The sequence below is a fragment of the Channa argus genome, chromosome 7 (genome assembly GCF_033026475.1).
Source record: "Channa argus isolate prfri chromosome 7, Channa argus male v1.0, whole genome shotgun sequence".
Classification (NCBI taxonomy): domain Eukaryota; kingdom Metazoa; phylum Chordata; class Actinopteri; order Anabantiformes; family Channidae; genus Channa; species Channa argus.
In genome coordinates, this window is record NC_090203.1 from 7,315,420 (window position 1) to 7,603,777 (window position 288,358).

Below are 288,358 nucleotides of genomic sequence, written 5' to 3' on the forward strand. Positions count from 1 at the left end.
TTATTCTTAGTCCAACAGTCACTGTTGATGTACGTTGAGAAGAGATGGCCTGGCAACCCCAGCTTGTATTGTGTGCTGATATTCCAAAGGCAGGTGCGGCCACTAAAAGCTTATAAATAACCCCCTCCTTCCATACAATGCTGTGGCCTTGAGTGATGCCTTGTTTCCTTGCAGTCACGATCTGCTTTTAGTCCCCGTCAGTCAGCACCAGTAGGCACACAAACACACAACTCATGCAATGATGACCTCTAGTAATTTCAGTACAATGTGGGTTCCTTACAAAAATCTGCAGAGAGCTTTAAGCAAACACGCAGAACAGTCATGAAATTATAAAACCAGCAGTAATTAATTACAATAAAAGTAACAGATTCAGGCTAACCAGAGCCATGCTGTCAGTATACAGGAACAATTCAGACAAGACAGGAAATTGTGGGAGGGCCAGGAAAATGTTAAGCACCACCGCAGAATAAACTCAGGTATTTGCTATCACTATTATTAACCTCTTGGTTTAAGAAAAAAAAAGTTCCACAGTTAGATTTTTGGATAAACCAGATGTTCAAGTCAAGACACGTCCCTTATTGTCCTGATGCTACTTAAAAGCAACATGGCTCCTCTCAATTTTTTTTTTTATTTTTTTTTACATTCTCATGCCCTCCTCACTTTCTCTCAGTGACAAATATATAAACAAATATTTATTTTTACTGTCAGTTATCAAGTAGCCCATTGTTCTTATGAGGCCATTCCAGCTGTTGCTTTCAGCTGCTCAGGCCATTCTAGTGTCTCTTCCTGTACAGGAGCTTTAGTTTCATCTCTTTGCTGCGTGTCCATGGAGCTGTCTGAAAATCGATCTGACTGATGACAATCATCTGTGTGTGTGCGTGTGCATGTGCACAGTGTGTTAAGTTCAGAGCATGTGTGTACAGAGGAGTCGTCATTGGTCTATATTTATTAAGAATGACAGAGCATTGTGGTGTCCACATACTTGGCATTGAAGAACACTTTGTGTTCAGGGTCACCCTCAGAGACATCAAGAGAGACAGATAGAGTAAGGGCAGCACAGTGAGACAGAGAGAGAGGTAATAGAGAGAGGCAAGACTGAACAAGATCTTCAAGCAGAGAGACAGCCAGGCAGACAGAAAAGGAAGTGGGCTATATCTGTCCAAAAGATCTCGACACCTACAGGACTTCACCCGTGTCTTTCAAAGAAAGTGAGTGGGATTCTTTTTCTCACGTTCCATTTAGATTCAGCACAAACTACATAGAGCTCTTAGTTACCAGCAAGTCACGTTCCCAGTGCTTTAAAGTGGGTAATAATTCAAAATACAGTATTTAACACTTTAAGTAAACTGCACACACATCTAAATCTATGTACACCTTTATAGCACTGTCAGAATAACTTCTTTTCTCCTGTTTCTCTTGACATTAGTCACTTATTTCTCCAACTACTTGAAGTTCTGCATGGTCTCATCTTTTAATGGCTTAGGTGTAACTTTTGATTACTCTGTTGGGACAGCATAAAATGAGCTACTGCCGTGTTCTAACAATGCTTTTCCCTTGATGCCATTATTCCTATGTTTATACATTTATGCCCCCTCCAGCAGGCCTGGATCGAGCCTTCCCATTGGTACTGATCAATTTTATGTGCAAGAGGTCGAAGTTCATTTAGAGCATTCTAACCCCCCCCCCCCAAACAAAATGTAAATTTAGAAAAAGCAGATCAGGGAAATCACCAGACCTATTGGCTAACAGGAAGTTTTTTCCATGGTGTAATTGAAGAAGATGAGCGGGGAATAACATTTGTTTATGATGCTGACACAGGTGGCCGTTACTGGCGATGTGTGAATGAAGCTATCACTCAGGCACGACCTGATTCTGTTTGTTGGGTGAGTTTTACATTCGCTTCCCTAGAGTAGCCACATGATTAATGACGGGCAGGGTGTGGGCAGAAGCAAGGTGGCCCTCAACTGATGAATTGTTAGTAGCTCAGTGGGCCACAAAGAGGTGATTCATTTAACATGGGACTCAAACACCTTTTCTCTACACCTACACACAAAAAAAAATTAACATTGAATGCCACTGAGAAAACACACACACACACACACACACACACACACACACACACACACACAGCAGGTTTGAAGCATTTCATTTCAAATAACTTTAGTAGCAGAGTGAATGCCGACATTAAAGAAAATTCAATGTGCAAAAATACCATTCTAGACCCAAACCCAGGCAGTTTGTACATTGCACACTTTGCAAATGAGAGAATATAGCTGTGGCAGTTACTGATTCTGTAACATGACATTATTGGCACCCTGTTGTGTGACACCCTGTTAGATGGCACCATGCATTTAGCACACATTTATTTGTAATTCATTGAAGCTACAATTCTGTACCAAGGACATGTGACAGTAATAACCTAGTCACCTCATTTAAGCAAAAAACATTTAATTTCCAAGTGTAAGGTCTGTAGGGACACAAAGCACAATATAAATAGTGCCTCTTACCCAGGCTCAAGCACCTTCATTGGAAAGTGTCCATTAATACAACTCATCTGCGCTTTGAGTTACTCTAGATACATGTGTTTTTTAGACCACTCACAAAGATAACGAAGTTATGCTGCAGGTCGAGGCTACAGCACATTCAGGGACTGACTGATTGCCACTGACTCTGTATTGCACTGCCTCCTACACACCTCAGCTTCCACTCTGCCTGCAGGTACTGGTTGGGTGGTTACCATGGAAACCAGGATGGTTACCCTGCAAAAGCAGGAGGAGCAGTCATCCCAGATGTCTCACAGCATACAACTGTCCTCCCAGATCAAGAAGAAGAACTTCACTTCCAGGTGCAAACATATACTTCTGACACACAGTAGGACAGAGCAGAAGAGAAATATTTTATTTTTTGTCTGATATTTTAAAGGATGAATCATATTTCTCATTTAGTTTAACTAATTTCTAGTGGGTTGTTAAACTAAAAAGACTTTCGAGTAAAACAAAACATTTGTGAATTAATTTGAAAGATTTACATCTTCCATAGGAACAAGCGCTTGAGGCTGAATCCCTAATCTAATGCAATACAAACGTAAATATATTTACATGGGATTTGTTAACAAGAAAACAAAAAAATATTGCTCGGCATATCCTAACAGACCAACAAAAACTTTTGCTTTCCAATTCCAACTACATGTCAGTGAAGGTTCTCAGCCATCCAGGTGTGGTGTTCTGGAAGTTTAGTCATGCCAACTTGACTTTTTTCTTCATTGTTAGAAAAGTCCACTACTCTTTTTTTAATTCGAGGTAAAGTTGGTGATGTGACCCAGTTATATCCTCCAATGTGGTAATTTCCCCACAACTTTTGTGGTCACAACAGTCACAACATTAACATCCCATCTACAGACAGACTCAAGGGTTCCCTAGTTCACCTACTGTTGCCAACCTGTACATGGATGAAATACAGAAGAAAGCACTCAACTACTTCCAGGGAATGGCACCGACCCACTGGTTCAGAATGGGCTTCACATACCACATTAATGCAATTGACATTAACATCGAGGTCACCAGGGAAGACATGAAGGACAACACACATTGGCCTCCCTGGACTGTGCAGTTAGCACAGGGACCTGTGGCAACCTAGAAATTGAAATTTACAGGAAATTTACACACAGTGACCAGCACCTTGGGTTTGACTCCCACCACCTACTGCAACAACAACTAGGAGTAATTAGGACCCTGTACCCCACTGGAGGACAAAACTGGGTCCTCTAGCCAGCTTTCCCTTAGATTGAAAAAGGTACTTGGGTTACTGTAGTAGTAAAACATACCAAAGAAGTCCAGTTCACATGACTCAAGTTTCAAACCACGTTTAAGTATTTACTCTAGCCAATGAGTCTCTAGAAGCTTCAATCTAAATTGTAGTGTTACAATAACAACAAAACTTATAGTTCTTAAAGTCTCATTTAGGCCTTAACCCTGATTGACATATTACTTTTTTTTTTTCTAGTGCAGCATCTCTTGTTTCAGGCAATTTTCATGGCAAATCTTGACATGACAACAGATAAATGCCAAATAGGTAGAAAAGCGCTATATAAGTGCAGACCATTTACCATAAGCCAAATTCACCGACAAGTTTCAGGGTAATGGCACTTGAGGCAACAAAGTGTAGAAGCCAAACTGATTTGAACATTTGAACCAGGTTGAATTATCTCGCACCATAGACTAATTACTTGTTAAGAATTTACATTTTTCCATTAGAAAACATTTCCAAGAATTAGTAAATGTTTCCGTTGTAAATACCCTTTTAAATGTTAAATAGGTCAATGTGACTAGTGTATTTTTGTGTAACCCATGCAAGTCTGTCTGGATTGACCACATTAATTTGTCATCTGTCAATTAAAGATACAAAGTGTTGATTAAAGAGAAGCATGTATTGCATTGGCTCAACTATAGCCTTTAATCCAATGTGGATAGTTGCTAGTACAATGCATTCGTACAGTATTCACAAAAGCATGTAACAGAGACCTACTTCACAATAGAGATGTCTAGATCTGGTTTGAATACATATATGTTCAGGAATGATCCATTATCACCCTGAAGTGTACATATGCACACAAAGTCATGGTTTTCTCTACCATACAAAGGCTTAGGTGTTTTTGTGGAACACCATCAATCAATCAATCAATCAATCAATCAAGCATTTAGGTTACATATCAGAATATTAAAAATGCTGAGGTGTAAATGTGCTCCCGTAAGTAATAATTTAGGTTGATGTATTTTCCTTTGTGCACGTGTTTTATTTTTAGAACTCTAAAGCGTCTGTCTGCAAGAAGCAGTAGTTGAGGTGCGCCGTGTGTGAGGACAGGAACATCACCCATATTTCATAAAAGCTAAAATAGGGTTTGTTACATGACGTGTACAGTTTTAACTTTATATAGGGTAGTACAAAAAAAAATTGAAGGTGTTTTGTGTAATAAAATGTATAAATTACTGTAACTTCCTCAAAATATGTTAACACAGTTCGTATGTCACCTGTAACTTAAGTACCAATCCACAGGGAAATCAGCTCTGACATTCTCAGTCACCTGAGGACCATCAAATGTGCGATGGTGGCCACATTTTTACAAAATTTTTCTATTTACTGATGTACTTACCATAGATCTATTTCATATTTTTGCAGATGTCACTTAAAGCTGTAGTGTGCAACGTTAGAATCAGTATTCTCTTTTACCCCCAAATCTCCCTGCTCTGATAGAACTCTCTCTTTACTCTAACAGGCTCTGCAATACCCTTCAGGTAGTCAGTTATCAAATTACAATAAATAAATATATTAATGAAATTGAAGTATCTCCTCTGCATGTACCGTTCAGGGACTGTGTGTGACTGGAGGCTTCTATTACTCTGCACATTACAACACAGTGTTGGAGCATATGTCTTGTAAAAAATATGGGAAAAATGTTACACAATGTAGCTTCAAGTCAGGGTTCCTCTTGAGACCAGTTGAGCAGTCTTTGTGAGTGATGCTCCTGCATCTGTGTCCCAACAATGAACAATCTTTTAAAGTTACATCTTTCCTCATAACATTTTGAGTCAAATCAACTTTATAGTGTACATGCCCCAGAGCATTAACTAAATTAACTGCTCGATTTTCCCATGAAGTACAACTGTGTGAATGTGTCTCACAGCAAATCTGCATTTTTTTTACTTGTCTGTAAAATTAAAAAATTTCAAAGTCAATGTTCATAAATGCAAATCATCTTGAGCTTATGCTCTTGCCAGCTATAACTTCCCATTAACTCAAACTAGCTTGTTAGCGTGGCATCCTACGATTAAAAAAAACTATAGGCTAATTACAATTGTAGCACTGCATGTCAATGTTTCTGGCTCTTTAGGAAACTGGAGCATCAACTCAAATTATTTTGGCAGTTATGAACAATGGCTTATCTCAGTATCTAAGCTCTGCAAAAGAGCACAAACAGCATAATGTCAGGAACATATGGGCCATGTGCCCCAATGACGTCAATTAAAACAACCTCAATAGATCAAAAAAATGTGAAGGTCAGGAGTGAGCATAAAATCTTTCAAGTCAACAAAGGCAAAAAGATATAACATCTACATTTCCATGACAAATTGGTAAAGCCCATCTGCTGTGGTGGGCTTTACTAAAAAGAAAACAATGAGCTTGAACAGAAAGCTTTATGAAAACATTTTTTTAATGTATTAATACGGGGGAAACTTACAGTCTCCTCATTGGTCCACAGCAATCTGTTTCTCAGTTAAAATGTTTTTGGCTCCTGGAGGCTTCGGTCGAAGTCGCAAAATGTATGCATGTCATGTTTTATAAGCCTGCTTGCATTGCACTTCATCCAATTTTGCTTTTTTCAATATGTCAGCTTTTACACCACAGCCATGCATAGAAACTTCAATTTGCTGCAGTCTTTAAGATGAGAAATACTTTCTAGGCCTGCTCACTATCAAACCCTAGATCTGGGCAGCTGCATTGTGGCAGAAGCAAATGGAAAAAATATAATATATCCATTAATTTATTTACTTATTTATACATACATACATATACATACATATACATACACACACACACACACACACCATGATATAGATCACACAGCAGGTACACGGGTGCTCCCAGATGACTCCATGAGATCCAATAGATATCACTTATGGCCTGTTCTACTAGTCTCAAGTCAAATTTGCCATTATGTTTTTACTGCCCCCCCGCTGCAGTACATTATTAAATTAGGCTAACCTATGGGTCTGCAGTCTCCATTTCCAGAAGAAAGGGAATTTGACTCATTTATCTCCTTAGGGATGTTGAAAATAAGCAATTATTCAATCAAGCATAGTACAGCCAAACTTAGAGGGCATGTCTCACTGTCTTATAAAAAAATATAAGCAAAAGAAAGATCAGGTGCTTTATACAATTTATACTTACAACATCTTTACTAGGGAGCACTCAAATTTATGTCCAGGTTAGACTGAACAAAGTGGTCTCTGGGTAGGTTCAGCAAACAAAACAACAGCTGTAATTAGAATTGAGTTGTAAATGTTTTTTTTTCCCTTCTGTACAATAAATAAAATATATATGTCTACTCCACTAAAACCCCACAACATGTCAACAACATCATTATCCACTGATTAACTGGATTTTTACTCCTTTATATTTCCTCTTACTAGTTACACCAAGTTAATATTTTCAGAAAGCCTGTTTATAAAGAGGAACACACAGTCTCACCTCCCTGCACACAGTGGCACTATCATTGCTCTCTAATGTATATTTTGCCTGTTCTGGGTGCACATGTTAAGGTTTATGTGTAAGCCTTGCATTTTGGTGTCCCTGTGTATACACACACACACACACACACACACACACACACACACACACACATCTGTGGGCTACTATAAATCGAGCAATACTTCCCAGTTGCAGGCTCTGTACTATATCATTCAACTGTCCAACCCTCTGAAAACAGGCTCACATGGAAACTACACAAAGGAAAATAAAAAAATAAAAACAGCAAAAGCAGAAGTTGTCCACTGAGCACCATGAAATGGGGAAATTTCCCAGCTTACAAACAAAAGAAAACGAGAAGTCGTGTCAATTTGCATTGTCATTTGTGCGACAGATTGTTCAAAGTAATGCCTGAGGCTAGATGTTAGGAGCAACGACAGTTGGAGGTGTGTAACACACCTGGGTAAATATATGGCACACAAACTTTGAGATTTCTATTTTTACATTGAGTCTTTTCAGTTGAGCGGCGTTGTAATGAAATGCATTTTAAAAGATCGAAAAGGAAACTCTTTAAGCAGCTCTGGTAACACAAGAAAGAAGCAAGCCATCAAACTTATAATACCCTGTCACTTAGGCTGTAATTACTCTAATTATAAGTGCATTCGTCATCTGTGGATAAAAGCCGAACAAAAATGGATGCTTCTCCAGTTACAAAAATGCCTGTCAACTTCATTGCATCAAGTGACCTTGTCGCTGACAACAAATGACTCTCTCCTGTTTAGAGGGGTACAAATAGAAAAGGTCAACTCAGTTTATCATTGCTGCTGTAAATGGAGAGCTCAATCTTCAGTGTTGGCTTACATGTGTGCACATACTCTTTCTGTGTGGATACATGAAAATGTACTCCTGATGATGCAACTACTTAGTTGGCTCTAGACAAAGGAACAGCAACTGGCCGTGTGTTTGATTTAGGATGAATTAAGTGTGTGGGTCCTGTGACTGCTCTGTATGTTTGGTTCATCATGTTCAGTTTATGTTCCAGTTGATGAGTTGGAACAAACAACTCCATCACTGCTCTCCAGTGGACATAAACACATAGCAGAATAAAAACTCACTATTGCAGATGATTGCATGCTGCGATGCCATAACAATTAAAATTGCCACTGTAGCATGAACAACAATTGAATTACATCCAAAGCCATTTTGTTCATAAACAACACTGTTTTGCCAATGTTCACATCAGCAGCCCATGTTCCTCCTGATTATATGAGCTCCCTATAGACAATGGCATTTGTGTTGTACACCAGTGACTAAAAAGGGGAACACTGACAGAGCAGAAGCAGGTGATGGTCATATTTTATGCTCTTAAAAGAAAGCAGGTCATCTGCTGTAAAGCTAGATTAGCAACCTACACATCAGCTGCAACCAAAAGAAATACCGGATGAAATACTGTGCTACAGTTTGGTAAAGAGTGCTAAAAAATGTCACCAGTTAAAAAACTGAAGAGACTATAGCAGCAGGGTAAAATGAAACAGGAGTAAGCACTGACAGCTCTAGCACTATAACCAAAATCTTTGTTTTTGCCCAAGGATGATGTTTGGTTTGCAAACATTTTCAAAATAATAGTCGATAAAATAAAATGAATAAATAACAGAATTGCAAATTCCTCTGTAATATTTTACACAACACTTTAGTTTGGTTTTCTGGCAACAGAGGGGGAGACAAAAAACACATCCATTAAAGCTGCTTTCTGTCTGGATATAAGATAAGAGTTGCCAGTTTAAAACCAATTCACTTTACAAAATCGCATTATGTTTGTCTTTATCATTGGAGCTCACTCTGATGTTCAGGCAAAGTGAATAGAAGAGTCACTGCTGCTTTCTAGTGGCAGAGGGGAATAATGATGTGATAAAACTGGGATAAGATAATGCGCCATAAAGCATGACAAAATGAATATGCGTGATAATATGAACAATGAATCTCCCCATCAACAGAATAAATAACTGAAGCGTGACATGGAAGATATCTATTTTTTAATCTTTCACCTGTGTCATTTAATGATATGCAATATGTCTCCAGCTAATCAAGCTTTGTTTTATTTTTTCCCCCCCAACATTATCTAAATATCACAGAAATGAAGAAGCCTCCTACTCTGATTTCTATCCCATCATCCCTGCTGACCTGATGTCTATCAAGGAGATTCTGAGCACTGAAAACCTTCCACGCCACAGGACATGGTGAGACACAAAATCTAAGCAAATATAAGATGTATGGCTAATATTACTCTACTGTACATTGAATTTTATATCATATTATACACTCACTGGCCACTTTATTAGGGACACCTATACAACTAATGCAATCCAATACAGCAGCTCTGCCATGAATTCTACTTTGACAATGTTATAATTTCTCAGTTTTTAAGTTAACTGTCAGAACGGTGATAATTCTACTGGTGGTTCCAATGTTTTGGCAACCCTATTTTAAATGAATGAGGTGGCCAAAACATTAGAACCACCTTTTACTATATTGCACCAGATGCAATGCATTACTAAATTGCTACAGAGAAACAAATGCAATGACAAGGTTTGGCCACTGATGAAAAATATACATTAAAAGGTTCAAAAAAGCCAATACACCAATACTGCAACAAAATGCATACTTCAATGCCATTTTTAAACTAGTGCTAATCAAATAAATACTGGTAAGCTGCACCGCCCAGCTGGCAACTTGAGTAGTACAGCACATTAAATAATGAGTGTGGTAAACTTTTCCTACCAGATGTTTAAAACAAATTACACTGACAGCACAGGGAGAACTCAGATCTCATCTGTCTGCAGCTTGCAAGACTCTCTTTTTATTTATTATGATGGATGAGACTATTGTAAAAAAAAAAAAAATTGAACAACTCTGAATGAGTGTCATCTCATACAGACACAAGGATGTAGAGCATCACCCTCTCTTTTCTACAAAGGACTGCCTTCCTAAATGATGTGTTTTTGTCACAAAATTCTGACTTTTCATGAGGAGTCACCGCTACATTCTCACACTTCATTTTATTTGAAAGAGGAATGGGCCAAGTTTCACTGGTGCTTTGCCCTGCAATCCATTGACAGCACATACATTTTCATGCCAAAAGTGTTTTTCAACAAACAATAAATAAAGTTAAAAAAAAAAAAAGAGGACTCTTTTCTCAGTCTGGTATGTCTGTGAAAGGCCAGCTGGGGACTTGTCCCATCATTTACTGTTTCACGGATGTCATGAAGCCAATAAGCCATAACCATTCAACTGAGTCACACAGCTGAAGCTAGTTCATTTGTACTGATGGTAGGGAGAAAGAAACCTCACATACTACTGACGTAAGCAAAGCCTAAATATTAAGTGATTTATAAAAGTTGCAATGAAAGGATAAAAATTTTCATATCATTTACAGGATACACATCCTATTTAAGTTTGAAGCAGAACTTATGTATCATGGTGTCATGATTCTGCAAATTGGATCAGACCACAACATTTGAGCCACAGTTGTGTTCATAATTTAGTTGTCTTGTTTTTTTAACTACAAACTTTGGAAAACTAAATGCTGTTGGGCTCTGAGCACGTTAAACAACAATGACTTACACTCTGTACTGTCTCTAAATGCCTTGCAGGACAGCAGAGCTACAGCTAATGTCTTACATTAACTGGACGTTGACACATACAGTTACGATGTATTTGCCTGTTGTTGGCCCCCAATGAAGCTCTAGGTCTTGTAGCATGGTGTGCCCAGGACATTATCTATATGCTCTGCTGGAATCAAAATGTGCCTGATTGGCTTGTGATCAGCATTAGTTGAACTGCATCAGAGTGTATTTTAATTAAGCTCAGATTTCTTCAACTTTCCTCTGTAGTGCAGCTGGCCTTCTTTTGTAACTGAAGCACACAGCGGGTGGTACTCTGCAGCACTAAATGGGCAGCTGCAGCTCGCATAGACTTCTGCAACCTTATGTGTAAACGTTTGGCAAGTCTTCTCTATATACACTGTGATACTTTAACAAAAACACACACACAAAAAAAACAAGGGATATGGTTCTCTTACAACAGAACATTTTACAGTGTGCACACAGAGGTTTAGTGTTGCAGCTTCAGTCTTGATTTGAGAACCATTACACTCCTAACGATTGATATTTTTTTTCGACTTTCTTAAAGCTAACTTGTGCAACTTTAGCTGGTCTTAATCAGTCCATTCTTCTCCATCCAGCCCCATCAACCCCATAGGGTAGAGTTGAGGATGAACCTCAGTCAAAATCCTAGTAAGTAAAGTAATCATGTCTGCAATGCTGCCTGGGAAGACAAAGTTGCATTAAGGTCTTAGAGCATCTTTAAAAGATCAACTGAATAATTAAAAAAATTATAAATGGTATTTTAAAAAAAGTATGTCAGCAAGCAGCTGGCAACTGGACATCACTGGCAGAATGTTATCTTCTTAGGTAATCAGAACCTGAGATAGTTTCTTCAATGACTTTTAGGAGCCATCTTTTACTTTCTTAGTGGTGTATGAACTCGTAGCAAGGGCAGGATTACTGCTTATGGAAAGGATGTCAAAGGATGGAAAGAATGGAAAAATAAGTCCCAGAATAGGAAAGTTTAGGTCAGGAAGTCTCTTGTGACATAGTTTGCCTTACCAAAATCCATTTTCTAGTGTAGAGACACCTTGTCCTGTCTGGACCATTAAGTATCTGTGTTGTGGATTCAAAAGCAATTTCACATTTGGTGGCTTAGCATCAGCCTCTTTCTTGTTTATCAATCAATCCAATCTGATTAAGCTTTTGTTGTTTACCTAAATTATTTGGCATCACTAGCCTAAGTAGACTTTCATCAATGTTAAAAATGACACAGGCATGTACTTCTTAATGCAATGAAATCTTTGGCTGCCAGTATTAGGTTGATGGACTGACAGGGCACAATGAGTACTGGAGAAAAAGATGAGTAATACCAGGAGACAGAGTTGCCAAGGAGGGAGGGTGAAAAGAAGGGGAAGTCAGTGAGGGTGAAATCACACCCTCTTGAAAGACAAAACACATCTGACAGTAATGAGCCTCAGCTGCAGAGATGTGTCCCTGCCAACCTGGCATCTCATTAGCTTCCCTCTCCCTTAACACCCTCAATGAGAGTCTACCCCATCCGCTAATGTGGTCATCAGATATATTCTACTCTTAAAGTACTCCCTCTAGTCTAAACAGGTTGGACTGCTGCATGTAAAAAATGCAATTTCTCTAGAAAAGCTAGGTAGTCTCTCTCAATCTTTAGTGTCATTATCATAAATGCTTGGATAAATATGGTGTGGATAGAAGTTTTAGTCTGGAAATCTAGAAAAGCACATAATGGCCAACTCCTCCCAGGATGATAGAGAAATAAATGAAAGCATGATGTTGAAAGCTCTCAACAGCTGGCCCACTATTTCTGCAAGGCCTGAACATTAAAAAATGGTGAAGCATGGAGCATTTATTTTGATCTGTGTGGAAATGGATGTGCGTGATTTTACCGTCTGGTTTCTCCAATCTCTTTTCTTTGGTTTAATGAGTAACATGCAACCCTGATTTTTCTTGTCAGGAGGGGTTTGCTATTCTTCGTATCAATAAGCAATGTTACATTTACCATTTAGAGCAATAATTAAGCCATAAACCATCTCATGCCCACTGACATGATGCGTTTCAGTGGTTCTTTCCCCCTAAGACTTAAAAATCTCTAAGCCCACAAAGGCACAAAATTACTAAATGAACCTGTGGCAGAAAAAGTCAAAGCCCTGTTTTTATGTGCCTGGGAGAAAGAGTGGGTGTGCATTTGTATGCATATGCATCTATGCATGCTTGCATTTACTTGAATGTTTATTCATGTTCTTTGTGCATTTCACTGAATTATTACAAGCATTTGTTGGGCCATTTATTCCATAGCGGCCACCAAATCTCAGGGCAAGAATTTGTGAATATTTAATATTTTTTCCTCTGTTTGTTGCGGCAGTGTGTGTGTTAGTGTGTGTCTGTGTTCAAATAATTAAGCCATGGGGACTATCAATCAGAAGACAGTTCAACATACATAAACCAGTAGTGATGAGAGAGGGGAGTATTAAAAACACTTCGTTTTGGGCAGGCAAAATTCAAACTTGTGCAAGGCGGAGAGTTTGTACTTTATTGCAAATCCATACAAGAGAGTATGCAAAGCATGTATATAAAAACAGTTTACAGCTTCAATATAGTGTGCATACAGGGCTTCACTGACATCCATTAGAGACTTTTTGATTTCCATGAGCTCAGAGGACAGGTTCAATCAGCTGTTGGTAGGACTTCAGTGGCAAAAGAGCCTAAAACCATATTTCAAAGCCACAATAATAACCCTACCCACTTTGCCACTAGTATTTGCCCAGTCAAACACAGATAATTATTGTTTCTTGTGAACATTAGAGTTTTACGACTGTCTGCTATCTCCATGACAACCAACTTGATGGAAGTCAAGGATGTCATAGACGACCACACAGCATCACTTTGAACTGCCCACACCTGAAGGATTCTTGAAGAGGCAGGCATCATGGCATGATAGATGTTAAAGTACCAGCACCTCATCTCTTCACAGTGATGTGAATCAGCAGTGCCAGCAATGCTTGATATTCCACTCAATGGAGCAACTTGTCCAAAACCTTTGAACGTGTGTGAGAATAGTGCTCAACTGAAATGTCACATAGGTATAAATGGAGATGAAAAGCACAAACCTCACAGCTGAGCCTTTTAAACAACCAACTGCCAAATTCCATGAAACTAGTATCTGTCTGTAAATAGACTGGGACAGAGCAAAATGTTTGAGCAATGGTGCAGGGGGAAAAAAATAATAAATCAATGTAAAATTGTTGTTTTGTTTCTCTGAGAGGTCGATCTCTGTTGTTGCCAAAGATGTTCCGAACTGAAATGCTATTTCTAGTCTTTTCACCTTTTCTGATAGAGGTCTAGGTTTTTTGACAGCCTACTCAAAAGTTTCAAATTAAATTGATTACTTGTTTGCCCTTGGTTTCAAATATTTTCTGCAGCAGACAACCACTTCAGATATGCAAAATACCACACTTACTACAGGTGCTGCTTTAATGCAAAGTTCTATGCAACTAGGTACAGTATCTGCCTTTAATATCCCTGTTACCTAAACCAAGTAAATATAAACTAACTAGAACTAAACTACATTGTGTTCTAACAGGGAAATCCTGGAGGAAACTCTGACTGCAGGTGAAGAAGAGTATCACAGAGACAAATGGACTCTGTTTGGAAATGAGGCTGAGAAGTTCGAGCAGGATGTTATCAGAAACCAGCGTTTGCTACGTACCCGCGTTGATAAAACTGCACTTCGACAAAAGGTAGAAATTTTTTATCTCATTTATCTTCTCAGCCCTGCAACAGCAGGGTTTAGCTGTAGCAGCTTGATTCGGTGATTAGAGCAAAAGAAAGCTGAGGTTTACCCGAAAGCTCCAGAAAATAAGAAAACCTAATTGAAAATTGAGATTTTATTGACTGAAAATATAAAGCCTTTCTCTACAGTATGCCATAAGTATGCTAGTTATATTTATGTTTATAACGCCTTTTAACAAACCGATATCATGAGCCCTTGATGTTTGCCAAGCAATTCAGAGAAGATAACAGCAGAAGGGAGAGAAGTGAACACCTCAACAAAGATTTTGGCTACAACTTTGAAACAATGACATGAAGACTGAACATTTAAAGTTACTGATGAGTTGTTTTAAAGATATAATATGGATGAAACAAGGTTATGATGTTAGTTATGATGACATAAATACTAGGTCAGGGAACTGGAGTTCCCAATTCAATTAAAATCACAAAGATTGGGGTAAATAAAAAAATTACATTAAATTACTGGGGCTAATGGAATAGAGGTCAGCCCAGATATGACATTATGACTTAAGCTCTGCATTACATTGAGCTAATTTGCCAGAATTAAAAATTGCTGGATTTGAAAAACTGTTTCAATAATGATATATAATGACTCATTCAAATTGTTCAGTATGAGAACGGAACTACTTGGTGAAGTCTGGTTTATCACATGTCAGTTACAGTAACTGGTACTCTGCAGGAAAATCTATTATGTTCGGTCTGTCTGGTTAAATTATAGTTCTCAGGCTGTCATTCACAAATAATGCCGTTCAGACATTGCCTTCTTATGTGCGTTTGGGAAAATACACACAGAACTTGTGTCTACAATTTCTTTTAGATAAGCTGTGGAATGGATTAGTTTAGAAATATAGCATGAAAAACATTATTGCATGAGGGACCTAGTTTGATCAATTTTGATATACAGATCAATCCTTTTCTTTGGAGATATATATATATAAATTATTAGTTTCCTGTGTACTCCGAGGTTTTGCACTCAGAAAACATCCATCAGATTATTCAGTCTCTGTTTACAATATATTTTCAAATGCACAATATACTGTTGTTGCTTTTTATTTTATCTAACATAGAATACTATTTACAAGCCTTTTATTTCCCACATCCCTCTGTGCTCTAGGCAGAAAAGAAGGCATGTTCCCACATAAAGTACCTGGATCGTCTGAGTCAGAAGGCCCCAGACTTTCCAATCCCTCTGCGGGCTCATACAATCTGGGAGGGCATGACGGTCAAACTCTCCTGTACCATCTGCGGTTCTCCACCCCCAAAGGTCACATGGTAAGAAGTTTTATTTCTGCAGAACTCTACTAAACAACTGTAATTCCTTTTTAAAGAAATTTGTATTAAATTTCTCCACTGAGACACTGCAGACTGGGACCATTCCAACCTGTTCTTTTACTTGCCTGGAACTGATTAAAGCACTTAATTCTCAAGGACCAAAAGTTAGAATTTTTCAGGGAATAACTACACAAGGTGTATGGGAGTTAACATTATCATTCAATTCTTCAATCAATTAAAAACATAATAAAGTTATAAGAAGTTAGAACTAGCTGATATAAAGACTGTGTATTCAGTATTCAACTGAATACATTCAATCAAACGTGAGCTGAGATACAGATAACCCGCAACTCCTGTGGTTCACGAACCCATATGAGGCCTTTCAAGCCCAATGAGCTGCAAAAGGCTGCCCTCAACAATGCCCAGCACAAGACAGAATGACAGATCAAAGGCACCCTCTGGTTGTAATAGATTCCAAACAAACTAACATTTGATCTGTGAAAGATGTACACAAGTTATAAGTGGGAAAGACTGTGAACCACCCATGTTTAGCCTGTAGTTCACCTTTGCTTTGATATCCAATAAAAGCTTCAAAAACTCTTCTATGTTTAAATGTTTACTTCAGGTATAAAGATGGTGTGCCACTGAGAATCTCTGACCAACCGTGGAATTACAGCCTTCAACAAACATTTGGATTCAACTCGTTGGAGATCAGAAGGTAGGTCATCAGGCCAAATCACTAATCAAGACAGAATATCTCTGCAAAGGACTGAAAATGAACAGCACGTGGATATGCACGAGGTTTTCAGCAAGACACAAGGGCGAGTCAGATACATGTGTCCAATGCTGACAGTGGTCTGCATAACACAAAATTAAGAATAAGGAGTAAATTATATTCTTTACTTCTTGATTTTGTATTTTGGGTCAATTTTTACAGATGATATAGCATTGATACTTGTCAACAAACATGCAGCAAGAGCCACAGATTACATTTTTCGGCTCAGAGTTCAACTCTGAATAAAAAGCATCTAATGTCCATCCTATCTAGGTGCACTCCTGATGATGCTGGCGAGTATAAAGTGGCAGCCAAGAATCCCCTGGGTGAAGCTATGACCTTTGCAACACTTGTGGTGAACTGTGAGTAATTTCTGTGCTGATATACAAAGATGGGTTACATAACTACTCATTCAAGAACTTGAATTCAAGGATTAAGTTTTCATCTCAAACAGCACTGAAACTACAGGATTTCAGAAAGAACTGTTAACTGTTCAATGTAATCAAAGAGAATACAATAGGGAAACAATGTACTGTGAGTGATTTTTTGTTGTTGTTTAATAAAAGTAGCTGTCTATAGGGTAACAAAACACTTGCCAGGTTCTATTTAACCTTTTTTTTAATGTTTTTTGCATTTTAATCTTCCACAGTGATCAACACCTCTGGCAGCAATAATGCTAGGAAGGCATTCGAAAAGGCCAAAGATTGATACTTATTAAAAATACATGTGCAACCACCATGTCCAAGTGGAATAAATTACTTAAATGTTCTCACCAAGATGGAGCCGTGGGTGTTGGGTGTTGAGCCATCTACGGTTGGCTCTCAGCCAATGCGGCTCCCGCGAAGACGGTTTCTCTTGGGAGCAGGAGCAAACTGTTATCCCAGCTATCAATAAAAAATGTTCTTAAATTAAACCTGTACAGCGCCTCTCTAAAATGTATATTGCATCAGGTATCTGGCCGTATATCATATTTAGCGCTTCAAACCTTTGATAAGCAGTGAGTAAAAGTGTGTCAGGCCTAGCAAGCCACAGTCGTAGCATCAAGGGCCTGTTGGCATAAGACGACCGGTGCCGCACCTGTTCATCATTAGCCGTCCCAGTGTTAGCTCGGTTTCTCCACTTTCCTCGGATGCGTCAACCTCCAACCTCCCCACTGTAAAGGTAAATTCACAATTATTAGAAATAAAAATTAGTTGAAAATTAGCTAAACTTTTTCTGTGATACTCGGTGGAGGAACGTACCGAACGTTGGGGGCCATGTTGCGTTCGCGTCGTTTAAACCGCGATTACGAGCAGCTGAGTGGTGGTAAAAACCGTTCGTGTCGACTTCCATCTTGTAATGCTGAGTTGGGGATCTTGGTAAGTTCTGTAAAACGCCTCCAAAAAGGGGTACAAATTATTTTTTTTTACTTTTATTCATATACTTAAAAACGTATGTGCTGTTTGTTAACACCTGATTCCACAAGGCATGTAGGCTAGGTATACTATAACAACCTAAAATAACCTTAGACAGTTAATGCAATTCTAGCTTTATTGAGCTAGCTTGTTAGCCAAACTAGTTATCTAAGCTTACAGCATTAAGCTTACAATATAGACGGAGATGTTTTGTTTGATAAAAGATCACTTCTGCTGACATCACAAAAATCCAGAGCCTAAGCTTTTATGGGGAAAAACATGAACCATTATACAAGCAAAACAAGAAGCTATTTCACACACCAGATGCCATATATTTATTGTGCGTACCTGTTATTTAGAGTGTGAAATACTAGCTGCATTAGATGAGATATATGAGAATCTCTGTGATGTACCACCTTGGCTAAGCAATATTTAATCACTGTACTGTATAACAAAAAGTAGGTATCTTTTCATCATGACAAAGATAATAATTTAATTATAAAGATTCAATAACTGCAAACTGAACTGAAGCCCAACTTACCATAAAGCCAATATTGGGCAATACTGTCATTAAAAAACTGTTTGCAGTACAGAAATATGTTTGATGTATTTTAGAAATGGTATTCCCAGTGCATTGTCCATCAGAGGACAAACTGTCCTGTTTAGTACTTATACTTATACTTATACTTATCTTATAATCAAATATAAGGGATCTTAATCAAAAAATGTAATATAATACATTTTTCAGCTCATGCATTGTTATCACATTTAGAATTTGTTTTTTACCTCAAAACTTTAATTTTATTCACACTGTAAAATCAGTATTTCAGTTTTTCACTTTACTTAGCATAGCACAGACGTTCATAAATGCCCTCAGGGTGCCGACAGTGTCTTCGCCAAATTTGATTACATATCTGTGCTCCATCCTCCACCATCTCCGTCCTCCTAATGCTTCCGATCTTGTCATTGCTAAAATCAGCCCAAAGGGAATCATTTCTTCAGTTTATGCTATTTTTTTCTTACCCCTGCACAGTTTAGTTCTCTATCCCCATTTTACTAGTTTCTATAAAATGTGATAACTGGATTAACATCAGACTAAAATGATCAGGCAAAACAGATTTTTTCTTGCAGCACTCATGCATAATGGATTCAAATAAGTCTTGACCAATAACATCTACAATAAGCATCGCTGCCTTTTTACACTGTGACTTTCATAATATAATTTTTCTTTTCACTTTTAAAACAAATTTGGTCCTCAGTCTTATAGATCATTTTGGTGGTCAGGGCTTTAATGAGGCACTTCAAGGCGTCTGCTTGCCATCTGTATTTCACAGACTTTCTTTGGTTGTTAGAAATAGGTTAAAGGGAATATTTGATGTGACTTGCATAAATGCAGCATTGCCAAGTTTGATCTGACTGCTGGGTCTTTCTATCTCTTTCTCCTTCATTTTCACAATATTATTCTCTGTTTTTCTCCCCATCTCGGACCCTCCGTGCCTTCCTGCAATCTGTCCTGCTCTGCCACTCTGTGATTCAGCATATCAAGGAGCTGTCGCTGGTTCAGAGCACTCGCAGACCGCTGGTAAGTTTCACGCCAGGGCCTAATGAAAAGTGTCCCCTTTCATTTTCTCTGCCACCCTTTGAAGTTCTTGCCTGCACCAGTAAACGAGGTAGGTTCTGGGTGGCTTTGAAGATGCAACACCCCACAATCATGCACATGCTGCACCTCATATTCTAAAAATATAGAGGGACTTAAGTAGAGCAGTGAGTTGACAGTGTTTGTTCACCAGTGGAGATTATTTTCATGTGTGGGATGGATGTGTAAAGTTTAAGTAAGACAGGGTAGGGAGACAAAGACATGCTATGTATTGCAGATTTAGTCTGTTTTGCTGCAAGCTGTGGAACATGTTATATCAGCTATGGCACTCTCAGGATGCTAAGATTAGGCTTCACCATGTGTGGGTATCAGGAAATGTTATGATTCATATCAGAAATGTACCCATTAGAGCCATGGTGCTATTCTTTTAGGAATTAAGAAACTATTTTCACCAGAATACAGTGATAGTCATTTGTTTAAATGCATTAGAACAAGGACCTCTAGTGGCTATGTGATTTATGACTTGTGCGTGTCTGAAAAGTCTGGACCTCTGGGTAAAGGGGTGGGTCGGCAAAGCATGCAACTTTGATGAGAGAGACTGCTGTTTGCATCTCAGCATACAGTAACCAAGTAGTTTTTCTTTTGCTGTAACCATGACCATGATGTATGACATCTATAACGGATCTGTACATCCTGTTGCTCTCTATGAGAATTCTTCCAGTCTTTTCTGTTTTATGGATTTTTGGGGGGAGATTTTCCTCATTTGTTTTGCAGGTTGTTAGATGGAGAAGGATATTGTTGTACATACTGTAAAGCCCACTGAAGTAATTTTGTGATATGTTTGGGGGTTATATAAATTGATTTTATATAACATTATAAGAAATTTTTTTTATATATATATATATATATATATATATATATATATATATATATATATATATATATATATATATATATATATATATATATATATATATATATATATATATATATATATATATATAAAAAAGGTTCATATAACCTGAGATTAGATTTCACCATTAATCAAAGATCTATAGTTGTTTAAGAACCTCAAAGCTCTGGCTCAGCACAATGAGTAACACAAATCACTTTTGTGTCTAAGCTAAACAAACCATTATAACAGCAGTCACAGGCACCAACTGGGGTGAATTAAAAAGCCAATATTGAATTTTGAATGGCAATGAGAAATTTTATTTGCATTCAGGTTGTGAGAGATTGGCATTAGTGTCACACAATGGCACATTTTAAGTCAAAACAGCGAATGAGTATTTGTAAGTAAGGGTCAATATTAAAATCAACCCCCCAAGGGTTGGCATCAATGTGAGCACCAAGATGTATAAGATTATCTAATTTGCAAAATAGGATCAATCAAATCTAAAATTGTTTTTAAAAGCATTACCACCAACTAAAAACCTCCTTATGTTTGCAGGTTTAGCCACCATTTCTATAAGTCATTCATTATGAACCTCCAGTTTAACCACACCACATGAACCCACACTTTTTTTCTTTATTTAGATTTTAGTTAGAAATGAATTTATAGAAGTGAACAAATGTCCTGTTCAGAGATGTGGAGGGCAGGGGCCTATCCCAGCTGTTATGGAGCAAGAGATGGGGTACACCCTGGACATGTCTCTCAGTGCCAGCAAAGAGGGACATACACAGACAGACAACCAATCACAAGAACATTCACATAACCTTTCCCTCACACATTCAAAATGAGGGGAATAAAAGTCATGCTACTAAAGCTAAATAAAGGTTTAGTAGCATGTAATAGCACCAGGGCCTACTTGCTAAAAAATATGCTGTAAACATTAGATTCTAATGTAGCTCAGTTGGTAAAGGCAGTCGTCAACGGACAGGGTCAGTGGTTCGATCCCCAGTCCCGGCCATATATGTCGAAGTGTCTCTGGGCAAGACACTGAGCCCCCAGCAGCCCTTTCCCCTCCCCAGCTGTGCAGTCCCGCTCTAAGCCCGGTAGAAATTGGGGAGGCGTGTGTCAGGAAGGGCATCCGATGTAAAAACTGTGCCAAATCAACATGGGACAATGATCCGCTGTGGCAACCCTGAACTCACGGGATAAGCCGAAAGGACAAAAAAAAAGAAAAAAGAAACAAAATGTTCATGCACCTTATATTTGATAATGTCTTATGTAGCAGATCATAATTTCCGATGTCAGTCATTTAACAAAACAAATCCACAACTGTGGTGAACTTATCATAATTATCATTGTTCTGAGAGAAGCAGGAGTCTAAACATTTGATTGATGGGAAACTAAAACTCGTGTGTTTTAATAAAAGTACGCACACAAAGCCCTTGTAATAGCCTGGACTGCTTAGCAGAACAAGATCATTATTAAAAACTTGTCATAGTCTTTCAGATTCATCCTGAGTATGGGATTTGACAAGACCTCATGGCACACATAACTCTCACTTCCAGGCTGTATTGCTTCAGTGCTTTGACAAGTGAGAGAATAGCAGCTGAAGGAATAACTTGTCAGGAATTGTTCACTTTCAAAAAAAGAAATTGTCTCTCCTTAAGCTTCTCTGATGGCCTCTGTTGTTTCCTCCAGGGGATGCGCCTCCTGACTGTCTCCTCGCTTTCTCGGATAAAGGACTGTAGAGTCTCTTTGTCTGTAACCGTGCCAGTCTCATTAAGATGGTCTTTTTAGTTAATTAAGCCCCTCAGTTATTTCAGTTTTGCTTCATGACACGAGTTAAAGAAGGTGTTTTGTTATTGCAGATGAGAAACAGAGGTCATAGCACAAATTTTAGTAATAATAGTTTTTAGTCTGTTTTTGATATAAACTCTACTATCCGAAAGCATATACTTCTTTTCTGCCTGCCACTAACCTGATTCCTGTCTTTTTTACCTGTCATGCTGCTTACCTTTGCAGTGGTCCAACTGAAGTCTGCACAATTTTATGGTGCAACATCCTCTCAAAATTATTACAACTGTCTAAATTTTAGAAAGTATTAGACAATATTAATTCATTCATTCATTCATTTATAGTTGCAGTGATACCGTGTCTGGAGTGCACCTACTTTTTGCTATCAGTTCAATCTATCCCAGCACCAGTGAGGACTGAGAATGTCCACACACTTTGATGATGAAAGCACTTCTTCTTTTCATTTTCCTTTTTAAGGTTACTTTTTACTTTTTTCCTGCCACTTTTCTTCCAGTTTTCCATCCTCTACTTTCTGCGAATTCTACATCACTTACTTCTCTCTTATGTCTTTATTATCATGTAACTTTACAGCCCTGTGTTTTTCTAAAGGTTTACTTGCCCTTTCTCTCCTAGCCTTGCATTTTCAACAGGAAGCACATTTTGGCACCTCCTTTCCCCCAACATGGGTAATGGAAGGTGACAGCCTCACCCTGGAGTGTACCTTCACCTCAGATTTGCGGCCCATCCAGCAGGATGTCAGCTGGTTCAGAGATGGTAAGAACCATAAAAAATAAATCATACACTCGAGCATTCTGGCAATTTAGTGACAAGTTATAGGTTTCTTGGGTCACTTTTGATTCTCCAGGTATACAGCTCCATCAGTCCAGCAATGTGGACATAGAAACAGCGAATAAAAAGGCCAGCATCACTTTGAAGGCTGCACACAAGGAGCACGAAGGTGTTTACACTGCTAGACTGAGGACCTGGGATGGAATCCAGGAACACAGTGCTTTTGTCTATGTCAAAGGTGAGGATTATGTCAAAGCAGTGAATCAAGCAGGCCATATATGTCCCAAAATGTCAAGCTATTTTTTTATAGATATATAAGAACCACCAGATATACAAGTTAGTGCATTCCAGGGTGTGACTGTTTAATACTGTACATACTGTCTGTTTATTTTCAAACAAGTACCATGACTAAATATTGTGAATGCATGACTTTATTTCATAGGCTTTCTGTTGCTGCCGTATGACCAGGTGGTCTTATACTTTATACACCTTCACTCATGGCCACTGTATCACTCTTGTAAATGGCAGTCAGATCACATCAGACGTTTCTCTAAATATTCTCACTAAGCAACCTGCCAAAGTGTCTTTGAAATGATATGCTTCGTTCTGAAAGGAAAAAAAAAGACAAATGCTTGACAGTGAACTTGAGACCCTTGCAAACAGAAATACCCATGTTTTTTGAAGATACCATCATCATTTGCCGTTCCATGCTGGATAAATGGTGTTTCCATTGAAACCTTCACACAAAACAATTTGTATTCACCAGATGTTAGTTCTACTTTCATTTCCTGTCAGTGTACTACACTGATCCATACATTGAGATTGCACCATCAGTCAAGCTGTTGTGCAGGAGAGGGCTTGTTAACTTTGGTCAATGAAACTATATATTCTTTACAGACTGCTACATTCTCTTGTACGTTGTTTGCAGCATGCGAAGAAACCAAAGAATAACTTCCACTTGACTCATCAAACATTTGAAATGTATCAGTGCAGCTTGTATGTGTTTAAAAATAATATCCCACTGCTTCCTCATGTATTGCACCTAAACAGCCACAGTTGCTGTATGATGTGTGTTTCATTCATGAGCAAGATGTGCAAAAATGAACACATACTAGTCTAGATACACACACTTTAATCCAAAATGAATCCTCCTGCAATGGTCTATTTAAAAAAAAAAAAAAAGTTTACCACAGCTGGAGGTGATAATTATTGAGTCATCCAACTCCTCTGCATGTATGTTTTCGCCTTTGTTCAGCCGTCATGTCTGCATTCCAAATAGGAGGTACAGGAGAGGAAAAAGATGGAGGAAAGGGGTTGGAGAGAGCGTGAAAATCCAAATCCAAAACAGGAAAGAGATGTGCTTGATGTTGACTTGAGTCTTAAAAAAAACCATCTATTCCTAGCCCCAAGAAAAAGATTTGGGAACATGTCACATCCTATCACTCCAATCCGCTTAGCATAATTTCCTCATTTGTTTTTTCCCCTTTTCTCTGTCGCATCACCTACACTGGATGTAATCTTACACACTATCTGCTCAGTAGCATGAGATGTTGGGCTGCAACAGTTTTTTGAATTCATAAAGCAATTTTTTTGGTTTATAAAATGCAAGAAGAAAGTGAAAAGCCAAAAGTTATGATAATCCAAAGGCATATAATCTTAAATTATAGTGATATTTTTAAAAACCAGGAGGACATTTTTACATTTGAGAATCTGGAAACAGAGAATAGAGTTAATAGCAAATAGGTTTTAGCAGACAATAGCATGTAGTAACCTGTTACTGCCTATACTTTCCTTTCTCTCTGTGACACAGAAAATGTTGTGTCTAATTGTTGGTGATTTCATAAGCTTATTCTTTTAAATCCTACTTTAAATACCAGAGTATCTCTTAATGACCTTCTCTCCTCAGATGCGTCAGCTGCAGTTCTGGGTGGTCCTGCCTCACCTCTGGACGTCCAGGTATCTGACGTCAACAAGGACTACGTCTTTCTCACCTGGCAGCCACCCAGTGCTGACGGAGGCTCACCTGTGGAGGGGTATTATGTGGAAAGGTGAGGATTAGTTTGGTAAAACAAACTGTCATCTAAGGTTGGAAATTAAGTCCTTAGAAAAGATAGAAAATGAAATTAGCAAAAGAATCACACCAGAAAGTCCATTTCCTAGCTGTCGTGGATCATGTGCTCCTAGCACTCAATTTTACTTTTTTCTTACTATTTTTCCTAATACTATCGCATCAATCTTGACTTTTCTAAAAAAATAAAAACATCAATTAAAGAATTAAAAAAAGACCGTAGATGAGCATGACAATATGTATGAATCACGTGGTCACTTTGACTATAATCTTTTGATAACAAAAAACAGACTCTGGGGCAATGGTGTTTGAGTCAACAGAGAAATTGAAAAAGTGTTTTAAGCAGCTGAAAAATACAAATATTTATATATAGTAATAGTGTCACAATTGGTGACTAGTATTTCATTTTATCAACTCTTAATTTATCAGTTATTTTCTTGAATAACCTAGGACTCTGTCAAAGTGTCACATAATTCTAATAAACCTAAGCTGACATAAACATACTTTGCAACCTAAAGACATTTCTTTTGCTATTCTGTATGTTTAGAAGATGAACAATCAATTGATTATTGGAAGGAAGAAGTAAAACATAATAATAATTAACACTACTGTAATATGTGCTGTTCATTACATATAGTCGATTGAAATGCCAAACTTGGGATTTTTGTTTTTGTATTCTTAGATGATTAGTGGCAGTAGAAGAATACTGATAAACATGATTTGCCTTTTATTATGCAGCACAAAAATATGGCTGTTACATTGCACTAATATTAAATATACAAACTTATATTAGCAGGCGATAAACAATGCCAACAAGGCTGTGTTCTGCTGCTGTGGAAATTAGATAGAATTAGATTGAGATGCCGGTGGTGGCGGCTAACAGTAGTGTAAAATCCATTTAGCTGCATTCACATGAGATGGATGGTGTACATGGTAATTATCAGCCTTCAACACTTGTTAATAGCAGAGTCAAAGGCTCCTAGAGAAAAACAGCTTCACTTACCACCGACACTAATCAATCAGGATCATCCTGTACGTGTGTGTGTGTTGTGTGTGTCAGTGGAGTTTGTAATAAGTGTGTGGACAGGGCAACATGAAGTGTGTTTGCATTGGTGTATTTTTGTAATTCAGTCTGTTTGTGCCTTAATATCTTTTTTATTCAGTGTGTTGAATACAATTCTTAAACGTGATTGGTTATTGGGTGAGAAGAGAAATGTAAAATAACCTCCAGTTCCCTAGCAACCCCCTCGTGGTTAGAAAACTCTACTCTTTCTGGTCTCTATTTACTGCAAGTGCCAACAGTTTGTTATCCATGTTGTATAATCCGAGCTCTTGGTTTCCTTTAAAACCAAAAAATCATTTTTTACTGTGTTGGGAGGCCCATTATTTTCACATTATGGTCTCCGGTCACAATCACAGGCCTTGGTGGGTTTTTACTAATTCAGATATATTGTTGCGCAGGCTACAATGCATTATAGTCAGTTTTATAATGCTGTACACTAGAGACTGCACATAAAGTGGTTCTAAAATTGTGTGTTTTTGCTTTGTTTACTTATTTAAATGCATTTGATTCTTTTATGCCTTAAATTATGTAAGTGGACTGCTGATTCTTACATCATTAGCACGGAGTTATCTCTTTTTCTTTTTTCTTTTCTTCCTCAGATATGACATTGGTCATGGCGAGTGGGTGCGCTGCAATGTACATATTCAGAAAATGTGCCACTTTCCTGTGTTTGGGCTAAAGGAGGGAACTCTGTACCAGTTCCGGGTTCGTGCTGTTAACAAGGCCGGTGCTGGACGCCCGTCTAAAGCTACCGAGCCTGTCCTCACTGCAGACCCCCTGGAACACACCAGAACCATGGGTAACACTCGCTTATGAAATTGCCTTTAAAAAAAACTCTGGGAAATTTTACATCACCACAGCTTGACAAACACACATGTGCGTATTAAATTGAATAGAAAAATCAGGATAACCTGTTTGGATAGCTTTGTTTGGGTGTAAAAGCAAATTTGCATTTCAGCATTTGTTAAACATCTAGTAATCTCCTAGGATTATAGTAGCCTACAAAACACCTCTGTTTACTTGCTCCTACATCTTAAAAAGTTCCATTAGTAAATGGAATGTCATTCTTCTCAGTTTATATAAGGATTTGGGGGGATTTAAATAAAACAACGGTACAGTAATGTAAAGAATAGTCCAGTAAAATTTGATAACTTTGGGACAGTCACCAAATCTGTTCAGTAAATTAGTTGGCAGTGGGTTTGTATAACTAATACATGCTTAAAACTCTTGGCTCTTGGTTTATTTGTCAAAAGGCAATGTTCAAGCAGAACTCCACAGGTTTACACATGTAGCCTTTTGAAGGTGCAGGGAGATGGAGGCTCAGGACTATTCTAATCAGCACTAGCATAGCACACCTGCATCTTTGAGAGCTGTGTTGAGGGAAGTTAATGCTAAATAAGTGATCTATGCCAGGACATGTATCATTTATTTCCTACGTCTGCACTAAATTTGCATGGCTAAAGGCAAAGTGTTAGGCTTAAACATGTGTTAAGAGAGCTGGATTTAACAGCCATTGCTTGACTATTGCAACATAAAAAATTCCCTTGTGTGCTAAAGATATTTTCTCTATAAAACAAAATTTATTGCATCTTCTTTAACTCATTGTAGTTTCACATTTGTAAAACTTCGTAAGAGCCCAGAAAAGTGAGGCCAGTCAAGCCAGGGAAACAGTAATGCACATGTGCAGTGGAGCTCACATTGTAGGACTAAATCTGCGCAGTGGAAAACCTTTTTTGGCTTACAGTCTGTGCCAGGTGAACAAATTTTATTCAAGTGAGTTGGTGTCATTTTACTGGAGTATCCATTTTCTATAATACATCCACATTTGAGCCACCAGCTTCAGAACAGCTTTATTGTTCCTGGACACTGAGATCTGTGAGTTTCAGAAGCACTATTTTTCCAAAGCAAATTTGCTCCTGGTGTTTTGATAATGGCAATGGAGAACTAATACATCCCTCCACAATCTTCCATACAGCAGGTGCTACAGCAAGTTATTCATATCAATTTCACACTTTTCAGACCATTCGATGACTCTTGTACCTTGACTTTTCCTTTAATTTGTCATTTACCTGGATCATTAATGTGTTAGTAACTCATTCTGCCTGGTAATTCCCCTCACCTGCAAAAAAGTCAGCTCTACCAGGGAAAGCAGCTGTGAATGTGCAGATGTGGATCTCATTTTCAACAGCCGGAGGATTTGGTAGTCATTGCTGCAACTAATGGATCCTGGAGTGGCACATTTGGTATATTTAAGGATTTCTTTTAAGGTGATAGCTTTTGTGAAATACTTTATACAGTGCAGGGATGAGAACAATGAAATGAGATGTAACGTGTCGATGTGGGACTGTGAGACTGTGTGTTAGAGGGAGGACAGATGGGCTCTGGTTCTAATGTGGATCATTAAACACAGATGAAGGACAGACAGAGGGTTGACTAGTCTCTGGCCTGCTCTCCATTCTTGCTGCTCTCTTTCACCCCTATAGGTCTTTCTGTCTCTTGTTGTTTTACCAGTGGCTGCTCCTCTAACATTAACACTAATAGTGTTATCATGGATTGTCTTATAACTTCATTACCCTGATGTCTATTTATTCTTTACTCCTTATTCCCTCTGCCCCCAACCTGCCTCTCTCTGTATCTTTTCCTTTCTCAGTGGTCAAAGTTGACATAGGCAGGACGATCACCATCACAAAAGATGAACTAGAAGGTGAGAATGCTGGGATTCACTTCATAATTTTGCTATAAAAAGATGACATTTGAACATTTTCACCCTGATTTCGCTGCTTTCTGGCACGCTGGGTGCTGTTGCCTCCTCGCCCGAGGTTGCCTCGGGCTCTTGGCCTAATGCATCTTTGTATTATATTTAACAACGAGTTGCAGTAATTGTGTGGCTGAAGCAATGAGCATTTCTTCCATATTCAGAAGTGCAAAGAATGAACACTCCCTGGTGGGATCCTGGTAAATGCATATATTAGCCTAAGGTAGTGTGGATGCCTGTGAAGAGGGCTGATAACCTTGGCACTGCAGCTCACAGAGAGATAGAGATAAAGAAGCAGGAGGAGGAACAGTGATATTATAATGTATTTATATTCAAGATGAGACCATTTCAATCCACTGATTGTTTACAAGGATTGGTGACGTTCTGTATTTCTTTTTCTAAAAGTCAATTAGTCTACAAATAATTCAAATAATTATTGGTCTTGCCAATATTACGTTTTACATCTAATTAGTTCTCATCGTACCAACTGACAAATCAATTTATCACAGGTCGTTTGACGATTCCTCTGTGCCACAGACAGATGAACCTTGGCTTATCTCAGTGAAAAAGTCCTGATAGTTGATGCATCCTCAGTCTAATGGTCTCACAGGATTATAAGACCAGTATCTTACAAGTTTCCTCCAGCCAGACCAGTCAGTGTGCTGTTATGTGCTCTGCATAAAAAGGGCTTTGAATCCTACACTGTTCAACTAGTATGGCTGTAAACATCCACAAATGCCTTTCAAAGGTGGATGTCAGCCCTTTAACCTCATAGCCTTGGTTTCATTTCAAATCCACTGTGCTAGAGTGCAGAGCCACAACAATGAAAACTACTTCATCCTCCCTACAGACTCCACTGTACACACACTCACACTCAGGATTGCTGGCTCAACCAGATCAGCGTCTTTTCATTTCATTGCACTTTCTTTGCTCTGGAGTCCCTCTCTGATCTACACTGCAGCTCTGCTACTCTTTGGGTGAGACAAGACCTACAGAGACACTAACAAGCACACAGATTCAGAGCTGAAAACTCCCTTTGTCCTTGTCTGACTTGTATTGTCACTGAAAGTGTGCTGACTCAAGCTAATTTGATTATACATTATCTAGTGTACTATGTATTAAGAATGAAGGTGAGATTGGGGTTATTAAATTAAATCTAACCCATTGTGTGCTGAACTCAAATTCTGGGGACAAAGCATAAAATTTCCTGATGCAAAGATTTGAACAAAAAGAGAAGCAAAGGCAATACCTCATCCGGCACATTTTTGGACTCCACTTATATTTTTATGACCTTGTTCTCACCTTTTTTTATCATTCTCCTCCTCATCATCATTTTCCTCCTCTCTTTGCTCTGCAGGTCAAGTCAAAATTCCTTTCCCTCCCACAAACGTTCACGCCTGCGAGGTGAGCGACACCTATGTGGTTCTGAGCTGGACCGAACCTGAACCCAGAGGCAGGGAGCCGCTCACTTTCTATGTGGAACGGGTCAGTTTTTTTTACTCCCACACAACTGTGAGGGTTTGTTTGACTACAGAAATCCGTATGTTTTTACAATAATTTTTAACTTCAGAGCCAGCATTTAGTTTTAGGTCGTATCAGTGAAAGGAGAAAATAACTTTCAGAGACTTAAAACTGGCTTCAAGTAGCTAATCCAGCACATGTAGTTCTTCTTTTTTTTTTTTTTTTTTTTTTGGTGAAAGTTTTATTATTGCTTAAAGGCAATAAAGTTTTGGACTTGATGGAAGGTTTTGAAAGTTGCATTAATAGAAAGCCTGACAGCTGAGATTTGTGAGTCGACTGCTTGAATGTTTGATCTTCTGTCTCTTGTCAGACGTTTTAACTCAGGATATAATAAATTAATAGAATATAGCGCACTTTGGTGATTTATGATTTGTGATAAAGGGGTTTCTGACAAATCTTAAATCCTGTTGCTTTCTTGTATACATCCACAAGTAGATTTCTAAAACATTTCCAGACATGTTTAAGGCTCTCTTTGTCAGACTGTGCAGCAATAGGTGCATTTCCACACAAAAGTTTCTGGTACTTTTTCAATGAACTAAAGTGCTGGAGCCCTCCCTGGGGAAATGGTCTCTTTATAGGAATTGTGATTTGCATTTTCAACAACAGGGCTAAATCCCTGTTAAGATTAAGCAAATCAGTTCACCGATGTCTCAAAAGCACCATGCACCCACGTTATTTGTAGTTATTTAAAGTTCTCTCATAGTGTTGATTCAGCAGGTATCATTTATTGGCTGAAAAATGTGTACATTAAATAGAGCTGACAGGGTTAACAACTAGCAGGACTAACGACTCAGCCAATGAGGCATATTTCCCTCAGGAGTTGGTGGACACTCAATAATAAACTTACATCCATCAGGTCGCCAAAAACATGACTCCAAATTAAAGCTAATGATGCCTGTGTTTCAGGAGGATGTGTAAAGGAGCGATGAAGAGGAAAATGCCCTAACTGTGTTGCTTTTAAGTCTCAGTTAGTGTAGGAAAGACGAAAACATAAACCATCACCCAATACTACTAATAGAGTCGGACACAGAACGTCCGAAGGTCCAGTGCTGGAGCATGAGCCAAATTAACAGCAGGCTCCGGACAACAGCATCATTAAAGAGACCTCAAGAAAAAAAAATGGACTCTTGCACCACTGTGGTGTCAGTTTAACTGGAAATTTGATAACTCATTAAAGGCAAGCAAACTTTGATATTGCCCATACATGGCACACAGTTTGGCTTACTTCTGCTTTCTACCGATTTAAAACTCTCTGTGTGTTGTGTGTGGTTTAAAATAAATCCAAACTACAGAATATTTTGGTTTTAAATCACAATCGCTATTTTAATTACGCATTCTAGGTATCAAAAATGGAAAATGAATACGGCAGAAAAAAGGCTCGCTGTTCAAAAAATGCAGAAATAACTATAATAATAAGTTTTCTTCCAACACATCAAAGGAATGACCTGTTCTATACAAAGAGGCAGTGGCTCTGTTATATCAACCTGGACCCAGCTTCTAGCTCCAATAATCAGAAAACTGCCACAGGAAATAAATTTTTATTGGACTTTTGGAAGTTACTGGGGTAATAAAACTGTCAAATCTGTCAAAGGCATCTGAAATTACTAAAGTCTGCTTCCTAACTTCCATTTATATAATAAAGGGAACATTCAAATATCCCTTTCGCCCTTGAGGAAGCAACTTATAATCACTCAACTTTTTGACATATCCTGTTGCATTGTTAGTCTTTCCTCTTAAAAAAGGGGAGTCAGAACGGAAAATAATGCTTATACACAGGTGAAGAACAGAGAAGTAAATGCATTTGTATTATATTGCACCATCTTCCAAGCAACTAATTGACAAAGGTGAAGAAAAGGTTGTCAAGATGAGTCACTGGTTTTTCTGCAGTGGACCGTGTTTGGGGGTGTATCTTGGCATGTCTGCCTACGGTTTCTTCCTATCTGGAGATTTTCTGTCTTTATGAATCTGAGGATATATTTATTTTTCTCCCTTCTCTCTGTAAATCACACTAAGCTGCCAAACTTTATTCCTCCTTGTCCTTGTCTGTATGCTAAATGTTTTGCTCCAAAAACAAGACAAATTGCCATTTAACTGCAGAGTAAGTGATGGTACAAAACTGGAATGAATTATGGGCAACGTGTTTGGCAGTCCTTCACTCTTGTGCAGCTTGAATCCTGTAGCATATTTGAAAACACTGAATAATGCACATGTCCTTGAGAACATCTCTTTGTGTTTTTCTAATGTTGTACTTGTATCAGTCCCTGGCAGGGAAAAGCAGCTGGGAGCTGGCCAGTCTGGACTTGGTGGTAAACTCTCCCAGGTTCCCAGTGTTTGACCTGGTCAAGGGCAAAGAGTATTGCTTCAGGGTGCGCTCCATCAACAAGCATGGCGTAAGTGACCCCTCTGAGCCAAGCGAACCGATCTCCTTGGGAAAGCCACAAGGTGCGAGAATGTGCTGCTGCACACTTATTATTCAGCCTTTTTTAAAAGCCATTTACATTTTGTAGAGTTACTCCTTTTACCTACTGTTCTGTACCTACTGAAGTTGTGCATACACAGATTTGCCAAAGACATACATTATGGGATGTTCACCTTTGTGTTTTGGAGACTTGTGGACAACCTGTGAAACCATCTGCCTGTTTATGTTGCAGTACAATGTAGTAGGCAACAAAGTGCACAGTTTGAGAAGAATAGTCAATGTGTTTGGCAGTACTAAGGTTCAGTAGAGTAAAGCTTTTATGTTATTTCCACATATGGCTGTTTTACCTTCATTTATGTGGGGTCATTTTTGCTAAGTGGCCACTTCAGAAAAGTCTCGATCACACTTAAACACATTCACATGTGGAAGCTTCCCAATACTGTACAGCCACAGTCTGATCTTTGTAGCCTCGTTCAAAGGCTTTAATTCTACCTGTTCATGTATCTAAAGCGGCAACTTTTCAATCACCTCTCTACCACTTAGACTACCACTGCCCCAGACAGTAGTCCATAAGAATAAGGGGTTATTATTAGAGTACAAAACAATAATTAAAACTGTTTATACAACATAGCATAGAAAAGCGCATAGGTAACTGTCAACCTATTGTTGCTATTATTGCGTGTCACTAACAGCATGAAAGAATAAATAAGAGACTATTATCAAGAAGCGAGGGGGCACCGGTTACAGCAATGTCAAACATACATTTGCAGTAGTAGGAATAAATTATATACCATTTGTATGGCCTTAAAAAACTAAAACATAACACTATAGTATGAATGTAAATATATAAACTTGAAGTTGATTAGGTCTGGGGTATTTTTGATTCATGTCTTAGATCCTGTCAGTGTTTAGTATTAAAAACAATCAACATCTTCCACCACGGCTGCTATGGGAGTTGTTGGATGGAAGTATTTTTTTTTAGTTAAAAGTAGTAAAACCATTGTGTAAAAACACATTACAATTCAACTATTCAACATAGTACTTACTGTAAGTAAAGACACTGGATTATTAGTCAAATATACTTTAAGTATCAAAGGTAAAGTACTTAGATTAGAGTATTGCTCTTTTCCAATAGGTAGTTTAATAGGTAGCTTTATTAATAGTAGGATATAATATTTATTTATGATCTGGTTAAAATTATTCTTTTAATAATTATACGCAAAATGTCAGGTAAATATAGTTATCAGTATTTAATATGTAACCCTGGATTCCAGTGGAGTAGAAGCACTTAAAAGGCAACACCGATTTTCAACTGCCCGTGGTTTGTGTAGTACACATATAGTATAAATGGTATTGCACTTCCCTCTGCCTTCTCAGTGTTAAATACCCCACTGCTAGCTGAAAACTCATCCAGTCCTAGAGGAGCAGGTTGGCCAATATTGGTCATATAACACCATCTGGGCTCTAACGTTCCCCTAGATAATATCATCTAGAGCAGTTTTATATTTTAACTATTATACCGTAGGGGGGCGAAGGAAAGTGTAATACTATTCATATGCATTCACTTCAAACTAGGAGCACAGGAAGCAAAAATCAGTAGGGCCACCAGGCTCAAATGAAATAAAGCTTTGCTTATGTACAGTCTTTGCTGTATTTGAGGAAGTCATCACTGCTCAGTAGTTTAACATCAAAAACACAAACTTAATGTGGCGTCACAGTTTCGATTTCTGTGCATCTCTGGATGAGAGTTCGATATGAATTTTTCAAAATATGTCTTGTGTCATATTTCATGAAATTATTTAACTTTTCGTGGTTTTTGCTGATGGTGTCTCATCCGATTCCCATCAGCTGTGCCAGCTCCACCTCACTCTGTAATGGCCTTCAGAGACACAGACACCTCCGTGCTGCTCCAGTGGCAGGAGCCCAAAGAAAAAGACGACATTCTGGGATACTACCTTTACTACAATGAAACTGGCAAAAAAGACTGGAATACTGTTAACAACAAGCCCTTTGCCAAAACCAGGTAATGGTGACAGATGATAAAGCATTTTAATAGTCTGATATTTGTTGTCATATTTCTGGTTAGCTGTAGGAAGAATAATTGGCACTTTGCTACTGTAAGTAGATGGACTGCATCAGTGTTCCCCAAAGGGGACGTGCAAAAGAGGCCACAAGATAAATCTGAAAAGTTGTGAGTTCATAAATAGGATTGGAAATCATATAGAAAGACTTTTCTCTAATCTTTGCTTTTTTCTTGTGAATTAATCAACACTTTTCCCTTTTTGCTAAACCTATTACAACATTTAGATACAAATACCCATTGCTTTGTTTAAACGTAAACCAGTGGCTTTAATAAAAAAGTGACAGTGGAGTTCACACGTGTGAGACTGCACTGAATTGTGATATTTTCATGTCAAATCAAAGTTTGAGCAATTATATAAAAATATTAGCTTGTGTGTAAGCAAATTTGTGACATTGCTCATGTGGACGTCATTACACAAAAGGTCAAAGGAATTTGATCTACTTATCATAGACTTGTTCAAGTAGATAATCAAGTAAATCTTATCCTCTAAAACCACAGATAAATAGACATTTCTTGACTGTACTCTTGTTGGTTTGAGTGTTGCATTGTTTATTTCGCAAATTCTGTATCTGTGATGAAATAGCTTTTCTATCCCTTAGTGAACAAAGCTAAGCTGTGTCGATCTTGTGATGGTATGGTTACTTTTGGGGCCTGATTGTGCTTTGGATACAACTGATCCAGTGATTTAGAGTGCAGTGTACTGTTCCCCTTAGAATCCTTTGATCTATCCAAGTTGTGCTTCTGAGAAAGCCCCTCTTTCCTTACAAAACAATTTGATGTCTGACACTATCACATAGTTCTGATGCCATGTTTACCACTATAACAGTGCTGCTTAATCAGCAATGTTCTGCTGGAAATGTGAAGCACATTGGTTTAATAGATGGTGTCTGATCATCTACTCTGCATAAACCTTTTTCTCTCCTCTTCAGATTTACGGTCCATGGTCTAAAGACTCAAAAGGAATATGTGTTTAGGGTGAAATCTGTGGGCCGAGCTGGAAACAGTAACTATTCAGATGAGTCTCGTCCCATCGTCGTCAAAGCAGCCATTTGTGAGTGCCAGGAAATTTTCATTTCTGTCAGGACACAACTCAAGTATCTAAGACTTGCAAATTATTTGAAGTTTTGACTAACTGAGCAATAGTTAGTCTCTCTTTGAGACAGTTAGTGGTCTCGATGAATTAACGAGCGTTGAATGTATCAGTTTGCAATGGTTTAGTATTTGTAGATCCACCTGACACTTCAAGTCGAAAAATACAGATACATAAATGTAGATTTTAGAAAAATATACATATTTTCTTAGCATGTGAACTGGATGTATTGTATATTTGGTGTTTTGACCTGATTTCAGAGAATATTAGCAAGAATTTTCTTTCACATGTCAGCGTCCATATGTTTTATCACCTGACCTTCACCAGATAACTATCAGGCAATGATTGACTGCACATAAAATAAATGGTTTCTCTTAATGTGGTGATGTACTGGCCCCTCTTGCTTCCAGATGCAGTCTCTAATGATATGCTCTCTGTAGCTCAAAGTACACTACACTGATGACTCATTTTGTTTGACATTTAGTGTCAGAATATTCTCTTATCTATTCTGTCATTACCTGGGGATAAGTAGCTTGAATCCAATTTTTTTTCTTGGCAGAATTACATTTTTGTCAACTAGTACGAGTTGAATATTGCTATCATTCTCATTTTCAGAATATTTTATGTAGGCCTAGAGATGGAGGTGCTGAGGGGAGTTTTTAGTATTTCTTGGCCTATTTAGCAAAAATATATATTTTTTGTCGCTTTAAAACTCCCTCTGTTTCTTCCAGGTGTTCCTTCTGCTCCATCTGCCATTGCCTTGCTTTTATGCACCGAATCTGAGATGGTGTTGGGCTGGAGGGCACCCGCCTGTAACGGAGGGGTTCCTGTACGTGGATACTACCTGGACCAGAGAGAAAAGGGCATGGAAATGTGGAGAGAGGTCAATGTCATGCCTGCCAAGGAGAGACAGTTTAAGGTCAGTAAAGCTTTAACATGATTGCTCTAAAAATAGCAGCATAAGTTGGTTCACCACTTTGGTTCATACTGGATTAGTGGATTGTCTGGTGCAGACATTCTTGTTTATCAGAAGATGCACCTTAAGGAGTTCATGATGACTATTTTTCTCTGAAAGGTTACATCTCTTGGCAGGAGTGCTCTGATCTAATTCATATCATGCTAGAATGCTAACATTAAATCTTGTAAAGACTAATGTTAGCTTTCAGAATCGGAATAAGAAATGCTTTATTAATCCCAGAGAGAAAATTGATTTCATCCCAGATGCTCCAAGAAAGAGTAGAAAGATGTGAATAAGAACCTGACATGTAAACATAAAATGACAATAAAATAAAAATTAAATATATAAAGATTGATGGCCCCAGGAAGGGCTGACCTCCTGTGGCGCTCAATAGTGCACTTTAGTAATGTGAGTCTTGCACTGAAAGTGCTCCTATGCTTCACCAGCATGTCGTGCAGAGGATGGAAGCAATTCTCCATTATCCCTCGCAGCTTAGAGAGCATCTTTCTAATTGACACTGCTGTTAAAGTGTCCAGCTCCATCCCCACAATGTCACTGGCCCTTCTGATCAGTTTATTGAGTCTATTGGTGTCTGCAGCTCTCTGTCCACTGCCCCAGCACACAACAGAAAACAGAATAGCACTGGCAACTACAGACTTATAAAACATCCTCAGCATGGTTCGACAGATTTTAAATGAGCCCCCTCAGAACATAGAGACGGCTCTGGCCCTTTCTTTAGAGGGCTTCAGTGTTGTTACCCAAGTCCAATTTATTGTCAATAAACACTCCCAGGTATTTATAATCTTCTACAAATTCCACACTGTGGCACTAGTGGCTGGAGCCACTAGTGCCTTTGCCTTCCTCAGATCTACAACCAGGTTCTTTGTCTTTGTCACATTGAGCTCATATGGTTCTGTTCACACCCAACTATGGCAGAATCATCAGAAAATTTCTGAAGGTGAAAAGACTCTGATAGCTGAAGTCTGTGGTATCCAGGGTGAAGAGGGCCCCAGTGTTGCCCAGTACTCTGTTTGACACGGCGTGCTGCAAACATACATACTGCAGTCGCCGGTCCGATTGTTAACAATCAGGATACAATGGGAGGATCGACCTGCATCGCTGTCAATGGTCAACAATCTTGACCAATCTTGAGTTGGTCAAGAATCATGACCCTCACAGTGCTCACAGGCTACTGAGTGTGTTAGCATCACTGTGTTAGCTTTTAGATAAAAACACAGCTGCCCCCACACGTGCTCTTGTTGTTGTTTCAGATTATAAGAACAGCGCAGCAATGATTTGGATATTGTTTATTTCAATGTCCATGTTATTTGTGTCTCTATCCGGGCAGAATTATCCTATCTGCCTATCTTTCATATTCACAATATGATCTCACAATCAGGGATTTCTGTCGGCATTACAAGAGATTACTTTTATAATGTATTTAAAATAATGTGCCCTCAGTTGTCATTTTCAATCAATGCTGTAAACTCCAGTAACTCTGCATCAACGCTTTCACATTAAAATGAGATGGTTCGGTTTTTGCTTACAGTGCTTTAGAAAGATTCAACCGTGTAATCTTTTTGGAAGACAATTTTGTGGAGCTGTTGAATTGCTGTTTATGCTATTGCATCCATTACATTTTTTTTCCAAAGAGGGAAGGGCTAAATAACAGAAACACAATTCAGTGTAATGCAGTACTGTGTACCATAACCTACAAACTTTACATTATCACTTTTATGTGGGTGAGAAACATTGCAGGACTGTTACAATCAAGCACATTAGTTTAGGCTTGTTGGACCTATTATACAGTACAGCCAGCTGAGAGTAAGTTCTCTCTGAATTTAGCAGTTGCTATAAAATAACTGAAATATTGGCTACAGCTCTCTCATCAACATTGGCTGTGTCACTAGGCAACAAGCAGTGTCCATGGAGACCCAGAGAAAAGTTAAATCTTTAACCTGTCTCCGGGAGATTACAGGTGCTCTGTAATTAGACATTGTGCAAATGTGTTATGTTTGAGTGGTTGTTTTTAGCTCCTGGGGAGAACAAAGACAAATGCAATTTGAAAGAAAAGGAGTCCACTACTGTACATCAAGATTTTCCCCACATGTTGAGAAATGAAGGGGTATTAATGATTGCAGACCCCATTCTCAGAAGAATGTATCTGGTAAGAACATGCAGCTCCCCCTTTTGGGCTAAATGAGCAATTTGAAACCAAACATCCTCAAAAAGTGCAGTCTCTACATCTAAACGGAGTTTCTGGATTGCTGGATGCAAATGGCAGTCATTAGAATTTTTATTTTGGTCTAAAGCCTATCCCAGCTTTCAGTGGACCAAAGGCAGGTGTACACCCTGAACAGGTTGACATTTCATTTCAGGGCCAACACACAGAGACATACACAGACAGACAATTATTCACACTCACATTTGCACCTACAGGCAATTTAGAATCATCAATTAACCTAACATGCATGTCTTTGAACAAGGGGCTCTCTTTGGCAAGAGGCTTTTTGTTTTCAGGTTGATATCTTCAGAACGCCTTGGTTGGATTTCTTCAAAATTTGCACAAACATCCACTTGGTCTGACTGAATGGGATGGGATGAACTGATTTCATTTTGGTGGACAAAAGTTTAAGATTAGCCTGGACAGATTGACTATCCAGGCAAGCCAACCAGGTTGACTGGCTGGTTGGCTTGTATGACAGAGTTCGACAAACAAATCTGAGTTTGAGTTTGTACTTCTACCACCTATGCTCCAACCAAATGTAAAACCAGGAATTTACCTTTTGAAAGATGAAAAATATGTGTGAAATACTCAAACTGAGCCTGTTTGCCATCTAGTGGATTACAGATTGTTTGTTCCACTTCTTGTTTGCAGACTACCTGTGTATGTTTTGTGACACAGTATACTGATAAGAAAGCTGTTGTTCAACATAAATGCGGTCAAAGAAGGTCCTCTAGATAATAACAGGGGTGGTAGATGTGGGGACAAGGGCTTTTAGATAGCCATTGCTATTGCTGTCAAATTCACTCTAGTTATATCAATTAGTTGGTGGCACAGTGCTGAGAGCAGCAGCGCAAGTTCACAACTGTACAAGTAGGTGATAAGGGCCTTAAAGTCAAAGATCAATGAACAAATCAATACAGCGGAATCTGTTGTGTTCCCAAAGCAAAAGTGTCTCAGGGGCTCAGACAAAAATGCTGTGGCAGCAGCAACAGAGCTAGAAAGTTAAATTTATGCGTGAGTCTGGAAAGGTGAGAACTGACACTTTTTAATTTACAGATTTGGTTAAAAGTGTTGGCAGCCTCACAGCTCACTGAAACAGTCCTTTGTTCTTCCTGACAAGTGGAAGCTCTAAAAGGAGTTGACTTCTCACTTGTACAAAGATCTGCTAAAATGACCTGAAGTGCTGAGAGATAAATAGGTCGCAGAGATGTCTCAAGGAGAATATTGTCTTCAGTTAATACCACTGTTGGTACCAGCTCATAGCAACTCCTACAGGATATTAACTCAAAATATACATCCAAGAGCATCAAGAATGGATGATGAAAAATTGCAGTTATGAAGTGCTTTGATTTAAGAACCTTAATCCATTTCTATGGATAGAGCTCAAACTTGAAGTTGAAAGAATACTAGAGAAATTAATTTGTGTATTTTTTCTATCTCTGGTTAACAGTCCTTTCCTGCAGAGACTGTTGCCTAGGGGGCTTTGGCTCCCTAGGACACTTGGCCCTGCGTAGCCTAATCCGTAATCCACAAGTCTCACAATGAACCAGTTTTGCTGGAATTTATCAGATGTTTTATGCTGCATCAATTCCACAGGTGTGCAACCTGTCTAGTGGGCACCTCTACCAGTTTCGTGTGTTTGCTGCTAATGTGGTCGGTGTTGGGAAGCCGTCTGAGGCCAGTGAAGCTTTTCTGTGTGAGAAATGGACAATGCCAGAGCCAGGTGAGGAGAAAATGCCTGTTTACGTAAAGTTTATAACTTTGCAAAATGTACAAATACAACAAAGCACAATATCTCGCTTAGTGCTATTACATGCTAGAACCCAGATTAAAAAACATTTCAAAATTTGTCTTCTATGGAATCACAAAAGTTCCATTTCGTGCTTAGAAAAGTCATCCCACCCTTTTGCCTTATTAAACTATCCAGAATCTATGAACCTACTGGTGTATTCTTTTCAAAAGTTTAACACATAGTGTCTTCTACTTGAGTATAAAATGCTTTTTGGTGTACAGTGTGTGCACTGGAGGTAAAGTTTCCACAGCACACTTGTGTAAGTTGCCCATTGAACCAACTCTGGCTTCCAAACTAGTGTTGATATTACGCAATCATCTCAAACATTTACAGGCGCATATTTAAGGTGAGCCGAGAAACTTTCCCCCTGCAGCGGAAGAGCATAATCTCTGTAGAGTAAAGCTCCCGAAAACTCCCAAATAAACTGAAATTTGTGTGGAGGACGACTCCATTCAGCAAGTAGTCATTTCCCAGCTAGGACACTAGTGTAAGGTATTTCCAGTGACTGTCACGGTGTCTAATACACATTAAAACGACAAGTGAAGTGTGTGGAAGGTTATTAGAGCTCACTGGGTCACACCTGATTTATGAGAACACCCTAGTCTTGCAAATACAAATATAATTGTTAGATTGATTTGTAAAACAAGTAAATATAGCATCATTCATGCAGTAATACAGATTAAAGCAAAGGAGTGTGGTCATACAAGAGACATTCCTGGAAATTAGTTTGATTGGCTTAGAATGAAACACGTTTCTCAAGTTCTTTGATGATATTTATTTGGAGAGTGTTAGATGAGATATGTGGTATTATCCTTATCCTAGTCATATCAAGAAGAACAGATTTTTTTATGTAATGTCGTCATGCCATTATCTGGGGCGGTGCATCATAATGGCCTGCTGTCAATAATTGGACTAGTGTGCAGCAGTATGTGGGTTAAATGTGTTGACATTTTACTGATGAGGGACACACTGCCAATTACCTGGCACTAAGTGATCATATACTGAAGTGCAAAGGTACAGTTATATTAGGAAAGACCCAATCTCCACTAACGTTTAAGCTGAATCTGCGTCTACCCTGTAAAATCCAGAGTGGAACCGTTTGGGAATCTATGGATTATCAATAGTTGCTGCCTATTAAGCTTGCTTCTGTAAGTGCACAGTAAGAACTGAAGAAGGAGACAATGTTAAACTCCGGTTCTCTCAGCTGCACCGTCGTGACTAAGCAGTAAAAGGATGGCTTTTAGAGAGATTTGGGTGCTAAGAAGCGGTGATGCAACACGGTGGTAACCCCTTTCCCAAGTTTTTTACGATGTGTTGCTGGCAACAAACTGATAGCAATTTTAAAAAAAAAACAATCACATTTCTCAAGTACTACAATTTATATGTTGTATTTGTACTATTCACAGTCAAAGGTAGTTTGAAATAGTTTGCAAATTATTGCATTGCTCTTAATTTAAGTTACAGTGAGTAACATTTCTGGAAATGGGCTTTGTAAGAAAGTCAACCGGAAACCATAAAAGTGGGAGGACAGATATATGATTTTGAAAAGTGATATGACATTATTATTATTATTATTATTACAAGCACATATACTCTACAGGCAGACACACACACACACACACACACACACACACACACACACACACACACACGCTGTACACTTGCAGAAAAAGTCATTGCCATGTGTAGCTGCGCTCATTTCAACATTTTGTGACATTAATATTGAAAATGAAGAAAGGCTCTCTCACACATGCCACTTTTAAAGCGCAGCTCATTAATCTTGGCAAATGGGCTTTCCTCCATGCTGTTAATAATTTAAAAGTGACCGAAAATCATTAGGCAAATTAACTGCCATGTGGCAGTAGGAAGTCAGGAGGGCTAGATTAGGGAAAGTCACTGTACTCAGTCTGACTTTGCTGATACTTCTGGTTTCCATTGGTATGATTTATGACATCAACGTCTTGTTTTGGTTGTTTGGGTATAATGACTAAGGACCAAATTCTTAATTATTTTTAAGTGGAACATTTTATTCAGGGTCATTAGTGGAACATTTTATTCAGGATCATTGGAGTTTTGAATACAAAAAAGGCCTGCATTGAAAAAAGTACAACATGGTCATGACCCTTGCTGTCCTCATCCAGGTTGTCCCTACGACCTACAGATCAGGGAGGTGAGAGACAGCTCCCTGGTGCTTCTGTGGGCAGCTCCATTATATGAAGGAAGAAGCCCTGTTACTGGCTATTTGCTGGAAATTAGCCAGGGTGACAAATTAGACAACTGGACTGTTTTGGATGACAAACCAGCCTGTGATACACATTACAAGGTGAGTGATGCGGTAAAATAAGACACACAGATAAGACACACCCAAATATTTTAAGATTGCTCATAATTTAAATGAATGAGTTTAGTCCATAACCTCATTTAATATGCCCAGTTTTGAGTTCTATACAGTTTGAATTTGTTGAATAGTCATATGTGCAATAATTATTATTCAAAAAACACACTTTGCAGAAGCTCAGGGTGTCATTAGGTGTCATTGCCTTATATCCTTATATTTCTGTGGGTGTAAAGGTTCAAGTAATTGCAATGAATAATGATGATGACTTGTTAATATTTTATTTTTCTCATTTTTTTCAACAACATATAGGTTTCAGGTCTTCAGCCAGGTCAGACCTACTGTTTCCGTGTATCAGCTACCAATGAGGCTGGAGTGGGCTGTGCCTCCCTGCCCACCGAGCCAGTCGTGGCCCAGACCAAACCAGGTCAGCTATTATGCTCCAAGCCATGTTGGAGATACAATAGACATTAAGAAAGCAAAGTAATCACACATTCGATTCTATGCAGTGTAGTGAGGCAAACTTCTAATTGGGATACACAGAGAGCTGCATAAGAAAACACGACAAGCATTTAGAGCAATAGTTTGTGTGAAACTGAAACAAATGGTTAACACTATAATAGTTTGTCTATTAATTCAATTCAATTCAACTTTATTTATATAGCGCCAATTTACAACAAAGTCATCTCAAGGCACTTTACAGAATAAAGTCCAGACTACACAAGTATGTAGAAGTAACCCAACAAATCCCCCTTGAGCAAGCCCTAGGCAACAGTGGAGAGGAAAAACTCCCTTTAATGGGAGAAACCTCCAGCAGAACCAGGGTCAGGGTGGGCGGCCATCTGCCTTGACCGGTTGGGGTGAGTGGAAAGTGGAGAAAGAAAAGAAAAGAAAAGAGCAACGAAAAGCAACAACAACAAAAAGCAACAACAACAAAAAAAAGCAACAACAAAGCATTGTACAGGTTGTAGGACACAGAATTAATGGCATACAGTGGTGACAAATAAATGTATAGAGAAAAGCTAGTTAGGGTTGAGTGAGGATTATTAACTATAAGCTTTATCAAAAAGGAAAGTTTTAAGCCTAGTCTTAAAAGTAGAGAGGGTGTCTGCTCCCCGAATTTGGATTGGAAGCTGGTTCCACAGGAGAGGAGCTTGATAGCTAAAGGCTCTGCCTCCCATTCTACTTTTGCAAACTCTGGGAACCACAAGTAGGCCAGTATTTTGGGATCGAAGTGGTCTAATCGGGCGATACAGGACTATGAGATCTTTTAAATATGATGGAGCTTGACCATTAAGAGCTTTGTATGTAAGAAGCAGGGTTTTGAACTCTATTCTAAATTTTATGGGAAGCCAATGAAGAGAAGCTAGTGAAGGTGAAATATGATCTCTCTTTCCTAATCCAGTCAGCACTCTTGCTGCAGCATTTTGGATTAATTGAAGGCTTTTTAGAGAGTTATTAGGACACCCCAGAAGTAGGGAATTACAGTAGTCCAACCTAGAAGTAACAAACGCATGGACCAGTTTTTCGGCATCACTTTGAGACAGGATGCTTCTAATTTTAGCAATGTTCCGTAGGTGGAAGAAGGCTGTTCTAGAGATTTGTCTTATATGTGACGTAAACGCCAAATCTTGGTCAAAGATAACTCCAAGGTTCCTCACCGTAGTACTAGAGGCCAAAGTTATGTCATCTAAAGTAACTATATTGTTAGACAGCATATTTCTCATGTTTTTAGGCCCAAAGAGGATGATTTCAGTTTTGTCTGAATTTAGAAGTAGGAAATTGTAGGACATCCAGGTCTTTATGTCTTTTAGACATGCTTCAAGTTTGACTAATTGGTTAGAATGTTCTGGTTTCACAGATAAATAGAGCTGGGTATCATCTGCATAGCAGTGGAAGTTTATGGAATGTTTCCTAATAATTTTGCCTAAAGGTGACATGTACAGATTAAAAAGTATTGGTCCTAACACAGAGCCCTGTGGAACTCCATAGCTGACTTTGGTGCATAAAGAAGAGTCATCATTAACATGAACAAGTTGGAATCTGTCTGAGAGATAAGATTTAAACCAATGTAATGTGGTTCCTTTAATCCCAAATCCATGTTCTAGTCTCTGTAATAAAATGTTGTGGTCAATGGTGTCAAATGCGGCACTAAGGTCTAGTAAGACGAGTACAGACACAAGTCCATTATCTGAAGCCAGGAGAAGATCATTGGAGACTTTTACCAGTGCTGTTTCTGTACTGTGATGAGCTCTATATCCTGACTGAAAGTCTTCATACAAATTATTCCTGTAAAGGTGATCACATAATTGTTTTGCAACTACTTTTTCAAGGATTTTAGAAATAAACGGGAGATTTGATATTGGTCTATAGTTGGCTAAATCACCTGGATCAAGACAAGGTTTTTTAAGTAATGGTTTGATTACAGCAACTTTATAGGCCTTTGGTACATAGCCAGTTTCTAAAGATAGGTTAATCAAATCTAATATGAAAGTGTCTATTAAAGGTAGAACAGCTTTAAGCAATTTGGTTGGAACAGGGTCTAAAAGACATGTTGTTAGTTTTGAGGAGGCGATAGTTGAACTTAGCTCAGTGAGATCTATGAGTGTAAAGCAGTCTAAGATGGATTGGGGCCTTATTGAGGATTCTATAGCTGTTGTACATGAAGATTTAGCCGTAATATTTGTAAGGAGGATCTGGTGAATCTTTTCCCTAATGGCTACAATTTTACTAGTAAAGAAAGTCATAAAGTCATTGCTGCTCAAAGTTAAGGGAATACTAGGCTCAGCAGAACTATGGCTCTTAGTCAGCCTGGCTACAGTGCTGAACAGAAACCGGGGGTTGTTCTTGTTTTCCTCTATTAATGCGGAATAATATGCTGTTCTGGCATCACGGAGAGCTTTTTTGTATGTTTTTAAACTGTTTTTCCAGGCTAACCGGGATTCTTCTAAATAAGTGGAACGCCACTTCCTCGCTAACTTTCGTGTTGCCTGTTTTAAGCTGTGCATTTGTGAATTGTACCATGGAGGTCGGCTCCTCTGATTCACTGCCTTCTTTTTTAGAGGGGCAACTGTATCTAGTATCCTACGCAGTGAGGCGGCGGAATCGTCAACTAAATCAATTTGCACAGGAGTATGATGGCTACTCACCACAGTATTGACACATGGTGGTGAAAAAGATGAAGAAATAATTTCTTTAAATGTATTCACAGCATTTTCAGATAAACATCTGCTGTAGTGGAATTTTTTCCTAACTGCTGTATAGTCGGTTATTGTAAATTCAAATGTTATTAGAAAATGGTCAGACAGAAGAGAATTATGAGGAAATACTATTAAATTATCAGTTTCAATGCCATATGTAAGTACAAGGTCCAAGGTGTGACTAAAACAATGAGTGGGTTTATTTACATTTTGGGAAAAACCAATTGAATCTAATAATGAATTAAACGCAGTGCTCAGGCAGTTACTGTCAGCATCTACATGAATGTTAAAGTCACCCACTATAATGACTTTATCTGTACTAAGCACTAAATCAGATATAAAATCAGAAAATTCAACCAAAAACTCTGATTACTCTATTATAGTGTTATATATTACGTGATAGAAAACCCTAGACTGTACTCTGATACTGACTCCCTCAGGCACCAGAAACATAGACATTGGTGTGGACAATGATGGCTTCATATTTTTGGGGTACGAGGCTGACAAGATGAACGACGAGAGCGAGTTCCTGTGGAGCAAAGACTACACAGAGCCCATTGATGCCAGCAGGGCCCGAGCAGAAATCCAAAAGGAAAGGTGGGTTTGTGTATACGTGACATAGAGTGGACCGTGTCTATGAACAAGAAGACTTCGGTCAAGTTGTGAAAAAATGTTTTATTTAAGTCTAGAAGAATTAAACCTCTGACACTCAGGGAAACAAAATACTTATGTTGCACTTTTAAAGAACAGGATTTCGATGTGGCTTGAACTAATTGACTTTGCTGTCATAGTAGAAGTATTTCTCCATAGGATTCCCACCGAATCCCAGGCTTTTTGGATTGACACACTTCAGAGTTTGAGGGAAGCCTATCTACCAGCTCTTACATTCACTCTGTTTTTCCCATTTATAGCATATAAAACATAAATTCATTTCACTGGCTGGGGAGGGGGCAGCAGTTGATGCAGCACTATGAGGTGCTCATGCAAAACAAGAGTCTGAAGATGCTCTCTAAATGCATTTGTGTGTTTTTTTTTTTTAACTTGTCCATCAGATCAGTGCTGACTTTCACCGACCCCTCTGAGGAGGATCTGGGGCTCTACACGGTGGAGGTGAGCGACAACCCCAACCTGTCATCCAGCTACGACTTCACAGCTGAAGGTAAAATGAATGTGTGAAGGCAGTACACTAAAATAGTGTATGAGGTGTGTCTTAGCAAAACGTCTTCTCCAATTTACATCTTCACCAGTGCCAGAATGAAAAAAGCCTCTCCACTGTTGGTGGAGAAGCTGATGGTGGCAGAAATGTGCAGAGCCTTTAATTTTAAGGGCTATCAAGCTTTTCTCTCAAGCAAATAATTACGCCTCTCGCAACCATTTCCACAAGGTCACTTGTCCAACAAAACATATGTTCTCAATCAGCTTTCCAGCTTAGTGGCTTTCAAAATAGAGCCATGCATGCAAGCCATTGTTCTAGTGACTGGTACTCTGACAGTATGTCACTATTACAAAATGTGAGTCAGATCAAAGTTTAATTAACCTTCAGCTGCTGTACTTTTTTGCAGACCTTGAAAGACTCAAAGAACTCAGCTGGCAAGTCAGAAACCCACGTATGTACCAAAATATAACTTATTTTTATCAACATTACTTGTCAAAATTAGTCTCGGTGTATTAATTGTGATTTGAAAATATATTTTGTTACACTTTGTACGAGTACAGCCAGTTGTTTCTTTGGTGATTTAATGGTTAGTTAAACTGTAATTCTCTGTGCTTAATTTACCTTTAAAAGTGATAGGTCTGAAGACGGGCTGGCAGGTGGAGGTTTCTGAGCTAGGTGACGTACGCCTTTGGCTCCAGACAGAGAATCTGAGTGATGATGCAGAGCTTCGTCTCATCTTCAATGACCAAGAAATCACCAGCACTCCGGTGAGAAATCCCTTTGCAGATTAGAAAGTATGAGCATGCAACAAACCCTTTCCGTGTTTTCATTTCTACTGTTGCAAAAAAATTTTCATATGTATTTTGAATGAAAGGATACATCAACATTAACAAGTTTAGTTGTTTTCAAAAGCATTGATGTTTTACTTATTGGTACCCCAGTTGTATGAAAACCTGCCTTTTTTTTTTTAATTGCCAGCCTAGTGAGGAAAATCCCAAGGACCATTTCTGACTCTTTGATCCACAGTTTCATTATTTTTCTCAGGCACTTGGAAACCAACCTGTAGTCTAGAGCAGAAACGATTACTTGATTGACAAGTTTGATAACTTCTTAATCATGAGCCAAAATGTCAAAGAAATTTGACATTTTGAAAATGTGGCGAATGTTTGTTTGTTCCAGGAGACATTTTACTTCTGAACCTAATTGGCCTATTTTGGGCAGTCTGCTGATTTGTTTGAATGAGTTGAGAAGAACATCTGTACAACAGCATAGGGGCATAATCAGAATGACATTGCACTAAATACCATCTAAAATGGTGGAGACGTTTTTTAGAGCTTTGAGAGGCAAATATTAATATTCTAAATGCTGAAATTTTAGAAAAACATATATAAGAAAAAATATCTTTAACATACATTTCTTTATCAGTTGAATCATTTCAGATTTATTTTGGCACTCCTTTCAGGTCCTGGCTTTCAGGTTGGAAACCCTTGTTTAGATGGTACAAGAAGTAAGATTTCTCACATGCCTCCTATATAACTGGTTGTAATATAGAAGTGTCCCTTTCAGAAATAAAAATAATTTTACATTTTTACAAGTTGATTTTTCTACTTTGTGTCAAACCTAATTTTCAGAAGTAGCAAAATAGGGAAATGGCAGATGCCATTAAACTCTACAGGGCTTGTATAATTCTAGTGTGTGGCCTCATGCATCTGTGTTTATGATAAGTCACTATTAATCACAAACAACAATTAGCATTTTAATAAACATCCAGAAAGGCAGGAAATTGAGACTCCCAGCAAAGATGAAGAGCAGGTGTGCAAAGCTGCAGAAAAGTGTGAGGGCTGAGCAAAACCTGTGAGACAGGAGGATCAACTGAGCTCAAGGTGGAAGGAGCACACACCTGGTAAATGTGTCAGATCTGATGAGAAGCCAGAGAAAGGCAAAGGTGGATAAATCGATGTTTGGGCAATTGTAAATTGCCATGAATGTATGCAGGATATGTGAAATATATTGAGACACATTAATAACCTGTGTAGTTGAAGTTTCTGATGATTACGAATGGATAGTTTAAAAGCATTAATTGAGTAGGTGCACAACAATATAGAAAAACTGTGTGTGAGATATAACTTTTTTAACATGTAGTATCCAAATTGCAAGGGTTCAGTGCTGACACTTGACAGACATCTACTACTAAATGTTTCTTGGGCAAAGCTCTCCCAGCGCTTGCAATTAGCATTGAGATGGGGCTTTCTCAGTCTGGTATCAGGAGAAAGAGGTGACCATGGAAGTGTAAAAAATAGTAATGAGGTTAACGAAAACAAAATAATATACTAGAGAGGTCCAATATCATAGGAAATTACTGAGCAAATCTAGTCAGTGTCAAATTGAAATGGAAGGCTGAAGAGCACAAATAGTGAAGGAAAAGCAATTTTACTTCTGCACAGGCAAGTCAAGGATTTTCTAGCATGTAAGAGTACATGTTTCCTTGTCAACAATCAAATCAATCATGAGCATAACCTCAGCACAAGTAGCAAACTCCTGGTTTCCAAACAGAAAGGTTAGGTTGTAGCTCACTGAAACATAAAAAAAGAAAGTGGCACAGTTTGGCAAAGTTGTATGGACCGATTGAAACAAAAATCCGAATGATGGAATGAGAAAAGCTTAGAAAAAAATAGAAACAGTTCACGACCCCAAGCACCACCCCATCTATCAAACATTGTGCCAGCTGCAGTATGCCTTGGGCATGTATGACTGCCAGTTGATGATTTCACTGTAGAAAAAAGAGTGCTGAATTATACAGGAGCATTGTTTGTGCTCAGCTTTAGCCAAATGAAAGCACCCTGGACTGGATTTGTCGTTCAGCTGAACAATAATTGTTACACACAGCCAAAAGTGGAATTTCCTTGACTGGCTGAGTCAATCACCTGATCTCAGTCAGAATGAGTTGTGTCTACTTGCTTAGGGTCAAACCAAAGTCAAAGAGAACTGACAACAAGCGCAGCTAACTGTTGTGAAGAGCTGGGAGAGAATCACCATGGAAGAGAAAACCATCAGGTGATGTGTATAATTTCAGTCAAACTGCAAAGTATCTTCTACTTTATGACTATATCTCCTACACAGTTATGCCTTTATGAATGTGAGTCTATACATTTATAGCTGAGACTTCAACGCAGTAACTATTATTATATTTCAAAGTGATTGTGCTAAACACTGAGCCTTAACTATAAAAACAATTGTGTAGCTGTCTAAATACTTATGTCCTGGTCTGTGACTTTTCTTCTAGTACACTCCATGTGGCAAAAAGTTATGATGTAATTTGTATACCTGCACTATGAAACCGCTTAGGAAAAGCATTTGCAAAATAAAACCAAAAGGTATTTCCATAAATATTCTCACTCTGTTATTGCCAAAATAATGTGACGCGAATGAAAGCGTGGAAAATGGAGACACGGTGGTGATTCCACCTGCCATTTTGGGTAAACGCAAATTCAACTCATACGATCTAAAATAAACATAATCATTGAGAAACATAAACTGAATGTGAACAAACCTACTCGGTGCTGGTATTTGTTGACACCGAGCTAAAAGTAATCAGCATTGCCGTCAAGGTTATTGGACCATTCACCGATGTGTCCACAGAGAGAAAAACAAATACAACACAGTTTATTTATTTTGGCTTCACAACTCTGAGGGCTGTGTCTGTGTGTTCGTGTGAGGTGGGGCGACTGCTTTATATTCAGCAGCTCCCATTCATCGCTTGTATTTCATTTTCATTTTTTCCATTATTTCCCAATATCAGAGTTCCATCTGAACAGTACTGATTACACATTATTTCTAAATGATCACAGCTGAGGTTTGCAAATTCAAAAGCCATTTAGCTGATTAGGGCCCTTAGGCTTGCCATACATCACAAATCACATCCGCTACCGAGGGCTATCAACATGCAAGGCGTACACTTATCTTGATGAACATAAAAGCCATGAAAATGAGCTCAAAGTCTTTTTCCTCTGCATCTCTGTTTGTTTGTATGTGTGTTTGTGTGTGTGTTAGAATAAGGAATATTTCAGCTAAACTATACTTGTCATTTCACTTGTCATGCACTGATTATATTCCTTCTATATAACTAACAGTCTTTACAGTATTTTTCAAACGTTGCTTCTACCTGCCATCTGGACTCATCTGTCCACGTACAAGCTGATGTGTGCTGTACTTGTATGTGTGACAATGCTTGTTTGCTCTTCTGCAGCACCGTAAGATCAACTTCGACAAGGCCAAAGGTCTGGTGGAGATCCTGTTTGATCGCCTCGCTCAGGAGGACGAGGGCTCGTACACAGCTCAGCTGAGGGACGGCCGTGCCAAGAACCAGTTCACTTTGGTCTTTGTGGATCAGAGTGAGTCTTGTGTGTTCTTCTTCCATGTCTTAATGTACGACAAGCACACAACTAGAGGAAAAAAGAGATCATTGTACAACAAACCCCATTTCCAGAAAAAAAATACATTTTGTACAGCATCTCAACTTTTCTGAAAACAAGGTTTGTAAATATGTCATTTTTAGTTCTTCTTCTTTAGTTGTTAATGTGAAAGCTCTATGTTAGACAAAGGTTGTTTGGCTCTACCTCTCATTGAGGTCATGTTTTGTCCGGGAATTTGAGAATTTTAGCAATTATTCTGCAATCTAAAGGAACATACTGTACTTAAGAGTAAATGTATTCAAATGTGATTATTTCAGGCCAATAATTAAATAATTCATCATTTTCCCCACCAGTTTCTAGGAGAGTGGCTTTTAACATTTATAGCAGCAGCATATTCATGTTCATAAAAGTTAATTTACTAAAAAAAATATTTAATAAAATATTTAAAAACAAAACATTAGCAAATACAACAGAACTGGCATCAATATAAATAAAACATCCCAATTACAAGACTCACACTGGCACATTTTAAATTAAATTGCATTTTAATTAAATTATATTTTCACTTCTGTAATGTGATGCATTTCCTTTTGAAACGGTGTGTTCGCAGGGGGCATGCAGCATATAAGGCTTCTTATTTTTATTTTTTTTAAACAAATGGAAAAGTTAGTGTTTATCAATGTGTCAGTTAAGTGTTTGGACAGCACTTTTTATAAAATGATTAAAGTGAAGGTTGCTTTTATTCTTTCCCAACAGAGAAAATTGCCTTGGATTGAAGATGTACCTGCATAGGAAATGCTGTAAAATGCACTTAATGTATAAAAGAAAATACACACTTGCATACACAATTTACAAGCATAAAAACACTTCTTACTCACATGCCTACAACCAAAAACACAGTAGTAAGAACCACCCCGCATCAAAAAAATCTATAATAAAAAACGTTCAAATTAGATTTGGAAAAACTGCTTTATGATTTGAAGTGCCCCACTTTGTCTTACTGAAATATTTTCTGAGCTGTCATGACAGTAGTGTCTCTTCAAGAATGTTTGGCTATGTTGAAATCCAAGCCGGTGCAAATGTCCAGGGTGATCTGTGTGTGTTACTAACACATGCATAGATTCTAAAGTATAAATCCATGGGAAATTAGTTATAAGAAGAACCTACATTAAGTCTGTTTGATTGCAAATGTTCAAAGACGGGATGGGATGGTATCACTGTGTAGAGCTACTACTGCAGCATTAGGCCACATTAATGATAGTGTTTATCTGTAAAAAACAGTTAAACTGAAAGGAAATTAATGTCTGCACTTTATAGCACCATCATTTCTGGATGCCCAAGATCTGTTCTGCTTAACTACTTCATTCTTTTTGCAGCAATTAGATGATCTGATTAGCACCACAATAACTTTAGTTGTGCATAAAATCCAGGTCAATTCATCAGCTTTTAAACCTCATTTCAAAGCCTACTTTATGCTGAGAGCCTATGCTAATTTAAACTGAGGGTTTCTGTTGTAGGTCATATTAATTTACCTGTTTTATTCCAGCCCATGTGTTGTGTCACCTAGAAGGTCCCCATTTAATTAGATTTGAAATTTGAACATTTTCATTAACATTGTGTAAAGCATTTTGTGTCCTGGGTATTAAAACATTTCTTGAAATACAAATTATATTTTAATATTATTATAATAATATTACAAAGACTATGAGAGCAGAGTTCTTCGCATATAAACGAAACATTATTCATTTAGAATTATTTTGGGAATAAGAATCCTTTTGAGAAAACAGGTTAAAATCAGTTTGTGCTTCTACTCTAAAGCATTGAACTGGGATCTGTTTTCCAATCAGTCCATCCACTCAGTCCATGTTTATGTCTCTGTCAGAGTTCCATCAGATGCTGGCGTTGGCTGATGCAAAGAGACGGGATCATCAGAGAAAATCCGGTGAGAAGTCTTCAAATATCAGAAACACACAGCAAATACAGTACACTGGCCCTAACGTGACTTTACTGAGGTTAAATCCAAATCACACTCATTACAGTAAAGGAGCTCTGAGTGTTTAACCTATTCCTGAAACAATACCTTACTTCAGTTTAGTATAAATGATAGTAAGTGAGCAATCCTGAGAAATAAAAACATTTTACCTACTTCAAGGTGAAGGTTACCTTGAAGAGTTGCAAAAGCCTTTTTGATGAGCTTTGTAATGAAACAGCTGTTTGGTTTAATCCAGGTCTTTCAAACTCGGGAGTCATTTACATTTAAGTCATTTTGCAGATGTCTTATCTAAAGTGGTGGTAAAGACTTACAAGTGAGGTACAAAGCAGAACATCTAAGTCAGGGACACGACATTGAAAGAAAAGTGGTATAAGAAGAAATGTTTCAGTTGAGTACATAGGAATTTGTGAAGGAGCCCTGTCTTTAACAGTTTTCTTTAGTATTGGCAGAGAGGTTGCTGACTGTGCAGTGAGAAGAAGATTGTTCCGCTATTGTCAGACCACTGAGCAGAAGAGCTTTGCTTGGGGTCGTTCACAGTGACGTTCAGGGACCCCCATGTGCCATTTATTGGCACATGGGGTGGTGATTCCTTTCCGTTCAGGTAGGAATGTGCTGTTGAGTTGACCAATCTCTAAGCGAGTTACCGAGCTGTGAACCTGATGCGGGAGGACACTGGAAGCCAGTGCAGAGATCTGAACAATTGTGTATCATGTGTACTTTTAGGTTGCTCTGGAGAGGTTTGACTGTGGATGTTGGTAATCCTGTTAGTAGGGCAGTGCAGTAATCGAGTTGGGTAACATTTTCAGAAAGGTAGGGTCTGGTCTTTCTGATGCTGTAAATAGCAAAGCTGCATGCCTGCAAAATGAAAGAGATGTGATCAGTTATATAGAGAAAGAGAAAACTTCCTGTCACATTCCCTGGTTTCATCAGTTGTGCTCTCAAATGGCAAAAGGAGAAGCAATACCACTCTTTCGTGTCTAATGGCCAAGGTCCTAGTGCCCACTTGTGTGAATACTATGTCGCACGTGTATCTCACAAGTTCACAAAACACACTTGGTCTAGTAAAGTGCAAAGTAGTTACTTAAACCAGGCAGGGCACAGTGTTTACTACTTCTGTGCAGCCACATTGGCATTTGTCACTGTTAGTGCTCAGCATTATTACACAGCTATAACCCCTGCAGTTGCCATAAATTGAGATAGTATTGTGCATTAGTGCTTTTTCGGTTTCTCTGAATAAATTATTGTGTATTAGACTTCTATGGTTCAGCACAGATGGGTAACCAATTGTTCTGTTTTCCAAGGACCCTATTTCCAGGAATTCTTGTCATGGAGTGTAAATGAGGAGTGCGAACTGGTTATGAAGTGCAAGGTACTTTTATATTTACCTAAATAAGTGTAATATATTTTTGTATTGTATAATGTTTATATTATTCTCGCTATAATTTCTGTTACACCTTAGATAATATTAAGCACACTGTTATTGCACTAGTACCCTCACTCTGCACAGTCATCGTTTTATTATATTAATGTGGATGCACATAGTCCTTCCTCATTTAAAAAAATTTTACAATGTCATACACTGTTGTTTCCAATAATGATTTGTAGAGAATCTAAGTAATACAGATAAGACGGTATATGCCACAAAGTCAAAATGACAACTGAAAAATCCTTAAAAACTTAGTCATTTTATAATGTAAAATTATCCTCCTCGGAACAGCCTAAAGGTGACCAAAATCATACCGAAATACTAAAACTGTTCCAAAGCTTAAACAACAATATCACTAGCAATATTACATTATTGCACCGGGATTATAAATTTAATTCTCATTTCATTTTAGAGAAAAGTCTGCTTTATCATAACAGCTGTGGTGTATCTGTGCACATACAGGTGACAAATACCAACAAGGACACGTCCCTGAAGTGGTTTAAAGACGGCATGGAGGTGACACAGATTGTGTACGACCAGTCATTAGGGGTCAGCACACTCACCATCCCACAGGTACACAAAATGATTCTGTCCTGATCTTCTTTCTGGTCACTAGACGTGGGAGTGGTGTTAAGAGCTCAGACAAATGAGATTCAGTATTTACGAATGGCAGCTCATGTAGTGAGATAGAAACAGATTGACAGATGGTTGATGTTTACAGGATTAAGTCTAGACTCTTATTCTGAATTATTTGAGACATTCCGAGGTTCACCTTGGATCAGATTTTAAGCTTAGACTGGGAAAAAAAAAAAGCAAGTTCAAGCGTTTGGGTGTTCTCCAGCAATATCTATATTTCATTTGAAAAGAAATGGATGTTTAATTTAAACATGGTGGATGGTTTTCCCTCAGGTCACAAAAAAAGATGCAGGTTCATACAGAGCAGTGGTGTCGGATAAGAGAGGAGAGGATGTCAGCACCTTAGAGTTACTGGATAATGGTGAGTTTTACCTTGTCACTGGCAAACAAAACAAAGCATAATTCCCATTTGTAACTCTTTGCAGTTTAGTTGCCAAACAATTTCCATCAGTGACAGAAATGCTGCGATAATTTTTTCTGCTCCCTATCTCATTACGCGTGCACAGTATTGAGATACCTCCCTTTTAATCTTGCACTCAGTATTTATTGAGTTCCAACAACAAACTAAAACCATCTCAAAGCTTAATTGTTCTATTTATTTACAGAATATGACGAGGTTCTCCAGCAACTGAGTAAACGGTGTGGTGAGTTACACACAGCTGGAAGCTCTACTTTATAAGGCAACTTTTGTGAAATGTGGCAACGACTTGTTTGTGTGTTGAGATGACAATAATATAACTCAAAGCCACTTTAATTATTTGCTGTGTATGTTGTTTTGAAATTATAATGTGTTTAGGTCCTCAGATTAGAAACGCTGTATTTAAAGTTGCCACGGAAACTGAAATGCGTGGTATTAAATCAGGAGCCCGGCTTTGTTTGTCCCTCCATCTCTGCAGCATTGTCAGCCGGCCCACTGAGCATTCAGAGCACTGCTGCAGGTTTCAGGCTCTACTGCTCACTCAAATACTATGTAAGCTACCTGAAGACCAGCTGGCACTTCAAGTAAGTCCACATGCAGAACTTTCTGATCTATGAGAAAGAAGTAGTCAAAAGCTAACTAAACAGGGACCCCTGGACACTATAGATGTGGTCGGTGGTGGTGAAATACAGGGAAGAAATGATTGATAGAAAACCTTTGTACAGTGTCCCTGGTCACTGGGTCTGAATGACTGACTGAGAGAAATGGAAAGAAATGTAAAAAACAGAGGCCAGTATTCGAGAGATTGCTGTGGGGACCGTGAAAGGAGGTATTTCACAGAGCTGAAGTAGAAGCAACAGGAAGAAGAAGATCAGGTGTATGTAGCCTACGTTAACTGGCAAAGGGAACCAAAAGGTATCGAACCTGAGCATCATAAAAAGTAACCAGCCACACTGACCTGAGTGCTGGACGTGCCCAAAACCCAGCAGAGTTGAAGATAAGAAAAGAGACCCTAAATGATACAAATAATATCCTGTTAGTCTACTCTGACAATAGTTGTAGCAGTAAAGTTCAGCTACTATGCTAAAAGTGACTGTACAGCTGGATCTCTATGCCTGCAAGCAGGTGTTCTTTGTGGCAGCTTAGGGGCACATCTGGACACGGAAACAACTGGTCCCTCCCCCTTATCCACTGTAATTATTTAACAGAGCAGTGCACATCACTCTGTGCAGCCAAATATTGTGATAAGATTCTAAATCAATCCAATCAAAACCATATATCGAACTGAATTTTGTTTTGTTCTGTATGTTATGTGTGGGGTTTATAACATTTTTTAGAAAAACAACCATACGCTCTTGGGTTTTGGTTTCACGTTGAGGAGCTCACAAAAGCTGATAATATATTGTACATGAGATATGAAATACGATGTTTTTTTTAAAAAAGAGTAAAGCTCTTTTAGAGTAAATTTGGGAAACCTTAAGAGAAATCAACATTTCTATCACAGGAGGTCAAACAATAACTGAGAGAGAGGAGAAAGTGAAAGCTCTGGACTAATTGTTTTATTATTGCATTATTTTGCAGGTGGTCTGTCCTCTACAATTCTCCAACATGCACATACCATAAAAACATTAGCCCTTACATATTTGCAAACATCTTAAACAACTATTGTATGTACTCTGAAATACTACTAAACCCACTAAAACACATTATAACGTGTATGTCATGTACCAGGATGAAACAGGTTTCTTAAGATAGACTCATAGCATCACCTGCTGGACCATTCAAGGTATTACAGAAGAAAGAACGTAAGAAGTGCACTGGGCAGCTTAACTTTATTGCCCAGTGGACCATCTCTAGGTCTAAGGCCTTTACTTTGGTCGAAGAAAAAAAAACACAGGGGGAGTCATGTTATTGTAAAGAATGTGGCACATACCAATAGGATACGCATAAGAGTGGGATTAGAGTGTGAAAATCTTTGACTGCCCAATAAATAAACAGTATATCTTTGCTCATTCATCTGTAGGGAGAAGAGGATTGACCAGGATGCCAAGACAAAGTCTGACAGCAGTATGCAGAAAGTCTGGATTGATATCTTTAACCCAACAGAAAATGACAAAGGCAAATACTCCCTGGAGATGTTTGACGGCAAAGAAACCCACAAACGGTATCTTGATCTGTCTGGACAAGGTGAGTGGATATAATATTGTGGTTCCACCTCTTTAGAACTGGTCAGACTTTTTTTGTTGATGATTAATTGTAATTTTTAACAGCTTTTGCTGACGCCTTGCTGGAATACCAGAGATTGAAGTAAGCGCGGGCATGAAGTGCATGATTGCTGTGCAGGGTTGCTGTGACACAACAGAAATCAATAATGATGTCAGAGCTAACAGGCTATTTTTAAATAGACACGTTAACCTAAACAGTGTTTTATTAACTTGACCCTTTGTTTTCACCCACCAGGCAATCAGCCATTGCTGAGAAAAGTAGGTTACGGTTAATTCTGAGATATTTCTGTCCACAACAGATATAAAAACTACCCTACAGTAGGTGTCAGCAGGGTTATTGTTGCTTGTTTTGTTTCAGATCGGGCCAGAGTGATAAAAGGGCTTCCTGATGTGGTGGCCATCATGGAGGGAAAGGTATGACACTGTCAAGCTTTTAGGACGCTGCTTTTACTTAGAGTCACACTGATTCACACCCACGATATGTTTCTCATATTCAAGTCGTCCCAGTTTCACTTTTGCGGTATTAACCTTTTTCTTCTCCCTTTTTTTCCGCTGATATTCATCCTGTCCTCAGTCTCTGTGTCTGACATGCTTCATCGATGGTGAACCAGCTCCAGAGATCTCCTGGCTTCGCAATGACAGGGAGATTGTCAACCAGGCCCAATTTACCATCACCAAGGAGCCCAAGTGCAGCACCATCACTATTCACAATGTCAAACTGGAAGATTCTGGAAAGTACAGCATCTTTGTGTGTAACCAGTTTGGCTCTGAGACAGTTGATGTGACTGTAAGCGTTTACAAGTGTGGGGAGAAGCCTCCAGAAAATGCTGTGGAGATGGGCTAAGCTTTCAAGCTGAGTTGGAAACAAAATTTACCTTCAGATTGAAAATTTGTTATAGATAGATGTGAGTAGCTTGGAATGGATATGATGGAACTGCAGGCTACTGTGCATGTGAATACTAGACAATATACGCTATAAAAATATCCAGACTTTTGCTGTAACAAAGAAAAGGTTGTCAAACGTATTATTTATGGCTATTTGACAGAAAAAAAACCTTTAGTAAGTTAGCCTTTGAAAAGGAGAAAGATCACAATGTCCCAAGTTAAAAATCTTAAGCAGTAAAATTCCTCATTGCAAAATGTAAAACTGCATTTGTTGCTATACTCTTCCTTTTTTTAGATATTTACTGATATTTAAATGCTTATATTACATATCTACAATTAATAAGTGGATTCTAAAAAACTTTAGCTATAGAAATTAGGCTGAGATACCACTTTATAACATGACAGAGCCAGTTTGCCGGTTTTGACTCTTACTCCACCTGTGCTACAATATTTTTCCATTCTCAGTGTTGTTCAGCAAATGTGACAGTCTCACAAAGCAGCTGTCAGAACACAAACTTCAAAAACCTTTTAAACTTTTAAACTGAGCTTTTGGTGCGACCCCAATTCCAGAAAAGTTGGGAAGATGTGTAAAATTTAAATACAAACAGAATGCAGTGATTTTCAAATCTCATCCACCCATGTTGTATTCACCATAGAAAATAACATATCAGATGTTGAAACTGATAAACTGGAAAATTTCATGGAAAATATTAGCTCATTTTGAATTTGATGGCAACAACACATCTCAAAAAAAGTTGGAACACAGTAATGTCTACCATTGTGTAGCTTCCCCTCTTCTTATAACAAATGTAATTGTCTTGGAAGTGAGGAGCCCAGATGCTGGTGTTTTAGGAGAGGAATGTTGTCCCATTCTTGTCTGATGCAGGATTCTAGCTGCTCAAACGTCCTGGGCTTTTGTTGTTGCATTTTTTTAGTTTTATGATGTGAAAGATCTTCAGGCAGGCCAGTTCAGCACCCGGACTCTTCTCCATGCTGTTGTGATGGATGCAGTATGTGGTTTAGCATCCTCTTGCTCAAATATGCAAGGCCTTCCCTGAAAGAAACGGCACACGGATGGGAACATATGTTGTTCTAAAACCTCTATGTCCTTTTCAGCATTGATTGAGGCTTTCCAGATGTGTAAGCTGCCCATGCCAGAGGCACTAATGCACCCCCATGCTAACAGAGAGGCTTTTAAGCTGTCTGCTGATAACAAGCTGGATGGTCCCTCTCCTCCTTAGTCCACAGGACACGATGTCCATTAATTCCAAAAATAATTTCAAATTTTGATTCATCTGACCACAGAACAGTTTTCCATTTTGCCTCAGACCATTTTAAATGAGCTTTGGCCCAGAGAAGACGGCATATGGCTTCTTCTTCATGATACAGATTTAACTGACATTTGTGGATGCACAGTGTTTTCTGGAAGTGTTCCTGAGCCCATGCTGTGAAGTCCAATAGAGAATCATGCCTGTTTTTAATGCATTGCCGCCTGAGGGCCCAAATATCATGCGCATCCATTTTTGACCTACGGCCTTGTCCCTTACACAGAGATTCCTCCTGGTTTTCTGAATCTTTTGTTGATATTATATACTGTAGATGGTGGAATCTCCAAAGTCTTTGTAAGTTTACATTGAGGAACATTTTTCTGAAATGTTTCCCATGAAATGTTACAATTTCTCAGTTTCAACATCTGATGTTTTTTATGTTCTATTGTAAATAAAATATGGGTTGATGAGGTTTGCAAATCATTAAATTCTGTTTTTATTTACTTTTTCACATTGGGGTTGTAAATGAGATATTTCAGTTGTTAAAAATAAATAAAGCTGTTTTCCCACAGTTGTTTGAACTTAAATACAGTGTACTGAACTATTCTCAAATCAAATTTCATTAACTCGTAAAAAGTTCTTATTAGTTAAGTATTACCGAAAAACTGGACCTCAGATTTTAGTGTGTGTGTGTGTTTGTGTGTGCATGCGTGTGAGATTGTGCAAGCACAGATTATGACATGCACTCAAAAAGCAAACAGTCCGTAGTGTCATTAACCCTGTTACTGAGCCTCGCTCAGCCTCGCTCATCTAGAATCACATTTGAAAGTTCATCAGCACAAAAAGGAAAAGCTGCAAATATTCTCAAGTTTGGTAAAGATCTCGTGTTCAATGAATGAGTTCTTACATAAAATGTGTATTTCATAAATCAGTTTTGCAAATATTCAATGCATTTTGATCCTGCAGGTTACAATTTTCCAACTCCACTATGTTTCTTGCAACTTATAATAAAGACTATCATCATCCCTCGTGTCTGTTTTCTTTGCTACCGGCTTTTTATGTCTGTCACAAATATAATGTCACAAATATAATGATAATGCAGAAGGGCTCCATTATCATTATGTAAGAAGCAGTTTTTCTGCAGGCAGTGCCTTTAATTTAAATATCTGCACGTCTTTCCTGTGAGTGGAGCCTGTAAAAAAAAAAATCAACTGATACATTTATCTTCCCCTGTAGCTACGGTTTGACTAAACCGAACTAAGTGAACTCCAGGTTGTTCAAACAGCAGTGATTACTTCAGAGGAGGTTTGTTACTCATTGGACACTGCATGAAACCCCATTGCCTTTGAGTATAAGAAGGTGTGGGAGCAATAGTGAGCTCTTCACATTGTGTTGAGCTTCACACACCTTTCTTCAGGCCACATCTGTGAAGGAGAATCCCGACCTAAAAAGCATGGACTACAATGGAACATGGCAGGTGTACTCTCAGGAGAACTACGAGGAGTTCCTCAGGGCCATGGGTAAGAAAATTTCACAAGAGGATGTGGGATGATGATATGAAAAAGAAGTATTACATGTGGCAGCCGAAAACAAAATAGCATTTTTGTATCAGTTGAGATCATTTAATGTTTAGTTACATGATTTTGCAGAGAAGAAAGTCATCAGTTCTTACTCGAAAGATGTGCCATGCATGACTTGTATTTTGCTTGACAGAACTCCCAGAAGATGTCATCAAGATAGCCAAGGACATCAAGCCAGTAACTGAGATTAAGCAGAATGGCAATGACTTTGTTGTTACCTCCAAGACCCCTGGAAAGTCCATGACCAACTCCTTTACCATTGGCAAGGAGGCTGATATCACCACCATGGATGGCAAGAAGCTCAAGGTTTTCTCACCTTTCTTTCAAAATAACACAGAACAACAACTTCTTCTCTTCTGTTTTTTTATTTTATTTTATTTTGGAAGAAATGCAGAAGCTGCAAAACAGCTACCTTACTGCCATATCAATGTTTCAATATATTCTTTTCACATGTAAATGTAAAGCAGAGGCCATTTGTCAGGAAATGTTGTCGTAGTAACAAGCCTGCAAGTGCACAGAGTCTCAAAAACTCTGTCTGTAATATGTGTTGTATCCTCCTCTGACCCCCAGTGCACAGTCAACCTGGACGGTGGCAAGCTGGTATGCATAACTGGCAAGATCTCTCACACACAAGAGCTCAAGGGAGGAGAACTAGTTGAGGTACAGTATATATATTTACAGAGCTCAGTGTTATACATTATTAGAATTTTATTACAGATGGGTTATTATAAGTGTTTATAGTAATAAAGGGTGCAAACTTATATAGCAAACTTGAAAAGGAAATTGGAAATTAAAATATGTAATAAAAAGTGTCTCTAATTTTGACCATAGTATGTACTTGAATAAATGTACATGGTTCCAACACTGCTGGTCACAAATCCCACACATTTCCTTTTCCGCTGTCCTGTTTCAGACTTTGACCACAGGCTCAACCACTCTCATCAGAAAGAGCAAAAAGCTATAAACCTGTCAGCAGTGAAGAAACCAATGTCTATTTAAATAAAAGTGTTGCTTAAGAAGTGTGGTGTCTTTCTGTGCAAAAACACATGCATGGTCTTCACGAGTGCATTATTGAATGCACACAAGCATGATATTGAAATATTGATTAAAAACATTTAAGGAGACCCTTGATAAGGTTGCAGGGTTAGTTGTACTGAGACCCCTGCAGGTGGTGACAGTGTGCATCTGCAGGTCTTGGAAAGCCACAAAAAAAAAAAAACACCTTTCCCAAACCACCTTCCCAAAATAGGGTATGAGAAAGTTTACGAAACGTCTTATATATCAAGTAACAAGAAAAAAATCTCTTACCCCATGTTTGCAGTTTACATATATGTGATATAGTTCAAAAACAAAACAAACCAGTTATATCCACATGGTGAGAACATTTTAAATTTCTGCAGAAACCCTATCTATGAAAACATGTGCCACAAATCTGGACCTGATGGGTAAATTCAAGTTATCAACAGCAACAGAAGTAGTGTCAATTTAAATACAATTCATCATAGGTCCATCTCACATAAATCTATTCCTTAGGCTGTATTACATTACACCGATGGGAAGTACTTAAGATTATCTGCTATAGATATCGGAACAGCCAGGGTCTAATAAAAGAAATGCTTTATTATTTATTTTCCGACTAATATGACCGTGAAAATGTTTGAATTACATTCTGCGGAGTAGTAGTAGGTAGTTTATAGATGTGACTTGATGAACACTGCAGCGGCCCTTTTACGGAGCATGCGCAGTGCGGCGAGTTCACTTGGCCCACGTAGCGAGTGTTAGCTATTAAAAGACATCGGGGGTTGTTGGGGAAAAGAGTTGTTTTTAAATAAACTCTCGCTTACATAATTATAGCAGCGGGGGGAGGGGGCGTTGAAAATGGCGAGGTACCTCAGGCCTCCTAACACATCTCTCTTCGTTAGAAACATCGCCGAGGAATCCAGGTATCTTGTCATTTTTAACCGTGGTGTGCATGTCAAGCTAACGCTAGTTAGTTAGTTAGCAAATCATAACCCAAATGGTTAACCACGACGGATCCTCTACCACAGGCTTGGCAGTTCAATTTAATTACCCCAGACAACTCTTGAAAACTATTATTAAAAGCTAACGCTCACCACAAACCCCCAAAAGCTAGTTTTATATTCTGCACATAAAATAATGTAGTAACTTAGCAGCTGTATGTACATTTAAAAAGAGATAGTGCGTCTACTTTCCCGTGTGCGTTTAAGCCTGAAACTGAACCTCTGTCCAAACTTGTACCAATTCAAACTTACACAGGTGCCATTTTTCGGTAGGAGTTTTCATTACAAAGCACTGCTATTTTACTGAATGTGCATCTTACAGTAAACTACAAAACCCATGAGCAACAAAAGGCAACATTAGTACTGCTGTAATCCTACTATAAGAAAATTAGAAATGAACTGCTGTCTGTATAGCATGGAGTACTAATAGAGGGAGGGAATGGAGGGGGCTTCCCCTTTTCCTTGCATCAATATGGGCATAACTATATAAAAATAATACACGTGCTCTTAACAGCAACAGCTGTAAATGTTTAATGCTTTTGTGGACAGGGGTCAACATAGTGCTGTGATGCACTGTATGTTTTGACATGTCAGTAATGGCCAGCGTTCAGTTTGTTCCACGCTGACCCCTCTCCACCAAAACACTAAAACCACCAGGTGTCTTCTAGTGCACTTCGTTGGATTGACATCAGGCTCAAACCTTCTGTTCTCCTTCTCCTCTCATCTGTTCTGTCTGTAATACATTACATCACTAACCAATTATTTATGCAGTGTGATTATGCGTTGAATTGCATGTTTGCATGTAAACTGAAACCAAGTGACATCACAAAATACAGAATTCTCTAAATTACCTTTTAAAGGTTTATAGTGATTCTAAAAACTACACACCCCTCGTAAAATGACACGTTTTTAAATTTGTTAAAAGAATCCATCCAGGATAATTCACTTTTATGTGACTGAACTGAAAACTGCACTCAAATTGCTTAGTGAGATAAAAAATAAATAAATAAACGAAACAATGTGGCTGCATAAATGTACATATTTTCTGGCAATTGGGATATGGCTGTGTTCAAAAACACTCTAAATTGTAGTCAGTAGAGTACACATGTGCCATCATTAAAGATGAATTTAAGATTAAGCCTATATATAGTTCAGATGTTGTAGTAGAATTTTGCCGATGTTTTACTCAGGTGCCTCTTACACCAAAGGCCACGGTCTGCAAAGAGCTTTAAAGGGATCCCGCTGTTAAAAGCTATAAGTCAGGAGAAGGCTACAACAAATTTCTAAGGCATGATATAACATGTAACACAGTGAAGATGGCCATCATTGGTTAAAAAAAAAAAAAAAAAAAATGGCACAACAGTGACATTACTAAGAAGTGTACTTCTCTTTAAAATTGATGAAAAAACAAGAAGAAATCTGGTCTGGAAGACAGCCAAGAGGTCTTCAGCCACAAGAGATGTCACAGCTCAGCAGTGCGGTTACAAGCAAAGCAAAGCACGGGCGAGAATGACAGGTCTTTATTTCAAATACTAATGTACTCTGTAATGCGTTATAGTAAGTGGCATTTTAGATAACTTGAAAAGGTCACTTTCGGCTAATCCCAACGGTGATAAGCTGGTACCACTGGAATAGCACACTATTTGGTGTTGACCCCATAGTTGAAAAATCATAGTGTTTCCATGTCAACAATTATCAACAGTATTTCTTCATATTGGAGCGACCACAGAACACAGCCACTACTGTCTCACTTGGATAACTATTTTTCTTCATTGTTCAGGCTTATTTTAAATCAGTGCTTCTTTACTAGGTTTGTGAGTCGGCCACCCCTGCCATTTCTGCCTGTCATGGCTGCTATGGCTGTGTAAATGTGGCAGCCTGGGTTTTCATCTGTAAAGTTACACCGTTTTAAATGAGTAGGCTTCATTTTGAAACCTTAAAATAAGTGGCATCACTGGCATGCAGCTGTATTCAAATGGTAGCCAGCAGAATAAATGTGCTTATTTCATGATACTTTAGGCCAGAGGATTTGCGACGTGAGTTTGGTCGTTATGGGCCTATTGTAGATGTCTACATTCCACTTGACTTCTATACACGGCGGACAAGAGGATTTGCTTACATTCAATATCCTTTTATTTTTAATTTATTTGAAAGCTGTGTTTGACAGATTGTGAAGTTTCAAACAAATAAATGTCAGGGTTAGTGACACCTTACCTGACATTTATTTGGATCAGATTTTTTTCTACATTATTTTATTTGTTATCTGGTATATTGTGGTGAATTGTAAACCTATTCCTAACCAATATTTCCTCTGTTGTTGCCATAGAATGGTAAAGATACAGTTCTGGAGACCCCACACCAAAGAAAAGTTGAAAGGTGGTTGTAGAGTAGATTCAAGCCAAAGACACCCATGCGACAAGCAATAGTGGAACTGGAGAGATAAAGTGAGATACAAAGAGGAGAAAACAGAGCACCGAGGCTTCCGTTTGTCTACGAAAGAGAGGAAAAGCAAAGTGTTTATTGGGCAAAGACAAGCAGGAAACCTCAAGTTCTTCTGCCAAGACAGTAAAGCTCAAGCTGAAGGTCAAAGGTCAAGCGTGTAAAAGGTAACAACCCAATTTCTTTTGCATCCTACAAAATCTAAACACCATCAATATTTGTCTTGTCTTCACAATTTGAAAACATATTTTGGCCTATTGGTTATATTCTCAATTGGAGGTATCACTGAAAATGCTAAATTATAATTTCATAAAATTATACCAAGACAATAAATTATCAAATCAGTTTTTTTCACTTTAAAGTTGTTACCTACCTTCAATAGATTTTCACCACATTGATGCAGTAGCTGTGTGTCTTTTCCATTTGGAGCTTGTCGACCTGTGTTGCAGCCTGTTCTTGGCAATTGTTCTGCATGTATGTAGTCTTTAGTCCCAACGTTCCTCGTTTCAAAATAAAAGGCCTTAACAACGCAGCACATTTGAAGATGTTCGGGACGCAGAAGACGCTCTCCACAACTTGGATCATAAATGGGTTTGTGGACGTCAAATTGAGATACAGTTTGCCCAGGGAGACCGCAAGAGTATGAACAGTTTGCATTTGTATTTAAGCATAACAGCTACAGTGTGAACCAGATTACAGTTTAGATCACATTACAACAATATTTAGGGACTATAGCAGCTTGTAACCTAATCTTCTTGTACATGTCCATCAAGCCCCTAACCAGATGAAGGCCAAGGAGCGGCATTCCCCTCACAGTTTCTCCCGCTATGAAGACGAGCGAGACAGTCGCAGAGGACGGTCACGGAGTCGCAGTTCCAATCGCCGCAGATCCCAGAGCCCTTCGTACGAGCACCATGCTTGGAGAACTGAGTGCCGAAAGTGAGTCGCTGGCAACCATTTATGTACACCTACAGCATGCTAAACAGTTTCCTTTAGTATTGGAATCGTTATGTGTGGTGGGGCTCCATGATGTAGCATTTTAGCATTGTCATTGGGACGTCCACCTGTGCAGTAATCACATCACAGGCGAGGCACATTAAACCCAACACATCATGCTGCAACATTTTGTTGTTTATTTTTGGAATAATCTCACGGGGTTCTCATTTTACATCTACAAGAGAAGGCTGCCTGTAGGTAAGCCAGACTCACACCCTCAGCTACAAATTCCAAACTCATTTTTGGAACATACATGCCCAGTTGAGGATCTTTGCATTCTGTTAACATGGAGTGACTGTAAATGTGTCATCCAAACTCGCCCTTGTTAGGGTCTGCTATTGCTAGCAGACTATAAACACAGCAGGGACTTTTCTTATTCAGGACATATGACATCTTAGGCAAAAAGAGTGACATGTTAAATGAAGCTCGTGAACGTGTAGCAATTTTACACAGTGTTGTTTAAAGTGTAGCGGTGTTTAGAAGAATGCGCCCTCCTGGAATCTGTAGAGAAGACAGTACAAGGTAGGCACACTTCTCTTGTAGATTAGTCCACTAAAATATGAACCATGCACGTTTAAATTTTGTGACACACAGCAAAAACTTACCACGTTCTGCAATGTGACTATTGCAATTGTGCACATCGTAATGATTATGCAAAAATAATATGCAGTCCTAATTTAAACCCATTTCATGATCTACTGAAAACCTGCGTTAACTGTGCTCTTACGTTTCCACATTCTCAGATCAAAAACCACGTAACCATTGTTTATCTTTCATGTATTCCCAAAAATGCACATATGAACCCAGGGGTGCAAATAAAGGAATACTGTAACAAAACAGGTTTTGACTCTTGAGTTATTTATAAAACTAGAAAAAACATGCTGGCCTTCTCAGAGCAAAGACGAGATAAGGACTTACTAAATGTATAGTCAAGAATATTTGAACTGGGAGTGTTATCTGTATAAGCCATACACTGCCACTTACAGTAACCCATTGTTGTTTTATTAGGTGTTGCAGTAACACCTTGAAAAACGGGTTTGTTTTTTTTTTCCTACAGCTCTCGGTCTCACAGTCGACGTAGAAGAAGCAAAAGCCATGAAAATGACAAGTAAGCTCATTAGTTATTTCACAGTAATAAAAGAAAAGTCAAAATTCACATTCCCTTATGACTCATGTTTATCCCACCAGGTACACCAAAGGTTCTCACCATAGAACCCACCATGAACCAGATTCACGTAGTCCCTCTGCATCTCATTCCTCTTCCCCCTCCAGACCCCGAACCAAAAGTAAAAAGAGCCACTCCAGGTCCCACAGTCCAGAAGATGATTTGCATCCAATCTCCAGCCCCCAGAAACGTTCTGAGGGACGATCTCCGTCTCGCTCCTACTCTAGATCAATGTCCCGGTCCCATTCTCGCTCTCGCTCCTGGGCTGAATGCAAGTCTGGAACCCACTGACTGCATTTCTCTCTGACTCTGATTGTTCCAGTTGAGATTTCCACAATAACTACTACAGTGTCGTGTTCTATTTTTGCATCTGTTTATCATTACAATCTTTAGCCAAAGAAAAGAGCAGCAACAGGAACTGACTTTTTTCTCAACTGTAGTGAAAACATTTTGTTTATTCACTAATTTGTAAGTAAATCCCTGCTAACTTTTACCAGGTTTATTTGTTGAAATGTCTTTAATTTTGGTTTCTAAAAGGTGGTGATAAAGTTCAATTTTGCACTTTGAGTTAACAATATTTAGATTGAAACATTGAATGTGCCTGTCTGTTTGGTTTTGTTATATTAACATAACATTTAGCTACAGGTGCCTTTTCAGGGCATTTACTCAGCAGCCAAGCTGCAGACTGTGGTAGCAATTTCTGTAATGACAATGTATAGAACTTAATAGTTGTGCTTTATTTTCTTGTAACTTAAGCTCTTTTCCTTTTTCATGTACTGTTAATGCAGTGTGTTACATGTTCATTAATTCAATTACTCCTAATGGTGTACTTGTGCTTTATCAAATAAGGAATTCTATCCTTTTCTGTAATCTCCTAAACTATACTTATGATTGCGTGAGTTACCCTAATTCACCCTAATTAGTTGTGCAAACCAATGAGCATCAAAGTTCTATTCTTGTGCTAAACAAATCCAATATTACACTTAACACAATGAGCAGACAAACAGGTAGGGGGGAGGGGAAGGGAATTTATTTTTTTTATATATCAAATTCATGAGTTCACAGTGCATTCTGTTACATTTAAATATTTTTTAAACACCAATTAATTTCCAATATAAAAACAGGGCATTTTCTCTTTAGCTTAAGTGACATATTATAAGAGGGATAAATTCACAGCCAATTAAAACTAAATTTAGAATAAGGAGACTGCTATGCACAACTTAATCGAGAAAAAAAAAGTTGACTAAGAATCAATGGGTCTTTTTAACTACATGGACCAAATTCAATTGTCAGCTGGCGGAAGAACAGCTGACAAAGATTGTTCTGAAAACAACTGGAAAACATCTGGCATTGCCACCAAATAAAACAGTTTTGGCATATGGGTTTAACTCAGGCACGGACAGAAATTAAGATTAAAAGCATCATGCTTTCATACTGTTAACATTTAAAACGTTAAACATTTGCAAGTCTCCCAGGATCCAATTAAAATATTTTTTTCAGTTTTACATTTTTGCCTAGCATCTTTAACCCTACACAGCTGAATACAAAACAATAATAATCATGTGCAAGATCTCTGCAAACAGTGCAGGGGTGTTGACAAATGCTATAAGGAGTTTTTGTTTTTTTAAACAAAAATATTCTTCAGTATTGAATTCAAGACATGACCATAGCATGTCTTATACATTCAGTGTTGTTACTAAAAATACTTTTGTCAGGCAGACCTCAAACTTGTCTGCAAATGTACATATGCTACAAGTACTTTATACATTTCATTATTTACACAGCTCTTGAACACACTTAACAAGCTCATAAACCTTGCTTTGTCATTTTTAGGTTGACCATAAAAAGCGGCAATTCTGCAAAAGGACCCTAAACACAGGAGTGAATTAAAAACAGAATCCATAGGGAAATTATCCAGCATCATCCTGGCCTGGAACTTGGGGGGGGGGGGGGGGAATAAAGAAAATGAATGATTGCAGTGCAAGAGGAAGAGTGTATGTTGATTATGGGCTCAAACATTAAGTCCAATTTTGTAAACACAAACACCAGCCTCTTGCCTCAAGTTGAGTCCCCTGGGCTACTTCACTTCAAAAATATTCCTCAGCTCTACCTGAGTGCTTTCACATATGTGCAGCCAACAGGACCATGTCTTCCAAACAAAATCAGACAGACTGATCCTCTTCCGCATGTTGAAGCTGCAGCATTGTCATGAACAGGCAGACTGAGAAGCAGTAACAGTTCTGATAAGAGCGAATAACAGTTAAAAACATGACCCAGGAGACTAATCCCATTCACCTTTTGGGCTGGCAGAGGCAGTGGTAATAGCAACAATAGATGTTCAAAATAAAAATAAAATACAGCATTGCTTTGGTTACACGCAGCACTTCATACTTATTTTTACCACAATGAAAAATGACTTACAAAATAATGCTACGATAGTGTTTCGGTCCTTAGACAGTCAGAACTCCTATAGTGCATGTGCGCACAGCGCAATTAAAATAAAAAGTACAGGAGTTGACAGTCCAAGGCCCGTGTGCCATGTCGCTCATTACTCCTCAGTTTGAGGTTATACTTTTGACCTGTACTTACTATAGCTGATTACCTCTAGTTTTCCCCTGCAGAACTGCAGTTGAGTGTCTTTTTCCAACCTGAAGAAGGAACATGATACAAAAAAATAAAAAATACCAATGTGACTTTGCTTTCACATAGGAAGAGGTGGCTCTACAGGATAATCATAAAATTTGGTTAATAAAAAGCATGTCTGCTGACAGAAATTAATCATAAAAAGTTATGGGAACTCCCCTGAACAAATACTTTTTGTTTGGAAAAATAGCACTCAATCTGCTTTTACAGCCAACATTAAAAAGAACAAAACAAAAGTACAAAAGGATATCCAGTTCATAGTAGAAACCAACTCCACTAAAGGCATCACCGACCAGCAAGGCTGTGTGGCTGCAATAACGTGATCTATTGGATTAAAAACAAAAGGGGGGGGGGGGGGGGGCGTAAACATTAACAGCAAATCACTGCTGCAAATGTGTCCTAGCCCTCAAAAGGCTCATCTTTAAAAACAGTTAGTATTGCAGCACTGAGGTGTTCCTGGTGGGTGTATGCCCCCAAAAGAGCTTTGTTGTCATCACGTGTGGGTATCCCCTTAGGCCTGGACCTTGAGGAGACTCTTGAGCTGGAAGGTCATCATCTCTCTGTTGTCACAGGAGCCCATAGGGAAGGACACCCAGTGACTAGGGGGTTTGGGCAACACGCTGGGTGAGGGTGGCTCGCTGAACTTGGGCCCTGCGTAACTTGGACTTCCCTGGGTGGCCAGGAGTGCGTTGAGGTTAGACACTGCACCCTCCCAGTTCTGATCATAGTTGGTGGCAAAACGGGCAGAAGCATTTTTCTCTGCAGACACGGCCTGCCGTGTCTCTGGAGACCTGTGGTAGGCTGTGCCTTTGTCACTCCTGCGGTGGCCATGATGATGCAAGCCACCTGTCCCTCCTACTGATACTGCTGTTCCGTTCTGATCACGGCTTCTCTGCTTAACCCGGCCAAGTTGATGGTTCTTCTTAGGCAAAGGTCTCTCAGGGTGGGAAACTGGAATGTTGTATCGCTCTCCACCCCCCATACTGCTTTTGTGCTACGTGTCACCTACATGATCATAATGCATCGTTAGTAAAAAGCCTGTAAGTGTACTGTACATTCATAGCGTATTTACTTTATCCATTATGGTTTCGCATACTTCACAGCGTGTTATCTGTGCACACAGCACAACCTCAACAAAACGGGGCTACGTGCAAAAACAACAGGCCTGCCGCGCCCCTCCCCCACGCACAACCCAGAGTAAAAACAGTCCCAACTCACCTCTTCGTAGTAAGAAAGTTGAAGAAGCAGAGGTCCCTCTTTAATCGTTCACCTCCAATTGGGCCCCAGGTCCTCGACGTAGCTTTTTGTCTACTCCTCGCAACACTTTTGCGTCCTGCAAAATCTGAGGTTTTCATGTGCCGATGAGCGTTGTTTCCTCGTGGAGCCGAGTTGAACATCAATTCACCTCGGCGCACGATGCTCCAAGAAGTCGAAGACCTTTCGAGGGGAAGAAAATAACCCAACGGTTAGAAACGTTCAGACAGACACTGGCTGCAGAGTGTTCAAAGTCGACAACATTCGCTGAGGTTTTCTTCCGAATGCAGAATGGTACATTTCAGAGTGCGTCACAACATCTAGTACTGCAAAACTAAACAAATATATAAAAATAAATCAACACGGGACATAAGACCAGGTACATGTTCTTACGCGGTTAATAAAACGTTATGGGAGACAAATGCGTTGATGCTATTATCACCACAAAAAATTACATAATACTGCGACGAGTTATCCCACTTTTGTTTATGCGCCCCTAGCTTAGTACAGCGCTAACTGCAGTCGCTTTGTTCTGCAAAGTGGCTTTACGTCCTTTTTTTACCAATTGTAAACGCACTTAATTCGATTCAGGGAACTTCTGTTTGATAATCAAAAATACTAATCGGGTAAATAAAGCTTAGAAACTCGGTGCCGCCCCGCTTTGGCAACAAACCAAAACAAAGAAACCGTGAGCTCAATATGGCGCTGAGACAGAACTGTTTTCCTTACAGACTTCTCCAGGCTTTGTCGTTGAAGCCCTTTGTCAGAAATTGTATAAGATGCGCCTCTCGAATCCCTCGCCGGACTACGTAGAAGTACAGCGATGCTATATTTCCTGCAAGTCCGTCGCCCTCTATGTTTATATGATGTTAAAATAAGTTGTGTTGCGACTTCACGTCGTCTCCCTCCCGTCTCCGTCCGCTATGCAACAAAATGGAAACTACAGCAAAGATATCAAGCGCGAGCTAACCAACATCTCACCAATCGTGTACCGAGGATAAACTGAACGGCCAATCAGCGAAGAGACACGCAGGCGCATTCATGCTTGTTGCCAGACCGGTGACGTCAATCGCTGGCCCTCCTCTCATTTCCTTTGTTGGGTATTTCCTGAGAGAAGTGAGAACATAACGCAAAACAACCACTTTCGATCAGTACAAACCTCCTCTTTTCTAAGTATATTACACAATTGACTGTTATGTTGCATACAGCGTCAAACGACAGTTTACGGTAACATTAGAGGTAATTTAGTGTTATAGATAATGTGGATCTCTAGCTCAAATAACGATGGAAACCCGTCCACTGGTTAGATGTCTTGAAGCAGGTCACATTTGCACACTTTCTACAGGAAATCAGTTTCCGGTTTGCATGTGTTATGACTGGTATGCTGGGTTAAGACCACAGTCTGAAACAGCTGCAACAGGCTTAAATCTTTCTTAGATGATGGCTATACCTATATAGAATAATTGTACATCATATGTTGGTCACAGGTTTTTGATATCATACTGCCGAATGAGTACTTTTACAGGAAGCCTTAATAACTTTTCTGTAAAGTAGTCATGCTGGTGAATGCAAGCCGTGTATTTTTAAACTAGTACTGGGTACATAAATAAAGTAGGTCTACATCGTTGGTTTTCCCTCTTATCATTTTTCATCACTTTCCAATTGGATATGGTATTACCACCTTTCGTACCATAATCCGGAGTGAGCTTGGATACAAAGGCTCAGTTTGGAGAAAGCAAAACAAATAACAAATGTCACACTGTCATAAATCTGTTGCAACATGTGGTAGGGTCACTGGGACTTAAGAACGCTGGAGCTTTCTTTCACTTGTAACAATGGGGTAACAGTATCATGAGTGTGGGAGTTACTAAAATAAATAAGTATTACCTCTAAAGACATTCATTTTCTGATGTATGTTGTTTATGTTTTTCTGTCAGGGTCTGCTTTCAAATCCTAAAACTGCTTACAATGTATCATGTAATTTGTGTCTATTGACCTGAGCGGTTTTCCTCTGTTATATGATTGATATAATTTTCTTTGTCTTTAGTCTTTTAGATTGTTTTCTACTTCATATTTGCTATCTTTACTTTCCTCCTAGTCTTCCAAAAAACTTTATAAATGGACTTTATACTCTTCCAGCAGGTTTTATGAGCCTCTGCTAGGCTAAGTCTAAGGAATATAAAAAAAACTTAGTGAATAATTAACTCACATCTTGGTCCACAGTCAACATTACCTTTCCTGCCTTGTTTAAAGTGTCTGGATTTTAAACGAATTGCGCAACACAGTCTGCATCTGGCAGTGCTCACAGATGAAGGCCTTGAAAGGCCACACCCCAAAGCAAAGCAATCGTTGAAGGGGGTTGTGCCCATCAAGTATCAGCTATGTATGGAAAGTAGGTCACTGAGACACTTGCGTACAGTATATGTTGTAAAGAATACAGCAGATGGACACATATGTCACTGCTGAAAAGGCTCGGACTATAAACACGTAATAGACATAATATATGTACTATGGGCTGTCCTTGAACTTGAAATGGAAACTTGATAACAACAGTGGCAGGGTTCATTGTCTTTGTCACGTAAGCAGAGATAACGCATATTCTCTTTGTCCTTTTGTTTAGGACTTATTGGCTATTGATGGGGTGTAAACGGCCAATAGTAAACAATCGGGAGTTTTACATGAATTTGAATAGACTGAAAAACAACCACCTAAAGAGAAGTGGGAAATAAGCAGAAGTGGTTTCAAAGCATGTGATGAAACAGAATGAATGCAATTACAGAAGGATCGTACACTTCATACCGATACAATACTTGTATACAGTAATAAAAATAACACAAAAATCTAAAAAAGAGTAATATATATACTCTTCTGACATGCACTAATATAATACATTCACTTCTTCTATTATTAAAGCAAATGGAAAAAAACTATTAACTAATCAAAAAAAGTGTGGTGGTGACTAATATATAAATATAAAAGAGCATTTTTTACTAATATCATTTGGTTGCCAAATTCAGTTACCTATTAAGTTTTTTGGAGAACAACCCGAGCCACGTCATAAAGTGTGAAATTATTATAAATTATTAAGTACAGTATGTTAATGTTGCCAATAGTGTCTTTCTCTAAGATTACAAAGTCACAGACAGTTATATAGGCTAAAACACTTTTTATTGGTCTTAATGCAAGTATCTGATGGTCTTTTTCTTTGTCACCTACAGTGTTTCTGACACTTTCACAAGTTTCTTTCATGGCAACACCTTGTATATTCAGTGTGGCTTAGGAGGAACAGCTACTTTAATTTTGGGTATGTTATTTTAGGAAGTTTTTTTTTCATTAACAAGTAATAAATAAAAATAAACAATAACATTTACAGTATTATCAAGCCCCAGTTCCAAGCATAAATAATACATATTCAAGCTCCTTAAAGAGTGACATGCACTAACATAATACATTCACTCAGCATTTCGTTTTTTAAGATTTCTAGATTGAAATGCCTTTAAGAAAAAAAACAGCTCAATACATGTCTGCTTGTGCTATGGAAGACCGTAGTTGCAAATTGCTGCAAGAGTAAGGCCATGGCTAACAGGACACAATGGTCAGGCGCTGTGTATTTTTTCTGGGAACTTTGAAATCTTTAATAACTTTTGTTCACTTCACATTCAGCTGCTAAAATGTAATCTAATCTAAAATCTTACATACTGAATTAGTTTTCCTCTTCAAACTATGCCAAGTGGCTGGAGCATAAAACATGACAGCTTTAAATCTTTACATCTTGCAGAAATCGAATGGCTCAATGATTTTTAGATCCTTTGTGGACGTGTACAAGTACACATTATTATATATTGACAAGGCAAAAGAATTAAAAACCTGTAAGTAGTAAGTATTATTCTACTTCTTTAAAGTGGTAAAGTTCTGTGATATTCTGTTCTGGCACAGCTTTGATTTTTGTGGATGCAAGATTCTGTTTCTTATTTTGAGTTGTGACTGAAACTTTATTTTAGTCACAGCATTTATTATAACATTACTGTACCGCAAATAGGCTAATTAGACATTATTAAAGCATTTAGCATGAAGTAATTAGATTTAGGTTCGATCTGTTCATTTTTTCCCCTGTACTTTTCACTTCTGTGATTTGATACTGCTCTCCGAACGTCTGGCAATCTGGAAATGAGTAGAGGAAATTTGATTAATGGGTTCCACCCGAATCAATCTGAAGCAGCAAAGTGAGCCCTGATATTTGGGACCAGGGTGATTCTTTAAATAGGATTGTGTAACAAGATGATGTAATCCAGCTGATAATTGAACATTTGAGCCTTTATTCTGTCTTGTTTCTGTTCTGTTGTTCTGCACCTCCTCAAACACTGACTAAGAACAAATCTTATTGGAGCTGTGCTGTCTGCTCCTAATCACATTTCCTGCCTTCTGGTCTGCTGCATCTATCAGGTCACGGGGGAAGACTTGATCTCAGCATCAGATATGACTGTCTTTATGCCAATACTGGTTGTTTTCTGTTTTTGTTTTCAAATTAAAAATTTACTGGAATAACAGTTTTGTTTCTGACCTATTTTCATGTCATGTAATTTGATATATTAGCCCCAATTTCTGTGTTATTGAGCACACTTTTCTCTAAATTGAGAATCTAAAATAGGATGCTAACTCATTTCATAATGCCTCGGGTATGTGATTTTGCGATCTGATTAAATTGTTATTGAGCTAGTAATGTATTTTTTATTTTCACCAGAGGGATTTTAGCTAAATTAAACGGCCTTAATACCTATCACACTGCTGGGCGAGTTGGGGTTTGTATCTATGATGAATAATAAAGACTAAAACACTAGATACACCTTCTATCCCACTGTCATTATTATGATGTTTGAATTTCTTACAATGGTTTGCTTTGCATTGCCCCCTGCTGTGCTGCAATCAGTATTACAGTCTGACCCACCCACTGGTGTCAGTTGGCTTTAGTTCAGACTCTAAGAGTAAAACATTGAAAACTATATCATTTTTCAATCAAAGTTGATTTCTTGGGAAAAAAACATTCTTTATTGTAACATTAAGTAATAAATTGACTTGTTTAAGTCAAAAAATCTTCTTTTAAATCTCACCAGTCTTTTCAGAAAAAGTCACTAATGCGGATTACTGAATCCTTAAAACCATATGTTACAGAATATAACATAAATCATGTGATACAACAGGTGTGTGACGTTCGATACTGTCTGAGAATTGTTTGCGTCTTTGCTGAACAAATAGAACTTATTCCAGTGGCAAGATGTCTTTAATTTAATTCGAAAACGTATCAAAATATAATCACTAATTTGAGAACAAAAGCTCAAATTTGACAAAATAATCCAGGAATAGAAATGCTGTCGGTTTAGGAGTAGAATTCATAGCCCGTTTTTCACAAACTAAAGTGAAATATGGCGTGTTTGTCTTCCTTCCTTTATTGACATGCCTTTCACACTCAGCATTCAACCCACTTTCGCACTTATAAAGTGTTTTTCTCCTCAGGGTCCATCCTGACCCTGTCTGCTTTACACACATTGTGCACAAAGGAACAACACATTAAAACTAACTGCAGTGTTACATATAATCTAACAGACACATTTTAAATGTGGTTTCATTTTCAACATTATTTAGTGGCTTTTATGTCTACATCTCTGGCTCAATCTCTCTCGGTTTCGCTGTCTCCCTCCCTCCTGTCATCTTAGCCAACCTCTTTAAAATCTCCCTCACTTGCACATGTTGCCACCAGTCAGGACTGTGTGGTTGTGCATTCATGCTGTGACTGTAAATCTTTGGAGACAGGAAAACAGAGAACAGACAACAACTGAGAAAGGTAAGCTTAGAGAAGGCTATTTGATTAACTGTGGTCATAATATTCCCTAGTGAGTTTTGAACTGATGAGGAGATGTTGTCTCTGTGTTAATGTGATAAAGATACTCAAATATGGTAAATAGGGAAATATGTCCTTATTTTTGAAAAGTTTCTCTTGTATTCAAATTGTGTATTCATGGTTTAGATCTGCTACTTTTGATCGGTTTCATGCTGCTTCTTTTTTGCTGATGCTAAAACAAGATATAAAATTACTTAATCCAGAATGGGTCGTGATATTTTGAAACAACATGACAGGGTGTAAGAGTGACTCAAGTGGCAGTTGGCACATCATATTTCTGCATGCTTGTTGTAAATGATCAAACTATAATATGTTTTTTTAAATGATAAATTACATTTTATATATGGGCTGCTGCTCTCTTGAAGAGACAGTCACTTTTTGTCAGAATAGCTGTTTTTTTAAGTCAAAACACAGCGGTCTTTTGAGTCATTGAAACTTTAAGGAGTAAGCCCGAGGTGGTGTAATATCCAGTGTTAACCCATACGACCTTAAGTTGAGAAATATTGTCCCTCAAGTCAATAAAGACCTTAATTTCTAAAAGTGATTGAACCATGCCACATCTGCCCATTTATATTTTTTATTTTTTGAAGTATAGTTTCAAAGAGTTTGCATATTTTTTGATGAAACAGGGGTCTTAAAGCAGGATAAAGACAAAACATCAGAAGGAAGAACATAGTGCCAGTCATTATTTTTGTTTACATATAAGGACAAAGCCAATGTTGCTTCATATTCTTCTTGAGCACAATTTACTTCCTTCCTTTTCTGTTGTTGACATTTAATTTTTTTGCTTTAGTCTTTTTTTTAATGATTTCTTATGAGTATGCCAGCCTTATCGTCTCACATCACCTTGCCACAAGGAGTTTAATCTATTGACTGGATACAGGTGATGTGCTCTTTTGCAGATTGTTAAACTCCACGATGACCATCACCCACCCATTAACTGCCGAGTTATAACACAACCCACTCTAGTTCCAAAAGGGGGCAGTCTTTAGCCTGTTAAACATAATAATCTGCAAACAAAACTTTCATCTCTTCCGCTAGCCCAGGGAATTAAAATAAAATAATATCACAAGCTAAATTTTATGACATTTAGATGAATCCCTCAAATCAAATATAAAAACTAGCACTGGGTGGTGCTGATCTCTCATTAAGAGGAAGTGGTGACAAGTGGTTTCCTGGTAGTCTATGGGCTGCAGATGGTCTATATAAGAAATAATGATTGAATATATGCATTTAAACAAATGAAGTACATGCAAACATTTTTTCTGTTAAAGCAACAGGTGAAAGTGATGAGGTCAAGGCTCCTATTATAACACTGGGTCTTAGTTTTCCACATACTAAGGTCAGAGATGAATTATTTTAAACTTTAAGCTTCTTGGGTATGGATATGTTTTGTGACTTTCTTTCTACAAGGCATCTTTATCAGCTGATTCTGTAATGGTCAATGTCTGTTTACGCAAACTTCTAAAAGACTTTGTGCCCTGCCTCTTTTAAGCACCAAGTTCCATATTGACAAAAAAGGAATAAGTAATTGCATTTTATAATTCTTATATCTTTAATATCTTAACAGCTACATTCATTAAATCAAGTACAATTTTGAAGATTTTTCCAGTACTAATTCAATATTGAATAATCTTTCCTTTTTTGTCTAAGTAAAAACTTATGCACATTGTTTACACATTGACTTCACCAATCACAAAATATTATTATATTAATATTATATATTATTATTATTATAATATATTATATGTGTATAAGCCAACCAAGGGTTTCCTCAGTTTTAGTTTTTTGTTTTATGTGATCTGTATTGTGTATTGTGAACTGTACTGTATTGTGTGTTGTGTTATGTTTCTGCGTATTGATGATGTGATTAGTGACATCATATAGCTTTGATAGTTTGCCTTTGATGGTTGCCTTGGTAGTTTACCTTTTAGTTAGGCAGTTGTCAAGGGAACAATGCAACGCAAAAGGGTTTATGGCTAGAGAGGCAGTTCAGTTCAGCTACTGAAGGGTGCAGATGTGACATGGTGGATGGAGAAGAGGAACTGACTACAAGAAAGCATGCTGTTCAGCTCAGGGTGCAGATGTGACATGGTAGCTGGAACAGAGGAACTGACTACAAGAGAAGATGCTGTTCAGCTCATGTACTGAAGGGTACAAATGTGACATGGTAGCTGGAGCAGAGGAACTGACTACAAGAGAGGATGCAGTTCAGCTCAGCTACTGAAGGGTGCAGACGTGACAAGGTAGCTGGGGTAGTGGAACTAGCTACAAGGTGGTGTGGACCGCAACAAGGTAGAAGAAAAAGGTTCAGTTTGTAGCTGTGGAGTTCTGGGAGTTCAGCCATACTTTGAGAAACTTGTTTGATGAAGCTGTTTGCGATTGGCTAGTGAGATTACTGTACTTAAACTTGGATGTACAATTAACTAAGTTGAGAAGCAAGTTCAATAAATCTTCATACAACAATCTCTGAAGTGAAGTATTTGCTGGAGCGTCAAATTCGTCAGTTTCGAGTAAGATCGCCTCTACACCACGTCTTGCTGTTGTCAAATGATAACTATACAAGTTTTACCTTTTGGGATTAATAAGGTTAGGTGACTGTGGTGCAGGAAGGTAGAGCGGTTGTCCATCAATCTCACAGTTGTTGGTTCGATCCCCGGCGCCTCCAGTCACATGTCGAAGTGTCCTTGAGTAAGACACTGAACCCCAACTTAGTTGCTCCCCGTGAGTGTTGGCCAGCTGCATAGCAGCTCCCCCACCCGGTGTATGAGTGTGTGTGTGATTGTGAGTGTGAATGGGTAAATAAGAAGCAGTGTAAAGTGCTTTGAGTGCCAATAGGTAGAAAAGCGCTATATAAGTGCAGAACATTTATCTTTATTTGACCACGTTTTTCTGAGATAAAGCAATGATGCATCAAATTCTTTGTTCCAAATCTATTTTTGAATTTAACGTAATAACAACAAATATGAAAACTACACCTTTTATTATTTTCATTAGCCATTGTGTCTTAAATACAGTAAATAGTGGTATAACTTTAAAGAGAATAATTGCTTTAAACAAAAATGTACTTTCTTTCCATATTAGAATCAGTATTAGTCCAGAGAGTGAAATGGAGGAATGCAAGAATGCCACAGAGAATCCCTGTGCAGGTATGCAGTCATCTGAATATTTTTTTAAATTAAATACAGTAAAGATTTCGGTTACAGTTTTAATTAATGTGAAAACATGTTTTCTTAATACGAATGTGTTTTTCCTCTCAGTTAACAGGTCATGTTGTAATGGTCTGGAATGCTACATGGTTCTCACTGACACAGAGAAAACAGCCATCGGCTCCATCTGTTTCCTGGCAGGTCCTTTTACACTCCTGGAAAATGTTCTGGTGCTAGGTGTGATCGCTGCTTCAGCCAAACTGCGCCAGCGGCCTTCATATTTGTTCATTGGCAGTCTCGCGCTGGCTGATGTCTTCGCCAGCTGCTTCTTCACCATCAGCTTTCTGGACTTTCACCTTTTTGAACGCAAGGATGGACCCACTGCCTACCTCTTCAAGTTAGGTGGGGTCACTATGGCCTTTACTAGCTCAGTAGGGAGCTTAGTGCTGACTGCTCTAGACCGCTACCTCTGTATCCACCAAGCTTCCAGCTATAAAGTGTTGGTGACCCGCCGGCGAGCTCTGCTGAGCCTGCTGATTCTCTGGACCATCACCACCATCATCTCTTTCTTGCCTCTGATGGGCTGGTGGTGCTCGACGAGACTTGGGCCACCGTGTTCATGCCTCTTTCCCTATGTCAACAAGGGCTACCTGACCTGCTGGACCAGCTTCATCCTGTTGCTCCTGGCTCTTATTCTAGGAGCTTATGTTCTCATCCTGTGGAAGGCCCACCGCCATGAAGCCACCATGACCAGCGTCCAGGGAGCACCAGGGTCAGGGCATGCACGTCGGAGGATGGATATCCAGCTGGCTCGTACCTTTAGTTTGATCTTGCTCATACTGGTCAGCTGCTGGCTTCCTGCACTTTCTCTTATGCTAGTCGATGTCTATATGGTCCTGACCAAAACCCAACAGAGGGCCTTTGCCTTTTGCAGCACACTCTGCCTGGTAAACTCTGCAGTCAACCCACTGCTGTACGCCTTGCGCTGCAGAGATCTAAGAGTTGCTCTAAAGAAGCTGTTCCAAAGGTTGTGTAAGACTGGAAGGTGCAAAACGTCTACGGATAACCTATCCCCAGATTTACCATCAACAGAACACAATACCTTAACTGCCTCCTGTGAGGAGGAGATGCCCAGGGTAGTAACAACCAAACTAAAGTCTTTATCAGAAATGGTGCAGAATCAGCAGCTTGACATTTAAAAAATGGCAGAGATAAAAAGGAGAAAAAGGAAGTAGTCACACAGGAGGAGCATCTGGGATGTTTATGTTACTGCAGTGTGGTAGGGAAGGTCATTCTCTGACATAGGAAATTACTTTAGAGTAAGAATCAATTACACAAATCTTACTAAGGGATTCATTGTCATATAAATATTAGAGCTCCAATATCTTGGATTATTGGAGTATTTAGTAACTTTTTGTTTTTGTAACATCATAAAGCTTATAAAGTGGTTAAGGTAGTAAGAAAAAACTGTATGATTACCATTATGTGATTTCAAGATAGTTATCATATAGCAAACAGGACAAGGTAAATTACTGAGGTCTTTTAAAATAATGAGACTGTAAGAATTATTAACTAGTGGAAATAAAGATTTTGCTTTAAGTCAAACAAAATTGATGTACTGTATGTCTAAGTGAAGTGACCCATAACCCGTGACCTCTCAGTCTCCCATGTCAGTGGGTACTGTGAAGTGAACTGCTGACTCAACTATTGTACATGATTGTTTTGTTTTTTTACATGCGTGTTTATTTTGAATGTCACTGAGCATGCGGGAGCAGAAGACCCTGTGGGTTTGCCTATCCTATCTGCACATGAATGTCGGGACTCCACAAAAGCCCCATGTATGGGAGGATTTCACACAGTGTTCCCTGCATGAATCCAAGCAGTGTCCCGAGATAAATGGGGCACATGTCACGAATGAGCACAGACACCAGAACACTCTTTGGAACAGTGACCATTGGCAGCGGTAGTACAATACAAACTGACAGCTGCAAAAGCTTTAAACACATGTGAATCTTAGGGTTTCACAATTCAACCACTGTATCAACTGAATAAAAATAAAGACGTTTCGCTAGTTTTACTTATTGTACATTTGTTTTCAAATGAGCTTTTATCACTGTTAAATGACAAAACTTGGCAAACTGGCATTTTTTAGTTATTTGTAAGTCTCAGTTTTCTTTGCCCGAGGTGACACGTTGCAATAATTATTTTCAATTTCTATGTCCTATAAATTTATAGCTTTGTAAATGGTGTTTGCATATGTTTTTCTTTGCTTAAAAGTGCTACATAAAAGCATAAAAATGTTATTACTACTAGACTTGGGGAGACTAATTACTTAAAACAGTACTCTGAGCATTATACAATTTAAGAATCTCAAGTCTCAGCCCCCAAAATGAACATGAAGTTGTCAAAAGGTGGAGGTTTTATTGTTAAATCCTAATAGCAAGAAACAACTGATAGAGCACAACAATAGAAATTCCTAATATAAAGCAATAAATGTATGGAAGCTGCTATACAAAAATATATCTCTAAAGATTGTACAAGGAAATGCTAAAATGCTACCATGATTGATATTTCAAAAAAACTTTGCAGTAGTATTAGTTATTTTAGATAAAAGTAATAATAAATACTGCATTCTTTATCAATTTTTTCCACTCAATTCTTTTAGTTTAATTACAGCAGACTTCGCTTGTATTTATGCACTAACAAACCAGAGTACTCCATAAAGATATTTTGAGCTAACATTTATTTTATATTTTAGAGCTAACATCAAACAGAGAACAGCAGCCTATTAATTACATCATAATAATTTCTATGTGACTTTTTGATCAAACATTCCTATTTTTCAAAACAGTATTTAAAAAATAAACTTAGCATTCAATGTTTTTGCTTACAATGGTTCCATACATTCACACCTAAGCAGAATAGAATTTATTTTTTACTTGATCCTCACATTATTTAAACATGCAAATTCTTCTAAAATGTTTAAGTTAATAAACAGTGGGTTTGTTGATGCATCACACGTAGAGTAGCTTCATTTCTTAATCACCATGTCCCTATACATATTATTTGGAAAGATTTTAAAAAAATATATGAATCCTAATACTAATAGATTATTGATTAAAAGATTATAGATTATTTGTTAATGATGAGCAACATAATACATCTTGCATTAATGCATGCATTATTGAAATATTAGCTCTTGTTAAAACTATAGAGATTTAAAGATTTTGTTTTAGGGTTTTTTTTTTATTTGTCCTTTCGCTTATCCTGTGTTTAACAAACTAAATATAATGTTGGGGATGTTGGTGGTTTTCAGAAGGAAAACAAATAATAAAATCTTGTTTCTACTGAGGGAAATTTAAGTCAAACACATCTCTGGAGTTCATTTTTTCATCTACCTGATTTACTTGAGCACAGCCAAAAGATTGATGTGTCTTTCGCAAACGAGCCAGCTCTAGGAGCCGATTCTTTGTAGCGAACGAGAAGTCCACTCAGGGAAAATCGAATCTTCAACCGCTTGTGCTCCGCTCTGCAGAATGGGGCGGGACTTTATTTTGATGGGTACACATGCGGCCAATCACATGTGAGGACACACTAGGACCATACCAAAATGTGAAACCTATAATAACTGACAACTGGTTAGGCAAACTTCAAAGGCCAAAACTTAAAGGGCAAACGCTTCAAAGGCAGGTATGTGATGTAATTAGTGACGTCATCACCGCACTTATACATACACTTCTTAATCTACCTAACCTTTCAAGACACAACGACCACAGCACTAACATAGAGAAACCCCGTTGGTTCATTCATAAAAGGCTTTTATATAAACGCAGAATAACCAACTGCTTACCTACACACAAACCATTCATAATTGCTAAATTACACTAACAAATAAGGTTCCAAGTGATACTAAATCAAATTTCGGCTCTTTTAAGGGAGCCAAGCCAAAAGAGCCAAATCTTTGAAGAAAGCCGGAACTCCCGTCAGTACTCTGGTGAACCTTCAGTTTGAGTTCAAGGGAAAGCATTCAACAAACACAACGGGGTTAGATGGCAGTCAAATGCACCGTGACAACAGCAGATTCTTAAGGCAAAAATCAAACTATCGGTCAGTGTTACTACTTATTACGTTATGAAAGCAACTTTTGATAGAAACTACAATTCCAGTCACTGGAAACTAAGTGATAATTTTCGCAAAAATTTGACAACCCCCCCTCTTCTATAATGGTAGGCTCTGCCATTGTGACGTTTTAAATATTCAGCAGACTGGCACGGCAGTTGGTTACTACTCTGGGGAGAAAAGCCGTTGTTGTAGTGAGGAAGGAAGTCAGGCTCAAGAAATTCGAGGAACGATTAACGTACAAACTACGACCATTAAAACCTCGGGTTTTGCGGGTCGCTTTTTCCCCTCAGACTTATTTTTCTCCCATTTTCTTAGCCAACATGGCTTGTGGAGCTACGTTAAAGCGGTCGATGGAGTTTGAGGCCCTCCTCAGTCCCCAGTCTCCCAAGCGTAGAAGGTGCAATCCACTACCGGGGACTCCTGCCACTCCGTCCCCTCAAAGATGCAACCTCCGTCCCCCAGTCGAAAGTCCAGCGCATTCGATGTCCCCTCCGGCCATAGGAGGCGAACATAGGCTTACCCCAGGTATGAAATTAAACCAGATTTGACGTCTTTTTCTGCGTTTCAGGGTGGGTGTTATGGGGGAGGGGGTTTGGGTGGAGTGGTATGGATAGCTAGCTAGTTGAGAGAATCAGAATGGGGGTTGGAGCCTAAACGTTAGCCTGGCTAAGCTAAGCCCAGGAAGGGGAGCTTCGGCACGAATACACACAGGTTATTAAAACAAAGTGGGGAAAAAAAAGTTAAGTACAAAAGTAAAAGTGGCTCTGTAGGTATTTGTTGGTGGCATCCTGCCACTTCATTGTGTCGTTGCATAGTTGGCAGAGCTAGCTTACGTAGGCTAATGTTGGTTTTCATGACATTCTTAGGTTTAAATTTCTTGTTTAGGGTTAACTAACTAAACTCAGCACTATTTTCAGCTTTGGAGAAGTCTACTATGGCTATGTGTCTGCTCTTATCAGCTTTGCGTTTACAAAATGCAGCTATTGTAACTTGTGGCCTATCGTTACATTTAAAATGCTGAAAGATAAGGTCAGCATTCATTTGAAATGGATGCACAGTGTGATCGGATCGAATAAACATACAAAAAACTGCTTATACTCTTAACACCTGGAAGACAGCGTCGCCTGTCGACTCTCCAAAGAGGACAAATGGCTTCACAGCAGCATTTATATCATTGCAGGCTGTTAATTAGGCGCTGCCTTGGTAATGTTCCTTGGCTTCAGTGCCACAATTGTCTTGCGTTGAGGCTGGTGGTGGTGGTGGGGGGTTCCCATTATACACCACACAAGTATTTCTTTTCCTCCTTATGCCTGGAGGGCATTGTTCATTTCCTTTATGCCTGTACTCGACTTGCCCATTGACTTGAAAATGCAGCCCTGCTATGAGCACTGGTTGGGTGTGGGGTGCACAAGCAGAAACAGGATGAATACCTAGAAGTCTCCACTGTGATCCATTGAAGTTTAATGTATGTTTCAGTCGCCAAGATACGGCTGAATGACAGCAATAAGGCCTAATCCTTTTGGTTTTTGTGTTTTAATTTAAAAACTGCTGGATGTCCTTGGATATTTTTGATCATTTAATCTGAGTAACTGTGATGATTAATGTGTGAAGACTGAAGCAGCAGTACTACATGATTGAAGCCTATTGCATTAAGTTCCTACATTAGCATTATGTGCTGACAGCACAGCATATCCTAAGAAGTAGGTTTACTTTTGGTGAATCATAAGCCTCCTGTAACTGTGCAGTGACTTGCATCTTGCTGTCAAGTAATGGCAGTTAAGATTGTAGCAGAAAACTCAAACACATACAGTTGCATTCTTTACCGCCAGCTTGTATTGGAAAGGATGTGTACTTAAAGAAGTGAGGGATCCATCTCTGACAAATATCCAGTGCCTGTCTGTTGTGTCACTTGTCTCATCCATTAAACTGCTAAAATCAAGAGATCTAATTATTAAAATTTTTTAAAAAAAAAACTTTTTTTCATAAGTGAAGCAACCAAATTTGGAGCAAATGGAAAAGAAGGGGGTGGAGGAGGCAGAATAACCTCTTACTTAAAAAAGATAAAAAAAAAAGCTGACCTGTAAGTGAAGCTTATGTTCATCCAAACAAAACAAGAGCCCAAACAGTCCCCATTGCTAACAGGTGCCTGCTGCATCATGTATTAGTACAAATGGGGCAAATCATATTGCGTTATTTCTACTTTCTCATTGTAAATTAAAAGTACATTGAGGTGCAGATCTTTGCAAGATGATGCTTCGGGGGCATGTTCATTACTTGAAGAGAAAACCAGGAAAGATATGCTAAGAGCATTAAAACAGACACTGATAGGGCGTTGATGGAGGTGTTTTCACAGATGACTTCCTGTGATAGTTTATTTTTACTTTTATTGAACCTAGTAATTTTGGTCTCCTTGATTCACAATGATTTGTATGTTTTGCTTTTTAAAAAGTACAGGAACGTTCCTTCCAGTTACTGGTGAATGGAAATAAAGGCATAAATTTGTATATTATGCTATTTCTACTGACAGCTAATTATTATTATTACATGCCTTTGTAACCTGAACTTCATGGAGAATCAAACATATCTTGAGGTCCAGATAAAAGTTGTTATACTCAGCTTCACTCAGAAAGAGGCCATTCAGTGGACAGGTGCTGCAAGCTTTTTCTTTGTTTGTTTGTTTTAGCAAAAAGTCAATTGTCACCCCTCCAGACCGTCTCTACTCACACATGCTTTGTACCTAGTCAGACTTGTTTGTTGTGAGGATGGCTGCATGTGCAGGTAAGATATGGGGTTCTGACACTGCTGACTTATCTATAGGTAATTATATTACTTATATAATATTTGTTATAAGTAATATAACTTAATATAACCTAATATTACTTATTATTAACTTATAATTATCAATGTAAGTTCAATAATCCATTCTGTTCTCCCTTTGTCTTGTTCTAGTTCAAGTAGAAGTAATAATAACTTGTAATTACCTATTATTAACTTATAATTATGAATGTAAGTCCAATAATCCATTCTGTTCTCCTTTTGTCTTGTTCTAGTTCGAATAGAAGTCTATACTTGTGCCCTGGATAAATTCCCCCACAAGACAAATGAGTTTGACGTTTTCCTGGGACATAATGCTTGCAAAGAGGCTGGACTGCAAAGACTAGGCATAACCCATAGCCAAACATCCTCTCCTAATTGGAGTAGCAGCCTTTTTTGTGCTATAGATATTAGAATTTCAAGAATTTTTGAATCTGATAACCAGATTGTAGGATGTTTTCTGATTATTCAATGAATTGAAGTGCCTGACCAAATCAAGGAAATGCATCATATTCTGAAGAAGGGCAGATGCTTTTTAAATATATATATTTTATTAAATATAGAGATACTATTAGAAAATTCCTTACTGGTTGTAGCAACCAGATTTAACTTTATGTAGTTTTTTTTCCCTTCAGATTATAAAAACTTTTTTTCTTTCTCAAATTTACAGCTGACAATAATAATGCCACAACCATTTTCTCTGTCCTGGACATTTGAAACCCACCTCCCCCTATCCTGCAGCGGTGGAGGGTGAAATGAAATGAGTCAGCTTTGTTTTCTTTCCACCATGTCCAATCTATCTGGCCGATCTCCTGTCGTATTCGATGTTTGGCCTGTGCCTAAGCCTTTTAGCCGAGCCTTTCTCCCCTGGCTCCCGGAAGTCTCTGTGATTGATTACTTGGTCTGGTTGTGGCAGGGTCATTGATACCAAGCACCACCCCCAGTTGAGCTACTAGTAGCTGGCAATGCCAGGAGACAGGTTTCACTTGTCAGTCAGATTTACCCAGGATTGCCAATATTGTCTGTAAGTAATGTCTAACCAGTTTTTGCTAATTTGTGTACATTTAAAAAGCAGTTTCTTTTATAAAGGAAATGCACATTTAACCAATTGGTTTCATTCATATGAAACCACTGTCCCTGTTTTTCCTTTCTACCTGCTTTTGGAGACAGTTCTGTGACTGTAGTTCATTCACAACAGTATTAAATTACAAATTGCACAAAATTACTGTTCTACTCAAAGTTTATTTTGGAGCCAGTATTATGCTCTGTCGCTCATCACCTTATATGTCAGTTTAAACAGTCATGCACAATTCCCATTTCCTGTGCAGGGATTCCCCCGGGAAATTGATGAGTGGCAGTGGCAACTTCTGCAACCCAGTATAAAATTAAAGAGACAAAACACACTTAATGTGTCTCTACATATACAAAGTTCCCTTTGCTATTCAAAACTATATGGTTGAGTTATCTAATAAAACTGGAATTTTCAGACACAGACTGTTTCTAGCGATGTGATTCAGAGGGATCTTGGTCCAGAACATGGTCTAAATCCTTAATTGGTTATCCAGATTACTACTGAGTGACTAAAGCCTGTTGATTGTTAATTGTTAATGCTGGAATGTCCCAGAAACCACAGTACAGCAAGAAGAGTCTTCTTTGTAAAGGAACCAGTTCATTATTGCATACTGGCTGTCTGGAGACATTTGTGCTACCCAAACACACTTGGCTGAGGAGCAGACTGAAGTGGCAGCATACTGCTACTGTAGTTCTCCCCCCACCCAAGATAAATGAGGCACAGTTCCCCAGATAGAGGTGCATGAGAGACAGACTTCAGCCCCTGTATGAATGATAAAATTTATCATCTCTGGTTGAGGCCATGGAGTTTCTGTTTTTCTTAGGACATACAAACATTAACCAGTCCCTCCAGGAATTTGCAGACCCCTTTTTCTAAAGTGGCCTAAAATGCTGGATTTCTTGACAAAAAACAGAAACTATTGCATGTTGCAATGTTTGCAATTGTAAAGTGGCACAGAATTTGCTGGTTAAATTGTTGCAATTGTGACATCACAACGTCCTGGAGGGCTTTGATTGGTATATGTGTGAAGACTGATCCATGTTTAAGTTCTGTTGTTACTAGAAAGCAGGGCAGCATGTTTCAGTGTAAGGCAGAAAATAACTGTCTAGCCATGGTTTCTGCTGTCTAATGGACAATACTATCTTCTTATAGAAGTACGTCCATTTATTACTTGTCTATCTTGTACTATCGATGTTAACTATAGGATAATAATGACTATTTCCTTTTGATTAGCCTGCTCATCTAATAATTTATTACATAAACATGACCATATTGGTGGCTTCTATCTAAAACTTACAGATGATTTTCAAATTGACCTTGTCTTTCCAAGGCAACCACCATGTCATTTATTTTAGTAGACACGGTGGAAATGCCTTTGAGAACAGTTTCAGTTCTTCTTTTTGGTATGATAAAGTTGAATTAAAATCAATGACATTATTGTCAACAACTATCAGCTGCCCTATACAGTGACAAACATACAGGTTTACAGAGGAAAAAACAGAGAATTGTCATAGAAAGTCTTGATAACGGTCTTAGCTGTATTTGTTAACTATCTGTGATGTGGTTGTTGTGCTTTTTACATATTTCTGTACTGCTCTGTCTTTTAAACTTTGGCTGGACATTAACAATACAGTATGTGGCTATATCTAAGACCTTTTTATTAAGGCTAAAAGCACTTTCAATGACTTTAAATAGTGGGCCAAGTGTCCTTGTTTTACTTGCTTGCATTGCATTTTAGTATCACACAGATCTTTCCGCACAAATCATTTTAATTTGTAAATACAGCAAAACTGAAGACTGTCCAACTCCTCAACTGAGCTCAGAAAAAAGCTTTTATTTTGGTCCAGTCTTGTGAAGAACTGATTATGTTGCAGCCTTAATGTGAGCCTATTTACCAGCTGTAGCTTGGCATGATGCCGATGTTAATCTTTGAAACAGAAGTGAATGTGATACTGTCTTGTGTCAGCTGTTTGTATGTTTTTTTTTGTTTGTGTTTTTTTATAATTTTTTTTAGCAGAAGGACCCATTATTCTTACTCACTGAGCTTTATAAAGGTATATTACTTTGCTAATGTAAAGCCTACTCACAAAGACGATTTGGGGAATGGTGGGATGCCATTTCTTTAGTATTATTTTCCTTGCTTTCAGGTGCAGTGGCCACCATTGCACAAGCTTTCTGAATAGCAAATTTCGTACATGCATTTATTCAAAAACAATTGGTGATAGTTTACATTTACTCTTGTGACTCCAGTGAACTGCTGCAGGTGGCATTTGATTCACAGCAGTGGAAGCACTAATGTAGATTAATTTTATTTTTTTTAGGAATTTTTCAGATCAAAGAGGCTACACTAAGTTTCATTCCTAAAATGAGTCACTAACTGACTGTGATCAGTATGAATGTTCTAGTACAGCCACTTCTGGAGGCACTTTCACATCTTAAAAATGTAAAGTGACAATGTTGTTTGGGTTTGTATTGAAACGGAGCAGAATGCATTTTTTGGTAGCCCATTGGAATCTCAAAAAATCATTAAATTACCAAATAGCTTGCAATGTGTGTGAATGAGTGTCCTCTGGCCTGTTTCTTTTTTGACCTTGTTCTTGTCTGCTCCCTACAGAGCAGATCTTCCAGAACCTCCGTCAGGAGTACAGCCGCATCCAGAGGCGGAGGCAGTTGGAAGGGGCCTTCAACCAGACTGAGGCCTGCAGCTCCAGTGATGCCCCCAGCCCCACCTCTTCCCTCAACGCTCCCAGCTCCCCACCCGGTAGGGTGCTTACTATAGACTTTGCAAACTCATGCACTGTGAAGCCATGTCTTCTGTTCTCTGGTTTTGTACACATTTGTCTACTATGCTCCATTTTGGGAAATCTGTGAACTAGTGTTTCTGTCAGTAACCAGTAGAATGAGACTTCCCTTTTATTTGCGGTTGAGCTCTGAATGCCTTAACAGTCTTGTTGTTTTCTGATGACAGTCTGCAAGGATTCAGATTCATCCAGGTTGTCATGAGATAAGGGGGTCAGCAAGTCTGCAACATGAAATGATTTCTGACTCAGACATCAAAACTATTGGAAGAAACAGAAAAACGACATTGTAAGCCAGGCTTAAAGGATGTTATAACCAGTTTAAAGGACATTTATTCAGACGTGCAAGCAAACCCTTGGCTGGACCTGCACTCAAATTTTAAGGCAGGCTCATCATAAGGGTAGAGAGATTGAGATTCCAGATGTGAGTTTGTAAAAGATATGCAGTTGTTTGTGCCAAATCCAACTCACTGCCATAATGGAGAGATGCATCTCATGTGAATTCAATTGTACCCTTTTTATATTTCTAATGCTTTAGTGCGTGTTTTTTTTTTTTTTTTTTCAGAATACTGTTCATGTAATAGAATAGTTACAACTCAAAACAAGCCGTACTTGATGCTTGACTGTATCTAAAGGTCTAAAAGAAATGAAATATCTTTGAACAATTCATATTTAGTGATACTGTAACATCCATTCTCTGTAAACCTGTGAAGAAATCCAAATATTAAAAATGTATAAGAAATCCCAGAAGAATAAACCCAGAAAAACTAACTTATTTGAATTTATGAGGGCTGACCAGAATGAATCTAAAACAGATTTTTGTTTTCTTAAAGCACAAATAGGCATGTCTTTATTGCAATAGTTATACAATGAAAATCGTGTGTAACTTACCTGCTCCATATAATCTGAAATGTACAGAGATTTTGGCAATTGTACATTTCTTTTTTCCCATTAGTAGTTTGCATTTACGCCCTTTTTTTAAAAAAAGACAAATTGTCAGTCTTAGTTTCATATATTGTACATCTCCCTTGTGCTTCTTCTCTTTGGAAACACATTGGTACTGCAACAAGAGACAGATTATAATATGATAAAATCTCAGACTTTGTTTTAAAAACAAGATGGCATCACCCTCTTAATGATCTTGCCACATTCTGCCTTTCACTCAGCTGCTTGTTTATGTCTGCAGCCTTTCGTTATGCACACACACTGTTGGAGAAAGCTGGGGGAATCTGGTTTACTTAACCACCTATCCCAAATTCAGAGACCAGCTTTCCTGTTTACGTGATAGATAAGAAATTGGCTTTTACCTAAAAGCCCTTTGTAACCTGGTTACTCAAATCCAGGTAAATGCACTAATAGATCATACTCGCAGCACTTTTCAACCCTGGTCCTTTCTGTTATAAAAACTGCACCTACGTGTTTATCTTTTAACATCATGTTCAAACATCGCAGTCTAAATGGGTTCATAGCAGACCCTAAAGAGCGTGTATGGCGAATTAACTGGCTTAAATTGGCTCAGGTGTACTGTGACAGACACTGGGGAGACCTAAGGTTCAGTTATGCTCATTGCATTGATTGTTAAATGCACAAATTATTTAGACTTGCGTTTTGAGGTTCTCTTAACTTGCTGCGGTCTCTTAAGTGGAAGGTGTTGCTGTTGAGGGGGAAAATATGATCCACACCTCTTGAATAGCAATCGCAGCAGTAATATAATGGAAACATACTGTGCAAACACAGCCAAGACAAACACAGTGAGCCGTTTACAACACTAATTACATAAACAGCTTCCTCTTTAATTATCACCTGTGCATGGGTCCCTGCATTCTCCCATCAGCAGGTAGTCAGATATCTGTTGTAATAAACCTGTTCTCACACTCTTCCTTCCACCCTAGTGTTTGCCTATGTGACTTATCACTGCATTGGAGATGTGATTCTGTCTCTTCATAGCTGATCTGACTGTGTTTCTCAGGTGCCTCAAGGAAGGACCAGCCCTCGTTTACACTGAAGCAAGTGAGCTACCTGTGTGAGCGCCTGCTCAAAGACCACGAGGAGAAGATTCGGGAGGAGTATGAACAGATCCTTAATACAAAGCTTGCTGGTAAAATCTTGTTTTAAACTAAATAGAAATTATAAAACCACAACAATTTAACATGCAAGGTGTAGGATTTAGAGGGGGGCCTGGTAGCTCAATGGGTAGAGCATTGGGTTGTGATGCAGAAGGCCATGGGATCAAATCCCGTCCCACCCAGCCATCAAGGTCTACCTTTGTGCCGGTCCCGAGTTTGGATAAAATGGGAGGGTTGGGGCAGCAAGGGCATCTGGTATAAAAACTATTCCCAAACTGGGACTTCTTTTGCTGTGGCAACCCCTGAAGGGACAAGCCGAAAGCCATTGATCTAGTGGTGAGGTTTCAGGTTGCAACTATCTGGATACCCCCCACCCTTCCCCTTCCAAGTGTGAGAACCTATGGTGTCTGTCAGGTGGCACATTGTTGTCTACAACCACGTTCAGTAGCATGTCAAGTGGCTAGGTTACGTTAGATAGCCATATATTTAGAAATAAAATGTCGACAAATGTGTGTAAAATATAGTAATAACATAATAAAGAAATTCTAGTTTTTGTGCATACACGTGAAATTAGAGTCTTAGTAAGAATCTGGCATTTTTTAAATGTTAACCGGGGGGGGTGTCTCTGGGGAAAAACAGTTGCCAATTCAGTGTAACATGCATGTATAAGATGTATATGTACTCAATAAAAGTAACAATAAAAGCTTCTTGTTTTTTTCTGTATAATGGTGGCCACCATAAAAGGGGCCCCGCTCCCTACTTGGATGAAATTCTAAGTTAGAGACTGGGGGAAATCTTATTTGTAGCTGTTTACACACTAATGGAAAAATTATTAATACTATAATCTATTTGTGTTGATAGATCCCTCTAAATGTAAAATACTGCACCTTTTAACATCAGCTCTTAGTAGAGAACAACTTGTTACACTATTGAGAAACTTCCTGCTCTCTCTCCCTTATCATAGCTGGTAACACCTGCAGTGCTGACATCCATGATTTCCTGCACATATGCTTCTACATGCAGGCAGGGAATCAGATTTTATTATGGCAGCTGGTGTTAACAATAGCAATAAAATGGGGACTGCTATGTTCAGTTACTACAGTAAAATAGCAGTATTGACAAGTTTTATTCCTTTATTTTCACCATTGTTTTCCAATTAAGCTAAAGTTATTTTTTGCTGATGTGCTCATTTGTTGTATATCAACTGAAAAGAGGACAGAGGAGCAGCTGTAACAGTTTTATTCATATGCAGGTGTTTCATCTGTTACAGATCATTGTGATCTTTAGTCCCAATCTTGGTCTTGACTTTACATGTTCACTCTAAACCCGTCTTGTCTTTGCAGAACAATATGAATCTTTTGTGAAATTCACACAAGACCAGATAATGCGAAGATACGGAGCCCGGCCTGCAAGTTGTAAGTATCTTTAAAACGCCAATTTTATTCAGATTGACAAATTTCTCTGTAAAATACAAATCTCTTGTTCAGTCAGTATTCAAATGAGGACCTGATAGTTATTTTGCCTGACTGTATCCATCATTTCAGATGTCTCCTGAACGCAAATGGATGAGATCCCAGCTTCCTCACAAGATGGCTGCTCTTCATTTTCATTTTATTTCCTATTTTTATTTTTTTTTTCCCCTACATTTCAAACTGTTTGGGTGCCATGGTTTATCCAGTTTTTAATGCAAATGTTGATTTCTTACTTCAAAACTATTGCTGCTGGCCAAAAGATAGGAGAATCTGAATGATAAACTGTGTATGCAACCCAACATTTTTTTGACCTTTTTTTTTTTTTTTTTTCTTGTTGATATGCTATTTCTGGAATCCTGATTAAAACAGATGTGTGTCAAATCTCTTTCCGGCGCTGTAGAAAAAGCTTATTGGCTAATGTGATGATTCTGTATAACCTTCCAGCAGCTGTATTTAATGGCTCCTGCTTCTCCACTTCTCTTGCTACTGTTCCTCACAACTCTTCATCTGAGAAAGTGGAATTTTCTCCCTTTTGAAAAAAAATAAATAAAAGTTCTGTGATTAGTGTATTGGGTGTTCATTCAAATCAAGCTGGGTACTTTTAAAAAGGTGGATGACTGGTTTGTAGCTGTGGTAGAGGTGGTATTATGTAGATATTCAGATGACTCCTTTCACTTTAGCTAAAAGACTTTTGATGACATTTAAGAAATTAGAAGGTTCTGAACCACGGGGCAAGTAGCAGATGCTATTAGTTTTGCTAAAAATGTGTGCACATTTAAAAATACTTTTTTAAATAAAAGAGACGGATTTAAATGGAAAGGCTATTTTCTTATCAGAGGAGCAGCAGCTTAACCACGTTAACGTTTAACCCGTTCTTAATAGTGGGCTCTGGTGCCACCTGGTGGTTATTACAAAGCAAACAACATTTAAAGTAGAGATTTATTCTAAGTGCACTTTACTGATGTGGACACTAATCTATTTTACACATAAAACTTCTTGGATTAAATGTCTCTTATTATTTTTTTATTTTTTGCCTCTGGCCTGTGTCTGCCTGTGTTTATAGAACCGCTGCTGTAAATAATGAGGAGCCACCGTGTCAGTGACGTCACTGATTCCAGGTGTGGCAAACAGGTGGACTGCCTCCGTCTGCGGACACTCATTGGTGTTTCCAGACGATAGGTATTAAAAGTTGTATACGGTGGCTGAGTGTGGAAGGTGGAAGCATCTGAAGTTTTTTTCGGGAGAGGAAGTTAGTTTCCTGCAGGAAAAGCAATGAAAGAGCTATAATTATCTCCAAGCGCATTTTTGTGGACGCTCTCACTTTGAAGAAGGCACTCCGCGGTTTGTGTGAAAACATGGGGGAAAGCTGTTTAAAACAGATGCAGAGTTTTTCTTTTTAAAATTTTAAGTCTATAAATTGATGCACTCTTCCATTGAAACGCCGAGCTGCTCGAGTTAGTTTAGTCGGTTTGCGCGCGTCGGACCTCCTGGAGCCATCTGCGCTCTTCCTGTTCAAGGCTTAGGTGAGTATCCCAAATAAAAGTTACCTTCCCTGATGACGAAATTACTGTAATGTACTATTGCTGCCCTGTACTAAATACCATTTTATTGTAAGTTCTGATAACTGGCCATAAAGTCGCCAACAAGCAAAAAAAAAAAAAAAAAAAAAAAGCAACGCCCAGTAAACAGGAAATGCCAATTAGTCCCTACTGCACTCACCGAAACTACTGCAGTTTCATTTACAGTACAGTTGAAAGTACTTGAGCAATTTTAATTTGTCAACAGATAATAGTGATAATTGTTGTTCTACTAAATGAATTTGAGAGCATTGCTTAACCACACAAGTGTGCACATTCATGTAAATATAGCTGAAAATCACTGGCTCCCCCCACAGAAGGTGTCTGTTGCCACCTCAGTTTCACAGAGAGTATTTGTATTTCTATTGGGATTCAAATGGTTAAATTACCTTTTGGTCTGTTTATTTTGTGTGTGTGTGTGTGTGTGTGTGTGTTTGTGTAACTACTGGAAATAGGTTACAGCTTATACCAGAAGGCTAGAATGTTGAAAAGAAATATACAACTATGGGTTCTAATGTTTTAAACAAGAACTTGGGAAATTAAACCTAAATATATTAGATGTCAAAAATTAGAGATAGATACAGATTTTTGCTCTTAATTAAAGGTTAAGGGTCCTAACTGATGGACATTGAATACAAAACCAAAGACAACATTGTGTGCACTTTCCTATGAATACTACACTAAAATGTAGTGGGATTTTTGCTGGCTGTGGCATTTTTTAGTGGTATTTTTTTTAAACGTTGTTAATTTGATTATTTGTTACAGAATATTTTGAAATCCTTGTGCAGAACATGGACGATAAGGTTTTAAACTAACTAACATACACACTTAAGGTACTTTAAGTGTAGAGGTTCAGGTATTTCACTTTGACCACCTGCGCAATTTAATACAATTTTTAAGGTCAAAGTGGGTAGCTGAGTAGTACTGGAGTGCATTATTAAAGAAGGTGTTTCTAATGTTTTGGCCACCCTGTTTTAAATGAATGAGGTTGCCAAAACAATAAAACCACCTCCTTTTGTAATGCACTCCAGTACAACTCCACTACCCACTTTGACATTACAATTATCATCTTTCCGACAGTTTCAACCTCAAGACCGAGAAATGATAACCTTGTAAAAGTAGAATTCAGGGCAGAGAAACTGCCACCTGTGCTCATAATGTTGTGCATGATCGGTGTACGTTGTTGCCCATACAAGCTGAAACCTCCAACTGGTAATGAGCAGTCTGCTTTGTAGGATGGCAGCAGAAATGGCCAAGGTGGACATCGAGCAGCTTGAGCCATTACCCGTGGACAGAGATGGGGGAAAGTTGAGGAGTGAAGAGGACCAGCCTGACAGCGACAGGAATCCAGGATGTTGTGAGAGGTTCCACCACTTCGTCTCCAGGTGGATGCTGCCGGAAGACCTGCGCGAAACATACCTGGAACGTGCCAACTGCTGTCCACCCCCCATCTTCATCATCCTCATCAGTATTGGAGAGGTAGCTCTGCACACACACACACACAGTATGAGTGTAATTAAATAACTTTCAGCCTATATTTGGCTTATATTTTACAACACGGTTAATTACTATGTAGATTTGCTGTGACTATAGAGCAGACATTCAGGTGAAGCAATTGAGATGCTGAGTGGGACGTTTTTAATTATGATGAGAAGCTGGTTTACTCTCCAGCTCTCTCTGTTTCACTTTTGGAAGCCCCACCACCTCCTTCGAACGTCCTGACTCAGGGTAGTCGTAGCAGGCAGTAGGCACGGTGTCAATGAAAACAGATGTTTTCATGAGCAGTAGCATTAGGTCGGACTGGGTACAGTTGATCCTTCGCGGTGGGATTCACAGAAGCTTCTACTGAATGCATTAGCAGAAAGCCACCGTGTGTGTTTGACTTTTAGAGTCAGACACAAATATCTTGTGGAATGTGAAGCATCAGTGGTTAGATTGGTGGAAAAGTGATGTTTTTGGAGCTTTTTACACAGTAGAATGGATGGAAAGTAGTGAACCGAAGAAGAGATGCAGATTATTATGTGTATTTTTTTTATATACTATTACATTTTTGGTCACCCATTAAATCATTGTGTATCCTACAGTTATACCACGATATAAGTGTTATTGTATAAATAGTGGTTCCTCCTGTGGGCTGGTGTGTTAACAGATAATGTAAGTGGAGTGTAGTTAAACACAGTTGTTAACATTAATATCTTTTCACAGGAGAAAGTTAAATTAGTGACCAATAAAAACAGCCCTCTACGCCGCTGTGTGTGCTGGGGGGGATTTTGTGGGGGGTCAGCTCATTGGGATATATTGTACATGAACACGTGTGTTGGATTTCCCACCTCCCATTGTTGTTTCCTCGGCTGTTTGGGATTTGTCTCAAATTTCTGCAGTGATTTTGGGAAGAAACGTAATTGTGTTTGACGTATTACCTTCGTGTACGCTCTCTGCTGTTTGTCAGCTGGCAGTGTTTACCTACTACGCCGTGTGGAAGCCTCAGAAGCAGTGGGTGACCCTGGAACAAGGCATCTGGCAAAGCCCCCTGACCTACAAGCCTGATCACAGGAAGGAAGCGTGGCGTTTTATCTCCTACATGTTTGTCCACGCCGGGTAAGTTTGGTCAGTTTCCCACTGACATTTTACAGTATATAATCTTGGCCGCACAGTAAACACCAATTTGGCAAAGCCCGTGAAGTTTGTGGCGTGTGTTGATGCTGACAGAGGTGTTGATTCATTCCTGTGGTCATTTGTGATACTGCAGGTTGTGACCGCTGCACCCTTCTTTGTTGCATTAGTTTTTTTTTCAGTCTATTCAGAGATATTTATACACAGGTACACAGAGGCCAAACAGCCTGGCTGAGCTGCTGGTGCACCTGTCAAAACACTGCGTTGGAATGCAGTGAGCAAAATGTCACAGAAATCATACATAAGGCCCAGCATCACAGGAAAACCAAAAATCATGGCCACACACAGGAAAACGGCATTAGCAGAGAGAAGCACACAAAGAATGCAGGTGCTGATATGTGTTTTCTTACTGTCAAACCAACAAGGAATTTATTTTTCTCGTTGTTAAGATGAAGTCTTACATAAAGTATCTAATGACACATGTTAAAACGAACATTGTGGTTTATTTTAAGTCAATCCTCCGTATTCCTCCTCACCACCTTAAGTGCTCACTAGAACCCCAATTGTGCGTTAATCTGCAAATGAAAATAATCCCCAAAACAAACATGGTTTACTGGCATTTGCTTTCGCGATTCAAAGAAGGTTATTAATCCCGGGGGGAAACTGCTTCACATGGTTACCGCTGCTCTCTGCTCATAAAGAAAAGGAAAGGAAAGAACCACACCAACGCAAAAACATTGACATCCCTCAGTAAGATTAGAACGCTTAAGGATGAAGAACATGGGGTGTATGATGAGTAGGTCAGTGGAGAACGAAGCACTCAAAAAGTGTACTTAAGTAAAATTACAAATAAACAAAAACATACTCCAGTAAAAGTATAAGTACCCACTGACATTTCTACTTAAGTAAAAGTAAATACATGATTTATATTTAACTTAAAGTATTAAAAGTAATGTCATTTCAAGCATAAAACACTAATACAACCACTGATTTAAAAAACATGAGCTTTATTTTATTACTTGCACCTGATTTAATCCAAGCAAGCACAGTGGGTGGTTGTAACATCACTGACCAATACTGACACATTCATATTCAATCATATGAATGTGTGAATCAGCAGGGACCAGCTCTGTCCCAGTTCTCAGTGAAGTCACACCAAGAACTCAATATCTCCCAACATCTCCCCTTTCTGAGTGCACAGAACCAAGATAAAGAGGGAGTTAAGAAACTTTTTGGAGCGCTACTCTTGACACAGAGTACAATGATGTCATATTTTACAATGAGTTCAGCAGCTTTATGTCTAAAAATAAACCATTAGTTCAGGGGTTTGTGTTTGTGTTGGATGTGATGATGGTGAAAACAGTGTGGGTAGGACACAATACACAGGTGGTACAGAGGGACATCGTTGATTAGATAGCAGGGAATTGCACATTGATGTTGATATTTAATTGTTTTGAAATATTTCTTGTCTTCCCTGTCTTCGTTATGACATGTCCAGCTCCGCGCTCACAACACAGACAGTCCTCTTGGTTAATTTGCCCAGCCTGTCTCTGTGGTCCACCTCATGTCCCTCCCCCAGCAGACCACACCACAGAAGATGGCCCTGGCCACCACAGATGCAGAGAACACCTGCAGCCTGATGTTGCAGACACTGAAAGACCTAAACCTCTGCGAAAAACACAGCTGACTCTGGCTTTGTTTTAAAGGTCCAGGTTTTATGGTCCAGGTTATTTTCCAAGTGGACTCGGCCACAACCTGCACCTCCTCTCCCCATTAAGAGAATTACAGGAGTGCTTCCTGAAGTCCGCTGCTGGCGCCTTTGTTTTCCTGGTGTTGAGCTTTAGGGGGATTAAGCCCACACCGCTCCACAAAGTTCACTGTGAGAGAATTATAGAAAATCAGGTCGTGTCCTTTCAAATCAGCCATCAAATGGAATCAACATAAGCGTTTTACTGTCGGGCTGCAGATATTTCTGGGATCTCGTGCACCCTCCTGTACATTTGTGACATTTACTCCTCATGGTCGAGTGTATTCTGCTCATCCTCCACCGCTGCTCTTCTCTAGTGTGCAGCACATTGTGGGCAACCTGGTGATGCAGCTGCTGCTGGGTATCCCGCTGGAGCTGGTCCATAAAGGGTTTGAAGTGGGAATGGTGTACCTCTCTGGTGTACTGGCAGGTAAGAAACACATGTCTCTGTCTGCATTTCCTCCTCATATGCAGCAAAAAGAATTTGCACCCAGACCTTTGCCGTTAGATTTCCTGGCTGTTAGAAACACCCCTGATGGCAAAACGGATCATTTCTGTGCCTGTTTCCCCTCAGGCTCTTTGGCCAGCTCCATCTTTGATCCCCTCAGTGCCTTGGTCGGGGCTTCTGGTGGGGTTTACGCCCTATTAGGAGGTTACTTTATGAATGCGGTTGTGGTAAGTTTACTTGCCCTTTACCAGTAGAGTGTGTACATCATCTCAGTAGTATTTACTTTGTTTTTATGAATTATTAGGAAATCTTGTAAAATAGGATTATTCTATTTTACAAGATTTTATAACTATGATTCTGTGAGCACAGTAGAACAGAGGCCGTTAGTTTAACATAATGAACCTAAACTTTCGCAAAAAAGACAAGTCTTATTAATTTTGCCAGATATGCGTGTATTTTATTAACATTAAATTCTCTAATGTTGACATTAAAATTAAAGTCTAGGTTTCCTATGGTGGCCCAATTCCTCATCAGTATGTGAATTAGTCAGTTAATCAGTTAGTGGATAAACAGAACATTAATCTGCAACTCTTCAGATAATTTCATTATTCTTTTAGTCATCTTTGGAAAAAATTCCAAACTCTATCTTAAGTATAAGAATTTGATGCTTTTTCTAATTATGTATAATACTACACTGACCTTCTGGAGTTTAATCTGAAATGTACAAAAACTAAAACAAAAAACATAGTGGGCAGAAATAACAGCTGCTTATTCATATTTAAATGTCATATTAATGGTTGCAATTGTCATTTTAAAGGAGCATTTACTAAACTACTGCTAGTTCTTAGTATTTGAGTTTTTAAGCTGTAAAAAGCAGACTGTCGACTTTACTCTTCACTCACAGAATTTCAGAGAGATGATTCCTCTCCTCGGAGTGTTCCGTATCCTCGCCATAGTAATTATTGGTAAGTTCTCCTGTGTGTTCTAGACTATTTGTTATGCTGTAAGTGATGAAGTCACATTTTAAAATGTTTGATTTTTAACACTGTTTTTTTTTTTTCCAGTTGCCACAGATTTTGGATTTGCCTTCTACAGGAGATTTATCGCTCACGAGCAGGGTTTGCAGGTACAGAGAAAAACAAAGGGTCTTGCTAAACCTTTTCAGACAGAAGAGCCCCAGTAGTAAACCAGCTAATCCTGCAAACCTCTCTGACACACTCGTTTGGTTTTATTTAGTTGTAGCTACTGATGAGATCAGCAGCTCCTGCCTGGACTTGAGGAGTCATGCGACTGCATACCTTTCTGTATGGGCCTAAGAAATAGACAAATACTGTACATATACACATTTCACACAGCCTCCTACTTTTTTTGAAGCACCAATCTAAAACTCTAGACTTGTGAAGCCTGAATCCTTATCCCCTCCCCCACAGTTTCCCCTTACTACTACTTTGCTTCTCGGTTGAACTGGTCCTGCAAGTTTTTTTGGGTGTCGACCATATTACAGGAGGCTGGTTGACAGCAGTAGAGGGTCTGTGCTCAGTGTTTACTTTGATGACTGTGATTACAGTTAAAGCCTAACTTGAACATTTCTCTTCTCAGGTGTCTTTTGTGGCTCATTTTGGAGGAATTGTGGCCGGGATGACCGTCGGCTACGTTTTCTTCAGCGCTTACAACATGAAGCTCCTCAAAGACCCCCGTTTCTGGCTGTGTATAGTGGGTTATATAGCTTTTGTGCTCTTTGCTGTGCTCTTCAATATCTTTCTCTCGCCAGCCCCATAAAACAGCGCCCAAGTACTTTTTTTTTCTTTCTTTTTTTTTTAAATACACTGTTAAAGCCTTATTGTTACACTCAGGAAGATGTGTTTTTTATTATACCCATGTTTCAGAGCAAAGTTCCTTTTTAGGGACTTTTTCTCCATCAGATATTCTTGTCACTAAAGCTGAATATGTTCAAGTAGTAGGGTGCCCCCTGCTTTTTATGGGCAGCATTAAAGAAGGCACATCCTAGATGACTAGATATTAGAAAAGTAGTAATTCTGAACTGATTTTCTTCAATTATGATGTTTCCTGTTGCATTTTTTTGTGTGTTCACACCAGTTTTAATATTTTTGTACCTCTATCAGGGGATCAGTGAATACAACGATCCTTTATTTTCCTGGAGGAAATAAAGTGAAATGCACTGTTTAGTAGAATAACGTTTTGCTCCTGTTTCTGTTGAATCCTCAGCCTCTTGTAGACTTGCAGTATTTAACATGTGCCTTTTTAAACATGGTGAAATCCCTCACCCCATCAAACATTACATGTGATGACAGTACAACTCTAAATTACATCTGTTGTGACAGAGAGCATCAGGTACCAGACATAATTCAGAAAGCTTTTAAAAAGGTGTAATTAATTTATCTACGGGAAACTATGACCAGAGACCTCTTACACCTTTTTCTGCATTTCCACATCTTGATGTTCAAAGATTTTTTAATAAAATGTTTTTGTAAAATACAGTATATATTTGTTTTGAATTGAATCTGAAAGTCTGCAGGACAAAGCTTTCCCTTTTGGTGCCAGCACAAACTCAACAAAGTTAAAAGAATTTCTAGTCTGGAAGCAACTAGAAATCTAGTTGGGTATTTTACACTATGAGAAGAATAACATACCTTAGATACTTTAAAATTTCCCTTCGGGGGTTAGTTTTTATGTGGTTGTCACCATCACGAATATAAGGGATTTATTATTCAAATATAACAAACCTATTTCTTGTTTCCTGCTGTAGTTCTGCATTAGGTACAATGTAATGTCACTGACCAAGATAAAAGAAATCTACCAGATTTGTTTCTTAAATAAAGAATTTGCATAGCTGTAATGTTTTTGCATCGAGTTTTCCTGTTATTTTATAATTCAGAGTCACCGAGGGCCTTGCTTTAAGAGTTTCAAATAACGCTGTAGCTTTCTTAGTTGGGTTTTGTAGGCCCCAAATGTTCTGTTATTGAGAACTTAAAGCACTATTAGGTGAACATCTTAGAAATCAAATGATGTGTAGTTGACTTACTATGAACAGCATTTTCTAAGTTTTTCAACATCAGTATTACTTTCGCTAACGCAACCTGAAGCAAATTTTAAGTTTACCTCCAACACCTGCCATGTTTTAAGATATAAAAATTATCTGTGGTTTTTCCACAACCTGGAGACTGGATTACCACACACAGTGTGCATCTGCCAGGGGGCCACACGTCTCCATTTCCATCCGGGTCTACATTTATTACTAATTTGCCAGACATTTGCGACACTGTGGTAGAATATTAAAAGTGCCTCCATCTTGTGGTACTGATCTACATCCCTCTGAAATTATATTGATAAAAATTTTTCCTTTAGACACAAAATTGCATTAATCTTGTTTAATTATACTAAGATGACTTCTGTTGTTTAAAGTGAGCCACAAGATGTTCTGATACCTCTTCATTTTAAATTGGGTTAATGTTGAATTTAAAAATGTTACTACAATTAGAAAAAAAAGGGGAAATGGTAATGTGATTTTCCCTAATACCCTCTGTATCCCTAATGTGTTTATAACAGACTGCTTTGAATTTGTCCTGTTCTGCTTTTATGTCAGAGGGGAAAGGTTCAAACAGATGGTTAGAAACACTTAGCTAATAGGTTGAATCTAGAAAATACTAGATAACTAGTCGGTATTGATAATGTGGAGATTCCAAACATGGTATCCTCCTTTGATTGTACATGTGGAGTAACCAAACAAGAACAATTGAGTGCGAACATATTCAGAACATTTAGAATTTACAAATCATTTACCTGGTGGCAGCTTGTGAAAACCCTTCAAAGATACGTTCAGCAATTGCCATCTGACACTTCACTGTGCAAAGGTTAAAAAAAAAAGTTTAGATAATGACAGGACCTGGATTTCCCAATCACCATTGTCAACTGGGAGCCGCAGGCCAATTCAATGTATTCTCAAAATCTGGTTTACATGGGCCATGCTCTCTACAGGCTGCAGGTGGTGTAGAAGGCACAGCAGAAGATGGCGGCTCTGTTGTGATAAAAGCTGGAGTTGGTTGATGTGGGATTGGCCCGAAACCAGGAATAGGACCGAGCAGGAAATGAAGCAGCTTAATCAGGTGAAGCTCCTCTGATGAGCTCAGTGCTCTGCTAATGTGGATACAGCAGTGCCTAGTTGCTCTGCTGATGAATTGGCCTTCATGACAGGTCAGTATGTCCTTTGGGGCATTCATCTCATCCGGCTCTTCAACTCAGAGCAGGATTCTTGTCCTAGTGCTGTTACAGTAGGTTTCCAATCCAGACCAAGTGTTGTAATGGTCTTTAAGCGGTACATTGCTGCAACTTTCTTCTTCTGAAACAGTCTAGAGATCATCCATGTAGGTGGCAAGGCGTTAAAATGGCAGTATAAAAGTATGAAAATGACTCTGGTATGTGAATTTGCAACAGTGCAAGCCCAGAAGGCAACAACCGTCTCTGGCCCTGGTGACTACAATCTTGATAGAGAGGGCATTTATGTACCCCATTCAATGAAGAATTCAACTGTTTTTTGCTTTTCAGGATGAGCTGGCCACTCATCAGTACTTGGAAAACTGCAGATATTCAGCTCAAAGCCCCGCAGACTGCAACTGCACCTTGACTGCAGATAAACCTTGCTTGCCATGCTGAGACTCTAATTAGTCCAATGTAAGAGGCTGATGAGCCTCTGTTGGCCCGGACAGGAAACAGGACGACAGAAGTGAAGGAGAGAGCCCAAAGTCTCAAAAACCCTGTTTTCCACATGGCCAGTGAGTGTATCAAGAAAAGTTCTTCTATTGGTCCCAGAGGGTTAAAGCTCTTCTATTGGTCCCAGAGGGTTAAAGCTCTAACACTGATTCATCTTAAGGTGCAAACAGTCAAAATCAGATGCCAAAACATCAAAGCTGGCGCTGCCTGCCAGACTCATTGGATAACTGCAGCTCAGGAAGCGGGTACAACTAGACTACTTTCAGCCAGCTGCACAAAACCAATAACAAGTACGACAAGCAGCAGACAAGCCACCAAAAACCCAAACACGGGTTTAACAGTTTTCTAAGCAGATTTTGTAATGGATAGAATTTTAGTAAAATGTTTCCCCTAAACTCTGAGTCACGTGTAGTGTATAATGGTTTTTGGAATACAAAGTTTTCTGTGGTTGTACAACTACACGTACTCCCACTGTGTAAACATGGACAACAGTTAATATTAAAACAGCTGCACTGCACATCTTAATAGTCTACACTATTATTAGATAATACAGCAGTGGGCCATGTACAGATGACTTATCTTTAGGGGTATTTTTCCTTACTGTGACATTAAAACCCTGTAAAAACAATTTTATTATTTTCAAAACTTGTAACTGACCTCAGTAATTTTTCTAAATCTCCTGATGTTCAATTAAAAGGCCTGGTTGACAAACCACTGGTCAAATACTACTCCAATCAGTGATACAGAATTCCAATACTGTGCTTTATTTTACCAGTGACAAACATTTTCGAAGTGTTAACTTTACACATGAACTTTGGAAATATGTGTCTTGGTTACACACTATCTGTTACACACAGATTTACCTCAGTGCAAGAAAAATAAAATAACAAAAAGTATAATTGGAAACTGGATGAAAAACCTATTCACAGACATGTTCAAGCCTTAAGAACTGGCTAAACAGACAAGACAAAAACTAACTAAATATATATATATACACATATATATATGTGCGTGTGTATATATACACACACACACACACATATATACACACACACACACACATACATGTACAGAATAAATTATTCTAAGAAACAATATAGAAACCAAGATTTACAAAAACAGGACAATTCTATAAAAATGATTGGCTTGCACTTAAGAATGTCGTCTTGTCTATAAATTCAAAGTGCCAGCAATATAAACAGAAATACATTACACAAACCAAAGAGGTGCTGTGGTTTACTCAGCTTTGGCTCTGTCTTCAGATTGAAGCTCATAACGCTGAAGCTAGAAATACAAAGAAAAAAACGAGTGTCGTTCATTTTTAAGTTACTTGATTTAAATAATATGTTGACTAAGATAACACACACATATTGTAAACTTTGGTTTACCCTTGTTTTGAGGTCTTTGTTTTCCTCCATCAGTCGTATATATCTCTGCCTCAGGTCAATCACCTCCTTCTGCAGAGCCTCAGTGCCTTCAGGAGTTGGGCCGGAGGCACCGAGATGCTGCTTGACAAATCTGAGGAGAGCTGATTAAAGAATCTCCAGGGCAAATGAGCTACAACTGTTCTCTTGATCAGAACCGTGAGCATTTCTCTTCATTTTTACCGTGATGGGTGGAGGAACAAACCTGGCTCGTGGAGCAACCGCACAGTTATTTGAGTCAAGAAGAGTTAAATGTGTATAAAAGGATACTCCAGAGCATTGTTAGGCCTTTCAGATTGTTCATACAAAGCCACAAGAACTGAAACCAAATTGTAAAAATTGTTAAATACAATTACAGAAAGACTAAGACTAACAATATGGCTAGATATGACACCCTAATAATGTCAAAACATACTGTTGGTAGCAAAAAACAACAACTGAAGTAAACAGCAACTACCAGTACAGAGTATTGTTGTACCAATGGTGTTGCAATTTATCTAATGATGTAAAATATTATCTTTTTTTATTGGCATTTTCTAAAGTTAAGTCCAATCAGTGGGGGATTTGTGTTGTTTGCACAAAGATAGCAAGTTTTAGGTTAAACTATGTCTGCCTCGCTCTGGGTTTGCTTCATTTGCTTTGCAATAGTTAATGTGAGGTCCATTGAGAGATCATCTCTACTGAAAATAGTACCATACCACTGGTAAGACTGTCAACAACCCCCGCCTTCTCCAGGTATCTCCGAAACTGCTCCCTTTTGTCTGAGCTCTGCAGGAGAAAAAGGTCAATCATTTTATTACCAGGTGATTCAAAATCCCTGACCGTCAGGCCCAGTATACAATAATACCCTATATTAGAAGGAAAACGCCATGGTTAACTAATTCTTTACAGTTGATTTGCCACTAGCCCTTAATTTAAGTGAAGACATGGCTGGATTATAAGAATATCCACCCATTCTACAAGTCAGCAGTCATTTTGTGCCTCTTGGATGTCCTCTCCATGTCACTGAGTCACTTCGTACTGAGTTTCTCATACTTGAGAACCGAAACAGACTGCATCAAATGCATAATGTGCAGCAGAAAGTACACTCGAGGAGTTTGTCGACATAACATTATAGGATCCTAGGCTTAATTTGCCCTCAAACATTTGCAGCCCATAAACAATAAGAAACGCCAAACGGGCTGCCGCTGGCTCAGGTGTCCCGTGTGATGTGATCACTCCTCCATCTGACCTCCCAGTTGGCTAACATTACCTTTGGCTAGCTCACAGTTAGGAGTTACCAGACAAGTAACAGTTTCCCAACAACACAGTAAACATACGTACTCTATAATGTGCCATGGTGGTGTAGGCTATACGGTGGAATTCCTTCTAGAGGACAATCTACTTTAAGCTCTGTTTAATATTACAGCGCCTAATTTGGAAACGCAGGTAAAAGTACCGCACCGGAAAAGTTTCGTTTCGCTTTTCGCCTTCCTTCCAACAATGAGTGTTCCCTTAAAGTGCGCCTCGAATAAATGACAACTTCTATCCACCACAATCGTTTACGTGAGTAAAAAAAAAAATCCCCGTTGGCTGTTGTTTGGCTTACGAAATCACTTGATGCATAGAGTATTTATTTTAAAAACCATACAATCCTGGCTATTACTTTCGATGGTAGGAGGTTGTACCCGAGTTACACATTACTTTACTATCCTTTATCGTTGAAACGATAGTCGGCATATAATGGACTTACATTAAAAACTCTTACACATTACATGTCCTTTTAATTTCTATGAATGTCTCTCTCAGTAGACATTGCCTAACGACAGTTTAGATGCTCTACGCGGGAAATTATAATTAAATTCCAACAATTTCTAATGACATTGAAAGTCTCAACTTTACTGTGGTGGATTCTGTCGCCATCTGCTGGTAAAATCCCATGACACCACATTGATTCTTTTTTTTTTTTTTTTTTTTTTGCTTCGTTAACAAAAACATAAATATTCAATTTTTAAAGCAAGTATAAAATTCACAAATCATGTATTGTTGGCACATACTCAAACGTATTTTAAACATTGTGACTAGACGGCGTATTTGCTACTTATTCGGGTGATAGGTCACAAAACAAGTCATAGAACAAGTCAGGTGACAGCGACAAGCCTCAATATAGTGACAGGTGGCTTGACCAATCATTTCTCGGCTTATAATCAAGAAAACGAATCAGTGTCGAGGGGTGGGACCGACGGGCCACTTTTTTCAAGGGAGAGGAAATCCTAAGGAAATGTGTGGGATCACGCTCTGTGCTTCCAAGTAGCTAGGGCATTATTTACAAAGTATTTTCCTTGTGTAACGTTCATTCGTGGCGCATACCGATCGTCGGATACAAACACGGGTGTGGCGAACGACAAGTAAGGGGGGGAATAGGGGAAGCGACCGTCGTTAGGTCAAAATGTCGATTCAGTACGATGTGGAACCGCTGGCTGACAGCTACGGGGTTGCGGACTCGTTTCCCAAAGATTTTGGTTACGGTGAAGACGAGGACACCATCGAGGACAGCCCGTCGCCGTCCGACAGCAAGCCGAGGATCCTGCTCATGGGTTTGAGGAGAAGCGGCAAATCGTCTATACAAAAGGTAGGGAGAGATGTTGAAGTATTTCGAGGCGAGCGGCGCCGTCTTTCCCCCTGCTTCACGCACCTAAACGGGACGTTAGCCAGGCTAGCTAGCGAGCATTAGTTCGGCATGTCGCAAGTGATGATAGCTCTCATCCAGCGGATAACATAAGCGCGGAAGAACTGCAGGGAATAAGCAGTTCTTCCAGCAGCTTAATGACTACAGCTTTTAGCCTTCAGAATTAGCTCATTGGAGCTGCAGCAGTAAATAATTAACCAGGTGGATAGAGACTGCTCGGTGCATCTTTACTGATATGTGGAAATGTAGCATGTGACTGTTTGGTTAACAACTTGTCCAACACGCCAAATATATTTTAGTACCACCCAGCTGTGAGGCACAGGGCAGGTCTGATGTGTGGCTCTCACATGACAGTGAAACGTCCACACCTCCCATTCTGCAAGTCATAACACTGTTTCAAATCAGTGCTGCACCTGCAGGTTGGACAACATCCTGCCTCCCTGTGTACTTAAATCATGGCTGGATTACCTAATTACGTCGGAGGCCCCAAAGGGTCCCACGTCGACTGTTCCCAATGCATTATGTACGAACCCTGTCACCTCCAAGTTCCTATCAAATACTAAACGAGACTGCAAGTGTTATTTGGGCTAATCTACCAGCTTTTATTAAATACCTTTTTGATTTATCTTGTTCATAGAAAACACAAGAAAATTGTGAAAAATGTTCAATCAGTAACCCAAAACGCAAAGATATTCAGTTTACCACCATGGAGTAGACACTCCACAACCTGTTATGATTAATTGATTATCAAAGTAGTTTCTTTCTTTAATTTACCTTTTACACGTATAACAAAAACATCAAGACCTCACACAAACAAACCAAAACAAACGTGTGGATTCATTGGCACTGTAAAATCCTTCTAGTGCTGATGCAGCACGCTCCATCATTAGCAAGTCCTTAAATCTCTTCAGCCAGTAAAAACACTGGGGTTTCCAAACTTCCTAATTCATTACAATAATTCTTTGCCAAAAAGAAGGCTATTATAAGATGTGTAACTGCCGATTTTGTCCCTTCCACTCTCTCCCAACATACTGACTTCCGGGAATTATATGTTAGATTAAATGCTCGCTGACCATTTTATTGTCAGTTGATTGACTGACTTATTGTTTTAGGTTTAGTTCATTATAACCAGCACACCCTGTCCCCCCCCAATCATTTTACTTAGATAATGGTCTTTTTTTTCTTCTCTAAATCTTCATGGTGTATTTCACAAAATTGCCTTTTGAGATGATGTAGATGCAGGTGGTTATGGTTTTAGGCAAAGGTGAACCTCTGTTCTTTGATGGATTTATCATTAATTAGCACAAGCGTTTCCACCATTGGATAAGAACATACATCCTCACTATATAAAATACAATTAGTAAATCTCTTAACAGATTTTCACAGAGAGTTCCTCTACAAGGCATGGCCACAAAATTAACTGTAGTCAGTGTTGTGCTTTAGTTGTATTAACTTCCCTTTGGGTTGTTGCCCACCGTGTTCAGTTGGTTTTCCAGCTTTGTTTCTAGGCTTTACATGATCTAACAAACCTCTACAGCAGTGATGCCTGTTTCCTACATATTTTTTAAGACTTGCACTGTGGTTGAATAATTGATGAGATACAGTTGTGGCTTCTGTGACATTTTCTTATTAAAACACAAGGGGAAGTAGAATTGGGCTTAGTATAGCATGACATGCCAGAAACCTGTATTACAGACACTGCAAGGAGGAAACAAAAGTAAAGAACTGCACTTTATTGTAATGAAGTACACATTTCTTTACACTTGAACCGTTTTTCTATAATCCACGTTTCCCTAAGTCTCAGATTAATGTTCCCCAGTAGGCCTCCAGTATGGGCTTAAAACATGTGATTTGTGTTTTTGCTGGTTCAGTGGGCCAATCACTCAATTAGAATAGCAGAAACCCTCCCAGCTCCCCCACCATCACCTACCACAACCTGCTGCTTACCAAGAATGCGATCAACTCTGAACCCCACTTGCAACAGCTGTATCATTGTTTCTGCTGGTTAAACCATGCAGCTGAAAAGTGCTGAATGTAGAGTGACGTGTGTTGTGTCAGACCAGTAAGTCTGCAGTGTTCTTGCCAATTTTATTCCTCATGTGATGTCCAGATGATGTCTCTGAGCTTGAATCACGACTGAAAATGGTATCTAGGAGAAATCATTGTTGTGGTCATCTCCCCCATGAAAACCTTACCTTGATACAGGTGCATTAGGATGTGCTTTGTATTATGGAGAAAAGTTGTAGTCCATGTTTAAAATTATATTTTGGATGTGTTAGCTGTATGGTTAAATGATTTGTTTTGTCACTTTACAGGAAATTAAGAATGAACATCCTGTAAAAAGTTGTATTAACAAATGTTAAAAAGTCATTGTCGGCAAGAATTTATAATAAATGGAACAAAAGCAAAATCCCCAAAGATTATTGACATTGGATGTCATGACGTTTTGTGAGTTGCTCCAAATGTTTGTCCCAAAAACAATTATTTAAAGGCAAACCTCAGTTTTCATATCTGGATTCTTAAAATCATGGTCGTCTGTTCAGTCTCACCAGAGATTATTGGAGGTAGCTAGGAAATTTCACAATCTGTACATTTAAATAAAAATAACAATAGTTGTGTCTGTAACACGTTACAGAATAAAGTATTGGACTGCACTTAAATTATTAATAATTTCTTCCAGTTCACTAGCTTATACTGCAGGTAACTAAAGATACTTGTTCTAAGTAAAGTTAGGTTATAACTTAAAATAAAGTAATCCTATTTAGTCTGACTTCACAGTGTCCAACTGAAGAATGTTTCTAACATATATATTAATTTATCTGTGCAGTATACTGTGGTTCATTACTTTCTTTCTGACTTTCTAGTTTGTTGTTAGTTCTCCACATAATAAGAAAAAGGTAATCTGCATTTGTTATACACACTGATGACCCAAATTCTGATTTCAGGTGGTTTTCCACAAAATGTCACCCAATGAGACATTATTTCTGGAGAGCACCAACAAGATCTACAAGGATGACATCTCCAGCAGCTCTTTTGTCAACTTCCAGATCTGGGACTTCCCAGGCCAGGTGGATTTCTTTGACCCCACCTTCGACTACGAGATGATCTTCAGAGGAACCGGAGCTTTGATATTTGTCATTGATGCTCAGGTTAAGATTTAAGAGTTGGTGATTTGATGTGGTCATAAACGCATAAAGTTGAAATGTTGTTTCACAGCAAGACACGACATTGCTTCATCGGCTGAACCAGTCAGAATAACACTCAATTAGATGCCATGGCTTTTATGCCTGCGCCTCCAGTAGGACTCTAAGTGCTTTCAAGAAGTAATTTCTGCGATGATGTAAGCCACAGCAAATTTGATTGCCGTGTTTATTTGTACTCAGTCAGGTGTATGGGATTTAGTCTGTTCCAGAAGTTGGTCACACAGTGATATCTGAGGACAACTGTCTTTGTCTTCCTGTTCTGGAAGACAAAGCAGCAGTAAGTTTCCTCATGCCTGGTTTAAACCTGATGAGAATGTAGGCCTCAGTCTGTCCACCAGCAGCAGACAGTGAATGCCTTGGGCTTAGCTCATGAAAGCACGTGTAACATCTTTTAATAGGCAGCGAATCTTGATTTTCCTGTTTCTTATACTTTTACAATTATATGCCAAGACGATTTTCTCATCAAGTCTAATTGTTGTGTGATTATTGGATTTATCCCATAGCAAAAAATAGAATTCACTTAATTGTAATACTGGGATTGAATGCAGTTATAAATATAATAATTGTTATCTAAAATAATGACTCTACGAACATTCAAATTTTGATTTATAAAATATATTTATTGGTGCTTTTCTGCTTTCTGACAATACATGTAAGCGTAATGTGTCTTATCATCTTCGTTGCAGGATGATTACATGGAGGCTCTGGGCAGGCTTCATCTCACTGTGTCACGAGCCTACAGGGTCAATCCAGAGATCAATTTTGAGGTGTTTATCCACAAGGTGGACGGTTTGTCAGACGATCACAAGATTGAAACTCAGAGAGATATCCATCAGAGAGCCAATGACGATCTGGCTGATGCCAGCCTAGAAAAGCTGCATCTCAGGTAAATTTTTATTAACATTTTATTAATTACGGCTAGATTTGTAGGCTAAAGGAAAAATACCTCTTCTCTGCTGTCTTTTCTCTGTGGTAGAAAATATATTATTAATATTTCACCTCACACCTGTCAACCTTGCATGTTTAGTCTTAGGTTCATTGGCGTTTCTCATTATGAAAGTCATAAAAATGGTCTCCTGGATGGGAGAAGTATTTCTAGAGTTAGATATAGGCACTCAAGTGGAATGTCAAAAGTAAGACTTTAAAAAATGGCCTTGATACTTTATGAAACCACAGAAGAGTGGTGTATATTTGTACCTTTTACATCCTCTAGGAGTCATACCAGCATTCATTTTGATGTTAACCCATGCAGAAACACAAATAAACACTGCACGAAGTAGTTAAGCATAGATAGTACTTGAAACGCTCTGAAAATCTGATTGGCCGATTTCTTGGTATGTTTGTATAAATTGAGCCTATTTGTGCAACAGTAACACATGATGTGATTATAGTAATTCTGCTGTTTTGTGCAAGAGCTTTACCCAAATCTTATCTAAAACCCAGTCACACCTTAGAAATGAGCTCTGACAGGTTGGTACGGCAGTTGATCAGGAACAGAGGCTGTTTAGCAAGCTAACGTCGCTCGCGCTGCTAAATTTGAATCTTTCTGAACATCCTGAGATGATGTGATGGACAAACAGGCTGAAACATCTTACATGGAACACATGGAAGATAAACCTATATTCCACTTTAATGACATCAAGTTTCATTTCGAAAGGCCCAAAGCACACATTTGGTTCAAGTAGCTTTACAAGCTTTTTGCCTTTCCATCAAGCGTGCTCTCCCCGACTTCACTTCGATGCGAAACAATTGGGATTCAAGCAGAGTAGCAAATGTAAACATGATACATTTTTATTACTGTATTTCCGCCACAAATACAGGGCGGGTGGGGGGGGGGGGGTTGTTTTTCTGGGGTTAGGATGCCTCTACCTGCCTTCCACTACTGATTTTATACAGAGTGAAAAATAAATTGTTACACACAAGGAGGTATGTGTAACTGCAAATGCTAAGTTAAACACATTAAAACACTTTAAATTAGCATTTTCCCAGCAATTATCTGACTTGCAACAACTTTGTGCTGCCACAGCTCATCTAGGTGATAACATGTCAGCATTGAGTCCAGGCCATCACGTCTCTCACCCTACCAAGTCTGTGTCAAGTTTGAAAGTGAAAATTAGACTGTTAATGCCAGAACTTCATAAAATGCCCCATTTTCTCCTGGCAAATCTGCAAATGTAGCACAACATTGTTTCTGATACACGTGGCTCATAATTTAATCCCCCAGTTGAAGTTTATCACAATTGTGAAACATATGTAAAACCTCTTTGAGTTAGCAACAATGGAAAGAAATGGTTTGACAAATTCTTAAAACTACTTTTGTCATGTCAGTAGAAGCCTTTGTAGATTGTGATTGTGGGAGGGTTTTTTTTTTTTTTTTTGTTTGTTTTTTTGAGTTTTTGTTATACTGCTGGCATGAATTTGGGGGGGGGGAAAACTGTTCCTAGACCATGTTGTCCCTTTTGGATTTTCAGTATACATTCATACGTCCTCTAGTATTGAATTGCATTCTAGTGGTATTAAAAACTCCTAAATACAACTTGATGAACTCTGCAGAAACCCTGTCATAGCCATGTGTTGTTGATACCAATTTCCAGGCCTACTTAAATCCCCTCTTTTACTTATAGACAGAGCTCTGCTTCATTGTCTACATACTCATAGTGTTGCTGTGAAATTCCTCTTTGACCTCCTAATGAAGCAACACCGAACTGTGCTTCAGATACCAGCACTGTTACGATTCCGGCTCCAAAGGGCGGGCACACTTAAGATTTAGATAAACAAGAGGTAAATAAGACGAAGTTGAGCTCAAGTTGGAAAATAGTGACTGGTGTCAATATTCTTCTCTAAAATTTCATAAACCTGTGATAAGCATATACAAGATTAAAATGACTGAATCAATAGGTTGTTGTTTGTTGCAACCATGATGACTGTATAAAAATAATCATTAAATGCAGCAGTGACAGACTTTATAGAATAGGTTATGTACGACATTTAACTGAGCCTGGTCAGCTCTGCATCAGTTTTACTGCACACACTGCACTGTATTTTATGTGAGGTGAGACTGTTTATTCGGCTTAGACAGCCGGAACAGTCCCAGATATATAGTGGAAGGGTTTCGTTTTTTCTGTCTTGTGGTTCTCTGGTGCTTTCATCACCGTGATGCAAAGTTGAGGTAAAGTGTATGCACATAGTTTCATTTGGCTCAGACCACTAGTTTCCTCAGACTAGGCACTTTTTATTTATATAAGCATCTCAATAACCAAAGTTCATAAGTCGTGTGTGTCCACTTTTACATTAGTTGTATGAGGGCAGTTTCTGCTATTGTATTTTATTTAGTTTTTATGTATGAATATGCTTAAACGGCTTATGTCTACAATTCTGCATCTGCTATCATGTGATTTGCTTTTTTCACCTTCTTTCATGTGCTTTTTGAGGAAGTGAGAAGTGCTTCCTGCTAGTAACTGCTTTTTTTTTCTTTTTTTTTTACTTCCTCTACATTTATCTCATTCAGCTTTTACTTGACGAGTATTTACGACCACTCTATTTTTGAGGCCTTCAGCAAAGTGGTTCAGAAGCTCATTCCTCAGCTCCCCACTCTGGAGAACCTCCTCAACATCTTCATTTCTGTGAGTAAAACAGTAGAACTCACTCTGTCACAGACTGGGATTTGTGCATGACCACTTGGGGGAGTCAGCTCCAGCCTACATGCCACATTTTGCTGGCCATTTCCTCCAGTGCCCCATTCAGTTTTTTCACAACATGGTTTTGCCACGGTCTCATGTATCTCAATGTAACATTGTCTAACTTGGACACATTGTCAGTAATACACCCAGAGATATTAATGGATAACTTCTACGTTTAAGCAGTATAGTAAAATTCAGGCCTTTAAAATAAATAAATAAATAAATAAAAGATAATTAGGCAATAGGCAACAACCAAATACACAAGGTTGAAGGTTCAATGGTAAATATTTCCTGTATATATTAGTCTTCTGTGATTGAAAACATATTTTAAAGGGGTTTTTTTTTTTTTTTTTTTGTTTTTGTTTTTTTTTTTTTAGATTTTCATTTAATTTGGTTTCTAAACATTAAGGAGATTTCTTAATTTTGTGGCATTTATAGAGGATTAATCAAGAAAATTACTCACCAGCAATTAAAAATGTGCTCAAGTATCAAAAAACAGTACCTTTTTTAGTACTGTGGACCACATTCTAATTAGTTAACATCCCTTTTCATCACTTTTCTTTCTCTCTGTTATTTGTCGATGCAGAATTCAGGGATCGAGAAGGCCTTTCTGTTTGATGTGGTCAGTAAGATCTACATCGCGACAGACAGCTCTCCTGTAGACATGCAGTCCTACGAATTATGCTGTGATATGATCGATGTGGTCATTGATGTCTCCTGCATCTATGGGTCAGTGCGGTGTGTTTGTTTAATTATTTGTTAGTAGTTCATTAGTAATTTATCAGAAGTCATTGTTTGCTTATGCCAGTGTTTCCACACTTGCTCATTCAATTTAACAGGCATAGACTATAATCAGCATGTGGAAAACATGGGAAAGACCTTAGAGTAGGTTTTGAATTAACTTTCTGTATAAATTTGCATATTAAATACAAAAAACATATTTACTTGAATCTAATGTAATTTTTTACTGCTCTAAGATTTAGAGTTCACCCATGAGTTGTCTGAGGATGCTTCCATTGAAGCAGAACTTAATTTATGCATGCATTTGCTTAATTAATGACCTCATTCACTAGCTGAAATTTCTTTCATCACCCCCCAACATTGTGGTGTTTTGCTGTGCCACACTAGCCTGAGGGAGGATGGCAGCGGCAGCGCCTACGACAAGGAGTCCATGGCCATCATCAAGCTCAACAACACCACTGTGCTCTACCTGAAAGAGGTCACCAAGTTTTTGGCCCTTGTCTGCATCCTGCGAGAAGAAAGCTTCGAGCGCAAAGGTTAGCTGTCAGGGAAATCTCTGATCCTCTGCAGCTCATTTGGTTTAATTTGGCTAATGATGTTGTGGCCGGAGTCAAAAAGTTTTCATATTACCTTCCACATGATTCTAGTAGTGCACCACGTTTGTTTCCACAGTGTGGCATCAAAATTTAAACCCCCATGGATTACAATGGGTCCACTGAAAAACAAAGGGAATATACAACAATGAACATGCAGTTGCAAAGGACAGATTTAGAAAAGAGGCTTTTTATCAGATTCGGCTTCTCTGTTTTTCAACTGTTAAAGCAGTACAGTTCCTTTTTTAGCTGTGCTGTTACTGTTTTGATTGAAGACAAGTCCTAATGATGCCATAGTAAATCTCATCTTTTTTGTTTGTTTCTTTTCTACATTAATACACACACACATTATTTTATTTATTTACCCTTCCTGTTAAAGTTAAAATTTTTTGCATGGATTGTTGTGTGACAATCTCCTGTCTACAAAGGATTAATTTATATTCTCTGTTACAAATTCAGAGTAACAAATGTTTGTGCAGGAGAGATTAAAAGGCTACAACCCTACACAAATTTGCTGCTACATCTTAAGAAAGCAGCAAACTAATTTAATGCTATTAAAAAAAGAAGAAGAAAAAAAGAATACAGCTACAACAAAAGGAAAAGTTAAAAAAAAAATTGTAATTTTTTAACTTTCGAGACTTTACCTGGGACATTACCACAGCTTTGTTAACATGTTCCTTAAAGTTAAACAAGGAAGAGGCGTGAAAGATGAAGATGTTTAGCTTTTTTGTGTCATTTTTTGATGGAATATTATACATAATGTCTAAGAGAGCATGTATTTATAGGCTGATTTGAGTATGCACAGTTAATACAGAGCTTAGCTCCTGGCATTGTTTAATCACTGCCTTTTTTTGCTCTTTTGTTCTTGCAATGCTTAGCAAGTAGTATCTAACTTTGTTTGAAGATATTAACTATTATTAACCAGTTTTCACTTTATTTTCTCCTTAGGATTGATAGACTACAATTTCCATTGTTTTCGTAAGGCCATCCATGAGGTATTCGAGGTTGGTATTTCCACCCAGCGTCCACTGGGCTCCCAGGCTGTTGGCTCGCCCTGCAACAAGGCCGTTGCATTGAACGGCACACCGCGCAACACTGTCTAGACAATGATGCTAAATTAAAAAATTAAGACGTAAAGAGGAAAGGAAAGGAAAGACAGAAGTGCCAGTGAGCCTGTTGAGGAAAGACTACTAATCTGGGACTCGCCAGGGCGCCAATCACAATCCCTTGCTCCCAGCACCTAAAGCACTGAGACATGGCTCAAGCCAAGACAATGTGGGAGCAGCACTGGAGCACTGGAGAGGTCAGGCTGAGATGGAAGGGAAATTCAAGCAACAGTCTAATTTAAAGCACCGTATTGGCTGTGAGGATGTCAAGAGAGTTAAACTGCACCCGGACAGACATAGATGGTTATCTCTTTGGATTTCCTAAAGCACTCAAAGACTGTGATATTTAGCTGCTGGTTCTCTCTGTACAGTGTAAGGAGGGAAAACAATTCTCTGTTGTAACCTCTTGAAGAAATCTGTCTCATGATGAACCCAACCTGACCACGTCTGTGCTGATATTACAAATGAAAAAAAAAAAAATATGGTGGCTGTGAGATGCTACGTCTAACCCATACATGTTCAGAGATGGCCTTATGTAGATAAAGCTTGATGGCAGCGCAAGCTTTCTCTCTCCACCACTCACCTCACCTGACCTGAATGCTGCCCAAAACCTGCTTTGTTTTTTTTCTTTTTCTTTTTTTTATTTCACATGTGAAGGGAAAACAAGATTTTGTGAGCAGACTGAAAAGGGATTGTGGTGTCCATTTAATTTGTGTGAGTGTATGAATGTGTCTTAGTGAAAGGTTTTGATTAGATCCCAGACTGGGCTCCTTGTATCTACTGGTGAAGGAGCTTTACAGAAGAGTATGCTTTCAATAGCAGCTCAGTGTAATTAAACTATTTCCAATCAGCAAGAGTAACTTCTCTATGTATGCTCCACCAAATATTAAACTTTAGATTTACTTTTTCTGAGGTTGTATATATGAGTTTGGCTGGAAGTTTGGAAATGGCTTTTCAAAACCACTGCCAAAATATTAAGTGATTTAGACACAATAAAATGTCATGATTTAAAAATGTATTTCTTGCCTTCTAATAAAGAAATGTAATTGGTCTGTTTGAGATATAGTACTGAGAGAGGAATTGTTAATCCACGCTAAAACAGTTTGGGATGATGGTAATAATGATATGAACTCACTGAACTCTGCTTGTATTTCTGCCTTTTAAGTTTCACTCCTGCCCCAAATATTTCGTATTTAGTTTGGATCTTTTTGGCAGGATGTTCTCATTCCGAGCATGTATACATCAATATGTTGTTAACTTTTATCTTTCCCAGACACTTCTCATTTTATCTAAAGGCAGGAAACTTGGACTAACAAAGAAATTTGAACTGATAAAGGAGAAAAAGACCAAATTATATTGAAGTGCTCAGTTTGCAGAAATGGTAAAAGCGTATAAGCCTAAAACTCAAAGGTTTAAGTACTTCCCTATTCAAAACTCCACTACAAGCGAAAGTACTACTTGAAATTCTATACTCACATTGAAGTGCTATATACATGTTCAAATATGTACTTGAAGTACAAAAGTACAAATACTCAACTAAGATAACATTGTTTTGAATTGGTGGCATTGGTAGTGGATGACTGAGGACTGTTTGACGAACTTTCTAAAGTTAAAAAAATGTAAACACAAATATAAAGAAATTGACAAATATCTGTGTTTCTATTCAGACTGGGTGTGGAACAGCAGCTGGTAAAAGTGGAGCTGATTCTACCAACTTTATGCAGTCACAGGGCATTAATCCATAATAATATCTGGTCACTAAAACAGTAAATGTAATAAAGTAAAAAGTAAATTTTGCCTCTAAACTGTACTAAAGTAAACATAACCTAAAGGAAATGATCCAAAAAAGTAAAGTACCTTAATATTTTAGTTAGGTTAATACCTCAACTGTCAGCTTGTTTATAACAGGCGTGCGAATTTAGACTAGCTGCAACAAAAGACCAGAAATGTAACATGAATCAGGCTGAAGCAAGTCCATGAACATGGTTCTCGAAACAGGCCTAAGATCTTCTCAACTTAGTCATCGTCACTCACCCGAAAGTAAACAGTTGCACATCAGAACCTTAAAGGATGATTGGTTTTATGTATTGTGATGCTATACTATGTGAAATAAATAAAAATTAAACATTTTGTTCTCGTCTGAAAGCATTTTTAAATTACCAGTGCTTTGAGAAACAGAGATGTTTCTTAACGTGAAATCTCATGCCAACCCACAAACAAACACAAGATGGTGCTGCAGGACTGCTCGTGCATTCCCCACAGTTTATCACATATTTTTATCTCACCACCAAGCCCAATAACTGTTTTATTTTGTGTAAGATTTTAAAGTGATGTCGGTTGCTGAACATGTACAGTGAATTGTACAGCCTATAAATGCCAGCAGCTTTGTAACCAAATGGAGCACTAAAAAACTGACTCCATTTATTAGGCCTTTGGTATGTGCATTCCAATAGGGTAAATTGAATTAGTATTGACAAAACATAGGTTCATGTCAATGGGATAGTACTCTTTAACTTTTGATCATTTATAGTATTTTTCTCAATTTTGCCGTTCTTCACATGGCATTTTTAAAAAGTAGGAAGGAGTGGCGAAAAAAAAAAAAAAGAGTCTCCTCTCTGGTTTGGCGCATATAAAAAGAACTCAGTGAAAAAGCTTCACCATGCAAGTTATTCACCAGTTAAGTTAAATAAGCCTCAAAGCTACTGTCACGACCCATTATGTGGGAAGTAGGCGAGACAGCTAAACACCACTTCCACACAATTTAGATGCAATAAAACACTGACAGCTTTTTTATCCACTTCATTAAGCCAGTAATTTCTTATAAAAATCTCCCGCATTAATCCTGGCGATGGTTTCCCTGCGGTTCCTTAAGCTCTCCTCCAACCTTAGCCGCCTTGCTTTGATGCTTACTCAAATAGGCGCTAATTTGAGATAAATTATGCATCCGCATGTAGTTTACCCATGCCAAGGAATATAAAGTGTGACACTCTGAAAGATGGTGAATTAAAGCAAAGTGTGATATCTCGATGGGCTAATGGCAGATAGGTTAGGCCTGTCAACCTGATGGTTTGTTGATGTGCGAGTCTGTTTGTATTCAGAGAAGGGGAAAAGTTGTGTTTATGATGGTTTGAGGGTCATTTAGCTTCAGTGCACGGCTGCTTTTGTCAGACCCCAGGATGGATGAGTGAAATTACTCAAAGACTATGCCAGTGTAATTTTTATTGTCCTTTTGATGTAGATAAGATAAATGATAAACTTTATTGATCTGGTGTGGGTAAACTCAAGGACCACAGAGGCAGAAAGCACAGACAACTTTACGGAGTTTAAAAAAACACTATAATACTATATTCAATAAAAGTTAAATAAAAAGTACCAAACGGTATAAAACAACATCAATAGTAACACTATAAAGAGTTTTGACACAAGATATTCAGATTAAATGAGGGGTCAATAAAGAGTGTGATGCAAACATTGCACTTGAATCAGAAATTGAACAAAAAGTGAATTTGTAGGCTAACCAACAGATACATAGACAAAGTCTGAGCATCTTTTACTTTTGTCCTATTAGTGTTTTCATCTCTCATAAAATATTCCATTAATGGTGTGTGTCGTATTTTGGATGAGTCATTTCAGCTATTATAAAGTCACATTTAGCAAAGTTTAAAGTGCTTTAAACAAATCAGTCAAAGCGTTCATATGATTTGAGTGGAGATGTTGACATATGTGGACACTGAGAGCATCTGGATCACGTGACATCCATTCACTCATACCGAGGCTCAATAAACTCTCTAGATGGGGCTGTTGTCTGCTCTTAAAACTGCTGTCTCTCTTCTCTTAGTCTTTCTGCTTTACAGTGCAGGTGACATGGGCATCAATTTTACGTACGAAGCACTTCTAGATAGAGACACCCTGAGAAAGGGAAGACTAAAGAGAAGTTGAGGAAGCGGTTGCCTGATCTACAACTGTAATTTGGTTTTGTAGCAGCTGTTGAAATTACTTTGCTTAATCAAAGGCAACACTGCTTTGACCCCCACTGTCCGTAATAAGGAAGCCTAACTAATAATGAAATAAGGCGAGGAGAGTATACTTTTGCCTGTGATGTCACGCTCACTTCCGCAGGCTGGTCCGCCTTTCATCTTAGGTGTCTTAGTATCATTACAACAATGATATTGCCATTATGTTCTTAATAAAACTCAGTCAGCGGTGCATTATCTCCCATCTTTACATTTTTATTAGCCATGCTTATGAGAGACGAGGGGAAAATGATGTGGCCAAGTGAGATGGCTCAGGTAGGTGACAGATGTAATACAGACTTCATTTGTTACAGTGTGAGGCAAAGCAGCTCCGGTGAGTGTAATTATGCAGCGTAGACAAGGGAAGTTGGTGCTGAGATGGACAGTTTAGAGATTGTCTGACGTTAGTCTACTGCAGCCTGCAAACAGAGCTCTCAGCAGCATACGTCTGACAAGTTAATGTCATATTTTTGACAGTGCTGCTTCACTTCTGGTCAAAATGAAAAGTGTTGAAGCTCCCAGTTATTCAGAAAGTTACAAAATAATATGATAAAATGCTTTGAAGTTAACATTAGGACTTTGCTGCAAGATAAACAAAAAATGCAAATGACAAAACACAATGGGTAAAGGTTTTAAACTTATGTACTAGTTACAGTATTTGTCCACACATCCAAGCCACCAAAAGTAAAGGAAAATGGAAGGAGTTAAAGGTAGAAACATAACAAAGGAGGTGTTTTTGACACATTTCGTCTTTTTAATTGGTTTTAACTGGTCTGAATGCATTTGTATTGACTTAATTCTCTTAATTGTTTAACACATGTTTCAAGCAAAAACTCCTGACTTTCATCATCTTAGTTGTAAAACTGAAACACAATTTTCTATCAATAATAAATGAATATATTCTGGTTTCACATTGTTTTGTTTTTTTTAGAAAAAACAAGCAATGTTATAACATCACACTGGGCTTTAAGATACTGTGACTGTGAATATTTTTCAAACAAAAATGCTATTTTTGTAACTATAAATTTTATATAAGAGCTTCATCTGAAATGCAAACTGTACTGCAAATACCTTAGTTGGAAAATGCTAGAGCAAAGTAGAGGGGCAATTAAATGGCTATTATAGTAATAATTTTATTTTCACTGAGAAAATTCAAATTCACCTGAACAAATCTCACTACAAGCTGATAAACCAACAGAAAACCTAGTCGCCATCCTTCTTCTTAAGTTTACACCTCTGCAGTTTGCCAAACTAACCTTTAATCTGCAGCAGTGGGAGAAGGCGGGGGAAGAAAGGGGAGAGGAGAAGGATAACGAAAGTTAGCGGAAGGGATAGGCTTCTCCTGTATTTGTTCGGGCAGGCAGCATAGCGTGGAGCAGAGTGACCAGCAGGCCAACAATCAGCTAATGGGGACCAGCAGTGAGCAGGGGCCGGGGACAGTGCTGACAAAAGGAGCAGCGACAGATGCCATTATCTCAACCTCACGCAGATACAATGGAGCTGGACGATACAGGCCTTGACAATGACAGACACAGTGCGTGTGTGTGCGCGTGTGCGTGCGTGCATGTGTGTGCTTGTGTGTGTGTGTGCGTGTGTGTGTGCGTATGTGTGTAAACTGAGGTTAATGGGACAAGATAGAAGAGAAGTGGATTATAGTGCAGACTACAATTTCTTGGTAACACTTGCCTAAGCTTCACTGCAATCCATGTGTATGCAAGTTGCATGTGTGTTTGAGTTTAGCCTACATGACCACATCTTGTTACAGGAAGACAGCTAGATCAGTCACCCAGCACTTGCTTAGAATTCAGGGGCATCGTGGAAAGCACATCACATTTGGTCCCAAATTTCACTGGGTGCTACCCTTGGCCCTAAATTATCCAGCATTCACTTCACCCGAGGATGTTCTGGTCATTTGGAGAACCAAAAACATGTCGGGGAGGAGTTTTGGAGAGGAGATATGAGGAGGATATGGCAATGCGTTTAGCAGGATTGGCAAAGGCAGAGAAGGGCTGTTAAGCAGCAGTTTTAGGAGGGATAAGAAATGTGAGCTTTAGCCAGTGTAGTGCGGTGACATGGGACAGCGTTATTGACTGTGGCGGTGCATGCTGACAGTGGATTGTCAGCCCCTGCAGTCATTTGCCAGACTGAGCCAATGCAGGGATCAGAGTTTTTGGAGCTTAGAGAATGACAGTAAAGATGAAGAAAGTGAGAAAGAGAGGGATGGCATGAAGAAAAAAAAACTGAGCATGCAACGACTGGCAGCCATACAAATGCTTGAATATACCATAACACACACACAGACACACACACTGAGCTGTGGACGCCCCGCTGAGTGTCTGACACTGATGCTGCCAGACTAATCAGGGTACTCTCTCTCTCCTCCTCGCTTGCTCATTAGTGTTTGAGAAGAAACCAGACAGTTGTAATGACATTGTGTCTTTCTGTTGTAACCGTGTGAGGGACGTGAGTTAGGTCATAATTTTTAAAGTGCTCGAAACAGGTCAGCGTCCTACTTCCTCACATGACACGAGTGGCAGGACTACCATGTTTGTCTATGTGGTAGGATGAATTCTGACATGAAGGGGGTCACAGAGGATGATAAAATCCTTTATTGCTAAAGAGGTCGTGTGTCACAGACTGAAGTTGTATTTATAATAAAATGCTACTTTGATCCATAGACAACTAACTAACTGTGGCGAGAGAAGAAACATCTTAAACATCTGCCATAGGCTGTATATGTCTTTACATTTATTTATTGTGTTTTTTTTCCCCTCTGTCACTTGTCTCAATGTCGCTGTGAGGGGAAGTTGAAATCTTGAGTGTTTTGGTTAAAGAATATTAAAAAACCTACATTTCTCACAAGAGGCTTTGATTCTGTTTGTAGAAGCAAGGTTTAATGACTAAGTCAATATTACTGAAAAGGGCTCTTGACAATTCTTTGAAATAAAATCTTAGTAAAGCCTGCTCTTGCAGGCTTAACCAGTTTATAATATTTCAGCAATAACTCCTTCATAACACTTTGGGACGTATAGCGTTTATTAGCCTTTGCACGAATGTTGGGCTTTTTTATGTTTTCTCTTTACAGCCCAGTCATGTCCTATAGCTACACACGTTTTATTTTTCTTGATTTGTTATTCCTAAAGGTAGCAACAGCAGCTCAAAGCAGCCGCTGCTGAAACCAAAAAACAGGCTCCTTGGTACTGAACAGCATTAGGCATTAGACTGTGGTGTTGTAATAGCTGTCAAAAAGGCCTCTGAGTATTTTTGGGCAGACGTGGACTTAAAGATGATGGAGTGGACTCGTGTTAAGAGGCTTGGGAGGACTGTATTCTAACAGTGATCCTCAGGTCACACATAACTGTGCTACAATGATGATTCCAATACAAAATGAAATCATACATTTAAAGGTCTGTGTTTGAGAACACGCACACACACACACACACACACACACACACATACACACACACACACATGCACACGCATAGATCTGATGTGAAACTGATATAACAACAGTGCACAAATACTTTATTACAAGTCCTGAATTCTAATTTTAATTCAGCATAAAGAATGTATCAACATTATTAGGATTCATCATCTAATTATTAGTTTTTCATTGATGTCCATGTAGCATTTGTATGTTGTAAGTGGGCAGCTCGGAGCTAGTTTTATCTAAATTGTAGGCAGTCGGGTAATTTAGTCCAGTGGTTCCTAAACTAAGGGCTGTGACAGATCGGGCTGACGTCAAAGAACTAGCAGGGATGCAGACAGGTTTCTGTGCCTGCTCACGTTGCCTTGTGTCTGAGCTGACATGTGGCACTTGAACTCACAGCAACGACGACAGCCAAGCAGCATGTAAACATGCACGTTCTGTCCATGGAAACCATTGTGTTAATCTTTAGTAACTGTCTTTTATAAGATTATTGTATGGTTTGTAATGTTTAATCTTCATTTTAAAAGTCACAAATAACTCTCAGATAAATGTAGTGGAGCAGAATGAACAATTGTTCCCTTTGAAATATAGTGTAGTTTGAAGTTTAAATATTTCTTTACATTCCACCACCGCTTAATGAGCACCAGGCGTGGATGCTAAAGTAAGAAGTAAAAGAAAAAATTACCTATACAAACATCAAGAATTCACTGGACTTCAGGCTGTAGATGATGAAAGTAGGCAGATTTTGTGGACGGCAGAGGTGCCAATCATTAGTGTGGATGTGGCTGAGAAAAAGAGTGAAAGGTCAGCAGATCACATCTTCAGCTCACTCATAACTGTGGAGGCTCACTTGTTTCGCTAAAAACTTTGGAAACTTGGGTCTTACTGTATTTCTTCCTTCTTCCCTTCCACCTTTCCTTCCTTCTCTGCTTTCTTTCTCTACTCAATCTGGCATTCATGCTAATGACCCAACTTCCAGCCCCAGCAGTTTTTCATAATGCAACTTATCAGCACCGAACAGGAGTATGGGTATTTTTAAACTCTGTCTTCCTCTCTTTCTTGCACACATGCATGCATACACTCTTGCTTATGGGCAACCTGTGCTGGGGTCCAGATTGAAAGTGCGATGTGTGCTAATGCGTTCAGAACAGAGGTGAGGCCAGTCCGTTCCTTCTCTGAGCCTACAGTGGGAACGCCAGCACCAATTCGGTAAGCTAGAAAGGCGAGCACATTACAGTGGCTGAGTAATGAGAACCATGGAGCTCCAACTTATTCCCACACACACGCCGGCTAGTCTGTGAGAGTGTGTGAAGCAGTGCAAGACTCCAGCAGAGTACTACCAGTGCTGTGCTCTCCTGATGGTGATTCTGTGTGAAGTGCAGAGTTGTTCGACACAGACTCCAGCTGCTGCTGCCCTGTATTCAAATAGCACCACAAGATACCAGCACACTGTGTCTTTATTAGACCCAGCCTTTCACTTTGTCTTTTTTCCAGGTTATTTTTCTTTCAAACGTCTCTCGACTCATCTACACCCGCGGCATCCCATTTTTACTTTACTTCCCTCCTCTCTTTACTTCTTGACTTGTCATGTGTTCTGCTGTGCTCTTGTGTTCAGCATCAATTTGTGGCACATCACAAGACGAATAAAAGAAGATACATTTGACAGAAAACTGTTTAGGTATTCTTTATTTATTCTTTTTTTGCTCAATTCTTTCAAAGGGGCAGTGAGAATTTTTGTGTTTTTTTTTTCTATGTGAAATGTATTTTTTAATCTTTTAGTTCTCAGAGATGTCAACTAATAGATTCAGTAAAAAAAATCCCTCTAGTATACATTACATTTTCAATGTGCATTCAGTAAGCTCTTATTTTTGCACATTTGGCCATACAATACAGCATATGTGTGCATTTCTAGGTGTGAATATGCATGCAATTGAGTGGGCGGTCTCCACATTTTCAGAAAGTGTAACAGAGAGGCGAGAAGAGAAGGATTGCATCCTGCAGCTGTATGAGTGTGCAGTTGTGGTTTCAGGGTCAGAAATCTGTGCGGTAGGATAGATGAAATAGGGATGAAGAGCAGATGGAAAGATGCTGATGCAGTATGGTGTTTTTGATTATACAGAGAGAACAGTAAAATCAGATTGTGAGGGATATGTCTGAGATAGTTTGAACTTTAAAGATATAACATTACAAACTACTACATGCACATTCAGACATTTTGTACACTTTATCAGGTACACCTTTACAACCACACAATGAGTCAGCTATAAATAAAGTATAGTTATGAGGTATACTGGGCTGAGAGGTGCAGCTGTTTTGTCTAAAGGTCAGAAATAACAAGACACATTATTTAGATGTTGGCTTTGTAAATGGGAATGTAAAGGTGCGATACATAGTTGCACTCAACACAGGCAATACGCAATGGTAGAAAAAAATACAAAAACTGGAACACTGGAAGGGTCCCAGCAAAACATCTTTGCAAACATGAAACAAAATATGTAATTTGAAACTAAGCAATTACTTTCATAGTTATTATTTTCCTCGATGACACGGAGAAAATCACACCGTGTCCCCAGTGACAAATCCTCCTACTGCTGAAGCTCAAACCAGAAAACCTTGGTTGTAAATGTAGTTGAATTGATTTTTAATTGATTAAATAGATTTTTAGAAAAATGACAAAGGAATACAACAAAATAAAACCAAGAACAAAACAAACAAAACCAAGAAACGCTCAACTGTCTTCTAGCCACCAGTGGCTGCACCAGTGTTGCCAACAATTTGTTTGTCTACTGTTTAATTCTTTGAGCAAGTAAACTGACTTGGAATCTTCTCCTTCAGATGTTTTTAAAGTTACAAGGAGAGGCAGGAGAGATGAGGTGCAGAAACAACTGGAAGTTTGATATAAACAGAAATGGCTGTGACATATAGCTTCAGCTCAAAGAGGCAATTAACATTAATTAAGATTTAACACTCACATATCTGCCAAACTCAAAATAACTTCTTTCTTTAGAATCAATAAGATTAACATTCAGCACATTCAACTGTGGACATGCATAGCAAAAAATGTTAATTCGGCTTTATTTTCCAAAAAAGGAAACAACGGTTCTGGCCTATGATGGATCAGTCAAATGTCAATGCACGTGAGTGTGAGCGAGGGCGACAATGTGCGACGTGGCTCGAACGAAACATTGCCGTGAAGTTTCATTACATGTTGTAATGGCAAATATCCTTCAACACAGAGGCTTCGTTTTTTTCTTGCGGGGTTAGAATTGACAGACCACCAACAAGGATAGAAGAAGATAAATTTGTGTTCGCTAATTTAACACGTGAACAGGTAAGAAATACATTTTAGCAGTGTTTAATTTCGCTGTAGCCAACTGGTCACCGCAGTTAGCTAGTTAGCTCAGTGTTGCTAACTGGTACCATGTTAACACTATTACCTCACGTTAACGTGCAGGCGGACTGTTACCAGCACCGGGTTGACTGGAAAGACGGTCTTCAAAAGTGGTCTACGGATGGTCTGCAAAAGTCTAAAAAGAAAGGACAGGATGCACTTGAAGTCAGTACCCATAAATAAGTTCACACTTATGTAGGCAGTGTTTTTCGGGTTATTTGTCAGTGACGCGTAATGAGGACGTGTTGTGTCAATTTAGTGTAATTTGTAGCTAGCAGTGTAGTTAGTTGTAGTGTAGTTATTGGGTTCAACTTTTTTTTTTAGCATAATGATTGACTTTTTTTTTCATGTGATGGCTTAATTTTAATGTAGCTACATTATTTGTACCATTCTGGTGTCTGTGTATGATGGTGATTGTCATTAATGACTCCAGCTGGTTGGGGCCTACTTCCCTCACTGTTTGGTGACTGGAGGAATGGTCTGGTTTTCTTCTCATAGTCCTAAGACATGTAGGTTAAGTTAATTGGCAACATTGGATTGCTTCTGTTTGTTTGTTGTGGCCAAATTATAAGATGGCAATTAGTGGACCTCCTCGTCCTCCTCTTGTGGTGTTTCTCTTTGGACTAGAATAACTGTATCCTATGGGGGGGAGATGAAATAGAAATTCATGTCCTTTTACGTCATCTCTGTTTTGTGTTTGTGTGGGTCTACTGGCCATAAGAAGCTGTTCACATTATTTAATGAAGACAAAAAAGGTGAATGGAGACTCCGCTATCACTTCCTGTGTCTGAAGATGCTTTTAAAAAAGACACTTTGCGATAAGAGGAAAACCTGAAATCTTCCTAGAGTTAAAAAAAAAAGACTGAGACCCTACAGTCAGTACTCTGTCCACCTCTAACTCAGTGCTATATTCTTTTAAAAGACAGGCAGCTTCTCCACTGAGGTATTCAGGGCCACCAGTACATTCTAATAGGGCAGCTTCCTGGATCTGCAGTTTCTCATCACATAACCCTTGTGCACATCACAGTGACTATGTGTATTTTAGACTCTGCTGTAGCCTTCCTCCCTTTCTCTCACTGTCTTCCTCACTCTCTTCCCCTGTCTCTGTCTTACTATCTTTCCTCAGACTTGTGTGCGTATGTTGAGCACAGGCATGTGCACCTAAACTCGCACACAGACACAGCAGGAGCAGAGCCTGCCGCTCCTGGGTGTTTTGCGGGTTGGATTCACACCGATGCTTTCTCTGACTGCACCATTGTTATTTAAATGTGGGAGGGCGATCAGCAGCAAGCATTAATGGCATCCTCAGCACTGCGGATGCAGCACAAGACAAACACACATACACACACACACACACACACACACACACACACACACACACACACACACACACACACACACACACAAAGCATGCACGTGTAGACACACACTTTCATGCAAGCCTTGTGGATGCACCTTGAGGGCCATATGAATAACAAATACCTCTGCCATCTGCAATACCACTGAGTATTTCCAACCATTTCTGCACATTAGTCAGCAGTCCTTTGACTTAGGCTCTCCACGCACCACTTGGTGTATTAGCAACACTCTCCTCCGCTATGATACACTGCATTTAAGGGTGCAGTTTGAAAAGAAGTTTGTTTTCGTAAAAATTAAACTTTATGTTGCTGCGGATCTGACCTTGTTCTTCTGAGGCTGGTGTAGTGGGAGGCGCTCAAGTCATTTGCTGCAGCAATGTTTTGTTCTGTCAAAGCCAATCAGACCCTAGCTGGTTTACCTGTAGTGATGGTATTGTTTTAAACTGGTAAAGACCTCCCTCACCCTCCCCACACTGCCAGACCAAATGGGATTAGACAGGCACCCCTGGCCATTAACACTTGATCCTTACCTGATATCTTTCTCCCTAGAAAACCACAGCTGAAATAGTTAGACCATTGCCGTTCTACTCGATGTGAAATGTGTAGTTTTGGATTAATTGGGAATAACTCCTGGACAATAGGTGTTGTGCTTCGGCCTATTTAAGTCAGCCAGGGGTATCAAAAATTTTGTTTTGTCCCTATGTGTCAGTCATCTTTGTGCCGTTATAATAACTATTTTTACTGTAATTTCTCAAACAAACAGTTGTAAAGGAAGACTAATTATATCAAACAAAAAAACAACAGGTAATTCTATTAGAAGTTTCCAAGTCATTTTGGGATACTGTGATGCACACAATCATTTAGGTCTAGTTAACTCTGTTGGGTTTGATTTGCAGCGGTGGTGCTTTATATTTGTGTGTTTAAATCTGAGCATTTTGTAGCGACATGCACAGAAATGTGTTTCTCTCTCGGTCTCTGCGTATGTGCGGACAGAGAAGTGCATTTGTGTAAGGTTGTGTGTTGCAGAGTGTTGTCAGAAGTGATCCCATTTTCATTACTCACTGGCTCAAAGAAGGAGGTGAGGCCCTGGCGTGCAGCAGTGATAAATGCATTACCCCAATAAACCCTGTCTCCATTGAGGTGCTGAATGCTGACACACACACTCAGTCACACAAACACACACACACTGAGGAATGGAGAGAAATCAGGTTGGTGACAGAGAGAGAGAAAGAGGGATGGATAGATAAAGGGAGTAAAGAGACAATCAAATGGGAAGAGAAAGACAGTGACAGCTAAGACGAGATGAGAAAAAGGAGATGGAGGAAGTGAAAGGAAAAAACAGATGGAAAGACAAGGATACAGGAAAGGAAAAGTGACAGGTGCAGGAGAAAAGAGAGCCACAGGAAAGAGAGAAGATGGAGGAAAACAGTCTTACAGGGACTTGGAGGGAGGTGGTGGGTGCAGAGAGACAGAAGGTTAGGGGTAGAGGGGTGCTAACAGTGCTTGTGGGGGCTAAATGATGTGTGTGTGTGTGGGTGGGTGGATGGATGGTTAGGGAGCTATAGATGGAGCGATAGGAAGGAGGAGGAAGGTGAAGGATCACTGGTGTCCAGCTGGCCTCTTCCTCAGTCCCTGTTGTGATCAGTAGTCCTAGACGAGAGGGGGATAACATGCATGTATACTAGCATTTTCAAGTACTTTAAAGAGTCTGTTGTCAACTGTGTGTGTGAGATGTCTTATATATGTGTGAATGTGTACATTTTGAGGTGATCATAAGGGCTAATGAATGCACTTAAGATTATTTAAACCAGTCAGTGTAAATGTGATTGATAAACATAAGTATGCATGTAATGTGTGTGCTTCCTATTGTGCATTTGTAAAATAGTGGTTATATGTTAAGATATACTGTAATTCTTAGAGTGTATAAAAATACTTGTGTGGTTACACTTGGTGTCACCTCAAAGAAGTGTCTGTTAATGCATATATCTGCACAAGTGTGTGTACAAGTGGAATATTGAGATGTGGGCTTGTGTGTACGCAGCATGTTTTCATGAATATGTGTGTGTGTGTGTGTGTGTGTGCGTGCTTTAACTCTTAATCACCAACTGCCCTGCTCCTTCACACCCTCTCTCTTTCTCTCCTTCGTCTTTGCCTCCCAGCCCATTGCCTCTAGTAATGAGGTGAGGGTGAAGCAGATCAGAACCCTTAGTGGATTGGACCCGACCCATCCTCAGTGCAACTACATGTGGGTCATGCTTCCCTCATTAGCTGCCATCACAGTGACATCACAGGCAAAAGTGCTGGTGTGCAAATTGAATACACCAAGTTCACTGAATCAAATCAGAACCTCAGCAGAGACCCACCAAGTCTGAGCTTAGAAAAAAAGCAAGCAGCTCTTTTTTTATGTCTTTTGGGATTCTTGAGGAATTAGAGGAGGAGTCAGGGATGGTGTGTTGGGGAGTGGTCAAATGGGGAAAATGAGAGGCTGAGAGGGGTGGAGGGCAGAATACAATTAAAAGAGAGACGAGAGTCAGGGGGACTGACCTGGTGATAGGAGAGGAGAGGGGGCAATTCTGAGTGCACGTGCACCACATAATGAAAGCTTGAACTTTTTGTGGCCAGGGTGGCATACCTAATCAACTCACTCTGGGAGTTGGGAGAGAGTGGGATGGAGGGGAGAGAGCAGAATGCAGAGTCAAAGAGAGAGGAAGGAGAAATGGAAACAAGCTGACCCGAACAAAAGAGCCAAAGGCGAAGGAGAGGCAGAGACTTTAACGAGGGACAAGGGAGGTAGAGAGGGACTGAACATGGGAGGGACAGAGAGATGGAGACCGACTTGCTGAATGAGTGGAGAGGGGGAGGATGGCGAAGGGAGGGAAGGGAGAGACTGAGTGTGAGAGGCCCCCACTATGTGGCTGCCACAGGGGCCTGAGTGACAGAAATTAATAATTAGTGACAATGATTGACAGTGCTCCCTCCATCTGCGGCTCACTGCCGCCTCGCAACGCCTGCCTCCGCCAGCGACCGCGGGCACAATGAGCTCCAGAGGGATTGTGGGAGATGCACTTGATTGACAACTGCCTCCTGGAGAGACAAGGGGGGGGGGGGGGCAGCCTGAGAAGAGAAAGGAGAGTAAAAGGGAGGAGGGTTGGTGTTGGAGAGGGGGGTGGGGGGCAAAAGGGGACAGAACAGAAGAGGGAGGTTGGGGGTTTAGGTAGATGGTCAGGGTTTTTTTTCTCCCTCAGAAATAGAGGATGGAATTGCAGCTATCACCTTCTCTCTGTCCTCTTTTCCATTACCATTCCCACTATTTCCATCACACCTGGGTCTGCTTATCTTGCCATCGCACTTCTGCCAGTACCTCACACCACTCTACACCAGTGTATAGCACCATTATGCAAAAGTGACAAATTTGCCACTTAAGGAAGAGGAATAAATAAAGAGGAGAAAATGAGAAAAGGGTTAAGGCCTCTGGCTTGTGCGGTGAGCAGGAATAGCCTGTAAATAGCCATCAGCAGGGAATTTTTCACTCTCTCCAACCCCATCTATGTTTTCCTCTTTTTTCATTTTTGCACCAGTATTCATTCCCCCTTGCCTCCTATTAGCCATCCCTACTGTCGTTTGGCATTTTTGACCTCTGAGACAATTGTCTTGTCCAGTCTCTGGACTTAAAAATGCCTCTGTAGGAATAAAGCCATGTATGACAACGCATACACAGACAAATTCTTTGGCATGAAGTAACACAAATCTCAATTCTTCCTGCTTTTTCACTCATATTTTGTTTTTCATTGGTTTTATATCTACTCCTCTCTCATATCTGTCTAATTTCCTTGCCCTCCCATACATTTTTTTCTTTTATCTTATTGTTTTTGATCCCTTTTTCCCATCCTTCCCTCTGGTGTACCCCTCTCTTCATTATTTTCCCGTCCATGCCAGGCCTGTTTCAGCCTGCCATGACATGGCCTGGGCTAATGTGCTCCACTACAGCTTAATCGCTGTACAGGTCTCCAAGGCTTACTGCTACACACTGTAACAAAGTACACTATTTACCTCAGGGCCACACAGAGAATAGGCTTGCACAGAGAACGGCGAAATCCAGTGGGGAATCAGTTTCACATCACAACACATTATTGATTCCCCCCTCCCCCCCAAAACAGACATGTGTTTTCATTGGTGCCTGATCCTAGCTTGCTATCTCTCTGTCCTTTACAGAGGTAGGGAGGGGGCTCAGGATTAAGGTCATGCCCCAGAGGCAAACACTGTAATGTGTCTTGTTTTTTTCCCCAAAACTTTCTATTTTACTGGTAAATAGTTATTGCTATTATTAAGTGCAGTGGTCGCTTGTTTGCAGTGCTCTGGTAGGTCATCTAGTAATGGCTGTGTGTTTTTGGGGGGAGGGGGTGTTAATGAACAAACTGTTGAGTCTTTAAAAACATGTATGAAGGAAGATATATGCACATTGTGAAATATTGAAGTAGTTTGGGCCCTTTATTTTTATGGTCAATAACATGAAATTTATACAACAAGAATAGAAAGATGGAGAGTGACAGGAAAGGGTCATGGCTAGATGGGCAACAGAAGATGTTGAGTTTCAGGGGATTCATAGTTGGTGCTTTAAACCCCCTGGAATTCTAGGACACCACAAATTACAAGAAAATGCAATTGTCTCTATAAAATTGCTTGTTAGTTATTAATAACATCCCCAAAGTGATCCAATTCAAATTGATTCTACACAACAGTTCTCTCCTGTTAATATGTACAACCTACCCAGTGTTTAACAAGGGGTAGGGAAAGTTTTTAGATGGGTCACATGAAAAAACTGCCACAATGTCAAGGGCTGAACACATGCAGATACACTAAATGTCTTGCGGGCTCTGAAATTAAAAATATTGGCTTCTCCATATAAAACAAACTTCTGTGTACAAAAACATGTTGACACTGCATCTGGTTATTATACTAAAATGTGAGTTATTGGCTAAGCAGATTTACAGAAAGGCTAATAGATTTAATCAAGGAAATACATTTTCTGAGCAAAACACAGAATACATTTACAGTATACCTGCTGGTGGGCAGTACAGCTATTCAGCTAGATTTTCTCCCTGTACTTGCACAGGTGTCAGTACATTGGACTTCTGTGACAACTACTTTACTCATCTCATTGTGAATAAATCCTCTGAGCTTGGACAAATGCGTTGATGTCAGGTATCATATCTGATGGTGCAGCTAAGCTGACACATGTTCCTTATTAAACTCATTATTAATTTTTTTCTTTTCTCTTGTCTCCTAATGCACTCAGCTGCAACACGAACACACATCACTGACAGTGTCTCTTTACATATGGCCATGTGCACAAGACTGTACAGACTGTACGTGTGCAGAAAGCTCTTGCAATTTGAAGTTTTTTTTCATTTGTCAGGCCAGTCCCATCCACAGTGAAAAAATATTAAGTGTTCTGTATTCAGCATCAACCTTTTTCTTTTTACCACTTATATTAAAAGGTGCATCCTAGCATTTTTAATTGTTGCTTTCTTTCTTGTTTTGAATGTGCAAATGTCAGTGGTACTGTAGTGTCAGACTATGATGGCACGGTGTCAGTTGTGCATCATGAAAAACATTCTACTTTAAAATAAAAGCTACTGAAATAGTATCAGGGAGAAACAGGGTTTTAGAATTTCATAATTTGTAAGATGTTATGATTGATAAGACAATAACAAAATGTTTTCATAATCTGTTATTTGTTTGTACTGCACTATACTGTTGTAAAGAACAGATAGTCAGTAAGGCTGTTTCTTACCTTTCTTATCTTAGGAAACATTTTTGTCCCAAATAAGCTAATAAACATCGAAGGCCATTGTCAGTCCAGATCAAAAATGTGTCACATAAGGAAAGATATAGATTGACTTGACTTGTTTTTTCTGTATTTTCCTTGTACTTTTATGCATAAATATTTAATCTTGATTTTTCATGGATAGTTTTGTTGAAATGTCCTTGAAGGTCCCTCACACATTTCATTCCTAGCTGTTTGTGACCCAGCTGAGGCATGTAACTTTGCTGCAACCCTTTACTGGATACTGGGTACACAAACACACACACTCGCACACTAAACAGACGGCAGAGAACACGTGGAGTTGACAGCTGGTAACTGCAGGACCAGCAGGTGCAGTGTATGGTTTATTTGTGTGTGTGGTTGGCCCCAGAGGGCCCCTGACTCATGGCTAGAGAGGCAGACAGAGGGGAGTGTGTGTGTGTGTGTGTGCGTGTGCAAAGAGTATGTAATGGGAACCTTGCGGACTGACTAGCCTGGAGTTGACGTCACTTCAGCTACAGTGATTGATTGGAATAGGCCTGGACATGGGCGATGTATTGCCTTTGGACACTACCTTTGACTACCTTCATTACATCAATATCCCTCCCTTTCTTCGTTCCCGTTTTTTTTTTTGTTTGTTTGTTTTGTCTTTTGTGTGGACTTTTACTGAACTTGGAAGAATTTACTTTCTAATAATCAGCGTAAGATGTGTTTTTAATTTTGTTTCTGATCTGCTTTACGAAATTAGTCAGTGCATTTAAACATAACCTCAGGATTAGCATGACTTGAACATAATCCCAACTTACTGTCAATGTATGTGGGCTAGTTCACTCAGAAAATCTATTTTTCTCTTTCATACTAGAACCAGCTTGTTCTTGGTCAGTATGCTATTTGATGGAGTGTGTTTGCCAGCCCGTCTGCCTCTGGCTATATGGTGCCATCTTGAAAGGTGCCGCAGCACATACACCTGGCCTGCCGGCTGCCTCTTTGGTCTGCCTCACCTTTTGTCAGCACCATGTTAATGAAGGCCCTGTCAGTGTCCACTGCTTGCACACCAGGGCGCCTTTTAATGAGTTCGCTATTTGATCGGTATAGACACCCCCATGAACGATGTTCTCTTTTTTTTTAATCCTTCATGGATGATGCTTCTATGCTCTTGGATATGTAGGTGTGTGTTCACTGAAGTGTTTGTGGCTAAAGGGGAGGGAGACAAGAAGGAGGGGGCTGGTCAGCTGATTAGGACTAATTTTTAATAAACGGGGAAGGGTGGTTGTCTTTAAAAAAAAGGGAAAGAAAAGAAAATTATTATTTTTATTCCCCCCTCCCTTTGTGCCCAAGTGAGACGTGGCTCTCCCTTTTCAGGGGTAGATGAAAGCAGCTGGGCTCAGGGCTCCCAACAAAAAGTGCCAAGCGATCACAAACAAACCTTCAGATGAATCACATCAAAGGCGCTGCCCCAATTGTTAGCCCTCTCATATCTGCGGAAAATTGGCTCATTAAGGGCAAAAAAAATGACATTGTTTACATTAGCCGGGGCCCTGATTAGTGCCAGCCATGTTTGTTGTGTTGCTCTGCTGTCCGCTTACCAACAGACCACTTCAGCCGCTCTGCACAATTGCTCCTTTGAAGGCTTTCTTTCTTTGGAAAAAAAGGAGATAGAGTGAGGACAACAACAACAAAAAGAGAGAGGGGGGGGTGCAGAGGAGAAAATACACCAGTACACAAACACACACATAAACACATACAATTGCTGTTCCAAACCCACACAAATGGACATGATAGCTGGTCTTTCCACTCTGCCTCTCTTCTCTCCTCTGCTCATCGGCCTTTCTCACTTTAGGACTAATTAGGTTGCTTGTGGAAATGCAGGCGATAGGAGAGGACAGTTGGACCAATGATGAGTCTGTTTGTGCTGTAATTGTGCTGATAAAGAGGGTGGTGTTGTTGGCGGTAAAGAAAAGAAAGAGCTTGACAATGAAAGGGCCCGGGGCTCTTCTTTGCGCCGACTGCCTCGTCTCCGTGAAAAGAACACCTTTTGTGGAGCTAGGCTTTTGTAAACTGAGATGATTTCTAATCTGTGGAAAGTGCCATGTGTTTTAGACGGGCATATCCGTGTGTATGTTTGTGTGTTTGATATCATACATCTAAGGTGTAAGGGTCCTTCTACTTCTTATCTCCTACTTGAACTCATTTTCTGCTGTTTTTTTCTCATCCAGTATCTGTAGAATCATTCAGAACTAGAATCCTTAGATGAGATGGGATGAAATGAAACAAATCTCATGCCTGTAGTGATGCTAAATGTTATGTTTCTATAGCATAGGATACATCATATTTTGTGTATACAAACAACCTGTAATTTTTTTCTATTGCATAAATGTATAGATTCAGATATTTTCTAAATGCCTGCTAACTATTTGGCTAATTTCTTTTACGTATTACTTCAGTAAAATGTTTGACCTCTTAAAATTCAGTAGGGGACATTTCATCTACTCCAGTTTGAACTGGCAGCAGAAAAAGAACAAGACAGTGCGTGCCAAAAAAAGATAGGAAAAAAAACCTGGGGAGTTAAACTTAAAGTTATGGGTGAGTAGGTCAAGCTGCATTGCTAACGACAGCTACTGACCCCAAGCTCACGCTACCTTACCCTTCACCTCTCGCTGCTCCCCAGGCCGCCTCACCTTTGCCCTAGGAGAGAAATGGAGTCGGAGAGGGAAGAGGGGGGATTTAGAGAATGATGGAGAAGACCTTCTCCTCAACATAATGATAACCACAGAGATCTGGCCACTGTCCCCCATTGGCCCCTGGACACTCAGCGCCACGGCCCCTAGGTCAGCTTAGCACATTATACCTCTTTTCTCCGTCTGAACTCTCTGACTCCACATTTACATACCCACCATCTTTTTTTCTACTTTTTTGCCTTTTTTCTGGATAGCTACACTTTTTACATTCTTTTCCTACTACACCTCATTTTCTTTTCTGCTTTTCCCCTAGCTCCACCCTTTCTCCTCTTTGTCTTTTGCATTTAATCTGTACAGTCCAAGGTGTGTGTGCATGCACGCAATAATTACCATTTAGAATACTAGCAGATCTCTGAGGGAGGGAGCCCAAGTTTGCCAACACTGACACATTGTGGGAGCTGTTTGGTTTGTGTTTAGGTGCCCTTGGTGTACTGTGCTAAGGAATCAGAATTTCCTTGACTTTTGACCGCTTTTGTCCCCAGGGGGGAAACGCAGAGGGATAGAAGGGCACAGACTGACTTCCATTTGCCATTTAAGGACCCATATGGAAAATATAAATGAGTAGCAGCAGGAAAGACTAAAACCATTGGCACTCCGTGCGTCTGCCATTTGAATTCATGAGGTTGTGTTGTGTCTCTGCCCACTTCTCGATTGGAATATTTAAGAATGTGTCACACAAGGAAAGATAGATAGAGATGTCTACAGAGCTTGTTTCTGTCATTGTTCCCTGTCTGTAATCTTTTAAAAAGATTTTTAAAAATTTGGGGGGAATTTTATGTGAACTATAATGAATTTTGAGAGGTAGGATGAATTGATTAAGCATTATCAGTGTATTTGGTACGGCAGTGTGGTGAAAAACATGTTCATCACAAGTCTTGCTAATGTTTTGTCAGACACCTGACCATCATCCTGAGTAAAATGTAGAGCTTAATGGTCATTTTTAAAACAACGCTAACTATTAAGTAAAAACAGATAAGTAAAGCAGCGTATTTCAACTTTTCAACACTTTTCAGTGTTTAATGTGTTGAATACACTGTTATTCATAGTATAGAGAAAACGGACTTTACTCTATAAATGCTGTTGTTTTTTTTTTGCTTTTGATTCTTTAAAACAAAGCTGTGTATAAGTCTGACTCTTAATGATTAGATAAGATAGTATGATACATGAACAATTACAGCTGAACTAATGAGTGACTATTGCTTAAACTATTATTTTAATGTCTTTTAGCAGCTGTGTATTTCACAGAAAAAATTTCATATGCAGCTCATGAAAACCTTTAATTCTATAGGTGTCACAGGATGATTATGTATTATTAAATACATAAACTGCTTTAAATATTTAGTAGAAAGAGAATGTGCTGTTTGTTTTTTGTTTTTTTTTACAATCACCAGAAACATGTATGTGTTTGTGCCCGAAGAGCAAATCCTCATTTTAACAAGCTTGAATCAGGAAGTAATTGTTTTTTTTTCTCAACAAATTATTTAAGAAATTAGTTAATCAGTTGTCTGTTTAATCTACTAACCCTTTCAGCACAGAGCAGAAATGTTTCACCCAACACTTTGGCTTGCTAGATGGATTTCTGCTTTTAGTGCTATTCCATGCTATTATAACCACTAAGTACTCAATAAAAATGAAGCACTACCTTGTAACACATGCATAATGTCTTATGTCATGAATCATTATCACACTGACAACATAATAGACCCCCTGCCTTACATCACATTTCCCCCTGCTTCCAGGAACCACACTCGAATAGCACAAGCCATTTACTGAAGGGAGTAAAGCTTGCAAGATGGATGAGCAGGATATAGTGTGCTGTGCACTGTGTGCGCGCTGAAGAGAAAGGGGTGCTACAGGAGCAGGCCTACTGGGGGACTACATTAGGAAGGGGTTGTGTCCTGCTCATGGGACAAGGGACCAACTGTGACCTTATGGATAATAACTGCCACCAAAGGTCATAGCTAGTTGCAAAGGGAAAGAATCAGAGAAGGAGAGTGAGTGAGAGAGAGAGTAAACCTTCATCTCTTCCTCATTCTCTCCATCTCACTCTGAGTGCCCTCCTGCTCATGTCATTGCTAGCAGTTTAAATGTAGCATTATGCAAAATGAAGATGATTTTGGCTTCAGGGGGTATGATGGGAGAATTGTGGGTTAATGTTGGAGAGAAAAGAAAAGGGAGAGAAGGTAGGAGGAGGTTGTAGGGTAGGGTGGGGCTCTCGGGGTGGGAAAGGGGGGTATAGGAGGGTTAATAAAAGTGACAAGTGAGTGTTTCATTCTATCTAAGCCACCGTCCTAGACAGGTAACTCACTTAGAGGATTCGCTGAGTGAGGGAGTCAGGCTATTGGGGGAAATCGTCACTTCAGTGTCTGTCTCAATATAAGCTGGAGGCAACACAGGACCCCGGGGTCTGGCCTTCCCATATAAAAGCCCACCTGAGAGCCAGCCCAATAAAGGCCACTCAGCCAGATGCAATATACCACAAAGAGAATTTCCTGAAAAACTTGATTTAAGCTGGAAAGGAATTGAAAGTTATTTGCAAATAGCGATTTACTAAAATAATATATCCCAGTTCAACTTAGGAGAGTCATTCATATAAGATTGACTGACTGTCATCTACAAGCTAAATGGATTTGGTTTTACCTGACTCAAAAGAAAAAGTTATTGGAAAACACACTTTACCAAGTCTCATTCCTCTTCCTGTGGGCTGTTGAATAAAAGCGCACCACTGGATATATCCTTAGAGGATTTCACATTTTCATTTCTTATGCTGTTTTGAAAGGGAATCAACTTTTAAAGATACTGCCAAATCTCTGACTTCCTATAAGTTTATTGCACTTGCCATAAGTCAAAGATGTGATTATTTTAAAAGCATTCTTGTTGTGTCTAATGAGAATTTTACCTTAGTCATGTGTTTAACAATATATTCCCAACCGAAGAAGTCCATTTGATCTTATTTGTTATTGACAATCTGTCGCTTTAGATTTTGTCAGAATAAAGAAAAAAAAAACACACCAGCTCTTTGTTTAGGGGGAATTAAGAGATGGTGGTCCTTTTGACAGTTACGGTATGTGTTCATTTGTACAGCTACATTCTAACTTGAGCAGAACAGCATATGTAAATACAGAAACTTGAAGAAAAGATCAGATAATCTTTAGTTAATGCAAAATGTTCAAGAAAAGGAAACAACTTTCTTTAGAGTGTTTTTTTACGAGACCCCACTGTCTAAAGCTTAACAAAACATGCTAAACCTATAAATTTATGAATCTGTCCACTTGTGATCATTGATGTGCCTATGATGCGTCAGAAATTTTGAAAAAACACACCTAATTCTACCTATTTTTCTACCTCTGCCATGGTAGGGAGAACTGTTTTAAGATAACTGATGGCGACAGAAGTTGAGCCTAATGCAAGCTCTGCTGTGCTACAATCTAGTCATACTTAGGTTTCTCAAGAAGTCATATAAAGCAATTAATATTTACAACTGACACAGGCAAAACTAAGGTTATGTATAGTAGGTTATTCTACCTTCATATTCCTGTGTAGACTCTTTAAGTTTTTGTTGTCTGCGCTTCTTCTCCGTAAATCTGTGCTTTTTTCCTGTAGGTTTTTATTTATTAAACACTTATTGAACCCAGGTCGTTGCCATATTTGTTTTTTCTGCTAAGAATGCGTGAGAATTTCTGCTTAACTGCAAGGAATTGATGAGAATTTAGCAACTCAGCAAAACAATACTTTTATCGGTACTCTGCATTAGCGAGGACTCAAATGTAAGTAGTCGTACTTGTACTCAGCCTGGGAAAAGTAACCAGTAACAATGAATGCCAGCTAAGCATTTCAACCCACAAAGCTAAAAAGGTTCTTACTTGCAACATTAGATATGCACCAGAAGTAAATGGCACCATGATTGTAATAGTAGGCTTCTACCAATTTATGCTGGCAAGAAACCAGAGGCTGCTGACAGCATGGTGGAAAAGCTTTAAACTGCTGTCCCTGCATTCCACTGTCACTTTACCATTGTAGCCAATGTACAGTATATTAGCACTCAAAGGAAATAAATTGGTGTAGGAGAAAGTGGCTTGACCTATGTAGTGTTGTTAAATCAAGCTACATAAAGTTACGAAAGTACAAAATCTGATATGATATACAGTATCCTTCTTAGATTCAGTAGCATATGGTTCATGTGTTCATGGGAAGAAATGTATGTATATGCTAAGTCAATCTAAGGCATTGTTAAGCTGAAATTGTTAAGCTATGTTTTTGTTGAAAATTATTTGAGCGTCCGGCCACTGCACTGAAGCAATTTGTGTGTGAGGTGTGTGAGATCCCCCTGGGGTGTGTGAAATTGTTTCTGTGTGTTTCTATCAAAGAGGTTAACAATTATTTTTCCTTTGAAATGAGGGGCACTGACCCTAATATGAGGCCACTCAACATCCATAATAAGATGATAATTGGCCAGTGATGATGGTCTTGCTCCTCCCCCACCCCTAAACTGTAAGTTAATTGTAATAGATTACCTCTATAGTAGTTACATTTATCATTTCTAAAATAAAGCATATGGAGATTTATACTAGTATATGCACATGAGTTTATCAGTGGGTTAGGAGTAGCTGAGACTTAATAACACTTCAAATTATTTCCTCTTCTCTATCCAGATATTTTCCTTTTACACTTGAAGCCCCACTTCTTTACGTGCCCGCTTCACTGATGACTGTCGTAATTGGGTGTTCACGGGCTCAATTTCCCCCGAGGTGTTCCCCAAATTAAAAGAAGTCATCCCACTCTTCCTTCATCTCCCTTTTCTCCAGCACCCTGTTTTCCACACACACACACACACACACACACACACGCACACGCACTTATCTCTTCCCCCATTTTTCTCTCTCTTACAGTCCCACTCCAGGGATGCAATTTTTATTTGAATGGAACCTTCTTGTCTTTTTTTCTTTTTCCTTTTCAAGCCACGTGTCACTAATGAATAAATAAAATACACACAAGCAGTGGATTGATTTCCATGCACTGGCTTTGAGACCCCCCACCCCCCACCCCTCCCCCCGCTACTACAGACAGGCTGCTGAGGGCAGTCCCTCTCTCCTTCCTTGCTACTGTTAAATATTTGTTCTGTATGCAAAATTTTACATGGTCTCTCTTCTGAGAATAAATAACTGTAATGACAGTTACTGATTGTTGGTCTGTATCACTGACTTAAGCCTAACCGAAATCAACCTAGTAGGATTCTAATTTAAAGGGCTTCAGTGGATGAATGAAGTACAATAATAGTGCAGATGTAGTATAATATTTCTGATGTGTCAGTTTCCAGCTTTTTCCAGCTTTTACCTACCTTTAATGACCACAGGTTATTAAAAAGAAAATGAACCCCAACTAGTAGGAGTAGCCTAGTACATGCGCAGTTACAGCCAGCAATGTGTGCCCTCTCCTAACTGCCAAAGGCCTGGCATGCCAAACAAGGCAGAGGGGCCCTGTCACTAATTAGCCTGTAATGGCATCATAAATTATGGACAAATCAAGGTGGTGCCTCTGACAGAAGTTTTAATGAAAAATTGTAACGGGCCACTCTGTAGGCCTGAGGGCTGAAATCCTCTCACCTGCCAGGGTTATCCATCACTTTGCATATAGCAACAGGATTATATGCACAGACTCATTCAGAGAGAGTAAGGATGGTCTTGGGACTGGAGTTTTCATTCTGGGGCTTTCCACTCTCTTCACCGTTCCTACCCTACCTGTTTGTTTTGTCATCTTTGAGCTTCCCATCCTGGGAGAACTTATATCTGTTATTCCAGCAAAGTAGTCTTTTCTCTGTTCAGCTATATTACATCATGTTGCATCACATCTAAATACATGCATATCCATAGAGCATCACACGTGCCCACACACTGCACATGCATCAATTTCACACTCGGGATGCACCACAGATGATGATGCCTGGACAGGGGTGCCTCTCTGAAAATGGACATCACTCACTGGAAGTGCTGGTCGAATAAAGACGTTCTGGGGCTTATTGGTGTTTCTTTTGTGCCTTAGTACAAGACCCAATAGGGTTTTGGCCATGGCTGCCAGATGAGCATCTCAGAATCATTAGCAAAGCTGATTTGATTTACATCCTGTGTAGATGGGGCCACCCAAATGATCTGCCTTTCCATGGCCATCATCAATCACCACCAACCAGAGGGCACAGCAAGCATGCATGGGAAAGAGAGCGTGGTGGCACTGTAAAGCACCCACAGGGTTGTGTGTATATGTGGGCATGCTCACCCTCTGCATTATGGTATATTTTGTAAATGTTTATATGTGCATGAATGCATGCATAGGTGCATGTACGGGTGTCGTCATTCAGTGAAATTTTTGTGTTTGATGTTTCTGTATGGGTGTGTGCATGTTGGTTGTTTGCATGAGGAGTTGAGTTTTAATACATAAGACAACTGTTATGAGTTTAATGTGTAATTATGAATATTTACAATTATAGATATTTGGGTAAAGGACCCTCACAATTGTGCACTCATTAAATCACAAATTTAAGGCTGTTGAATCACATTTGGAGACATCTCATGTCAGTTTTTCTCAGCTGGTCTAATCTCTGTCTTTGATTCTCTATAGACATTAATCATAATTTACATTTAGGTTTGTTAATGCTTTGTCAGTATGTTTGACAAAGTAAAAACAAACATGACATTTGGCCTTAAACCTCAGCATAATTGTCCTTCTAGTAACTGCCATTTTTTCCCTTGATACCATGACTAATATAATAATAGAGGGATAAAATCTGAGAAGAAAAATATTTTTCTGCTTAGTATATAGACACGAGACACATTCAGATTGAAAAATACAATTTCTAATAATTATATTAGATTGCTGTGACCTGTAAAAAAAGTTTTACATGCCTGTACTGTGTACATCTAGCAGAGATGTTGTCCCGTCAGTAAAAGATTTTCTAAACTGATCTTTTCTGATCCAGTGAAAGCGAGTTGGAGAAACCCCCATGCTGTTCATGAGGTCTACAATTTAGTGCAGCAACTCTGGAATAATCAAGACATTTTGAGGCCAAGTCAAACTGAAAATACTTATACTATTGTGTTTTTTTTTTCACTTCCAAGGCCCTTTGTGTGTGTGTTTGCATCTGTATGAATAACTGTGCATCTGTCTGACAAAGTGAGTGAAGTGGGGTGGGCTGGTGAGGAATGGGTGCGTTTCCATTTGAGGGCTCATGATTGACGGCTAACTTCGGTTTCCCCGGGAGTGTGTTATTGCTGGCAAGAATCCATGGTGCCTTGTTCACTTACAGAGACTTGGCACAGGTTCCACTCCACAGCGGTGCACAATTCACATGCCATCGCACTGTTGCATCAGCAATAATCTCTCAAAGCCAAAAGAGACAGGGAAACGGATCAACGTTTCGTTAATCAAAATGCCTTTATCTGAACCTCCTCCCCTTGTAACCACCTCCACGCTAAAACACCATGGCACTTGTATTATTGGAACATGCATGCTCAAATATCTCCCTGTGATATGCTAATGAAACACTAATCCTTTATAGTGTAGGTCTATTTGCACTTTTATAGCCTTGTGATTCCAGTGATTCCATTGGATTCAGGTTAAAGAATATTAAATTATATATGCAGAATCAAATACTGAATTCATGACTTAAATATAGGCCTATTTGTTTTGTTTTTGCTATTACGACAAAATGGTGAAAATCTTCAATCCCTGAATACTCGAAAGAACTCACCCACATATAGCACACACATACTGTGGATTATTACAAACATGAATATTACACATTGGGGAAAGCAGAGTGGTGTGTGTGTGTGTGTGTGTGTGTGTGTGTGTGTGTGTGCAGGGGGTGAAGGCCAAATTAGCCAGGTTGTATAAGCAATTATTGGGGCACACTATGTATCTAAGCACCATAATAGGTATGTAGAGGAGGCATTATTCAATTAGAGTGGCGGTTTGCTGTAGCGAGGAGCAGAGCAGTGGTGACAGCGCCGGTGTCTTCTCCTTATGAAACAACCTATTTAAGCTAAATCAACTCCCACTTAAGAGCTGCGGTAATAAGCGACCGGCGACACTCGCCGGCCCGCGGGGGCCCATCCGTCATGCTGTAATGCGGAATCAAAATGAGTGATAACACCTAGTCCTGCTACAGCGCCTTAGCTGCTGCCGCAGGAATGGCTCTCGAACACACATACAACGTAACATACACCTCTGCAGACACACACATTAGTAGCAGCAGCAATACTGCTCGAAGGCTCTGCTCATTTCCCTCTTCCCATTACCCCCTGCTCCACCAACTTGCATATGTAGAAAGAAATTGTGTTTCTATGGATTTGCAAGTATTGAGTCTGTTTTTTACTTTTCGCCTTTGTGCAAGTGAGAGCAAACTGTACTGTACTGGTCTAATATGTGTCAGTATAAGTCTGTGGTATTCTACACACTTCAAATAGTTGTGTATATGTTATAATCATGTTGTTTTGAGTTTGCAGTTGAAGAAAAAGGTCATAGTAGTTTTCAGACAGTTCACTATTATAGGACACTTTACTGTACATTACCTAACAGTCTCAATATAGCAGTGTGCATGCTTGAAGAGAAGTTAGTCAGTTACATAGCAAGGATACTCTTTAGTCTTTGTTGGGAAAATCTGGCAGATCAAGTTTGCTTGGAGGGAATAGTAAAACAAGAAGCAGACACAGTGAACTGTTCCTGAACCTGATAAGGAGCTCCAGGCAGCACGCACTTGGTGCAGTTCAAGTGTACCTCAAAGATTCAAATATGTCATAAAGACAATAAACTTGTTCTTGTTGTGTGGAAAACCATGTGCTCTCACATCATGGGTTATTCAGTTATTTATTGTAGACGTAGTTTGAAAAGATAATTTAAATTGTTATGCCCAAAGAGCCCAGTGCCAGTTAAGGCCTTCTTAATCAAACAGGTTTTTTAAATTCTTAAAAAATACTGGATTTGGTTTTGCTATATCATTACAAGCCTTTGTTTTGTTATCTACTGGGTGCTATCTCTGTCTGTAAAGCAGTTGCATGAAAGTGTTTTTAAAGTTTTTTACTGTACATTTACTTCTTCTCACCACATGCCTGTGTGCATATAATACAAAGAAATGCAGCAACAAATACAAACAAACAAGAAAAAAAAACAGTATTTTCCAGAGCTGAATTATGGCTAAATGAATGAACAGATGAAAACAACAACAAAACATCTTCGAGTGATGAAAACAGAGGAAGGGAAAACACTCATAAGCTGCCTACTTGAAATGTTTGAGAACTGTGGTTTCTTGGGCATCTTTTTTTGTTGTTTTTTTATTTCTTGTTTATTTTTCTCTTCCATTCATCCCCCATCTCTTTCTTTCTGTTTTTCCCATCCCTCTCTCTTTCTCCTTGGCTCATCAGTGTGGTTGTTCATCGGTAATGACTCCCAGTGTGGCAGGGCCCCTTTAAGGTTGAGGTCCCCCCACCCCCTCCACACTTCTTCCTTCCCCCTCCTTCAGTCCCATCCGCCATGCATTATTCATAGCTGCACAATCAAATGAGGGAACAACGGTTGGTAGCAGGAGACATGGTGCATGGTTCTTCCTCCCAAAAAGTCCCCCGAGGTGCCCCAGTCTGGTACCCACCACCACGCACTCCCTGCAACCCCCTCCTCGGCCCAGCCTGCGACCTCCCACTCACCCACGCTGACATGGTGACAGTTTTTTCTTTTTTTAATTTGGGATGGAGGTCCAGACACATTGACTCCATCCCAACCTTCCCTGGGGTTGTTGGCAGTCACGGTGGTCAGCGGTGACCTCTGTTGCCCTTCGGGATACTCATCACTTCCTGTTCCTCTCCACAGGCATGAACCCAATGAGTCTGGCACCTTTTTTTTGTTGTTGTTTTTTTGTTTTTTTTGTTTTTTTGGTGGGTGGCTAAAGATGGGTGCATTATGCCTGGTATTGCTTGTTGTTACTTTTAAGGCTTTTATATGGCTAACACACTGACGAGCTGTTAAACTTGTAAAAATATGATGTCTAAATGTCAGATCGAGAAACTCCTTCTTGGTTTCCTTTTTGAACTCAGTACCTTGTAGCAGTAAGCGACTGTTCATTTGCCAAGACATCATCATCTATGTCACTCTTAACTAAAGTTCAATATTATACATAATTCATCTTTCTAAAGTGCATGTTTACGTTCCCCACTACTTTAACACTGAAATGGTGGGAAAAAGAAGAAAGGACAAACTCAAATTCTCTGTAGTTGTCCTCTTAGATCAGCAGACAAGCTGATTATCTGAACAATGATGATGGAAGGGCTTCTTTGTGTTTCTGCACAAACACACACTGGATCTGATCTGGTTAATACTTAAAATTCAGAAAAAACTTAAAGACATTGTGTGATGATACACATCTATGATAGTAGCAGGATCTTTGGGTTAAGCACAACAGAAATGTCTCATGTGATGTACTGTATACTTGTTTGCTGATTAACATGAGTTGCAATATTTTTTTTTAACTTGTGCAGAATATTGAAGAAACATTTGCTTCATCTTGTAACTGACAAACTTTGGCCGAACACAGAAATGCTGCGTGATGAGGTTTGGCAGTGACAAAAGAACCAGCGAGAAACTAGACACAGACTTGTTACACACGTGATACTAACCTGTTGTCATAACTTCCGGTACTGATGGGTTTCATCTTGCCATCAGACATGTGATATCTGATGATCCATAAGTATTTTGAGGTCAACTATGATATAATTGGGTGCAAATGTTTGTATCCCCCAAGTTTTTTTTTCATAGACATAGTATTTAATGTTCATTAAACTAGTACAAATGTCCCATTAGCAAAAGATAAAGATACATTTTAATTAAATGAGAACGTTGGATGCTAACTTAAGAAAATTTTTATTATTTTACTATTGAATTTACTTGACCTTTTTTTTTTTGTTTTTTACATTTGTTGATGAACATTTGTAATAGCTGACTGTGTATTGTTATTGTTAGGTTTAGTGTCAAGTCTGCATCCATGTACATGCAATATCAAGGGGATGCTAACTTAACCCTGAACCTATAATAATACACTTTCTGTAACAAAAATGTTCAAGTAATGGATTAAAAAAGTTATAACAAAGTAATAAAAAATATAATGGTGCAAAAGTTTGCAAAAATATGCTTTCTGAATAACTTCTGATTGAAGCACACTAGCTTAATGTGTATTAAATATTATGTTTATGAAAAAGTCCTTAGTTTACTCTTTTTTGCCATTTTAAATTAAATAGATAAATAAATAATACTTTTATACGAAACTATACTTTCACGAATAGTCCGTTAAAATGTCTCATACTTCTAGTTTCCAGCTTTCTAGCAGCCAATGCAGTGATAGATTTTACAATTAGAGAACTAGAAAGAAAAGCTGACAGGAAAAGGAGAACATTCCTTTAATGTGTTGGCTGTAGTAGAAAAGTTGAATGAAAAAGAAGTCTACAGATTAACACATTAAATGCCAAAATGGGCCCACCTGTTGTGTGACAGATCTTTCACACAGCTCAGCTAGTGGAAATGAAAATTCATCATAACTAGGTCTCCTGTGATTAATTTTTATTCTGATCACTCCAGGTATACATGTGACCAGGTTCTTTTAATACAGCCTGTATATGTGAAGGATTAAGTTGTGTAATCATCCGCAAGCTGTGGTAATGTTCTTTGCTTAAAACACAATAACCTGTGAGTCAGAGTTCTTTCCTTTGCTTCCCTGCCAATCTGAATAACCAAGAAAACTACAGCCAGTCTCTTCTTTTCCCAGCCAAAGCCATAAATATGCCATTATGGTACTCCTATTATCCTCATTATTAGGGTGGCTGGAGTGGCGCCTGCGTCTATCATAGCCCTCTAATGTGGGTCTAATGGTTCTGACCTGTATGGGACACAGGTGGTCCCCAGAACAGCCTTGATTGGGTCCATTTATTAAGCTTCTCTGGCGCCAGAGACAGTCCAGTTAGTCATTTGCGCGCAGGGCAGGTTCCATTCCCAAGACTGCTGATGGGCTAGAACCCCCCCACCCTGCACCTTCGTTTCGCCCCATAGCTCCAGCTTTGTTCTTTCCTAATGGCTCAATTAAATGGGTTAATTCAGAATGGGGACCCTCTTAAAATCAGTGATTATCACCTAGCCCCCTACCCTGCCACATCGCCGCCACCAGTACACTCACACATGCACACACTGCTATTGCTCCATTGCTCAACAACCCCACCACTCCACCCCCGCAAAGCCACGCATTTATTATTCATCGCAATCAAATAAGTGAGGCGGTTGAAGAAAGTTGCTTTTCTCTCTCTCGCTCTCTCTCTCTCTCTCTCTCTCTCTCTCTCTCTCTCTCTCTCTCTCTCTCTCTCTCATTTTCTTTCTTACCTCTCTCATTCTCTCTACCTCCATCCCCTCCCTGCACCTTCTCTTCTCTTCTCCACTCATCACCTCTTCTTCCAGGGAAGAATTGCTTTTATTGCGACAAACACTCTGTGGAGCCCTCAGCTTTCGGCAGCCCCAGCCAGTCATTGATGCAGGCAGTCAGGGAAGCAGGCAGCCAAACAGCCAGGCAGCCCTCCCCGTCAGGAAAATGAGCAATTCTCTCATTGTAATAATGCGCCTCTGTCATCTTCCCATTATCGGCATGATAAAAGATGAAATATTCAGGGAGGCTGGCCTCCTAACCTGATCTGGGCGCGATATTGGGCCTGTGGAAAATGAGTTTTATCAGCTTTAATATACTCCTTGGCAGACTGACCCTTGAAATTAAACATTATTACAGAGCGGATATTTAAAAAACGGGGCCACAAATTACATCAAAATGAAAATATTAAGGAACATTACGAATATATCAAGTGGCGCTTCTCTTCTCTCTTCTGATGCTCGCACACTGGCTCTTCTCATCCTGACACCCCCTTTCTCATCCAGCCTCATCCGCCCCACCATTTCAACCCCCTCTCCCCCCAACCATCTTCAATGAGCGTGGTCGGGGATACGGCAGGCGACGTTGTAAGTGTCACTGTTTGTGTGTGTGTATGTGGTGGGCTGGCAGAGAAATAACAATGCTGCCTGTCCCACCAGCTTCATACGTCTGCGTAAACTAATTAGACCTCGACGCTCTCATCACCTGCTTTATTGAGAATGGAGGGGAGAGCACTGGCAGGAAGTGTGGGACTTGAGTAGCAGTGTGTCCCTACGCTTGTGTATTTGCTTGCTTGCGAAGAAATGTGTAAAGAAATAAGTGTTTGATGTGTATTTGAGTGTCGTTGACAGTAGTGGTGGGACTTGAAATACTTTGTGTCTATGTGAGAAATATATATATATTTACACATATACACAAACACACACAGACACACACACACACACACACACACATGCTTATATACACATAAAATAAATATTTTTGACCTTACTTAAATACTTCATTCCCTTCAAAATAAATTGAGATATTTTAGCTACAAATTTTTGTCAGGTAATGGTATCACAGAATTTCTAACATGACAACTCTGGTCATGTACAGTAACATTTATGGAAAATAATGGAAGAAGTAGTAGGAAGTGCATTTCTCTAATCACTTTAAAAGTAAAAATCCCCCAAAACTATCTGTCCCCCAAAATGGAGAGAAAGTGATGTTGGTTCTGTGAAGTGTGTGGTGATTTGTCACTTTGTGATGGGGGATATGAGAAATGCAATAAAAGGCGGAGGAGAGATGTGATTTGAATAGATTTCAGAGGAAGCTGGTCCTTGGGGGAGTTGGATGAGTAAGCAGTGTCCCTGAGGACCGAATTAAAACTTTACTTTTGGTCACGGCGCCCCCTCCCCATAGTGCTCCTTCGCTTATCGCCTGCGTGTGTGAAAGTGTGTATACATGGGTTATATTATGCGTGTGTTGGTGTATGAGCATGAATGTGTCCGACTTTTCTGTTTGTGTGTCTGTGTGTGCAAATGTGTTTTTAGATGTGTGTGTTTCCCCTTGTGTATGTGTGTCCCACACAAATTCAGCGCCCTATCCTGCCCCTCGCCCTGAGGTTATGGGGGGATACACACAGCTCCCTCTGCCAGGCTCAGATGAGTATTCACAGCAGCACGCCCCTCTCCCTTAACCCTGCACAGGGGAGCTTTGCATATTGAGGCTGTGTGTGTGTGATTGTGTGTGTGTTCACCAGCCTGTTTCCCCTGCCCAGAAATGAATGGGGGGCCAGTTGATGCACATACATTATTGCTATTCCATTGGTGATTCAGCTGGCTTGGTTGGTGCCAAACCCATGCAGCTGTGTGGATGCATGCAGAGATGCTCAGCATGAGTAGATGCATGCTACCAGCTTACATGTTGCTGTGTGTACATTGTGCAGATGCTCAAAGCTGCCATTCGCATGTTAAAGTGTTAAAACCTTATGTCTGCAGACAGAGACAGCAGTCAAGTCACTAGAAGCATCATATACTGTCTTGAGTGTTGTGTCCAGTCCAACTTGCAGTGCGTGAAAGCTTAGTGTTGATACTGTGCTGATGGAGGGAGCAGCAATCTGATCAGAAATAAAATGGGGAGAAAGGGAAAGCACAAGAAAAGTGGGGGGAAAAAAGCCAAATGCAGAATAGAGGAAATAGACACCACAGGGGTTGGCTGGCAGGAGGGGAGAGAGAAAACAGCAGAAGGAAAATGGCTTACTCCATCCCTTCAACCCTCTCTCTCTCTCTTTCTCTCTCTCTGCCACTTGATTCATTATGCTGATGTACACAGTATTTGCTTCCTGAGTGAACCCCCCATCCTCCCACCCTCTTGGAATGCACACACTGGTGAATGCACACTCTCACCGACACACACACCAAAATACATAGCAAGGTGGTTGTGGTGCCATAAATATAGCAAACGACACAGTCTAGCAGCTGAGCAAGGTCAGTCGCGGCCCAGGATGACAGTGCCGTGGGCGCTGCACCGAGCTCTTGTTAGAAATGCACACAGATAGCTCATTAGGATGGGCCCCTGAGGCCCCCCAAATACACACATGCACACACAAACATACACAAACATTGATCCATTTACCATTTAATCGCAAAATTACAGCGCTTGCTCTGCTGTAGAACATGAACTGCTCTTTGACGAAATTCAGTCTGCTTCTTTCATCATTTACCGCTTTATCATGTGTATATTTATGTTTATGTTTTGTAACTTGTACATGCAACTGTGTACATGACAAGCATGTTTTTAATTTTAATATCTTCAAGGTAGGTGTTGGTGATGTATTTGATATCCCATCCCGTTATTAGATATTCTGTACATCACAAGCAGGAACACAGGTCAAGCTTTTGAAAATATACACAATTAGTCTAAGCATTAATGCAATCTACTGGTTTTAATGTTGTGGTAGACAGAGGCCAGCACAGCACTCTGATTGGTCAATGGCTACACACCCCAATAAACAGCACACCATGATGCATAGTGTTCTGACACCTGTCGATCATGAGCATGTTTTCCAGAAAACAATTCTGAAGGATGTTCTTAACATCTAACAACAAGTACACATCCAGTAAAACTTTGCATTAAATTTATAATTGCACGGTAAAAGTTTCTATTTAGCTTGTTGTGTGTTTGTGTGTGCATGTATTGTTTCAAGCAGGTGTGCCTGCACAGGAGTGTGGATGCATTTGTGTGTGAGTGTACTTGAACGTAATAGAGGTACTTGGCTCATGCTCTGGACACGCTTGAAAGACTCTGTGAGTGTTGCCCTCTTCCCTCCTCAACGCTGTCCTCAGACACATGCTGGGACACACACAACTATGTTTTTACTCTCCTTTATCCTTTTCCCCCTCCCCTATCTCATTCTTTTTCTTTCTCAGATAATGCATGAGTTTTTTTTCTTTTCATTTTTTTTATCAGTCAGATTTTTTTCTGACTTCACTACAAAGTGATGGTAGCCGTGTGTTGTGGTGAGTTCATATCTATCTATTATATGCCAAGCAATTGCTGTCCATTGCTGTCTCCCCCCTCCCTCCATACACAGTGGAACTTTGCAAACTGTCCCTTCTCTGTGTCTTCCTCACTTCTGCCGTACTATATGAAATAGATAAATGCATTGGATACTGATTGTCCCCTATGCCATCCTCCACCTCCTTCCCTGCCCCCTCTCTGCCTCCTGCCCGGCCGGGGGTGGTGTCAGTCTGGCAGGCCTTGGGCCCCGTCAGGCAACCAGTGGGCTGTGACGGGCAGCAGCGCTGCGTCCCTCTCCCTGCAGTCTGTCGCCCGCTGGGGTATCGTCCGGGAGCCCAGCCTGCCAAAGTGACCTCACTCCAACTGAGAGAGAGGACAAAAAAGAAACGTATAGGCCATGGTGGTTCATGACATTTTCACTCTGCAGACTGGACACTGTGAAAAGAGTCAAAGCTAATTACTTTGTGGTAGATATGAAAGCCCTGCAAAAAATTGTCCCCTCATGGTGGTGGTGTTGTTTTTGCTGAAGGTGTTTTTAACAAACAGTGATTCAACTTGTCCTGTTAAACTGTTCTGTTTTTTTTAACACTGTGTATGTTATTTACACTCACTGATTTAAATGGAGTGAACAAAAAAATGAGAAAACTGCCACTACAATGCAATGTAATTCAACACCATTACAGATTGCAGCCTTTAAATGACCAAATTGTTGAATGGACATCTCTTTAACGAAGTTCAAACACATGATTAAGGAATTATTGCAGGACTGGGTGTATTGGACTGGATTAGCTTTAGCTGGTCCAAAAAAGGCCTTGAACCATAAATAGCATAAAAGACTAATTTTTAATATGCTTTTCCGTCACAGAAAAGTATGTTTGACAGTTTACTGGTAAAAGTCTAAACAAATAATTAACTTAAGTTCCTCATTCTGGAGATACAAAGGTAGTTGTAGTTTCAAAACAGCCCATGTCTTTTTTTCTGTATGTGAAGAAACTTGATTTGCTAATGGATTATAATAATTTACATTTATGTTCTAGGAAAAAGTGCCTATATATGAGCCTTTCTATCACTTTAAAAATTTGACATTTTGATTTTCTCAGGAAATTTTCTGATCCTTATATTGATCCATCAGCACAATAATGGCTGGATGTCGGGATGTTTTTTTCCCACTTCCTGTCCACTTGTAGTAATGTTAGTGCTCATGCTGGGTCTGATCTATGAAACACTACTCAGTCATTTGCAATCATCATCTGATGGAGACACTTCTAAATGCATCTTTAGTCTGAAGACTTTCGAGCAACATTCAGCTGCTCTTCCAGCAGATGAGGAGAGTAATTATTAGTGTGCCAGAAAAGATCCAGGTGCCTTACATAAACAATTTTCCTGCCACCGTCTCCGGTGGCAAAAACACAACATTGCAGTCTCTCCTGTGACTGAATGTTGAGCTGTGCCTGCTCGAGGTGAACCTCCCCCATGCATCCCTGAGAGGGTGATGCAGTGAGTTGACACTGTTAGGGAGGAGAGTTCTCAGTATGTGCGTGCATTCTGTTTGTATGTGTGTGTGCGTGTGGGGGGGTATCTTCATGGAGTGTAATGTGTTTCTGTTGCAGCAAGTATGTGTTTTTCACTCAGTTTCTGTGAGTTCTGGTGACCTAACATCCAGTTCAAGTACTCTTTCCAGTGTGAGCTTACAGTACAGTATGTGAGCAGTTTGGTGTGCCGTTATATGTTTGCATGCAAAATTATGTTTTTGTGTGTGTGCCAGCAGTGTAATGTACTGTGCTTTACTTTCAACCCCTCCTCCCTGTGCCCCGCCCTACCTCAGCCCCATGGAGATGCGTTGGGGTCAGGGAATATGGGGAGAGGAACACAGGGAGGCCGCACTCCAAAACTTGAAAGGAATTCTAATGAACCAGCACAGTCGCGCTGCCTATTCCCACGACAACAGGCCCCAAACAAATAGCTGTATTTGAAGTCCCCTCGTTTTATGACTTTGAAAATGCATGTGTAGCGTGCATGGTTGTTTTTTGTTTTTGCGTACAGTAAGTGTGTGTATTTGTGTGTGTGTGTGTGTGTTGATGTGAACACAAATGTCTACCTTCACATTTTTTAAAGAAATTGGCCTGGGAACTGAGGATGTAATTACTGCCTGCTATGACCAGAGATAGACTTTTTTAATTTGTGATTACCAGACTCATCTCTGTGTGTGTTTTCTCCCACCAATAAACACTTGTGAGGCGTTGCAACGTCTGCTATTCCTGTATAAGAGGATAATTGGAGGATAATTTCTATTTTATATTTATCAATGTACGTATTGAATCCAAGTGGCAGGTGATCACTAAAATATTTAGCTGTCTCTGTGCTACTCCTAATTATGTTTTGCTATTGCTCACTTCTTTTACGATCAGTTACAGGTATTTCCATATATATAATTTCACTCTGAGGGTTATAGATGAATTAATAAATTTGTGTATTTCACAGTCATTTTTTCCTTGTGCATTTAGAAGCTTTACTTACATGAACAGACATAACATTGAATTTTATGGGGTGAAAAGTTTTTCCATGCTTTGAATGATGGCACTGTGGTGTGCATTTTGTTAACAATAAATCTCATTATAGGCCCTTAATTTACCCATCCTACATAAGGGAAAATTTATGTAATTCTTTATAATTAATTAGAAATAAGGGACTTTCCTTGTTTTGTTTTACCGTTACTCTAGAAAAAGATGAGCAATATTCTTAGGCTGAGAAAACACTAGTACTTCAGTACAGGAGAGAACTCTTTCACACTTGATGCAGACTACCTACACTGTGCTTTTTGTTCACACAAGCACCACTTACAAATGTAATCATACACTGAAAATAAAGAATCACATGAGTGGAGTGGTGGCTAGTTAGGACACCTGCATAAATATTAATATCCGTACTCCCTCACTGCCACCCCTACCTTCCAACTCCCACCGTTTTCAACCCCCTTTCGGGCATGTGTTTTTTTTTTTTCTTTGACAACCTCAGGATGCATGTACAACACCTATGAACCGAGATGTCTTTTATTTCTCAGTCCAGTGCCTTTGCACCATTTGAGCGTGGCGTATAGTGGGGTGGCTCCCCCGTTAGGTTGGCTGTCTGCTTCGCCTGCTTTGGTCGGTTTGTCTGTCTGCGCCCTGAGTTGCTCTGCGCAGACAGTGTGGGTGAGGATGTCACTCCACAAAAGCAGCACGAGTTGAACTGTTTAAACAGTAAATAGTAAACAAGCACTCTAATACATTATTGAGAGAATCACTTTAGGCAACTGGGACAGCATGAAACACATAACACCCCCAGAAACCCCCTCCCTTGCTCTTGTCTCTTTTCAAACTTGCACTCTTTACGTTTTGAATTGGAGATAGGCTACAACACTGGAGTGTTTGCATGTATGTTTAGTTTTTTTAGCATTACATTTAAATCACTCAGATATGCATCAGTCCTATGTTTAGATAGCATTCATTTCCTAAATATTATTGCAGTGACAAACTGATTTACTGTCACTGTGCTGAATTTCGCTTATATAACTTTTTGATTATTATCATTTATATATTATTTAGTTTATTAAATGTCACAAGACTGTGAAATAAACACTAATCATAGAGCTGAATTCTAATTTTGCCAATATTTAATGATATTCAATTGACTTGCTATAATATACGGGCAAAAACAAAAATGGGAAATCCTGATGTTTGAGAAGTCAAAATCAGCAGGCTGTTTGCATTTTTTTCTTAAGTAGTTTATTAACAAAACTCATGTCTGTGAATTTTCAGCCAGTCAACTGATTCACAAATCAATTGACCTGATATTATTTTGTCATCCATACAAAACAATATCTGGTTTTCTGTTTGTTTTTGGGAGAAAGAGAAAACCCATTTCCCCCCCTTAACCAGTAGCATGTTTCCTCATGTTTCCTGAACATAAAACAGCACCTGAATTTACCTGCTTTAGAGCACATAGTAAATGGAATATGCTCCTCCAGTGGCTTATTGAGCAGAATAATTACATTGCACATATTGAATTCCACTAATGCTCCAAAGGTAGATCTTATTTAATACCACAAGTCCCTGAGGGTGCAGAGCATGATTTGGAGCACACATCTCTTCACTGTACCTAATGCTTCACATAGATTCGTACATTAAAAATATGTTCATAAATGTTCAAATAGTAAACTTGGCAGAATTGGCCTGAAAGGGACATGAGAATAGAGTCATTATTTTTGTCTGTAATAGTTTAAACCACAATTATTTCCTCATCAGCATGCCATATATTTAAATGGTTACTCTTCTGCCGCATATTTCCCAAACATAAACCATTCATGCTCTTCAGGAAAATGAATAAGATGTGTTTAAATTTACAAGAATTCCAGCTGATGATGTGCATTTATGTAAACAGTTGCCACACTTAATGATTATGTGTAATGTAAGTCTTAGTGTTATGGCTTCTGCAAACCCTTGAATGAAATTAGAGGAGATTAGGGGTGGGGATGTCTAATTTTCATGAAGGAACAATCACCATGTTTAGCTCTAGGGCTTTTAAATCATTTTCATGGGTTGAAAGGGCAATACTCACAATAGCCTGAAGATGGCAGACAAAAACTAGTTAGCTGCCATGTGAATTTACAGGCCCATTTACAAAATATTACTTCATAGGTCAAATGTATGTTCTGTGGTAGAAATCTTGTTTCATCAGCATGTGTTCGTATCACTTAAAGTACAGCAGTCAGAGTAGCAATAAGACAAATTTAAGCTTTGTTACCTTTAAGTGAGATGCATTTTCTGTGTTCTGCCATAAAGGGGAGGTTAAGCATGATGGATGACATTCAGAAAACACAGTATACTATTTGCTACAATAAAACGGGAGAGGGAACATTTGATGGGGTAGAGCATGATGATTGGTGCCGAAAATAAATTGAGCATGTTTGCGGTTTTACCAACACTTACGTGCCTGAAAATGTAAAATCTGTGAGAGGGGAACAACTTAAAACATGAAAATTACTCAAGGTCTGTGTGCATTAAATAAAAAGGCAAAAGAGTTATGCTAATTTCTAATTAAATAAAGTGTGAATTTGTTTTCAATTAAAAGCAAAAAAGCAAAGGGAAAAATGACTGCTGTTGTCGCAGGTAATTTGCTGCCAGATGGATTTTTACCCACTGTTGCAGTCTCACTTTTCTAAGTTGAGTGTTTGCAAAGAACAAATCGGCAAACATTTTTTAAAATTCTATTTGCCACATACTGTATGATGAACCTTACTGGAGACGGTTCTCTGCATCAGCATCCTTCTTTAACCTGCTGGTCCCCCTCCACTTTCAGCTGAGACAATAGAGGGGAAGAGAGGAAACAATGTGAGGTTTAGGTGGACGAATAAGGAGAAGAGGGGGTTAGGGGAGGAAAAGGGGTGTGTATTAGTTACACACACACACACACACACACACACACACACACACACACACACACACACACACACACACACACACGCACACACACAGAATAGCACACACATACAGGCCAACATGCAGACAGAAGGAGAGTGGTGAGAAAAGGTCATATAGGTCAGTGATCAGGCTCTTCTTTATGTGTGTCTCTGTGTGTGGTTGCAGGATTCTATGGGTCCACACACACACACACACACACACACACACACACACAAACGCCACACCATGGGCAGTTGGGGCCATGCCTGCCCCTTCACAGTCCACTGGACCATTATTGACGGCTTGAACTGATACCCCAACAATGAGGGTGTGGATGGTTGTGTGCTACGTGTGCATGTATGTTCACATGCTTATGCGTATGTGTTTGAGAGAAGGTGTTGGGGGATTGGCTAGTACTCTTAAAGATGTCTCTGTGATCCAGGGTCTGTATTCTTGTTTTTCTTTCCATTTTCTTCCTCTTTATACACACACACGTACTGTTGTTGACATATATGTTGTTGGCTGGTATTTGGGACACAATCGGAGCCTCGTGCAGTGCAAAGGAATGGGGTCCTTGTGGGAGGGGCCACCTCCTGTTTCAAATCAATATATTAGAAGCCATGCAAGTATAAGAGAATTATTCCTCTCACAGGGTTTGGGAGGATACATAATACACAATGTGGTCTGTGTGTGCAGATATGAAAGTGTGTATGTGTACCTCTGTTTCTTGCTTTGACACCTGTTGTCTGTTTTCTACTGGTGTCATTTTTTAAAAGCCAGCTTTGTTTGACATCATTAGTATTAAGAGTATTGTCAGTGCATGCACTCCTACTTTTGTAGCATTTTCCGTAGTGTTTCCCGTCAGAGCTGAATTCATCAATGCTACTGCACACTTCTAAGTAATCCCAGTGTCAAACATGTGCAGTACTGTAGGTTCACTGTGAGGAACAACAAGCTATCACTGCCTGAACCTGTGTCTAACAAGACTTTGTATTTTTCTCAGTTATCATGATTACTGCCACAATCTTCCCCTCCAGCCCACCTCTTTCTACCCCCTCACACATCAATGACAACCTCCTTTCATCTGCTGCTGTGCAGCCCCACATCTACGATGTATTTACAAGGTCTGAAATGAACAGAGCAATTATTATCACTTGTGCTAATTCTGCAGATAATGATCAAAAGCAGAGTCCTGCTCCTCTTTCTTTTTCCTGTCTCACTGTCTGCTCTGGGGAGCTAACAGCGGTGACAAACCTACCCTTTTATTATTTCATGGCCTGTTTAAAGATTTAGTGAGGCCCACAAACCACTACTTTTAATGACCAATTAACAGGAGCAAAGCTCTCTTCGGAGCACCGCGGCCTCGTTCAGGATTTGCTAGAGTAAACAGAGGTGCAGCATCAGTTGTGGTGGTATGTCTCGTTACCAGCTCACCGTTTAAATTTGCACGCACATGAACAGACATGTATGTACACAAGCCACACACACACACACACATATACCCTCTGCTCCACTGCTTATTAAAACCTGGAGGTGCAGCAGTGCTAACCAAAACCTTCAGAGAGAGAGAGTCAGTCAGCAAGTGTGAGGAGTGTGTGTGTGTGTGTGTGTGTGTGTGTGTGTGTGTGTGTGTGTGTGTGTGTGTGTGCGTGTGTGTTTTCTATTTTTTATTTTTTTTTTCCTCTTTTTTGCAGAAGGAAGGGTTGAAATCTAAAATGATAAGGCTGGCTGCAAAGTCAGCCCTGCTAAATCTGATTCAAGATCTAGCGAAATGGTGTTGAAGAGGGAGTAAATGAGTAGAGTCTGGATCATTAGCATTGCTCAATAATGTAGCTGGGGGGTAGGACAGCAACACTCAAGGCCACAGACTTTCTGTGCAGCTAATTTGGACCCATCTTGTTTGTGAGTATAGCAAGCAGGCCCTCCAAGATGACTGTCAAGCTGAGGCTCACTCTCCAACTAAACAAACACAAATGAATACACACAAATCCACAACATGCATGAGTGATCAAGCATACACCAAAACACATCTATAGAGAGTACACTCGACGCCATAGGTTCTCAGCAGTTGAGGTTTGAAGTTGAAATGCTGCTTCTCATTACGGTACAGTTGATTTTGTTTTATCACTGTCCATCTTAAACTTGCATGAAGCTCTAACTGAGGGCCCTTCATCATCATCAAAACTGGTTTAAATGTTTCCCTTTACTCTTTTTATTAATACTGGCAAAGTTGATAGTATTAGTGCTTTTTTTTTGTCTGGCTTCAACCATTTACATTTTTCTTTCTATGTCATTGTTATCATACTGTCTTTTTAATTCTCATATTTATTTCTTTGTGAGCTATACCATTCTAGTCTTGACACTATTATTTTTAAACTTATACAAATGCCAATAACAAGATATTGCTGCTCTGGCTGCTCTTCTTTCTACTTTGTTTAAACTAAGTGATTAACCTAACAAGGCAATGCATCATTGTCCCTATACCACCTCACCTTTTCCCAATTACAAACCCGTGTTGTATTGTGTGCATATGCAAACGTGTTTACATTCACTTCACAGTTTCATCATCAGCAGGTTATAGTGTACAGAACAAACACGGAGACAGAGTATTGTCTAGCAGAGGAGGTCTTTGAGGGGATCGGACGACCTGGTTAATACGACAGTGTGATGATTGTATTTGTTTTCCATTTGTCCCTCAACGTTTGCACTGAAGACGTTCAGTAGTAATTAAGGCACTAAGTGAAACTGAAGCAGGGAAATCATGGGATGAGCTCTTCAGCTCCATTATGAGATGAGAACAACAGGCACAGAATGACAAAAGCTACATTGAACAATGTAAGGAAATGGAAATAACCCCATCAGTTGTACTTTATGCTATTGTAATAGCTAAACAACAACAGACAAGAAGGACAAAAGAAATTAATACTATGGCAGATGGAGGCCAAACTGTTTAGCATAACATAATGAAAGTAATAATGTTTGTAGATAAGTATGTGTATGAATACTCTATAACCTATAAAGCCGGATAGGTTAAAACCTGCATGGAAGGTTACTAAATGAAAGAGAGGGATAAGAAAGAAAAGGAAAGTACAGAAAATACTAAGTGGAAGAGAGGTTTTGCAGCAAAGAGAAATAAATGCATATACATGTGACTGTAAATACACTAAACATTTAGAATCCAAAAACCCAGATATAACATTTTCAAGATTAAACAGGATAAAGCAGCAACACATCTGAAAATGTTACATTAACCTTAGTTTGATAAGTAGTTGATCCAATGATTAATTTAATGCCTTTTAAGTAATCTAAACTAACTGTGCAGGCATTTTTAGGCCTCCCTCATAAACTTTCCATTAAGCATCATTTCCATCTCCCACCTCTGTCTCTCCCTCCCTCACCTCACTTCTCTCAGGAGGTCCAACACAAGGACAAAGACCCTCTTTTAGCCTCTCTTGGATTCTTTGGTCTATTTTCCTTCCCCTTCTCTCCCTCTTAGTGAATGAACCCCAGCAACAAATCAATGGCCAGGGATAAACACAAATCCCCTGTAGAGGTGACTTATAGAAAACAATTTGAACCTGCACACCTTGCTCAGGAGCCCTGCCCAGCCTTTTTTACTGTATGGCTCTAACCTCAAGTCTCTTCTATATGGCAGTCAATTTAAATTAGATTCTCAGGTAGAAGGGAAAGTGGGGTGAGCACTTGTTAATGTTAACAAACCTTAACAAATGTTCTAATGTTAAAATTAGTATTCAAGTGTAAGTGAGCATTGTGTCTTTCATTATCAAATATAGATGATATGGATATTATGAAGACACAGATTCACCGCAAGATGTTTTGATAATAAACTGTATAATTAATTAACATGTATGTGTGCTTATACTACTTTGAAAGAAAATGTCAAGAAGAATATGTAAAAATTCACCACACTGTAATTGTATATTCCACCTAAATATAGTGACTTTATAGCAAAATAAAATAAGACACTCAAGACCTAATAAGAGGAAATCTGAAAAAGACACAGAGACGAGTCTTCGGCTTCCTCGGGGAAACCTGAGCCTGGGTTAACACTGGGTAATCAGGAAGGGAAAGGAGCTGTTAAGGAGGTGGTTGGCATGACTAGGGCTCTCTGTTGAGGGGGACCTCAGAGTGCTCCATCCCCTATTTGCAGATCTAGCAAGATGGGGGTGCTTTTGCATTACCTCCAGCTTCATTGTGCTCAGCCACTCCCCTCCCCAACTCTCTCTGTCTCTGTCTCTGGCCCTCTGCCTCTCTGGTCATGCTAATTACTCCCAAGGTCAGAGCGTCGGCTGTGCTTCCCTGAACACCTCCCGCCCTAGCCATGGCTTTGAATGACATGTTTTGATCAGGCCTAATTTGATTGGTCGACACTGTCTGGGGTGGATAGGGACAACACTTTACAGCCCACTGCTTTTGATGTGTGTGGTTGTGTGCATGTGTGTGCGTGTCAGGGTGATGCATGTCAGGTTATGAAGTGTCTGTGGATGAGTGCATGAGAGTGTTACACGTCAGCAGGGAAGTGTTTTTTGAGGGGTGTCAGAGTGTGTAAAGGGGAATGTGTGTAAAGGGTGGTTCATGTCATGGACGAGGGTGATTTTGTGTACTTGAGTGTCAAGGAGAGTTTGATGTGTTTTGATACAACATATGGCAAGTGTGTTAGGAAATATAGTCAGATATTGACTGAAGTGCTGCTGTTCAAATAGGGAATAGATCCTCGTGTTCCTGATATTTGATGAAACTAAAATGTGCAGTAATGGCAGCATTATATCAGTTTTTCTATAGGTAGCTGGTTATAAATATGCAATGCTTTTTATATATTTCTTACATTAGTGTAATTTTTTCTATAGAGCTTATCAATTGTATTATAAGATCATGACTGGAGAGAGGAGAGACACACAAAAAAAGTAGTCTAACCCTTTAGGTTAACTTAGTTGCGTTTATGACAGATGTTTTATTCTTTGTGAAATGTGAAATCTTAAATGTAAAATTAAAAAACAATTGTTACAACACACTGTTGTAACACTGAGCATTGCCTCTGCTTCATAATAAATAAATTTTAAAAAAAGAAAAGTTTAAACTTTCCAGACCACTTACATATACAATTTTAAATGGCTTTTACCTGTTCTACTCCTGCCAGCTGCCAGTTGCCCCGTAAATGATTAAGACTAAGGCATCTCTCTCTGCAGTTCAGAAACAGCAACATCCCCTCTGTGGGTCTCCCTGTCTCAGTTACAGTCAGATTCCCAGTGAGTGCTGGTGCGCTAGGTACAGTAGGAAGTCCTAGGCAGGCACACAGGCAATGTGTCTGACAGCAGCTGATCCGGCCCCTATGAGTGAGATTGATAGGGCCTGTGATCAGGGACGCCGCGCTCCCACCATCGCCGGCGAGATGGATCACATCACACTGCCGTCTCCTCCGCTTCCAGGATAAATGAACTGAAGGGGAATCTATCACTTCCTGAGAAGGAGTGGGGATGAGAAAGAGAGAAGAGGGAGGAACAGAATACTTTACATGGAGACTGAAACGGAAGTTAGAAGGAACAGGAAAAAGGTAAAAGTAAGAAAAGGCACAATGATGAAATATGGGAATTTGTGAATCAGGCATGGGGAGAAAAAGGCTATTGAAAGAAAAAGTGTGATGGAGGCCCGCTACTAGGTCAGACCCCTTCTATGCTCCCAGTCCCCTTCACAGGTTAGGTGTTAGGATGTGGGCTTTTTTGTGTTCGGCTGTCAGCCGGCTATTTGTCATAGTGAATGATCTGATGCTCTGCTAAATCAATCACACAGAAGCGCTGTGGATTGTGTGTGTACTGTATACATGTGTCTGAACATGAGACTCTTTTTGCGTATGAATGTATGCGCTTAGGTGTGAAGCCAACAAAAGACGCTTTCCTCTCCACAGGAAGCCAGATTGAACACCCACTTTATATTCCTGACACTCTGCAAAGAATTGTTTTGGGTGGGACAGGACGTGTTTTCTCCAAACTCATTCTTTTTTTTTTCTTCTTTAAATGACAGTTTCCAATGGTCACGATCATTACTCGGCCCCTAGACTCCCGTTTCTCTTGCTCATTTGGCCTGGCATAAATTATACTTTGTCATGGCTGATTGGGAATAGGCACCTTATTGCATTAGGCCATGGCTTATTAAGCAAATGCTCTTAAGACAAGCCTTGCTTAACTGGGTGACAGCCTCTCAATTAGGTCGTCTGTGAAATATGCCCGAGCTAATTGCCCCCAAACACAACCCCAAAAATTGGATTAGAACTTAGAACTTCTGTTTGACTTGTATGGACATGTTTTGGTTTGAGTTGGCAGGTGTCATGAAGCTCAAAGTGATTGTGTGTGTGTGCATCAATGATTGCTGAGGCATTTGTAATTATTTAGACCCTCCCATTGATATTTCTTGCGTGTTTAGCAGCACAACACACTGCATTGCTTTGTGTTTGTGCATGTGTGCGCAGCAAGCTGACATGTTCTGCTTTCACCGGATATAGCGCTCATGAAATCCCCCTCTTCTCATCATCTCAAGGAATGACAGCTTCAAAAACCTTTCTCCAGTGATTATAATTGACTGGTTGGTGAGTCCTTAAATTCCACTGCCTCCTTCAATAATTCCAACATGGCTCTCAAGTGGCTCTAGGCTCTTTATGAGTGCCTTCGCGCGTACTTTATGATTGCCTGATGTGAAAATGGCAACGGTGTGGTACAAGGGGGTAATTTGTCGCAACCCAACAAAGAAATGTTGTAACAATTAATCACGGGGTGAACACTGAAGAACGTGGTAATTATGTTTATTAAGTGGTGAGCACAAGGGCAATTATCTGGCATCAGAGTGGGTTGTCACAGACATGTCAGCCTGAGATGTTGTAATAACTCAACACTTTTAAAGAGTTACCCTCTCTCTCATCTAATATGGTCTGATGGGTAAGGAGTAGTATGAATGTACAGTAGTGGATATCCCACAATAGGGTCACATGCTTATGCTTTTTAAAGAGTTACCATGTGTCCTTGAGCTTATACATAAAATTAGTAAGACAATTATTTTATGGGAGGACTATTAAATACACGCTGAAAATGCAAATTAAAGCAATTAGCTTCTCCCACATCTCTATAAAGACTATGGAAGATATATACACATTTTGTGTTTTACATATACAAAGTAATATTGACGTAAAATACTCAATCTGTTTATATTTTGGTCATTTTAAACTGAAGATAAGTGGAGTAATGGTCAAACAAACGCATTGTCAGGATGTAACTATTCTTAAGTAACACAAAATATAGGAGTAGAGGCAATTAATTGATTTTTCTGTCTGTAAGGATTAACTATTAATTATTCTTAATAGGATCATGTTGATTAGAATAAATTTTTAATGTGTTTATGGCCATTATGAATTCTGCAAAAAGTCTGTCTTCATAAGCCATGTTTGCTTTTGCACAAATTTTAAGGTTTCAGAAAATCAAAGTGCAAATGCACCAAAGCACAGAATGAACGAAGATCAACTGTCACTCAAACAATAGAAGACCATGTAGAAAACGGAATCAAAATATGGCATTCAAAGCTATGGAAGTGTAAAAAATAAAAATAAAAATACAAATCAATAAAAACATTTAAAAAAGCTTTATAGAGAGAAGTTTTATGTTTTTCAGCTCATACCTACAATGACTGTTAAGTGCTCCTTCAATTGTTTAAAAGTTCCCAAAATTGTTGAATGCAGCCTCGCTCCATTTCTAATGTCTTGATAGTTCAGGGGGAAAAGGTTTTTAGATGCTGTTCAATGATCTGCCAAGGGCTTCCAGTATTATCCTATACACATTATTTATTCAAGGCAATAGTATGGCCCTGAGATAGGTTTTCTTAGACAGAAAACTATATGACTCATTTTGCTTCTCGTTCCAACACATAGAAGAAGATGAGTTATCACCACACCTGGAGGAAAAAAAACACCTGTCTACACCTTTCTGATGCATATATACTCCCTGACTTGAAGTAGAAGAGACTCGCAAGCCTTGGTGAATCCTTAAACGAACAGCTGAAACTTAAATCCTTACTCACAAATCCCAGCCTTGTAGATACAGAATCTGGAAATAGAATTGGGCTAATTAAGCTGATTGGCTTTGTCTGTCCTGAAAGAAGGCTGCCCTGCCAATCAAATGTGGATGTTTCTGCTGTAATAAACTCTGGCAACAGCTTTTCCTTCTCACTTGAAGCTGAGGGAAGAATCAACCTGACAGTGGAGCGTGTGATTGGACAGAACTGTGCAGCCTGTAGTTGTCAATCAGTCAGTGAAGAGTTGAGTATTTCTGACCCTTTTCACAATGCTGCACACCTCTGAAGCTGCCAGGCGTGAAAATAATAGATACTTAGGATAAAGAGTCCCAGTATAATTATACAAACTTGCAGAAGACACCCGATGCTTCACTTCCTGAAAACACAGTGCACTCAGTTCACTCTTGACATACTCTCTTCTCTATCACTAGTTGAAAAAAACATCTCCAGGTATCTATGCTTTCGAGGAGGGCAAGGCAAGAGAAAGACAAATAGCGTGGGCTTTTTATCACCAAAGCCCTCCTGGAAACAGACAATAGCCACACAGGTCTTATTTTAGTCACTGCCTTTTGTGGCTGCCAGCCTTCTCAAGCTCCCTCTCTCTCTTTTCCCTTTTATTTTGTTGTGTTTTTCCTTGGGCACAGTTTTCTTTCCCTCTCTTCCTCTTTCTTCCCTTCTTTCTCAATTGCAAGCCTATTTGGTGCATGTTTGTTTTCACGCTTTCTCCTCTCGTTCTCAATCTCTCTCTCCCTCTCATTTTCTGCTTTCCCCTCCTCCCCTTTCCCTCATAGTATGTGTGTGTGTGTGTGTGTGTGTGTGTGTGTGCATGCGCTTTACATCCATCGATGGATGCGAGGCGTGTATAACCTCAGGTAAGCTCAATGAAGCAGCCTGACTAGCCAGTGTGTCTGTGGGAGGCTCTGGCTCATCTCTGCCTGCATCCCTGTAGCCTTAATCTGTGACAGACCATTTCATAATCACAGCCAAGGGGGCTTCTCTCTCACTCTCTCTCTCTCTCGCTCCTCCTCCTCCTTCTACTTCTTTTTCTTCTTCCTGTGCTCCTTTTTCCCCTCTCCCTCTCCTCCTTTTTTTTTCTCTTCCAAAGTGCAATAATTCACAGGCATGCACCCTCCCACAGGCGGATTAGCGGGCGGCGTGCTCGTCCTACATAATCGCAGCACAATGGAGCCCATACGTGCTACCGCCACAGCCACGCCATAGGGCACAATGCATCTGTGCCGTCCCCCCACACCAAATGACAAAATAAACCCCATCTTGCACCCACCACCTGCAGTACAGGCCGGGCAGCAAGGGCCCAGTCCTTCATAAGTGGTCTGTTGCAAGCAGAATAGGCATCTGTGCGTGAATAAAAATCTATTTCTTCTGTTGTTTTCCAGATATATATATGGAAACCCTCTTTATTTTGGTCTTGGAGTAACTTTTATTTGACTATTGAAAGCTGTTCAACAAACTCTTTTAAAGAGACTCTTGTAATTAATAACTTTTTAAAATTCTTTAGACTACAGATTACTTTTCTGTGTAAAGATGAATTTACTGTATTAAGAGTAAAGACTATCCAGAATCCTCGCTCTACGTCTCTCTAATAATATAAGTTCTTAATTAAATAAAAAAGATATTATGGCATCTTTTCTTTGATCTCGGTGTTGCACAAAAATTCTGTGAACGTTTTCACGGCTCAGTCTTTGCCTCTAAATCATTCCATGTGCCCAGTCAATTACAGTGTACAACATTAACATATTGTAAAAAAGGAACAAGCATCTTATGATCCATTTTCATTGTACGAATAATAGCTGAGCCGATTAGCAGCATTGTTGCCATTGGAGAGGCAAAACATCATTATGCTCCTCAATCTGTTTGAGTAATTAAACCAATTGGAGAATCATCTCATGTGTTTGCTGATTCAGTCAGAAGGAAAAAAAAAACTGTGGTTGAGCGCTGCAGCTATAAGTAATGTTACATTTATGTATTAGCTTTAAAGGGCTTAAGTGTGAAGCTGTGCACAACTGCTCTGGTAACGCAATGTCAAATAGGATCCATTGCTCCAATCCATTGCATTTCATATAATACTGTAATGAAAGGTGAGGATTTATACCGTATTAGTATCAAGCTCCATCAGATTTCAAGCCATAAATCCATTCTATATCCTCCAAGTTTTCCTCTAACATTTTCTGGGCGCTTAATTTAATTTTCCCTGAAAGTGCCAGGCGACCGCTGTTCTTTGGTGTCAGGTGAATGAAATAATTTGCACATACTTTGCGCCTAAACTGTGGAAATCCAGAAGGCAATCGCATGCTTTGCTAAATCACACAAACACACCAAATCTCCTGTGTTGTTGAAAATAGACTATTGGGCCCATTTTCAAAGCATGAAGTCTGAATGCCTGCGACTGTTATTTTTCATTTGTCCAGGTTTGCCTAAACCAGATCTGCTAGGTTACTGCTATCAAAGTCATGGTGTAGCTTTGATTCTCTCCTTTCAATGCACTCTAATAGCAACAACTGACATACACTAACATCAGCAGGATCCAATCAAAAATGATACAGGTTTTCTGGAAACTCTGGCACAGATGTGTTTAGACCAGTATAGCTTGGTCTCCACCTCTTATCCCTTTTTAATTTTGCCATCTCAGCACAAGCCCACACTGTGGTAATCCCTCAAAACTCAGGACAAAATGAGTGACACAGGGTGGGTCGCTGCTGGAACACACATGGCTGTGCATAAGAGAGATCCTAGATTCCCCCCCCCCAGGCTTACGGACAGACCCACAATGTATTAGTGGTTTGTCAAGCATTATGGGCTGACACGCAACAGTCTTACGCAGTGCGAGCATTTTCACACATGCAGGTTCAAACACACAGGACTGAATTAAAACATCACGTCAAGATGATACTCGCTATGTGTAATCCACATGCCTGCTCACCCCCTTCTGTTTTGCAACTCAAAAAAATGTTAAGGGTGAACAAGAAAATATTTTATCCTCACTTGTGTAGATGCCAGCTGAACATGCACATTCTATGAGCATGTAAACGGTGCATGTACTTTTACATACATCCATACATACATCCATTTTTACATATATCCATTTACATACATCCATGATGGTTAAATACATGCACTGACTACTAAAGCTTTGTTAGATCTGACAAAGATTTTTTAAAACAGACTTACAGAGTGTACTGTAAATTCTGTTTTATACAATATAATAGTAATACTTCAAACACAGTGGTGGATAAATTTTAGAATGAACAAGTGTATCTATAGTATGAATGAATGTATTAATCCAAAGGGTAGGGGTCAACATGGCCACATAGATGAGGAGCTACACTTGCATATGACCTCAGTAGAGAGGAAAAGAAGAAAGCTTTCATGCTCACTGTTCATGCTCACTGTTGTAAAAATCTGAAATACATTGTATAAAACAAATGTGTATATACGGGTGATAGAAGGAGTTAAACCTGCAGGTTGGTGGGGCTAAACATTGGTAATGTTATGCTGCTGTTGTCTCTTTTTTGGGTTTGTTCTCTCTCATTCTTTCTTCCTTTCTTCCTCTGTCTCTCTCTCTCACCCTCCCTTTCTCAATGTCAGTCCGCTGATTTATGGCTCTGTTTAAGCGAAGGCCACACGTCTCTCCCGACGCTGCTATTTGTTTCAACCCTGCTTCATTTTTTCACTCTACCTCTTCTGAAGGCAAACCAGCAACCAACAAAAATTAACCCTTGGCTCTTATGCACACAGCAAATTGTGTTTTGTGGCTCTTCTCAGATTGAACCTGCTTTGGGAAACTCAACAGGGCTGCATGGTGACTACACTATTATTCTGACAGAATGCCTACCAGGCCCAGCCTTCTGCTGTTGTTGTTGTTAGGAGTGCGTTGGAGATGTAGAAAAATGACATGCCACAAAGATGCCATTAATAATGCTCACAGGCAAGGTTTTCTTGATGTTGGGAAAAATGGTCGACGTCACAAGGCCCTTTTATCAGCCTAATTTCATAAGAGGATTTCATGTCTGAGCAAGGAAAAGTGGCTATTTTTCCTCTTCTTTTATCTTGTAAACAGCCATTACTTGGAGAGGTATACAGGCCTGCTCTGGCAGTAAGTGGATATGAATTTCATGACCAAACCATCCTTTTATATCAGCCCCTCTCACAAACACTTTGACATAATCGTGACATCAGGCAGGCTTACTTTTTTCCTCTGCATTTGGGTTCCAACTGCACCATAATTCATTGCATTTTCTTGATGAGTCTTTATTCTTTCCTTTGGTGATAGTAAAAATTTGCTTGTATAGATTTTTTTTTTCAAGCAAAGTAAAGCAATTGTCTGCCTAAATCAAAGAGGCAGCTGAAGTCACAATTACATATTGTTGGTGTGATTGTGTTGCCATTGATTCTAAATGTCTGAAGCACTGAGAGGGATATATCTGACTTGGCTTTGTGTATTTTGGCTGGCTTCTCTACTGTGCAGTATTGTACTGTATTTGCACTTTTTCTTCCCTTTTCTCTCTTTTTTGCCTTTGTGGCAGGCTGGCATGGAGGAGGCTGTTGTTTACCCTGGTAAGCTGCCCATTGTCTCTGATGGGAATTCCCTTTGGGAGAGAGTGCCACAGGAACGAGGCTCGACGCAGTGCGAGAAGCTAACTGCAGAGCTGCTAGCACAGCAATGGCTTCTCTGCATCCACTGGGATCTGGTGCTAGGGGTAAGATGGCCACCCCCTGGGATTGGGAGAGATGATAAGATTGAGACAACAAAAGGGAAAAAGGAAGAGACTGGCAAAAAAGGCGAACGGGGACACACAATGGATGAAAGGAGAAGACAAACACAGAGGGGTGAGAATTTAAAGGTAAAAATCCTTTCAGAAAAAGCAAGAGGTAAAGTTGAGAAAAAACTTGGGAAAGACGAATAAATGTATGATGAATAGCCGAGGAAGTGAATTAACTTTAGGATCCAAATCCGGTTCACGTTTTTCATGTAGCACTTTGTAGGTTCACGTTTTAGTGCCTTCTGCCATTGTAATATAGTGAATAGATAGAAAATAGTAATAAAGTGGAAAGAGAGAAAAGACCGAAAACCCTTCTCTAAAATATTCCACTCCCTTTCTCGTCCTTTCTAAAACAAGCCTTCTGTGGTATGACCTCACCTGCAAAACATTACCTGTGCTGACTGGAGGCCGCATATGCCCAGGGCTGGAGTGAACGGCATGCCCCAGCTCAGGTGTGTTAGTTGTGGATGCAGGGCACTGACAGTATGGGTTAATCTCCTGGCTAGATGTGACTTGACAGCAGCAAAGCTTGCAGGGCCCAGTAGGCAGGTTCGATGCTAAAGGCCTTGTAATGAACCTAAAGCGCACACAGGAGGAAAGTGCATAAAACAAAAGTGAGTCACATCTTAAGTCGAACAGGATGAACTGTTGGTCAATCAGTGTCACTCCATATTGCTCTGCAGTTTTATAATGATATCAACAGACAACTTGGTAGACTTGTGTACATTTGATGTTTTCAAACTGATGCTTTGAAAGTGCTACAAAGGTAGAACTGCAATCATAATAGTGATAAGCATGCACCAACTGCAGTAATAATTTACTTTTTCGAACTACCTTATCAGGTTCAGGTAAAAGAGAATCACTCTTGTTTTTTAAGGTGTTCTCTTAATGGCTTTTGTGTGCTTTAGGAGCATTCCACTACTTTGGAAGAGGTTGAAATGCCATTGGTTAAGATAATGGAAGAGAGGGATGTAAAGTTCAGTGGAAGAGAGCCTAATGCCTTCTTAAGGTGAACCATTTCAGCACGCAGCCGCATTTGTATACGTCTGCGTATTTACCCGCAAAGGGAGGGAGGTGACCTTTCCATGTGGAGATGGTGTCTGCATGGAAACGCTGCTTGCTGCATCCTAATGGCCACCCAGGGCCACCTCGCCTCCGCGGCCGTCCTGATATTTGCCTAAACGTGTGGCTGAAAGTTTTCTTTTTACTCCTTTGAGCAGTTTGATGGCGCGTCATAGTACATATGTGGTACTTGAGTCACAGGTTAACAGTGTGTCAATTAATGGTACTGAGTGCACATTTAACCTGGTTCAACTTTAGAGGGATAGTTTTAGCATGGTAAATGGTGACGTTATGTGATTTGGTTTGGTTTCATGTGTAGCTCATGGTGTAGATTGTGCTTCAAATAACAAAAAAGAAGTTTAAAAACTGACAAACACACTCAGAGTCAGCATCATTAGTAATGCTGCTCTGAGTGAGGGTTAAGGCAGAGGTCGTCCAGTCAACATGGCTTCCTGCCTCCTGCTGCTCAGCAGATCATTAGGAAAATGAATGGTTGGAGGGCTCTGTCTGTGTGTGTGTGGGTGCGTGCATGTGTGGGTGTGTGTGATTTTTGTGCCACTGGGCTGTGGGCAACCTTATTACTCCACGCCATCCCGTACTCACCTGCAAGCCCAGTAACTTACCTTCAGCATACTAACTCCCTCCACTTCTCTTCTTCCCTGTTATAGACACACACAACACACATCCACATACAGTATATATGGGAAGGAACCACAAATGCATTAATTTGTCTAGATTTATGTCTGCAAAACTTGTGAATGTATCATATCTTGACAGACGATTCTAGGCCAGTAAATCTATACCTCAGGCTGTCTGTGTACCTTTGGAAAAAAAAAAAATATCCCTTTAGCTTGCAAAACCTCTCACTTCCACCCGTTTTTCTCCTCTGTTTTATGTGTGTATACCCAATTGTATACTTGGAGGCAAATGGCACACATGCATTTTAAAAGCACATCAACAACTGGGGCAAAACCCCTGAAAGGTGGGAGAAATTGCAGGATCAACGATTGATGTTAGGGGAACAAATCTGAGCAAGGGGCTGGGGATTTTTCACTTCTGCTAGGGTGTTTGTGTGAGATGTCCCTATTAACAAGCAGAGGAGATAATGTTGGTGGGTGGACACAGTGTGTGTGTGTATGTGTGTCTAATGCGGGTCTTGCTGAACCAACGTTACAAACCACGTGATGAGCACATGTACAGAATGGATGGAGGTAATGTAAGGCATTGAGGTAAATAAAAAACTAAACAGATTTACTAAACATTCAGTTTAAAGAACTTCTCCCCCAGAAATATTAAAATATAAAGACAGTGTTTGGCGAAAGTAAAAATACTGTATTGTGGGCATTTAAATGTGATAAATAATTAAAATGGGAAATATTTTTTTTAAAAAAGTAGCATTCTTGTTATTTTTGTTTTTTACACCAAATAGTCTCCAACCAGAGAAGCTGGAAGCATGTTTTTAGTCACTAAACTTATAAATTAGGAAGTGACTGAATAAGAGAAATGTATATGGATATATCTTATAAGTTCTGACAAAATCAACTACAAATCCGCCTCCTCTTGCTCTAATGACCTTAGTGCAATTCTTAAGTGTACAAAGAAATCGAGTTGTATCCTTTTTTTAAATTCCCACCATTCTTTGTTTTGCAACACAAACAAATTCACACTTTGCTCTTCACACATTAATTATGCAGTTAGAGAAAAAGCTGCAATGGTGGAAAGGAAGGAAGGTGAAAATGAGGAATTCAGTTTCTCGTGCTCCCTTGTTGAATATTCATATTAAGATCAATTTTTGATGCTTTCGGGCGTTGTTTGTTCCAGGACGCCATAGTCACTTCCTATTTGTGAAGCTGTTAGGTACCAGGAAACGGGTGAATCCATTTTGGTGAGAGTAGAAAGGTGTCTGTGCTCCAAGGTAGACATATGTGAGGTGTCTGTAGCAGACTGTTGAAGCTATTTAAAGTGTGGCTTGATCACCAGCCGCACTCTTACCCAAACTGAAACCTAAATTTTATTTGATTAAATTTGTTTAATATGTCATTCAGTGCCAGTGCCATGGTGAAGCTGATTGGCTCCGACAGTCAATGAAGTGCATGCCTGACGACCACTTTTGGAGCTCTTTCTTGTTGCCTGTCACCATTTTTTTGGAGCTCTGCACAGTTTGTTTCACCTCTTCAAGATGTTTGAGAGCACTTAAAGATAATTATTGCCAAATGATGCTCTAATGAGGGGAACAACTGTCTTTAAGTCTTTGGATGAGAGCTGGGCCTGCTTGCTTTGACGCCACCTTTTTAGTCTTCATTTTGTTTGCCTGTTTGACAGTGTCAGAGTTTCTATAGATGTTGCCTCAATCTGACGCATGCCATAATAATTGGCTGAGCGCAGAGGATGCAAATTGCTGAGGATTTATTAAAATGCACCTTAAAGGGGTTAGAAATGTCTGTTCACAAGTCAAATTACCATTTCGCCTCTCTTTGAGTCTTTCTTTTTTTGTCAACCTCTCTTAAACTTCCTGCGCTCTTGGAAGAGGTCAGACGCAGCCCTTCATTTGTGGAGGAGGATTTTCGTCTCCTGTGGAAAATTGCAAGGCATTTAGAGCTATCGGAGAGGGTCAGGGACCTTTCCTTTAATTTCCCTTTATCTTCTCTACCATGCTGCACGACCCCAAGCACATCACAGTGCTGATGTCTGGCCTGTCTTTATGCATACTGTTTATTTGTGTACTTGATTTTCCCTCTCGAACGGGATGGGATTTTCTTGCCAGGACTTGGCCCATGCCTCCTAGATATTTGCCTCTCTAAGCTGTGTAACATGTTGTTGAATTCAAATCCCAAATCTTAAGTATTAACTTCAGTATCTTTGGAGTTATTTTTAAGAGTCGAGGATGAGATTAACATTGAATTTGCTGGGAGATGCAGTGATGCAAGAGTCTTTCCCCAGGTAAAGCTTTTGTGTTTCAAGCCAAACGCTTATCAGGAAAAATAATGACAGTAGTCTATTGTTTCCAATCAGAAGCTGCTTATCCGTGGCTTTTGTAGTTTCTCATTGCTCTCTTGAAAAACCACGGTTGCTACCAGAACACTCATGATTTCACTGGTCAGCCGTGATTGATATGTGCTTCTCCTCTATGACATGACAACACAACGATGAACACAGGGCTGAGTAGTCTCCTTTAAGCTTTCCAAGGAGACGTTAGTACAAACATTTACCCAGTAATCCGTAACTGAGACTCGTAAGCAGGGGACTGTAACTAATGAAGACAACTATCCAATTACAAGCTCAATTAATGCAAGTGCCTGGGAGCACGGATCACAGATGAGCCAAGCAAGTAGCCTTAGAAGTTGTGAACCACAACAGCAGGCGAACAACAGCACACTTCCTCCCTCAATCCCTTGTCTAAACACTCGTGGCTGTCTCCACTTCAAAACGGCTTTATAGGGGTGTGAGGGAGACCAGAGCGTGTGCCTCAAATCTGTGCCTGTGTCCACAGTGTCAAGTCATGAGGACCTGAATTGACTTTGTCTAGATATGGGCTCTCAGTCTCTTAAGTATTATTCTGTTATTGCTATACTCTCCTGAGTTTCATCTCTAGCTGCATTACATTTGACCAAGCACAACAAAAAGTCCAATTTGGCCTGATTTCCCTTATTCCAGCTTTGATTCTTGTTTTGGCTCATATTGATTTCATACAACTTGTTATGTTCTGTTTCTTCTCTGTCTTGTTTTTGGATAAATCCATGTTGTTTACAGTGTGCGATGACCCGCGGGGCGTCAAGATTATTCTTAACCCTCTTTCTTGCTGTGGTTTTGTGGTTATATCGATAGGTAGCCATGTTTGCTTATAATTAAGTCCCTACCTCACCGCAGATGGGACTCAGTTCAGACCTCTTGGCCCAATTAAAACAAGCATTCCTCCCACAGTATTACATGCTTTATTACATATATACATTTGTTTAGATGAAGAATCTTACAGCAGTAAGGCATTTCTGCTGGTTGATACATGGTGCTTACATTCTCATGATGCAAAGCAAATCTGTGTTACTAGAGTATTACATTTTAACATAAAGCACCTTTTTGCCTAAAGGGACGTGTTATTCTCTGATTAAAGATTAAATATGAAAAAGACATAGGCTTTGCAAAAGGGAAAAAAAAATCATTTTACTTTATTTCCCTAGAAATAAAGTAAAATGGTAAAGGCCACTGGGGAGTTGCTTCTAATCATTTCATTTATCTGTAAAAAGCCTCGTGAGAATGTTTCCTATCATTATTTTCATTTTTCTTCTCTTTTTACACCTTTTAGCAGTTTTCTCATTATTGCTTTATATTACATCTTTCTGTACTTGATCTTTGCAGTAGAGTTTGAGGACAATAATTGATGTGCATGCATTCACTGGATTAGGAGACTCTGCTGGTAATTAGTAAAGGTGACTGTGAGTAATTCAAACTAGGCTGCAGTCCTCTGTGGCTCATTAGTAGAAGCCATGCTCTATAGACCTTTGCTAAAACCACTGGCAGGAAAAGGGGCCACCCCTCTCCTTGATCACACATTAAACACTCTAATTTGCATTTATGTTTGTAGATAAAATGTATTTTTTTTGTATGACAGTAATAGCTAACTGAACTATAAATTAGCACACCTAACCTACAGTACCTGCAGTAACTGTTGTGGCTCAAACTGCTGCAAAGCTCTCTTTTACACTTGTATATGATTATAAGGATTCCTTTGTACTGTGTAACTGTTTAATTGTATGTATCAACACACAAGTGAACATGAATCAGTTTTTTAATAATGGTATTTTTTGTCACTATGATTTGCTTTTTTCATCTAATAATATTTTAAATCAGGATTTAACAAAGCTGACAAACCTCTCAAGCCAGCCTACTGTACTCTCGGAAATGTTGCACACATTTGAGCTCCTAGTATTGTCTGTTTAAATCAAAGCTTGGTTTGTAAATGTGCTGTTAGGCTTGATATTTTATTTTACATTACAGTGTGAAAAGGGACTGGTAGTCAACCACAATACACCACACTGCATTAACATTTGGAGGGAGTTTTTCATGGTTCTTCATTGCTTTAAGGAAAATACACATTTTCTACCTGGCTTTTGTTGTTTTTGTAATCTAAACATATTACCTTGCATGATACTTCTCCAAGTGTTTATCTTGGTGTTAAAGCCTACTAACACTGATGGCACCCCTTACAACGGTATTGCAGTTATGGCAGCCTATCGCTTTGCTTTTTTCCCCCTCCTGACAGTGCTGACATAATGATGGCACGCATCTACTTTGGCTACTGTTGTTAACACATGACATCTTTCGGCTTGCTTGTGGTTGTTTGCACAAAGGGCGCCTATAGAACTTTTTAAGTTGTGTTTATGTGGATATTTTTCAAAAGTTTGTTGACTTATATTTTTTCTGAAAGCTGATTTCTTGCTTTCTTGGACTGACACAGATGCAGACCATTGGATCAGTACAGCCCTATGACCAAGAGTAGTGTTGCACAGCTTTGTGTGTGTGTGTGTGTGACAGAGTGTTAGGATCACCCAAAACAAGGTTTCCCTAGTGAGGTGACAGAGGCAGCTAAGCCAGTAAACAACGGTGACAGTAATCATATGTGCTTGTGGTGCTATGCTTCATCACCTGTCCAGCACCAAGGCTTGTTAAAGGACAAATGACTCTTAATAAAGCATATTCTTTCCCCTCATCTCTCTCTCTCGTGTCTCTCTGTCCCTCCTGTCAGTGTTCCTTTGCTCCTTGCAGCCCTGCCCCCACCTGAGAAGGCCAGGTTGCCAGGCTATGGGGCGGTGGGATTGGCCGGCTCCACACTGAGATTGATTACCCCTCTAATCTTAGGACTGCCACTGTGTCTCCAGGGCAAACCCCGGCATGATTCCCCCCTCTGCCCCAGCTCCCTCTGTTTCTGTACCTCCACTTTCCCTCTTCCTCCATCCCCTTCATCCCTCTGTCCCTGTGCTGCCAGAGGCACTGAGGGACGACACTAAGTCACAGCTCCAGACAGGGCCGCTCGCTCGCAGTGCCTGCCTTGTTCACCATATGTCATGGCAAATGGGGCTCCAGTGGACTCTGCCATGGACTCACAGGAAAAAGAAAAATGACAAGGGGAGGTAGATAGGGGATGAGGGTTGGTGGCTGCATGAGTTGAGCAAAAGAGCAGAGCAGAATATCCAGTCCTGCTTAGATTTAAAGTTCTTTAAAATCACAGCTCTCTTGTGGGATTTGTGCAGACGTAAGAACATTTTAAACCAGCTATATATAAAACAAAGACCCAATGCTTTCATTTGCTCCTGGGTGTTGATATGCTTTATCTTTGCTGTGTTCACACGTGAATTGCTGCAGGGTGCAGGTGATGACTTGACACCCCTCAGTGTGCATTATCAGTGTGTATCAAGAACACAAGATGTATGACAACTTGTAAAGTTGACAATTGTGCTTGTTGATGGTATGACCTGTCATCCAGATGCTGGTTAAGCATACTCTCTTTGTGGTAGCTCTTAGTAGGTTTAGATAGACTTCCACTATAGCTGGGTGTGACATTACTTTTACAGAATGTCACTTTGGCATTCGACTTCTCTTGTGAAGCCTGCTTTATTTAGGGATGAGAGGGGGGACTGAGTGGTGATCCACTGACAGAACAATTAGCACTGTTAAGATTCTTCTCTTAGAAGTAGCAGAACAATGGAAATGAGGATTTTAATTAAAAAAAAAAATATGAATATACAGCTGTAAGTCTTATTTTACAAATGGTATCATATATAGGCCTTGCATGAGTGACTATGGGCATAATCTCACTTTTATCAAGCAGAACAATGCGTTATTGTCCATCTTGTTCTTGCTGAACCAAAGAGCCTAATTACGCAACATATATAGTATAAAAAAAGCAAATACAAATTCCAGCATCTGTTCACCTTGGTGACGACCAGTCTTGTGATTCTGTAGCGGCAGTGAAAGTTATGTGCTGGGTCACAATGTGCTGAGATGGTGCAGCTGGGATATGATGTTTACATGCATCTATTTACCCCTATGGGTCGGACTTAGCATGCACAGTCCTGCAGTTAGCTGTGCTTAAATTCATTTTGAGCTTAGCAGCCATTAAAATAAGTTACAGGAAAAACAAACTTCAATATTTATAATTCTTTATTATATTTAAAATGTTTTAATTTTATATTGTTTTCCAAATACAGTGACGAAGGTTTTCAAAGTGAAACGTTATTTACAAATCCTATTTTACAAAAAGCATAGTCTTAACACACAAGATGAGTAATGCTTAAAAGCGGAGTTCATTTTACACATATGAGCGCGTCCCCAAAAGCACAAGGGCCAGACAACCATCAGAAGACTCTTTGAAGTGCTCTTTCAGGCCACCATGGATTGCCAGCACACAAGTACTCACAAACACACACTTGAGAAAGTCTTTGAGGGTACTGTTTTTAATTCACCTCTGCACCTGTTTATACCTTCTCCCTATTCTTCCTTTTTTCCATGTCTGAGTGAGTCCGAGTCATACGAAAAAAAAGGAAAGAAAAACAGCGTGGGTGAATCTGAGCAGAGAAACATCCTCTGGGTCTTTTTTCCTTTTTTAAAAGAACTCCTCCAGATCTCATGTTTAATTTATGAAGGAGGGCTCAGGCGTGATACATCCTGGCATGACAGGCAGAGTCCATCTTTGTCTGGGAAACGTGGATCGGACCGGACCAGGGCTGATCTGCCAGTCCCCATCAGGGCCCCAGGGTGCCGCAGACGGGTCAACAGCTGGGAGCGAAACCAACTCTTTCACTGGAACCAGAGCGTGGTTAATTAAACAAGTTCCCCTCGGTCAGAAAGCAGCTGGAATCAGTTTACTCCATGTGCCAGTGAGTGCCAGGCTGGCTGGAAGGCTTACTTCGCCACACAAAGGAAGAGGATGCGACAGTGTTCTTAAACATAGGAATGTACAAAACACAAGAAACACACGAGAGGCTGTTTCTGTATGGGTGTATTCAGATTTCAAGATTTTGAGTCTGAGTCGAGGAGTGGGATGTTCTTCTTTTGGTTCTCCCACACCCGACTGTAAGCATCCAGCTACAACCCACACCCTTAAACCCAACTCTACAGCTTTATGTGCAAGCACATGATGAACAAATTAAATTTGTTTTAAGCTCTCCAGATCTCTGCATACTTCCAGTACAGACACAGATACACAGGCAAAACACTAACACAAACAAACAGAAACGAGTGAAATCTTGTCAAGCTGAGCACCGAATAAAGATTAGGCATCCTTGTCCGCCTTCACAGCCTTAGACGTCGTGGTCAAACCTGGGGCGATTTCAGAGAGAAAGATAGAGTGGCAGTTGATAGTTGATGGCGAGTATGTGAGACGAACAAGACATATTCCGAGTGCTTAAGCGGTGGTGGGGTTAAAAAGTGGGGAGGGGGCGAGAAAGAGAGCAAGAGAGGAAGGGGCGGTGGAGCTGGGTACAAAATAGCCAATTTCATAGTACACATGTGGATTAAGATCCCTCCTTTGAAAATGCTCCGGAATGCCCATGTAACAATTACGCCGAGGTGGTACAGACGGGAGCTGTGGGGCCATGTTTTTGGATGCTCATGTGCCTGTGTGTGCTCGGGCTTGCCAGATTGTCTGCGGGCAGCGTTTGTGCCTGCTTTGATTCTGTGCCAGTGAGGCCTCGCAGGCTCTTGGCACCCTGACACCTCCCCATCAATACGCTGGCAATGTGTGGTAGGGGTATCAAAAATGACCCAATTAGAGGATGGCAATGTGTTCTGACAGGCACTACCTGCTTGGGTGTGTTTAAAACTGCCATCTTTCGCTTTCTCTGTCTCTTTTCCTTTTTTGTCGTGCACTCTCTCGCTCTCCTCTCTCTTTTTGTCTCTCTGTCTTTACTGTGTATTTCCTGCTCCATGTGCTACTCACAACGGGTGACAATGGTAGAGATGTGACTAGCTCTGCCTGTCTTGACAACCCTCTCTTTGTACGGTTCTTTCAGCTGTTTGCTATAAACACCCCACCGCTTTGCTAGTGTTGAGATATGAGGGGATTGGTTTTGACTAAGAACACTGTGATTAGAGCGCTCAGTGACAGAAACATTATCCACAGAGTTAGCTTGTCAGTGCTCATTGCCATGACTGACAAGCCTCTGGATCTCCTATTCTTTTTTTTCTAGGTCTCAGTTTTTCCCTGCTTTTCTCCCCCCCCCCCAATATTCTTGATCTGTCTTTTCCATGTGTAGCTGGATATGAGTTGGAATCTCTGCCAGCATGTGTCAGCGTGAGTCTGTTTCCAGGATATCTGCAGCACAAGAAATTTAACAATGACTTGTGTTAAGTCTTACAATATGTTGTGTCTTTAAACGCTCATTTTTTTTTGGGGGGGGGCTTTTAGTTTTTTACAGCTTGGACATTAAACACTTGTTTTTTTTTTCTTTTTTATGAGAAACAAAATTCAAAGTTTTGGGGGTTTGATGTAGTGTACTTGATTGGTACAGTTGTCCAATGAAGGGACATAAACAGTATCATAATGGTAAAACACTTATGACCCCTATTGCGGTCTCCTTATGAATCTATTACCACAATTTTTACTCCTTAGTAAATATGTATAGATGAAAACAAACTACAAACTTTTACAATAGCAAATAAAAGAGGTATTCATACTACCTTGCTCACCACCTCGACATCATTTCAGCTCATTTTTTTGTAAGTACTAACTGGAAAAAAAACTCAAAATGACCTCATAGTATTTTCTCCGTGGCCCCGTTTAAAATTTTAACCTAGCTTGCATGATATGCTTAAAAATGCTGATCTTGTGGTCTGTGTATGTGCTGTTATGATCCCTTAGGTCTCTCCAATGCATGTGCAAGTGTTTTTATTTCTCTGTGTGAACAGAGTTGTCTACATTAATTAAACATCACAAATGCAACGTTCTTATGGTCTTTGAATGTGTAGTCATATCTCACATTTCAACTCCCACAAATGCTTTGACATACTGTGATGCAACACTCTAATTTAAAATTTGTAATTCATGCTAGACAGGGATATCTAGCAGAAATAGTTTATTGTAGAACTTAAAAACACTCTGCCTTCAGTTCACTTCAGAAAATATCACACAGAGTAGTTGTCCTTTTATTCATTTTCATCATTAAAGTATGTAAGATCAAGTTTTTTTACTTTAGGTTTATTGAAAATGTCCATTTCTGTTATTTCTTATGTCCTGCATTGCTTTTAATTCCATCTCATTAGGTTTAATGCCTCAGTTGCTCCATCTGAGAGCTGACTGTTAAGGTTTGGCATCTGATACCCTCTGGCAATACACTGGTTGTAAGCTGAGCCCTCACAGGTCTCCACTGGCATGTTAGAGCAAGCTGCCAGCCTAGATGGGCAGTTGGCGCCAGGTTCACTACCAGCTGGTGAGGTTCTGTGCCATTCTCAGTGTCATCAGGCTCAGCTGTCAAAACTCCTATGATTCCTCCACATATATGCATTTAATAAAAGTGTCACTATATTACTTTGTATAAAGATAACTCACAGATAGAAAGAAAATAGAGGGAGAAGCAGTCCTCTGCAGCAAAACATAATTAAATGCTAGTGAAAGAAAAGTTCTTAAACAGTACAGTGCCTTTTAACCTTTTGTGTCATGTATTTGTGTAACGTAGTTTCTACGTGTGCCTGCTTGGATGTCTTCTTCCTCTGCTGATTGATTGGATGTTGAGGTTAAAAGATCAAAAAAGCTTTTTACGATTATAGGACAACTCCTTCTCTTAAGGCACCTGTTAAGTTGTTTGTTGCCTGGAGAAACAGACACTCCCGTGAATGATTTCCTTGCTCTTTCACCCCGAGCTGCTTTTCCCTTGTTTTATTTTTTTAGAAGGTATATTTTTGCAGAAAGCCCTCCCATTTTTTTTTTTAATGGTGAAAAAAAACATGAACGCTAAAGGATGTAGTGCTGTTTCAAGACAATAGCTTATCTACGAGTAACTGGGACTGGACTAATTTGTACAACTTGCTACATCCTGCCATGGCGCAACAGCTGAGTGCTTTCAGAGAAAGACTGATTTGACTTTGGCCATTATCTTTTGATAGATAAGGGGTCTGCAGGTGTTTTGCTCATCCCTCAGGGTGTGGTTTTGAAGATGGAGGACATGTTTTTACCCATTGACATTGATGCAATACAACCCAGAAGCAAGAGTACTAATGTCTGTGTGGAGTCCACTCAATCCTGGTGCCTGTCCTCTCCTTGCCCTGGCCACAGCCTGCGGAGCCCTATAAGCAAGGAGTTTGCCCACCAACCATGTGTCATTAAGGCTTTTGTTTAGACAGGGCTAGGGGTCATTGTAGTAGAAAGTAATGTATAGTCTCAGGATGGACTCACATATCAGACAGTGCAGACTACTTTTCTTTAAATGAAACAAGAAAAAGAAAGAACTGAAATGTAAAAAGACTGCTGCAAAAATCCAAGCAGAGACTGATTTTAGCTACATTTCAGGACCAATTTAGCTGTGAATTATGTGTTAATTATTCCCCCCAAAAATCTTTAAATACAGGCAAAATGTTTTGGCAAAATGATGACATTACCCTGATTGCAAGCAAAAAAGCCTGCAACTGGTATTTATCATGCATAAGCGGAGCAGGCTCTGTAGGTACGTTTTGAATGGCAAGAGTGCAAGAATATTGGAGTAAAAATCACACTTTGCAATTAATTAAAGTAAATCCTTTCAGTGTAGTTTTTACCACATTTAAAAGCCTGAAACTTGACCATTAACCTCCAAATGGATGTGAAACACCACTAGTGTTCCCCTTTCCCTTTCTAAACACAATGTGACACAAAAAAAAGACTGTGAAATGAAATGATGAGTTTTAAATGTCTTTTTTTCAGGCAAACTCAATTAGCAACATGTTTTTTTTCTCCCCTTTTGCAAAGAGCCCTACATTAGCACCCAGGCTAGTTATTATTTCCAGCGTGGACATCTTTACAAATTATTTCTCTTTGCTTTTCCACCGCTCCCTCCCGTGTGCCACTATGTTCCAAAGTGGGCTCCAATTATGAAAGCATTAAAAATGTTGGTGGAGGATTTAGGTACATTACACCACTCAGTGACATTCTACTCGCCATTATGTTATTAGCAGAGTGCTATGTGTAAAAAGGGCCTTTAACTGAGAAAGTGTTGTAGAAAATGCATGTAAAACAGCGACTGTTCCCCTCCCTCCCAGCCTCCTGCCCTGGCAGCTCTGCTCACTGTGAAAAGCTTCTCATCTCAGCCGATTTGGCTAAAATCCCTCACTCATGACAGGTCTTTTAGGGTGGGACCTACACAAATGCAAGTATGTGGGCGCACACACTCAGGTACACATGTGCCCACACACATTCTTTTGTCTATGCTGTCTCAATCCCTTCTTGGACATCCTTTACAAAATGTCAACTATATAGACACAGAGCTTCCTAAATGGGGAAAGCGTCTGTTACTTTGCATTTTCTTACCAACGTGATTAGCCTGATCAGTTTTCTTTTTTTACAAAGTAAAAAGTGCTCATCACACCTTGCATCATCACACCCATCATCCACGGTCATGTCAAATGTACACATTAGTGAAGCTGGACTGTGTTGCACATTTGCTTAAACAATTAATCAGAATGATCAGAAAAGTTGCTAATTGATTTTCTGTTGATTACCACATGTTGTTCCCTGCTTGGAAAGGTTTTAGACATTCAAAAATAATATAGTTTTTCAGGCATTGAATTCAAAACTTTCAAAAAAGTCCACAATGATATAAAAAATATAGAATGGAAATGTGCTGTCCCTACATGTTCAAACATAGTGTCATGTTTAATTAAAGAAAAAAGGCAGGCTTCCTCTAATATTCCCAAGTAACAGATGGAGTTTGGGTTCTGCCGTGTGCTGCATCCACACACCCTATGTGTCATCTGTCATTACATTCAGGTCATTGTTCGGAGCTCCGTGCCAGCGTGACTGAGTTGGCCACGGCTTGACAAATGTCTGTGTGAAACGCAGACAGGGAGAGAATATGCAGACTCCCTCAGTGCTCACAGGGCAGAAGCTACGCACCATTGTTTGGCTTAGTTCACTTTTCCTAATTAGGGTTAAGCTATTGCCTAGATATATCAAAGAACAGCTTACAATAGAATCTCTGCTGTGACTTTTTCAGGTACAGTATCACCTAAAGTGTAAATACCATTATTATTTGAGGAATCTGATGTAACTTGCACACTGTAATACATGTTTTTCTGTGTGGCATTTATGTTTACTGCATTATCTTACAACTATACGAATTCGCTTTTGGACAGATGGATTGAGATAAATAGCAATTTAGTATCTGTTCTACTGTAGTATTTGTCTTTTCATTTACGCTACTTGGGACACAGTGGACTAAATGATTCCATTACTTTAACCTGTTGCATGCTGTACTCAACTGCAGTATCAATACAGTATTAATTATATACTGTATGTCATTAGTAACAGAAAATCATTCATTATTCTTTTGTACTAATTGGTAGCTACTCGTATGTTTACACATATGCTTCTCTGGAACTGCTAAAGTGAGAAAAAGACAGACACACATGTTTTCATGAGGATGGGCTACACTCCTGATGCACAGCCTCTGGAACATCACTGTCATACATGTCATCACAGCAAAGCACCATTTGAGGAGATTGCAGGAATAAGGCCCATTGTTTGTGATAAGCACTCCCTGCATGTCTTGGACAGTGGCAGCAACACGCTCTGCACGGAGGAATGTAAAATCTGCAGATGGGGATTGATTCTTCTCACATAGTAAGGAGAGGAAAAGCCCTGCAGTCTTCTGCCAAGGTTTATGTGGTCATGCAAAAATGGCTAAATGTTGTAGCACTACCCACTGTAAGAATGGTCTCACATATGCCTTCATGATTTTTTTTACTGTCTATGCTTATATACAAGTCACTCGCTGTCTCTTTTAGAAAGAAAGAAAAAGGAAAAAAATCTTTCTGTCCTGTCCCTAAGTGTTAAGTATGACCTGCAAAAAATGTAGGACTGTAGACTGTGTCCCACATTGGCCGATTCAAATTTTGCTTGTCATATTTGTGCTCGCCACTAGAGTTTTATACTAGTTTTGCAAGCTTGTGTTTGTTGGTACCACCTTTAAACTGTGTTTTCTGAATTTGTGAATTCAAGTGTGTGCATGCAAGCGGGTAGTTGATGGGACAGGTTGCTATTAATGCTGGTTAGAGTTTTTACTTTTCTGATGTATCTCTGGCCTTGCTCTACTCACGCTGGGCCAGGGCTACAATATAAGCTGCTGATTATATGTATGCATAAATCCAACTATAGCTGACCTGATAATGTGATGGCGTGTTGCGTTGTCATATAGATATATATAGAGAAATCATAGGATTATCTAGCTTAGTCAAACACTTGAACTGTATATTTTACATTCATTTGTATATAATAAATCCTTTAAAATCCATTTAATAATAAGAACTACATTTAGTTATTCAGAACTATTGATATGACTGAAGCTTAAGGGCCTCTATCCAATAAAATGCATTAAACTCTTTGCCTGTGAAGAACTATGGACTTAAACCTACTGCAGAGAGAAAAGTGCTTAGGTATGTTAATACATTTTGTGTAGACTTTCATACGCTTGTTTTTTCATTATATAATTATGTATTTTTGCTTTGTGGCAATGTCACATTTTTCAATCAAACGGACAAAACATATTGTCAACAATACAACAAAACAATATTTTACAATAAAAAGAGGCACGAACAAAAAGTAAGATTTCCAATTTTAAACTAGGACAAGTTTACTTTGTTTTAGTATAGTTATAGGGGTGCAACATTTTTGTGGGTTGGATGAGAAGGTAGGGACAAAGAATGTATATGGGTGATGAGTTAAGGGCACATGTTAAGTGGATGTAAAGCTGATGTGACTTTCAGTTGGATATTTTTTATTTTTCCACCAAAACAAATAAGTTTAGGGTTAGTGTTGGCAGCCAGCCATCTAACTGACTGCTTCTCGATATTTGCTGAAGAAATACCAGTTACTGTCAGTCTAAAGCTAAACCCAGTGAACAGGATTTTAGTCACAATTTGAGTTAAACCAACTCCTGAATCAGAGGTTAATCCAAACTGTGTGTGTGTGTGTGTGTCTGCATCTATGTCTGTGTGAACAAATAACACCCTTTTCCATTAACCTTCCACGTGTAACCATGGAAACTGTACACAACAAAGGTGACTGCAGCTGCAGCCTCAAATTCTTAGAAGATATAAATATTAAATGCAGAACTGACAAACTGACAAAAACTAGACTAAAATGACTATGTTTTTTGTGGATTAATTAAAAACAACAAAATACTTGACTAAGCTAATAGACAACTTTACCAAAAGACAACTAAATCAAAAACTGGTTCAAATTAATGCACTGTACTGTACCTTTTGCTAGAATTGTGACAAAGCCAACCGTTCCCTCTCATAATTTACATCCTCCCACACTTTCATGCTTCCACCAATGACTACAACCACTTTGTGTGTGGTGCTGAGCCTTTGACTACTGGTTTAGGGGCTAACACCTCTTTCAGGTTAAGGCTTGCTTTTTTTTAGCTAAAAAAAAAAAAAAAAAGAAGAGTGCGAATAGCAGTATTTTGTGTTCCCTCCTTCCTCTCCTTGCCTTTCCCCACTCATCTGTCAATGAAAGACACAGTTTTGCCACAAGGCATTGTGTGTTTAGCGGTGGTGCCAGCAACTGCCACTTGGGTGCAGGGAGGCAAGGGGATCCACCCCCTTTGAACTGCTGTCAAGCCAGCCAGCTTGCACCTTCTTTAATAACTTCCCCTGAAGGCACTTCCTTCTTTTTCTCTCTCTCTCCTCTCTCTCTCTTTTCCCCATTCTCTCATTCACTCCCACCCTCTTGCTTCTTCTGTTTTTTTAATGACTGCAGTTTTCACGGGTAAAGCTGTGATGCTGATAAGAAAGGTAAGGCTGCTTTTAACTGACAGCCTGACATCAAATCTCTGTGGAAAACACACACACGCACACACACTTACACAAATGAGTAGAAAGGGAAGAACATGTGTGGACTAGCAGACAGAGGTTTATAGAGTGTGTTTTGTAGAATAAAATTTTGTTCATTGTTTAGAAAAAAACACTTAAGTCAGGATGTTTCTCAGTCAAACACTCAGGTAATGCTTTTTTAAAAAACAAAGTTAAATGTTCACAAATTTTAGACTATAGCTATCTTGTGAATATTTATAGGCAGAGAGAAGAAAAACTCCAAAGATAAAGTTTATGCCCTGCTTGACTTTGATGCTTCTTCCCTCTTTTCTCATGGCCTGCCTCTGTGTGCCTCTCAGGACAGGGTTAACTCACACCATAAAGGAGCTCTGTGAACTTCCAATCTGTCAGTTCCCCTGTACAACACCATGGCCCCGGGACAGACAAGCTAGAGTGGAGAGGTAAAGAGAAAAAAGGCAGAGAGACCTGGCTAAAAGCACAGTAGGCAATAGGTATCATATTAAGGGTGTGTAATACAGTATGTCACCTCAATGGCGTATGGCCCATTAAGGCTATGACCTCATACACCATGGTGTTTATTTGTCACTAGGGATTATTTGGAACAAACGGGCTTGCCAGGGAATATGTGCTTGTTTATGTATGCTTGTATTCAGTTTGAATGTTGAAAGAAAATTGTGTGTATTATGTGTGCGTGTTTCATGTCTCCTCTGATCTGTATCATCTTAACATTACTCTTTTTAAATCCATAGCCACCTTTTTTTTAAACATGTAGCTGTGTATGTGTGTGTGTGTGCACATGTGTGTGTGCGCGAGCACGCACGCGAAAGTATATGGTGCCTACTTTGCATGGCGTGGCAGTGTATTATAGGATGGCAGTTTGGAGCTGGGAGGGGGGGGGAGCTGAAAATGAGAATGTAAATATCGGCATGAGCTTACCCAGCACCCTCCCACCACCACCATCACCTCCTCGTAGTTATCCTCCTTCTTCTTCTGTGTGAGGGTGAGCCAGCTAGGGGGTGACCTTGCCCAGTGTAATTAAAGTGAAACACCTTGACTTGTCACCATTGCCTGAGACAGCTTAAATCTCCCTAATGTAAATGGAGGCTGTTGCTGACGTGCTGCTAGGCATGGCTGCGGAGAAGATACAAGCACTGGTGATCCATCTCTGTACCAGTGCACACACACATGCGCTTACATGCATGCACTCTCTCTTTTGCTTTTATCACTCACTGACAGACTTAAACACACACACACAAATGTACACAATGGTCTTTCTGTCTTTCATAAACACCATAATTCCCCTCTCCTCACACCTATCTCTGGCATTCTGCAATTCCCATCTTGTCGTCCACTGTCTTTATTTATTTTACATTCCAGACAGAACAATGCTTACATTTACAGCTAGAATGTCTCATGCGACAGCCCAGGTGTTGTGGTAAAAATAGTCACAAACATTACAAACAGAAATTACAATTCAGGGTGGTCAAATTATCACATGTATCTAACAAAAATATAATTATTTTCTGTTGTCAGCATCAGGAGTAAAATGTATTGTGCATTTAGAAATGTGTTGAATTCATGATATTTTAGAGACTTACCATGCTGCCCTGCACCTCTGCATCTGTCTTTGTATTCCACGGAACCATATCGGGTTTTGTTGATTGATCCTGTTTTAGATGGCAGTAAAGAATGGAATTCTGTTGGCTTTGCCATTCAGTTATAGCTCTACAATACAGAGATCTGGTTGACCCCTCTGTCCTGCCCTCCATTAGAAGGTTTTGCAACATACTGTTGAAAGATGGCCTACTAAATTCCAGGCTAATTTCCAATTTAGGAAGAGGGGGTCCTCCTGAAAGGACAACAGAAGCAGAACCAGGGTCTCCTGCCAAAAAAATCACATCATCATGTCTGAATGCCACAGTGACATGTAAAAGAATGCTATGTGCCCCCTGTGCCAACTTTACCAGTTGCCAGTGCCAGGTCTCTCCCCCACCTTTTTCCTGTTGTGTCCTGCCCAGGCATTGGGCACCATGACAGGAGGCAGACACCCATCATGTGTCTGCACCAGGGAGTGTGCCTTCTTGACCCGATCCCTGGGGCAGTGCAGGCACAGTCCCGTACTGTTCCAAAAAAGATGGCAAGGAATGTGTGCACTGCCAGGCAGTGGATATGTCCCTCAGTGCACACACTGATGTGTTAAGGGGGTCCTGTGGTTAGATGACAGTGTGACTCAATTGGGCATTATCCTGGCAGAGACAGTTTCCCTTTTTCTTGCCCTCCAGTAATTCGTCTGCTGTGGGCATCCTCTCTACCTTTGGTAGATTTTTAATCAGCATGTACACAGTTGATAAATAGTTCTGTGATTGTCTTGCCTTCTCTGCATGATTTTTATAGAGACCAACCTGTATGCATTTTGTGTAGCAGGTATGTATAGTAAAATTTGTCACTCCAATCAGCCACAACATTAATGCTACCTGTTGGTTTTAATAGAAAATATTATGTTTTATTTAATGAAAATGTTCATTCATTTTAAATATGGTAGCAACATTAGAACCACCTTTTGTTATAATGCACTCCAGTTGAAACACTTAGTAGAATTATCACCTTTCTGACAGTTTCAGCCTAAAAACTGAGAAATTATAACCTTGTAAAAGTAGAATTCCTGGCAGGGCCACTGTGTTGGATTGCATTCAATTACACAGGTGGTCATAATGTTATGCCAAATTGGGGTATGGGTTGATTAACCCGTATGATGTAGTATTTGATGCTGTTGAGTTACTTACAGGAGTTTCTATTATTTGTATCAATTCAGCTGGGCTAAGTACAGATTTGCCTCTCTGCATAACCCAATACACTTAAACAGCGGCATCATCCTCTATGATTACACAGCTGAATCAATACCTCTAACGTTTCAATTCAAACTGAACATTATCCCTTTTATGAAGTGAGTATTTATTTTAGATTACATGAGACGGACTTAGTTTGAGCTCTGTATCCCTAATAATCAGACAACTGAGTGAAAATACATTCATTTCTGCAACAGTTAGGTCACAACTTCTTAAACATACTTACTCTCTGTACTCTTCTCTGTCATGTGATTAACTGCTGGGTAGGTAGCTACGTCTCGGAGAGGGAGAGGTGCTGCTGCCAGACAGAATGTCTACCAGAACTTGCTCAGCTTTAACTTTAGTAGTAAACTGGGCTAAAGGATTACTGTACAGTAGCCTGCATAATGCCAGCTTTTGCATAAGTGCATTCACACTAATCATAAATTAGCTAACAAGCTGGCTTAATTAAAGGATCGGTGAGTGAGAGAACACAGGCAGAGCTGTTATTACTATTATTCTGAGCATTTTCATCTTGTTTAACAGATACTAACATTAGTTAAGTCTCACCACACCTGGGTTTCGTTTGTCCTTCCTCCAATCTGCTTTGTCCATGAGGAGCAGCTAAGCTCTGCCCTTGATCACAGAGAGCACAAATCAGTCGACAACTAGTTAAAAATATAGGCTACTATGTGTCATGCGTGCTTTCGGCTGCTGAAATGTTTTTCAGCATTATGTGGTTTTCAAAGACTTCCTTTTAAGGTTGGAAGGTCTGTTTACAATGAACAGACAAACCGCTATGAAGATGTGCATGATTGTGGAACTGAACCCATCAGATATTGGTTCATCCACAAAAGAGAATGCATATTTTTTCCTCATAGAGAGCCTTAAAGGTCTGAAAAGTCTGAAGACAAATACCGTTTACCTGCCTTCATGCTGTAGGATCACAGACAAGTAAAGACAGCAAGGCAACAGAGAGAGACAACAAACAAGCATGTTGCAAGTGTGATGGACAGCCTCCTCTGTGAGGATCAGAATGTCAATGTGTTCAGTGTGTGATGTAGCAACTGCTTCAGCCGTGGGGGTCTGTAGGAAAAAAAAATCGAAAGAAAGCAAGGAAAAGAGAACATCTGCATTCACTTCCTGTGTTTTTCTGAAGGGAGGGAGGGAGGGAGGCGGACAGAGAACGTGGAGAAGAAGTGGTGCGGGGGGGGGGATTGCTTGAAGAAAACAAGTGCGAGATGAAGGCCTTTCTGGAGGCTACAAAGGAGCTGCACACTGTAAAAGGACTAGGGAAACCCTCAATGGGGCTGAAGAAGGCACAGACAAAACTTGGGAAGGAAGAAGGCATGCTTTACAATAGTAGCGGGCCCCATGCTTGGTTCAAAGAGCCAGTACCAAATACAGAAAGAGGAAGAGAGTGAAAGACAGAATGAAAATGATGGACCTGCTGGGAAGTATAGTAGTCGTAGCAGTAGGGGGGAGAGGCTGGTATATATGCTGGGCAAAAGGGCCACCGAGTTTTCTCAGCTATTCATTTGAAAACAAACTGTGCGGCACAGGCAGGCGCGGTCAAACTGCATCTGGTTGTGAAGTGGATTTTGTCTTGTTCCTCAACAAAAAAGGGCCCACCAGTGCTCCATGTGTGGCCCAATGCTAAAAGTCAGGCTGAAATGATGGGGAGAAGGAATGGTCCTGAAGAAAAAAGGGGTAAATAACGAGGGAGGTGGGGAAACAAGTAAAAACAAACGAAGACAGTCTGTGGGAAAGGAAGTAAGAGTGAAGAGAGCATATGCCATTAGTGATGTCATACCATTTCAAATAAGCTCAGCTACCAGACGATTTCTAGGCAGAGTCTTGTTCTTCTCTGTTCACAAACATATTTATGGATGATTCTAACATTAGGTTTGTTATTTCATTTTCATTCATCTCATTAATTTAGAACAGGTATGACTCAAAGAGTCTTACTCCTATGCAGTTACCCTTTGCTTTTATAGTGAATATAGTACAAAATGAGAACCCAAGTGACAGTGAACTGTTTGTATGTCCTTGGGATGCCAGTGTCATTGTCAAGGCTTATCAAAATCTAGGGGCAAAGAATGAGGGAAGGGAGGGAGAGAAGGCAGAAGAAAAATGCATATGGCTTTAATAAAACTTTATCAGGAGTTACCTCAGCTCTACTCCACCTCAGCCCCCTCCTCCCCCTGCTACCCTGTGACACCATGGCTCTAATATTTAAAGAGCTCCGGGTGCGCGGCTGTGAGAATCACGTTTAACTTCACCGATTTCTTATTGCCTGTCAGTCTCTCTAATTTGATCCGCCGTTGGACAGTTACCGTTTTGGACAGCGGAGTCACGGCACATATTGGCAGGGAGACTGGCAGCTAATAAAAGCCAGCTTGGTATTTACTCCCCTTTTCCTTTTATTTATAATATATCTCAATATTGTTATTATGAATATATATGCGTTTAAGCCTCACCTATCTCTCTGGGTGCCCTCTTGGTTAATAATATGTTATTATTATGGATTTCCATATGGGACTGGCTATATATCTGTTTTAATTTCAAGGCCTTATCACTTCCTCTGTGATTCACATGAACCCTTCCTTTATTTCTTTTCCTTTTTCCTTTTTCCTACAGGCATTATTAAGTCTGTGATAGGAGTATAGGTAACATGCTTTTTACAGTATAATTTGTAGTTCACACATATTCCCCAAGTCAACCTTGATCTTTTCTTTGACAGATTGGATCGTGGGATTGGGGCAGGCAGAGAGCCTAAATTTGGATACTCACTAATTAGAATAGAATAAAAGAATAGCTTTGACAGTGACATTTTCTCAGACATTTGACAGAATGTTGATACAGTAAAAATACTGACCTTGGTGATAATTTGAAGAAAGTCATTAATAGTTCATCGGGATTCTGGGCTGGATTTTATTTGTTTAGTTTTTTTACTTGTTCACCTATACAGAGGACAACAGGGACACACTGCCTCACATTCTGCAAAGCTCTGGTTAACCCTATTGGATAGTTAGACCTCTAAGGGCACTGCCTCGCCCTCCACCCCCTTGGCCCATCTCCTACCACCAGAATGATAAAGTGATGGAGATGAAGGAGAGAGGGAAAGGAGCAGGAGGAGCACAGAAAGTGGGGAAGGCTCCGCAAGAAGGAGGAATAAGCAGTGCATGTGTATATGCGAAATATATGCACCATCAGCAGAAAAGAGCCTGAGTCAGCCGTTTGCCGGGCCTTGCCGCATGCTAAAACAGATAGAGGCAAAGCCCATTAAAAATGAATGCCACGCGATAATCACATTCGCACTTAAAATTTAATGTTGGTACATGGCGACTGACAAAGAGAAGGCGGCACAGGGCGCTGTGATTATGGCTGTGGCTTCTGTACTTTCTGCTTTGAGGTGATGCCTTCACATGGCCTTTGGAAGTGCTTTCTGAATAAAGGGGAGTCAGGGGCAGATCTTGTAAAGTAACTGTTGCAATTAGCTGAAAACACATAGGCCGTACTGATATCTCCATACGTGCGCGAAGCTCTGCTGTAAATCTCGATAGTCCAAATGAAATTTTACTACTCAGGTTTGTCCATCCTCAGGGACAATGCCTTCCTTCTGGGATTCTTTTCACACTTTAAATGTTTTTAGATAAGTTTTCCTTTTATTTATTTATAGTTTAAAGAGACAGGACGACAGGAAGTCAGATAAGGATGTGAAATGCAACAAAGGTCTATCAGACGGGACTCAAACTGTGTTTATTGCGGTTATGTGGTTTGCATTTAACCACTTAACTACCAGATGCTTCCAAGTATTTCCTCTTAAAGACATTGATAGTCATACGGTTTGCTGTACAAATTATAAACCCCTTTGAATGACTTTTGTGACATCTCAGCCAACTTCTGGGGCTGTGTAACAGACATCAAACTATGTTTGGCAGTATTTCAAACTATTAATACGTTGTTTCAAAGTCTGTATAGTGCAATCTTAAAGGACAAGTGACCTTATAATTGCATTTGAATTACAGTATTACTGCTTTGCTTTTACAAAAGTGAATGTCAGAGCTTTAGTTTTACAGAAATATTATAAGAGATATGTGCACACTTCACATATTTGACAAATATGGCTTCTTACTCCACTCTACCTAGATCCTTTCATAAATTACAAACAAATTCATTTGAGACAGGACAGTAGAAAATGGGCAAATTGTAACTTCTTCACCCACTTCTCAATCTTAAAACTTGCATGCAGCATTAACCCCCCCCCTTCCCCGATGAGAATGCATGGTGCTACCCAGGCCCTTATTTGAGCAGGCAGAAGAGACAATGAGTGGGGTTGGTGGTGGCAGGAAGAATTGAGGGGAGGGGTGGACTCCACTCAAATTCTAGTTCAAGTGGCCCGAAGATGGCTGTGAAGGGTACTTTCCTCCAAAGAAGGCAAATTAATGTTCTTCTTGCCTAAACATAATGTTGTCAGAAGGTGCACAATAGGAGTCTCTCATCCATGTTTTCTTGTGTCTCTGTGAGAGTGTAAGTACATTTACTGTTTGTGTGTGTGCGTGCGCGTGTGTAAATGTGTGGCCATGACAGCTCCACTTAACCTACCATCCTTGGTCCTCAAGAGAGTAGGAACCTCCTCCTGGTCCTCCTTCAAGGTCAAGCTGGAGTTTATGAAAGACACTATACTAGTCAATTTTACCTCCTCATTCAGGCATAGGATATCTCTTTTAACCTTTTTTTTTGCTTCTCTATCCTTCCATCAATTACAAAAAACTTGGTCATCATCTTTTGACAATGACAGGTTCCTTGGAAGGAGAGGAAAAGACAGAAAAAAGTATAGCAATGCACTTTTGAATAAATGAAAAGAAGAGGCAATGCAATTGAGGCTACCCAGAGGTTGAGTGCAGCTAGTACTCTTCATCTCTTCAAAATCCAGGTTACTTTTTGGTTCTGTTAGTCTTTTCTCATCGTTGAATGTTTACATTTAATCTTAGGACACAAAAAGAGCAGCTGCTTGGTAATAAAAAAAAGTCATTTAATTTGATTTAGTTATATACCAGTCCATTCTTCTAATACCAATGTATTGAAATCATACATATGTAAAGGTGAAAATTATGCAAAAGTCGTTTATTCTGAAACAACTAGACCAATAAAATGAATAGACAAGTGTCAAACATACAAAGGCACCACTACCTATAAGAGTAAAGTTTTTTTTTCTTTATCTAGGTCACAATATGTGGAACAATTTCAACAGATGGACTGCAGAGTACTCCCCAGGCGAACAGAAGTTAGTTTTTGTCTTTGTTTCTCTTATTGTCGCCCCTGTATACCTCCTCTGCCGTGAAGGATTCCATCATCAGTGGTTTGTTGCGGGCACATAAGAGTGCATGTCACACACAGACATGAATATACAGACACACGCCAAATGGATTTTCTTAGAACAAAGACAAAATGTGGTCAAGTGGGTCAGAAAAGAAAATTCTTTTTGTTACATGATGGAGTTTGTAATTTTGGCTGACAGCTCATTCTGTACAATACCAAACAAGAACATATTAACTGTTAATGTTAATTGCATTCTTCTTTACTGTTAAGTGAAGAATAAGAATGAAGCGTCTCTGCAGTGTCCACAAAAACACGCAAAGCCCCGAAGGTCTTCCTGAAAGAGAGAGGGAGGAGTGTGGAGGCGAGGGCATGACCAAACCAATAGGCAAAACAGAGAAAAAATAATAGCCAAACAAAATAGAGAAAGCAAGCAAGCAAGCAGAGGCAACTTAAGAATGTATCACTGATAAACCACTTCCAAACAGACCTTTCTAATGAGGTCCACTATTAATATAGAAAAGAAATGGAGAGAATAGCGAAAGAGGCATAGGCAAAAAGCAGAAGGAGCGGGCAGCGAACAAGGAAAAGAATGAACGAATGGGTGAATGTGTGCACATGGTGTATGTGTACTGAATCACTTTATCTTTGTTTTTCTGGAACTGCACAATGACCTCTGTTTGGGGCTGGGATGAAGACAGTAGCAGGCTGAGGATGGGGATGAGAGAGGGAGGAGGTGGAGCTGCTTGCAGAAGGGGGTTTTTGGGAAGTGGGAGGCTAACAGGCCTTTGTGTGCAAATTTCCCAGCAGTTCCTTACCAGTTAATTAAGGAGGTCAGTTAAAAAGGGAGAGAGACAGATAGGGAAGGAGGGAGAGAGAGAGAGGCAGAGAGAGATGTAGAAGGTGGGGATCAGCCCTAATGAGCTGTCCGTAGCACATGAATGAGAGGTTTGTCCTAAACTAAGCAGCAAGAGTCCAAACAATGTCAGCAGCAATTAGCAACCAGTGGTGGGCAGCCAAGGGCCTATTGACTGAACAAGTGAAAGATGTTAGGAAAAACAAACCAGGAAAAATGGAAATGCAGGCATACACAGACATTTAAACATCTAGCAATGGAAGCAGAGCAGTAACAGGCGGGTGGTGGCGGTGAGCAGTAGAATAGGCAGAGGCGGGTTATGTTGCCTTCACCCCTCCACACAGCAAGGCCTTGAACCTGCTGCTTGAGTGCTTTGAATCTACAATGCTGGTAGGATGTAACAAAGGCCATAGGTGTAGCAGTATGAGCTGTATGTTTAAGTTACACTTGATATGACAACTCTCAGGGTGTAAAGCACTTTTCTAATTACAAAGCAGATAAAAGCATGTTTTCACTTTCCAGTGATCCCATCTTTGCTCTATAAGATTTGAAGACATTGATTTACCATTATTTCCTTTTGTGAATTACCTCATTAAAAGGGAGCTGAAATGTTTTTTTTTCCAAACAAGTCACTCCAGTCAGCTCTCCAGCAAGTCTGTTTTTGGCTCTGCAATATTGTCTTCTCCTGTCTGCTACCATTCTTGGCACAATGTGAAGACTCCTGTCTTTGTTTCATTCTAATCTTGGAGGTGAAGTGGCCCTCTTGTACCTCACGCTCTAATCGCTGGCATAGACAGTGTTCTCTAGTGGTGTTGGACTAGGATGAAAACTCGACATCCCCACAAAGAGAAAGAAAACTGCTGCATTCAGCCTTTGTGTGCAAATATAAAAGCACACAAAAGCAAGAGCCTGAGATAGTGTCAGAGTTAGAATGTTTTCACTCTTCAGTTCTAGATATGAATGATATTTTTTTTAATATGGGGGTTATTTGTTGGCTACTTGTTGAGTGGGAGGGTGTGGGGATGGAGGGAGGGGGACTTTCTGGCTGTGAGAAAGTGGGGCCTGCATACTGTCGCCTGTAAAGAAAGTAGGTTAAGGTGGCATGGAAAGGCGAGTTCACTAGCTGTTGGAGTGGTTGGTCACAGAAGGTCATGAGAAATGTGAGAATTGCTTTTGGTAATTGGCAAACTGGTTTCTGAATGGGCTCTCAGGCTTTTAATTTTGTACAGTACATATATTCCAATAAAATGGTATCATACCATTGAACATGAATTATGAAAAGATATGTTATGAATGATGTATCCATGCATTGACAAAGCACATTTACTCTAGTTGGTCCTTTGCCTCACATATCTATATCATATGTATACAGATACAGTAGATTTTGAAATATTCCTCTAAGCCAATCTCTCTTCCATCTGACAGACACAGGAGTCCAGTCATATTCTCATTGTTAAGATGTAGCCACCTGTGTACTCTAAAGCAAGAGGATTTTGGGGATACCCCCTCCATGTCCTACAGAACAATCTATTATGCAGCTCAATAAGTAATCAGAACATATAGTAGCTGGGTTGTAAGTGAAAAAAGCTAGGCAGGGAGACATCAACCTGCTTGAGGAGAGATGGGGGAGGGGCTAGCAGGATGAACATGATAGCAGTAGAGCAGCAGTAATCACAATCCAATCCAGCCCCAGTCTCCAGAAATTACCATGCAGATTTAAAGCCTATAAAGGAGGGTCCTTGGACCATTCCTTCTCGCCACTGCCACTTCACACAGCACAGACCTCCACTCCCCTCCTGCTTCTCTCACTCTCTTTCTCCAGTGCTAATTGGAGGGTGGTAGCCCCCAGATGCAGGGCCCAGGTTACCGTAACCTTGGTGGTGAGATCGGCTGCTCGCCTTCATGTGGCCAGCTATTCATCAAAATGGTGGGGCGGGGGAAGGCTGCAGAGGGGCAGAATATGCAGCAGGGGGAAATGAGTGTCCAAGACAGCTTCCCAAAAGGGTAACAAATCACCCTCCTTGCCTTAATCCGCCAATGGGGGACTTGATGGACCAGTGGTCACAATATGTGGTTGCAGAGATGCCTGCCTTTAGCAAATCAAGTACATGGAGATTTTTTAAAATCAGCTGATAACAATGATGTTATGTTAAATACAATAGTTCCTTGAAGTGCAATATAATAAATCAAATAAAAACAGTTAGATGTGTTTTTATTTGGCTAAATTAATTCAGCCCATAATACAGATACATTTTGAAGGTAAACCTACCGACTGCTGCAGGACATGTAAATTGCCATCCAAGGGTGTACAGCAGGAGTCTTATCAGCAATATCCCCCTGATCGATCACTGTGGTTGCTATATCAATCATCCATCGTCACATTGATATCTTTGCAATACCCATAATCTCATCTGATCAGAATCATTGATCAACAGTGTAGCAGGATTGATCTCAAATGCAAGTTGAATTGGATGACAGTGACACGGGAAAGCTGCAGAGGCGTAAAATATTAGCAAATGAGCAGCATGTAAACTTTTAAGTCCCTCGTACTAAAAATACACGGAACAAATTTAAATACTGGCCTGCAAAAATAGCAGCCAAGCTGTGTGGAATATATCTTTTCTAAATTTGAAGCAAAGGGAATCCCATTCCTGCTATAAAGAAATATTTCATGTGGCATATTACAACGTAATTACCCCTGATCTTGCATTTGTGATGACGGGTTTCCTCCTCAGTGGAGAATACTAAGCTAGTGGCTTGTATTCAGTGGGGAGAACAGACAGCCATACAACATTACCACTCAGAATCTTCACTACATGGGACCTTAATCATCCTGGCTCAGTGTGCATGTGCATATAAGGAGATTTGTGTGTGAGCCATGTACGTCTTGCAGTTTTCTTGTGTGTGTGTGTGTAGTTGTGTGCTTCTCTGCGTGTTCTTGCAGCTATGTGACTATGTGTGTATGACAAAAAGAGAGAGAGGGAGAGAGAGAGATTGAGAATGAAAACGCGTCTCTCCAATTCCCCCGTGAAGCCCTCTACACCAATTTCCAGCCATGGGCAATCACTCACTCAGCCTACACATCTACATAGAGGCTGATGAGATCCTCCGTGGGCTTTACCATGTGACTGGAGCTCGTCATCTACTCCATGTTCCTCCCCTTTGCGCTCCTGTTCCAATATTACAGTCATTGGGGGGTGGGTTGGAGGGGGAATACGGATGATCTACATGCACTTATAATACATAGGTAATCTCCGAGGGGCAAATCAAAGATACTCCTTGCTATGTTTCCCTTTGAATTCCAGAAGAATTCATCATTTTTGCATGCCCATTATCCATAGAAGCCATAAGTCTTCCAGTTTTAGATGTCCTTGCACCTGGACAGGGGTGCTTTAATATATCATGCTAACCAGTGACTGATATGAATGGATGTAGGGTTAAAAACTCGTGTAGATAGATTAGAGCTTAAAAGAATGTCCCCCCTCAAGCTGTGATGTTAACATGGGGCACTGTATGCTTTGAATTCATTAGTTTAATTGCCATAATATTTCCCACTGGCATGGTCATTATGTATAGAATAATATGATAATATGGAATCCTAAAAGTCCTTATTCCTGTTGTATTCAACTGGGCACAGTATAACCAACATCATTGCATATTAATGGGAAAGTTTGTGAACAGATGCAAGAAAATGATAGTCTCTCCTGTCACCAGTCTTTTCTTCTTTTACACAGACAACCATTTATATCCACATCTGTTTTATTGTGCATGTACCATATATGTACTCTAGCTGCCTTTGGCTCCCAGGAAAACGACAGTTTTGATGGGAAGGGAATTTCCTCTGAGTTGCACAACAGACACCCCACCCGCCTCCTCCACCAGCCTCCTCCACCAGCCTCCTCCAGCAGCCTCCTCCAGCAGCCCTCTTTAGTGCTGATGTCAGCACATAGTCCACCATGGTTCTGGAACCACAACTACAATTCAAAGAGCAGATGGTTGTAGAGGTTAGGGGTCCATATAGGGTCAATATATATATGTGAAATTATCCAATTGGTTTTTAGAATAAATAATAGAATAGTTTGTTTCATGGGCTGGTTTTTGTTTTTGGTATTATGATGACCATGGATGACAGTGGCTGTATTATGACCAGCCTGCATGTTTATGAATGCCAATTTTCCAAATTATACATTCAGATATAGCACATCAATTACTGAAAGAAATTACTGTTTTATCTCTTGCTGGGTTTAAAGGTATATTCTTGGCTTTATTTAAAGACCAAAGGTGACTTCAAAAGGATACATGGTTCTTAAGGCATTTACAGTTGCTTCAGCATTTAAGCGGGCATTATATAGGGGAGGCTGCAATAACATTTATTGATCTCCCTTTCTGCTGCCCGGCTACAGAAAATACCTCGGCATTTCCTTTTACACACTCATTTTTTCTTGCCAGGATGTTGTACACATACTACATTACTGTATCTGAACTTTCTTATGAGGGTAATTCTGTTCAATATTGTGCCATTAAAAAAACATACTTGAGAGCAAAACTTTGCTACTTGCAATCAAAAAAATTTAAAAAAATCATTTGATATGGCGAAAGCCTAACGGAATAGAACATCTGTGAACGTTTTCTTTAACTGATAATAAATGCATTCATGGACATAAAAATGTTACCAGGTGAAATTTTATTTAACCAGTTCAACACAGGTATGAATGACAGAACAATGGCTGGTACATAATAATGATTTAATAGGTGTAATGGAATGACATGCAGCCCACATATTTGATATTCATGGCATAAAGTAAGATTGCAACAATGTATGAAGTCTTTCCCTTTTCAAACACGGTCTGTTGCAGCAGATGTGGATGTCCTTTTTTATCTTTGTCTGCTCCTTCTGATCAATGACCTTTGACCGCTGCCCATATTGTGCTATGAGTGATTCAGGTCTGTTTTTCACAAGCAGCTGATGTTTGTTTCCAGTGTTTGTTCAATTCTTTATTCAGTCTGTGGACACTTTGGGACAGGGTCGAAGTACCACATCCTCACCACTGATGGAGTTCCACTGGTATACTACTGATAGTCACCAATGACTTAACAGTGAGGTTAACTCAGGGTGACATTCACACCATCCACTGACTGTACCCTGTGGACCAGAGATTCTGTTGTTGTAAGAAAGAAAACTAAATTATTTCAATTAATTAAGTTTTTAAGACAAGTCAACATGTAGTGGTGTTGTTCCACCAATACGCTCGAGCACAGCTTTAGTGGTTCTTATGATTGATTCTCACTCTGAACACCAGTTTTATTTGATATATTCCAAAACAAGGATCTAAAATTTTTGCTTAAGTTATAAAAAACATTTGGAAGTCAGGTGTGTGTGACAGGTCAAAACCAGTATTAGTCACCAGCACCAAAACTCACTCATCAAAGTTTAGAGGGCTCCTTCTAGAAAAACAAGCCTTAGACAAGAGAAGCGACAGATAGACAGAGATAACAAATGCTATTCAATTACATCACTATTGACAAGATGCAAATTCCAAAACCACTTTTGAATAATGTTACTTTAGATTTAAGGAACACACTGCCTGGTCAAAATTATTTTAATTCAGTGCCTAAACTGTATGATTCATGTCAACAAACTCCAGTATGTAAATTGCAGTACGTTTCACATTTTGCCAATATAATTTACATATTGTGATTCAGAAAATATCTAGATATTTTTTTTGTCAACATCACACATCCCTAATTAACATCCTTAAAGCAGAAAATATTTTTTGTCTTATTTATCTGACATGATGTTCTGTGTGCTTCTGCGATTTTGTACCTTTGCTCAGCTTTACTGCAGATCTCTGAGGCTTTGTATTCTACTATAAGGAAAACATTAGTTATGGATATCTCACCACTTCACAATTGAGTTTGATGTGTCCAAAAAAACTACACAAGTACACCTTAACCACTTCCTACAGATTCAGAAAAATTCTGAAAAAACTAGATATTTAACAGATATTTAATTATGCATCTCAATGCATCTCAGCCTTAAACAAACACGATAAGCTAAAAGATGACAAAAATCCAAGCCAAAAATACTTATACAATGAGTTTGTTGTTTTGACCTACCATAAGAGGAACTCTGAGGTACTTTGTAATCTGCGTGCTTCAGCCTGGCTTAGAAGTAAACACGAGTGTCTAAAAATATAGCTAATACACACAATGATTGATTTCTTCTCTCTGCACTGATGTGTTCTGTGTGAACTCACTTGTAAATATTTTAATCCTGCTCTGTTTCTGTCCGTTTGCAGTAGACTTCGGGTCGGTCTGGTCTGGCACCCTAGAACAAGAAGGAGTTGGGCTCTGAAGTTAGAGACCTGCAGCCACTGTGATTGGCTGCTTGAGTAGCCAATAGAGATGCACCATTATAGCGGAAGTCAACTCGCAAACATTTTGCAAGTTAGAAAGTTTTGCGAGTTCATAAAAAAGAAGTTGTTTTGAATTTTCAAAACAATTTTTTCATTGAAAATATTTTTGTTTATTGCATAATATTGAATAGAATATTAATAGAAGAATTACCCTCACCATTTCTAAAAGTTGTAAAAACTTTCGTTGTATTTGGTGTCCGGGCCTAATAATACACATTTTATTTAATAAAAGTTGTAGTGAATATATAATTATATATATTTATGATGCTACGCACCCATCTTACGTTTTACTAGTTAGCAGTTTTTATGATGACCACAGAAAGTTTTCCGCCATGACATCCAGCTACTTATTCTCGCTAGCTGTTAATCAAAAGTAAAATGAGTATTTGTGTAACATTTTCACACAGTGTGCAATAGACGAATCCATACCACCTTCTTTTCACTGTATAATTTTAAGTACCGCCACACCCACCCTTCAGGCCCCACTGTACCAAAAGCTGTGATGGAAGCACCACTCCTTAGAGAGTTATGGAGATGGAGGGGAATGGGTTGGAATGAGGGACAAAATTAGAGTGTCGTTAGATAGTGGGCAAGGGCTCAGAATAATGTTGCTGACATGGTCAGAACTGTTATTTTAGAGTGTGTGTGTGTGTGTGTGTGTGCGTGCATGCGTGTGTGTGACCTCTCTGACCATAGTAGTTATTTTCACCTGGGTCAACATGCAGTTAAACCATATAACTCTTATATTTTATAAAACAGCAGTGTCTTACCTAGAATTACAAAGAAGGAGCAAAATTGCTTTAGAAGCACCATTATGCTTGATGAATATTAGTTAGTGAAAACCTGTGTTAGTGACTAAGGAAAAGCCACTCTGCTTGTATTTACATAGAACTTGTGGATTTACATGCTCGCCTACATGCTTGCAGGAGACTTGGTCATTTACTGCCTGCAGTGCTGAGCAGTAAATACGAGAGAAGAGCAAGTTGGATCATTAGCAGAGAAGACTTCCTTCTTAGGTGGTGTGTTGTTTACATTCTTAGCTTAGCGCTTGTCCAGTTTTTGCACCTCTCGTGTACAGGGCATGCTGTGGCTTGTATACATCCCTTGACTTTTCATGCAAATTTGTGTTTAAGCATACTTGTTTGTGTGTACAATGGGGAACACAAACACATGCACAAACGGGGGGTGGAGGGAGACCTAGAAGGGGGAGTGTTGGGGGGTATTGGTGGTGGTGCAAGGCGGTGACAGAAATTGAGGGGGACGGGGTGGCAGCTGCAGGCTGCTCGGTGCACTGTCAGAGCGGAATGATTAATGAATGGCGGCCCCAGCTGAGCCTAACCTTTGGAGAACCGCACAGGACATCTGCAGAACTGTCAGCGCTCTGACAAGGACAGAGCTGAACAACCAATTATTTCGCCATCACTAAGGTGGGCTGTCAGCTTAATCCTAGCCATTCACTTAGGCAAGGACAGGCAAATTTCTCCTTTACATACACACACACACCCACACACACACACACACACACACAAACTGAGCAGACCATGGTCCTGCGTGGACACAAACACAAGTGAACAAACAGGCATGCACGGACAAGAACACATGCCCACATGGACATGTACACAAAGCGGAGTGGTACATTCACACAAACACATACATAAACTCACACATTCACACACTGGCTAGGTCCTGGACAAAATAGAGTTAACCCCAGTGCTGCCGGCAGAGGCAGCCCCATGCAGGTGACATATATTAAGTAAAGCAGGGCGAGCAGGGGAGGTTTAATGATGACAAAACAGGGCTGGTGGATGCTGGCTGGGACTCTGAACTGGACATGGGTGGGGCTGCATGCTGTGGAAGACACCATGTCTGGTACATGTCGAGATTGAGGGAGGGACGCTGGGGTGAATAGAGGGAGGGAAAGTGTGAACTAGAGAGGGAGGGGTGGATGCCCTTATGTCTGCAGTACCTCAGGAGAGATTGCAGCTATAGGTTTCATTTACAGCACAGAAGTTGGCTGGGACTACGATTCTATGTGAAACTGATTTTACGTGCTCATGCAGTTTCAAGATGCCGAGATATGGATTCCCCAAAACGATGCTCAAACACTGACAACACAATTTGTCTTTGAATTTACCTGTGATTAAAGCACATGCAAGATGAAGTGCATGTAAAGGAGGTCTGACATTCACTGGTCTACATGTTTTTGGAGTGTATACATTTTTAATCCCTCGAGTGTGGAAATAAAGTATTGATTGCCCTTATGAATTATACAAAATTGATTCTGTTGCAATGAAGAAGATTAAAAAAGGGTATTTGAATAAAACATGATGATGCTGTTCATGATACCTAATCATGTCATGTCAGGAAAAAGTTGATACAGCCTTAAGTTCAACCATTAGTACTTGTATAGGTGGAAACAATTCAATTCATCAAATCTTACGTTTCCTAATCAGGATTATTTTAAACCCAGAAAGAAGGAATTTCAAAGTCATACATTTAACCACAAAATAAAACACAACAGCTGAAATTTTAGTTGCTAGATTAGTTGCTAGATTGTATGCTATGAACCGTGTTTGCCATCCATTTTCACTTTTTGAAAACAGGAAATAATTATTTTACTGTAATTAGGAATAATGAGTTTATGATTTGTGATCTATTGTTAACCCAATAGAACTTGCTAAGTTTAAAGGTAGGAGTGTGTATCTGTTTGCATTTATATTTGTTTATCATTTTTATCTCTGTGTAGATCTTTGACAGTACTGATTGTTGATGGGCGGTTTGAGTGATTGTGATTTGATTGAGGCAATTCTGAGGCAATAAGGGATAAAGTGTGGCTACCAAGCGTATTGACAGAGTGGTGATGAAGCCAGAGAGAGCGAAGGAGAATGGGATAAAAATCAATTAACAAAACAAATGGTTCCTCATCAGCAGAGTGCATGTGTGACTGTGGTATGTAGCCTGCCATATATCTGTTTCTGTGCAATAATGCATTCATTTACAGTAACTACACACCAACAGGCAGCAGTGTTTTGGGTAGACTGACCTCCTGCTTGCAGACAATTAAAGCATAAAATGCCAAGTCAAGTCACTTGAATCCTAAATGCTGCTTGCCTGGTGTATATTCATGAGCGAAGCACCTACTATTCTCTTGGAATGGTGAGGACTTTGAACAGCTCAACTCATTTGACCAGGAGAATCCTAATACTGCTTTACAATTTTCAATTGAAATAAATATGCTGGTATCATCCACAACTTTGGTGTCTCCTCTGAATGCAAAGACCCATTAACTTTAGCAACTTTGCGATGTTTTCCGTGCTTTCAGTCTAGAAGTGAAGTTGAGTTACAAAGTTAAACCGTTACAATAAATGAGTTTGAATTTTTTTTCAGATGGCAGTGGATGGATGTGCTATGCAGGAATATACAGATATATAGACAGATGTATTTTCAGACAAATGTGTGTGAACTGGAGTCACAATCCATAAGTAGTTTTCAGAGCTATACAGTACAGTGGTGCACACCCATAAATGCACACACACACACACTGTCAGAATATATTCATTAGAAGCCTAGTCCTACTAACAGGGCTGTCTACTGTCCCAGACAAACTGCAGGAGGAGGTGTCTGGCTGCTTGCTTTTAAACTGGGTTAGTGGACCAGAGAGGGAGAGGAAGAATGAGAGAGAGAGAGAGCGCGCTAGCATGTGAGAGAGTGGGAAAATGAGAGGATGTGGAATCTAAAACTGGGACGGGGTATACAAGAAGAATTTTCCTCATCAATTGTGGTGGTACTCCCTACTGTGTACCCCTTTGTACCGCATGTATGTGTGTGTGTGTGTGTTTTATGTAATTGTGGCTAGATGCATGCACCAACGTGTCTCATGAAATGGTCATTTATTATAGAAAGGTTTTACAGATGTCATTTTTAATGTTTTCACTGGCTTTCTATAATGAACTGGATATTTGTCTCATGCTTCGCGCACTTCAGTCTCCTGCCCTCGGTTGATTTAGGAACCAAATGGCAGCCCATTAACATGTGAGAATGATTGTGCAGCCTTGGGGCTGTAACGCAGCAACCCACAGAGAGGTTTTTCGCTGCACATCTATATGATTCTCAGTCTTTGCAGTGTCGACGAGAGTTAAGCATCAAACGTAAGAACTAACTATCCTCACCCTCAATCGCTCCCTTTGTCTCTTTTTTGGCCTCTGGGTTCACACTGTAATTTGCTCTATCGCTATCTCTCTTCCTATTTCTCTTTCTCTGTCTTTGTCTCTGTCTCTCTCCATCTCTCCCAGGGCTTGTGAATGAGGAAAGGGAGGCGATAAGGTCAAAGTGAATCTTCCCCTCGCTGAAGATGATTATGTCTTAACCTGCTGTTATTCAAAGCAGCAGGCCCCGTGGCCATGAGCCGGCCTGCTAGCCACGTGTCAGTAAAGAGGGGGCAACACCTTAGCACTGTCACGAAGCAAGAGACAGAAGCAGAGAAGCTGTGCAGTTAAATGCACTGCCAGGGTCAAATGTTCAGTGCCTTGTCATGTGTTTCATGAGACTCACAACCCCAAAGAGCCACTTGGTTGATAGATGCTTATCGTTTTTCCGATGGCCTAGATGGCTTATCTTGGACCCTCAAATACGTTATAGATGCTGGTGATGTCAGTTGGAGCAGATATCACAATAGAAAGTTGCACCAGTGCTAAGAATGAATCAAACACTCCTGAGCAGATTTGATGTGCTGTAGGATTTCTAGGAAAGTCGCAATGCCAGTGGATATGCTGGAGGTGTTAATTAAAATGCAGCTAATTAGCAGCTAGTGTTAGTTAATTGGTCAGTCTTAACTTGTTGAGGTAATAGAAAACAACACCTCAGTTGTACTCTGTCTCAGTGAACAGAGCTCTTCAGGGAAAACTGGTGAGACTTCCACCTTTATCTTTGTCCCTTCTGACATTTCTTTAAGCCTCAGACTTCATATTCAGCAGCCCCAGGGTTGAGCTACTGTATCTGTCGCTCCCTTTTTCAATTAAGCCTTTTAGAGCTGTGACACACTACATACTTGAATACACTTCCTCAGATGGACTCTCATCATATGTTCACAGATCTCCTAGATGCACGAATACTTATGAGCACACGTGTGCACACGTGTGCCTGTATGTGCGTGCCTTCACACACGTTGTGGCATTTAGCATTGGTAACTAGGAAGTCAATGAGCAGTTATCTGAAATCCACTGGCAACACTAACGAGCAAGTGTGAGGTGTGAACACAGCTGTTTGAGTCACAACAAATCTAATACACATTTCATCACTTCCTAAACAAGCCATCAGCAAGTCTAATTCTCTGCTATAGAGAGCGACACTCTGATACATGTGCCTTCAATGCATTTTCCTAAACATCAGCACTTAGCACATCCTCCCCACACCTTGGCATCATGCATCTACTGTAAGCGGTGCTGCTGATAAGCCAAATTTATCATTTTTGTGATACACATTTATAAAACCAACAATGTCTTAATTGATAACACTAATAGACGACACCGTTTCTATCGCTGGCATGTGATCTGCTTGAAAATTATGTCTTAATCAGCGATTATCAAGTGAGATCTGCCATAATTGTGAAAGCAGCTTCAGTTTTCTTCAATTCTTTTTTTTGGGGGGGGGACAGGAAAACGCACATGAGCCGTCAGTGTCACTCACGATTGAACCAAGCGAGCCGTAGGGAATCACCCTGCGTGTCTGTCTCAGAGCTTAAGAGTTACTCTCTCATGACACCTTACCATTTTAAACCTTATTTGGTTTGCAAAAGTGAAACTAAGCTCTTTCTGTGCCACTCTTTTTTTTTTAAGTTCAATTTTTCTGGATTGCATAGAGACCGAGATAAGGGCGGGTATGGGAATAACTTTTGGGAACAGTGGACACCGGATTTAAAGAGGGGGTCACCAGGGGAAAGGAGGAGGCAACGGAGGGAGAAGAGCAAATGGGAGGAAAAGCAGGATGGAGGTGTGGAGCCCAGAAGGATTGGGGAGTAGGTAGGTGGGGGCTGAGATTGGGGCAATAGGACACTCCAGAGAGTTGACAGCCCTTCAAAGGGAAGTTTTCTGCTTCTACTGACAGGCCCCTAGAGTGAAGGGGACCTGGTGGCAGGCGGCATTCCCTGATCCCGGGATGCCCGGCGGTCTCCATGGTGCGCTCCCCCCATTCCTACTGTATTCTTCAGAAAGTGGAGTTGAGATGATTGGGCGGGGGGGCAAGATTTGTGCAAGGGTTGCTGTAGAGCATTGGCAGGCTCAGATTTTATGGTATTTAGCCTTCGGACTAAGAGCGTGAAGGACACGATGACTCCTTTGAATAGGAAAGAGGAACGCTGGAGCTCCACATGAACATTTAGGTGCAAAAAAAGTAAAATGTAACATCACCGTAGCTGCTGTTAAAGGAGCCCCATAAATCCTGTTACCATTTTATATTAGTAGTTCAAGTCCTTTAAGTGTATGATTGCTTCTCTGTAGCAGCAAAACACATTTTCTCTCAAATTCAGCCTCCAGGACTTTATTTTTAAGACCAAATTCTGACAATTGCCAGGGTTCTCCCAATATAGTCCCAATATAGTCCCATTTATTGTACATGTAGAAAAACTGCACTTGATTTCTACCTCCGCTGTTTTTCCACATTACAGAAGAGAAACCGCGCCCTCACTTACCAAAAGAATTGAAGGAATGTTCCTTCCTGAAAATAAAGCTTGTTACGGCAGACTGCGCCTTTTAGGATTTACAGAAAAACGGATATTACATTTACTGGAAGAAAAATATTGAGGTACTTTACCAGAGCTTTTAAATATTCTACTTTTACCTCACTACAGTTCAGAGGAAAATGCTGTACCTTTTACAAAACCAAATTTCTTTTCCAGCTTTAGTTACTGCAGGTGTAGATTGTTATGATATAAGGCATGATATGTTATTTTGGATTGACCACATGTCAGAACACAAAGTGGTTAACATCAGCTCCACATTTAGTGCCTGTGCTGTTTTTGTTGCACATCAAGTCTCGTTAATTTTATTTGCCTGAATTTTTACCAGACTTTATTATTAATAATATTATTATTGTTGTTCCTGTTGTATTATATTGTAGTTTTTAACAGCATCACAATCAATACATTGAATAAATTAAATACATTATTTTCTTAGTGGAGATCTTGTAATTGTGTACTTCAAATGCATTTTAGATTATGTATGTAGTGCTTCAACTTCAGAGTTTACTTCTGCTTGCAGTGGAGCACTTATTTTATTCAATAATAGTATTGAGGTTATGAACTTCTAGCACATCTGCACCAAATTAACCCCTACAATTAAATTTGAAATAGTTCGTCATGGCTAGATGGATGTTGGTAAAAAATAAAAAAAAAACAAGAAAAAAAAACATTGCACTCTTGAGTAAAAAAAGAAGGACAAACTTTGTCACATTTATTTCAAGAGTGGATCATAATCACTGATGTACATAATCACTGTACTGTTAATGTCTGTTTGGGAGGGCATAGTAGATGACACCGTTGTTTCTATCCATCGTCCTACACTAGGGGTGATAGATGAGAGCAGGAGGGCTGTGTTTAAATGTGTCTCAGTAAACTCTGTTAGGCTTGTGTAAACAACCATACATCGATCAGCCATCTATTCATGATCAGCACATCTCTGCCTGCACTGGATTAGTCAACATGCCAGGCTGTCTGTTTGCCCTGCTGTAAACTGAGGCCAATGTCAATGCCAAAGCCTAATTCCAAATATGAAACTGTTGGAGCCTCGTTGCAGGAAAACCAGAGAGTCATACGTGTATTTTAGTTTTTATTTCTAAAAGAATATTGTAATTTCTAAATGAATTGAGTTTTCTTTCCTGTTACATGAGCTTTCTTTTTGTATTCCACAAAATTAAAGGAAATAAATATTCAGATGCCTTGTACATAATAGAGCATGCAGACTAATATGAAGCCCATAAGCTAATAAGTCCTCACAGCAATTTGCTGTAGCACGCACGGTTCAAATCACTGTAAGAGAAGCTGTTCATCAAAATCTCTTCTTTTCTTTTTTTTAATTCAACTCTAGTAAAGAGTAAATAAAATAACAAGTGTGACAGTGTGTCAGTAGAAATTCTGCATCCATGAATATCAGGCTGGTGCCACTAACAGACTCTCATCTCACTGAGCTCCTCAGAGGAATGGACAACACTGGTTGGCTAAGCAGTGGCTACTGTGTGTAGAAAAGAAAAGAGAGAGAGTGTCAGAGAAGGAAAAAAGGAGGGAGCAGGAAAGAGAGAGGCATCGAAGTGTGGAGGGCAGCTGCAGTGTATCACCTCATTTTAGCCCATTACACTATGTATGGGGGCCTTTTTCTCCCCTCTTTTGCATGGTAATTATTTTCCAGCCCAAAGGTAGCTGCAGGCAACGTCAGCCACTGCGTCAGGGCCCACTGCATTAGCCGGCCATTGCATTATTTATTTGTGCGTGGGCAGCCGGATGGATACCCCAAATCCGCTGAGATTCGGGGGCCTCTCAATGTCACCTCGTGCATTGTGGGAGGCAGTTGTGGCCACTTGGACTTGCACCGGGAAAGCTAAGGCAGAGAGTGGCTCAAGGGCAAAATGGTATCTTGGTGTTGGGGGACACATGCGTGGGAGTAGTATATACGTGGGTAATGTATTCAGAAAAGGGTCAGAGGTTTAGTAACTGCCCTTGCTAATACAACGGTCAACTGTGTAGGTCTCATTGTTGTGTGCTGGATGACCATTCAAATGGGTCCTGCAGGACATCACTCAGTGCCAGCGTCTTGAAAAGTATATTTTGAGGGTCACACAGTTCATGTTGCTTGAAGGCTTTTTATGTTGCCATAGATGGTCATGTACGGTCTTTATCTTTACCCTTGGGTGTTATGGGTAAATAGACTTAATTTTACTGTACAGGAGCTCCTTTTATAATATGCTACTCTCCCCTGTGTATCAATAAAGGACTATAACACCCAAATACCAGTGGGTTGGGTAAGGTCAGGGCATTTAGAGAGGTAGAGCAACACCGCAGAGTGATTGTGACGTTTCGGAGGTGATACCCTGGTGTCTCCCCCTGTGCTACAGTGCACACGGACAAACAGGAGTGCACACACTGTGCTCTGTTGGACATAAACCCCCCTGACCTGTCAGTCCCAGCCAATCACATCGTTGCACCCGGAATGACAGCTGAACCACTGTCCCTGTCATGGCTCCTCAGTGTAGAAACACACATGCACACAAACACACAACACAAACATGCCAGTACATATTCGCTACAACAGCGATGCAACATCAAAATCAACTCCTGCTGGCCCCTTGGATCTCTCTCTCTCTCTCTCTGTGTCCGCCCACTTGCCAGCCGGCTCGACCACATGCGATGCTCAGACGGCCTTGTGACATGACATGAGCTGTGTTTTCTATTCTCACCATGACAGAGGAGGAAAACATACCTACAGTAAATATAGATTTTTCAGTTATTTAGGGTTTTATTTATTTGGATGTACTGTGTATGACTCATCATCTAGGTCTGTGTTCTTTATTATGATTGATAGAGAGCGAGATAGATGACTTAAAAGAAGACAGACGAAGACAAACAACAATGGAGATACTGTAGTTAGATTGTGTCTTGGCACCTGGCATTCTTTAATGGGACCTGACACTGGTGAAGCGACCTGGATGGACGTAGGGGAGGACCAGCATATTTTAGCGGGCAAACGTCCCAATTAGTTTTCTGCTGCTACTGTTAGTGCTGCAGCTCATTTAAGGGTGCAACATCGATGGAAGGATCGAATGCAGAGAGCTAAATGTAAAGACTGAGGGAGAAAAGAGGAGGAAGAGAGGGGATGAAGTTGGGGTTGGGTTCCATCGCTGACAGGTCTTGATCGGGCAGGATGCATGGCTGTCACACACAACTTAAGAAGGGGTTTCTCCCAAGGGCTCGCTCTCTCACGCACACACACACAGACGCGTGTGTTTGTGCATGTGCCTGCATCATTTAAGCATTGTTTTTTTCGAGTGTGCACACACGCGTGGTTATGAACATGGTACAGCACTGACACTCACTGTTAACATGTCGGTGTATACTGCATAAACTATGATAAATGACAGATTGTGGACTTTTGTACATTGGTACATTTGTACCATTTAAGTGTTGCGTTGCTACTGCCAAGTGCCATTTTCAAATACTGCAGAACCTGTCTCATTCAGACTGCCTGAAAGTACAACCAAAAATTAAAAGAACACAAGGAAATCTTGTTTTTCAGCATATAAATGAACTGATTTACACACACATTTTGTTTTAAGAGGCCTTTCCATACTGTACTTACGTTCATGATGCAAAAACGTGAGAAGCTGCCTTCTACATTCAGGTTCATAAATATTTGGACAGTTTCATAATTTTTGTTCTGTGTTGCACCGCAGTGATCTTGAATTTGAACAATGAAGATGTGATTAAAGTGCAGGTTTTAAGGATGATATCAGTTAAATCAGGATGATACCAATTAAACTCATTTCACTCATGGACCCCAAATAAACGTAATCCTCATTATTAAACTGTCAGTTTTAATACTTGGTTACAAATCTCAATGACTGCCTGAAATCTTGAACACATAAACATCACCAGATGCTAGGTTACTGGTGATGGGTTGCTCTGGTGATTAGGTTACTCTGCTAGACTTTTACTGCAGCTGCTTTTGGTTCCTGCTTGTTTTGTGGGTGTTGCCTTCTGTTTTGGGTTCAGCAAGGTAAATGCATGCTCAGCTGGATTCAGGCCAGGTGACTGACTCAGCCATTGCAGAGCATTCCACTTCTTTGCCTTTGTAGGTCTTGGGTTGCTTTCCAGAAATGTTAAGTTTTCTGGTCTTTCTGCTATCTCTTTTGAAGTATTAGCATTTTTGTATCTTGTATCTTTGTTGTGTATCTGAAACTGCTCTGCCCTGAATTTGCTAAAGGTGTGGATGCACTCGTGGGCAAAGGGGGAATGATTTGCCAGTAGAGAGCACACCAAACAATATGTCATTGTGCATATGGGTGTAAAGTAGTAGTTGCAGCATGATGTGCTTGAAAGCCTGGGTGCTGTCATTTTTGCCAGTCTCTGTGAGCAGCAACAGAGCTGTAACAGGAAATAGAGCTCACTGAGCTATTATAAAAGCAAAAGTCGTTTGCTCTTGGATTGTGGTCTGTGTGTGTCCAGAGGAAAGAGTACATGCTTGTATTCAAATGATTTCATAATTCTGAAAAAAGGAAAAACATCGAGTTAGAAGACAATTCATTCCAAAATTAGGCTTTTCAGAAATAATTATATATTTATAAAATAATTATATAGTTCAAATCAGAGATTCTTCAAACGAGAGAAATTGTTGCATCAATCACATCAGACCAAATCACGCAACAGCAGTTCCTCAGTGTCAGCTCTTGTCTAAACAGGTGTGGTATCTGTATCATGACAGCCTATAATTTGCCTCATGTTAGCAAAATGAATGCCATAATAAGGGTTATTCGATCCAATGCTAAGTGTCATAATCCAGAGCAGAGTGGCTGCATTACATGATGTCACTGCTGTGCTATTAATGCCTCGGTGATCACGACTACTTCTAACAATACCTAAAGCCACAAGGAGTTATCTGTTTGATTTTGTATCAGCCATTTGACTGTCCCAACGTTTTTAAACTTTTCTACAAGTTTTCTTTTTATTTTATGCCACTTCCTTACGCAGGCAAGCAAGAAAATTTATCTTCTCAGTTTTTTTTTTTTTTTTTTACAACAAATACTGGGTATTTATTGCAGCTAATTTCGTTATCATTTTTGATATTCTTTATGCATTGCCCAAGAGGAATTTTCATTTGCCTTGCTGGGGTGCAGCTTCAGCAACTTTGCTGTGTTCCCAAATTAGCTAGGGGTTAAATATGTATCATTCAGGGAAGTATTGAAAAGTATGGCCACATTCAGGAACAAATCTTTATCCCAGTGGGTGAAAAACTCTGCCAGCTTTACCTATTGTATGTTCTTATGTATGTCCCTTGGATGTCTATTTACAAACGCCACTCTGGGATCCTTAGTTGTGTAGTTTTGAGGTCCCCCTAGTGAGGAAGCCTTTATGTGTTCCTTTTCTCAAGTAAGGGTACACTCATTTTGCTTTAATTACAGTAAGTACAGCAGACCCCCCAGGCTTGTTTAAACAGATCAACCAGCACAAGAAAGAAGAAAATGCTAATTAGTCCCATAATGTTGCTGACCATGCTGGTTCTTTAGCACTTCAGAGTTTTATTGACATAAGAAGGACAATGGGAAACTGTATTCAAATCACTTCTGGAGTGCAGGTGCCGATGCACGTAGGCCAACATATTTTTATTCTCTTATTAAAAAGGGGAAATAAAAACATGACAAATATGAGGGTGTCGATATGTGTTTTTGTGTACTTGTTTTATTCCATGTCTAAGTGTGCCAAAGCCAGTGGGATTTCAGTATAAGGGTGTGCTTTGCTGTTTTACATGTGTGAATATTGACAAAAGGTGTGTGTGTGTGTGTGTGTGCTCACGCATGCTTTGCTATCTATGTGTGTCAACATGTGTCAACTCCCAATCCTCAACTAAGGTGCAATGCAGAAAGCTTCTAATAATGCATTCCATGTTTCTGAGCCGGGCAGCTGCATGTGTGAGAGAAAGAGAGGGGAGAGTCAGTCAGAATCAGGATCAATACTATTGACCTGTTTACCTTGGTGCCGAGCATACAGGCCAGCACTCAGGTTTACCACTTGAAACATTAAAACCAGACTATTAGTAATACTTTGGTCCTTCTGTTTACTGATTAGATGACTTGCAGTGGGGCAGCCCACCTAACAGACATGAGGAGAAGGAGGGGAAGGGGTGTAAAAGGAGAGAAAGAAAAGGGAAGCTAAAAGGAACGAGAGAGAGAGAGACCCTGAATCTAATCCCCTTGACTTAAAGCCATCAGATTTTTGCCTGTGTCTCACCACTCGCTTCTAGACCCGATGTGGTCACTCAACCCTATCGAGCTGCAGGGCATTGTGGTCTGTCCGTCTCTGCTACGCTCTCCCCCCTTCCACCTTCAGGTGCTTTTGTGCTCCCAGCTTCCCTTTTCCTTCCCATTCTCTCCTTTTCTCCTCCTCCTCTACACCACCAAAACAGAATTTCTTTAAATGCTTAATTTTCCCCCCTTTGGCTTCCTTTTTGCAAGTGCCCTCTCACTTGTTTGTCCATTGATTTTTCATCCCTCTCCAGCCACTGCCCCCCTCCCGCCCCCTTATCAGCCTCCTCTTCCTCTCGCCTCTTCCCCCCTGCTCTCTGTCTGCATCTCCCCAGCCTCTCCGGCTCTCGTCTCTTGTTGATGCAAACTGATTTATTTATTTATTTTAAGCTTGTTGCCCAGGTAATTTGCGACAAGTAATGACTTTCACTGAATCTTCTTTGCACTCTTTGAATTCTTTTTCCAACCTTTGCATCATCCAGCCCTATGTCTTTGCACGTCCCTTTTGTCCCATTTGCTCTCCTACCTTTTTCTCCATTTCCTTCTTGTACCATCTCACTGTCTCTCGCTTTTCTGCTCTCTGCCAATGTATTTTTAATTCCCCTAGATATTAGTGTTGCACGGTACATGTATGTGTACGTGTCTCTGAAGCCCACCTGAAGAGGTGATTGACAGCTGGCCCTCTTGTGTGGAGGTCTCACTCCTGTTCTTCTTCTGTCCCATAACCCTCTTCTTCACCTTCTCCAGCCATCATCTTGTAACCACTGGGACACTGGATGAACATTACAAGTCTCTGGGAGTTTCAGGGAGTGAGGAAGGAATGGAATGTAGGGGAAAGAAGGAGAGGAAGAGTGAGGGGAAGAAGTGGCTAAAGATTTGCCTAAAATAATTTGATAGTATTTCCATTCTTTCTTGCTCTTTTAGAAACAGTGATATCAGATGAACATTCTAATTCAGGAGGCAACACTAAGGGAGTCCTTTTTCTCACACAAAATGATCCTGCATCTCGTTAGCTGGGAAGGTAGGGCAACGAGGGCGATTCTGGGTGCTGTGTGCATGAGAGTGTAGGCATGTGAAATCTCAAGAGCCCTTCCCACACGCGCACACACACACACACACACACACACACTATCTTTCTTTTTTTACCGCTCGTCTTTCTTTTTTCTTGCTTCCATCCTCTCCTCCACTGCAGCTCTGGTAGCATTGTTACATTTGTATTCATGGGGGGACTTTAACTGGGTGGGGGGTGGAGGAGGGTAAATAAGGCTTCTGGCTGTTTGTCGGGCCAGCTGGCATACTGAGGTTGACTGTAGAGCTAGACTGGACACTTACAGAAACTTGGAGTTGGTACTGGCAGGAAATATGGACTGGGGCATGAGTTATGGGAAAATGATCCAGAATGTTTGTTTTTTTAACAGAAATAACCTTTAATTTGCAGTATATTTTGTAGTCTAGCACACTTTATTGTGCACTGCTATACAATAAAGTGTATACAATAAGTGAGGACTGTTACCCTTTCCTGACTGCAATCAAAAAAACATCCCTTAAATGAATGCTTTTAGCAAAGATCTACAGTATAGTAGTCCTAGTTAATTATCTGAATGTCTATAAGTGGAAATAGCATGCACTATGAACAAATATAGAGCTCACTTTTGAGCTAGTACACAGTTATCATGTTACTTTCTGTTACTGCTGACATAAACATGCTTTCTTGAGGTGTAATTTCCTTTATGAAGACCTTAAAGATGATATTTATTTTTAATTAAGTGTCTAAGAAAGAGCAACATTAAACTACACAGTTCGTGCTGTTTAAATTTAGTGGGAGTGCACAGTCCCAATGAATAGTTTCTCCACAGTGTGATAGGCAGGTGTCAGTGTATAAAAGCCAGGTGCCTGGTGCCTCCAGGAGAGGACAGTAAAGAGCAGGGAGACCACATTTAATTCCTCCTTATCTAGGAGGAGGTTAAGAAGTAGAAACATAAACAGAAAGACCCTCTTTCTTTACACAAAGTATCAAGAAAAGAGTTCAGTTTAGAGCAGAGGAATGGAAGAAAGAGATGACAGAGATGAAAAGCTGATGGAAAAAAAATCTCATAAATTCTTAATCATATTTCCAAATTTCAAATAGGACAAATGACACTCGTATACCAGACATTCACACATAGACACAGTCATACACACTGTACTTCCTCCTGGTATAATCCAGAGGTCAGGGCAGAATTCATCTCCCTTAATCATGCAGATGAACATGACCTTGGCTGGCCTTGGCACCCGGTCACATCAGCACCCTTATCCAGCCACGCTTTGCATCCGTGATTGTGTTAAATCATGTTTCCCTATCATCAGCAGACACCGGATGGACAGCATCCTTCTCTAAGCACATCCCGAAAAGGATAATTGCCAAGACCTTTAAAAGCCTTTCAGAAAGAAACTAAAAAATCAACATAATTCAGATGAAGGGGAATATCAGAGACATAATGTAAAGTGTGCCAAGCAATATTGGGGGTAGATAAAAAGATACAAGAGTTTTAAAACGGCAGGTCCTTGGCATTATTATGATGATGTGTTTAGCCATGCACAATGGGCCAGCCCATTGGAGGGCCCCTAAATGAAGAGACTGACCTTCAACAAGCCCTCTCTCTGTTCATTAGCCACGTGGTGCTTATCTCCAATAACACAACTGAGGAGAATGTGAGGCTAGCGGGCCTGGCCAAAGTCAATGATGCACTACAGGTGGGAACAAGCGTATTAATTTACCCCAGGGTGCTGGACTTTTACCCTCCTACCGTATACAGACCTATTAAAAAACAACATAAATTAATTAATTACATACTGTATAACTTGCAGCTTGCAAGTTTACTACACAGCAGGAAGTTGTGTGCATGTCTTTTTGCATCACGTGTAAACATACAGTAATTTTGTCTGTCTGTGGCAGTGTGCAGTAGAATCTTAAACTGAAAAGACACGTAGACAAGTATCTACTCTTAAAAATCAGTTGAATCACATACAGCATTTGTGATTACATCATGTATGATTTAACTTGCATAATCAAAAAGGTCGGTTATTTTATTTGTTTTACATTTCCACTCACAAATTCATGTAGTATCTCCATATTTATGTTTTGGTTTCCTGTTCACTTCATGATTGTGGAGGTAAGAGCAAGAGGCTTTTCTTCTGCTACATGCTAATATAAATTAAATATGCACATAGTGCCATCTATGAATACCAGTATATGATTAAAAATAACAGTCCTGCAAATTGGTAAATATAAAAAATACCATTTCTCCCCATATGAGTGGGAGATGGGGGTGTGGGGATAAATAGATGAATAAAGAACAGAGAGGGGGAGAGCAGACACTGAATGTGGTCGATAGTGTCAAAAGCGGATGACAGATCTAAAAGAATGAATATTGATCTTTAGGGGGCCTTTACTCAGGCGACCTGTGGGAGGTCAGTCTGTGTAATTAAACCAGTGGAGGTCTTGCACTGGACTGGATATGAAGCTGGAGGTAGGAAGGATGTTGAAACAGGATCATACTCAGACCTTGGAAGCAGAAGCCTTATAAATAAAGTCCATACTAAATTTCTTAGAATTTACTATTTTTGTGCTACGGTTTTGCTCATTTACAATAAAAAAATATGTTTTGTTTTAACATTTGCTTTCAGAATTTGACTCCCCCCTGTACCACTATAGTTTTCTAACCTGTCAAGCTCTAAAAATGTGAAGAAAAAAAATGTGGGTATGTGTGGTGGGAGTTAAAGTGGTAAACATAGATTCAGTAATACATGGATAAGATACTGTTTATTGGAGCGGGCTGGAAGTGGATTAGTGTCCATACAACCCCCGGGTACAGACCACGCTCAAACGGGGTCCTGCTTGATGATGGCATTTACCTCTTACTCTTGATGTCCCTCTGTCTTTATCGGTCTGATACGTACACACTTGAATCGAAAGTGTGTTTAGTGGCTAGAATCACACACTTTAATGAACATAGCTACAAAGATACCCAACCATGTACACAGAAAAATGAACACACACAGATAATGCAGGCACAAGCCCATTTGCATTCCTGTACACACCCACAGATACACATACACACACATCCACTCACTGTCTTTTTATCTGTCTGTGGATAAGTGCAGGCAGCAGAGACTGAGTCTGGCTGTAATCTGTGTATCATTGGCTTTATACACTGCAGTAGCACTGCTGATTTAGTGCTCCACAGCCCTAATAATGGGCCCTGATGCACACACAAACACACGGTACCCTGTAGTGAAAGAACCCCAAATGCTTTGTCCTCTTTAAGATGTTGCTGCTCACTAGTTGACCTGCAGTTCAGAAACACATATGCACAGAGTCTCATGCACATGCATAAAGAAATGTACAAGCAGTTGCATGTGTCTGTGCACACACGCACACACACACTTCAACGGCAGGTTGGTTGTCACTGCCCGGGGACGTCTCATGGTAAGGTGAACTCGGAGTGAACCTGCTCCAAACATAAATAACATCTCTCTCTCATCTCTCCCTAGCCCCTCAGCTGTTCTTCCTTCACTCTGTTTTTCTCTCTTTCTTTCTCTTAAGTCCCTCCCTGTTTCTCCTTTTCAGTTTTACTGCCTTTCATGTAAGCGGCGATACACAAAGTGTAGGCATTAACACAAAGGGATGTTACACATTCAAGATTCAAGATTCAAACAACTCTATTGATCCCATAGGGAAATTGTGTTGCCTTGTTACAGCTGCTCTCCACGTGAAAAGTAGAAAGAAAGGAAAAAACTTCCACCAAACCAAGACAACAAACAAGTACAAACTACTGATCAATAAGTAAAAAAAAAACAGCTAGAGGAGTAAACATAAATGAAGAAAATAAAAAAATAATGATACTTTTTGACCATTTGGTCCGCCTCCTTTTTACAGAAGGGGGATGAGTTGAACAGGCCACGAGGATAAAGGATGTGACGTTTTGTGGGGCACTCTGTGCAGCCAGCATGCAGTGGGTGCTGGAATGGGTGGGATGGATTGTCCAGGATTGAAAAGAGTTTGGACAACATTCTCCTCTCAGCCATCTCAGCCTGTTACTGTCTGCCACATTCATATTGCTGCCCTAGCAGACAACAGCATAGAAGATGGAGCTGGCTACCACGGACTCATAAAACATCCACAGCGTGGTGCTGCAGATGTGTTTTCCTGTATATTGATGCTGCATTAACTGACCAGTAAAGTTGTCCTGGAAGACTTCCAGGTATTTGTAATCCTTCCATCCCCTCTCCCCATATGGAGAGAGGATTGACAGGAGTCCCAGACTTCCTGAAGTCCACCACCAGTTCCTTTGTTTTACTGATGTTGAGCCGGAGATGACTGAGATTACCCCAGTTAAAAAAACTGTCCGCTACCGCTGGATACTCTGTGATATCAACAACAACTGCAGAGTAATCAGAAAACCTCTGACATACTGGGGTCGGTCAGTGAGGTAGTCCAAAATCCAGGCAACCATAGGGGTGTCAACGAGCATGCTCTTTAATTTCTCCCCGAGCAGGACAGGCTGGATTTTGTTAAAAGCACAGGAGAAGTCAAATAACATAATCCTTACAGACCCCCTAGGCTTGTCAAGGTGGATGTAGATCCGGTGTAGCAGGTGAATGCTCTGCTGAGATGTTCATTGCTGCAGAGACTGGAGTGGTGTTTGAGATATGCAGGGGTGAGATTTGGGCACCAGTTGTGAAGCTCCTTGCCGGGTGGATATGAGGAACATCTATTGAAAAAGGTGATAAAATTATTAGCTCTATCCACACTCGCCTCTGTCCTCTGGCTGCTGGTCTTATTTATATCCACTGTAAATGGTTATATACATCTTCACCAACAACCTCCCCCAAGCTTCCCTGTCACCTGACCTGAATGCTGCCTTCTCATTCAGGAATATTTTAATGTCTTTGGTGACCCATGGCTTGTTGTTTGGGAAGGAGCTGAAAGTTTTTGTTGGTATACAGATGTTAACACAGAAGTTGATGTGATCTGTAATGGAGCCTGTCAGTCCATCAGTGTCCTCACCAAAACATCCCTGGAGGGCCTCTTTTGTGGCCCCCTCAGACCATCTTTTCACTGTTTCGGTGGTGGGGGGCTGCTTTTGAACCAGGGGCTTGTACACAGGTAAGAGGTAGGTAAGAGGTCAGGTTGTGTTCCGGCCTGCCAAGGGGTGGAGGGGCAGAAGAGCTGTAGGCCTCTTTAACATTTGTGTACATCAGATCCAGTGTCTTTTCCCCCTCTGTAGTGACTATCCACATACTGTGTGAAGGTGGGGAGGATCTTGGAGAGGGTTGCCTGATTAAAGTCACCAGAACATAAAGAGGGCGTTAGGAATTCGGGTCTGGCTGCGATTGAGTGTATGACGTCACATGCACTGTCTTCGGAAGCGGAGGGAGGATGCATGTGAGAACTCTCTGGGCATATAGTATGGTAAATGGTAAATGGTCTGCACTTATATCGCACTTTTCTCCCTGTTGGTAGCCAAAACACATTAAACTGTTTCTCATTGACCCACTGGCACTCATAATCACACACACACTCCCACACCGATGGGGCAGCTGCTATGCAACGCCAATGCTCACTGGGAGAGAATAAGTTGTGGTTAGGTGCCTTGCTTAAGGACACTTTGACATGTGACCGTAGGAGCCGGGGATCAAACCAGCAACTGGGAGGATGGGTGGATGACCGCTCTACCTCCTGTGCCACAGTAGCGGACTGAGGCCCACTGCCAACAGTGCGATGTCTGGGCACTTTTTTCACCGTAACTTGACCAGTATGAGACCACGTGTTGTTGATGTAGACAACCAGGCCCCCTCCTTTCCTCTTTCCACCTCTCTCTCTCCTCCGATCTGCCCGCACTGTGCTGAAGCCATCAATACTGATGCATGTGTTCGGGATACTGTCCTGCTGCCATGTGGCTGTGAAACACTTTAGACTACACTCTCGAAAGATATTTTCCTTCTTCGCCAGGGCAATCAACTCATCTACCTTGTTCTCCAGAGACCTCACAGTGCCCATAATCAGAGATGGGAGATGGGGCTTGAATCTTCTCTCCCTCGCTCGCCCGTTTTTCTTTTTCGCCCCTCCGCTTTTCACCAGCTCTGCGACCTCTCGGGTACGTTTAAAGTCCGAACAAAACTTCAAATCCATGATGCCAGTCTGCTGCAGCGCGATCCGCTGTTCCCAACAACTGTTCCCAACTGTAAACAAATGAGCAGCTCCAGCTCCATACAGCTGTTGCACGCTGGTCATAGCATGAGGCAGAAAAAGTTCTGCCATGATAAAAAACAAAAACAAATACTCCTCCAACCACACAATCAGAGAGGGTAAGCTTTACACAGCATACTGGATACTTTACTATACTAAAATACTACTCTAAAATATGAAAAAGGCAGATTAAATTAAAAGAAAATGAGAGCAACTGCAACAGGCTACGCCTCGGCCCATGCCTGCCCATTTAGCATTCTGCAACATAAATATAATCTTGGAAACACCTGAGGTCATGCCTTGAAGTACCTTTGCTAGCACATGGCAACTATATGCCAGCATTGCCATAGTCACATCAAAGTGACTTTCAAAAATACTTCAGAACATTTTTTAATATATGATGTCTTAGATCTTTTCTTGGCCAAAATTGTTTCTACTTCTCTTGCCTAGTTGGTTCTTCAACTGTTCATTCATTCCACCTCTGAGCGAAGGAACACATTCAGAGCACACAATGCAACATCTATCACAAATAACTTATCACCCCATGTCCGTGGCTATTTATATCAGAAAATTCCCCCCCTCCTCTTTATTGCCGTTGGTTCATATCTTGGGTCCCCTTGCTAACATTTCCTGTTAACACACAAGGCGTTTATTGATAGGCCATTCCCATTAGTACTGTTTACCTGTCAGGGCTCACTGCACTAATGAGAGAGCTTTAGGAAGGAAAAATGAGTATGGACGGAAAAACCGCTAATGGATGTTTACTGCCTCCCTGGATACTACTGAGTTTGCGGCCACCTCTGCTGGTACCAATATCACAAGCCTCAGACCCGTTCACTGGCTAATTGGTACAGCGCTGAAGAGCCAGTCGGGGCCCATTTGAGTATCATGGGATTAGGGTGTGTGGAGAGGGCATGGAGAGGGAAGCAGCCACATAAGTAGAGGGAGGACTAGAGTTAGAGAGTGGGGGTAGCAGTGTGAGTCGTGGAGGCCTAATCAATATCCAGAGATCAGGAGGTTTGAAGGGGATGAGTGCAGACACTGGACTGGGAGCTAGATGGGGGATTGAAGGGGTATGTATGGAGGTCATACCATCAGCCCTACGTCAAAAGGTTCTCTTAGAGCAATATTAGTGCTAGTGGTGAAGGGTAATTGTGCAATTAGAGCAATAAGAGAACACTAAATGGTGGAGGTATGGTAAAGGAACTACTGTGTATAGTGAGCTGGCAGGTGATCTAATGTAAATCCTCTAATCGGGCATCTTAATAGCTGATGTATCCTTGAGAAAAGCACCTAATTGTTTCAGTATGACAGATGAGCTCAAAATATCTTAGTCTAACAAAGCCAGAGTCATTCAATTGAGTCTCCAGAGCAGACCAATCTCATTCATTTTATTTGCAGTGTCTCTTTCTAATACAAGCAAAGAGGTTTTTGTTTTGTTTGTTTTTTTGTTTTTTTAAGAAACAGTGTCAAGCCTGAGCGGCCAGCTTCTTAATATCCGAGCACTCACAGAACACTCCACACAGTACAGAGTATAGGCATTCACTCTTGCTCTAGGATTGGATGGTCCCCAGAGAAGATCAATTTGTGCTTTTATTAGATTATTACGGAAATTTTAGAAGTGCCGGATTATCTGTGGAAGGTATTTATCTGTTTATCGAATGGCTAGGCTTATAACCTTCCTCTCTCTCTTTTCTCCTCTTTGCCCTCATTCTGTTCCTATGAGCATGCTTGGTTGATGTATATTTGGACACTGACAATTCAAGACAATTTTCAACAATGTGTACAGCTTAGATGACAACGGAAGATCAAAAATATTGGAAGTTCCATTTACATGTTACTGTCAGGTTATAATCCTCATTTACTACTGAATGGATTCATTTTACTTGTTCATTGTTAAATGAAGAGTTCAGAGAGACACTTTGTGGAGCAAAGACCCTAACCTTCTTTCTGTAATTCACTTGATTGTTGTCTTTTTCTCAATTTCTTATCAGCTCTGTTTCTTTACTAATTAAAACCACACAGGAAACAAGGGGATTGTAGACAGACAAACACATACACACACATGCACACACATAGAATGAGATAGTTGGAGCTACAATTACCAGGCAGGCCTCTAGTGTCTCATTGGATGTCTATTAAGAGGGGGCCTGGCTCATTGTAATGATGGCAGAGTTTAATTACTTCCACCCGGCGCCTGTTGTAAAACATGCTGATAAATGAGCCAAGAGGACGGCACATCATTATTTTTCTATAGTGCCAGGCTGCTCGTACATGATTATGAGAGTGGGAGGGAGGTTCCCATACCTGCATGAGCCTGAGAGTGTCTTGCAGCACAGGGGAAAGGAAGGGGAACGTGTGCGTCACTGTGTGTGCATGTGTATGTGTGTTCCCTGTATTAGTATGTGTACAGGCAGAGGGAGTTGAGATTTTTGATGCACCCATAGTTGCAGGCTCAAACACAGTAATAAGCAGTACCACCAACCCATGCTACTGCAATCATATCTGGCCACCCATGAGATGGATATATATTCATAGGACACAATGGAAAATGTGTTTAACAGAGTTACTACAGGTTACTACTGAGCACTGTAGGCACTGATACAGCTCAGATACAAGTATACACACTGTACACCACATCCCACAAACAAATATACATATTCATAGTCATTAATTTAACACTTTTTTTAGAAGGGGGGCATGTGTGGACCCCTCCTGATTAATTTCGTTCCTCCTCCACCATTATTAAATCGCTGAGGCAAATACACTACATACAATAAATCCCTCTTGCCCTGTGATTAATCAAAAGGCACGCAAACCTAAGACTTGTGGCGGGCAGGAAGAGTTACAGTGCTAAATCTTCCTTATTGCACGATGAGCACGTTTGTGCATGTGCTCAGGGTCCAGTGCCATAGCAGAGTGGAGTGTATGCTTAGCTTCTGGTTATCCACTCCAGGGTCACACACACATGCAATTTGACCTGTGTGTCATTGATTTGCCAACCTGAGCAGGGCACAAAGGTGAAAAAGATGGTAGCAAAATAGACTCTGAAGAGGCCCAGCGATTAGAGGGACTTTGCTGTCCCATTGACAACTTATTGTAGCTAATCATCCACAAAAAAAGTCAGGGTAATGAAAGGTTTTATCCAGTTATGTTGCAGGGATATGTGAAAACATACAGTGCGTTTAACCGTGTCCATCAGTGCTTGTAAAACAAATTGGCATTTACTACATTTAGTAGGTCATACAGTGATAATAGTGAGTTACATAATGGTACATTTTGGCTCATGGAATTTGGCGAGGAACAGTCTCACGAAGCAGAGATGGAGAATCTGTGAAACCCAGCTTTCTAGAAACCTCAATTAACCTATATGGTTAGCTGTTGCCATGTGGCACATCTCAGAAGCTTGACATTTTTCAACCAAGCTAATATTAGCACTGTGACTTAATTGTATCATGTTGTACTTCATCACTGTCCTTTTGCTGGTTTGGCTTTTTTTGTCCTATTGACTGAAAATGACAAGGTTTGGAGTATCAGGGCTCATTATTTACATTTAGTACAAAAGTGCTGATGCTAATTTGGTGGTTGCATAATGAGTTTCACATGTATTTGATTAATAGGGCATAGGGTGGCGGTACAGCAACAGAGGCTACTGTGGTATGTGGTTTATCTTCACCTTATGTTAAATACCAATTGATTCCAATGCATTTTTAATCACTTACTAATTGGTGATTACACTTTTAAAACATGCCCTGTTGCTACTCTGGCAGAATCACTGGGTAGTTGAGAGTGAAGATGGAGTTTAAAGGGCATAGTCTTCTTAGCATCCACAACTAAATGTCACAGTTGTCTGTTAATGTGTCAACCAAATCAAACATACACAGTGGTCGAGGGGTGCTAAGTGACAGGTGACCTTGGTGGCGTGATGGAAGACGAGGCTGGTATTTGAGCCCTCTGATCTTTGAGTGGGAAACCCTGTCTGGTCCTGTCTAGAGATGTATACCCAACCAATTAGACATGAAATGGCAGTGACACTCATACCCCATTTCAAGTGTGTTCTTGAATTTAAATGAAATGTGCTTCTTTACTTCAAACATACAGACAGAGACAGGGACATACAAACTTCAATGTGTATTATTTGTATCTAGGTCAACGTGTATAATGATTGCAGAGGTCAAGAAAGGTTCTACTTCAGTATTTTACCTTTTAAGATGCACAACCTTATACAAAAAAACTACTCCAACTTTTTTTACTCATATTTTTGCCTTCCTCGTCAGTTTGCATGTTACCTAGAAAACACTTCATTATTTTCCCTTGCCCTTAGTTACCCTATGTTGGGCAGCCTCTTCCATTGGATCACATAGGACCCAGACAACTGGTTGGGTCGTCTGCAAGGCATCTGACCTCCCATCAACACCCCTGCTCCCCTCCTACTTCTATTACTGGGCCCCACTGCGTTTCATAATGTTGAGAGTAGCCAAGCATATAAATAAAGGTGAAGCAAAATGACTGCCTGTGTCTTGACAGAAGTGCTGAACCACAAAGAACACCTTGAAGGGCATGTTAACTGTCAATAGAGTTCTATGTTAGCCCCCTCAATTAACATAAAACTAAACAGCTCCCTAGTTACCCGCTATATAACCCTGGCGCTGTCTCCCCTCACCCATTCGCAGTTTTACCCCCACGGTGTAGGAACCTGGCGAGGAGGCAGTAAACAACATCTCACCATGTACTTGCACAGATGCGGTAACAAACATGCATACGCATAATGATATTCTACACACCCTCAATCCCACCTTCGCACACAAGAAACTCTAATACACTAGTGATGCTTGCACACAGCCCTTGCAATTTACAAACCCAAAGAGGCTGTGCTCACATTCTACACACAAAATCCCATTTGCTGTGATGTTACGTGACTGAACATTGCTAGCGTAGCATGGTTCACCCCACTCTCTCAGGCCCATGGTAATGCTGCATGAGATTTGTGATGCAGTGGGGAGATGCATATGGAAGGCCTGTGCTCAGATCTCTCGGTCATGCACCCCATTAGGTCATGCTATTGATGCTGTTGCTATCAAAGCTGAAGTAAACTGCTCAGCAGTTGGCTGTATGCCTAAGCACAGAAACCGAGACAGGCTAGCAATCACGCTATACTGCGAGGACAGACTATCTATCTTGTAATTAGAATGTGTGAGTAGGCTACTGGGAGGTAGGTGAAGGTTTAACAGAAGCAAAGTAGTGCTCTATAAGTTTTGAGTAATGCCTTCTGATTTGGTGTCAGCGCTGTTCTGCAGATTGTACCTTTGCTGTTAAAATACGAAACATACAGTAATATCTCTGGTGATTATAAACTAATGCTGCATTCTTGATAGGATTTCAATTATAGTGAAGTATTTCATCATTCAGATTTTCAGAATGTAGAATCAAATCCAGTTTCAAGAAGATAATTTGCCCAGAATGACAAACAGAATGATGAAAATGCCCAGAATGAATTGCCTGAAAGATTCAACCCTATATGTGTTGAATAGCCCCTAATGTGTTTGGGTTTTGAGATAACATGCAGTAAATACCCGCATTCTTCTTCACATTACAAAAAAATCCAATGGCAGCTTTCACATTTGCTTCCCAACACTGGTGATTCCTGGGGAGGCGTTATTTGTGGAGCACACAACAGTGCTGTGCTGTTGTAATTGTCTAGGTTTTGCAAAGGGCCACTCATCTTTCTCTCCCCTGCCAACACACATGCATATTTGTGGAGGTGAAACTAACATGCTTAGTTGTTGTTTTCCTGCTTTACCATTCTTCAAGGAGACTTAGTTCTGGTGTGGATTTGCTCCCTTTGCGCCCGCAGCAATGTGCCTGTCTCCGGGAGAGGGATGGCATCAACTGGCATGGAATGGCAGCAGTTCAAGCCTTGGTTCTGTGGGCGCTCCCGTTCAGCAAAGTAGATTGCTAGGGGAGGTTGCCATCTACCTTGCTTCCTTTATTTCTTCTTCAGTTTTTGATTTTCTTTAATTCCCTTCTTTCTCCCCTTCCTGTTTCTCATTCCCACACAAACATCGTTGTGCTTGCTACAGGGATGGCCGATTAGATGGTTCCTCTTCAGCATACTAGGCTACAGTTAGAGAAGGAACAATAGATGCATAGAAGATATAAAATGTAGGAAAGTAAACTGTATGTCTGTATGGCACAAAACCATCAAACTCCAATGTGGTCAAAGACTGAAATGAAAAGGATAGCAAATAAAGTGTTCACCACTATCAGAACAGGAGTGTGTGAGTGAACAAAAGGTTGCTCATCCTATTGCCTTATCCCTTTAGTGTAGCAGCACTGGTTTTTGGTTTGCAGAAAGACTCACTAGCGTGAAATTCTGCTAAGCATGGTTGGGAGCTGTGGAACACAGAACATGGATGAGCCGGGATTAAGGAGGCCCAAAGCCCTCCCTTCATCTGTGCTTTGTAGGGCATCTGTGATCCTGATGGCGCTCAGTGGGCAACACATGTCTGTCAATGTCCACTGGCTCCACATGCATTGACTCAAGGCCTTGCATGAAGTGACATGGCCACACGCCACCTCCATAAGTCCCCGTCTCTCCCACAGTGCTGCTCATCTGTACACTTCTGTCCACCTAACCCCCACCTATTTGCCTTCCCAATCCCTGTTTTTATCTCCCCTCCTGTACTTTCACCACAAGACTTAAGGGTGTTCTTATTGTGATCTCATCACGCCTCGAGCTGCATTAGGCCACTTGGCCAGATGTGTGTGCTACTGGATGTGTTGTGTGTTTACAGGGGTTCGGAGGTTTCCTAGTATGTTGGCCCTAGATGAAATAAAGTTGAATAGTGCATGCATGTGAATTTATAGTTTGAGCTCAGTTTTTATGAGTCCCGATGAGTCCCTCTCTATTTGTCCTGTGCTTAGGTCTGGCCATACTTGCACAGGCTTTTCATCTGCAGTCAATACCTACTGAGCTCATCATGAATGGGAAATGACAGCTAGTTCATAACTTCCAAGGCTGATCAATAAGTACCTTCACTAGCTCAACTAATTCCTGAATGACTCCTCTCCAAGAACTCAATTCCCAGAACCACCTTTTGAAGCGCCTCGTACTCAACTGAAAAGAAAGTAATTAATGTGGTAAACATTAGATATACATAGATATACTGTAGCTAGGGTGGTGGGGTAGGTAAAAAGGATATTGTTTCTTGGGTACAGGGTGTAAGTCCACTGAAACAAATATTTGGTTCATGTGGAGACTGCGCTTTTATAGGTACCATGTTCACCATTTTTTTTTTGCTTAAATTTGGCTGTTTACTGTTTTCCTTCTGCACACTTCATCTCTATTTTTCTTGTTAGTTTGAATCACTGTGCTTCTTCTTGTGCTTGTACAGTATGTGGCTGCTAATGGCTTTGCATCTCACAGGTATAGTGCAGTCACAACAAAGCCTGCAGCCCTCATAAACACACACACTTTTCCCATGAGTCCAGCAATGTCAACACTGAAGACAGAGGAGTCTTTGAGGGACAAACTAAGAAAGCTCAGGGCCAGGAGCTAAGATGAGGAAGAAAAAGGTGGAGAGGAGAAAAATGATAAATATCTTTGCTTACTTTTTCAAACATGCCGGGGAAAAAAAAGCTCTCCCTTGCGGAGCTTGAAATGCTGAAGGTCCGGTTGCGACCAGCCAGCAGACAGCTGTGGCTCCAACACATCTCTGACTCTCTCACTTTCTTTCTGATGCTTTCTCCCTCGACCTCCCGTTCAAAGCAAAGTTGGCTCCTTATTTATGTGCAAATTTGCTCTTAGGCCCTACGAGGGTGGCGCGCATGCTGAATCTCTCCTTTCTGGGCTTTAGCAGATTATCCCGCTGCTCCCTTTGGTCCCCATCGCCCTAAGCCCAGCTGCCCCGACCTTTTGTCATTGAGACTTTCTCTTCTCGTCTTGGTGTCTCTTTTTTTTTTTTTTTTAACCCACCCCCCCACATTTCTCACACACACACTCACTCACTCACTCACACCATCCCTCAACACACTCCCCCTCCCCTGCCAAGCCGCAAGGCCTGAACTCTCCGCTCCTGCTCTAGACACACAGCCATCACCTCCCTCCTCCTCATCTTCCTCCTTCCCCCTCCATCTCGTCTCTGGCCTCTCTGCTCCATCTCCTGCCTCCTTCCTTCACTTCCACTCAAAGGGCCGTTATATCGGTCTCTTCATGGACAAAGGACCCTAGAGAGACACAGGGATAGGGAGGGAGAGGGGGAAAGTGAGGGAACATAGCTGGTGCTTTGGTGCTCTCTCATTCCTAATCGATGAAAGTGGCCCACGTGGAGCTCTGAAGGCTAATCGATACCCTTTTTTTCCCTTTTATTTCTCCCTTTTTTCTTGACCGTCCATTTTGTTGCTGACTCTGACAAAACGCACTGGCAGAGCAAAATAAGCAAGGGGGGTAGAGATCGGAGGATACTTTGCAGGGGACACCCCCTTATCACTTCTCTCTCAGGGGTTACAGAACATTGCTATATAATGTGCAAAACGCGTTGGGCTGAGCAGAAGAACACTGGGTGGTTGCAAAACCATAGCTGATGAAAAATAAAGAATGAAATCAACAATGTGACCTCTGCTGACCCTGTCTGTATCCCGACCCCAGCCTCCTATCCCATCCACCTCATACATTTGCCCCTTTTCCCCTGCTGTTGTCTCCCTGCCGGGTTATGTTGCTGAGCAAACAGAAGGAAGAGAGTTGACTCTTTCTCTGCCTCAGCTAGCCGTATGGGTGCATGGAAGGATTTGGAAAGCCTCAGTCTGCTAAGCCACTTCATTGTATTCGTCTCCATCTTCCCTCTCTCACCTCTCCCCTCTCTCTGTCTTTTGCTTTGCTCACATTGTCTTTTCTCTGTCTAGTCCACATAAGTATAAGCAGTGTTGCCACATAAAGACCAAAATCTGTTTGACATTAAAAAACTTGCTTGTCTACAGTTTTACTATGTTTAGACAGTAAAGACTGACAAATATTTTAATGTCAGTAACCTTTTGCAGAATAGTAAATATAGTATAAAATGGCTGTATCCATTCTCTAACAAAAACACGAAAAGAAGATAAACTTTGCTTTGTTACTTCCGTACAATTTTTTTTACGTTTTACTGTTTACTTTTTCAGGCAGAAACTCACTGATATAACTTGTCTTGTAGTCTCTAGATGTTCTACGATGTTCTCTAAGTCAGATCATGTCAGTAGCATGTTCAGAAAGGTAGTCAAGATGTTTCCCTCCCAAGCAACATTTTCAGCTCCTCCAGCAGGATCCTGTGGCACTCCCAGGCTAGATAAGATGTATAATCTCTCCAGCCTGTTCTTGATTTACTCTGTCATTCTAACAGTTGGATGTCCACAGTGTACCCCTTGTTAAAGGCAGTAAGGAGGTCTCCTGATTAGATCAAACCCCATCTGCTGGTTACTTTTGATGTGAAGGAGCAGTGGCTGTAGTCTGACGTCAAGATGAAAGCCTTGAGTTCCTTGAGCTTGAGACACAGTCAGACACACCTTCTCTAAATCCACACAACAAATGTGCACCATTTTGTTTTACTAGGTCTTCCTGGTTTCCCCACCATGCAATTCAACTCAGGTTAACCAGGTTATGATCAGCCTACAGCTTGTCTACTTACCAGAGTGTCTAAGAGATATGCCTTAAAATCTGATGAAAAATTACAATTACAAAGTCAATCTTTAATCTGAGGCCTAAGGTGTTTTGTTAGCAAGTACAAATATACACCAATCTGTGTTTCAACATGGGGTTCAATATGGCCAGTCTATAGCAGAACACAGATGTCCATTAATATAGCACCACTTTTTCCATGTGAGGGTTGAAGTCCCGTAAGATACTTATGGATGCAGGTGCTATTTTTTCTAGAAGCCTGTCCAAGAAGATTCTTCTTTGGGAAGACTTTCACCACACCTCCGTAACCATACCTGCTGCCAAGCATGCAGTGCACTGGGTCTTGTAAGCAGTGAGCCGACAGTGTGATGGCTCCATATAATTTTTAATATTTTTTACATTTGACAGTTAACATTTTCTATTTCCTATTTTTTTTACATTTTCACTCTCTGCTCTAACATTTTACAGTGGTTGGCAGTACACATAAGCTGCCTGATACAAAAAGACAGACAGCAGTGAGATCAGTTTTTAATTACTGTAATCACCTACTCTGTAGTCATAAAACAATTGTCTTGCATTTCAAATTTTTTTGTTAATAAATTAAAACCTAAATTAAACCTATAAATTGGATGATTTCATTCAAATTGAATTTGATCAACTCTATTTACCAGAGGAAGTTTGATGTCATGGTCTAACCCACTTTCCATCACATACACAGTATATATGGCATTTAGTACAGAACACTGCAACTAGAGGACCTTGTGCCTCCCACCTGACTGCTTCACACACCTGTCTAACTGGATATTTAACAGCTTTTCCCATCTCTATCACCCTCCCAACGCCAGCAGAGAGAAACAATTATGCTCAACTCTGCCACTGAAATGACAATGCGACATCCTCTTTACTTTACACCACCCGACTGTTAGCCGTATGTGGTAATTACCTTTCTGCAGCATCTTCACAGTCACTTTATTAGTCTCCTAACAAGGCTTTTAAAAATATAAATAGCAGCCAATGAAATGGCAATTAACCTTGCAAATAGGTATAAAAGACTGTCCAGGAGACAAGGGTATTGACAGCGACTATCAGAGCAAAAAAGGGAGAGAAAGAAGGAGAGGAAGAGGGAGAGATGGAGATAAAGAGGAAGGGGGGCAGACATAGAAATATGCAGTGAATGGTGGGAGATGATGCAGCCCATAGGCAAACTACTCCCATGGGCCATTGTTTGTTGTGTCTGCGCTGACCATTGTTTCGGTCCCTATTAACCTCTTGGCCCCCTGTGTGAGAGCGGGAAAGGATGGGCAGATTCAAAATGACAGACATGGCCTAGTGACATGGGAGGTGAGTAGTGGTTTTAACAGGGGCTTAGGGGCAGTGGGGACCCTCACTGTCTGCCTAAATAAGGAGGGGGGGCTTCAGTGATTGTATTTAAGGGAGATGGTGAGTGTGTGTCTGTGTGTGTTTGGATGGAGGGGGGGTATGTCTAGCTAACCAGAAGGGGGAGGAGTTGGGCAGCCCAAGACTCGTCCAGGGAATTTGATCCGAGAAAGATGGTGCTGATGTATCTGCACTCTGTATTTAATGTATTAAAGACACTTGGCTTAAAACTATTTCATATAGTTCATTTAGTACTAAATTGCCAATTTGAACCATACATTGTGAGCATTTTCAACATGTACTCATCTGTGGTTTATACTAATTCTACTACATTCCCACTTTCTCAGCAAATTACTCCCACCTCCTCCTGCATTGGTCCACACTGGATGGATCTAGGCTTCTGAATCGCTAATATTCTGTAAAATGCAGCATGTTGTGTGCAATTTTATATAATAGACCCTATTTTATGACTGACCTTTATGTAAATCATTGGATTTTTTTTCTTTTGCAAGATTAATTAATGTTAATACAGTTATTAATTATTAACGATAATTACAATAACCATAACCTAGCCTCTGGTACATTCTTGTCTGGTGTTAGGATTGTGGTTGAACACTGTTATTCTGTTATTCTGTATTGGTTTCAGATTGTTTAGCCCTCTGATTCCAGTGGTGTGGGGATGGATAAATCAAAATCTGAATTGCTCTATTCTCTATGGGAAAAAAAGATTTGAAAAGTAAAGAAATAGAAATAACTAGGACAGTGGTGTAGCACATACAAAATGAAATACAACTTTAGTAACAAAACATCTATGCAGCTAAGCTACATTTGCGCCATTTAATTACGTGCTTTTTCACAGTCACACATCGTCAACCAAAAGTCAGCACACCATGCAAAACTGCCCCTACGTATGGTAAATGATGTGATTGGGTAGTTTGGAGAAAATCTATAAAATTCATTACATGACTTAAATTTGTCATCCCTAAAAATGTTTTATTTGATTTCAACACAATCTTGGATATTGCTTAAAGTTTAGTTCGTCATAGATGAGAAACTTTACCAGTATCACAAGATCTGCTGTCATCTTTATTTCCATGGCGACAACGTACAGATAGCTTTTGTTCCTCACAAAACTGAGGTTCCTTCATGAATACATGTGACGCTGCATGAATCGGTATGCTGCTAGGAAAGGCCTCTGTTGATTTACATGGGAGCACACGATTTCCTGCATATGGAGGGTGCAATCTCAGCCTCCTGTTATGTGTCCAAGTATTACAGGATTGTGAGAACAGTCAAGCTAACCCCTGAGAGCCTTACCTGTGCTGTAGTGTGCAATGAAACGACAACTCATTGCCACACATTGAGAGCCAGTGGTTGCAGGAGCTGGTGGAAGGTAGTCCTAAGAGGATGAACAGTGGGATTTAGAATCTTGTGGGTAGGGCAGATTGCCAGATATTCTAGCTGAAAGTCCTGTGGATCAGATGAAGCTGTCAAGCAGGGCAGTGAGATGAGAGAGCCATGGGGAAAGGGAGCTTGGAGATGGAGACCAGGCAGGGAAGCTCATCGGAGACAGAGAGCTTAGGCTGAGGATCAGGGTAGTTTTACTGGAAACTTTCAAAGGTAAAGAGAGAGAGAAAGCGAGAACCGAGATAGTATGTGACAAGAGAATCAATAAGGTTAAGAAATGGAAAGTTTAACACAAAATCATTCCCACAAAGATCAGATTAAGAAAGTAGGTTAAACTAAATTTTGGCTCAATTTATATTGTGAGCAGGGCTCCTCAGTAGCACAGAAGACAACTGTATGAGAATGGGTTCAGTTCCTTAAATCAGTTACTACTTTGAACCAGAAGCCATTTGAGTAACAAGACATAAAGGGTCAGGCGGTGAAGATCTCGGAGTAGACTCGACAAGACATATGAGCAGTGTTTAACGTGTCGTCGTGTGTCTGGGCTTCACTCATCTGGGGAGCCCAGGAAAGTTGTGTTAAATTACGCAGAAGGAGGTAGTGGAACCCTGTCAGGACATAGCGTGGCATTGTGTAGAGTGCAGCGGATGGACGTGGCACTGGTTTATGCCCCCTGGTGTCCCCTGTCAGGCCTCATGACTGCATTGTGCAATCACACACAGTTTCACATATACACACACACTGCAGAGAATATAAAGAGTAAAGAGCAAGTGAATGAATGGAACTATGGGTTCTTTTTCCTTAATCATTAAAGTGAAAATAGACCTTTTTCCACTTTCTGTAATTACTGTTGACACTAGTACCTATTCTAATGAAAATTTAAATGTAGCTATTAAAAATGATAGAAATCAACAAATTCAACATATATATTTCACTATTGCAAACCACACAGTTGTTATAACTCAGCTATAACATCATACAGAACCATGCATGCTTAATGGCCATTCCTGGTCAGCACACATGCAATTAGGCTGCAGTTTATACAGAGTCAGATTCCGCAACACTTGTGTCATTAAAATACAGAGACCTGGGACAGGGATGTTGATTTGTCACGCTTTGTGTTCACACAGGAAGCGCTGTCGCCAGGTCTTTCACCTTTAAACCTATATCGACTGTCTGGTAGCTGACACACTGAAACACCATGTACAGCTGCCAATCACCTTATCAGTCAGAAAAGCATTGATTATTCAACCCAACAAACTGTGGAGTCATTACCCATTAAACTGGCAATAATCATTAACATGCACTAACAGTGGAGGTTGTATTAGCCTTCAGTGGGTGCTTTCTTATAGTTTATATCTGGACAAACTCATCCATCATGGTATTAAAACCCAGGGATTTGGTCAAATTTGGTTCAGTTAACATCAGTGATGAGGAGCCGAGATAACTCAGCATCATTTTGATTAATACTTCTATTTATGCTCCAAGTAAGATAGTGCTCTTGCAATTTTTGGCTTGTTAAACATAAAATCACCAAAGTACCCCATTGCAGACTGCCCTTGAAACAAAACCATTGATGTAATCTTGATTATTAATTATGCATGATTGTTTTCTTAATTCACATATTTTCTGAAAAAATAAAAAAGTTTGTGAGACTGTTATACACCAAAACATATGTGGACCAGGTACACACAACTCCATAATTTCCTGTGTTTGACAAGTGACCCCAGAGTTGAATTTGAGTAAATAGCCTTATTATAGCTGCACCTTCTGATTATGCTGATAAACTAAACTGATAAACTGATCTGTTTTTAAATTCAAAATATCACCAAGACTACCTTTAATGTGCATACAAAGTCACTTTAGGTTCATTAAGAGTACAGTAGAGATGAAAATTCAAAATGGCCTTGCATTCTTTTAAAATGGCCTTGACAGGAAGTGCTACAGTATACTGCATTGAGACATGTAATATGTACATGTCCTTGGCTCTTTTCTGGCTCTAGTGAAACTATCCACTGATTCTGTCTGTCTACTTCAATGTGCCACAGAATTTCATTCAACCCTCACTCTGTTGCTTTATTGTAGTGTGTGGGGCTAAAACCTTGATGTGTAAAGTTGGTGGTTAGCTGATAGACGTGACATGGTCAGATGTGTAGGTTGGGATCGTTGCAGACAGAAGGTTGGTGAATGCCTTTATCTAGCACCTGCAGCATCACTGTTGAAAGAGGTGTTGGGGAACGGCACAGATGTGCTACATTTATTTGATGGTTAGGGTGTGAAGCCAATTTAATTTTGGCATTCAGCATATTCTGCAACACTTCAGGGGTTACAAATCGGATTAATAAACGCTTAATTACTTTAAAAGGAAATTCCTCTGGCTTTAATCGAATATTAATCACCGCTTATCGTTTTCTTTTAGTCGCACTTAATTACCATGCTTTTCGGCTTTTTGCCCCTTTTTTCTTTATTTTCTGGGGTGTGCTTACACAAAATGATTAGTGTTGTGCATGGCTGAATCACAGGCTTTATTTTTAATACACTTGATTACCTTCTATATCCATCTATTCTTTAAACTACCAAAACCTTGTTTTATGCTGGATTGGTAAGACCTTGAATGCATGTTTTACACAATACTATGCATTAAAGTATTTTCAAACATAATTTAAGAAAACAGCATGAAAAAAGTCATGAACACACTATGCATGCTAAAAATAGAAATTCTACAAATATATATTTTCCTGTGTAAATGTGTAAGTACTGCATAACCTTTGTGATATATTAGAGGGCTGTATCTTAAGGTTTCACATGTTATAAAAGTGAGTCGTAAACATGCCTAAATTACAGGCCAAAGTGAACAGTGTACAGTTCTTAACAAATATGTACACAGTGAAGTTAATTCTACACGTTAATTACCTGTGTGCTATTCAAACAGAGAGACAATTTTGACACTGACACATTTCTCTCCAGGGCACTGACTGACCACACAAACAAAGCTTTGCAGTGTCCTACACGAATATCAGCTGACATGTCGCTCTAGCACCCACAGAGTATAATTCAACCTGATTGGCTAACTCTGCTGGAAGGCATGATTCCGGCCTGTCCAGAACCGTACATCAGTGTGGCCCAGGGCCATCGTGGGTATGGGGCGGGGAGAATGTTATCCTGGTCCAGTTAACACCGTTGATTTAGAGGAAGGAAACACTTATTGGTTGAAAAAAATTAATCAATATAATTTTTTAGTTCTACCACTCTAGCATGTCCTGACATGAACCCAGGGTTTTTTTCTTCTTCCAAATGCTGTCTTGCTACTTTATTGTTCTCCCAGACAGTTTCCTCTGGTTTTGTACATGATCCTACACACATGCAAACTGTGTGCGCTCTAGCATGTGCTCCTCTTTTGTTTCTCAATAGTGACACAAAGTGCTATGGGCCAAACTGTGGAGTGCAATACATGCTTAGCCTGATTCTGTCTCTCTCAGTGCCCCTCAGATGCCCTGCAGGCTAGACAAGATGGCCTGAGAGACTTTACCATGTGCCTTGGTTCCATCATATGTGACCAGTCCACTCCCTGGGCACTACAAAACTGTGGTACTCTCTCTCTGCCCTTCATCAATTAGTTGCTTTATGTGTTTGCTAATGTTCTCCAGTATTGGAGCTTCAGTAAACCTCTTCTTGAGCACAAAGGGAATTAGCAGTGAACCAGGGAGTCCTGTTGCCTTCCTGATGTTCATATTATTGCATTTTCCTGCAGTATTACTCTTTCAGATTGGATTGTGTCTTTGGTGCACTTTTTTTTTGTATATGAGTAATCCAACCAGCAAATATAAGCAAAGTAATATTCATCAGGGTAAAGAATTGGCTGTTTTTGTGTGGCTTTATGTTTGTGTGTGCGCATACATGCATGTAGTTTTCTGGGAGCTTATTGCAATGTCATGAAACCTCCCCTGTCTCTAATAACAATAATAAGAGAAGGGCTGGAATAGAGCTCAGCAGGAGAGTGATTAATGTACTGCTTTTCCTATGCCACATCCTGGCACTATGCATCCTCTGGTAGATATTGCCAGCTGGTTCACCTTCCATCCTGCAGAGAGTAGGAGTACCATTCTCCACTGTAATAACAGCAGCAAATTACACTGTCTACAAATTAACCATGCCACCCCCGTTTCCTTTACCATATCATCTTCGAGGCGGGGGTAGAGGGCGGTGGTTATGGTGGTGAGGGGAGATGTAGAATGCAGCCGATTATCCCCTAATTAACACTGATATCTCCCCCATGGACAATGTCCCATCTCATCAGTGGACCGCCGCGTCTTAATGTTAGGTGCTAACTGCCTCACTCGCATATGTCAGTCCTCGTTAAGGGACTACGCCATGCGGTAATGTCTTCCAGTTTAATGGCTTGTAAAAAGATGGTTAACACTCACTATTTGGCTCCCCTCCTTTTTTCTTCTTGCCGCCACAGTGAGATGACAGACATAGTATGATGGAGCACTCTTTGGGGAAAGTTAATTGCAGGCATAGAATACCTTGGTGTTAAAAGTGAGATCATGATCTCTAGCTACAAGTTGCACTGTTAACCAGTTGTAGCCACAGTTTAGTTGTGAAGGAAGGTCAATGTTGTCCAGTCAGCCACAGACAAAAGTTGATACAAATTTTTAATGACTAAATCACAAGGTAATTACAATTTTAGCACAACTATTCCATCATTATTAATAATCAACAATTACTTAAGGACACATACATGTAAAACCTCATCAGCAACTCCCATATCTGAACAATTTCTTTGTATTTCACTTATGCATTCATTAATCAATACTCACGTGTTGGAAATCTGTTACACAGCGTAAGTTTACTCTGCCATTACTCTGCAAGGCAGTAAAAGCAAATGAACTGTCACTTCTCACTATGTGTGTCTTCACTAGACAAGAGTAAGAATTCTTCTAATGTCAAGAGCAGTGTTTTTTCGCTCTGCATCTCTTCACTCACCCTTGCGCCAACCCCCACCCCCCCTCCATCTATGCATTCATGTTGTATTATGAAAAAGCAAACACGATTATTTTTGATTTCCCGTTTGCCTGAGCAGTACATTTGGCCCACCCCTCTCTCCCCCGACCCTCTTGATTGAGGGCTAATGAAAAAGCTGTCCTGAGCGTCGCTCCCTCCCTGTATCCATTAAGAATAATTAGACGGGAACAATTTTGATGCCTGTAACCTTGGTGAGTGTGGCTAATGGTGTTATAAATTGCTCCTTGTCCTGGGCCCTGCGAGCATTGGTGCACAGCAGTGTGGGCGAGACGCTTAATTCAAAAGCACTCTGTCAACAGCACTGATTTGTGTGGTTAATGAGAGCGTTTAAAACAACAGGCGCAGCTCATGCATCCTAATGCCGATGGCAGGAGCAGGTTCGATAAAGAGGCTTGTCCACCATAATTAGCTACGACAAACGCCCAGGATTAAGAGACAGGGGGCCGAAAGTAGTGTGCCCTCTTAAAATGGGTCCCGTTTGCTCTCATTCTGCCGCTGACTCTCTGTGACCGACTGTCTCTTTAACGCCTTTCTTTAACAACATGAGTAACTGTGTTTTTCTGTCATCTGTCTCTTCGGGTCTGACAATTTCACCACCATCTTCTCTTTTATAATTTTCTCTCTTTCTGTATATATAATATATATTTTTCTCTCTGAAAAAGAGTCTCTGAAGACTCTCAGGGGCAGGTACTGCTGGTGGATGGGGACCTTTCTAGCAGGGATACATGTTCTTCCTTCACTAAATCCAACATCCCCCCACCCCCCAACCCCCAAAGAGTCAACCTATTTCTTCTCTGATCTTCACTATAGTATAATTTTTCCAACTCTACAGTGTCCATTTTTACCTGTCCAGTCTCCCTTTATTCTGCTTTTTAACCTCCCTTCACATGTGTTGGTTTAGAACATAAACCCCTCTCCCTTTTCTCCTTTTGTCTACTTTCTATTCCGCACCAACAGCTTTTACAACCTGTTTATGTGAGGGTCAGATGGCCGTATACCTGCGGGTAAAGGCCTCAGGTTAAGAGGAAGGAGAGTAATAAAACGTCAGCAATGCCCAAAAGCTGCTTATTTGAAGGAAATTAGTACAATTTGGTAAGAAGAACACAGAATAATTGTATATATTTAATTAGGCTTTTCAAATAGACATGAAAAAAGTAAATAAAAAACAAACATGAAAACAGATTAAAACGGACATATAGATTGACACTGGAATCAAGGCTTTTCATGACAATAGACCTGGAACAGTGTAAAATGTGTAAAATGAGGTTAACTTTTATCCTTGCCAGTGCCGTGTGGTAAAAGAGCCTCTAATATGTTTTAATCAGCCACGTTCTAAAGAAGGCCTTCCAGGACTCTGTCTGTGTCTTTGTAATGGATGGAGAAGGAGAGAGTAAGAAAGCCAGGCCCACTTTAAAAGGTGTTCAATTCCACTGTAAATGCATGCTGACAAGATTAATTGAGTATTGCAAATGGTAAACACTGAAATCCACACCTCAGAAAAAAACACACAGATGCAGGTATTAACACTGATGCACACCCAGATACTCATATATGTATTCAGACACATAGATATTGTGTTTATAAACCCATAAAGTTTGCACGTACCCACAAGTATACACACCAGTGTGCTCACTTGCATGCACACACACACACCAGTGTACTGGCCTTCCTCAGCTTACTTGCACGTCTTGCCCAACACAAATGACTTGATGGGCAGTTAAATGCAGGGGTCGGGGGTTAAATGAACACCGTTGTTTATGAGGATGCGGTGTGAATCCATTTGCATTCTAATATTCCCTCTATTCTGAAAGACACACACACGCACACACACCCGGGGCCTGTGAGAAGCAAAAAGGAGGGTGCAAGAGGAGGGGAGATGACTGGTGGACGGCTTGTTTTAAAATCCCATTATCAACTTATTTATGGAATTCATGGCCCGACAACCTCTGTGACCTTGTTTTGTTAAACATGAACCAGACACGATTCCAGCACGTGGTTCTGCCTATTAGCTTTTGTTTTCAATAGCCTTAAAATGTCAGCAACTTCAATCACCCTTGGGCAGCTTTACACTTGTGTATTTTGGCCCTCATCAAATGGCCACATAGTATACATCACACATTTAGACAAACACATGCATACTGACTATCATGCACATGCAATCACTTACACACAGAGTATGCCTGCATGTAAACATGCACATTTTTAAATGTACATGTGACCAAACACACATCTTACATAAAGTCCAAAATGTGTGTGCAAACATGTAACGCTTTCCGTCAGACAGCATCCCAGACCAGACCATGCCCCATTACTCGCTGTCTGTATTTGTGTTTGTTTGGAATTTAACCCAATGTTTATGGCTGGTCAGGGACTGTCTGACACACATGAATGAAATCAATACAAATCCCAGCAACCTCTTTACCCTAATGCTCTTGTTTGAACATGGAAAGCACATTCATTTCCCTTCAGTTGTTAGCATTGCACATCTGCCCACAACCACTTAACACAGGTAAACAAAGTGAAGCATTATTTATAGATGCTACTGTACCTGTGACATAGGAAAGTCTGGTGTCAGAGGGGGTGCAAAATGACGTGAGTGTTGGGGTGCAGGGTTGCATTCAAAGACTTAAAATTAAGTTTTTGTCTTTTTACAATTTATCTCCAGTTGTTTTTTTTTTATCTGTTGGTATATGTATGTGTCTGAGTAATTACCCTGCATGTGGAGTGCCCTCTTCAGCTGCAGGGAGTGAGGTAGCATGCACTTGAAGATTTGGTGATAGTTGTTATGAAGTGACTGCTCTCCATCACACTTTTCTGGTTTTGTTTCTATGCATGGCAAAGTGCATGTAGATCATGTGTGATATTAAGGATGACCCCAAAGTTTCGTGAAATCGAGTCTTGATCACATAGTTTGGTAAATAGTTATCTACATAGTTTTGATTTAAAATAAATAAAAATGTCATACTAGAAGCGTCAAACAGTGTTGTTGATTGTTAAATTTCATTGCACCTTTAAATCCTAATTTCTCCTATTAAAATATTCCACTCAGTGTGAAAATATTATGATTGAGCTCACCTCAAAGAAAAACAAGATCCTTCACATCTACAGCTTTTCTTCATGCCATCAACTCTTTTTTTTTTTTTTTTGTTATTTTCCCACACAAAACTCTCAGCAATGCCACTGGCAAAGAGCAAGTATTTGAAGAGGGCAAAAGTAAAATCGAGCCAGCGACTGCCCCTGTGTGTCTTACATTATTCAACGAGGCCCCAGCTGTAAGGCATAGAAGATTAAATCCCCCACATTCTAACATATGCCAGCTAAAAGACTTTAACACTGGTGTGGGCCTGTGCCACCAGGCAAAAACACACTAAAACAACAACAGTTAAGCAGCCCTCATGTACTTCATGATACTTTTCTAACCCTTTGAGAAGATAAGGCCTAACACTGATTAACATTTAGTGATCAAATGTGGCAGCTATAGGTCTGCCACAGGCCAAACCTCACTACTCAATGTCAATCCATTATATATTGGTTAAAAAGTATATTTAATGGTTTTAGAATTGAATACATTATCCTTGAGTTTGTGTGCAACCAGCAACACTAGCCAGTGAACAACCACCATTAAGAAATGTTTTAATGTTGATCTTGTATATTTCACAGTCTAGGACTTGAACTCACAGTTTTTTAACTAAACTAAATGAGTTTATTCAAATACTACTTGCAGATTCTGTAAACACCTCATGTGGACATGATATTACTAAGGAATGTGGACTAAAAACTCGATTTGTAGGGAATAAGAGATACATCTGCAAATACAGTCCATGTTCACAAAATAAAGCAAGAATTATTGACTTTAATTCACTTCAGAAATGTAAGTGAAAATCCTAAATTTTAAGACATATTTTTTTCAATTATAGATTGAAAACCAAGCAGTTAGATACTCTGTTAAACTGCTTACATTTTACCGACACAGTCACTATTGCCTATTGTGACTTTCCAAATCAGGGGTATAGAAGTCCAGGCCTCCAGGGCTGCAACGTTGATTGTTTTCCAACTATCCCTGCACTACCCACTGCTGGTTACCTGAATCAGGTGTATTCAGTCCATCAAAATTAGGTTCTACTGTCAGATACGGTAGCCTACATAAAGTCAGCCTCAGTTAAGGGCAGTCATAGTAATGAAATCATACACCATTGCGTATGAGAGAGCTAGTATCGCGGCAGAGCTGAAATTACTTTTACTGTCACAAATGCCAGTAAAACGCTGGCAGTGTAGGCTGCAGATGAGTCTGCAGACATTTTTGTTAAGTGGGCGGCATAAGTCAAATGTCAAAGATTGGCCCAATTGAATGACCACTACTAAAGAGACACTTAGAGTCCACAGGCTTTTCAGAGTTGTTACAGAGGGATACGTCTCATCTTTCATAGGCAGTCTTTAACTGGCAGCAAAGTTGTGTTAAAGCCCGTTTCTTCGCTGCAAATCTCTAACCTTAATATGAAGAAACAACAAAATGATTTCCAGACATACAATCTACTCCACCAGACAATCTATCAAAATGTTAAACTAATAAACTTCAAAGAAAAAACTAAATACACACAAAACATTAAATCTTCTGTGAAAAAGTTATGCTGCTGCCAAGTGACTGAGGAAACTCAAAAAAGCTCCTGTTTTCTTTTGCTGAAGGTGGTAACCACATTTTGAATCAAATACCTGGAAAAATATTTTTTATATGAATGGGTTCAACAAGCATAAAACTCTCAACATGAGTAGAGAGTTTACCCCATGTTGACAGTGTAAGCAACACAACCAGCTAATCAGTAGAAGTCCATTAATTTCCTGCAGAGCTGAGTGACAGGAAAACTCAGCTGATGTGTGGACAATCAACAAGCTTGCAAACATGGCTCAAGTACTCGAGGCCTTCAGCTGTTAAGAGCTATTCAGATTCCTGTGCTTCCTTGTGTCTCTTCTGATGGACGCTTCCTCAATCATAAAAAATATCACTCATATAGTGACTTAATGCTACATTATGCACTTTAAGCTCCCTCCTCTTCTATGCTCTTCTACCATCTGCTGCCCTACTCCACACTCTGCACAGCCCTTCAGCTGTTAGTCATGATCAAATTCCAACAAATAAGAATGCCACAAACCGGAATAACGAAGCATAAATAGTTTTAATCCTCTGATTAGTTAGAAGGGCGAGCCTCGCTCACAAACATTTAGCAGTGAATGTTTCTCCATTGCTGCTATTGTTGTTTCGCAAGTCTGATTACATGACATTACCTCTTTACAAGTTTTAGAGCACATGTCTACTAAAATGAAATAAATCAAAAGTTACATACTCTCCCTTTACTAGTACTGCCAGTAAATTGCAATGTTACAATTCATGTCCCCAATTTAAAACATCATAAAAACATCGCAATATGCATTCAAAAAAGTGAGCAAAGCTCTGGACATACTGCTTTAGGGTCGGCCATAGGCAACTTGTCTTCGGTTTTTTTTTCTTACATTTAGTGAGTTACAGAAGTCAAAACAACTAATGATTTATTTTTATACAGGTTTTTAAAATCCTTTCATTCACCTCTAACTGTGTAAATCCACTTTTCAGTAAAAGGAAAACATATCTATCTAGTTTTCCCTTGATGACACCACTAGATTGCACGTTACAGTATTTTGAACGTGATATACTCAATGTGTGTTGAATAAATGGTTCCCATAGCAGGCAGCACCAAATTGGACAGAAATCTGTGACATGATCAGTAGTTTTAATCTTTTGTTTTTGATTAGTATCAATAATTCCATGGGAACATCTTGCTCTACACGACGAGTACATTCTATATAAAATAGTATAATGCAGTTACATCTATACATGCACAGACGTGTATGTAGCCTATACGTGTACAAAAACACATACACCCACTCCCACGGAAAAGTTGGGATGTGGTGCAGGTGGTTCTCACTGCCTCAGGAAAGAGTCTTTTTTTATTGAGGGATAGGTGCCAAAATTCCTCATTCCAGGCCAACAACTGCGGTGACTGTTCTGCAGAAGGGATAAAGGGGGAAAAAAATTAGGAGAAAATATTGTTGAGCAGCACTGAGGTGTGTGACTCATTTATGGCACCTAATACAGTATACTGTTACCTTCCTTTTTTACAGTAATGTACTGAAGTTATACTTAACAGTGATATGAATAAAGTACTATATATTGTAAGCCTCTTCGACGTGGGAGAGATTGGGCAATAGACCTTAAGCACATTTAGTGAACAGAAAAAACGACCATTAGTGGAGACAGAGGAATCGTGTTTGCCTTGAAACTCTTTAACACCGTCACTTCAAACAAGATCGCACAATTCTACAGAAGACTGTCTCCTTCTTCCCTTTCAGGGGTCGCCACAGCGAATCATGTGAGTCCATCTAACCCTGACAAAGACTGCCTCCTGCATACATAGTGTATATATCTAAAGGTAATGGTTTAGATTAGGATGTTTTTTTTTTGTGAACAAAGCAGTATCTAATAGCCCTCCAGTTGTATGAATGCTGTTCAAATTAGCTTGTTTGGTGTAAAATCTAGACATAGCCCATAAGACATCAAGGGGAAGGCTGGGACCGTGCTTTGAATTTGCTGGGAACCAGCTGGATGCAGAAATTCTGAGTCTGGAACTCTACAAAATAGCATATTATTAGAATAATATACTAGATTTCTTCTATAACTTTGCTTTCTGTGGTTCTTAAGGGTACCATGGTCTGGCTTTATTTATATTAGTCAAAGCATGTGGTTAAATGCTCTTCTAGTTTTAAATTTTTTAATTTCATTTTTGGTTGTTGAGTACTATACCTGTGACTTTCCTAGTGCATTCAGGACCTCATGGCTGGTGCACACCTGTTCTTCCATGACACACTTTGCCTCCACTCTATATTGAAGCTACCTCCCGGATTTATAGGGTGTTCACAGAGCCTCTTGGGCTGAGAGCCTGCTCTTCTCCCTTCAGCCCTTACATTAGTTACCTCTCTTGGGAGTATGTATGTATGTATGGGTGTGTAAGAGTGTGGTAAGGGTGGCGGTGATCCCCAGTGTAGTGTTGGCCCCAGGCTACACAAGGTAACATGAAACAATTCATCTCTTTATGACTTATTTATTTATTATACAGACTCATTGTGTATGTAGAAGAGAAAAAGAGAGTAGGTTTGTCCTCGAACAGGCTTTTGTACATTTGTCATTGGAGCTGGTTTGTTTTTATTCTGTCTTCAGACAACACCGCTGGTTGCAGGAGCATCCTCCCTGGTGGTGAGCAGAGGAGTCTAGGGAGAGTGGGGGGTCCCTGTAACTCCCAACTATGGGACCCCCACCTGTCTCCTGTGCTCCATCCTCCACTGTGTTCAAAGGAGATGAGAACCTCCCTCATCTGCAGTAACTACTGTCCCAGAGCAGGCTGATACACAAAAACACATAAAAGTGAAGAAGAGAGACATTTATTGGCACTGTCACCTTGGATAAGTGTGATTTCCAAGACTGGATTCATGCCACACACTCTGGAAATGCTTAACATATGAAACACCCACTGGTGGAGTTGAACATACAAAAGTCATTCAACAAAGGCAAATATGATATGGGAAATCCTCCAAGGCTGGCGGACATGGCACCGACATCCAAAGCAAACACTCATTTCCTCTCATTTATTGAAATGTACTCTGTTGTACATGTAGTTTTGTAACAGCTGCATCTGAACATTTAAAGTGTATGATTTGATTTATGTTTGCCACCAACACACACAACATCAAAGAAGAGAGAATAAATCATTTGCTTATGAAGACTAGCAGGATGCATAAAGTACACATGCCAAACTTGAATGTCTTATTTAGTTTACTTGCTCTTTTCTGTGCAGAAGACTTACATTTTCAATTCTTTTGATTAGTTATTCACCGGCCACTTCATCCTGTTTTGCATACGAACTTCTCGACGGCTCAGAAAGCCTTGAGACAACCGGGTCTCCTACCTACTTTACCTGTGATGAATCGTATTACTGCTGGACCAAGAGCTGGCCGAGCCCTTTGCTGAAAAATCGGCCAACTAAAACGGTCGGACGGGAAGCGGTATAGTACAGCACTTCGTCTCGACACCTCCCCCACCCCTTCCCTCCCTCCAAATGAATATCCAACCTCGTCCTCCATAAAGTGCATTAGGCACAGAGAGTCATTAGTACAAATGGGCTCAAGGTACTTCTGCAAGGAGTCTGAATGTGCTTGTGAGTGAGTGTGCGTGTGTGTGTGTGTGTGTGTGTGTGTGTGTGTGTGTGTGTGTGTGTGTGTGTGTGTGTGTGTGTGTAATAGGGATGTAGATAGGGAGGGGGACCATAAAGCGTGCTTGTGTCTCTCCTGTCCATTGTTTGGCATGCCCACCTAATCCTTTCTACACACACATGCATACACCTACTCTGTAAATCTGCACCTATCCCTTTCCACCCCCACCCCAACCCCCCTATCATTCCTGTGGAGAAGACAGGGTGCCCCCCTGCCCCCTGTTCTCTCCTGCTGCGATGGGGAAGTGCATCCTCATTTAATAATGTATCAGAGAGAAGACAGAGAGAGAGAGAGAGCTTTGACCCAGACGAATGCAGCCTCTCCATTATTTAGCATTTACAGACACCTTCCAGCTCATTTCTGACTCAATATTTAATATAGCAGTAGGAGAGGGAGGGCATTCTCTAATAATCACACGCACTTGATTTTTCTGTTAGTTTGTATTTTGGCCTAATAAAAAAAGAAGGTGCAAAGACTTATTTGTAGACATAAATATGTGCATGGGCCTAAAAAAATTTTTAAAATGAATAACCATGTTTGTGCAAGTGTGTACTGGTGGAGTTGGGTATATGCTCCCAAAAAATATGCTAGTTTGCGTTTGGGGATTGGAGGTAGTGGCTGTAATTGGGTACCTCAGTGAGGGGGGTACTTGGCAGGGATGGAAGGACTAGTGATCCCAAACTCACTATTGTCTGTCACAGAAATATCTCAGGGTCAGAGGTTAGACTTTCTTTTCACATACAGAAAAAGCAAATGCTGAGCACTATAAGTCTTTTCAACACACCTAAATATAGATACTACTAGAATGAATCATGAGGTGACATTGCAGTCTTGGATAATGCTTGGCTGTCTGACAGGATTGGAAGATGCACTGCAAAAGGAAGCTTATCAGAATAAATTTTAATTGCTTACATAATATGATACATCTATGTCTTCACAATCTCTTCCCTCTGTACAATATACATAAAAGTTAGATTACATCTATTATCTAGCTTTCTTTCCTTTTAGGAAATGACCATTGGCACCTAAATTTAAATTAATGTTTCTGAGACTCAAGACAGTAAACTTATATTAAAATGCTTTTAAGTCAAATTAATGGTCAGCACTTGGCCTCTGACAGATATGTATTCACACTCACGCTCTTCTAGTCATACCGCAATAGGGGTTGAGTTTGTAGACACGTTCCCCCATATGCACACTACAAAACAATCTGGACAGTTAGCAACTGCAACTAAAAAAAGCTAGTTTGTTTGTTTGTTCTGTTTTGCTGTCTACACAACATTGTCCCCAAAAGGTGTATAGCTGTAATGTGTAAACAAGCTTCTAGTTCATTTTCTGACAAAGTACAATCGCAGAGCAAACAATCTGTGCAGCACAATTTTTCAAGTGGACATTTAGCTTAAATGTAGCTTAATGATAAATCATGCAAACATGGAAAGCATTAGTTGGCCTTCAAACGTTTTCAATGAAATGAAACAAATTGTTATGTCCCTCTTAATTCACCTTCAGGTCCTCTCTCCACATATTATGCTATTATATAATTTTTTTAAGTAGTGAAAACTCCTTCCATTGTTTATTTCTAATCAACAGTAGTTTTGTGGTTACTAATATATTCATTTGTTAGCAAACTGAGATAGCATACAACACAGATCAATGAAAGGTGCGTGTGTGTGTATGTGTGTGTGAGGTGTGTTGTTGGAGAATGCTGCAGAATGGTTAACAGGTTGGGAGACAGCATCACCTATGCCAGCAAACATAAGGAGGAAAATTACACTTTTTTAGAGTGTGTTTAAGAGCAAAGCCAATTCACATGAAATATTTAATGAACTTTGTATTGACTTCTAATTGAAAAATAATGAAGCCTCAGTTGTTTGCCTGTGTGTGTTTTTCTGCCTGTCCACACAAGTGCGCTCACAAAACTAGTACAAGCATGTGGAAATACATACCTGCTATACTGAATACTCTATATGTGTGCATGTTTAAGTGGATGCTCACGCACATGCTGTGTATCTGTGCTTTGATCACAGTGGGACAATCTGGGCAGCAGTTGGCGTAAGACCAATGGCTTTTAACCTGGCAGATATGTGACGCTCATGTATCATTAGTTGCAGGTGAGGGAAGGGAAGGGCATGTTGAGAGAATGCAGGCTCTTTATATGCAAATACTTGACCCTGACTTGTCAGGGCTCACCTCTGTCCCTATGACAACAGAAGGAGCAAAAAAAAAAAACAAAGAGAGTGATACAGTAAGAGATGCAGAGAAGGAGGAATGCCTCTTCTCTGGTTTGCCACTGGACTCCTGTGGGAAAAGCTTGATGTAAATAATGCTCAGGCACCATCCTGCAGCAAACTAGATGCAAATGATGCTCAGTTTCACTGTGTGTTCCTTGTTTCTTGTCAAATTTAGTAGTCACTCAGTTCACCTCTCTATCCCAAGTCTATCGATGTTGTTCCTTACCTGATTTCTCATTTCACCTTTTTTTTTTTAAACTTGTCTGTCTTCTCACAGCTTATGCTGTTGCACAACTTTCCATGTCATCTGTGAGAGGGCATAACGGCAAAAATGCTGCTCTCACTGGATCAAGTTAATTCACTTTATGAAAAAGCTCCTCGGGCAGTGTCGTTTTTCAGGTTGTGTTAAAATCACTGATGATATAAATTACCAAGATAAACTCTGACCAGCCCTACTCCTTATTCGTAGAAGGAGCTATAACATGATTTTATAGTGCAGTTGTTTTCAGAGTGGTGTGTGTGTATTTTCTTTCTGTCAGAACTCCCCCCAGTACAGACAATATTGCTGCTTCATAAATTGACAACACTGATGGCAGTCATCAGAGACAGGAAACAAACACAACAGAGGAGAAGAAAAAATAACTCCATTTGAAAAATTAAGCCAGCCTGCAGCATTGTATAGCCACTCTGTTTGTTTGTGTTTGCATGTTTGTGTTTGGTGGGAATTTACGACTTCAGTGCGTTAGTGCTTGGCTTTTCCATTGCTCCCAACAACTCTGTTGCCGGCGGAGTCAAAGCTGTTAGTGTGGACTCGCTAATTATTTAATGCACTGCCTCCTTTGTTTACATTGTTCTCACGCTGAGCAATTGCAAGCTGTACACTAATCCAGAGTTTTCTGTTTTCCCCCACTTTTAAGCTTTTTTTACTTCTGCTCTGTCACACACAAGCGCTACGCTGTGTGTTAAATTACTGTCAAATCTAAAAAAGTACCTTGCAGAACTTATACTTATGAAGTTTATTTTAGGTACATTAAATGCAAGTGATCTGCAGAACAAGAGGCAAAAGCGAACCAAACAAACCAGGCCTCAGATGCTCAAACATTTTGTGTTTCAGAAGATGAAATCTTCTCATTTACACTAACAGCCTTTGTTGTGTTTTGCATTTGTGTGGAGGGTCGTATTCTAACTCCAATTCAGTAGTAGTTTCAGTAGGTTACTCAAGGGCATTTCAGCTTAGGATGCAAAGTGAGAGGAGAGCCTCACTCATCATTCATTATCTCTCCCAAAAATGCCCACTACAATTTGAAGAATTCAGTGACCTTCCAGTCTGCATCACCGACTTTCTTAAACTGTTTGCTAGCCTCACCTCACTATGCTGGGCATTTTCAATTTTCGTGTTCAGTCCTCCCTCTCCTCCTGACTATGTGCTTCCTCCACTTTCTCACTACATTTCTCCTAAAAGCACAGGACACACACACACACACAAACTTATTGACCACAGAGAAAGAAAATCCATCCTCACAGAAAAGAAGCGGATGAAACGGACACGGCTGCTGACAGAATTGCGAATCTGACACAGAAAATACGCGCACACAGCCACCAGCCACCCTTTACCTCCCTCTCTCCTTTTCCTCTTCTTCTGTCAGTGCCCACCACCACCACCATTTCTCTTTTTCCCATGGAATCCATTTCACATAATTAAAGACACTCAAATGAAATGGACCCTCAGGAAAAGTGGCTTTCAGCAAGGAGGAGGTTGTGGAGGAGGAGGTGAATGAGAGGCAGAGTGCTGGGAGTGGGGTATTGGTCCTTCAAGGAGCTCCCCTCCTCATTACCTCATTCCCTCCTTCCCCTTTGCAATAGGGGCCCACCCTGAAGGAAGGGAGAGTGGCTCTGGCCCCAGTACGGATCAATATCATCTCCGTTATTAATATCAAAAGCGCATTACTTTGTTTTGCGGCTGGCAGTGGGCCAAGGCAGCTTGAGGGCCCTGTCCTGACCGACGGCCGTTTCCTTCCTTTCTCTCCACCCCACCCTCGCTGGCCATTTACCGGGACCATAATTTACTTTGGTGAGTTTTTAGGGTATTGTTTTGTCAGGGCCAATCAGGGCTGAGTAACAAATGATCCCGGTGGAGTGGCGGTGGCCTGGCCCCAGCCACCCCTCCTTCCCGCTTCGTAAGTGACACACGTGGCCAAATTCATTTTTGAAAGTTTCACATCAATTGCTTTCGTCCTTGACTCCGGGAAGAACGGAGAAAGAAGGAGGGGTGAAGAAGAAATAAAAAGGGGGATGGCTTGTGAGGACAAGCGAGTGCCATGGTTAAACTGGACAAAGTGTGCCATTCACTCCCTTACCCTGCCCCTCCCAAACACAGACAAGCATCCCTGCAGCCAGAATTGGACATGACGGTATCTCTAATTGGCCCATTGAATTAAAGGGGCCATGGTAGAGCTCGCAGTGAGAAACAAAAAATATTGACCACTTAAAGGAAGAGAGGGGGAATTGATTTTCAAGACGACGGCGAGTGTTTACCTCATACTATGGAGCTCAGTCACTCTAGAGAGTAAAGGCTTGCACACTGTTAAGCATGATTGCCCAACCACTATTGCTGTAAAACATTTCTTAGGTTGGTGCATATCTGCAATTTCTGACAAAGACACAGTATTGTTACATCACTTTAGATTTATTTGAAGTCAGTGAAGCGTTTTTTTTTTTTAATGCCTGTGTTTCTTTCAAATTAGCCATTTGGCAGTCTTGAAGTGATGATCGTAATGGCTTTAATTCTTCTGGCAACACACTGGGCAAACGACTTGATATCTACAAGGACCTGACCAAGTTATGTTTTTGGGGACCTATTAGGATCATCAGATACCTGCAACGTTATGTGTCACCTTCATCTTCGTCAACTTGCAGAAAGAAAATGTGTTTTTCACATTGCATACCCTCTGAATGCTTACACGCTTAGATTCAGTGAGAAAACAGTGGAAGTAAGAGAGTTTTAGTTTGAGGACAGACATAAAACCTGTACTTTATAGTACAGCCCCACAATCTCCACCTGTCTCTCTCATGTGTAGTGTAGCTAATGAACGTTAAGGACTCTTCTTTGTATTCTTTCCTGTGCTCCTCACAAGTGAAAATAATAGATGCCCAGATGCCCTCTGCTTGTGCTGACCTTCCACCCTCAGAGACACACAAATGCAACACAAACAGGTCATAGTCTGACAATAATATATTAATATTGTAACTGATGATGAAATATGAATTTTTAACTTTTTGTTTTTCCATTGAACTTATATTTTTCTATCACTCGGGTATAACACACAAATGTATTATCATTATGATTTCAGGATGTTGTTGTTTTTGAAAGAAGACGACGTGTGAGAAAAGGAGAATTCTGCAATGAAGTAAATAGGTGTGTGTTTGTGTTTGCACGTTGGCAAGCACTTATGCAAATTAAAAACACTAAAGAAGAAGACTTCAGGGATATACTAAATAGCTGTGTCTTTGTACGTGCATACCGTTTTATACAGGTAGTTAACAGTGCATGTGTATGTACAATCATTTTTTTGTATGTTGACCTGCTTATGTGTCCATTTCTGGAAGTAGAGAGCTGGTGATGATAACCATTGTCTAGCATCTGCTTTCCAACCACTTGGCCTCTGTGGTACGTGCTTGCAGCTTGCTTCTCGCTCCATATTGATGTTGTGCACCAGGAGGTTGCTTCAGGGTGCCATTGTAGAGGGCGTTAATTTATGCTTTTTTTTCAGGGTGTCCAACACTATGCACTGCAAACATCACAGCACGAGTAAACACTGAGGTGCACTTCCTCTCTCTCCAACCAAAGTGAAAACGAGAATCAATGGAATTAAAGAGAGATGTTAGCCTTGCTGCAAAGAAAAACAAGCCACCTAGGCCTGGGTGAGATGGCCGGAGGCTATCAAACATTAGGGATGGTGGAGAAGTATGGCAGTTAGAACTAACACAACAAAAAACACAAAGTAAGTCATTTTTCCTCACCTCACATCCAGTGTAACAATGCTGTTTAGGTAGGTCCATTGGGGATCCAGAAATACTTTAAAGTGATAAAGATGTTTTGCTACAAGTCAGTTTTTGTGACATTCAACATGCCTGATTAAGATGTGAGCTTAAACTGAACAATTATATCTGACAGAACAAAAAAAAGAACAAATACAAACAGTGTTTCTCAATTCAACTTGCGCTTTTAAAAACAAAGCAAGGACACGCTTCTTTTTTTATTTTTCATCGTTAGGAACGTAACGTTTATCCAGTTAAGTCTGTTAGAGAGGTGCAAGTGGCAGGTGGAGCAGATGGCAGGTGGTTGCTGCCACGCCATGTTCTACTGTTTGACATGAGAGTAACATGTCAATCAATGGCATCCTCCCTGCTTCTCCTATGGGGCCTTGTGCTATTGATTTCACAGTGTGTTGGTGTTCCAGGGGATCTTTACAAACATGCAGAAGATTCCCACCACTGGAAAACATCTTCCAAATATACACCACAAGCGCTTTACCTTATAATGATAAGATAAAATAACTAATTGTGTAGTTACTAATTAGATGAAAAAACAAAGAAATACTATTAGTTTAACATTTTACAGATGGAAAACATCTAGTGAATGTTTCCATTAGAAATGAATACCTGATGATATGTCCGGATTATCATTGATTCCATGCTTTCATGTCTTTCCTAAAGCTTTATCAGTTAAAGTCTATAATTTAATTTATGTGTGTACTTTTGAGTGAATGCAGAACTCTTAAACAGTTTTTAAATATGGCTACACTTTTCTGTCTCATCAACGGTCGACCGTTAATTTGTCTTGTGAGGACAAATCATTACCAGCTCATTAAATCATACCTTCTTCTGTATGGGTGAGGCTTCTATTCTGGCAACAAATATGCAAGGTAATAAAACCCATCATCAATTGGCACCGAATCATAGACTGTTGTGTCTGTTATCAAGGAGAGACATTGATTAGAGGGAATAATAAGGTCCATATGCCTTTGATTTTTTTTTATCATCTTCAAAAACCACAATAGATATGACAGTTTAGTACTAATGAAGTAAAAGTTGTCTTCATTACTAAACGATTCTACAGTATGCGCTGAAATTTTCTTTCTTGCCCTATAGCGCTAATGAAAGCAAAGACATGCAGTCGTTGTTTTAGTCAAGTATTTTGATAAAGTTATGAATTGGTGTGGTGCTGTTATTAATTAAAGATTTAATTGTAATCTCTTTAGGTTTCTCCTCGTAGTAGAAAATGACAGTTTCTTTATTGATCCTGAAATTCAAAGACTGTTCCCTTCTTTTCATGATAACCCTTTCATGCCCAACAATCTTTGATTGCTGAAAAAGGCTTTGCCAACAACGACTTGGCTTAGAGTTTACATTGTGCATATGATCTTTCTATTTGACTCAGTCATGTGCCACAAAGTATAGCTTGAATGCGTGATTAGCATACCGTGGATGCTCTAATCACTGTGCTTGTCTGCTTGCCAGCCATGCTTATTTGAAGCTAACAAGAGGTGGGACAATGAAGCAAAGTGAGGTCACCCATATTGTTATGCAGTGGCCAGGCTTCTTCTCTTTTACTTTTATCTTTCTGAGTCTCTTTTACTTTCTTTTTTCTTCCTTACTTCTCTTTCTACTTCCACTACCACTTCCCTCCACCCTCCCTGTCTCTCTGCACGGCAGAGAGAAGATGTATGCCGGTGCCCAGGTGGAGAGGGGGAGAAATCAATAGTGAGGCTGTTTGAAGTTTTCTGAAAGACTTCCCAGGGAAGACGCTCTTGTCAGGGTGATAGATAAAGCTCGCGCCTCAGTCAGCCCCGGCAAGAGGCGGCCATAGGAGAAGAGAGGAGAGAGCCTCACCTTTTTAAGTGGGGCCCTAATAATAAAACAGCATGAATAAAACATCCTGGCTGAACCACGCGCTGCATTAGCGCTGCCGTCCCGTTATAAATGATACCGGTGGCCCTGGCGCCATTTGGGTAAAAGCCCACAGCACCACTTTAAAAGAGGGCTGCGCACAGCGAAAGGGAGATGGATTGATATGCGTGTTCTGCACTTATTTATTTATATGTTATGGCGCTCAAGGAAGAATGAGGGAGAATTAGTATGTTTTAGTGTTGCAGGGTGACTAATTGTTACTTCATTGTTTGTGTACAGTTGTTATGATGAGCATTGTGAGGTTATCTTCACATGCTGTTCTTTCTCCCCAGTGACCTAAAAAAAGAGATCATCAGAAAGCTACTTCAAAGCATGCAACAATTAGAGAAAAAACTGTAACTAAAAAAATGTTAGACCCTCCCCTCCCTATTCTTGCCTCTACCCTTGTACATATGTCTGCTGTCTCAACAGTGACATCAGATGTCCTCAAGCTTGCTTTCATTGCGTGCTTATCCTGTAGCTAGTGTCTTGTCAAAACAAGAGCAGGTAACTCTTTCTACTACCACATGATTTTATTCATTTACTGGAAAAAGGAATGACAATGTTCATTAAATGCAGAGAGTAATACATTTCACAGCTTAGTCTGTTCATCACAACAATGTCAATATGATGGCAAACTGCAAAAACTACATGGCAGGGCTGTACAAATTCATCATTCATCAGTGGCGCACAATCTGTAGCTTTGAGCTTATTCTCCGTGCCAAAAAGCTATTGGAGCTTCAGCAGAACATAAATCTCTCAGCACTGCTGCCCTGACCTCGTTTGTTTGGCCCTGAACATTTCTTACTCTGGGATTGTGTTGCAAGGGTGGACTACAGCCACAGGGTCCTGGATCAAGGAAAGCTGTCCGAGCCCAAGGGCAAGCAGGGTCAAGTGGCCTGTCGCAGGGGTCAAGAGCTCTCAATAACTTCCCTGGCCCATAGGTCAAACCCTTGACCTCAGCTATGGCCAGACACTTCAGAGAGGCAGAAAGTGAGGTCAAGCCTTTTTCACCTCTGCTTCCTCTGGCTACACAGGTGTCAGAGGCCCCAGTTCCAGAGAAAGGTCAGAGGTCTTAGTGCAAAAGGGGGGTCCACTTTTATACCTTGGATCAGGCCATGATGGACTACTACTTGAGCTGCAAGAGGCAGTATCGACGCTGAGGTAGCAGGTGCTGGAGCTGTAGGCGTATGGGTTTCACTGATCTGCTAAGCAGTTTTTGCGTCAGTTGTTAAGTCCTCACTGGCACACTGCCATCAGGCCTTATTTGTATGGCTTGAGTGCTTAACATTGTTTAACATTCATTTCTCTTAAAACCTCATTATGTCTGTAAGTAAACCTGCTCCTTGGTCTTTGTTTAAGACTCTCCCTATGCTAATATAAACTCCTTGAATATGTAATTACATAAAACTTAAAAATACAGATCTAAGTAACGATTGACACCGAGGGGATTTTATCATCTTTCAGCTGATGTTTTAGTATTTGACTAGGAAGCATATGGAAACAATGTGAAGGACATTGAGGAATGTTAAGACAAACAACATTTTACGAACGTTTGGCGAACACGCTGAGAGTACGGAAAGGGACTGTTGGGAGTTTGTTGCATGCTGTGGGAAGATATGCACCTAAATCTGACAGCACCCCACTGAGACAATCACAGAAGCGGGAGTCTACTTATTTGTTTAGCAGCCACCAGATAAATAACAACATACTGCTCTGAACTAAAACACTCTCTGTCTCCCTCTGCCTCTTGGTCTCTTTCCTGCTCAGATCTCCCTTTCCCCCACCGCCTCCATCGCTCGCTTTGTCTCTTTCTGCACCTTGACAGTTATTTGTATCTTTGTTGCTCTCTATGTCTACCTGTCTGCAGCTACTCACACAGCCAGAGGCTAGCTGTTTCTTCCTCCTCTATGAATTGTAATATCTCCTTCTCGCTTGGTTTTGCTGCCTTTCTGACTCACTCATGTCGTTGTGAAACCACATATCTACCAAACTGGTGTTTTTCAGGAATTAAAAAAAAGTAACCGCATATGTAAATAACCATGCAAGTTTCAATTCAAAGAAAACAGGATTAAGTCCAAAATCGTATTTTTCAGCGACAGCAGAAAGACAATGTTCTTTATGTTTTTGCCACTTTTAGTCCTTTCGTCTTCTGTCCTTGTCGCTATCTCTTTTGCCTTCCCATACTTGTGTCATGGTGGCTGATTTTGAAAGGTTACTCATGAATGTGGGATACAGACTCACTGTGACAGAGTGATGCCTATCAAATAGCCCCAGTTGTAAGTTGATGTCCTGGATATGATACAACCCACGTTTGATTTGAAGACTTTATTTTATGTATTTAAATGGCTTTTCTGGCACTCTGTTTCACTGTGTCCCCTGTTAAGTGAACCCCCACCTGTCCTGCAATAATGTCATTCTAGCCAACGTGTAATCCCTGTGTAGTCCAGGCTGAAGTGTCAGAGAGAACAGTGTGATGGAGAGCGGGAATCTGGTGAGAATAAACACTTTGGCTATGCCAGAAGGCACACATCCCATCCCACCATCTGACATCTTATGAGTATTGTTAAAAAATGCAGAAATTCTACAATGGTTAAAAGGGGACCATTAAAAAATAACTCATTTTAAAAAGAAAAGATAACATGATTTTCTTAGCAAGTTTTAATCATTTCTCTTATTTTTATTTTTATGTTTGAAATTACATTTTTTAACTGCCGTTGCCCTTCTTTGTCTCCTCCCTCTGAAATGTTAAATTAATGTAAAATGATAATGGATAATGAAGGTTATTTTAAAGGCTGCTAGCTAACAAAGTCAGATTAGTTAACTGTTTTTTTTTTTTTAAACAAAAAAAATTCACCAGAAATACCAAGCACGTGTATGAGATCATCAGCAGCATAACATCGATCTGCATTAAAGCTTTCGTTCACGATAAGGTGGTATAATCAGTGTCTGAAATTTATGGACATATTAGAGCCACTCCTGTAGACTGCTGGATAGATCATGGTGAAGAGTGTGACAATTAAATGTGTTGCTTTTCACTTGTGTATAACAGGGTCAGGCATTTGAGGGATGAACCTTTAATTGTTGTTTTCTAAGTAATGATGGATAGATATTTTAGTTAAAGCAGGTTAAAAGTGATGTTTATGCCAGGCTATAAGATTTTATTTAAAAAAGTATCTGTTGTTGTGAATGTCATCAGTTGTGCTACGTTGCAGACCTTGCAAAGTCTTGTCACATTGCTGTTTGTTGCAGGTTGCCACTTACAATACCAGTTCTGTGTGAATGAGAGCTTGACAGGGGATACCTTGGCTGTATTGCTCCTGGTTCTGTAATTAAATTTACAGATGAAATATCAGAACGCCAGCGAGAGTAGAAGCCAAACCCCGAAGAGCTCAGACCGAAAGTGCTGAACAGCACATTTTGCCAGTTTCTCCCTTCACACAGGCTTAATGTTACTGGCCCCCGACAGATGGAGCCCCGCTAAAATAGCAATGGGTGCGAGGTTGGCAAGGGCCATGCGATGGAGGTCCGTGAAAATTTATGAAGTTATTGATTGTTTGGCTATTGCTAACCTTCACCCGTCACATGAGGGAAAGGGGAGAAAGATAATAAAAAAAATTTTGAGTGGGTCTTTTTTCGGTTTCTGCCCACACTGTCAAATATTAATCTCAGAATTTTTAATTTTTAATCTGGACAGAGCGGGAAAATAAATGCCTCTGTCCGGCAGGCCATGGTAAATAATTAAAATTGAAAATTGATTGTTTGCACCAGAGCTGGGATTTATGGGATAGGGGCTCCACTGCACCCCCGGGGGACCCACTCCTACGTCTGCACACACCGGCCTCGTTCCCGTGTGCTAAGCATTTTTTCACATTATTCTCCACCTAATATGCTAAGGAGAGTGTGTAGGGGGGGATGGAAAAGAGAATGGAAAGGAACAGTGGAGGTGTGCTTTGTTAGATGACTACTAGTGTGTGTGTGTGCGTGTATATGTATATTTACAATATAAAATATAAAAGATAATGCATTCGAGCATTTCCCTCTCTTCTTTCACTGTCCTGTCAATAAATATAACAAGGTTAGTTTTATAACCGTTTAAGGAATTTGATTTTTTTCAAGTTATATTCGTTAATGCCCAATTAAAAACAAGCAACAATCGATGGCGGTGAAACTACTTCATAACCGCCTCCCTCTCAAACCCCTTCACCTCCTTCCATTTCTATTCCTTCCAACTACCGTCCCTCTTTGACACCAGGCAATACGTAATGCACTTCTGAACAGAAAGACTCGCCTCCTGTCTGCGTGGTTACAAACGGAGGAAATGTCCTCGCCTCCCCACTGTGGTGGCCCCCCATGTCAGCTTCACCTGACTAATGAATGCTGGGAAAACAAATAATGATCCTGTGGTTAAATTAATGAGGGAGCGAATGCGCCTTGCCTAATGTTCATTTTTTTTTATAATGGTGACCAGCTTTACAGCCTGTATGTGGGTGTTCACTATAATAATAATTCACTTTATGTTGCCTTTCACACCAGGATGAATCTATCTTGTCACCTGTAGCTCATGTTTTACTGGTGTATCCCTCTGTTGTGGCAACACCATGTCCATTTAATCATAGTCAGGATTGTAGCCAAAAATCCCAAAATGTACTACAATTTCTATATGTTTTATATGAAACAGTTGTTTAATTAGTTTTTACATAAGCTGCACATTCTCCTATAACATTATTAGACTCAGAGTTCAGTACTTGAATTATGTTGTCCTTCAATTGTGCCACCTTACAGGGTTGCTCTCCAAGCACTGTGTTGGCAAAAATTCAAATTTTTTTTCCTCTCCCTAGTTGCTGGCAGAGAACAGTAAGATAACCTCAGTGGTTCTATCTTAATAATTAAAACACAGTGGTATGAAGTAGAGCGCTGCTCCTTTATTTATGAGAGAAGCATGCACAGTGAAGTGATTGTGTTGAAACCGGGCAAGTCCTTGATCCCTGACATAAAGGTTTGTATTTTGAGGGTATATTTGAATATCAATGCAGAGACATGATCACCCCTCTAGCACGGCCCAAACACACACCCTCACTGACGCACCTTACCCTAGACAAAATCTCACACACACAAACACACACACCGCCATCAAGATTTAAGAGCAATGAGGAGAAGAACCATGATCAAACACACATCAGTCATCTGTCAGTGAAATGCACACATGTACAGTATGCGTTAGCATATACATATATTCACATTTAATCCTGAATGTCGCCTCCCTTTACAGACCTACATATCAATAAAAGGTCTGTTCACCCACTTTTATAAAACAAAACAATCTGCTGCAAACACATTTCATTGTGACTACGTTCTGCAGCAGAAACAAGTGTGTTTTGTAAATTTACGAAAGTAACAGGGATATTGTTGTTAGAAAAAGATGTTTCTGTTTTATTTTTCTTAAATGCAATTTTTCAGATCTGCGAGCACCAGAAACTAAATGTTATTCACTGCCATTTTATTAATGTGGGGGCAAGAATCTTGTACATGCTCATCTCAGAACCTGAATGAAGTAAAGCAGAACCATCTGCATGACTGAGAAAATTCATATTTCTTCTTAATTTAGCCCAATCAGCCTTTTTTATGTAGAGCACTATCACATGTATTTGTATCCCCATCCTCAGCCGTGCAGTGCCGGTCCCAAGCCAGGTAAAACTGGGGAGGGTTGCATCAGAAAGGGCATCCAGTGTAAAAACTGTGCCAATATGACCTCAGAACAAATAGTTGGCACACGTGCAAGTATATATCTCCCTCCTACCACCAATCCCCCACCACAACCAGTAAAGACAGTGATGGTCCACTGTGGCTAACAGGCACTACTTTACTGGCAATGTAATCCATCAATCCTGGTGTAATTTTCCCATGCATCAGTAGCATGTACGTGTGCGCTGACAACACACAAAGACTAAGAGCCTTTTCCACTGTTGCCACCACCCCAGAAAGGGAGCTCTGAAGAAATCAATTACTCCCAGGGCGGGCGTGTGAGGCTGCGGGCGAGAGCCCATACATCCACTAGGGGAATTATTTTGGAGAGAGAAGGAAAAGGCGGGAGGAGGGAAAAGGTGGAAGGATGTGGCCTTGCCGGGGTCCCCCATCTACTGTAGCTCAAAACTCTAATCCCTCGAGGCGATAGAGGCCCATCTCCTCACATTACCGTGCCGATACACTTCTCAATCCTGCAGGCCCGCCGACTCATTAGATCCGCATTAGCTTCTCATCCCTGAGCTCGGTCCCAAATTGTCCGATCAGAAGCACAGGGGAAAACAATACCTATTCAGCAGCATGATGCATATACACACATGAATGAATATGTTCACTGATGGGCTTGCACTCGCACAAACCCGCACACACTCTCAGACAGTATGGGATTATTAAGTACTCTGCATTTGGGCAGTCAGATGTGTAGGGGTTTTAGGATACGAATATAAAAATATATGCTCATATGTGTGCCTGTGTTTAATGTGGGAGTGATCAGGGTTATGTGTAAAAATAAGATAAAACAGTCAACCTGGCAACACACACTGGCCCAGTGCATGTACACAAACACATGCACACTCACTTGCCTACTCCCATCTATATTTTACTGCCAATGGGTTTTCTGTGACGACATCGATATCACAATATTATGTACAACTTCACCTCGTTGGTGAAAAAATGAAGATAATACAAATTTACTTCTGCGAGGTTTTTATGTATATGAATCTCAATTCGATATATGTCTCCATACATCATTTGCAGTAAATGACATGTATTATTGTTATCACATTTTTTTAAAAGTCTTGCCATTGACCTGCGTTGTTTCCATACTTCAGGCAGAATTAACTTCCGCCTTACAACTGAGTAAATATATTCCCTTTTTTAGAATGATATCGTACACTGTCTTTGCTTTCTCTTTGGGCTTTGATGGGATTGAATAACCTTGTTTACACTGTTCGTGCATGTATGAATGTTACAAGCTGCTGTGATTACCTCAAGTATATATATTTTTTCTTTTTCCAGACGTGATTGTTTTGATGTCCTTGGAAAGTTTCAGATCGACTTTAGTGTTTCACTGAACATTGTGTGGGCATATCTAAGTTTGTGCATATGTGTGTGAACAAGTGAGAAGCAAGGTTGCAGATTTACCGAACTTGCTAAACCTGTGAAATATATATTGTAGTGTAAACAACTGTGATCTTTTTGCTTATGTTGTAAATCATCAATGTTTATGATCAAACAATAATGAGTAATTTATTTGGCTGTTTTCTGATATAAAAGTACTTGTTAAGTGAGTAGAAAAGTGCATATACAGACATTTTAATATTACCAAAATCATTTTAAAGTGAAGTGTTTCATACATGAATTTATTAAATTTTTTTCTTTGGCTTGCGGTTGAGCAGTTCATCTTTCTCCTCTAATATTCTCCTTGATGCTTCTAAGCTCCTGCCATATACATTGAGTCATAGCAAAGGACGAAAGCTTTCTCTCCTTATCGCAGCGTAGGGGGCCAGAGAACCAGAAGGTTGGTGGGGAGAGGGAGCAAGAGGGAGAGAGAGAGAATCTTTAGGCCTGGCTGAGGTCTCGGGTCATTAAATATCCATACTGAGGAGGAGCGCTCAACACTTCCAAACTTCCAGCTGCATCACACTGCATCGTCCCGGTTTTAAAACCACACCATGCTCTCTGTCACCGTGTACCTGCCCTCCTTGCCTTACACGCTTTCTGTTTACAACCTCTGGAGACTCACATAGGCAGGAATAAGCATGCACACTGATGAACACACACACAAAATTATCCCTCAGCCAAAATCCTTACACACTCCATTCGTGCTTTAAAAACCGAGCTCCTCCATCAGAAATTGTTTCACAAACACTGACCTGGCGACCCTGCTAAGTACAGGAAAGATTCAGGGTCTACCCATACCATCACATTCACACACTGAAAAACTCACACTCACCACTACACAGAGATGTTCTCCTATCTCAGGACCCCCTGTGATTCTATTAATAGGTAATACACACGACTATTAGCATGCATGGAACCCCCCCCTGCACTATTAATAGGACATGTCCAAATCACTGCTGTCGCATTAGCGGCTAACCGCTGCAGCACAGGGAGTTTTAAGTGTTGCTAACCGAGCGTGCCTGGTTTATTATGCCTTGTGTGAATAATAAAGTACCCCACTCACTCTCTCTCCTCGTCATCTCTATTTCTCTAACTCACTCTCTCTTTCTAACACTCTCCCCGCCTGCCACAGCCTCTCCCCGTCACAGCTCCCCTATATACATGGGTGAACTTGGCAGAGCGCTTTGTTTGAACACTGAGTAACTTGCCTTGTATTGTGAATATTTAACTTTCTCTGCTGGTCTGTGGCTAACATTGTTACAGAGGGGGGGCCCGATTAGAGGGCCATACAACACATAAGCTGCTTGGTTCTTTTTCTGTCTTAGTAGATACATACAATACAGTATGTAAAAAGTAATATATAATTGTCTGAGTAATTTTGAGCGCTTGGTATATTTACTACAAGCAAAGAAGATTGTGGGTACTTAGTGTAGGAAAGGTGTTTAGTTTAAGAAAAAAAAGATAATTCATCATTCGTAATCATTCCGTCATTGTAAGAAGAGCTAAAACATTTTGTGGATTCATAATATAGGGGACTGACAAACATTAGTCAGAATGTATTTTGATTATTGGTTCAACATTTCAGAATTTTTTTTGTAGATTTCATACTTTTCTTTGCATATTTGCAGACAGAATGATTACGTGACTAATTGATGAAAGAAAGGAAAATAACTCACAGAACTAAAAGTATTCTGTAGTTTCAGTCTTATGTAGTAAACTGTGATCCATTTTCCATTTTAAAGAAGCATAAATAAAAATTTTTTTTGAAAGGTGAACTGCTGAGTACTAAGATTTGTAGATTGAATGCAAAAATCAATATGCCTAGCTTTTAATAAAGCAAGGCAAAATATTTCTAAAATTTTACAGACTCTACTTTACATAATCACAACTAGTAACTTTATTTAGTCGGGTGTACGTATTGTTCACATCATGAGGAAAATTTGTTGCAAAATGAGAAATGCACCAATAAAAAAAAAGAGCAAGATCTAAGCAGAATTCTGAAGCGTGGTCAAAAGGTAAATTAATAAGAATGATCACCATCAAGACAATATAAAAATCCCCCCTGAAAGTCTATATATCGAATAGTGAAGACAACTTTAAAATAACTGTCATTTCATGTTGCAATAGAACAACGTGTGTCTCTATATCATGTAGGACCTCCTAAGCCTTCCTCTTTTTTGCTACTTGTCTAACTAGGTTTCCCATCTCTCGCTTTCACCCACACCCCCACGATCCTCTCCTCCCTCCTTTTCTCCTCATGTCTTTACTCTCTCCTTCGTCTTTTCCTCCCTCATCTCGTGCAGAGGAGGTCCCACGGGAGGGCTTTTTCATGGAACGCCAACAAGCAGAGAATAAGATTTGAGGAGTCTTAAATGTCCCGCTAAACTGTGTGTACTCTTGCCTCTCCCACTTTTCCGTTTCTCTCTACCCTTATCTGTTGGTCTCATTACCTTGTGTTTCACACAAGAGCCTCTTTTCTCTACACACTCTGTCACTTTCTAAACAGTTTGTTTTTTGTTTAGTGTAAAAGTGGGTCTGTGTAAAGGGTTTTTTCTGGTTTTGATTTGAATGGAAAATCATGAAGTGGCTTTTTATTCTGTTCATAGAAATGCTAATCTATACTGTAAACTTTGAAATAAATGCACATTTTGGCATAATTAGGTAACAAATTACACACAAGGACATACAGTTCAGTAATACTAGTCTTAATTGTTTGTTATATCTTAAGAAAATCATCAACAACCCCTTTCTCCACAGTATAGCGTAATCTAGGTAGGTGGATATTCACAATCTTGAATTTAAGTCACCAGAGAAAAATTTGTTTTCATCTCAGAAAGACAACGAGAATTATTTTAGAGCCCACCATCATTTTCCCCTTCCAATCTCTGTTTCTCTATGTTCCAGGGTCATGATTCTTAATGGGCCAGGACCAGACTTTCATCCCAGCCCTCTTGGATTTGCAATTAGTCTATCATAAGGTCAAGGCCTATGAGCAGGACCCCAAACAGCAGTGGCCCATTATTTCTCAAGGAAATTGATTATTGATTGGGAACAACAACAGCAGTGATTGAGAGTGGATGGAGAAGGACAGGCAGAGGGAGAGGACGCTTAAGCGAGTGACTGAGGGCTCAATAAAGAATGATTGAAGCATGTCACACAGCAGGCATATTGACTGGACAGGAATCATAACAGAGAGAGGCCACAGTTTACCTCGAATCCTGCTCATTCCTGTCTTCGTCCTTTCCCTCCTCATGTCTACATTATTTCTTCCTTCATCTTGCAGATTTCTCTTTATACTTTACTTTACTAATATAGTTCACTTCATTGTCTATATATATGTCTATATGTTTATGGTTCATACTGTATAATTACAGTACAGATTATTTTATTTCCTCAAGTGTATCTTTTTGTGTGTGTAATGAATGTCTGTTGGTCTGTGTGTGTGTGTGTGTGTGTGTGTGTGTGTGTGTGTGTGTGTGTGTGTGTGTGTGTGTGTGTGTGTGTGTGTGTGTGTGTGTGTGTGTGTGTGTGTGTAGAGGGAGGCGGGGGGGGCATGATCCTGCAGTGTTGACAGGTCTCTTGCATGTCCTGGCCACTCTAGACAAACCAAGGTTGGGTTTAATCTTATAATGGCTGAGAGAAGGCCTCCTTAAAGCAAATCACAATGCATTGACCAAAAGACTCATGCATTATTCAGAGTTCTTTTTTTTTCATATCACACGACCTCAGCAATGCTTACATATGCACACTTAGCAACACACACATGCTCAGTTGTGCTAATGTTTGTGTGTAAAGTGCATGTGTACTCACTGCTGGATCTTTACAGAACCTACTACCAGTCAGACAAGACTTTGTTTTAATAGAAATAATTAATATGTATCTCTTTTTGGATCACATTAGTGCACTTGAGCTAATTGAGGTATCTCTTGGGTCAAAACTGCATTCCCATATTCTGTTGCATTCGGTTTACAAAAACCTCTTTCATTCATTATTTCCTATGAAAACAATTCATGAGAAATGTTTCTCAGTGCAAACAATGAGACTTGTGATATCCAGCAGATTCTACCAAAAAGATTTGGGAAAATCTGTAAAATATGTGTAGAGTATGTTTGTTCTTAAACATCTGTATCTTATGCTGCAATGCTCCCAGTCACCCTGTAGTGGCCAAAACACTAATTACAGCCCAATTAAATATTCATTAACAGACCTATTAGAAAGAAATGGGATGTATGAAACACTATTGCGGTTGACAGTTGACGGTTATCTTTTTGATATTTCCTTTTTCAGTAATTAACATCACTATTTAGCAGGCAATCAAAAAGTGTGTCTAGGAGACTCAGTTTAACCAGTGCTGTACTCTATATATGGTGTTTGAAATTTTCAGCTAGGCAGCACGTTGATCATTTGAGAAATTTAAAATAGCTTAAACGCAAACTGAAGACAAGGATAATTTTGGCCTTGCTGATATGTGTGCCTTTGATGCTAGGTTAAAATACACGTTCACACACATACAGGAGCACAGACACAGAAACACTCACACTGACACACACACTGGCCCAGTCGCAGTAGGGTTTGTATGCTTAGCCCCTGTGTGTCCTGCCTTCCCCTAATTGGCTCCTCTGCAGCAGAGCCCTGCCACTGAGACTCAGGGTGTGCCCCTCTTTTCCATCCGTCCATCCTGCTCCTCGTTTTCTTCTGCCTCACCTCCACCCTTTACCCTTACGCTCACCTACCCACCTCCTTTCAGAGCACCTCTGTGTGTTATTTGCCCGTTATCCCCTTTCCTGCAGCACACCAAGACCAGCAGTGTAATCCATAGCAAAACTGAAATTTGTAGGCTATCAGATGTTAACATTTCAAAATAATATTAAAAATGAATCCTAGATGTGATTCCTAATTTTGGGTGCATGCCTCCTGTTTGAATTATTTTATTTAACTTTTTTTACTTTCTACTCGGGGCACTCTGAGCTTGCCCTTAAATTGATTTTATATTGTAAAACTAATTGACAATAACAAAATGTCTTGATATACTTCTATACCATCCGTTTTATTTTTCTTCGTGGTGTTTATTTATTTATTTTATTTGGTTTTTCCATGTTTTGAGATGGTTGACTCTATTATTTTGCTTGATATTCCGAGGTGTGGTTAAAAGGTACCAGGCCAGCAAAAAGTTATTATATTCATCATCTAAACTGTATTTTTCCAGGTACACAATAGAACTTTTGAAAGGAAGTTTTGTTCATTTTATTATTGCTTGTGAAGCCTCATGCTGACTGTAGGTCATAGTTTAGGCACTGCTAAGATATATTCAGCCGTACGTTATTGATGATGTAAAACGATGTGTGATTAAATTGATTTATTTGTTGTTGTTGTTGTTTTGAAGCAGAGTTTTGCAGATTTGTGTACAGAGCTGCAGATACAGACAGTTGGTTTCAATTTATTTTAGGAATAGTGTCCCATTTCAAGAGACAGCTTAGTATTTGGCCTGAGGGGACACTTATAAACACATGAATATGCCCCGACCCAGACACAAAGAGATGACACCATACATAAACCCACACACTCACACATGCATGCACACAGATATGTGTGGAAAGATAGACACAAACACAGACAGTGTGGACATAAGCAAGACTGTGCAAGGTGTTTGATGCATGCATAAATATACTCATGCATGCATGAATGCGTGCACACACACACACACACACACATACATGCAGGCCCATGCTTCTGCTCACCTTAATTGGCCCACCAAGCATCACTTAAGAAGCCTTTGAGAGAGACTGTGTGAGATAGACAGGAGGAGAAGGGGGGAGTTCAGAGATGCAGACAGAAAAAGGAAAGACAGAGTCCTGGAAAGAATGAGAAAATCAGGAATTGGGGAGAAAGGGAGGGCAGAAGGCATGAGGAGGAGAGTGAAAGAAAGCTCTCTGTGTATTTCTGGGGGTAATTACAGATGCAGATTTGCATTGCCACTTGCAACATGGCTGAATTCATTTCCATCTTCGCTCTGCCCTTCCCCAGCGCCCCTGGGGAGGCAGACACAGAACTGTGAGTGTGTGTGTGGTTGCGGGTGTGTGTTTGAGTGTATATGAGTGTTTAAGGAGGAAAATCTGGGAATCTGCATAACAAGCTTGGAAAGAAAGGAGGAAAAGGGAAGAATAGTATGAGAAAGGAAGTCGGTGTTCTGAAGAGAGAAGGGCCTGTGTGTATGTGTGTGTGTGTGTGAGAGAGAGAGAGAGAGAGAGAGAGAGAGGCAGGACATCTGTGACGTACTGAAGCAGGTACAGAATGATAAAATTCATCTAATTCTTATGCATTATTGTGTAGGGCCACGGTGTTACGGAACATTTAAAATATTTTCAATCATATAGAATTTAATATTGAATTAAATATTGAATTACCAAAATAAGCGAACTACATAGTCAGGTTTATGTAACACAGTGACACAGGTCAGCACCAACACGGTGACCCTGTCCCTGAAAAGTTAACACAGCAAGACATAACTTTCCATTCTCACTATTGGACTTTTATACCAAAATTGTGTTTTGGTGTGAAGTGCAAGCACTTACATTCTTGTTTATAACTATATACTGTAGGAACAGTATAGTCAGTGCCCCGTAGTTTCATCCATCACAGAAACATATTTGAAAGTCAATTTAATCCATTCCTCAGTGATTGATAGCTCAACCAAAAAAAATGAATTGGACTCCTGCAGTAAACCCAACCTCCCCACTGTTGCTTGCAAAATAAAACAGAAGAAAAAATATATTTACCACGGTTGTCTGACCCTTTCTTTGCTTTTAATTACAGGGAATTGATTGATTAAACTTTTATTTATTACTTATTCATTAATTAATTTAAGCTATAATTATTAATAATTAATCAGAGAATCATTCCTCTTTTAAGGTTCGGTACCTGCCCCCTCTAGACACAAACAATAGACTCAAATGTTGTCATTAAAGCTATAGGAACCTGAAACATTCACATGTTTCTGTTGTGAGAGATTACAGGTGTTTGATGCCACAGCCAAACCCCCTATGGTGTGTTTACCTCAAGACAGTCAGCAGAAGATTGATGGAGAGCTACATGCTCCCTCAGCACACTGGTGTTTGTGTAGTGACGGCAAGCGGCCACGAGGGGCTTACTGATCGCGGCACTGTGTGTGTGTGTGTGTGTGTGTGTGTGTGTGAGAGAGAGAGAGAGAGAGAGAAGTGGCAATAGAAATGGTAGAAATGGGCTGTAAATGTACAAGTCAGCCAAAACAAACATGCATTTTTTGTGGAACCTTTCAGTTTCTGTGTGTGTGTGTGGGGGGGGGGGGGGGGGGTCACATTGTTTTATTTCTAGAAAGCCCCTTTGTTTTGCTGTTTTTATGTCTTCATGTTTGTTTTTGGCCAGTGTCTCTGGAGAAACAAAGAAAGAGAGACGAATCCCTGAATCTGTCTCAGTTTTTTCATCCCTTTGTGCAACCAAACGTATACAAGGATATGCACATACACACATCTTTTCCTGCAAGACCACCTGGCTTCCCGCTGCCAGTCCGCCAGCGAGCTCAGCAGCCTGAGACTTGGCCCGATTAATTATCTTCCTGCTAATTGAATGTAGAGGGACTCTATAGGGATGGGTCATTAAACTGATGCAGCGTATGTTTGTCTCCACTGTTTATCTGTCCACAGCTAAAAGATACATCAGACACAAACACACACACATACACATATGCAAGGGTACCAATATCCACTTGTGTGCTTACAAACAAATAGTGCTTGTGCACACAAGCTTTCATAGATATCTTAGTCGGTCAAACAAGTTCATAATTGCACACGTACACACACATTCACCTGTGATAAATACATTCAGAATGAGTGATGCACCTAGTAATTCTATATTATGGTTGTCATATTTCTCAGAGCCCAAGGTGATGATATCAAATTTCTTGTCTTGTCTGACCAGCACGAACAGCAAATTATCATTCAAAACTGGAGCAAGTAGAAGTTGAATTGTTTTCTTTACAATCTTTTTAAGCACCATAGCTAAAAGGACATTACTTTCTATTGAATCTGCTGTGCCCCCCTTTGATTAAAAAATGACATCCGTACAACACTACAAGCTCTTACACACACACGTTAACACACACACACACACCACGTGCTGGGGCTGGGGCCTTACGGAAGTCTTATTAATAGAGTGTATATGGGGTTAATTAATGCAAAGCACTTTAGGTGTGACAAGAAGCCCCTTGGTCTCAGTATTAAGCTACATTGTTTCAGTGCTAACGAGGGGCCTCTCAGGGGAAGTGGCTCTCTTTTTCTTGTCTTCTCCCCTGTCTTTGTCTTTATCACCTCCTTCATGTTACTGATGTCATGTAATCCTTGATACTGTGACTCTGTAATGATGTGCCATTCTGGAGACATTAGACAAGGGAGTGCAATGTTGATGCACTCTTCTTGAATGGGGTCATTTCTGTGCGAAAAAGAAAAAACTAAGGTTCGACAGAAATAGAGATTAATCAGAAATGAAAGTAACTGTTCTTTCGTGTCCTTGTACCCATGCAGTATATTATTTGGAATATCTACATCCATGAGTTATGGTGTCTAAAAATAATGATCTTTCTTTTCAGGTTACAGGTTTCATTGCCCTTTAATTTATTGTGACTTTTTCCACTTTTGTAAAAAAAAAAGTGAGAACAATCAAAGTAAAAACATGTCTCTATAAAATCATTTAAGTTACCAATTTTAAATTCAAAATACTTGCATAAGTATTCACTCTCTGTAGAAAACAGTTTACAGTTGACTTTAACCTTAACATTTTTTGAGGTTAAAGGCCAGAACATTTTTTAGCCACTTGCCGCATATTTTAGTTTTGCTGTTACAAGGCACCACTGAATCATAGTTCTCAGTCAAAGGTAAAAACTGCTAGTTAGCTTAACATCTAACATTTATAGAAACATTCATTATTTCTCTAACCATCTGCAAAATGGACTGCTGGAGGGTGCCTGCTCTGGCTCTGGTTGAAAGTCTAAGATGAAGAAAGAAACGGAGATAGAAATCACAGGAAATAGGTCCACTAGTCCAGGAGATTTACCTTGATGATGGTCACTTCATGGCCTCTTTTAGGATGATTCTGGACAGTTTGGTAATCAGCTGTCAATCATCAGGTCTCTCATTTCATCTTATTGGACAATGAAAAAGTTTTCTGCTCAGAGTGTGTAGAGCACTGAAAACACAAAGCGCATCCCAATGCAAAATGCTTCACTCTCATTTTATTATCAAAGAGTTACTTTCTTTGAATTTAAATATCAATATCGCCAACAGCTGCTTTTTTGTTTTGTTTTCTTACCCGAAAAATGAGCCTGAGCTGTTTTCCAGTGTATTTGTACAGTATTTAAGTAGTCTGACCATGTTACAGTACCGCATATGAGTCCCATTGTTACAAAGAGGCCCATTCGCGCCACATGCCTGGGCCCATATAATGGGTATTTTAACAACTCGTCCGGTGGTAATGGAGCCTGGCTGGACCAGCGAAGATGGATCAACCCAGGTGGGAATGAAGTGGGTGATCTGGAAGGATTGGTGTGGCCTAGAGGTACTTGTAGAGCACCCAGTGACCAAGTTAGATCCCAAGTATCCACCCTTACCGACACTGTAGGTCCACGTTTTGGTGATATGTTGACAAGATGGAGGGTAGAGGATGTTTTTTGGGTTAAGGGTTTTGAGTTTATTCATGCGTATGTCCACCATTGTGAATGTCTTTGTTCTTATATTTCTAATATCTGTGTGCTCACAGATGACAAACAATGTGATGCTAAACTGACATGAATGTGAAGCATTCATTCTAATCAACAGAATCCCCCACATACACCACCCTTCCCCTTCAAAACTCCACACTACCAAAACACAACATGACTGTGCTGGTATTTCAACTGGACCTTTGAGGCGAGAGGCAGCTGATGTTATAAATGGTCTGTGGTGGATAATGTCAATACTCTGTGATTGGACTGAGCCTGCTGAGTCGCTAAAGGTCAGGGAGGAGCACATAGCTGATTGTTTTCCAAAGACAGCCCACTAAAGTTTGTCTGATAGGGGTCATTTAGTTTAAGACCTGCTCAGAGGCGAAGTTATCAGTCTGTGTCACTGATGCTCCCTCCTCTAATAATACTGTTTATTTGAAAATAAAGGACTTTTTGTAGTCTAAATTCACTTAGGTAATTTTCAATAATTTAATTAATTTGCATTGTCAGAAATAATGAGAGCTTTATGTCATAACTTCAGCTCATTGAAAGCTGAACAGGCTGTTTCTCATACTGTTCCATTTAACTATATATGACTAGTTATGAAACTATAACTGCAGTTCTGTCAAGACAAAAAAATAACATGTTGAGTTCTAAGGTTTGTTTATATATAAAGCATTAGCTGCTCTGCACTGGATTTGTGTAGTTACAGTCGTTACGTTCCTAAATTAGTGCTCTACAACTCCTCCGTATTAAATAGAAATGTCAAAGAAAAACGGCAATCAGTAATTTTCATATTACAGCATCAGAAATGGAGCATTTAGAATTGGATTTGTGAACATTTCCCCCCTTTTGATGTTGCGAGTTGTTGGGTAGCTGATGGAGTGGGATTCGAACCCACGACCTTGTGCATCCCAACCCAATGCTCTCACGGTGTCACCGCAAAATTGCGATTGCACATAGGGTAAGACATTTGAGCCACACTAAATGTACACATACAATTAATGAATAAAAAAATTAATAAAATACAAAACATTACAAATCTTACCTTGATTAATTTGTTTAAAATGAGATCCTCACAGTTTTACTTACATCTACAGTATTTCTGCAGATTAAAAGGTTTTCTTTGATTTAAAGTTACTAAACTAAATATAATAAACTACAGATAAACATTTTAACAGGAGTGATACATAAAAGTATCTATATTAAACTTGCACATTTACATTCTGCCATTCACATATACCACAAATGATTAGCCCTATAAATATAAAATAAATATTATTATACCCCCAATTTTTTGATAAATGGGCGGTAAAATGTTTTATGTGAGTAAATGATTAATTTCTTCGTTGCCACGGAAGAGCACCTATCGTTGCTACATCTCATATCCTCTTACAGCCTTTAAAGACGCTTTAATCTCAGCTGTCTTAATGTCCATTAAAACACACACGCCACTCCAAACGCATGTGTGCATTTATTATCATCTGCTAACCAGGGCTTTTAGGTCTAATTTTACTGACGATGTTCCTTTTGTGGTATATCTGTGAAAAGTGATCTGAAAACACAAGATGCAAATGCAGATATTTGCTGTCCCATCCGCCCACATCATTTGGAGGGTTGCTGTAAGTGTGTGTGTGTGTATTTGTGTGTGCAAGGTTTGTACATTTGCGCTCACGACACCCCTCATCTCAGTGCCTCTTCAAAGGCATTGAGTAGTGCCCTTTTGTATCCTCCGCTCCCTCCCCTTTCACTCTCCCTCCTTTTGTCTTAGCGTTTCATATTTAATAGAGCTGGCCCAGAAACAGAGCAAGGATAGGCACCTGAAGCTGAGGCTGAAGCCCTACTGATGCCTGGGTGAAGTGTCTCCTCTCTCACCATCTCTCTATCTGTATCCCTGTCTCTCCCTAGTCCTTTCAAGAGAATCTATGAACAGCAGATCAAAGGGATCCACAATGATGCCCTCCTATTCTGTCAATTGGCACAGTTGTTGAGACCTCCCCACCCCCTCTATCTTCACACACATACGCGCACACACACACACCCACACACCCACACGCACAGGTGTCAAACAGGTGCCTTGACTGAAAAGTGATAAACATATGGAGTGGCAAAGAGAGATAAAACAAAAAACTTCGGAGCTGTACGGAGTCCAGATCCTCTTTCTTGCCTTTATTTCTTCTACTCCTCTCTTTTCATTGCTTCCAATAATTAGTCCACTGCCTAACTTTTCATATCTCATTTACTCAATTAATTTAAGGTAAGAGCATTTCAACTGAGCTCTGAAAAGGAAAAAAAACAAAAAACAGCAACCTCCCCACGTCTCCCTGTTTCCCCCATGCTGTACATTTTTTCTAACACTGAGGTGATGAAAGCCCATTGGCATCTGTCAAACGATCTGGCTGATTTTATAGCTTGCTTTCAATCACTTGCCTTGTTAAGAACAAGAACACATGTTCCTCATTGATCATCAATCAATGATCAATTAAGCAAGCCATTTGTCCAATTAGAGCAAAGAGTCCATCCGGACCAAGGTTATTTAGCTGTTTGATTGGAAGAGAGCGGAGGGAATGAATATGCTTGCATAATTGATCAGTACCAGGTCTTTAAACACTTATCTCATCCCAGGCAGAAGCTATTCAGGTTTCCATCAAGGAAAAAACAGACTGTCTGCAAATAAATTACCTTTATTTCATGCTGCAAGTCATTGGGCTTTAAGGTTGCACATGTTAGTTTGTGGGCTGATGGATCAACACCTCATCTATCTTTTAGAACTTTGCAATAAGTTTCCCTTAACAAGTACGAAATAAAATTTCCAGATGGACGATAACATATCAGCTGTAAAATTGCTGTAGGTAATTATCTATCATGAGCAACTTTGCAATGCAGAGGGAACCAGATCAGAAAATACATACACTAACTGACCACCACCTGCATATAAAATCTAATTCAACCCAATACAGCAGCTTTGCCACAAATTATATTTTAACAAAGTTAAAATCTATCAGTTTTTAAGGTAAAACTGTCAGGAAGGTGATAATACTGTGTTTTTGTTATTATAATGGGTGGTGAAGTCGTACTGGAGCGCATTTGGTAGTGTGGATCTTCTTGGACCTTTTCAGTTTATTTGATCAAACAGGCCTCCTGGACTCTATAGCCCCTGACTCACTATTCCTCTTCTTCTCTCCTGCAGTTTTCACTAGTGTCACTACAGAGAGAGAGCTTTCTCGCCGCAAACCCTCTTTGTCCTCGTCCTTCTCTTGCCACTTCTTTTGGTGAAGATTGTTTATTTGGGTCAAATAGTCAGTTATCTCAGGGAAAAGAAGAGGGTGTGTCATCCCTTTTCCCAAAAGCTCACCCTCCTTCTCTTTCTTTCCCACTTTTTTCTACCCCCTACATTTTGGTTTCCAGCCATTTAACCAGTCAGCAACAATCAGAGCTGACAGAGCAACGTGAAACAATCGAGGCGGGGTCACCGGAGGGGTGACCTCACAGGGCTGGGGGGTAGGGATCGAAGGGAGGCCCAGGCAAAAAAAACCCAACAAAAACGCCACCCCAGTGCAGTGTCCCGCCTGGCTCTTTGTTGCAGTCAGACAGTGAGAAAAGAGAGACACTTCAGGTCTCCTCTGTACCTACCTCTTTCTAACAACTCCTGCACTTTCTTTTCACTTTCATATTTGCTCCCTTCTGACTGTCCTTTTTGTCCCTCTTTGTGCAATTGCCCACAGAGACAGAATAGAGGAGGCCTAAGAGTGATAAAAATGACTGACGGGCCACTTTTCCTCCTTTTTTTTTTTTTGGTCTTCCCTTTCTCTCTGACAGTGTCTGTGACTGCGTGACACTGGGGTCTCTGATTGACAGGGGGCGTGGAGGTGTGTGTGTGTCTGTGTATTGAGAAGGGGGGGCTAAGTGACTGCACATCACTGTGCTTGTCTGGCTGGACGCTTTAAGGGGGCATTGTGGGAGTTTTTTGGGCCAAAGTGGGTGAGAGAGGGAGGAGGGTTGATGGTAGGAAGGGATAGTAGAAGAGAAAGAGTGTGAGAGGAGAGAGAGTTTTTTTGGAGTGTTGGGTGGGGGTGATCCCTCTCTCACCCTCTCCATGACAGTTTGAAGGTTTCGCACTTAGCTGCCTCTGCGTTTGTTTGTCTGCATGCTCAGCCAGGTTCCCACGTGAAAGTGTGATCTCACTGTCTTCTTGCAGTCATCTGACCGTTGGGCATCACAGCAGTCAGAACCACAGCTGAGACGGACATACACAGAGACTGACAGCTGGGCCCAGGTCTGCAGACGCAAGGCATGCAGCACCTCAGAGAAACAGCCTCTAGTTCCCATGCTCGTGGTCCATTTGGTGACCTCATGAGTTTTGTTTACTTGGCTTCGAAAGATTCATTCAGTGCTTGCCATATTGCAGCTACAGTGTAGTAAAATTTTAAGAATACAGACATTTCAAACAAAACTTTGTCCCCCACAAAATCTTTGAATCTTTAATTTTTTTGAGACAAAGGCTGCAGCTACAATTTATTAATGCAACACAATTTCTGTCACAGGTTACTGGGATGTCATCCTGTTTTTTTAGTAATGTCTGGCTATTTGTTAAATAAATCACAGTCATTGTATGCATATTATTGCTTTATCTACTGGAAAATGTCAAACTCAGTTCGCTTCATTCTCTCCAAATATCAAACTAATACACTGATACGCATAATTAGAGGTCATGGGCAAGCAATTAAAACAGTATGCCTTGTTCTCACTGGGCTCATCACAAATGTATGATAATTTAATAATTTTGCCACTGGTGTCATAGATGGATGATTGATTAGAGAGAGAGAAAGGGGGGAGAGAGATGGGTGGAGGCGAAGCGAAAGGGGGCAAAGTGGGAAGGAGAGGAAGGGGGAGCAAGGAATGAATTAGTGACAGGACAGAGGGAGAATGAGAGGGAAGAAAGGAGAAAGAAGGGGAGGGAGAGAGGGAGCGCATTCCTGGCTGATTCAGCACAGTAGATCAGCGTGAGGGAGGGATGGCGAGTGGATGGACAGAGGGTGGGATGGATGGATGGAGGGGAAAAGGAGGAGGGGTAACAGTGCTCCCCTCTAGCAAGTGCGCTGACAGGGACAGATGGCGTCCCTCGGCGGACAGAGTGAGTCCCAGTTTTCACCTGCGGCCCCATGGGAAAAATCCGCCTTCCTCACACATGCAGTCATACAAGAGGCCCTGGAATGCTCATGCAACACTACGGCAAGATGAAGGATGTACTCAGAGGAGGCGGGTGGAGGGAATGATGGAGACAGGAGGGAGGGAAGCAGAGAAGCGGGTCAAGGGAGCAGTGATGTAGGATAGTCTGAGAAAACTTACACTGAATGGGAAAAAGAATATAGGATTAGGAGATTGTGGAAAGTAAAAATTGAAAAGAGATATAAAAGGAGGCAGTAAAGAAAATCAATAAGAACAATGTTTGAAGAAAGAAAAGCAGCAGGAAGCCTTCACACTATGAAAACTATCTGACAGCTACTTTCCGACAGACAGTTCAACACCCAGCAGATGCCTTGTTCCCTTTCCTTTTCCTTCCCTCCCTCCTCAGCCATCATCTCCTTTCTCTCTGCCTTGTTGTCTTTCCTCTTCTTGCCCCATCTCTCCTTCTCTCTCACTCCCTGACTGTTGGGTGATACAGATGGTGCTTTTGAGCACTGTGAATGGGGTCAGGCCGGGTCGGGAGGGGAGGGGGGCGCAAGGGAGGACCAGACAATAATGTAACGATTCGACTGGCCCCCCTGACCAGCAGGGCTGTGGAGGAGAGTGAAAGTAAACAATGGTCTGTCGCTGAGGGGGTCAGCAGGAGGGAAGAGAGTAGAGGGGAAATGGGTGTACGGGGGGGGGTCAGTCTCCCAGGGTCTCGACGCGGGCCACTTATGCGAGGGAGCCAAAATAATGTGTATGTACATGCATACGCTGCACCGAGGCAAAGAACTCATAAGGTAGCAACACTCCAGTGTTGGCATTTGTGTTTTAGGAGGTTTGATCATACACTTCCATACGTTTATTAATTCCTGGTATTCGTTAGACAATCAAGGTAACTTGTGTTGTGAAATGGTGCTTTAGTTTCACAAAAGTTCCAACAAGTCCTCCAACCTCCATGACTGCAAAGTCGTTGTTGTTTCACCAACAGAACCATTTGTTGAAAGAACATAATAGGAATGCAGGTGTCTGATGAAAATGCAGCCAAATTTGGATGCTGCTTCTTACAATGACACCGAAATGGCTGCTGTTATAACAATATTTTTGGCTGTAAACAGATCCCGACTGTGCAAAAAAGTTTGGTTGGCACTTGGCACAACAACTCCAGGCACAAAAGATGGTTAGAGAAGAAAAACTTGTGCCTTACCTTAAAAACTGTGCTTCTTTAATGTTATATCACATTTCAGATGAGACGTATGACATGAAAGCACTAGTTGCAGTTTCGCAAAATGTTAAACCTAATAATTTAACTCAGTCATTTTACTTCTTTATCCAAACATTGCCTACAGTTAAGGCTTTGTTCTAGAAATAAAGACTGCCTTTCAAGCAGTTTCACTCAATTCTTTGTGCTTGTTTTGTTCATCAGTTTCCGATTATTGCTCTAAAGGGTATAGTGGACTGGAAGGCTCACCATCTGTACACTGGCAGCATGTGCTGTTGTACAAATGAAAGGGGTAGTAGAGTGTGACAGTTGACACGTGGCTAAGCAGGCTTAAAGATGCCCTATTGATCTAATTGACTGGAGAGACAAGAATCAATGCCCGTGATCAGCAGGCCCCCAAAGTCCAATAATTTGAACAATTAACAAGCTAACCAGATGTTGGTCTTTCCAGTACTGAAGGCAGTGATTTGAAACCAGTGCAACTGGTTCTTTTTGAAAGGTAGGACAAAATGTTGTTGTTTAAAATCTCGGTTACCATGACCATAAGTGACACACTCAGATTAGCTGGCAAAACGATAACCGATAAGGGTCGTTGTATTTAAAGCTAGAAAATGACTGATACCTGAGCGGGTTTACATGCTGATCTCCATCTTCTCAAGCCTGTGTTTTGGCAGAACCACCTACTTATATAGGTCTTCATATCAAATGTTCAGTGGATCTATGAGACTTACCAAATAATGGAATCTATTTTGTGTTAGAATTCTTGATTTATCTCCGTCACACACAAAAGGAGATACAGGCATTACTCCACCCTGAACACATAACCCTTTCTGTATACTTTCCATCTGTGGCCTTTGATTGACAGTTTGTGAGAACTGGAAAGAGACCTTCAGAGCAGAGATGAGTAGGCTGGCTGCAGGGGTCGAGTCCCCGGCCCCTGGGGGCTTGCCTCCCCGTCCACCTCTTTTCTAGGCTCAGGGGCCTGTGCAAGGGCAAAGATGTGCTCATCGCAAATGTGCATTGTCTGCGGGGCCCTCACATGTCAATGCTAAACGTCAAAGATTGTTGTGACATGTTGTGGGAAGTGTAAGTGACAACTACGAATATACGAATGTCTTTTTGCAAGGTGTGCAAAACTATGTTTGTAGTGCACCGATGTCTGTGCAGCATATTTTCATGAGACACACAAGCAGAGCAGAATTTACATTCTGCTGCAGACTTTACACACTAAACAAACCACTCTGCCACTATAACTCTGTCCCTACTTTAAAGCAGAGATGCCTACAGTAAAAGATGAGCCGTTTAAGGGATGGTTGTTTAATGATATGCTGACTTATCTCCATTTATGAGCATGTGTGCGTGTGTGTGTGTGCATGTGTATGGGGGGGCATCTTTAGCGACAATTGAGTTAAATGCAATCCATGACTCAGTGGTAGTGTTTTTAAATTTTTCTCATTTAGTGGAAAAAATTTTTATGTTTGCATTAAGGATTAGAGGTCCTGGTCCCAAAGAAAGACATTCAAGTCAGTTTCGTTGTCATTGCTTTATTGTCTTGCAAAATGGCTACTTTTGCACTAAAGTTGCACACTTTAAATATATGATAGACTCATTTTTATCAGAACACACAAAAGATCACACAAGAAATGCGTAGCTATGTAAAATTAAAAAATTCTTACACATTAGAGTTCAGTAAAAAAAAAGAGAAAACATGTTTTAAATAGATTTGTAATTTAACTTCTTACAGATTCCACCATTTATGAACAAAAACACAATACAACATAGCAGCAGCGCAATTAAACATTTATTTCCAAACAACATTAACAGCTTTACTTTTCTGACCCTTGAAACTGACTATAGAGAACAGTATTATTCACTAAGAGGTGTAATCTTGGGGCCCATCACCAGGGTCCAGATATGTGCATGAATATTGCAGGAAGGCGGCTGCATTACAGCCGCGGCAACACTAGAGAATCTATGCACGCCCAGTTAATCTCAGGAGGAAATAACAAGGGGGCTTTCCACTACCTGGTGAAACAAGTGGATAAAAGCTATTAAATGGTTTTCTATCCAAAAGTCGTTGTACGCTTTTTAAATGTAGGCATTAAAACATCTGAGTAGAAATGCAGGAAATTTGAAAATAAATCTTGAAATATTGCAATATACTTGAAATACACTTGCTTATAAAAGTTGTTATATAAATATGGAACAACTGAAACAAAGTGCAGTCGAAACAGACAGTGAACTTACTAATCATGACTTAACTGAAGCTTAGAAAAGACAACAAAAAGAGTTCTGTGTGTGGTGATTGTAATGTTCCTGATATTAATAGAAA

General features: G+C 40.0%; 9 protein-coding genes across 13 annotated transcripts; 7 read left to right on the top strand and 2 right to left on the bottom strand.

Moving 5' to 3' along the window:
• The first annotated feature begins 1,050 nt into the window (after positions 1-1,050).
• myom3 (myomesin 3) lies at positions 1,051-62,137 on the top strand. 4 transcript variants are annotated; one of them, XM_067509856.1, is made up of 37 exons: positions 1,051-1,208; positions 2,719-2,845; positions 9,375-9,479; positions 14,461-14,617; positions 15,784-15,941; positions 16,567-16,659; positions 16,990-17,078; positions 19,648-19,692; positions 23,027-23,167; positions 23,259-23,420; positions 25,089-25,230; positions 26,913-27,112; positions 28,964-29,017; positions 30,426-30,553; positions 32,848-33,031; positions 34,857-35,031; positions 36,021-36,142; positions 36,913-37,100; positions 40,963-41,089; positions 43,300-43,481; positions 43,806-43,920; positions 47,134-47,290; positions 47,746-47,852; positions 48,256-48,300; positions 48,480-48,616; positions 52,096-52,240; positions 54,144-54,203; positions 55,556-55,623; positions 56,143-56,253; positions 56,590-56,677; positions 56,922-56,960; positions 57,213-57,318; positions 58,758-58,921; positions 59,005-59,041; positions 59,195-59,217; positions 59,318-59,373; positions 59,534-62,137. In XM_067509856.1, exons 2-37 carry the CDS (start codon positions 2,739-2,741, stop codon positions 59,801-59,803), a joined length of 4,287 nt encoding a protein of 1,428 aa, XP_067365957.1. In that variant the 5' UTR covers positions 1,051-1,208; positions 2,719-2,738; the 3' UTR covers positions 59,804-62,137. The 4 variants fall into 4 exon arrangements, with proteins under 4 accessions (XP_067365957.1, XP_067365960.1, XP_067365958.1 ...); XM_067509857.1 differs by lacking the exon at positions 1,051-1,208 and adding an exon at positions 1,819-1,883; XM_067509859.1 differs by lacking the exon at positions 59,005-59,041 and having other exon boundaries at positions 59,534-59,671.
• A 295-nt stretch (positions 62,138-62,432) lies between these two features.
• Positions 62,433-63,711, top strand: fabp10a (fatty acid binding protein 10a, liver basic). The gene is made up of 4 exons (XM_067511897.1): positions 62,433-62,632; positions 62,826-62,998; positions 63,263-63,352; positions 63,606-63,711. Exons 1-4 carry the CDS (start codon positions 62,566-62,568, stop codon positions 63,654-63,656), a joined length of 381 nt encoding a protein of 126 aa, XP_067367998.1. The 5' UTR covers positions 62,433-62,565; the 3' UTR covers positions 63,657-63,711.
• Positions 63,712-64,433: 722 nt separating this feature from the next.
• Positions 64,434-71,265, top strand: srsf10a (serine and arginine rich splicing factor 10a). 2 transcript variants are annotated; one of them, XM_067511009.1, is made up of 6 exons: positions 64,434-64,635; positions 66,733-66,837; positions 67,689-67,792; positions 67,926-68,091; positions 69,206-69,256; positions 69,421-71,265. In XM_067511009.1, the coding sequence occupies exons 1-6, from the start codon at positions 64,571-64,573 to the stop codon at positions 69,602-69,604; spliced, it is 675 nt and encodes a 224-aa protein (XP_067367110.1). In that variant the 5' UTR covers positions 64,434-64,570; the 3' UTR covers positions 69,605-71,265. The 2 variants fall into 2 exon arrangements, with proteins under 2 accessions (XP_067367110.1, XP_067367109.1); XM_067511008.1 differs by having other exon boundaries at positions 64,443-64,635; positions 69,337-71,265.
• A 979-nt stretch (positions 71,266-72,244) lies between these two features.
• On the bottom strand, positions 72,245-74,154 carry pnrc2 (proline-rich nuclear receptor coactivator 2). The gene is made up of 3 exons (XM_067511011.1): positions 73,940-74,154; positions 73,175-73,393; positions 72,245-72,961 (listed from the first exon to the last, which is right to left on the bottom strand). Exon 3 carries the CDS (start codon positions 72,936-72,938, stop codon positions 72,468-72,470), a length of 471 nt encoding a protein of 156 aa, XP_067367112.1. The 5' UTR covers positions 72,939-72,961; positions 73,175-73,393; positions 73,940-74,154; the 3' UTR covers positions 72,245-72,467.
• Positions 74,155-78,930: 4,776 nt separating this feature from the next.
• cnr2 (cannabinoid receptor 2) lies at positions 78,931-85,516 on the top strand. Its single transcript, XM_067511012.1, has 3 exons — positions 78,931-79,049; positions 82,191-82,255; positions 82,367-85,516. The coding sequence occupies exons 2-3, from the start codon at positions 82,216-82,218 to the stop codon at positions 83,452-83,454; spliced, it is 1,128 nt and encodes a 375-aa protein (XP_067367113.1). The 5' UTR covers positions 78,931-79,049; positions 82,191-82,215; the 3' UTR covers positions 83,455-85,516.
• Positions 85,517-86,529: 1,013 nt separating this feature from the next.
• On the top strand, positions 86,530-97,168 carry akirin1 (akirin 1). Its single transcript, XM_067511013.1, has 5 exons — positions 86,530-86,902; positions 92,878-93,024; positions 95,031-95,159; positions 96,471-96,542; positions 96,672-97,168. Exons 1-5 carry the CDS (start codon positions 86,698-86,700, stop codon positions 96,680-96,682), a joined length of 564 nt encoding a protein of 187 aa, XP_067367114.1. The 5' UTR covers positions 86,530-86,697; the 3' UTR covers positions 96,683-97,168.
• Positions 97,169-97,726: 558 nt separating this feature from the next.
• rhbdl2 (rhomboid, veinlet-like 2 (Drosophila)) lies at positions 97,727-105,841 on the top strand. Its single transcript, XM_067511015.1, has 8 exons — positions 97,727-98,122; positions 99,412-99,655; positions 100,626-100,774; positions 102,854-102,966; positions 103,111-103,211; positions 103,889-103,949; positions 104,049-104,110; positions 104,584-105,841. The coding sequence occupies exons 2-8, from the start codon at positions 99,413-99,415 to the stop codon at positions 104,761-104,763; spliced, it is 909 nt and encodes a 302-aa protein (XP_067367116.1). The 5' UTR covers positions 97,727-98,122; position 99,412; the 3' UTR covers positions 104,764-105,841.
• Positions 105,842-108,455: 2,614 nt separating this feature from the next.
• LOC137130627 (c-Myc-binding protein-like) lies at positions 108,456-110,634 on the bottom strand. Its single transcript, XM_067511016.1, has 5 exons — positions 110,460-110,634; positions 109,835-109,904; positions 109,407-109,455; positions 109,101-109,230; positions 108,456-108,996 (listed from the first exon to the last, which is right to left on the bottom strand). The coding sequence occupies exons 1-5, from the start codon at positions 110,472-110,474 to the stop codon at positions 108,949-108,951; spliced, it is 312 nt and encodes a 103-aa protein (XP_067367117.1). The 5' UTR covers positions 110,475-110,634; the 3' UTR covers positions 108,456-108,948.
• A 715-nt stretch (positions 110,635-111,349) lies between these two features.
• Positions 111,350-121,584, top strand: rragca (Ras-related GTP binding Ca). Its single transcript, XM_067511014.1, has 7 exons — positions 111,350-111,747; positions 114,750-114,953; positions 115,694-115,893; positions 118,516-118,630; positions 119,274-119,416; positions 119,816-119,964; positions 120,970-121,584. Exons 1-7 carry the CDS (start codon positions 111,565-111,567, stop codon positions 121,122-121,124), a joined length of 1,149 nt encoding a protein of 382 aa, XP_067367115.1. The 5' UTR covers positions 111,350-111,564; the 3' UTR covers positions 121,125-121,584.
• Positions 121,585-288,358: the final 166,774 nt, after the last annotated feature.

What these genes read in the sequence shown, in the direction of transcription:
- cnr2 (XM_067511012.1), top strand. Translation starts at nt 82,216, where the DNA reads ATGGAGGAATGCAAGAATGCCACAGAGAATCCCTGTGCAG. An exon ending in CACAGAGAATCCCTGTGCAG is followed by an intron (nt 82,256 to 82,366) that starts GTATGCAGTCAT and finishes TTTTCCTCTCAG; the next exon opens with TTAACAGGTCATGTTGTAAT.
- myom3 (XM_067509856.1), top strand. Translation starts at nt 2,739, where the DNA reads ATGGAAACCAGGATGGTTACCCTGCAAAAGCAGGAGGAGCAGTCATCC. An exon ending in CTGGCAAGTCAGAAACCCAC is followed by an intron (nt 48,301 to 48,479) that starts GTATGTACCAAA and finishes TACCTTTAAAAG; the next exon opens with TGATAGGTCTGAAGACGGGC. An exon ending in GCACACTCACCATCCCACAG is followed by an intron (nt 56,254 to 56,589) that starts GTACACAAAATG and finishes GTTTTCCCTCAG; the next exon opens with GTCACAAAAAAAGATGCAGG.
- fabp10a (XM_067511897.1), top strand. Translation starts at nt 62,566, where the DNA reads ATGGACTACAATGGAACATGGCAGGTGTACTCTCAGGAGAACTACGAG. An exon ending in GGAGTTCCTCAGGGCCATGG is followed by an intron (nt 62,633 to 62,825) that starts GTAAGAAAATTT and finishes TTTGCTTGACAG; the next exon opens with AACTCCCAGAAGATGTCATC. An exon ending in TGGATGGCAAGAAGCTCAAG is followed by an intron (nt 62,999 to 63,262) that starts GTTTTCTCACCT and finishes TCTGACCCCCAG; the next exon opens with TGCACAGTCAACCTGGACGG.
- rragca (XM_067511014.1), top strand. Translation starts at nt 111,565, where the DNA reads ATGTCGATTCAGTACGATGTGGAACCGCTGGCTGACAGCTACGGGGTT. An exon ending in TATTTGTCATTGATGCTCAG is followed by an intron (nt 114,954 to 115,693) that starts GTTAAGATTTAA and finishes TCTTCGTTGCAG; the next exon opens with GATGATTACATGGAGGCTCT. An exon ending in TCCTCAACATCTTCATTTCT is followed by an intron (nt 118,631 to 119,273) that starts GTGAGTAAAACA and finishes TTGTCGATGCAG; the next exon opens with AATTCAGGGATCGAGAAGGC.
- rhbdl2 (XM_067511015.1), top strand. Translation starts at nt 99,413, where the DNA reads ATGGCAGCAGAAATGGCCAAGGTGGACATCGAGCAGCTTGAGCCATTA. An exon ending in TCCTCATCAGTATTGGAGAG is followed by an intron (nt 99,656 to 100,625) that starts GTAGCTCTGCAC and finishes GCTGTTTGTCAG; the next exon opens with CTGGCAGTGTTTACCTACTA. An exon ending in ACTTTATGAATGCGGTTGTG is followed by an intron (nt 103,212 to 103,888) that starts GTAAGTTTACTT and finishes CTTCACTCACAG; the next exon opens with AATTTCAGAGAGATGATTCC.
- srsf10a (XM_067511008.1), top strand. Translation starts at nt 64,571, where the DNA reads ATGGCGAGGTACCTCAGGCCTCCTAACACATCTCTCTTCGTTAGAAAC. An exon ending in AGAGGATTTGCTTACATTCA is followed by an intron (nt 66,838 to 67,688) that starts ATATCCTTTTAT and finishes ACAACGCAGCAC; the next exon opens with ATTTGAAGATGTTCGGGACG. An exon ending in AAAAGCCATGAAAATGACAA is followed by an intron (nt 69,257 to 69,336) that starts GTAAGCTCATTA and finishes TTATCCCACCAG; the next exon opens with GTACACCAAAGGTTCTCACC.
- LOC137130627 (XM_067511016.1), bottom strand. An exon ending in AGGCCTAACAATGCTCTGGA is followed by an intron (nt 109,231 to 109,406) that starts GTATCCTTTTAT and finishes AGCTCTCCTCAG; the next exon opens with ATTTGTCAAGCAGCATCTCG. An exon ending in ACAAAGACCTCAAAACAAGG is followed by an intron (nt 108,997 to 109,100) that starts GTAAACCAAAGT and finishes TTGTATTTCTAG; the next exon opens with CTTCAGCGTTATGAGCTTCA.
- pnrc2 (XM_067511011.1), bottom strand. Translation starts at nt 72,938, where the DNA reads ATGGGGGGTGGAGAGCGATACAACATTCCAGTTTCCCACCCTGAGAGA.
- akirin1 (XM_067511013.1), top strand. Translation starts at nt 86,698, where the DNA reads ATGGCTTGTGGAGCTACGTTAAAGCGGTCGATGGAGTTTGAGGCCCTC. An exon ending in CGAACATAGGCTTACCCCAG is followed by an intron (nt 86,903 to 92,877) that starts GTATGAAATTAA and finishes TGCTCCCTACAG; the next exon opens with AGCAGATCTTCCAGAACCTC. An exon ending in CCTTAATACAAAGCTTGCTG is followed by an intron (nt 95,160 to 96,470) that starts GTAAAATCTTGT and finishes TTGTCTTTGCAG; the next exon opens with AACAATATGAATCTTTTGTG.